This window comes from Lynx rufus, unplaced genomic scaffold (assembly GCF_022079265.1).
Source record: "Lynx rufus isolate CCGP_SWC_20201006 ecotype Redwood Valley unplaced genomic scaffold, mLynRuf1.p SCAF_5, whole genome shotgun sequence".
Classification (NCBI taxonomy): Eukaryota; Metazoa; Chordata; class Mammalia; order Carnivora; family Felidae; genus Lynx; species Lynx rufus.
Window position 1 is genome coordinate 5,144,290 of NW_025814867.1, and position 219,619 is coordinate 5,363,908.

Below are 219,619 nucleotides of genomic sequence, written 5' to 3' on the forward strand. Positions count from 1 at the left end.
ATTATTTTTTAAAGGCAAGCATTAGTTCCATAAAAGTCAGAATTGTGGATATCACCAAGAGGGAAGGGCAGCTCTATCGTTGGAAAGGGGCATATGAGTTGGGGGTAGAGGTATGGTGTGGACTTTTAGGGTTTGGCCAAAATGTCATTTTATGGCCTGGCTGGTGGTTGATAACAATCCATGAAGATAAATATTTGTGTTTATGCACCTTTCTATATTTGTGTTCTATTTCACAATTCGTAAAGCGTTCAGTGAATTAGTGAAGCACACCTTCAAGGCCTGCGGGAAAATAATTTTGAACCTGGAAATCAGTACCTAGCCATACTAGCTATCAAAATGGAGACCTAGGGGAACCTGGGTGGCTCAGTCGGTTAAGCATCCGACTTTTGATTTTGGCTCTCATGGTTCGTGGAATCGGGCCCCCCTGTCGGGCTCTATGCTGACAGCGTCTGGCTTGTTTGGGATTCTCTGTCTCTCCCTCTCTCTCTGCCCCTCCCCCTGCCTCTCTCTCTCTCTCCCTCTCTCAAAATAAATGAATAAATAAATAAACTTTAAAAAAAAAAAGATTGAGAACTAAAACCATTTTTATACCTGTAAAGACTCAGAGATAAAATGGCTTATCTACTATTTAGTCTTTGTGAACAAGAGCTTTAAAGATGTTGGCAGAGAAATCAAGTGTGAGGTACACATAGAAAACAAGAAACTAACATAGAAACTAACAAGAAACATAGAAAACTAACCTTGCTCATCTAATGAAAAGAAATCTCAGGATGATAGCTTGCAGCAGGTTTTGAAAGAAATCAGAAGGTCAATCACCTCCAAAGAGATGTCCTTAAGAAGAATTCTAGAATAGACCCTGCACTATTTAGAATGAAAAAGAAACTATCAGCGGTGTGATGAAAAAGTCTTTTACTTCTCCCAATGAGAGGGAGGGGCAACAAAAAATTCCAAAAAGACAGTAAAGTTATGACCTTCGAAGCAAACTAAAATGTGATATGCATTTGAGCAACTGTGGTTGGTAGTTTAAGAAAAAAAAAAAGAATCCATTTGATTTTCTAGGAACATCCTCGTTTGAGGAGCCCAGGGCTGTAACATTGTAAGCATAGGAGAAAATGTAGCTAATCATGTCATAGCAATTGATTATTTGTTAATTTAAAGCGTGTATCATCACCTAGGTGCCAGGTATAGGGAATAGTTCTGATTTCTGAACAGAACCTTCTAACCTCGGGCTGGATGGCCAGAGGCACTAGGAGGTAGAAGTGAGATGAAGGATGGAGGGCTGAATGGGGCAGAGCTGAGAGAAACTGGTGAAAATTGACAGAGAAAAAGCAAATAGTTTAAGAATAGCATCTAGGGGCACCTGGGTGGCTCAGTGGGTTAAGCGTCTGACTTCAGCTCAGGTCATGATCTCACAGTCAGTGAGTTCGAGCCCTGCATCGGGCTCTGTGCTGACAGCTCAGAGCCTGGAGCCTGCTTCAGATTCTGTGTCTCCCTCTCTCTCTGCCCTTGTCTCTCTCTCTCTCTCTCTCTCTCTCTCAAAAATAAATAAACACTGAACATTTTTTTAAAAAAAAGAATAGCACCTAAATTTGCAAAAGTAACCACTGGAACAAAAACCAATGATCCCAGAGGAATAGTGACACACGAAGAAGGAAAGGAGAAACGGAGTGGTATGGATTCTCTAAGTCTTTATTTCTTTTAATAGGCAGTAAAGGGATAATGTGGACAGTGGATCAGTTGAGTGCATGATATACAGTGATTCATATGAAACCAAAAGAACCAGTATAAGCAAAGGCCCACGCGCGGTTATTACCAGAGCACAGCCGTGTGGGAGGAGAGCAGTGAGTGGGGGCACCAAAGCTTTCTACCATTATCTTCCGGCAGCTCCTGATTTTGTTTTTAACCATCCACAGAGCTGAGAATGCAGAGTGAAAGGGAGTATTTGGTGAGGAGGTGCTGCGTCTCCGTGCATGCTTGCTTTGGATGTGTTCATGCACGTTGCCCGCCCCGCTCATTAAGTAGGCTCCCGTCGCCAGGGAAACCAGCTTCTCTCTGATGCCACAGATAAAGCCGCAGGCCCGCTGTTCACCAAGCACCCTTCCTCTTGAGCCCCGCCACCTTCCTGGCCCCTCTCTTGCCCCTGTGTGGTGCTGTCCCGCTGCAGGAAGCTCACACCTGCTCTCTCTCACTTCCCCTTTGTTGCCCGCGACACTGGCTAGGGGGCTGCACCAGCCAGCGCGACCTGCTGCCTGTGTTTTGTTGCAGGCAGACCTGCTCGTTAGACATGAGCGGTGGTTGTTTTCTAAATGATACACGTCGCAGCTCAGAGAATAGTGTGAAAACCACATTATTTTTTTTCAGCCTTGCTTCACGGGCCCCAGGAGCAGAGGGAGAGAGCAGAGAGAAGATATTTTTTTTAATGTTTTATTTATTTTTGAGAGAGAGAGTGTGTGTGGGGGGGGTGGGAAGGGGCAGAGGGGGAGGGGGGAACAGGGGATTCAAAGCGGCCTCTTCGCTGACAGCAGTGAATCCAATGCAGGGCTCAAACTCACAAACCATGATTTCTGGACCTAAGCCTAGTCAGCTGCTCAACCGTCTGAGCCACTCAGGTGCCCCAGAGGACATTTTTTAAATACTATTTATGATATAGTATAAATAATATATAGTAATGCACAGATGTGAAGTATACAGTTTACAAGTTTTGACAAATGTGTCCCCCCATAGAACTACCACCCCGGTCAAGATACAGGGTATTTCCATCAACCCCTGTAAGTTCCTTCTTGAACCTTTTTCGTCAATAACACACACACACACACACACACACACACACACACGCACACACACACATTTAACCCTTACTTTCACCTCCCTGCCCTCTCTGCATCCCTCCCTCCCCCACCGGCTCTAATTTCCATCACGATAGTATCACCATCATTTAGATTCTTCCATTCTTAACTTTCATTTAAATAGTTATGTTCCCTTTGGCCTGACTTCTTTTGCTCAGAGTAGCGTTGTTGGCATTCATCCGTGTTGTTATATGTATGGGTATTTGTTGCAGATTAGTCTTTCATTGTACAAATAGAACACGTTTTGTGTATCCATTTCGTATTGATGGGCATTTGGCTTATTGCCAGATTTTGATTATTCTGACTCAAAGTGCTATGAATATTCCTTAACAATGAACATTTTGGTCACATATGTTTTCATATCTCTTGAGTAAATACCTAGGAGTAAAATGGCTGAGTCATGGGATAGGCTTACGTTTACCTTTATGGAGTATTTAAACTTGATTCTTTTTTTTTAAGATTTTATTTTTAAGTCATCTCTACACCCAACGTGAGGCTCCAGCTCAGGACCCCTGATTGAAAGCCACATGCTCTTCTGACTGAGCCAGCCAGGCGTCCCAAACTTGATTCTTTTTTTAAATTGTGGTAAGATACACATAACATAAAAGTTACCATCTTAACTCTTTTCTAAGTTTATTTATTTATTTTGAGAGAGAGAGGAGGGGAAGGCAGAGAGCGGGAGGCGGAGAAAGAATATCAAGCAGGCTCCGTGCTGTCAGCACAGAGCCTGACCCAGGACTCAGTGCCACGAACCGTGAGATCATGACCGGAGCCGAAATCTAGGGCCAAACGCTTAGCTTAACCGTCCGAACAGCCCAGGCATCCCCCCATCTTAACCATCTAAGTACGTTCACATTGTTGTGTAAACATGACCGCTGTCCATCCATCTCTGGAACCTTTTTCATGTGGCAAAGCTGAAACTCTACATCCATTAAATATCCCTCAGCCTCTGGCACCCATGTTTCTACTTTCTGTCTATGAACTCGACACCTAGAGTAGAATCAAACAGTATCTGTCCTTTTGTGACCAGCTATTTCTCACTTACATGATGTCCTCAAGGTTCATCCACGTTGGACTGTATGTCAGAACTTTTTTCTTTTTTAAAGCTGAGTCACATTCCACTGTATGTATATGCCACATTTTGCTTATGCATTCATCCACTGTTTCCACGTTTGGGCTGTTGTGAACAACAATATTATGAACTTGGGCGTACGAATATCTCTTCAAGTCCCAGGTTTTCCTCTTTTAGAGTACATACTCAGAATTGGAACTACTGGATCATCTGATATTTCTATTTTTAATATTTTGAAGGACTGCCATATTGTTTTTTATAGTGACTGCATCATTTTACATTTTCTCACCAAAAGCGCATCAAGGCACCAATTTCTCCACATCCTTGCCCAACACTTATTTTCCGCTTTTTTTTATAGTGGCCATCCTGGTGGATATAAACGTGATTCATTTTTTAAAATCTCATTCTTATGGAGTCTTCAAACATACACAAAAGATGAGAGACCTCCAGGTGGCCACGCATAAGCTTTAACAATTCTTGGCATTTGGTCGCAGGCAGAGAAGAACATACATTCTCTAAAGTGGCTGAGCGTGGAGGCAAACAAAGGTCTATTCGGAACTACCAACTAAGGACGGTGTTTTTCAGGCAGCCTGGATAACTACTAACTATCTAGTCTCTCTGCCCGTGTTCAAGAGATGGGATGACAGTCAAGCGTACTTGGTAAAGGAGCAGCAAAGAAGGGTTACAAGCAAGGGGCCATAAGGGAACCCTCACCACCATTCTTTATATTCCAACTAACAGATGATTTTCCTTTTTTAGGAGACTGAGGTTCTGATTTGTCTTGATGACTCATGTGATCTACCAGGGGGACCCTACACCAGATGCCCTAGGTAGTACTTAATCTGACAGCAGTCATGGGCTGGTAGGCTTGCCTGGTTACACGGAAACTTGAGGAGCCCAAGCTAAGCACAAAAGCCAGAACTCATTTCTCCATCAAGCCATTGGCTTGCCCTTGATTGACATGTTCATGCTTGAAGAAAGAGCCAGTATCCTTTTGAAAAGGAAACTCCTGGGGCGCCTGGGTGGCTCAGTCGGTTAAGCGCCTGACTTCAGCTCAGGTCACGTTCTCGCGGTCCGTGAGTTCGAGCCCCACGTCGGGCTCTGGGCTGATGGCTCAGAGCCTGGAGCCTGCTTCTGATTCTGTGCCTCCCTCTCTGCCCCTCCCCCGTTCATGCTCTGTCTCTCTCTGTCTCAAAAATGAATAAAACGTTAAAAAAAAAAAAAGAAATTTAAAAAAAAAAAAAAAAAAAGAAAAGGAAACTCCTAAAATGAGTCCCTTGAATACCTGTAAGAATAAACCAGCTATCCCTGAGCTGGGACTTGCCGTTCCTCTGCCAGAAAATTACGGGATCTGGAATGGTAGTTACCCCCTCCTGTTAACTATATTTTCTTATTTTCTGTTTTCCTGACTTTCTGGCATCTGGGTCCTTCCTGACCCAGGAGAGGCCCCAGGGTAGCTAATCCCTACACATAGCAAACTACTTCCCTTTGAGCATGCCTGTCATCTGTAAAACAACCTAATCCAGAGTCTGTACTCTGGACCCCTTCCCCCATCTGGTGCTTACACTCTAAGAGACAATATTCTTCTGCCCTAATCATCCCCTGGCCAGGTTCTAGACAACTAGAGAGAGCCCCCGTATCCCATATTCCCAGCTGAGATTATTCAAACCAGCCAAATCCTAAACCTGCTTACCCTGCCTTGCTTTGTCTCTCCCATGGAAACCCTGCCTATGCTCTCCCCTCATTCCTCATAAATCCTGACCTACCCTGGTGTTTCCCCCTGTGCCCTACATAGTGTGGAGTGCCCCTCTTCTTGGGAACTGTGAATCATAAGTTAGCTTTTCAGTGACAGTCATCTCCTGATGTGTTGATTTCACCGTATCTGAATAATAACAAAACTTGCATTTTAAAACATCCCAGGGGCGCCTGGCTGGCTCAGATGGTTAAGCATCTGATTTCGGCTCAGGTCATGACCTCACAGTTGGTGGATTCGAGCCCCATGTTGGGTTCTGTGCTGACAGCTCGAAGTATGGAGCCTGCTTCTTCGGATTCTGTGTCTCCCTCTCTACCTGCCCCTCCTCCACTCATGCTCCGTTTCTCTCTGTCTCAAAAATAAACATTAAAAAAAAAATTTTTTTTTAAACATCCCTTCTCCACCCTTAACTTCCCACCCAAAAGGCCAATGAACTGGACAAATCCATTGCATGTTAGCTCCTCCATAGAAAAAAAAAAGTCAGTGGAAAGACCTAGATGTATCCCACAACATTTTGTGAAGTATAGATTTTGAACTATAGAGTTAAAAAAAAACAACTATATTTTTAGAAAAAGTTACTTGAAGATTTACCCCCGATAAATCTTTGAGATTTATAAATATAAATATATATAATATATATAAATATAAATATAAATAAATCTATGAGATTTATAGATCTATATATCATAAATCTATAGATCTATATATCATAAATCTATAAATCATAAATCTATGAGAGAATAAACAAACTGAATATTTTCCATTTTCAATATTTCAACGTTTTGTAGTTTCTAAAATGCAAGTTTTGCACTACTTTTGCTAAGTTTATCCCTAAATATTTTGTTCTTTTTGATGCTATGAAGTTTGTTGAGTGTTTTAATCGTGAAAGGATGTTGGATTTTGTGAAATGCCTTTCCTGCATTGTGTGGTCTTTATTTTTTATCTTATTAAGATGATATATTATGTTCATTGATTTTCAGATGGTAAGCCAACCTCACTTCAATGGGAAAAATCTAACTTGTTCATAGTGGAAAGTTCTTTTCATACGTTGCTGGGTTCAACTTGACAGTATTTATTTGAGGATTTTTGCATCTATATTCGTAAGGCATATTTGTGGTTTTCTTGTGATGTCTCTGGTTTTGGCATCAAGGTAACATTGACTTCACAGAATGAGTTGGGAAATATTTTCTTTCCTTCTATTTTCTGTAAGAGTTTGAGAAGAATTGATATTAATTCTTCTTTAAATGTGTGGTAGAAGTCCGTCATGAAGCTATCTGGGCCTGGGCTTTTCTTTGTGGGTAATTTTTTGGTTATTAATTCTATCTCTTTGCTTGTAACTGGTCTATTCAGATGGTCTATTTCTTCTCAGACTTCTCTTTTAGTAATTTGTGTATTTCTAGGAATCTGTCCATTTCACCTAAGTTATCTAACTTATTGGCATACAGTTGATATAGTGTTTCTTCATAATGCTTTTTATTTTTATAAGTAATGTTCCCTTCTTTCATTTCTGATTTTAGTAATTTGAGTCTTCTTTTATTTCCTTCATCAATATAGCTAGAGGTTTGTAAAAAAAAAAAAAATCAACTTTCTCTTAGGGGGAAAAAATCAGAAACAAAATGCCACACTGGGTAAAAATCTGTAACCTCTATCACAAAGGACTAATATCCCTAATACATAAAGAGCTCCCAAAAATTGTAAAGGCCAACAGCCCAACAGAAAAATAGGCAAAAGGTTTGAACAGATGGTTCACAGAAAAAAAATTACAAATAATCATTAAATATATTTTTTAAAAAACTATTCTTTCATAAGAGAAACATAGGGGTGCCTGGGTGGTTCAGTCAGTTGAGCGTCTGACTTTGGCTCAGGTCATGATCTTACAGTTTGTGAGTTTGAGCCCTGCTTCGGGCTCTGTGCCGACAGCTGAGAGCCTGGAGTCTGCTTTGGATTCTATGTCTCCCTCTCTCTCTCTGCCCCTCCCCCCATTCACGATCTGTCTCTCTCGCTCTCTCTCTCAAAAATAATAAACATTAGGGGCGCCTGGGTGGCTCAGTCGGTTGAGCGTCCGACTTCGGCTCAGGTCATGATCTCACGGTCCGTGAGTTCGAGCCCCGCATCGGGCTCTGTGCTGACAGCTCGGAGCCTGGAGCCTGCTTCAGAGTCTGTGTCTCCCTCTCTCTCTGCCCCTCCACCATTCACGCTGTCTGTCTCTCTCCCTCTCAAAAATAAATAAACATTTAAAAATTTTTTTTAAAAAAGAGAGAGAAGCATAAAGTAGAGGTACACCAAAACACCATTTCCTAACCATCAGATTGGTAATAATCCAAAAGTTTTACAACTTTTGTTTCTTGTAAGACTGTTAGGAAACAGATATACATATATTGCTGGTGAGGATAAAAAATGAAGCAACTACCAAGGAGGAAAATATGGCAACATCTAGGAAAATAATGAACGTACTTATGCTTTAACCTAGAAGTTCCACTTCTGGATATCCGCCTCAAAGTTCCACTGACAAAACCATGAAATGACCTACACACAAAGTAAGTCATGAGCCCATTCTTTGTAAAAATAAAAGACTGGAAACAATCTACAGGAGTAGTTGAATAAACTAGGTGCATTCACACAAAGGAATACTACATAGCATTAAAAAGAATGCGGAAGATCTCTTTTGTATCCATTTGAAGTAATCTCCAAGATAATGTTGTTTGTATTGTTCATTTTACAAAGTGCCAAAGAGAATTTAGATAATGCTGTGTCTGGTCCCTTTGGGGCTGCCATTTTTTGTACAAGGGATTGAGATGAAGTATATGCCCTCACAGAGCATGGGTGGGGAATTGGCTGTCCTGGGGAAAACTCACAAGACCAGAGTCGGCAAAACAAAGACGCGTACATCATGCAGTCTCTCCATCATCCCATGGACAGGGGTACCAGGGCCAGGGCATCTGCTGGACAACAGTGTATGTTCAAGGAGTTCTGTTGGAGGAACCCCTCCCCGCACTGGTTCACGTGGTAAAGTGATCTAAACAGTCTGTTCGATACCAGGCAGTCTGGGATTGGATGTGCCAGTGATTCACAAGGGTTGTCTGGGAAAGTCACTTATCCTGCACCCAGGGAACTTGAAGCCTGTGAGATTTTACAAATCTTTTTTTTTTTTTTTAATTTTTTTTTTCAACGTTTATTTATTTTTTTTGGGACAGAGAGAGACAGAGCATGAACGGGGGAGGGGCAGAGAGAGAGGGAGACACAGAATCGGAAACAGGCTCCAGGCTCTGAGCCATCAGCCCAGAGCCTGACGCGGGGCTCGCACTCACGGACCGCGAGATCGTGACCTGGCTGAAGTTGGACGCTTAACCGACTGCGCCACCCAGGCGCCCCCCCTTTTTTTTTTTAACATTTATTTATTTTTGAGACAGAGAGAGACAGAACACGAGCGGGGGAGGGGCAGAGAGAGAGGGAGACACAGAATGTGAAGCAGGCTCCAGGCTCCAAGCTGTCAGCACAGAGCCGGACACAGGGCTCGAACTCACAGACCACGAGATCATGACCTGAGCCGAAGTTGGACGCTCAACCAACTGAGCCACCCAAGTGCCCCTTACAAATCTTTTATGCAGGAGGGGAGCTACAGGTTGCATGAGAAGCTGAGCTTAGGTGCTATGCAGTAAGGAGTTTAACTGTGTTAATTATATCTCAACTCTAAAAAAATTAACCTTACCCCAAAAGAGGCCTGGCCTTCACCCTTGGCTTCTAGGAAGTGATCTTGAAACCCTTGGAACACTATGCCTGATAGGAGTGTCTTTGTTTAGCAGGGGGCTGTTGGTCAGGCCCAGTAGTCTAACAATGCACTTTAGTTGTGGGCTTTGAATCACACCCAGAGTGACTGGAGACTGGAGAGTGAGACCAGCCATGTAGACAGTCAGTCATGCTTATGTAATAGAGCCCCAGTAAAAACTCTGCACATTGAAGTTCAAGTGAGATTTCCTGGATGACAATGCTCGATGCCTTTGGTCACACATCAACACCAGGAAAGTAATGCATCCTGATTCCCTGGGAAGAGCACAAAGGAAGCTCCACATCTGATACTTTGCTGGATTCTGCTGCATATGCTTCTTCCCTAGACTGATTTTTGTATGTATCCTTTCCCTGAAATAAACTACAATTTTGAGTACAGCAGCTTTCAGTGAGTTCTGAGTCCTTCTAGTCAGCATACTATTGAACCCAAGAGTTAGTTTCGGGAGCCCCCCCTGAACTTGTTTTTGTCTCAGAAGAGAGAGCAGTCTTGTATGGAAGGTATCCCTCTAATTCTGTAGTTGGCTCTGACTCTTCACAGGTGCTATCATCCCATCAAGGAGAAGGACGAGAAGCTAGCTGGTTCATTTTCTAGACAATCCATGGTGAGAACACCGGGTTAATTTCAAGCAGTCTTACCTTGCATTACAAGGAAAAGGGTGAAAATGAAACATCATACAGTTTTATCTTCAGAAGAAATACTTCCTTTTATATATAAGACATAACATCAAATAAAAAATAAAAAACAATCTTAAACTTGTCCCAAAATGAAACCAGTAAAGTTAAATGAATATCAAGTTGATGACATAACCATACAAACAAAAACAATGATTTCAATGAACTTTATTTAAAAAAAATTTTTTTTTAATGTTTATTCATTTTTGAGAGACAGAGAGAGACAGAGCACGAGCAGGGGAGGGGCAGAGAGAAAGGGAGACACAGAATCTGAAGTAGGTTCCAGGCTCTGAGCTGTCAACAGAGAGCCCAATGCAGGGCTCAAACCCACAAACTGAGATCATGACCTGAGCCAAAGTCAGACGCTTAACCAACTGAGCCAACTAGGTGCTCCTGATTTCAATTAACTTTAAATTTTTTTTTATGTTTATTTATTTTTGACAGAGAGAGAGAGACAGAGCATGAGCAGGGGAGGGGCAGAGACAGAGACACACACACAGAATCTGAAACAGGCTCCAGACTCTGAGCTGTCAGCACAGAGCCCAACATGGGGCTCAAACTCACAGACCGCGAGATCATGACCTGAGCCGAAGTCAGACGCTCAACCGACTGAGCCACCCAGGCACCCCTGATTTCAATTAACTTTAGAGCACAGTCTTTTGACTGTACATTCTTAGAGGAATATACTGTAAAGGCAATTGTAAAGACAACTAGAACTGCACAGAAATCTCACCTTCATTTGAGAAGTCTTAATCTTACTATCGTTAATATTACTAAATTATTTAAAATGTTATTTTGAAAGAATTTCATGTGTAATGTAGGTAAAGCAAGTAAGTTACTATGATAACGTTTTAGAAACAAATATTTTCAGCATAAAAGAAATGAAATATTAGTATAAGATCAAAGTTAAATAAAAGTTAAATACCAATTCCGCAATGTTAAGTTAAAACGGAAATATTAAGGGGCTCCTGGGTGGCTCAGTCAGTCAAGCATCCAACTTCAGCTCAGGTCACAAACTTGCGGTTCGTGAGTTCGAGCCCCGTGTCAGGTTCTATGCTGATGGCTCAGAGCCTGGAGCCTGCTTCAGATTTGTGTCTCCCTCTCTCTCTGTTCCTCCCCAGCTCCCACTTTCCTCTCTCTCTCTCTCTCTCAAAAATAAATAAAGATTAAAAAAAATTTTTAACATGGAAATATTAATATGGCCTTAAAGCATGTATTTCTTAGCTCCATGCACCAGAAAGCCCCAGAAGCAATGACAGCTAATAACAAGCAGCACCAACAACCTAATGGTGATCCCTCCAACCATTCTCTACTCAAGGAACTGGGACTCCGAACCAAGTATGGATAGGGATAGATAGATGAGCCTGGAGCATCTTACACAGAAAGGCATGGCAGCTATCAAAGACCAATGGGATTGTGGCAAAGGACACAGGAACCGACTTGAAGAAGCTGCCAACAGTCAAAGATGAGGCATCATGAGCATGAAAATAACTGCAAACTGAAACAATGAAGTCTTCAAGTTTATAAATAAAAGTTTTGATTAAAATGCAAGAAGTCTGCAAGTAAAAAACCAAAACCAAATGAATGAAACGGAGACACCAACTCCTAACTCTGAGAATTAGCAATTAAAGAGGAAGAATTATGCATTTGTTGTCCCTTCAGCAAGTATTTAGTGCAGGGCCACTAGGTCAGGGCCAGGCACTGAAGTCAGTACTGGAGATTTCATCAGCAAAACAAAGTAAATTCCTACCCTTGCAGATCTTGTCTATGACTCTTTGGCATGTAACTATATTTCAAGGTAACTAAATAGTCCTCATTATTAAGGAAATGTTCTACTTTACAGAAGAATTCAGCTCATAAGTGTAGAAAAGTGATAGAGTTAAAAAGGCAACTATATTATTGTTATAAGTCCTAATGAAAGATGGATCCGGGAGACAATGACCAGTGGACCAAAGCTATCAGGTAAAACACTGGGAGGGGATCTGACAGAGGCAGGATGAGGCTTCGACCCTTGAAACCACTGACCAATCCTACCATTACTAAAAATGGGCAGGCCAGGGACACCTGGGTGGCTCAGTCTGTTGAGTGTCCAACGCTTGATTTCAGCCCAAGTCATGGGATCGAACCCCACATCAGGCTCTGTGCTGAGAGTGGAGTCTGCTTAAGATTTTCTCTCTCCTTCTCTCTCTCCCTCTGCCCCTCCCCTGTTCCCATGCATGCACTCTCTCTCTCTCAAAATAAATAAACATAGAAGGAAAGAAAGAAAGAAAGAAAGAAAGAAAGAAAGAAAGAAAGAAAAAAGAAAAGGAGGGAGGGAGGAAGGGAGGAAGGCATGTGTAGACCAAATCCTGCTGTGAGGCAGCAGGAAGCTCACATTACCATATTTTCAGTATTCTAGCTACAACAGTCCAACCTGAATCAAATCAAGCCTCTAGCATGAACTGCAAGACCCCACAAAATATGGGGGATAGAGGAACAACTGGAACAGTACAAGGAAGAAAACAGATCAACGTGGCACGGGGGACAGTCCATACAGCAGCAGGCCTGGCTTATTCAACAAGATAATGGCAGGAGGAAATGGGAAGCATGCAGAGGGACTTCTCTGGATTAAATGAAATTTACAAGATGCAACAACCACATACAGTGTGTGGACTTTGCTTGGATCCTGATTTGAAGAAACTGTTTGTAAAAAGTCCATCTTTAGAACAACTGGGGAGAACTGGATGTGAACTAGGCATTAGTTTTTGTCAAATAATTAACTCAGTGTGACAATAGCATTGTAATTATATGAAAATGTTCCTGGTTTTTAGAGAGGAAATAAGAACCCCAGTGCTAAAGGAGGTATCTCAGCGGTGCGATAGCATCCACATCAGCCAGTCAAATGAGAATTTGAGTCAACAAAAGCCATAAATAGAGGCCTTATAAATTTACTCTATGTTGATAATAGGTTTGATGTACAATGAAGGTAGGTTAGTTATTAAACCAAGTTTAAAAATATTCAATTCAAGGGCATGGAAAAAATAATCAAGGGGAAGAAAAGAATACAAACATAGGAAGAATGAGTTAAAGAAAATAAAAGCAGAAAACAATACGTTAGAAAATAATAGCACTGAAATACGCACCGATGTAACACAGGAGCAAATTAATTGAAAAGGACAAAAAAATAAAAATCTGTAGTGAGGCTAATTAAGAGAAAGAGAAAGCCCAAACATTTGGAATGAGACAGGAAATATAACCAGAGGTACAGAGGAGACAAAAGAAAAATGTTTTGAGCCACATAATAAATTTGAAAGCCTTAATTTAATGGAAAATTTCCTAAGAAAATCCAAAAAAAAAAGGGGGGGGCACCTGGGTGGCTCAGTCAGTTGAGCGTCCGACTTCGGCTCAGGTCATGATCTCACAGTTCATAGGTTTGAGCCCTATGTTGGGCTCCGTTGACAGCTCAGAACTTCAATTCTGTCTCCGTCTCTCTCTCTCTGCCCCTCCCCTGCTTGTACTCTGCCTCTTCTCTCTCTCTCAAATATAAATAAACATTAAAAAAAAAAAAGGATGCTTTCGTTAAGTGATTGTTGAATGACAGCTGAATTTAATTCCTCTACTTGGTTTCCATGAGATACTCATATACTTACAATGATACCCTTGTTTCCCTTTAAGCTAACACAAGTTGGTCTCTTACAATCAGAAAGCCCCACCAAATACGGTAGGGGACCCTTCCCTTCGTAGCCACCACTCCACTCCAGGTATATGCACCTGGCCTCAGGGAAAAGACCACCAGACAGCACTGCCACGGTTCGTGCCCTGGAATGTTGAATTGACGTATCAGGAGACTGGGTCCGTGGCCGGTGGCCCTGGAGTGGGGTGGTGAAATAGCCAGGAAGATGTACAAATCCTGGCTGGCAAAAGTGGTAAGAAAGTGCAGAGAGGCAAGTCAACAATAAAGGGTTCTGAGAGAAGCTCATATTCTTTCAAAAAGTTCTTTTCCCCCATCCCCACTTAAATTGGAGTGTATTTCCCTCCCCAGTAGTCAAAACCCGCAAACTTTGTGGGGTGATGAAGTGTTCATTATCTTGATTGCGGTGACTTTTATGCATTTATGTCAAAACCAATCACGTTTTATACTTTAAACTGTGCAGTTTATTGTACTTCAACTATGTATCAATAAAGTAAAAATATGTGGAAAGACCTTAAGTCGATTTTGTTATTTTATAATAATCCATAATGTACCAATAATGGTACCATGAGTAGGAGGCCCTCTGCCATGACTGTGCGATTGTGGATTGTGGACTGTGCTTAGTATCAGCACTTCTTTATTTATTCCAGCATCTTCTCACCTCCTCCACCCCCAGCTCCCTCCTATGCCTCATGGAAGTGAACATGTAAATAGTAAAATATAAGAGTAAAGTTGGTGAACTCTCATTCATAATCAGTAGAAGTACACATTACTTAACCTTATCGGGGAACTTTTACATTTTAATCTTACTCTCTAAATCCCTTACAGGGATTGTAACTTATTTTACACTTTTATAATTGTGAATTATTTTACACTAACAGTTTAATCATAGGGCAAATTTGCCTCTTACTCCCTACAGAAGTAGTAATTGGTTGACACACACCAGAGTTACGGCTTGTTAAAATTATCCATGTAGATCACAGCCACTTTAAGGACAGGGTCGAATCATGTATCTGGATTCCCCAACTCAAAAGGCAGTGTCCAGTACAGAGCAGAGTGACTGGGGAAAGGTAAAGGGATTGAGGATACGACGGAAAACAGGGTAGGAAGCAAAAGGGTACGTGTGGGGGCAGATCATGCAAAGCTTTGTAGACTGTGATAAAGACCTTGGATTTTACTGTAATTATAATACTAAGCCATTGGAGGATTTTGAGCAGAGGAATGGCATGGTCTGATTTATATTTTACAGTAGGGATCACTCTGGTTGCTATATGCGTAATTACAGATAAGTATGGAAGCAGGGAGTAATATACCAAGAGAAATGGGTGCACACGATCACTGAAAGACAGATACGAAAATGTTTCTAGCGACTTTATTCATAATAACCACAAACTGGAAACAACCAAAATTTCCATCAACAGTAGAATGGAATTTTAAATTGCGGTAGTCGTACAATGGAATACTGCACGTAAGTAAAAAATGCTGCTACATGCAACATGGATGAGTCACACAGTACTGAACAAAAGACACAAGAGTACATATAATTGTTACATTTACATGAAGCTTTAAAAAGACAAAAGTAATCTATGGTGATCAAGGTCAGAGTAGTGTTTATCTGTGTGCGGGAGGGACACAAGGGCATTTGCTGGGGTGCTAGAAATGTTCACTATCTTGATCTGGGTGATGGGTTCAAGGGTATATATAAAAATCCACTGAGGCATACACTCAACATTTACACACTTTACTGGATGTTTTACCTCACTAAAAAAGGTTTCTAAAGAAATTATATAAATGGAGACATAACCATGTGTTAATCTAGTGTTGTCTTCCAAATATTTCTGGTTTTCCTTTGAGGCACGTGGAAGACTTAACACTATTCCTCGAACTCTGGTGTGGCCATGGGATTTGTTTTGGTCAATGACAGTGCTTTAAGGGCCTGTAAGTGATTTGCTGTATTCTTCTCATTTCCCAAAATGAACAGCCACACCCTAGATGGTATCTGCCTGGTCAACCTGAGTCTCAGCGACTCAGAGCAGGGATCAGTGAGCGTTTTCTGTGGGGTCACACAGTAAATATTTTAGGCTCAGTGGACTATGCACTTTGTCACAGCTATTCAATTCTGCCATGGTAGAGCAAAAGCAGCCACAGACATAGGTAAATGGGCAAGGCTGTCTTCCAGTAAAACTGTATTTACAGCAGCAGGCAACAGGACGGATTTTGCCTGTGGGCTGTAGTTTGTTGACCCCTGACCTAGAGCAAAGTCCCTAGACAAGTTGCAAGAAAAAAAGTTACGCGAGGCATTGAGATTCTGTGGTCGTTACTGTAGGACAACCTTACCCATCCTGATACAGAAAGTGACTCCATTTTTTAAAAACCTTAACGTACTACACGCTGGCTTAGTTGGGAGGCATTCAGGAAATTGCTACTGGAGGATGGGAGAAATAACTTACGTAGGGGCAATTCACGTTGTGGAGTGGTCAAATTGTCTCTTGGGAAAGCATGGAAGGCACAGACTCTTTATTAAAGGGGGGAGAAAAAGAAAGAAAACAAAATGTTTTATGGTTGTTGTTGGCTGCATTTGACAAAATGTACAAGAAAGAGATGAACTCAGAATTCATCAAATTGCAAGCAGAAATGAAAGGGGTAGAGTTCACAAGTTGAAGTACTTATTGGGTAGGATGAGGCTACTGCTCAATTACAAAAAGATAAAAACGAGAAATTGTTTAATCCAGAAGATTAAAGAAACCCATGAAAACCCAGTTTTGCAGCGAGGATCACCGGATGACCATCACACCTACCGTTAAGGCCTCTGGATGAGTTAATGTGCCACAGGCTAAAAGTCCAACTAAGTGAACACTGGTTAATCCCTTAAATTAAAATGACTCAAGGAAACAGGCCATGGTTATAGTTCTTCCACGAATCCCAAAAGCCCCAGTTACCCAGAAATTAAGTTCAGAGGCACATGAACAAGAAAGCAAAGAAAAGGAGTAAATCTAAGTACACCTTGACTAGATGTCCCTCTTGGGTCACCTCCCTTGGAGAAGTGATGAGGACATTCCGCAGGCAAGAAAGCAAGAGAACTGGATACCTAGTGACCAGAAATACCGAGTCATTCCTCTAAAATTCTATTAAATTTACTTACTTTTAAATCCCAGAAGAGCCAGAAATCATCTGTAAAGGAAAGTAGTAAATAGTATGTCATTTTCTTCTACGATTGACACATTATAAAAGGAGAAAGGATATTTTAAGCAGCACTATCTTCTTCTGATACCGAGTAGAACTTTTTAATTACCCAAGTATTGTTTTAGTTCACTAAATGGTTGCCCAATCTTTTTCATCTAGGTTCCTCTGAAGTCTACCTTTGAAAACTAAAAATAGTAAACTAATAATACTTCTAAATAAAGGAGGTAAAGACTCAATATTCCATAGATTTATGTGAGTATACCTGCGTCTGAAATCTGGCCTCACTTCTTGTTTCCTAGGGCAAACTGCAATTTAAGTTTGTTTCCTCAACAACACTCACATAGTAAATATTTGAGCCGCATGCCAAGCACTGAGCTAAATTCTGGGAATACAACTCTGTAGTCACAAAGAACTTAGTTTCATTTAATTTGTAATACGTGAATAACAATTACCCAAGAAGCGGGCTAAGGCAGGAGGACCTCGGTGAAGGTCAAATGAGACTGCAAAAGGGCTTCAAAGATCATAAAACACTACACACGTATTTATTCATCCAAACATTTATTGGAATGCCAGGCATTGTGCTAAGCACTACATATAGAACAGCTAGCAAGGCACAGTCCCCGCCCTGGTAAAGCTTACAGTCTAGCAGTGATCAATAAGTAGCAACAAAGTGTGCTAAGTGTATGATTAGGAGAAAAGGGTACTTAGAGTGTCCAGTGGGGGCACCTAGTCTAGAGGGCATCTACGAAGGCTCTTAGTCTAGAGGGCATCTATGAAGGCTTCCTAGAGCAAGTGGTATTTAAACTGAGACCTCAAAGACGAATATCAGTCGTATGTTATCCTACATAATGGGGAAAGCAGTGGAGAGATACGACCAACTATGTCTTTCGGAATGATCTGGCTGCAGCATAAAAAGGGATCGAAACCAGAGAAAAAGAGACTTGACGAGGATGCTGTTGCTGTATTAAGGTAGGCTGATGGCCTGAACTGGAGAAGTGAGAAAAACTTTAGAGACAGTCGACTTAACCCCAAGGTTCCCGCGAGTGGATGCGATGGATGAAGAGTCACGGGCAGGTCAGGTTTTGGCTTGGGCTATGACGACTGATAGCAGCCGCGCCATCTACTGAAAGAGGGAACATAAAAGGAGCAGGTTTGGGGGCAAGATCAATGACATGCCATGGTGTCCATGAGACGGCAGAGCAGACTTAAGTTAGCAATTTGATATATGGATTAGGAAAGGCCTGGAAAGGAGACAGGAATTTAGGAATCATTTGCACATAAACGGTAACTGAAGCCGCGAACAGAGATGACAGCAGCTAAGGGGAGGTACAAAACGGTAGCTCTAAAACCAAATTTTAACATCACAAGAACACAAACATGGACGGGAAAGAGTACCCACGAAGGAGACTGAGAAAGCATACCTGCTGATGGTATCTACCCCCGAAGCAAAAGTAAACCAGGACTTCAAGGAAAAGTGGTCAGTGGTGTGAGAGAGGGCAAGAATGTTGACAAGGATCTGGCTGGCTAGAGCAGTTTGAGTGGCACTACAGGAGACCGGGAATACAGACACATCCTTTAAGAAAACTAGGAGGAATGGGAGATATATAGGGACATAGGGCTTTTAAAAAATAGTACTTATTTTAACTATATTCGCTGATACAACAGGACCAGTAACAACTATTTTGTAAAAAAAAAAAAAAAAATTTTTTTAAAGACTGCCATGCAGTTACAGAATTACTTAATACAGGAAACAGTAATATACACGCTTTTCTCTTTTTTACAAACAAGACTAGTTTATAGCAAATTCTCTACTATTTAGGGTCAATTTTAAATCCTTAGTTTATATCTCCCCCCCCCCGACTCAGTACCTACATGATGCAAACTAGTTTTATTACCTTAAGCAAAAATATATAATGGAACTTCACAAAATGTACAAGACTTCAATATTTGAGGAACCAGGGTAGGAAAGCAGAAGCAGGTCCTCCAAATATTTTTTTTCAATAAAGCACTTGCCGTGAAAGAGAATACTATAAACTAGTGGGAAATTACCGGTAGATTTTTTTTGGGGGGGGGGGGGCTGGTTTTTTTTTTTTTTTTTTTTACTGCTGTTTTTCCAGATATTTTAAGCTTATTCCCTGTTAACTAAAATCTCAACTTGACCATTCTTGATTACTAGCTTGTAAATACTTGCTTTTCTGCTCTAATTAAACAGAATAGAGCCCTTTGATCTGGTTCAGTATAAATCACTGACATGTAAATGCTATTGCAAGCTACCAGAACCTATCAAGGCCTTTACCGCACTTTACCAGCCAAACCTGGAATGTTGGAATTAGTTCCTATGAAATATCATCAGTTTGCCAGATTTGCCCTTTCATTCTGCTTCTACCGGTAATTTGCCCTGTCCCTCAAAATAAAATAATCTACAATGGGGGGGGGGAGGGCTGTCTACTGGCACTTTGCGAAGGATAATTCTCCATTGTGCCTGGCTGTCCTATGCACTGTGGGGGCAGGGGGAATGCCAGCAGAACCCTCCCAGGGAGTCTGGGAACCAAAAAAGTCCCCTATGCTTTCCAACAACCCCTGGAAAGAGGGGTTACTGCTTCTGGTTGAGAACCAGTGACACAATTTTGGTTCCTGGGCTTTTATGGCATCGATTTTGATTGCTCAGGCATCAATTCCTTCTAAATTCTTGGTTGTATCCTGGTTCGATGAATTTGCTGGATTAGTGACCATAGAATGTGTTACAAAGGTTAAGACAGGACTTTAGCACAAGTCTGCAAACTGTACTTGAGAGGACCTCTAAGTTGGGTCCTGCCTTTAAATCGTTTTGTATATTTGGCTTTACTGTAAGATTTTCTTTTCACGGTTAACATAAGTTTGAAAATAACTGTTTTAGCACAAAGCAGATGTCTCACTAGAAATATGGAATTGCCACAATCTGTTAATAAAGCTGCTTCTTGAAAGTTAAATATTTCTACTTGTGCACTATCTTAAATACAAAACGAGTGGGACAGTTTTAAACTCTATAATAAATCCACTTCCAGCGGCTAACACGATCTGAGATCTTTACCACTTTAAACTAAAGGGTTTCCTTTTAACAGGGTTTCTTTATGAAGCAGTCAACACCCATGCATAATAAGCTAAAATACCTCCCACCTCCTGATCCTGGAGGGCAAAAATCTTATTCTCTCATCCTTTTTGACAGGGCCAAACTTCTATCTGGAGTAGAATAAAGAATTACTAACGGGCAACCATTAAGATTCTATACTTACCGTAGTCCTTTAATAGGCAAGCTGACAAAACAGCACCCAAGTGTGAAAAATTCAGGGGAAATCCCCAATAATTGGTTAGTCTGATCTCCAAAATGCAGGAAGCCTCCTAAACCAGCAATTGAAACATAATTCTTACTCCTCTGACTAAAATTTTGATTATTTCCCTCTAATCATTGCTAGGGCTGGTTGCGGGGGGAGGGGGGGGAGTTGAGGAGGAAATCTGTCAATATTTACTTAGGACTCAGAAAAACGTTTAAAAAAAAATAGTCTCAAACACTTCGATAGTTAGACAAAATACCTCCACCGTATGTACGCTCTTCCTTTTCAGAAACTTCTGAACTTGCTATGTGAGTTTCTGCAAACTGGCTCAAACATACATTTATGGGGTTGATAACTTCAGATCATATGCATCAAAATTTTAACACTTTGTTCAAAAGAAGAGCTAAAACTTCTTCAAAACACCAGAAAAAACAGAGTTCTAATTCAACTCGCATTATCAGTACTGAATTTCTTTAGAAACAATCATATCATAAAAGTAAAAGACAATGACATTGTCATTAAATTAAATTTTAAAAAAGGTGTTTGCATGTGTCAGTCCCATGCTGCCTCTTGAGATGAAAAAAACAAAAACAAAAACAAAAACAAAAACACCTCTGTCAGAAGAATCTGAATCGTGATCAATTTGGATGAATAAACTTGGTGCTTTGCCACAATCCAAATTAGTTAACTTGAAAAAATCAGGCAAAGGTTTGCTTTTAGAATCAGACTCTGAGCGTCTCAGTGTCGTACTACCAAGGCCTATGGATTGGGTTCATTTCTTCCTCTCACAAGGTCATCCCAATGCGGCTCTATTTCAGTTGTGGCAATCCTAAACAGGGCGTGGAGATGCTCATCTGTCAAGGGTTGGCTCAAAGTGTGTTGGTTTCGAGTCAAATACGAAAAAGCCTTTTCGCAGATTTCATTACTATCAAACAAGGATGCCACCTTACAGGCAACCCCTTTGATAATTGGGTAAGATTCGGCAGACAAGCCAGCATAGAACTGCCCCAGGTCTTTGACTCTGTATTCATTCCAAAGGTTAGTATTTGCCTGAAGTTTGGTTAGCTCCACTCTTACTGAAATAGGTGCATATTCAGGCTTAAAATTAAAAGGATTTGCAAAAAGTTCCAAGTCCTTTTTAATGAACCTGAGGTCCTTGAAATGTCTCTCAAATTCTTTTTGCAGGCGACAGATCACCACTTGATACCTATCGGGATCAAATATTTTTTGTTCTTCTTTAAGATGCTGTTTAAGCTCATCGACAACTTCTCTGAAGGCCGCAAAGTGTGTTAGGTTTTTTTCTTCAATGTGTCTCTGCAGTAAACTCAGCTTAACTTCAAAGGTACAGATATGGTCAAAGGCAGCGGCAGCAAAGACTTTACTAACTCTCAACAGTTCACTGAGTTCTCGAAGATGGTCCATGATATCCACCAAGAAGCCAAAGTCACAAAGCCACTGCTTGTCTGTGAAATGGACCGTTGTGGCCCCTATCGAAACCAGGAAGGCTTCTATCTCTTTTCTCAGGGAAAATATCAGTTTTAAAGTTTTCCCTCTTCTAAGCCAATTGTTCAGACATCGTCCGTTAACCCTTTCGCCATGCTCTGATTCAGATTCAGTGAGGAGAGCCTGAAATTCGGGGCGCCTAACGCCTCTGGTCTTAATCAAAACTATCCATTCAGATATAGTATTTATGATCTGGTTAACGTCTACGTCGTAGGAGCTCAACAGTTCCAAGTGCAGAAATCCTGAATAATGGATAACATTCCAACAGTTGGGGCTTACAGCCTTTTCCCTCATGTATGACACTAGTCCTGAGTTCTCACCAATCATCCTCAGCGTGTGGGTCGTGGTGAGTCCAACCATTCGCTGCAAGCTAAGCCCTGCCGTCTGCAGGGCCTCGAGGATTGCCGCCATAAGGGCCCCAACACTGAAGTGACGAGTCAGGTTGATGATGGTCAGAAGCTCTTCTTGTACCTCCAAGTCCTGGCCCACGCCACGGACAAAGACCAGGAGGTAGTTCTCATAGGCCACAAAGGCCTGGTCGTCCAAGGCAAGGGAATAGGCTTTAAAGTCCTTGGCTCGGTTAAAAAGCTGACTGCGTAGATTCTTGTTAATGTTGAGGACCCTCTGCCGCGTGACCTCTGGCGATAAATCAACGCCATCCAGGGCGCTTACGTGTTCGGGCAGCACATCCCTCAGCATCACCTCCATGCACTGGTACACAAAGTCCCCCTCACCCCAGCCGCGACCCTTCAAGGCCAAGAGGCGGGCGAGCCCGAGGCCTGCACGGGCGGCTCTCTCCTCGGGAGTGAGCGGGGTGACCACGGGCAAGTCGCCCTGCTGCAGACGCTCCACCAGGGCCGCGCGCTCGCCCTCCGCCACATACCGCTCGTAGTAGTCGTGCTCGGCCTCGTAGTGGCGCCTGACGTCGCGTTCGCGGGTGGCTACGACGAGGCGGCGACAGACCAGGCACAGGGCCCCTTCGCCCTCCGGAGGCTCCACCACCAAGTAACGCTGGGTCCACTCGGCCCGGAAAACCCGAGACTCGTCGACTTCCATTTTGCTCCTCTTAGGCGTCATAAACATCCTACTGCAGGCCGCAAGAAGAGGGTCGACCTCCGGGAGGCCGCAAGGAGAGGGGAGGAGCGGGAGCAGGAGCAGGAGCAAGCACCTCCTCCGCTCTGCGCCAGATCACCCCAGCAGGGGGACACCAACCTCCGGCTACGGCACCTGCACTCCTATTGGCTGGAGATTTCGTATTCCCTAGCCCAGGAATGAGCCAATGGGAGAGTGGACAGTGCGCAGGCGCATACCCTTCTAGCCAGTGGACTGAAGGGCTATAGGGAGGGACCAAGTGAGCCGGGCACCGGGGGACTTAAGAAATTTGACTGGCATCCCAGCTGCCCAATCAACGGCTCCCTCGCTCTGAAGCCGCTGCCGCGGGAAGGTCTGGCAGGGCAGCGTAGACAGAGTTGATGGAAAGACGTCAGCACGGAGCCCTGAGGTGATTGGCCGAAGGTACTTCCGGTGAGCATCTCGACGTGTCTTGGGCTCCTGTGGCGCCAAAATGTCGCTCGTAGCGGGGGTTATTCGGCGGCTGGACGAAACAGTGGTGAACCGCATCGCGGCAGGGGAAGTCATCCAGCGGCCGGCCAACGCCATCAAGGAGATGATTGAGAACTGGTAGGGAGGGAGTGGAGCCGGGCTTCCTTATAAGCTACGACTCAACGGGCCGTTCTTCGGGATGGCGCGGACCCGCCTCCCTGCGGTGGGCGGAGGCGTGCACGGCGCACGCCCACAGCGCCCGAGGTCTGGGTGTCCTGCTCCTCAATTCCCGGGTACCGCGAGTTCTTGAGAGCTCTCGCGAGACTTCTGTAGAGCTGTTGGGGGCGCGAGCGGCGGCGACATAGTATTTTAATGGCGCCGTTAGTTGAGGGAAAGACTTTTTATATTCTATATACAGAAGGTGCAAGATTTTAAATGCATAAACATTTTCAGAAGGGGGAGCCCGCTTCACGCTCCAGAGAGTACCGTGTTATGCGTGTAATGTTTGCTCCAAAAATAATCAGTCCAGGGTGCAGTTCATTTTGAATTTTATTCCAAATAAATTGTCGAGGTTTTCGGACAGGCCGATGGACACTGCCTGGGTTTAACTTGTGATATCCCTACTGCCGAGTTAGTGACCCAACTTAGTGTTTTCCTCCCCTTTACCTCTCCGTGGGGGAGCATATCAAAGACAACCTGGTGTTAACGGGGTATCCCGAGGATTCTGACGTTTCGGAATTTCCTTCGCATTGTGGAAGGAAGAAGTTAGAAACCTGGAAGGAAAGGTGGGGGTAAACTATAAACTTCCAAAAAGGCTCGCTCGTGGGGTACCTAAACGTGACCTGCGTGTTGAAATCAATTGATGTTAATAAGATCCGTACAGTAAAGGAACAAAATGAGCCTGCAAAGAACGGTAGGTTTGTGAGGGGAGTTATTGGGAAAACGGAAGACAGCCGTTCGGGGTCGTGGGACTAAAAACCGTGCAGAAAGGAGGGAAAGGGACAGAGCTGGGAGGCAGACAAAAGATGGAGCAGGGAGGCTGGCAACTTTCTCCTTCCACCTAACGTGACGCCGCCTTTTGTCTCTGCAGTGTTGCAATATTCACTGACGGAACGACGTGGGCCTCTTATCCGAAGGCCACAAACTGCACAACCAAACCCAATATATTAGCTAATGGTTAATAATCAGTCCTGTGAGCAGGGCTTTTGTTTGGAGCCCAGTCGTGTTCTTTTTTAATATGGAAGTCGAGATGGCTAATACCACGTCAATTCAGGCGCTCCTGAGAAAGGTCTTTGATATTTAAGTAACTTACTATTTTTGAAAAAAGAATTTTCTGTGCGAGATTACCCTTCTTTCTCGTGCAGCCGCGGACTGAATTCCTTTTCTGTCGCTGGCGCTCTTTGTGATTGTTGGCTACGCTTCGGAAGTACCAAAGATTTACTGGCTTCCCAAAGAACTTTCTGTATTGCCATTTTTTTTTTCTTTTCCCCAACAAAATGTGTTTTCTTAAAAGGGTATTAGCATAAAAACACATAATATATATATATTTTTAATTTTTTTTCTTTAACATTTATTTATTATTGAGAGACAGAGAGACACAGAGTGTGAGCAGGAGAGGGGTAGAGAGAGGGGGAAACACAGAATCTGAAATAGGCTCCAGGCTCTGAGCTGTCAGCACAGAGCCTGATGCGGGGCTCGAACTCACAAACTGCGAGATCATGACCTGAGCCAAAGTCGGTTGCTTAACCAACTGAGCCACCCAGGCGTCCCTGCATAGATTTTTTTTTAATGACATTTAATTAGGGGCCCTCGGGAACCCAAGGCTGAATAAAGTGGAAGAGATAGGGGCGCCTGGGTGGCTGGCTCAGTTGGTTAAGCGTCTGACTTCAGCTCAGGTCACGATCTCACGGTCCGTGAGTTCGAGCCCCGCGTCGGGCTCTGGGGTAATGATGGCCCAGAGCCTGGAGCCTGCTTCCGATTCTGTGTCTCCCTCTCTCTCTGACCCTCCCCCGTTCATGCTCTGCCTCTCTCTGTCTCAAAAATAAGTAAACGTTAAAAAAAAAAATTTTTTAAGTGGAAGAGATAAGTGGCAAAATTAGTTGAGAAGAAGGTAAGAAACAGGCATGTGGTAAACAGGCATGTGGATCCTACTTTTAACTTCACTTTCTTTCCCAGAGGACCAGAAATGGTGCTGCATGTCCTAATGGAAATGATGCTTGCCCCCTGCCCCCCCTCTCTCTTCTCCCTCTCTCACACAGCATGTAAACTCTTTACAGTGTAGTCATGGAGCCTGTAAAACAAAGGAAAAACACATCACTCAGACAGTCTGGCGTTTATCTGGAATTTATTCTCATACCTTGTCTGATTGAAATAGGTGCATTAGAATAGGGCAGAGTAATAACTTTTTTTTTTCTGTTTGATTTGCCAGCTTAGATGCAAAAGCCACCAGCATCCAAGTGGTTGTTAAAGAGGGAGGCCTCAAGTTGATTCAGATCCAAGACAATGGCACTGGGATCCGGGTAGGTAAAACCTCAGAGGAGGGGGCTGTGCGCGTGCTTTGTGGGGTCCATCTGCAGGAAGTGGCAGAGCCTTTCCTTGTTGGGGAAACTCAACTTTGCATATGAGATTTTTAACTGAGATTTTCAATACCCATGATAAATATATTTTGAGTGCCTATTCCAAGCTGGACACTTATTCAGGAAAATGGTCCAGGAGAGAGTCATGAGGCTGTTTAAAGGATGAATGTTCTGGGCAGAGAGAACATGCAAAGACCACAAAATGGAAGCATGCTGGACTTGTTTAAGCACCAGCAAGGAGGCCCGTGTGTCTCTGACAGGGTGAGGGAGTTGAAGAATAACAGGAAATGAGGGGCACTTGGGTGGCTCAGTCGGTTAAGCGACCGACTTGGGCTCGGGTCATGATCTCATGGTTCGTGAGTTTGAGCCCCGCATCGGGCTCTGTGCTGACAGCTCGGAGCCTGGAGCCTGCTTCGGATTCTGTGTCTCCCTCTCTCTTTGCCCCTCCCCTGCTTGCACTCTGTTTCTGTCTCTCTCTTTCAAAAATAAATACACATTAAAAAAACTTAAAAAAAAAAAAGAATGACAGGAGATGAGATCTGAAAGATAAGAAGGCTGATCATGTAGGACCTTGTGGGCCATTGTGTAACATCTTTGGCTTTTACTCTGATCAAGGTGGGATACTATCAAATGGTTTTGAGCAAAGAGGTGACATGGTTTGGAGTTTTGTAAGAACCCATTTGTCTAGAATATGGAAGATAGACAGTAGCAGGACAGGACAGAGGCAGTGAGAGGGCTTTTGGAGCAGTCCAGGAGAGTGGTGACCGTGCCTTGGACCAATTTGGTTGCAGTGAGATTCCGCATTGATTATGAAGACAGAGCTCTCAGAATTTGCCGATGTATGGTATAAGAGAAAGAGAAGCCAAGGTTCAGGGTTTGGGGCACCTGGGTGGCCCAGTCGGTTAAGTGCCCAGCTCTTGACTTCGGCTCAAGTCATGATCTCATAGTTCATGGGTTTGAGTCTCGCATCAGACTCTGTGCTGACAGCATGGAGCCTGCTTGGGACTTGCTCTCTCTCTCTCTCTCTCTCTCTCTCTCTCTCTCTGCAACCCCCGAAATAAATACAAATAAAAACTAAAAAAAAAGGAATGATTTCAAGGTTTTGGCCTGTGCAAATGGAAAAAAGAGTTGCTATTTACTGATGGGAAAGCCTATGGAAGAAACATTTGGGGGAAGATCACAAATTCATTTGGGAGCATGTTAAACTTAAGATGGCTGTTAGTTGAATAAGTGTGTGGGTCTGGAGGGTAGAGTAGAGGTTTAACAGCTGGAGATGAAAATGTAGTGTATTGCAGTTTGATGGTATTAGAAACTATGAGTCTCCCAAGAAAAGGTGCTGAATGCCCCAAGCCATTAGAGAAATACAAATAAAAGCAGTAATAACATACCATTTGACACCCATTAGGATGGCTATTATAAAAACGATAAGATAACAAGTGTTATAAAGGATATAGAGAAATTAGAACTCTTGTGCATTTGCTGGTGGGAATGTAACATAGTGTAGCCACTGTGGAAAATAGTATGGTGATCCCTGAAAAAAATTAAACAGACTTACCATATGATTCAATAGAATTTGTGGGTATATACTCCAAAGAATTGAAAGCAAGGTCTTGGAGAGATTTGTACCCCCATGTTCATAGCGTATTCACAGGAGCCCAAAGGTAGGAGCTACCCAAGTATCCACAGATGAGTGGATTTAAAAATGTGGTGTGTACATATAATGGAATATCATTCAGCCTTACAAAGGATTGAAATTCAAACACGTGCTGCAACATGCATGAACCTTGACGACATGTCAAGTGAAATAAGCCAGTCACAAAAGGACAGATGTTGTAAGATTCCTCTTGTAGGAGGTTCCTAGAGTAGTCCCATTCATAGACAGTAGAATGGTGGTTGCCTGGGACTTGGGAGGCGTGGGTGGAGAGGAAGTGTTTAGCGGGGATAGAGTTTTAGTTTGGGAGGATGGAGGGTGGTTGCACAACAGTGCGAATGTACTCAAGGCCACAGAACTGTACACGTAAAAATGGTTAAAATGGCCGGGGTGCCTGGGTGGCTCAGTCGGTTTTCCGACTTCGGCTCGGGTCATGGTTTGTGAGTTCAAGCCCCATGTCTGGCTCTGCACTGACAGCTCAGAGCCTGGAGTCTGCTTTGGATTCTGTCGCCCTCTCTCTCTGCCTTCCCCCCCTCCCCCAATCAAAAATAAATAAAAACAATTACAAAAATTTTTTAAGAATGGTTAAAATGGGCACCTGGGTGGCTCAGTCGTTAAGCATCCAACCCTTGGTTTTAGGTCAGGTCAAAATCTCAGGGATCGTGGGTTTGAGCCCCGTGTCAGGCTCTGTGCTGACAGCATGAAGCCTGCTTGGGATCCTCCCTCTGCTCCTCCCATGTGCATGTTACCCCCCCCTCAAAAAAATATGGTTAAAATGGCAACTTTTGTTATGTGTATTTTACTGTAATTAAATGTTCTGTAGATTTTTAATAAAGTTTTCTCATAATAATGATTTTTATAAAATCCATGAGACTGGGAGAACTCATCAAGAGAGTGAGTGCAGACAGCAGAGAGGTCCAAGGATGGAGTCCTGGGTTACTCCGCTGTCGGAGGCGAGAAGGAACCAGTGAATGCAAATGAGAAATGTAACCAGTGAATGAGAAGGGACCCTGGGACAGTGTAGCACTCTGGATGCCAAGTGACAAAGTTACTGCTCATTTTAATACTCTTCTCATAAGAGGGGTTGCTTCTTGGATTCAGTCAAGAAAAGGGAAATTCAGGATTTGGAAAAATGAGTAACGTAATTATTTACTTATTTTTTGGTATCTTCTAGAAAGAAGATCTGGATATTGTGTGTGAGAGGTTCACTACAAGTAAACTGCAGTCCTTTGAGGATTTAGCTAGTATTTCTACCTATGGCTTTCGGGGTGAGGTAAGCTAAATATTAAGGAAATGAGTAAAATATTCTCCTGTGATAACATTTCTGCTATTTCTCAACATAGAGGTAAATAAGATATGATACTTCCTACTTGTTAAATATATGCAAATTGAAAAAATCTTAATTAAATTCAATTTTCTAAAACCAAAGATTGTTCATAAATACTTAATACACTGAAAATTATTTTATCTACAGATACAGCCCCCTCCTCCCCTCCTGCCAGGATGTTTGGTATCTTTTGATGGAGAATGCAACACCACCTACAAAGTTTTTTTGGTCAGATAATCAAATGTGAATCTGATTAATACTTATTAAGTGCCAGTATTGAGAAAATATAGGAGGCAAGGGAGCATGGTAAATGATACAAAAATTAGGAAACTACATGATAAAAGGCTTGTTTGTGTCCTTCAACAAATTAAGGAAGAAAAGTGGAGGAGGGAGCAAGAACCTGTAATTTAAAAGAGGCTTAAGAAGCACATGAACCAGGGCGCCTGGGTGGCTCAGTCGGTTAAGCCTCCAACTTTGGCTCAGTTCATGATCTCAGGGTTTGTGAGTTGAGCCCATTGTCGGGCCCTGTGCTGGCAGCTCAGAGCCTGGAGCCTGCTTCAGATTCTGTGTCTCCCTCTCTCTCTGCCCCTCCCCTGCTCGCTCTCTCTCTCTCTCTCTCTCTCAAAAAATGAATAAACAGTAAAAAAAAATTTTGTTTTTAGAAACAGAGGCATACGAACCAGTTCCAATGTATGAATCTTAGTTGGATCTTGATTTGAGCAAAACGTAAAAAAAAATTTCTGTGTCGGATATTGAGCACAGATTGGTTATTTCATAGTATTGAGAAGAAATTGTTGATTTTATGGGTATAAAAAATAGCATCATGTTTTTGGGCGGAGTCTTTTAAGATATATATGGAAATATTTATGAGTGAAATTACATAATGTATCAGAGGCATATACTATAAAAAGTAGATAAAAACATTTTAAGACCAAAATAGGATCTTAAAATTTTATGACCATACTCTGTTGGACATCTTTTCATTCAGTATATATATAGGCCTGTATAATTTTTAATAGTTATATTCTATTCTTTTACATGAATGTACTGTAGTTTCTTTAAATGATTTCCTGTTAAACATTTATACTTTTTACCATTTTCCTGTTTGATGCTTTGGTGAATATTCATGTACATACAATGTGGTTTTTTCAATCACTGCCTCGGTAAATTTATAGAAATAACATTCATCGGTAAAATATGTGTACTTTTCAAATAGTTTGTGTTAGTTCCTATTTTTGCCCTCCAAAAATTGCCATGTTCTTAGTGACTTAAAACAATAAAAATCTGTTATCTTGCAGTTCTGGAGGTCAGAAGCCAGGGGTCCAGCAGGTCTCGCAGCACTGAAATCAAAGTGTTGGCAAGGCTGTGTTCCTTTCTGGCGACATTTCTTTAGTGTACCAGAGAAATTGTTTGGAGTAGTTATTTTGGGGAAATGAGAGTAAAAGAGGGGATGGAACCAGTTACTTTTCCCTTTAGGCCACTCTGTAGTCTTTCCATTTTTTATCATGTGTCTATATTACTTTAAATTTTTTAAATTAAAAGGCAGCTGTGACCTAGTCATTGCAATTCATATCAAACTGGGGTGGTCTCAAGCACCCTCTGGCTTAACAGTGAGCCCCGAATTATTCCAGATAGAAGCAATTTCATACTGTTTACCCTGAGGCAGCCCTGATTTTAAGTGTGCTTCTGGTAAAGTCCTAGGAAAGCAGCTCTGTTGTGGCTTTGCAACTTCCTGCGTCAGTTCCTAAGCCCATGGCCTCCTGGAGCCTTAGCCTAGCTGGAGAAGATCTTTGGGCTTTTATTTTACTGTAATTAAAACTGGAAAGATTGGGGCGCTGAGTGGCTCAGTCAGTTAAGCATCTGACTTCGGCTCATGGTTCATGAGTTCGAGCCCCACATCAGGCTCTGTGCTGACAACTCAGAGCCTAGAGCCTGATTTGGAGTCTGTGTCTCCCTCTCTCTCTGCCCCTCCCCCCATCTCTCTCAAAAATAAACATTAAAAAATTTTTTTTTTTAAAAACAAGGAGGATTTAATGAGGGATTTCTATGTGTTCTTTCCCTGGTTCTCAGCACTTTGTATGCATTAACTCTTGACAGTAGCTCTGTAGACTAGGTTCTGTTACTACCCTGTTTTACATCTGAGGAAACTGCCCCTTCTGAAGTATTAATAGGAGCGCCTGGCTGGCCCAGTTGGTGGAGTGCGTGACTCTCGATCTCAGGGTTATGAGGACAGCCCCACGTTGGGTGTACAGATTACTTAAAAAAAATCAAGGGGGAAGGGGGAAGAAAGAAGGAAAGGAAAGGAAAGGAAAGAAACAAACATGGCCAGGGCACACAGCTAGAAAGTGACGAGCGGGGGATTGAACCCTGGCAGTTTGACTTCAGAGTCTGTTCCTGCTCCGTTTCTGGTGCGAAAGCCCCTAAAGCAGCAGAACCTCTGCCAATGGCATGCTGTCTTTCTGGCATTATGTACTGTTGTGCTACATACTCTATATATTTCGTGTCCGCCTTATGCAGCTCTCAAAATCATTTACATCTGACATGATGAAAATTACCTCAGTTACGTCAACTAGGGAAACCCAGCCAGGACCTGGTAATCTCGGAGCCTGAGCCATGTTCCTCGTGAATGAACTGAACCTGCCACAGGCTGCGTGTTCACTGTCTTCCGAGATGCTGTCACACAGACCCCATTGCAGTGCTGGTTGCATTTTTATGTGCTTTGATGCCCTTGAGAAAGGAGAAACAGGTTCCAGTGAGCTAGGAAACCAGTCTTGGTGACAAGGTTGAGGGGAGGGGTGGGGAGTGGTCATTTTCAAAAAATTTGTTGTGTCTCAATTTCATAACCTTAAATTCACATTTCTTTTTTTTTTTTTTTTTTTTCAACGTTTATTTATTTTTGGGACAGAGAGAGACAGAGCATGAACGGGGGAGGGGCAGAGAGAGAGGGAGACACAGAATCGGAAACAGGCTCCAGGCTCTGAGCCATCAGCCCAGAGCCCGACGCGGGGCTCGAACCCACGGACCGCGAGATCGTGACCTGGCTGAAGTCGGAGGCTTAACCGACTGCGCCACCCAGGCGCCCCTAAATTCACATTTCTAAACACATAAGTTTTGAAAACAGTTTTGTGTACCAGTATGCGACATTATCTACTTGGAGTGCTCCCGTTTCTGAAGGCAACTTTTCAAATTGTTGGGAGGCAAATTATTGAGAATATTATTAAGCATGCCTGCACTTCTGCTGCCGGAGCGCACTTGCTGCTGACACGTTAGTACCCTGGTGTGTTTCTTTGCAACCACATGGATGGAGCGGGAGTGTATTATGCTAAGCGAAATAAGTGAGTCATAGAAAGACATACCGTATGATTTCACTCATATGTGGAACTTAAGAAACAAAACAAACAAGCAAAGGGAAAAAAAAGAGAGACAAACCAAACAACAGACTCTTAGCTGTAGAAAACAAAGAAAACAAACGGGGGGTTACCAAAAGCGGGGGAGGGGCGGGTGAAATAGGTGAAAGGGATGAAGAGTATGCTTATCGTGATGTACATAATTGTTGAGTCACTATAATGTACACCTGAAATTAACGAAGAACTGTATGTTAGCTATACTGGATTTAAAGTAAATACTCTGATGTGTTTCCTTTTGGACTTCTAATATATATTTTCCCCCTGTTCTAGTAATATGCCACAAGTTCAATTTGATATCCCTTTTTTTACAGGTCATGAAAGTGAGTGAGCAGAAAATGCTCATCGTTGCCATTTGTTAATACAAAGTGGAAGGGGAAATTTAGATTTAGATCACCTTTCTCGGTAATGAGGTGACAGTGGGTGACCCAGCAGTGAGTTTTTCTTTCATCCCATTTTTTTCTTCTTCCTTAGGCTTTGGCCAGCATCAGCCACGTGGCTCACGTTACTATTACAACCAAAACAGCTGATGCAAAGTGCGCATACAGGTATGGGGTAGGCTGCTTTTATTCATATATTCATCCTGAAACGTGCTTTTATGCCTAGATTTCAAAGTAACCCTGTCTAAACACTAGTGTCACCTTTTTTGACCAAGATTTTGAGTAAGTTTTCTTTCCTCTCTGGATTAGTTGATAATCCAGAGGGATGATTATTAGGTAATAATCTTATTTATGGATTCTTAACAGATAAGATGTGACGCATTAGAAGTGCCTACAAACTCTGTTACACAGATGTATTCTAAGTAGGTGGCAGATGTGGATGTTCTTCTGCTCCCGTGCCCTGTAGTAGGTTATTACTTTGATTACAGGTCTGTGGCTGGGGTGCTGGAGGCTCACGGTTCCTTTGCTGGCTTGTGAGCTAGCAGCTCCCCGCCACAGGTGCATGCCTGTGCTGGCTTGCCCTCCACAGGTGGCCACTGGCTCTCTGTTGTGCCGATGCAGTTTTCAGAGGCTGACAAACAGCCTTGGAACAGAACAAAAACAGGATTTGAGGAATCAGAGTTACATCTTTGTTTTTATAAGCACTCGCCACTTACTCGTGGGAGACAGGTAGGAGTACCCGATCCAGGGGGACGGTAAAAAGAAATTTTTTTAATCCTACAGATTGTTCATAATTAACACAGAAAAAATAGCCCTAACGATGGCAGTTCTGCCTGTTTCTCAGTCCTCAACAGAGAGATGTGGAGCGTAATGGGAAAGGGGGCATTCCAGAGTATGCAGCCCTGTTGCTGGGAGAGTTTGACTCTTTGTGCGTTAGACTTGCCCTAGGATCTGCGTGCACTGATATGATCAGAATTCCTTCTCACAAATTAATGTCTTCCTAAAATAGACTGGGACACAAACTCTGTTTCTTCACCTCTGGAATTATGTTACGCTCCTGCTTGGGACCTCCAGTGATTCCCCCCCCCCCCCAACTTACATACTAGGATAAAATCCAGAGCGATCCCTAAATAGCACACCCTCCCACTGTGCCTGCCATCCACCTTTCCAGCCTCTTTTCTCCACCAGTCCCCAGCTGCCATGTGTTCTAAAGCTTCGGAGCTTTTATGTTTTTCTCTTCCTGGATGGTCTTCCCTGCTTTCTCCCTGAAACTGTTCCTCCCTAGAGCCCAGATGAATTGTCATCCCTTCTGTGATGCTTTCACCCCCCTTCCTGACCCCAAGCTGAATGTTTCCTTCTCCAGATCACTTAGGACAGTGTTCTACACTTTAGGGAAAAGTCTGTCCCTAGATTGAGGGTTCTCCAGGGCCTTTCTTTATTACCAGGGCCTCTGCAGGTCTGTCGTGCGATGGCCCCTCCATGAATGATTACAGAATTACTGAAGACATTTTACTCTCACCATAAGCAATTTGCATTATAGCTTGAAACTGAGGAACTGGGATGCCTGGGTGGCCCTGTCGGTTAAGCATCCGACTCTTGATTTCAGCTCAGGTCATGATCTCATGGTTTGTGAGTTTGAGCCCTGCATCATGCTCTGTGCTGACAGCATGGAGCCCGCTTGGCATTCTGTCTCCCTCCATCTCTGCCCCTACCCTGTTGCTCTGTCTCTCTCTCTCTCAAAATAAAAAACAAAACAAAACTCAGGAACTAAAAAGCAACGTTTGCTAGAATAGGGTTTTCTTTCCTTCTTTCTTTCTTTCTTGCTTTCTTGCTTTCTTGCTTTCTTGCTTTTCTTTCTTTTCTTTCTTTTCTTTCTTTCGTATCCAATTGGAATAATGGAATAGTAGAAAAACAAAGAAAGAAATCGTAATTAAGACAATATATAGGGGCACCTGGGTGGCTAAGTAGGTTAAGCATCTGACTTCGGCTCGTGCCATGATCTGTGCTGACAGCTCAGAGCCTGGAGCCTGCTTTGGATTCTGTGTCTCCCTCTCTTTCCCAAGCTTGTGCTGTATCTCTCAAAAATGAATAAACGTTAAAAAAAATTTTTTTAAAGTGACAGTCTAATAATATGGCTATATTTTAATCTGTTGTTGTATAATTTTCTTTTTTACATTTGGATAAGTATTCTGCTTCTGTTGGATATTAATAATCTCTTATTATTTTCTTTTAAGAGCAAGTTACTCAGATGGAAAGCTGACAGCTCCTCCTAAACCATGTGCAGGCAATCAGGGGACCCAGATTACGGTACGAACGGCACAGGAGAGTATAAGTTGCTGAAAAAGAGCGCTGCATAAATATTGAAATAAGGAATAATATTGTCTCTTGAGTTTCCAAAGCAATAATAAAATGAAGTCTTGCTAGTTAAAAGAAACAGCAGATAATTACTGTCTAAACAAGAGGCGTGGTTATTGGCTTTTGTGGCATGGCAGCCTGTGTACTCCCTGCATCTTTTTTTATGGGGATGGCAGAAATGAATGGCAAGGTAGTTGGCATTGAGAGGACCTTGAACTCAGTTCCGGAAAGACTCGAGTGAAGAGTGTCATCTCAGTCTTGCAACTCAATGGTTGTGTGTCCAGAGGCAAGTTGTTTAATGTCCCTTAACCTTGCTTTTCCCAACTATCAAATGGAACAAAGAATATCTGCCCACTCAGAGGTTGTTTGAGGAATATGATTGTATCATTCATCAGAAAAAGTCTAGTATGCTGTCTTTTTCTGTGGTGCCACATTTGGTCTCTTCCCATTGTGTGATCCCGTAAACCACTCCACTGTCAGGTTATGCATGCCATCTTCCACCTCCAGTCCCAGCTAAGGCACATTTCCCTGAAGGCTCCTAGCCCTAGACTTGTACAGCAGGCAGGAGGCAGAAATGAATGTGTGCTTCTAAGTGCATGTTAAGACAGATCCTGTATCCAGGGTGACCACAGTGTGATTTCCAAGAAGCCCAAATGATCTCAGAAATTTTATTATTATTCTTAGTTCGAAAAATACGTTTGGATGCCATATGATAGTACAGTTATTTGTAAATTTACATGTTTGCCCCGCTGAATTGTGTGCTATTGTGGGTAAGACTGTGCTTTATTTATCTTCGTATTCCCAGCACAAAGCAAAGAGCCTGTTGTAGAGAAAGCCCCCAGTACCTATTTGAGGAATCAGTGAATGAAATGAGAAGCAGGAAAAATCTCTTTTATTTCCTTTGTTTGCTAAGGCTGGCTTATCTCTTGCCCCCTCCCCAGTCAGTGCTTAGAACTGTACTATTGGTAAGTACAGTTTGATTCTCTGCTAGCCAGCTTTAGGTGGATAGCTTGGGTCTTCATTTCCATGTACTTCTGTGAATTTACAAGAAAAAAATCTTCTTTTCAGGTGGAAGATCTCTTTTACAACATATCCACAAGGAGGAAAGCTTTAAAAAATCCGAGTGAAGAGTATGGGAAAATTTTGGAAGTTGTTGGCAGGTACAGTCCAAAATCTGGGAGTGGTTCTTTGAGGTGTCTCACCAAAGAAATGTGTTCCCCTGCTTATAAATTGAGAACCGTTTCCGAGCTAGATGGAAAAGAGTACGCTGTGTTTTAGCCTACAGATGGTTTCTGATCAAGGTTTGGTTGCCAGTTCTGGGCTTTCTCTCATCTCCCAGGAGAGAGCAGTTGGTCTCTGAATCGGTGAGGGTTCTTTGGTGGAAAGCAAAACAGACGAACTCCAGCTGACTTGAGCCTAAGAGAAATTTATGGGAAGGCTGGGAGTGACTCACCAAGTGGCAACAAGTGTCAGTAGTTGCTCCCTGGGGAAGACACGAGAACCAGGGTGGCTTCGAATTTTCTAGTGGCCCTGCTGCAGTTGTTTTCGTTCTTTTCCCGTCTCTACTCAAGCATCTGTTTCCTTGGAGAGTACATCTGATTGGCAGGGCCTGGGTACCCCATCATGCGTTCCTGTCTGTGGGAGATTCCTTGATTGGCAGTCTAAGGGTCTATCAGATGGAATGGGGAAGAGGTAGTTTCCCAGAGGAAAGCTAGGGGCTCTTAAAAGAAGAAAGTGAAAGGCAGGGCAGGTGAAGAGAACATTATGTCCGCTGTAGACTTACTTCATCTGCTGGTTCAGTGGATTCAGCATGGGCTCGCCAAGCCTGCATGTCCTTGAATTGTAGCAGAGATCGGTTAACTGTTTTCCAGTATTTCTCAAAACTCCAAAATGAATAAAACATACACTCCTAATAAAGTGGAACGGACTTATACTTCAGGTGTCTTTGCTTTTCCCTGGCGTTGTACAAGCAGCATCAAAATATTATCCCTGGAAATAAGAGAGTTCTGGTTGGCTGTTTTGGTTCTCGGTGTGGTCAAGTGAATTCCTAGTTGTTAGCTGAATAAATGCATTTTGCTAGACACAGTCCTTCGGTTCATGGGGTCCATGGGAGGAGGAATAATAAATAAATAACAGCCAGCTGAGAAAAGGCTGGAAGATGCTGGAGCAGGGCCGGGGGCCAAGGAGAAAGCGAATGAGGAGGGGGGGTGTCTTGAAGGGCTCTGAGAGAGAATAAGAGTTCAGGAGTTGTAAAGGCCAGGTTCTCAAGATGTAGCACCTAGACCTGTTGGGTCTGGGGTAGTAATGCTGTAGGCAAGGAGGAGAGTGTGTTAAAGTACCCCTGCATCTACTCAGCACCCTGTAAAAGCAAACAACCCTGGTTTTTGTTTGATTCTGCCACATTTGGCGTTGATTGTCTCCATGATGTTTGTGCTGGCTTATTTTCCTGTGGGTAAAATATGACATATGGAGATATTCTTGACTGTCTATATCTTTGTTTAAATCACTTAACCCCACCAATTTATTTAACCAAAAGGGGGTTCTGCCTTATATTGTGCATTAGGCGATTTCTTGCTGCTTACTGTTCTGTTGTCTTTCTTTGCCAGGTATTCAATACACAATTCAGGCATTGGTTTCTCAGTTAAAAAAGTAAGTGTCGGTTTTGTATCAGAAAAAGGGATGTTTTTGGTTTTTAAGAGTTCACCTGTGGAGGTAAGGTTGGGATGTTTCATTCACAGCTGTGAGACAGTAAGTCGTATCTTCTGCTCTGTTTATCAGCAAGGCGAGACAGTGGCTGACATTAGAACACTGCCCAGTGCCACGACTGTAGACAATATTCGCTCCATCTTTGGAAATGCTGTTAGCCGGTATGTTGATAATTCATATTTTAAGAAATCTGCATTCCACGTCTTGGTTTATTATTTTTCACATTATTTTGGAATCTGTCAAGGTAGTACCTGCCTTAAGAGTTTGCTTTAATGAAATATGCAGGCTTCTTTGCATGGTTCAGATTCGTTCTTGGAGTCATTATTTCATGGAATCCACACTTCTTGGGTGCATGTTATCTCCTAGAGGCTCTGGCTGTCAATCAGTGTGTTCTCTCTAGTCTCTGTCTTTAAAATGTTTATAGGGTAGTAGAATTCTTTCATTTTCTAATGTTCCTTCTTTTCCTGATATTTCCCTTAACATCACTTTGGGACTTTGTTTGTGATCATTCAGCATTTATTAATTGCCTCCCATATTCTAGGCTTTGTGCCAGAAGTTAGGGATGTAAAGACAAAATATTTCCTGTCCTTAAAGACTTCCCTGTCTGGTGGAAAGCAGATTTGTAAATGTTACCAAGTCTACATTGTCAAGGAAAGAGTCCTGGCTAGACCTCAGGATTCTGCCAAGCCCAAAGTGCCTGTGTCATCAACTGAGGGAGAAATGCTAGGAGCCTGCTGTGTGCCACGCATGCTCCAGATGCAGGCCACACACCGATGGAGAAGACAGACCCTGACTTCACTTTTTCCAAAGATCTTAGGAGCAGCAACAGTAGTCCCAGAGCCCAGTTTTCTACTTGAAAGGACAAATTATTCATTCTTTGAGCAAAACCAAGTTCCAAACTAGGGAACAGTCAACTTGCTTTTAATTACCCTTCTCTTACTGTTAATGAATTAAGTCTTTTAACTGTGTTCTTAGAGCAGAGGGAGAACCCTATTGTACAAGGAAACTTTTATGAGTTTCTTTATTATATTTGAAGACTCAGAATTAGTCGTTACGAGATTCCTAGGGACTACAAGAGATTAGAAATCCCACAGAGCAGCTGTTCCCGAAAGCGTGTTTCCAGAATACCAGCCTCTTGAGATATCTGGGGGAAGAAAAGATTTGCTGGTTTATTGTGTGGGAGAAACAGCACAAGCTGTATTTTCTGCTCACAGCCTCAGAGTTACTACATGACAGCTTCTAGCATACACTCAGCAAATGCCTCACGAGTGCCTACTAATTGCTGGGCGCTGCGCTGAGAAACAGAGTAGGGCGTAAAGCAGAAATGCTTCTTGCCCTCCGAGGACTCATACCTAGTTGGAAAGACACATGAGATAATTATGCCATTCATGAGTGGTCATGCTGGATGTCTCAAAGGAAAAATATAAGGCACAACAGGAGAATCTCTTGGGGTCAAGGAGAGTGATAGAGTTAGGTACTTCTTTGATGAGGTTAAGCCCTGGCACGAAGGATATGGAGGAGTTAGCTGGCTATCAATAGGAGCTTTCCAGGCAGAGGAACCAGCAGGCAGAGATGAGTGAGGCAGAGACTTCCTTATTAACCCGCCTCCCCATGAGCACAGCTCTGAGGAACATCCCCATTGTGGTGCTATTCATATAGTAAGAGGTTCAGTAGAAATGAGTCTTTTTGGAGTTTTGTCTTTGGGACTTAGTTACTAAGATACATAAGAGTTTCAGTAAAACAAGGTCTCGGAGCTTAAGGTTTGTGATTATGTCCCAGCAGTCAGGGCAGTGCTTGGCATATAACATAAGTGCTTGAAAACAGTGACTGGGTGGGCAGGTGGGTAGATGGATGGACGACAGGCGGATGTGTGAGTGGGTGGTTGGACACATGCATGGATGTGTGGGCCCAGAAGACCTCAACAAACCAAGTCTCTGGGTCCTTATTTGGCAGAATTAATTTATGGGAAGGAGCCCTCATTTTCCCGCTCTGAGTTTTTATACTGTTTGAATTTTCCATTATCTTCAAAAGCCTCAGAATTTCTTTTTTCCAACCAGAGAACTGATAGAAGTCGGGTGTGAGGATAAAACCCTAGCCTTCAAAATGAATGGCTTTATATCCAATGCAAATTACTCCGTGAAGAAGTGTATCTTCTTACTCTTCATCAACCGTAAGTGGAAAAGGACCATGTCTGCAGGGAATTTTATGGGACCATGGAAAAATTGCTAATCCACAGGTTCGATTACACACAGGGAACCCTCCTGCTGAAGTGTGGCTCGGTAAGGAGGTGTTCATAATTTCTGGCCTACGCCTGTTCAGCCCTCGGATATGTGCTCAGCGCTGGCTGGCTGTTGCAGAGGCCTCTTGATGCTTGCCTTTGAGAGGGAGCCCGGGAGAGGGCAACACAGACCCGTGAGTCCGAACAGCTTCCTCATCTGCTGGCATCAGAACCTCATAAGCAGACCCCAGGCAGATGTTTGTTCTCTCTCGAGATCAAGATTCACTGTTTGAATTGCACAGCAGGACACAAGGAGAGGGGTACCTTGGGTGTCATTAGCAAAGTCCCTTGCGATTTTTCTTTTTAGAGAATGACTTATTTATGATACAGTGAGCAGTACCAGAAATCAAGGAGGAAATTAGCTAATGAATTTGGATTTTTGTGAATTTCCTCTCCACTCTTTATCTCTCTGCAGGCATATTGTTTACATGATCACTACTTGTTAAGTAAATAACTGTTTTGCATTCTGCTGCTTTTTACTTAATTGCATATTATATGGTTTTGAGAGACTGACAGGGGAACTAGAAATGTGTCTGATTTGGTTTTTAATTTTCCAACCTGAGATGCATCATTCCATTTGTTTGGTACTTACCGTTTTTTAAATGTTTATTTATTTTGAGAGTGAGAGAACACATGCAGAGGAGGGGCAGAGAGGGAGAGAGAGAGAATCCCAAGCAGGCTCTGTGCTGTCAGTGCAGAGCCCTACATGGGACTCAATCTCAGTGACCCGTGAGATCCTGACCTGAGCCGAAATCAAGAGTCGGACACTCAACTTACTTAGCTATGCAGGCGCCCCAGCACTTACCATTTTTATCATATAGATCCTTTACCTTTCTTGTTTAAAGCAATTCACAATTACAGTTTTGTTTGCTTGCCATTGAAAATGGTATATTCCTTTGTTCCATTTATAATGATAACCAGCTATAAATGTCCCAGATTATACATGGGTTTTTTTCTGAGAGAAAGACAGTGCATGAGCAGAGGAGGGGCAGAGAGGGAGAGGGAGAGAGAGAATCTTAAGCAGGCTACACACTGTCAGCACAAAGCCCAACTTGGGGCTCAGTCTGATGAGTGTGAGATCATGACCTGAGCTGAAATCAAGACTCAGAAGCTGAGCCACCCAGGTGCCCCTAGATTGTACATGTTTTACAGCAGTTTTCAAAGCCATATAGAACAGCGAAGAGAGAGTCAATATTTCATAGACACGTTCTGTTAAACTGATCTATAATAGTAGGGTTTTTTCCTACTTTATTAAGAAGGACTTAAGCCTGATGTGTAACAAAGTTTGCTTTTATCAAAGCTCAGAAGTATTTTTCATTTGTTTTTCCCAACCATGAAGAATCGCTGCTTTTTAACACATGTGTTGGCTACCGAACAGGCCAGCAGAAATCCGTGTAAGTGCCACGTGCGTAGCTCACGTCTGTGCTTCTGGTGAGCTGTTCACCGCACGGGCTGTGCATCAGTGTTAGCAGCCTGGTCATGATACCAGGTTCCCAGAAGCAGAGAGGTCAGACCTGTAGGTGTATCATCGGGTTATCTCTGCAGTGTGTGCTCTCACTCGGGTGGTGGGACAAGGAACACTCCCTCAATGTGTCTCCAGTCCAGAAATCACAGCAGAGGGACTCTGACCGTCCCCTTTCAGGTGCCCCTACCTGCCCCAGGCCCGTGTGCTCAGGGCACATGTCCCCAAGTACAGCAACACTGTTGAGGGGCTGCAGGGGTGCTGAGCACTCAGAGAAGAACGGTCTCTTCATTGATAAGATCACAGCCTCTCTTCTCATTAGAAATAAAACCACGGGACCTGTCTTCGCGACACCGACCCAGAAGAACAGGTCACCAGCGGGTCACCTGTCGGGGGAGAAAGGAAGGCTGTGTTTTGTGAAAATAGATCTTCCTCTGGTTTTTGTCTTACCTCTCCCATCTTTTGGTGTTTTCCATCCACCCCCTTCCAACCTGCCTCATTTCCTAAATTACCTTAAATGTACATTCAGCTATCCGTACTGCCCAAAGTGTCCAGAAAACTTTCTTGCTCTCATCGCTCAGTTGGGACACCCCACTGTTGGAACACTGCCCCCCACCACACCAGGTACCCGGGCAGAATCGGTTGCTCTCTCCTCCCACCACTTAGCACACACCTCTCTTGTGGTGCTCAGCACTCGGAACTAGAGTTTACCTAGTCACCAGCGTATTGTCTCCTGTGGTACCTGCGATAGGCGGCCAGCGTGTTGTGTTGCAGCATGAAGAGTCTGAGAGCCGATGGCTCACTGCCCACTGTGCCCAGCGAGGTAGTCCGCCCGGGCAGACCGAGGGAAGGGAAGCGGGCAGGCCGAATTGACCACCCTCCCGCGTATCTGTGACGTGGGTGAGCGGAGAGAGCCCCAAGCCCATAGTGAGACACGGCCACACGTAAAAGCGGCCTTCCTGGAGCCTGCTGTGGCTGTCACTCCCGAAGTGTTCTTCCTGAGTGATTTCATGGCATGGTATGAATGTGCACCCGTTACCTCTCCCTTCAGGACAGTTTTGAGCCGGTTACTTTCCTTTTATTTTCTAGATCGTCTGGTAGAGTCAGCTTCCTTAAGAAAAGCCATTGAAACCGTGTATGCAGCCTATTTGCCCAAAAACACACACCCGTTCCTGTACCTCAGGTAACGTAGCAGCAGACGCCACACCCAAGAGTCACAAGGAGCAAATCCCTTTCTGCCGTCCTCTTAAAAGAGACGGGCTTGCCAGTAGCTCCATCTGAGTGAGTCCCGTGCGCCGCTGGCCAAAGGGTGTTCTGTCCTTTCTCACGGTAAAGGGCACGGTTTTCCTGCATGTGTTCACTCATGCAGCAGAATCTCACTGAACGCCTCCCACATGCCAGCCACTGTGTTGGTGAAACAAAGGTGGGTAACAGGTCTCGTCCCCGAACCAGACGGAAACTGCCCCCTACCTGGTCCCCGTCTTCCTCCCCCAGGGTCCCTCCAGTGCCCTCTACTGACAGAGATTCACATTGTGGTCGCGGAGCACACGATGAAAGCTGGGTTTGGAGCTGGCACAGCCTCTCCACTGACCTTTGTGTTAGATTTTAATGATGGAAAGTTCTCTCGTGTATTCTTGTTTTGATCCTCATAATACCAAGAAGTGAGTAGGGGACAGGTTACTGATGAGAAAACCCATCCAGAGAGGTTAAGTGACTTGCCCCAGGTCACTCAGTAAGAAGTTCCACTAGTTCTGGAAAGATGGTAACAGCTGACGTAGAATTAATGTGCCAGGTCCGTGTGAAGTGCTTTACACAGATTTAATCCCCACTGTACATTGTGTCCATTTTACAAATGAGGAAACTGCAGCAAAGAACGATGATGTCAGTGACCTGGGGCTGCACAGCTGGAGAATCCTGTCGCTCCGGCTTGAGCTTGAAGTTTTGACTACTGTGTCATTTGGCCTTCCCAAGTCTGCTGGGGTAACTATTCTCTTTTCCCCCTGCCAGTTTGGAGATCAGCCCCCAGAACGTGGATGTCAACGTGCACCCCACAAAGCACGAGGTTCACTTCCTACACGAGGACAGCATCCTGGAGCGGGTGCAACAGCACATTGAGAGCAAGCTCCTGGGCTCCAACTCGTCCAGGATGTACTTCACCCAGGTGAGGGCGCTCTCCATCCGGCTGTTGCTCTGGTGCCTTCCCCACCTGAACGTGTGCCCTCTCAGACGGGAGAGCCCAGACTTCTGCGTGTTGCTTTAGACTGTCTTTCCAAGGATTGCTTTGGTAGTTTTCCTTTGGTAACATCTCCTGATTTGAACCTAACCACGAAGGTATTAGAATGTTAGTCCTCAGGGTGCCTGGGTGGCTCAGTCGGTTGAGCATCCAACTTCGGCTCAGGTCGTAATCTTACAGTTTGTGGGTTCGAGCCCCGTGTCTGGCTCTGTGCTGACAGCTCTGAGCCTGGAGCCTGTTTCCGATTCTGTGTCTCCTTCTCTCTCTGTCCCTCCCCCGCTCATGCTCTGTCTTTATCTCTCAAAAATAAATAAATGTTAAAAAAAAAAATTTGGAATGTTAGCCCTGGGCCTGGAGTCAGGAGGCCTGCATTTACAGTCTGCCTCTATCTGGCACCTTAGACCGACCCCTTAGGAAAACAGGCTGTCTGAAACAGAATACGGCACCGTTCCGTGCATTCTTCCCTGGGGATGTTCAGGAGGAGGCCGATCCCGCATTCACGGGGCAGAGTGGCGAAGCAGGGGGGCAGCAGGAGGAGCAGGGCCCTTAGAGTCAGGCAGGCCTGGGTCACCACTGTGTGACTAACTTCCCCGGTCTCCACGTCTCCCTCAGTAAGGATTGAACTGGCCTTCCCCACATCCGAGGGTGGTTACAAGCAGTAGGTGAAAGTCTGCAGAGCCTGGCACCGTTTGCCTTCTTGTAATTACTGAGCTTCCCAGTACTTTGGATTCTCAGCTACTCCTGGCTGTCTGGGGCCTCAGTTTTCCCCTCTGTAAAATAAACAGGTGGCTAATACGATGTCCTGTGTCCCTCCCAGTTCTGACATGATGTGATTCCAGGCAGCACGTGGCGAGGGTGTGTTCAGAAGCACAACAGACCCCAGACCTGTAGAAACGGAAACGCTTTCCCGATTAATTATTCTGGGTTCTGCAAGCAGAGAGTGGGCTTCTGCGAGCCTACTTCACAGAAAACTTGTTAAGTCACCAAGCTGGCGAATGCTTCACCCAGGACCCTCCACGGAAAGCACCTGGCTGGGAGATGGCATGGGCACTGCGGTGAGATAAGTGCCGGTGGGGCAGCCCCCCGCCCCGGAGCCCAGACAGAGGGCTGGGCAGAGTCCCCTCAGGTTGCTACCGATGCTACCCGAAAGGTGTGTGTGGCAGGTGGGCAGAAGGGAGTTCTCCCTGGGAACCAGCCCTCAATCTCCTGTGACTCTTGGTGGGCCCCTGGTGCCACGTGAGGCCCACGTCTCGCAGAGGTAACAGACACACAAATCCTCGCAGTGCCATAGTGGCGAGAGCAACGCGCACGCCGTGAGGGTTGGTGCACCTGGCGTGCGTGGGTGAGGCCCTCAGCAGTGTGTGGTACGTGGGAACCATCACTGTTACTTGGTTTATATCTGTGGCTGCCCCCTGGCAACTGTGCACTGAGGACCCCGCCGTGGGCAGGACTCCGTTGGGTGCCAGGGGATGCTCCATAGCCAGTTCCTGCCTCCACAGAGGCGCCCCAGCCTGCTAGAGAGTACATCTCACGAGAGAGGGAAAGAGGGACTCCTGCCCGGACTCGGGCTGTCAGGGAAGGGAAGGGAGGGATGCGGAGGCTGGGATCCGAAGGCTGAGTAGGAAGGAGATGGGCAAAGGGGAGGAGGAATGAAAAGAGTTATTTCTGGCTGAAGAAACAGTGAAGAAAAGGCCTGAGGGCGGGGGGGGGGGGGCGGGCGGGAGGGCAGGAAGATGCGTGTTTGAGGTTATGGAAGTTCCAGGGTCCAGTGTTTACCCTGCTGCCAGTAGAATCACCTGGGAAACTTAGAAAACACCCTTGCCTGGGTCTTCTCCAGACTAAGAGCTCAGTCTCAAGGTGGCACATCAGTAGGTTGACAGCTTTCCCCGGTGCTGTCATGTGCAGCCAGGGTGGAGCCCAAGCGTGGGCCCGTTGGGGAGCTGGCCGAGGGGAGAGGAGGCTGCAGAGGTCCCCCCACGTAGACATTTCTGTTGGCATGTTGAGGGGCTTATGCTGAGGTCTGATGTGCCATTTTATGAAGAATCCTGTGGTCGTAGTGGGGCAGGGATTGCGGGGGAGCACGATGGAGACCCGCAGCTGTCTGGGAGAAGCAGAGGAGGGTCTGGGCAGAGGAGGTCGCTCCACTCACAGAGGGTTGAAGATCTGGAACTGCCGGGACCCGGACAGGGCTTGGCTGGGGGTGGGGGGGGGGAGCAGGGGGACGGGCTCAAAGCAGGACACGAAGATGAGGAGCACGCTGGCCGGGCCAGAGGGGCCACCCCTCGCTCTGTCCCAGCTGAGATCCAAGGAAGGGATCTGCCAGAGGTCCCGGGCTGTGTCTGTGACCGCACTGGGAAAAGAACTCCTCTTCCTCCTGGCCTTATTTTGCAGGAGTCAGATTCATTTAGTGGGCTTACGTTGTATTTTCCAGTAAGTAGATTTCTGACCAGTGTGTCTTCAGAAGGAAAGTGATTTCTAGATCAGACGGCCTGCCTCTGCTGGTGCGGTGGCACAGGCCTCGGAGCATTGCTGTGTGTGGTGGGGTCCCAGCTCAGAGCTGCCCCACTCCTAGAGGGGAATCAGAATCCTTTGTCTCCTGCTTGGCATCTGTGCCTTGCACAACACTGCCCAGGGCCTACAGCACAAGCCCTGGTTTGCAATGAAACCATTTGGTGTGGAAATCACAAACCCCAGGGGCTCTTGGGCTTGTTCCGACTCCATCAAGGTATTTCACTTTTCTGGACTTTAAAATTACTGTCTGCGAAGTATTTATGTTAATTTCCACTCCTATGGATATTACGCGAGCAAATGAAGCAAATGCAGTCGAAACTCAGACAGGGCGGGGGTTGGGGTGCCGACCCCCTGTGCAGTTACAAATCTGTGTATAAGATTTGACTCCCCAAAGCCTTTAACTACTAGTAGCCTAGTGATGACTGGAACCTTACCGATAACGTAAACAGTCATTTAACACGTATTTTATGTATGTGTTACGTACTGTATTCTTACGATAAAGTAAGCTAGAAAAAAGAAACTCAGGTTTTTAAGAAAATCATAAGGAAGAGAAAATACACTTATAATACTGTACTGTAAAAAACCTGTATGAGGGGCGCCTGGGTGGCGCAGTCGGTTAAGCGTCCGACTTCAGCCAGGTCACGATCTCGCGGTCCGTGAGTTCGAGCCCCGCGTCGGGCTCTGGGCTGGTGGCTCAGAGCCTGGAGCCTGTTTCCGATTCTGTGTCTCCCTCTCTCTCTGCCCCTCCCCCGTTCATGCTCTGTCTCTCTCTGTCCCAAAAATAAATAAACATTGAAAAAAAAATTTTTTTTAAAAACCTGCATGTAAGCAGACCCGTGGCGTTCAAATCTGCTCTGTTCAAGGGTCAGCTGCATTTACTTCATTTTCCTGTGTGTGTTGCAAAGGTTTTATATTGTCCACGAAGAAAGGTTTTTTGGGGTTTTTTTGGTTTTTTTGAGCAGAGTTGCTACTTTATTTGACTTTTTATTATCTAATTCGTCGAATATTTCTAAGTATACATGGAAGTGGATAATACACAAATTATCCACGAACGTATCACCCAACTTCAACAACCCAACATTTTGCCATATTTGTTTTCTCTCTCCCTCTCTGGCTTGGGGGGTGGGGAAAAGAATATTTTTTTAAATATATTTTTTTAATGTTTATTTACTTTTGAGAGAGAGAGAGAGACAGGCACGAGCAAGGGAGGGGCAGAGAGAGAGGGAGACACAGAATCCGAAACAGGCTCCAGGCTCTGAGCTGTCAGCACAGAGCCTGATGTGGGGTTTGAACTCACGAACCGCAAGACCATGATCTGAGCCTAAGTCGGCTGCTTTAACCGACTGAGCCACCCAGGCGCCCCAGGGGAAAGAGTACCTTAAAGCACATTCCATGCATTTACTTTTTTCCCTAGTACTTCGTTATGCGTTTAAAAAAATTTTAAATATTTTTTCCTTATATAATCAGTGTTCTTTTATACATAACAATGATAATGTCATTTAATATCCAGTCCATATTCAGATATCCCAGTTGTCCAAAAAAGATCCTTTTATAAAGTAGCTTTGTTCAAATCTGTATCCATTTAAGTTCCATTGTATTTAGTTGATCTGTCTTTAAATCTCTTTTACATCTCTTTGAAAGTAGAAAATCCCTGTACAATCTTTTGTTGTTCCTATTAGCTTATTCTAAAGGCTTCCTGTGGAATAATGCACATTTTTGTTTGGCTGATTGCTTCTTAGTGTCATTTAACTTGTTCTAATTCTCCACATTTCCTGTAAACTGGGAATTCCTATAAACTAGCATAATTACACTCGGATTTAAAAAGCAGTTTGTGTTTGCCTTGTACTTTTGGTCACATCCCAGCAGGAGGCGCATACTGACTTGTTATGCATTTTGGTGATGGGACTCATCAGTGGGTTCAGCTGGTGACAGCCTGTTTCCTTCGTTGTTAAGTTCTCCATGAATATTTAGCTTAATGGTTTCACCATTCATTGATGACCATTACCTGATTCTGTTATTTCACTAGGATTGCAAGATTGATTTTCTCATTTTATCATTTTTTCTACATTACTGAACTGTAATTCTTCTGTATACAATAACTTTCCCTCATTTGTTAGAGCTTTTTGGTTATCCTGAAATACAGTTCATACTAGAAAGTAAGGGTAAATGCTGAATTCTGTCTCTTTAATTATCAATGTGCAGAGGAATGAGTTGGTGTCCTAGCGATCTGCAGTGATGTTTAATGACTTTGTCCTCTCTCACTGTCTCTCTCTCTCTCTCTCCCTCTTCCTACCCGTTTTTTCTTTTTCTCTTAGTATTTTATCATAACTGCTAACAAAGCTATATAGTTTAATTCCATAGAGTCGTTTTTATTTTGGATGCTCAAATTATCCCATCTTCGACCAACGAAATCCCCTTCAAGCTGATGCTCTTGTCCTTATGACCCAATTCCATTAGTCTTTGATAGTTTCCTTGTTTCTGGCAAGAGAATATGTTGTAGGCTCACTCCGTACTTTCCCAGCCCGAGCTCTGGAATTGGCCATTTCTCCAAGGAAATCTGGTTTATTTTAGTGGGGATGGTATTTAGAGACTATAATCTGGGGTCCAGGGGTCCTTACTGCTGCTGGGTGGTCATTGACTTTAGTCCTTGCCAGTGGACAGAGCTAGGAAATATGTATATTTAAAAATAGGAGAGTGGTTGCCAGGAGCTGGTGAGTAGGGGAGAATGGGGACAAAGTTTCAGTTTGGGTGGATGAACAAGTTCTAGAGATGGATGGTGGTGATGGTTGCACAGTGATGTGATCTACTTAATGCCACAGAGCTACATGCTTGAACATGGTTAAGTGGGAAATTTTGTGTTTATTTTACCACAATAAAAAAGTGAAATCCTCTTATGGCAGGGAAAGAAAAAGACAAAAATAGGAGAACTTTACACTAATATTTCTCATTTGAAACCAATTTTAAAATTATAAGGATTTTGTTGAACTTTTGAATTTTTTACTGGAGTATCTGTTGAATTTCAAGTTCTGGTCAGAACTCCTATGTTATAACTACCTCTGTAACGACTTACCTGGTTCTGGCTTCTTTCTCCAGTACTGCTTCACTTTGGGACCAGAACGTCTTTTTATTTTTATTTAAAGAATTTTTAAAAGTAATCTCTACACTTTGAGGCTTGAACTCACAACCCCAAGATCAAGAGTGGCTTGTTCTACCAACTGAGCCAGCCAGGTGCCCCTGGAACCTGGACTTAGTTAGTTCATGTTCTAAGTCTTCCCGTTGTCCTCTTTTTAATATTTTTTTTCTGATAGATCCTACTTTATTGAAACATGTAAGATAGAATACAGTAAGAGTTCAGCATCAAACGTAAAGGGAATCTCAGATTACATAAATACCACTGAGCTTGAAAGATCTTGGTGGCTAGGAATCTTATTTACTTAAAAAAAAAGTGTTTTTAATCCGCTACCTTCTTTTTTGACCCAGACTTTACTCCCAGGTCTTGCTGGCCCCTCTGGGGAGGTGGTTAAGTCCACAATGGGTGTGCCCCCCTCATCCGCTTCTGGAAGCGGCGACAAGGTCTATGCCCACCAGATGGTCCGCACGGATTCGCGGGAACAGAAGCTCGATGCGTTCATGCAGCCTGTGGGCAAGGCTCTGTCCGGTCAGCCTCAGGCCGTGGTCCCAGAAGATGGGCCTGAGGCTTCCAGCGGCAGGGCCAGGCAGCAGGATGAGGAAATGCTCGAACTCCCGGAGACTGCTGCAGTGGCTGCCACAAATCAGGGCTTGGAGGGGGGTGCAACAGAGGGGACTTCGCAAGCGTCGGAGAAGAGAGGGCCCCCTTCCAGCCCAGGTAACCCCAGGTATGGACTCGGGGGGAGGAGCGGCTCGCCTCTGCTGTTCTCCCTTAAAACTGCTTTCTGGCTCGACTTCACGAACCGCTTGCAGCTTCTCTCTGTCTGACTCAGCCTCTGACTCCAGTGGGACAGTGCCCTGCCTTTGACCATGGCTTGAGAGTCCCCCACCCAGTAGTCTGCGAAATATCTTAAATGTCCATTGTTCCAAGCGTGAGTTAAACACACATCAGAAAAAACAAATCAGAAGATTCATCCTTTATTTTTAGTACTGGATTTTGATACAGCCCCAATAGCAGAGGTGACTAGAGACAACCCTAAAACATCCAGAGGGTTCTCCTTCATTCCACTCCTCTCAGTAAAAATGCATTTTCCCAGTTCATATTAAGCCCACAGGCTGGCGGTGAGAGCGGGAGAAGGGTGGACGGTAACAACAGCTGACATTTAGCTGCGTTCCCAGCATGCACCCGGTACGCTCTCCAGAGGTGCGGCGCTGGGACCCCAGGCGGACATTCCTTACCTGCGGGCTTGGGTGCCGCACCTGGGCACCCAGGTGCTTGCCCAGGGCTGCCCATCGACACCATGGCCGGCCACTAGGACCCCGGTGCTAAATTGGCCTTTGGGATTTGGACGCGTTACTGGACTCCAGTTTGCCCGTTGCCAAGTCGGTCTGGCAAGACCACCTGGAGGGCTGTTTCCAGAGAATAATAAGGGTGCCGCCACTTATGGAGAAGATGCCGTGTGGTGGATACTGTATGCACACTCTTAGCAGCCCTGCAGGGCAGGATTATGTTTCCGTTTGTCACCGGGGGAGGTAACACCACCAGCTCTTTACCACACAGCAGTCAAAAGAAACTTTTGAAACCAGGAATGAAACTGTCACTCCTTAGCTGAAAACCAGCGTTTCCCCTTGCACTTGGGTGCATCCACCCTGCCTCCCCGTCAGCCTCCCGCTTTCCCTGTCCCACGGGGTGCTTGGCCACTCCTCTCTGTGGCTGACCTGAACTGCCTGAGCTTCTGCCCTTTGCTCTCGCCGTGCTCTGGGCCTAGGAAGACTCTGCCGTCTTGGCACTCAGGACTTCTAGGTCACCTCTTGCCAGAGGCCCTCTCACTGCCCCATCAGTGTGTTACCTTTTTAGTTTTCTTCTTAGTATTTGTTGCTACTTAAAATGAGCTTTTTTTCTGTGTCTTTCTGATTCCCGAGCTGGAAAGTAAGTGTGGTGAGGGCAGTCACCTTGTCTGCCTTGTGCGTGGCTGCCCAGAGCTGGCACTCTACGTGTCTGATAGAGGACTGAACGAGCAAAACTTGGCAAGGTCAGCGCACACGCTCCAGGCCCCGCAGCCCACAGGGCGAGTGACTCCAGAGTCCTGCTATGTGCAGGGCCGGCTGCTGGGGCCGCAGGGTCAGCCGACACACAGTATGCTAGAAAACAGACCCATCCTGCTGGCCTGCCACCCGCTCAAGGACCCCGCCCCAGACGTGCATAGCCAGCACAAGAAGCTGTCCCCTCTTCCAAATGCATACACAAAATTTGGCTGACTTAAAAACACAATTTTTAAGAATGGTAATCTCTGGGTTCCTTATTGTCATCACAGAAAGAGGCCCCGGGAAAGCTCTGATGTGGAAATGGTGGAAGATGATTCCCGGAAGGAAATGACAGCAGCTTGTACTCCCCGGAGAAGGGTCATCAACCTCACCAGTGTCCTGAGCCTCCAGGAAGAAATTAATGAGCGGGGACATGAGAGTACGTAAGTGCCAAGGTCTGTCGGGGTCTCCGAGGGCCAGAACGTGAAGGTTTTGGAAGTGCAGGAAGTATTTATGTCAGGGTGGCCACCGCAGTGTGCCAAGCAGACCTCCCTTTATTAACCTGCAGCAGCAGCTTACAGATGATTTTCAACTGGTAGGGAAGGGAAAAGTAGTCTTTGGTTTTAATTATAATCATCGGTATTCTCATTAAACCCAGCAGTCAGAGTAAGGCAGTCATTGAAACTATCTTCAGTTTGTTTCTTAGCCCTATTAAAGCAAGATTCTTTAATCTTAAGCCTCGCTGGGACGTGCTCTTGCCGAAGCACACAGGCTTTGCAGGGCTCTGAGTGGATATCCTGGCCCTACCGCTTCTGTTGTGTGACCTTAAAGTTGTGACTTAATCTTGCTGTGCCTCAGGTTTTCCTCATCTGTAAAATGAGATCAGTTTTACCCTTGAAGATGATTGTGTTGATTAGAGATAAAATGTAAGTAAAAGACTTGTTACACAGTAAAGAGTCAGTAGGTACTTTTATATCCTGAAGATAAAGACATAAGTCAACATCATCTTCCTCAAAAATAGCTTTTCGTAATCCTTGAGTATAGAAGCTCCATTTTGGTCCCTGTTACTTCAAAACTAACTAATGTGGTTTAGGAATTAAAGGGGGCTAGTGCCCTCCTGGGCGTGAACTGACCAGGGAGGGATTGAGGAGTGTAACAGCGGCCCCACCAAAGAGCTGTCACCACCTAATGAGTCAGTCGTGCTTCAAGTGTAGACGACCCGGCTCCGGGCTCCAGACGGCAGGTCTGCACTGCAGGCCACACGGTTCAGCCATGGCCTTTCCATTTTTCACGTGCAACTCATTTCTTGATTAGAGCAGTCACATTTCAACACTGTGTCTTAAAATAGGACAACCTGGATTAACTCATAACGTCCTGAGTGGCCGAGGTGAATTTAGCACTTTCCACACTAATCCTCAACCTTCTAAAGCGGCTGCCATGACTCAGCGGCCCCTTCCATTTTTCTCTGTCTCGGTCATCCCCTGTGTGAACAAATTCAGGAAGGCCTCCATTTGCCTTGCCGTGTTCTCTCTTTTCTTTGCACTCTGGCCCTTCGTCTGCACGTGGGCAAAGACATAGGTGTCTCCACACATGGCAAGAGTAAACGCTTCCTGTGACTGAGGTCCTGCCAGTTGCAGGAGTAGTTGCCAGTTGGCTTCTGGCTTTTGTTTCCGTGAAGATTTGTTCTGGTTGCTCTTCCGTTTATTGGCTTTCAAGCTGGGGACTTTCACAACCGTTTAAAATAATGTAAGAGCGGTGGGCTGTTAACTTGATTTATTTAGCAGGCTTGCTCACAGTAGTTTCATTGACAGCCTCCCTCCGACTTGGAATTGACTGAGTCTTCCTTGAGGCTTTGTCTCCCTCGTGCAAAGCAAGCTACTTAAAGTTCAGGTTTCGAGAAACTTCTGACTGGTTGCAAACTATTTTTGGTGCAGCGTCAAGCTAACCTGCATCACGTTGGATCAGGTGTAGCGTCCGTCGCTGAGGCTCAGTTGATGAATCTAGATGTTCTCGAATTGTGTCTTTGTACGCGTTATGTCATTGAACTAGAATCGCCCTGTGAGAGCAGCTGCTGTTAGGTGTTTTGAAGATGGGGACGTGGAATGGGAGATGGAGAGGACAGATGAGTTGGAACATCGCGGCAGTCAGAAACAGGCCCAGGGACACGCCTTGGTGAGGGCGGGTCGTGACTGGCACGGCCTGCGCACGAGTTGGCCGGCCCGGGATTCAGATGCTAAACAATCACCTGCCTGTGTGGGCAGGTGCACCTTGTGATCCCATCCCGCATCTGAGGCTGGTTTTTCACATGCGCCGGGGAGGGGCTTACAGGAGGAGTAGTGCCCGTGGTCTGGGAGTGGAGGGAGCCGGAAGCGCGCTGCTGGAGCCCCTCGGAAATTTGTTCACCTTTTTGGGGCATCGTTTTCATGCTCTGCAACAGCCTTCCTGGGCCCTAGTGATGAACACCTAGGATACCGTGTGTGGGCCTCGTCAGCGCCAGCCCGCGTCCAAGGGGAAGGACCTCTGCCTTGGGTCTTGCCCGCTGGCGTGTGGTTTACACCCCCACAGCCCCAGGTGCGGGAAGCTGCTGGTCTTTGAGGTGAATGCTGTACCGGGATTTCCCTGAAGCTCGGATTTGGTGAGGTGGGCCACCGGCCTCAGCAGACCCAACAGCCTGACTGCTCCCCCGCAGAGGCTGGCTGTGCCCCTAACCCAGGAAAGGAGTACGGGATACCCTCCTTGTAGCGACATCCTTAGTTGTGCTTATTGGTGTGATTATTCGATCTACGAATAATCTGCAATACGCGATCGTGTTGTCTGTGCAGGGATCGCGTCTCTCGCACTCCCCACCTCCCTGTTGGTGTCCACAGAGTGCCTGGTGGGTGGACTCAGGATTGAGGGGAGTAGCCCGGGAGGTGCATCTTTATCGTGAAGGATGTCAGAGTTGAACACTCAGACAACTCTCTTGAGTCTCCTGGATTTCCCCACTCCTGGTGGGCACACTTTCAGTCAAGAAATGAGGTTAAATTTTGGCCCAGTTTCCAGTTAACTGGATGCTGCATGGAATTAGGCTCATCTCAGATTAGTAATGACTAAACCTACTGCTAGTCCTGTAATTTTGATCTGTTAATTTATGAGGATAAGGAATGTCGTAATGTCTTTTGCTGTCATTTGAATGTAAAAATGTGCTTCACTTTTTATCCACAGTTTCACTTTCTTGATCTTTGGCGAACAGTCCTGGGTCTAAATGTTCATACTTTTACATGGCCTGTCCCCAGATGATAGTTTCTTTCGGTACAGGAAATCAGCTTGGCAGACATTTGTCAAGTATCTTCTCCGCACAGATGCTCGATGCCAAGCCCTGAGGCAGAAAGTGAGGTGAATGGGCCTTGACCCCGGCCCTACAGGACACCAGGGTGTTGTGGGGAGTGTTTAGTAAGTAACCGGCTACCACCTAAGGTAAGGCAAAAGATACTCTGTCACAGATAGAAGGCCACGTCAGCCGAGCCCAGGGAGAGACGAGCCTGGGAGAGCTTCTGGGCCATCTCCGACAGCGGCCACAGGCTGGGCACCCGTTGGCTTCTGGAAGGCGGGCCTGCAGGGCGCCGAGCTTCTGCTCTGCAGATGGCCGCTCAGAAGTAGAGGACTGCTCGCGCTTCCATCGGGTTTGGCTTTACTTGCTGCTTCTCGGAAAAACACACTGAGACCCAGAGCCTCCATCGAGCACTCAGATGTGTGGTTTGGCCTTGAAGCGCAGAGGGATCGTGTCCCGTTTTGCTGCCGGCAGAATGGCAGGGAAATGCCCGCGGACTAACAAGGCTGTGGAGATATTTAGAGGAAGCGTGGAATTGAGGTGCTCGAGGTCCAGCTAAGAGGTGGTGAAGAGGGCCGAGCAGCCTCAGGAAGCCCAGGGAAGAAGAGTCCCATCTGCATGAAGGAGCACCTGTGGGGGCCCCACGCCAGACGCCAGCAGACCTCTCCTGCCTTCCCCGCCCAGGGTGCAGGGCCGCGCCTCAGTAGCCGGGATGCGCCAGAGGGTTCCATGAGAAATCTGTGTGGAAAAATCTCTGACCCTTTTTTTAGTGGATTACACTGCTTTTCTTTCCTCCAGTGCCTCATTATTCAAGATTATTTGATGTTCTCCAGCTTTTAAAATAATCATTTCCCGCCTACGCAGAACATCCCGTAGAGACATTGAGTTTCCAGTGGTAACAGAGGGGAATGCTTCATTCCACAAATGAAGGGGGAAAAAAGCCTCTTCTTACTGGGGGTTGGGGGGACAGAGAGTATTACAGAACTTATGTAACAATATGAGAATTCACTTGTGGTGCCCAAGCTTAAACAGAAAAGTGCTGTATAGTGAAAACATGATATACAGGCTTATTGCTGTCCCCAGACCCTTTTCTGTGGTTTCCAAACCGCTTTCCCCCATTCCCCTCTTGGTGGTGGTATTTTTTGCTCTTCCATTTAAAACGCGTGCGCGCACACACACACACACACACACACACACACACACACTGGTAAACACAAAATCAAATTTATAAAATATTTACATAGGACCTATAGAAGAAAACATGTGAACATCTGCTGAAGAGAGAGCATTGCTGATCACCTTTGAATCTCTTAGGTGCTTCTTCCCTAATCCACCCCCTTCCCTTTCCCTTAAAGGTAACCACTTTCCTAAATTTTGTGATTGTTATTTCTTTTCTTTATAATCTATTTTTACCACCCCTATTTGTAGCCCTAAAAAATTTGTTTAGCCTGCAAGTTTTAAATTTTACATAAATGGGGGCGCCTGGGTGGCGCAGTCGGTTAAGCGTCCGACTTCAGCTCAGGTCACGATCTCGCGGTCCGTGAGTTCGAGCCCCGCGTCGGGCTCTGCGCTGATGGCTCAGAGCCTGGAGCCTGTTTCCGATTCTGTGTCTCCCTCTCTCTCTGCCCCTCCCCCGTTCATGCTCTGTCTCTCTCTATCCCAAAAATAAATAAACGTTAAAAAAAAAATTTTTTTTTAAGTTTTACATAAATGGAATCATACTGTGGTTTTTTTGCTACATATATATGTATGTATCTACGCATATGTTCCTAGGATTCGTCCATTTTATTACATATAGCTCTGGTTTACTTTTTTTATGTAATAGTTTCCACTTAGTGACTATTACTGCACGTTTGTTCATTCACTCTGCTGTCGAGGGACATTTAGAGACTCACATGGCCTCATCCCTGCTTCCTCATATTCCACCCCACTCTTGGACACAGGAGATTCAAGAGCTTGGCACGCAGGTTTGGAAGCTTGCTATGGGTATATATGTAGGAGAGCTGCTCCTGGGTCATAAGATGATAAATTGTTTTTCAGAAGGGTCGGATAAATGTACACATTGTTGGTCCCACCAACGATGTACAGAAGTTGGATTTGTTCTGCTTTCTCTCCAGCATTTGATCCTGTCAGACTTTTTACCAGTTTAGTGTTTGTGAAATGGTAGCTAATGGTAGTTTTAATTGCATCTCTGTGAGTACTAATAAATTAAAGTATGTTTCCCCTTAAGTGCCTGTTCAAGTTTTTTGCCCATTTTTCTGTTGGGGTTTGGCCTTTTCGAACTGATTTGAGGAGTTCTTCATATATTCCAGATGGTAATCCATTACATGAAAACATCTTCTCCCAGTTTAGGACTCATCCATGTTTTCTTAAACAAACACTTGTTTCATGAACAGAAATTCTTAGATTTAACATAGGCAGATTTTATGAATCGTTCTTTACAGACTGGCTTTTTAAATCTTATTTAGAAGATCCTTGCCAACTCTGGGATAATTAAAGATACACTCTTACATTGCCTCCTAAAATGCTTTGTGTAAATCCCTAGTCCTCCTGGAATTTGTCTTTGGTGGACAGTGTTAGATTCATGGTTTTCATGTGGATAGCATATTGTTCCATAATATGTTACTGCTTGTTTGGAATTAGCAAATATTATTTGCTCATAATTCTTTCCCTGAGATCTTTCATGGTCTACCTGAAGCACATCCTTTGGTGAGGTCTTGGGTGGCAAACTGAGTTTTTTTTTGGTCCAGTTCATCCGCATTTTGAAAAGTGTTTTTGCTGGTTTTAAAATTCCAGATTGGCAATTGAATTGCCAGTTGGCAAAGAAATTACCTTTTCTTAATGCATTGAAGGTGTTCTATCATTTTTCAGCTTCCACTGTTGCTGCAAATCCAGCTATCGGTGTTATATTTTATTACTTTGTGGGTAGTCTCTGAGTGCTTTTGTCTCTGAGTGCTTTTAAGCACTCTTTTTTTTTTTTTCTTTAATGTTTTATTTTGAGAGAGAGAGGGCACAAGCAGGGGAGGGGCAGAGAGAGAGGGGGAGGCAGAATCCCAAGCAATTCCACACTGGCAGCACAGAGCCTGACTTGGGGTTTGAACTCAGGAACCATGAGATCATGACCTGAGCCAAGATCAAGAGTCAGACATTTAACCGACTGAGCCACCCACATGCCCCTTAAGGTCTCTTCTTTAGTGTCCTGCAGTATCTCTGTGCACCAAATGTGGGTTTTGTTGGGCCTCCTGGAGCTGAGGCTTGGTGTCTTATGTCATTTCTGAGATAGTCTCTGATATCTTTGTCTTCAAAGTCAGCAAATATTGTCTCTCCCCGTGCCCTCTGCCCCTTCCGGAACTCGAGTTACATATTATCCTCCATGTCACATAAGCTGTTCCCCATAGTTTTCGTCTCTTTGTCTCTCTATGCTGCATTCTGGATAATTTATTTAGACCTACATTCCAGTTAATTACCTTGCCAGCTTTGTCTAATCTGTTGTGAAGTCCGTCTTGATTTTTAATTTCAATTATTATATTTTTCATTTTTAGAAATTTGAGTTCTTTTGGAAATCTTGATCATTTCTGATAGTCTCCTGCTACTTGTTCATTATTTTAATCCCTCTTAAGTATACTGAACATACATATTTTCTCTTTTCTGCTGGTATTTCCAGTCTCTGAGCCTTTGCAGAGGTCATGCGGTTTCTTCTGGATTCTAATTCTTGGTGCATTCTTTGTGTGTTTTGTAATTTTTTGACTGCTAGTTCCTGGTATTTTATCTGTGGGGGATTATTTGAAGCCTGGATTGAAACAGAGAGTTTGCGTTTGATTCTATCAGGGACCTGGAGGAACAGTCAGCCCCGAATCACGTCAAGCTATAATCTCCATACAAGGTTTTAGGCGACGCGCTCATCGGGGTTATAGATTCTCAGGGCTGTAATGTGTTTCTTTGCTCCCAACACCCAGACTTGAGGTGGGTAGAGTTTTGCCCACTGCCCTTGGAGGGCACGGGACACAGTATTTCTTCTCTTTGGCTGGAAGGTGCAGCTTCACGTGCCAGGGAAGAGGTCTCCTGTGAGCCTCCCCATTTCAAACCAGTCCTAGATTTTTATTTTTATTTTTCTCCCCGTCAGAGCCTGCAAAGTCTAGCATTCGTGATTCCTGAGCTTCCTCTGGTGCCTTTGGGTGAACCTGGCTTCACGCCTCACAGTACTTCTCTGGCTCCTTGCTTTGCCTTAGGTTGTGATCTTCGAGTACTCCTTCGTCCTTGGGCAGCTTTTTGTGGCGTCGTCGTCTCTAGTCCTGGTGCTTGGTGTGTTGGGCTGCAGAGGGTCAGATATCATTACGTAACCTGCTTTTTGTCTTCCAGCTCTCCGAGAGATGTTGCACAACCACTCCTTCGTGGGCTGCGTGAATCCTCAGTGGGCCTTGGCACAGCATCAGACCAAGCTATACCTTCTCAACACCACCAAACTTAGGTAAATGAGTGAGTGTGTGAGGAAAGCAGGGCCGCTACAAGGAAGGTCTTGCAGGCACAGGCACAAAAGGCATGAGGTGTTTGGAAAGGTCCGGGCGGATAATGGTTTCAAATCCAGGCTCAGCCATTTACCGTTTATGTGACCGGGACAAGGTACTTTCCTAAACTGTGTCTCAGATTTCCCATCTGCAGATTTGGAAATCACTACTTAACTTGCAGGGTTTTGTGAGGATAGGAAATGACAGGAGAAGCCTAATGTTTGGAAGCTTCTTGGAGCTCAGTAAATGTTGGCCCCAGTGAACCAGGTGTTTAGGGCTTGGTGCTGGTGAATTCTAGCATCTGCTGTGTGCAGCGGGGTACTGTGGGACGCAAGAGAAAGAAGACCTGAGGCCCCCTTTCCTCCTCCGCGAGCACAGCCAAGGCTTACCCTCGCCGCCACACCCGCCTGTGGGGCTGACGCGCACAGAAAGGTGATCACGGCAGTGCCATTTGCTCTGCACGTAGCCGGCAACATTTCTGTTGATTGTTTCCACAGAGCTTGGTGGGTGAGCTCCTAGTGAGTCTAGAAGCTGTATTAAGTATCTCCTCGAGTAGGCGGCACAGAGGGGAGGGTGCTGCCGCCCTACATCTACGAGACCTCGCTTGTCCCCGGGGGGCCCCTGCCCCCTGCGCCCCGCCGTGGCCTAGGCCTCTGGAGCCTGTGAGCGGGGCGGCCGCTGGACGTTGCTTGGGGGCGGCACACCGGTCAAGACCAGTTTGATCTCCCTCACCTAGAAACTGCCCCCGTGCAGCCGACTGTTGGCTCGTACGTCTCTTTGGCTAAGAACTCACTCCTCCTACGCCCTTCTGGTGCGGCTCTGTCCGAGGTCCGTGGTCTTTGCTTCGAGGATCCTTTGGCTTGTCCGGTGAGCGGTCTCTTACTAACGTGCTAGGAATTCGCCTGCCTTCTTCCTGCTTTTCCAGCATGTGTGAGTGCATTTCCAAGGCTCCATCCAAATCACGGTTGTGGTCAGGGTCTTTCACTTCACAAACAGAAATCCAGGCCAGTCCTAGAATTTCAGCTAGTAAGGAATGTGAATGGTTTCCCCAATTGAGAACCAGGTTCAGCGTGCAGTGTCTGGGTTCAGCTCCTTCCTTTTCCACCTTATTAACTCTGACCTGGGACAAGTCAGGTACTTACTGGGTGCCTCGGTTTCCCCACTAGAATGCGAGTGTACTGGATGCTTTGTCTACTTTGACTGATAATGAAAAGAAGTCTTTAAACAGCCCTGTGTGGTTCGGATTGCTTAAGAACTATAAAGTGCCATTTATTTCAGTGCTGTGTTGTGTAAGGGGTTCAGTGTATTGCGTACTTTTCCGCTGCTTCTGGAATGTTGCCAGCCAGCGCATCATCCTACACCATACACCAGGGTGGTCTAATTCTGCCTTGTGTCCACTGGTGATTATTTAGCAAGTCTCCTACCCTCCCTATTCACTCCACACCATTTTTAATGGTGAATTGTTAAAAAAAAAAAAAAAAAAGTGGTTTATAGGATTCTTTGTAAGTGGGGAAAAGGTAAGCAAATAAAAATCCCTTAAATTTCACCTACAGGGCATTCAGGCGCCTCTTGCAGCACCAGGGGGTGGGGACAGAGCGTGGGTGACTTAGTCTTAGTGCTCTAAGCTGCATGTGGAGGCCAGAGAGCCAAAGCCGCGGCTGGAGCATGGGCCCGGTGCCGTGGAGGGGGAGGAGGTCTCCGTGGACCGCCGAGAAGGCTCCACAGCAAGGCGGAAGCGTCCCTTTGACCCATCCGTGTTTCAGGGGTTATTTCTCCCCTTTGTTCTGGCTGCTTGGCTCTCAAGCATGGATTCAGCCTTTTCCTAAAGTCACTTCATTTTTATTTTCAGTGAAGAACTGTTCTACCAGATACTCATTTATGATTTTGCCAATTTTGGTGTTCTGAGGCTGTCGGTAAGTTTATTTCCTGCTTCTCACTTTGAAAGTTCCAACAGCTGGTCATTTCTGAAAATAGTAGCTCTACCCTAATATCTGATTTGCAGGATGTTAGATTTTTCTAACTATGCTTAGGACAGTGTCTATGTTGTATGATTTGTAGATGGAAGTGTCTTTAGTTATAAGTTTTATACAAAGCAGAACAATCATTTGGTAGCCAAGCTTAAACACGTGTTTGTTGTTATATAAGTTAATACATATCTACTTAAGAAAACTTGTAAAGAGATAAAAAATAGAAATAAACATCCTCTAAGGCCCATGACCCAAGTACAACCAGCCCCAGCTGACAATATCAGGTCATTTCTTGTAAGACTTTTTCATTGCTTAATTTTAATTTAGAATTAAAATACTACTATTTATCTATGTAGGTTTATGTCTTCTTTTTAGGGGTGACAAACTCTACAAAAAAAAGCCTTCTCTACAAAAAAAACTCTACAAACTCTACAAAAAAAAAGATACTCTTGGGAGTATCTTTAATTTACAGATCAATTTGGGGAGAAAGTCTTTTGTTAGATTTATCCCTTAGCATCTCACACGCTTCAATACAATTATAGATGGCATGTTAAAAATCTTCCAATTGTTTGTTGCTAGTACATAGAAACACAGGTGTTTTCGTGTGTTGATCTTGTACTTTGCAATCTTGACAAACTCACTTAGGAGTCCTAGTAGCTTTCTTACAGATTCCATCAGTTACTACGTGGCCTCTGTATGAATAAAGGCACTTTTATTTTTCCTGTCCAGTCTGGATGGCTTTTCTTTTTCTTCCCTGACTGCACTGGCTAGACCCTTAGTACAATGTTGAATACAAGTGGTGAGCATGGAAATCCTTCTCTTGTTCCTGATCTTAGGGGCAGACACATTCAGCTTTCAGAATCAAGTATGCTTTCTGCTGTACGAAGAGATGAGATGTCCCTTGTGAGGTTGAGGAAGTTCCCTTCTGTTCTTGCTTGCTTAGAGTTTTTGCTCAGGAATGGATATTGAGTTTTTTCAAATGTTTTTTCTGCACCTGTTAAGATGATCGCATGGTGTTCTTTTTTAATTTGTTAACATAATGAATTACATTGATTTTCATGTTAAAAACCAGCCTTGAAATCCTGGAATGAATGCTGCCTGTACATGATGTATTATTCTTTTTATATGTTATTGAAATAGATTTATTTTTTTTAATTTTTTTTATGAAACTTATTGTCAAATTGGTTTCCATACAACACCCAGTGCTCATCCCAAAAAAATGCCCTCTTTAGTACCCATCACCCACCCACCCCTCCCTCCCACCCCCCATCAACCCTCAGTTTGTTCTCAGTTTTTAAGTCTCTTATGCTTTGGCTCTCTCCCACTCTAACCTCTTTTTCTTTTTTTCCCTCCCCCTCCCCCATGGGTTTCCGTTAAGTTTCTCAGGATCCACATAAGAGTGAAAACATATGGTATCTGTCTTTTCTCTGTATGGCTTATGAAATAGATTTTCTAGAATTTTGTTTACAATTGTTACATATATATTCATGAATGATACTGGTTTTTATTTTTGTTGTAGTCTTTGTCTGGTTTTGGTATCAGCATAATACTGGTTTCATAGAATGAATTGGGGGGGGCATCCCTTCTGTGTAGAATTGGTGTTTATTCCTTAAATGTCTAGTAAAATTCAATGAGGCCACCTGTGCCTAGAGATTTCCTCATGGGAAGGTTTTTAGCTACAAATTCAATTTCTTTGATAGATAACTATTCAGGTTGTCTTTTGCTTCTTGACTGAGCTTTGGTTTTTGTTTCTTTTAAGGAATTTGTCCATTGAAGTTTTCAAACTTAGTGGTATGAAGTTTTTCATAGTATTTTTTCTAATTCTTTTAAAAAAAAAATTTTTTTTTATTCTTTATTTATTTTTGAGAGAGAGCGAGACAGAGTATGAGTGGGGGAGGAACAGAGAGAGAGGGAGACATAGAATCCGAAGTGGGATCCAAGCTCTGAGCTGTCAGCACAGAGCCCAACGCGGGGCTTGAACTCACAGGCCGTGAGATCATGACCTGAGCTGACGTCGGACGCTTACCCGACCGAGCCACCCAGGCGCCCCTTTTGTAATTCTTTTAATGTGTGGATCCTCTCTCATTCCTAATACTGGGAATGTATGTCCTCTCGTTTTAACCTCATCAGTGTGGCTAGAAGTTTATCAATAGTATTGATCTCAAAGAACTGACTTTTGGTTTCATTGAGTTTTCTCTATTGTTTCCCAGTTTTCTATTTCACTGGTATGTACTCTGATGCTTATTATTTCCTTTCGACTTATTTTGGGTTTAATTTGCTCTTCTGTTTCAAATTTCCCAAGGTGGAAGCTGAGGTCACTGATTTGACATCTTTCTTCTTTTCTAATGTAGGTGTTCAAGTGCCAATAAATTTCCTCTATGTGCTGCTTTAGCTGCCTCCCACAACTTTTGACAAGTCATTTTCGTTTTCATCCTGTTCAAAATATTTTATTTCCCTTTTGGTTTCTTCTTTGACCCACAGGTTATTTAGAAGTATGTTGTTTCCAGTGACTTGGAGATTTTCCAGTGACTTGATATCTGTTATTGATTTCTAATTTAATTCCATTTTGGTCAGAGAACATACTTGAATCCTTTTACATTACTGAGACTTGTCTTATGGCCCAGAGTCTGGTCTGTGCTGATCCGTGCACCCTTGAAAGGAATTTGTATTTTGGTCTCGTTGAGTAGAGTGTTCTAGGAATGGCAAGCATAGCAGGTTGACAGTGATGATCAGATCTTATGGATCCTGATTTTCTGTCTACTTGTTCCAGTTTATTTTTTAAAAAGGGTGGTATTGAAACCTCTGACTGTCATTGTGAACTTGTCTTTTTCTCTTTCCATTTCCATTAGTGTGGTCCTTCGTAGACTTTAAAGCTATTACTGAGTGTGTAAACGTTTAGAATCGTCAGGTCCTTTCATCAACTCCTCCATTATGAAAATTACTAACGATGTTGTGTAGGTTCCTAACATGCAAAAAAGTAAGATGTATGGCCACGGTAATGACAGAAGGGGAGAAATGAAAGACAATTTAGGCATCTTATTTTTAACCATGTATTTCAGTCTTCCTAATCCGATGATTTACCTGGAATGTCATCCAACTTATTCACCCTCCCCCGTCGCTTTAGTTATCAGTGAGGCAGTAGAACTATGAAAGCAAGTGGAGTTCTTAGACCTACACAGAAGGCAGGTGCCTCCACAGGGCCTCACCCTGCCCTGTTCAGCAGGCTGTCACCTCTCTGTTGAAATGGCCATCAGTGAGGAGGAGCAAGGTTTCCTTGTGGATTTCTGGGTGTTTTCTTTGTGGGAGATGGAGAATGAGTGTTAGATTTGGGGTTTCTCCCGTCGTCACGATCATGGTTTTGTGGTTGTTCACACAGCCACACCTCGTCTTCATTCTGCACCTCGCTGCGCTTCACAGACATCGCATTTTTACCAAGGGGAGGTCTGTGGCAACTGTGCAGAGCAAGTCTGGTGGCACCGTCTTTCCAGCAGCATGTGCTCACTCCGTGTCTCTGTCAGTTTGTTTATTCTCACAGCATTTCAGACTTTTTTGTTATTATCCTATTTGTGCACAATACAAACTGATCAGTGATTATAACTCAGTGGAAACTCAGATGATGGTTAGCATTTTTTAGCAATAAATTTAGCTAAGGTATGTACGTTGTTTTTTAAGACACAGTGCTGTTTCACGTGTAACAGACGTGTAAATGGAACTTTTATATGCACTGGGAAACCAAAAAATTCATTTTACTCCCTTTATCGTGGTCTGGAAGCAAATCCACAGCACCTCCGAGGCACGTACACCCGTGGCGGTCTCACGGGAGGGAATTCAGGCGCCACCGGGACGCACGGTTAACGCTTCTCCCTTCTAGGAGCCAGCGCCGCTCTTTGACCTGGCCATGCTCGCCTTAGACAGTCCCGAGAGTGGCTGGACAGAGGAGGATGGCCCCAAAGAAGGACTTGCTGAGTACATTGTTGAGTTTCTAAAGAAGAAGGCTGAGATGCTTGCGGACTATTTCTCCTTGGAGATCGATGAGGTATGTATTCTTCACGTAAGAGTCCAGTTCTGTAGTTGGTCCAAGACCAGGATGAAAAGGCTGCCCACCCCAGCACGGAGCATATATGTTCACATCTTCACTCCCAGCTTGCATTTCTGGGTTACACAACCGTTTTCTTACTCTTTCATGCCCATTTCTGTTCCCAGAGTGAAGGACTCATGTGAGGGAGAGCTGAATCCCACGGTCCCGCAGGCCACAGATTATGCCAAGCCACTTGCCTTCCTTGTTTCTTCATCTTATCCATTTAACCTTTGGGGCTTTCCATCTCCAAGTGTTGTTTAGTTGGTGAGCATATAGAAAGTAATAGTTGTTCTGCCTCATGTCAATACAGAAAGCTCGCTTTAAGTGCTTTGCTCTCCTGCCCCCAGGGCGCGGCCCAGTCAGGCACCTGGCCACCCAGAGTGCAGGGAGGAGGACAGGACCCGGAGGAAGCAGCGGGAAACTGAACTTGATTAACTGTAACCGTGTTATTTCTTGTCCCCTTGTCTTGGTTGGCCTCTCTTCCAAAAACGAGCAGGAAGGGAACCTGATTGGATTACCCCTGCTGATCGACAACTACGTGCCCCCTTTGGAGGGCCTGCCTCTCTTCATTCTTCGACTAGCCACCGAGGCAAGTGACCAAGCCGACCCCAGGTGTGTGGGCCGGAGGGAGAGGGCACAGGGCCACACCTTCATCTAGAAGGATGATGAAGAGGATAGAACAGCCCAAGGCCCCCTTCCCCCGCCTCCCCGGGCAGTACTCGGCAGTTACGCTGTAGATTTAACACCTAAGAAGTAACATTTGAAAAGCTTTAAGTGGTGTGCAATCTCCACTTGGAAATGAAAGGTGTGTATTAAAGCCAGTACATATGTTGAGGTGTCAAATTCTCTTTGGACCAGGTGAACTGGGATGAAGAAAAGGAATGTTTTGAAAGCCTCAGCAAAGAGTGTGCTATGTTTTACTCCATTCGGAAGCAGTATGTATGTGAGGAGTCGACCCTCTCAGGCCAGCAGGTACTGTGGTGATAATGCCCATCAGCACCCGGGACGGGCACGGGCCCTCACACCACCTTTAGGAGATGAAACTGGCCGTCCCCGAGTTCTTAGGATTTCACTGCACAGGAGGGTTGGACACGGCGGTCAGCTTTTATTCGTGAGTTTTGCTTCCTTCTGCTGGTCTGGAACGATGTCGCCGTCAAATGGAAGGACACAGGCCATCCCGAGGAGACATGGGAGGCTGTCTCCATCGTTAGCCCGTCGTGTGTCGCCTCCGCCTTCCGGTCCCACGTCAGCCTCCCCGCGCTTGCCCGGCTCTGGCAGCCTTCTGCATCCGACTGCCGCTCTGCCGGGAAAGCAGGGCTGTACTGGGGCGGCGTCCCTGGCCCTTCTTACGGATGGGCTCGGCTGGACACACAAGGGCCTGGGTGAATGCCCTGCTGACTGCTGCCATCCAGGCGTCGTCGTCAGGATCAGACATTATGTTAGAGCCCGCTATAGTAAACTTCCTCCCAAATGGAAACAGAGTTTCCATGCGAGCAAGTCTCTTCCCCGTGGCTCCTTTCTCACCTTCAGGCCTGTAGGCTCCCTTGAGAGGCTGGCCAAAGAGGATGTGTCACCAGCACTGGCTAGAAAGCCCGTTGTAACCAGCAAGACTTCCCGGGCCCAGTACACGTCAGCCAGGAAACCATGCGCGCCGGGATGTGAGCAGGGTGGACGGGAGGTTTGTGACATCTAACGTGTCTCTTCCAGAGTGACGCGCCCGGCTCCTCAGCAAACCCCTGGAAGCGGACTGTGGAACACATCATCTATAAAGCCTTCCGCTCACACCTTCTGCCTCCTAAACGTTTCACGGAAGATGGAAATATCCTACAGCTTGCCAACCTGCCCGATCTATACAAAGTCTTCGAGAGATGTTAAGCACCGTCACTCTTGGACTCGGGGGTGTGCGGTTCCTGCACTGTGTCCTGATGAGGGTAGGTCTAAGGCTGAAGACTCCCATCTGCCTTCTGACCCGCAGCATTCTTTCACCCTTGGTGGACTGACCAGAAATAAATTGTCAGACACATCCTAACACGATTCCTTTTTTTTTTTTTTTTTAACGTTTATTTATTTTTGAGACAGAGACAGAGCATGAACGGGGGAGGGCCAGAGAGAGAGGGAGACGCAGAATCCGAAGCAGGCTCCCGCTGTCAGCACAGAGCTGACAGGACTCTGAGCTGTCAGCACAGAGCCCGACGCGGGGCTCGAACTCACGGACCGCGAGATCGTGACCTGGCTGAAGTCGGACGCTCAACCGACTGCGCCACCCAGGCGCCCCTTTAATGTTTATTTTTGAAACACAGTATGTGTGCATGAGCAGCAGAGAGGCAGAGAGCCTGATGCGGGGCTTGAACTCACGAACCTCAGGATCATGACCTGAGCTGAAGTCGGCCGCTTAACCGACTGAGCCACCCAGGCGCCCGATTCCTTATTAATACTTGAGGGGCTCAGTCGGTTGAGCCTCCAACTTTGGCTCAGGTCATGATCTTCGCGGTTCGTGAATTCCAGCCCCGCATTGGGCTCTGTACTGACAGCTTGGAGCCTGGAGCCTGCTTCCGATTCTGTGTCTCCCTCTCTCTCTGCCCCTCCCCTGCTCGTGCTCTGTCTCTCAAAAATAAGTAAGTGTTAAAATAAGAATTACACTTGAAAGGTTCTGGATCCATTTTTACCTGTAATATACCTGGCTGTGTTAAAAAAAAATCCAAAAGTAGTTTGAAAGCCCTCTGGGCATCTCGTAATTCTAAAAATGCCCTGAAGATTTTACAGTTCTTGCTCTGGTTTGATTCTTTGTGTATTCTGGTAAATTTCTAATACTGGGTGATACAAATTATGTTGGTTCACGTGCCTTTTAAAACAGGTCCTGGGGGCACCAGGGTGGTTGAGTCGGTTAAGCCCCAAAACTAGAGTCCTGAACTAGAAGAGGCTCTGGTGACACTGAGAATGGAGAAAGGTGAATCGAGGATCTGTTAGCACCCTCAGTAACCTACGCTCATTAGTTTATTCGTAATGAAAAAACCTTGAGAAAAGACAGAAGTCCTTACGGAATCTGTAACTGGTGCACATTTTAAACCAGCCTTCTTTGTTAAGGGATGTGAACACTACCAGCTTAAGTTCTCATTATTCTGACCCGAAGGATGACGTAAAAATATAAACCCGAGCCGTGTGTGCCACTACCGTCAGATGCCTTTAATACTAGCCTGGTTCACAGAAATGTGCAGTGTGCACGGGAAGAACGCCTACAGTTTTGAGGTAAAATCCAGATGACAAGACTCAGTAAAGAACGTTCCATGGAAAGAACAGGGAACCGTCCCTTAAGAAAAAGTGGAACCATTCCCTTTGGAAGAGACAAATCTGTTGTATCACCAAAGAAGCAGGATCAGGTTCTACCACGTAGAACTTCCAAAAAGTTGACAGGGCATCTCAGCAGCGGCCCTCCGGGAGCCCAGCGGGGCACAGGCTGAGCGGCCCAGGCGGGGCGAGGAGGGGTCACCTCACGGTGTGCTGGCTCCAGCTGTGGGCCCCCACCCCTCCTACCCCGGGTGCCACTACTACGGCTGCGAAAGAAATATGTAGGAAATCCCCCCGGACTCACAACACCGGTTCCATATTTTAAAAACAAAAGGCTAACTGCTCTGAAGAGGGTAATTCGCAGAGATTTTCTTCACATCCGAGTTAGCTTCAGGATGTAATTCCGAGTCTAACTTTGTTATCTTACGTGCCCTAGACTGACTTATTAGACTTCTCGCGGTATTTGTTCCGAACATGCAACCGCCATCTCCACAAACACCTTGATTCTGAGGGCAGACGAGAATCACGGATCCTGCAAAGTGGCTCCATGATAAAAAGCCTCTTAAACTGGGTACGTTTAAAGACGCCACTGAAGTTCTTAAAAAGCTGTATATTCCAGGGGCGCCTGGGTGGCGCAGTCGGTTAAGCTTCCGACTTCAGCCAGGTCACGATCTCGCGGTCCGTGAGTTCGAGCCCCACGTCAGGCTCTGGGCTGATGGCTCGGAGCCTGGAGCCTGCTTCCGATTCTGTGTCTCCCTCTCTCTCTGCCCCTCCCCCGTTCATGCTCTGTCTCTCTCTGTCCCAAAAATAAATAAAAAACGTTGGGAAAAAAAAAAATTAAAAAAAAAAAAACAACTGTATATTCCAGATTTTCCGTGAGGAGGAGGAGAAGAGGGGCAGCGTAAGAGGGACGTGGCTGCCCCGATGTGTTGAAAGGCTCCCGTAACAAAATGTGTCAGGAGCCAGCTGTGGTCAGCAAGAGGGTGTGTTTAATAGGGTCTTGGGCCGACTTCCCCCCGCACCCCCCGCCGGGCTCGTCTGAGGTTTCATTCCACAAATCAGCAGCAGATGAGATACTTTACACGAGATACAGCACAGGCGATGTTGACGACAAAGGGCCCTACTCTTACCTTAAGAGCGTCAGGCTTTGGACTTCCCCGGCCACATGCAATAAAGCAAGTTTTAGATACACTCCCCGTATCCGTATTTTTTCTAACATTTTCTTATATAAATTTAAATATTTTACAAAAAAAGGCTTCTTCCTCCAAACATAGAAATTTGAGTGAAACATACATTCCCCACGTGTGAACCTGTTTCTTCACTAAAATATAAATGCTATCTGATACGAAGGGTAAGTGTCTTTGACCGCTGGAGAGGACTGAAGTCTGAATTGCACCGTGGAGAAGGCACTTGTGTTTCCCGAGGTCTCCAGCCAAGTATCTCACGGGGCGCTCACAGAACCGCCGTCCTCTCGCCATGACGAGAGCCCCGTCACGGAGGCCGCTGGGGGAAATGGTGAGTAAACTCGATTCTACAATTATGGAAATAAAAAGTAAAAACAGCACGGACCAGTTCTTAGTCTAGAATCAAATTACAAACGAAATCCAAAGCGTTCATTCATGAAGATTCAAACCTGTTTCATTCTCTCATAAATTATAAAATACAAAGGTGGCTATTTTACTGACAAGACTCAAACAGTACAGAAGGGGGTTTGTGTCAATGGACAGAAAGTCCCTCTGGGCGGGACCCCGGGCGCGGCTCCCGGGCGGAGGGGCGCCTCCTACTGCTGGGCCAGAAGTGCTGTCCTGTTGGCCTTCATCTTTTCCAGCCGCTTGGCCAGGTGGCTGTTGGTCATCTCCACCTCCTCGATCTTGTCCAGTGCCGTTCGTAACTGCGGACAGGGAGAGCCCGGTCACTTGACACGGTCACACACAAAACCCGGTGCCACTTCAATGCCCCTGTCTGCGAGACGGGACCCGCTGGCGGCGCTGAACGGGGACACTGAGCGTGGATCACAGAAAGGACAGACATACAGCAGGTGGAGGAACAGACCGGCGCTAAAACAAAAGGGAAACCTCTCCTCTTCCTTAGTCTCGAACTGACCGAAACATACAAGTAAATGGCAGTCACCGTGCAGGTCAAAACCCACCACGGAACAGGGAGAGACCCACCGCTGTTCCCTTAGGACTGGACCCAGGATTCAACTCCTGACGCCGCGAAGGATCTTTACGTTTTAGGAACGTGAGCGCGCAAAAGCAGGTACCTCTCGCTGTAGCTTCCTCTTCTCCGCCTTCAGTTCATCTTCCACTTTCTCCGCATTCTCGGCGGCGGTCTTATACCTCAGCACCTGGCCCTCGAGTCGGCTGACCTGTCAACGAGAGAACACGGGCCTCTGCTGACGGGCACCGGGAGCCCTTTGCTTGCAGCCACCATGGAAACGCAGCGTCATTACAAATCCCAAGTTGTCCCCTCACGGTGAGTCACAGGGCCTCTCAGAACCCAGCGGCTATTTATAGATGAGGAAGTGTCCCCTGAGAGGATTACAGCTGGACAGTCAACACAGGGCCAATTTCCCACGTCAGGTTTACGATGGACATATTGTTTAAGTGCCAAAGTAACACTGCAGGATCAGACACACTAATGGGAAAGCTTTTAGACTTCTTGAAACGTAGAATAAGGGATTTTCAAACTAAGAGACTTCCTGAAGTCCCCTGAAATATCTGGAAAAAACAGAATTACAGCTACGGTTTTCTACGTTTTCAATAGCGAACGGAAGGCTGAAGTGCCCTTCGGGGTCTCTTCTGCTGGCTTTCTTCTTTACTACAGAGCTTCTACAGAGATCCAACTGCAGAGACCCCCAACCCAAAGAAACCTAGGTACTCCTGGAGTCGGCCACTTAGATGTCGCAAGGGGACTTTAAATCTCTCGCCACCATACTGAGAAGGTACTTACGTTTTGTTCCAACGTGGTTATATCCTGTTCTGCTTTTGAAAGCTTAAATTTGTATTCACTAATTTGTCTATTGGCATCTCCTAGAACAGAAGAAGAGAATGAATCCTCTCCCGGAGGGAGTGAAGGTGTGACCCATGAGGTGCTGACACCCGCTGCAGCCCGGGAGAGGACGATGCGGTCTCCCAGACAGACACGAATGCCCGCAGGGCAGCCACGGCATCTCCAGCGGCCCGGGCCCTAGAACGAGTCTCCTGCGAGAAGCTCCGGCACCGATCCAAGCCTCCCTGGGGCCGGGGAGAAGAAAATGTACCCTTCACCCCACGATGTGCGTAGGCTGAACGTGGAGCAAGGAGCCCTGTCGGTGCCTCAGTGGCCCTGCCAACCTTGACCTGCTGACCCCCGTCCAGGAGCCTCCAGTTTCCTGTACCTTCCCGCCTCCCGGGTTCCCTCTTGCTGCCACACCTCGGGTGCCCCGCTCTCCCACCGCTGACTGAAGTCCCCAGCAACCTCCATCATGACTCTCCTTAGTCAACTGTGACTTCTTCCCTGTCGCTTTGATTTGCACTGTCTTTTCTAACACTGATCATGCCTCTGAACGCGGGCCCTGGCTCCGCCTCCCTCGGTCTATCTGCGTCTTGCCGAGGGCTCTGTGCGTGTGCTTAATAAACATTTGCTGAAAGAAATGCTTTTCAATAACATGTGCGTAATGTGATGGGTCGACTTCTAAATCATTACTTGTACTTCTGACCTAAGCAGCACATCATTTAAAACGAGAAGTTTAGAAATTCCCTCCAGCAAACCAAATTTAACAAAAATCACTCGCCGAGGACCGAGCGATCTTTGTAACATGGCTCCTCTAGAGAAACGCCATCCCTGGGCCGGCGGCCTGCTCGCAACCCCCCGCCTAGAACACAGCCTCCCTGCCCGTGGCGCCGGCCCGGCCCCGGGACCTACTCTGCATGTCGATGAACTGCAGGTCTGAACCGTTGTGCAGCCCCGCCAGGTCGGCCGCCGTGCTCTCGCTGCGGGAGCACCTCTGCCGCTCTTCCTCCAGCTGCAGCTTCAGCCTCCGGATCTGCGGCGGAAGGAGGGGTCCGTCACAAGATCCGAAGGACACCGCGGGCCCTCACCGGCCACACGGGTCGTGCACCCAGAACCGGAGTGCCCACCGCGGGGGCCACACTGCCAGAGGCGCTGGCGACAAGCTGTAAAGCAGCGTCAGAAGGAGCCCGCCCCAGGACCAGGTGTGCCGATCGCAGCAGCCCCATCGTGTGTAGGCGGCTGCAACAAGTCTTTTCAGTGTTCTTCACTACTTTCATCAAATTGCTTTTTTGTTTTTAACTCTTTTATTTATCTTGAGAGAGAGCGAGAACGAGCGAGTGCGCGCACAAGCGGGGGAGGGCCAGAGAGAACCCCAAGCGGCTTCTGCGCTCTGTGCTACGCCCAACGCAGGGCTTGATCTCACAGACCGGGAGATCATGACCGGAGCTGAAATCAAGAGTTGGGCGCCCAACCACCTGAGCCACCCAGGCACCCCTAAAATTCCATTTTTAATAAAATTCCAAGGGGAGTTAGATGCTTTTGCTTTGTCTTAGAATTAGGTTACATATTCTACGTTAAGTATTCAGGAAACTTAAATATTAAAACTTAAATTCATATTAAATATTAAAGTTGAGACGTACATTTAATTAATATATTAAATTAGGTATTCCATATTAACATTAAAACTTAAATACTGGCTTAAATATATTAGTATGCAAAAATAACTCCAAATCTGTTTTTGAGTTGGCTACATAGTTGATCTACCTTACTGTGCCCAAAATAAAGGATGCTTATAGTCACTTATTCGTAATAGCTCCACACTGGAAATAACCCAAATGTGACAGGAGGATAAACTAACTGTGGCACATCTAGACAGTGGAATTACTACCCAGCAAGGAGGGAGAGCGGAGTGTGCTGTGTGGAAGATGCCAGACAAAAGAAGAGTGAGTAAGTACATAGTGTAGAATTCTAATTATATAAAACTCCAGAAAATGCAGACTAATCCCCAGTGATAGACAGCAGACCAGTGGTTGCCTGGAGAGTTAGGGAGAGGGAGGCTCAGGAAGGAAGGTTCACCAAGGGACACAGAAACTTGAGCGTTACACATATTTCCACCATACTGACTGTGGTCGTGGTGTCACCGGTATCGTTAAGGGTTGAGTAGTGTCCTTGCAAAATTCATACGAAGTTCTAACTCCCGGTACCTCAGAATGTGAACTTACTTGGAAGTGGGAGTCCCTGAAGATGCACTTAGTTAAGTTGAGATGAGGTCATGCCGGAATAGAGTGGGCCCACAATCCAGTACGACTGGTGTCCTTACAAAAAGAATGCCATAAGAGACAGACAGAGGGAAGACGCTGTGGAGACACACAGAAGGCTGTGTACGGGCCACGGAATGCCAAAGTCTGCCGGCAAACCACCAGGAGCCAGAAGAGAAGTGTGGAACAGACTGCCCTTCGGAAGCCTCAGGAGGAACCAACCCGGCTACTGCTGCCTCACCTGGGGCATTTTCTAATCTCCAAAACTGCGTAGACAAGAAATTTCTGTTGCTCCGAGCCAGCCAGTTCGTGGTACTTTGTTATGGCAGCCGCGGAAACGAATACGGTAGCTACCTTTCTTTTTACCCTTTACACACAGGCCGCTTATTCCGTACCAGTTATACCTTCATAAAGCTGTAGGCTGCTTTAAATTGGCAAAGTGAAGAAACTAAAAAATCCAACAAAAAGGAACTCTGGGTTGGAAAAAGACAAGGCCCGGTGGAGACAGGAGCCCCGCACATGGGGAACAAGGAGATGGGGCGAATGGACATGTACCCCATGCTCAGGCCTCCGGTGCAGCCTCAGTTCCCAGAATGCTGATGGCGAGGCTGGTACCCGCACACGGGAGACCCGGGCACGTCTCCCTAGAAGACCATCTGCCTAGTGTAAAGTTAAGACCGACATACCCGAACGAAACACCCTGCCACATCAACTTCACCAAGATACTGACATACGCTTAAAGCTTCCCACTGGCATTTTAGCTCTCCCTGAAACGTAAGGCCGAATGATACACATAAAACAGCTGTTTGGAAAGGAACTATGCAGACAGAAGAAATCAGAAAACAAAGCAATGAGCTATCAGGATAAGTGAAAATAACTGCATCCTGGAAATGACTGCAGAAACCGAAACCCAACAGAAGAATTCAAAGATAAAGTTAAGAACGTTTTTTAAAAAGTAGAGCAAAAGAGGGGTGCCTGGGTAGCTCAGTCAGTTAAGCATCCGACTCGATTTCAGCTCAGGTCATGATCTCATGGTTTGTGGGTTCGAGCCCTGTGTTGTGCTCCTCGCTGACAGTGTGGAGACTACTTGGGTTTCTCTCTCTTTCCCTCACTCTCTGCCCCTCCCCCACTTATGCACTTGCTCTCTTGCGCTCTCTCAAATTAAGTAAATAAACTTAAAAAAAAAAAAAAAAAGCGAAAGAGATCAAAAGGGATGGAGAAACCAGAGAAACAAAAAGGTTAAAACACTGGTCCCAGGGGTCTATTGCCCCCTCCCCCAGAAATCAGAGCCATGTTTCCCCAAATGCCTATTACTCTTATCAGCAGAGGTCTGGGGAGCACCACAGCTCAGAACTACGATGGGGAGCTGCCTCTGGGACCAAGATGTGAGTCTCTCCGGGCCTCCACCATTCATCATCAAGGGTCAAGGGTGAACGCGATGATCAGGGGTCCAGGTGGAAGAGAAGGCTTCCCTCGCTGTGACCCCATCAACAGTGGCCAGGGGAATCCTCGAGGACCAAGTACGCCACTCCCCCAATGGGGAAAGGGCGAGCTCTGCACTGGGAGGAAAGCCATGCTTCCCAGACACTTCCACCCTTTCAACACAGACGGTCGCCATCACCGTCTGCCTTGACTGAACCAGGACTAGTCTTTCATTATCCCCATCATCGTCACGTCCATCTCAAGAACAGTCATCCTCTTCTACGCTCTTTCCTAAAGGGCTCTGTACAACTCCTCCTCACCCTTCCCAAAGGCTGGAACTCTGGGTTACCATTTCCCCCTCATCCTCGGTCTCTTCTCGGAGCCTTCTCCTCACCTAGTGCGCTAGCAGAAAAACGCTCTCCCCTGAGAAGCTCCCTCTGCAGCCCTCTGGCCTTCTGGAGATTGCTTCCACAGTCCTCCTACCACTGAGCCTGAGAACAGAACACATGACCTGCTTTCTGTGCTGTGTCCCAACTATTCTCCCTCGGTGCTCCCCAAAACTCCTCTTTTCTGACCTCTTCCCCTCTAATTCCACACACCTGCCACCCCTCCTCACTGCCAGTGCCCCACTCCTGCTTCACCGTTTAGCTCCTGAACCTCACTCCCTCGAGAATAGCCTTGGCAATTTCAAGATACATGTAAGTAGAGGAGTGCTCTACAACTGATGTCAGTTTCTAGAAAACCTCCTCTCCAAGGATCCTGCCATCTATCCCTTCTTGCCCTCACCACTCTCTCACGGTCACATACTAGATCTCCTGCTAGATGAGGGTAGTCCCTGCATAAGTCAGTCCCATTCTTTTCTTTCTAACCTCTGTTGCCGATCTTTCCAGCTCCCTCTCTCAGGACCCAGAATCCCCAAAGCCTTCAATCCCACCGGCACCTCCCATCTTCTTTCCACTGGGTCCTGACATCTTCCCCGGATTACCCATTAGCGTCATTACCCACCTAATCTCTGGGGCCATGGTTTTCCGCCCTCACCTCCTCTGCCCAGTTACACTCCCTGGTAAAATCCAACTCCACCCACCCATACCGGCACCTGTGCCACTCAATGTGACTGCAGACACACACGCGGTAGGCGTGTTCACACAAACCTCTGACATCCCGGGTAACCGACATGCTCGTTATGTGTGCTGTTTACTGTCTGCTCTTCTTCCACAGAATGTAAGGGCTACTCGTGCAGGAATTCTTTAACTGCTGTGTTCACTGAAATATGCCAAACGCCTGCTAAACAGTGCACTCTCTTTAAACATTTGAAAAGACTGAATAGGAGTCAGTCATTCTAGGAGAAGAGAAGATGGGAAGGGAGCAGATCAGACAAGAAATTTCCCCAGGATTGAAGGACAGGAATTCCTACAACTGACAGGGGCCCATAACACGCATGACAACTCCAAACCACATCACTGTGAAACTTCCAAACACTAAGGGAAAAGTGTGATATAAACAGCCAGAGAGGGTTCTACAGAAGGAGTCACATACAGAAGATGAAAAATCAGAATGCCCTTGAAATCTTTAACAGCCATACCGGAAGCCAGAGAACAATGAAGCAACTTCTTTAAAAAAAAAAAAAAAAAAAAAAGAAGGAAAATGACTGTCATGAAGAATTCTATACCTAAACTGTTAATCAAGTGAGAGAGTAAAATGAAAACATTATCAGGCCTCCAAAGTTAAGAAGACTTTACAGCCCATATACACCTTTCTCAGGAAGTTACTGGGGGACAGACCAAAAAGAGAACGAATAAAAAAGGAGGAAGTCATAAGGCCTTGCAAAAGGGAATCCAACCTGAGCCACAGCAGAGGAAAGCCTAGGTGGCAACAAAGGGCAGTCCGGCTCTGCACGGAGGGAGCAGGCCATTAAGTTCCCAGGGGCACAGGTCGTGCTCCAAGAATCAAGGAGTGGAACTGAGGGGCGCCTGGGTGGCTCAGTCAGTTAAGCGTCTGACTTCGCCTCAGGTCATGATCTCGTGGTTCGTGAGTTCGAGCCCCACGTCAGGCTCTGTGCTGACGGCTCGGAGCCTGGAACCTGCTTCGGATTCTGTGTCTCCCTCTCTCTCTCTGCCCCTCCCATCTCATGCTCTGTCTCTCTCTCAAAAATAAGTAAACAAAACAAAACAAAAAAAAAGTGGAATTGAGAGAATACACGGTGGATCTGAAAACGCTAACAGCAGATTTCACTACCGTTGCAGACTCTGTAGCCAAATTGGTCATAAATACACAGGAAACCAAGCAAAGGAAAAGCAAAGGCATGCTATGAACTCTGGGGGAGCCGGAGCCTCGAAGGAGAGGGAAGGCACCCCTGGAATGTGGCCGGGCTCCAACGGCGAGCGGCGCTCGCAAGTCCTGATAAAACGCGCGGGCCGGGCGTGCCGTTCCTTCCGGAGGAGGATGGGGGCACAGGACAGAAGGCCAGATGGGAGCTTCTACAGAGGGAGGCCAACAGAGAATGCCCAGAAGCAACTGAGCGTGTGGGACGGGGATGCACAAGAGCAGTACGCATCGAAAGACTCTGCCAGACCAGGTGGGCACGGTCAGGGCTGAGGGTGGGGAGGCAGGCAGGGAGCTCCTGTCTTCACTACAAGCTCTGTGAAACTATTTAACTCCTGCGACTCCATGTCCTGTAAATTTTTTTAAAAGAACAGGAAACAACAAAGAGACGAAATGGGCATCATCTTTTTACCCTTCAAATGTTGCTTGAGTACTGATGTTTGAAGCAAGCACCCTTCTTTCTTGTGTACATTTTAATTCGCTAACGTTTTACCCTGTGATTTAGTCCGTTACGACCAACATTACCTTCCAATGAGAAGAATGCCTTTACCTGTGATAGTAGCTCTTCCTTTTCTCCAGCAAGTTTTCGTAGCCTGACGTCTAAAAAAATTGGAAAAGGCTGTAAACCAAATTTGTAATGATACAGTACTGGAACAATTAAAAGTAATTCTTGAAATTCAAAAACAACAAACATTATCTGATAAACAGCTCACAGCTTTCTATTGAAGAGCTTCGAAGGAAATGCTTCAGTTAATGGTATTAAGGAAAAGTACTTAAATATTCAACACATATTTCCACACAGCTGATAGTTATCAAGGCACTAAATACAACATTTGCTCCAAGGGCAGTGATTTTCCATTTAAAGACAAACCAAAGTACAAAGGCCGCTTCCTTGTTTCAAAATGTGCAAGCTTTCACCGCGTAGGCAGACGACTCGAGCTGCCGGGGTGTTCTCGCAGGCTTGATGAAGCCTCACAGGAGCAAACGTGATGTGGGGGAGAGGGGGCCTGGGCGCGGAGGCTGGACAGGGGAAGCAGGAACTCGGTGCCGAAGAAGCCAAAGGCCCACGCGGGCCAGTGGGGGCACACGGGGACCAACCCTGAGCCGAAGGCTGTCAAGGGCTAATCCGAGGCACGGCAGCTGGATCGCCGGGGCTCGCTCGCTCCCGGCCCGAGAGGAAGACGGCTGCTTCCCCGGCATGCATCAAAACTGGATCCTGGGCGCCTGGGCGGCTCTGGCGATTAAGCGTCCAGCTTCGGCTCAGGTCACGATCTCGAGGCTCGTGAGGTCAAGCCCAAGCCCCGCGTCGGGCTCTGTGCTGACAGCTCGGAGCCTGGAGCCTGCTTTGGATTCTGGGTCTCCCTCCCTCTCTCTGCCCCCCCACACTGTTCGTGCTCTGTCTTTCCCTCAAAAACATTTAAAAAACAATTAAAAAAGAAAACCACTGGATCTTGGACTGAGGGAGGACCACAGATGAGTAGAAGCAGCAGCCGACATCAAGCCAGCACCTCCCACAACCAACCGGGGTCACAGCTGAATGCAAGTGCTGGTTTCCTCAGCACCTTTCAGATCAACAGAGGACACCCTGAGCTGCCCCCAGCATTCAACGCATTCTCTAGGGCGGCTCCCACTGCCTCGCCCGCATCTGCTGTATCAAAGTGCTCTGTTTCTGCAATTCTGTGCATCAGAGAATGTGCTTACTAACTCTAAAAACGTTCCACTCCTCTGGGAAACCTACAATATCTATGAAAACGAAAAAAGATTTTTTTAAACAAAAAAGTGAGCTGATGATAGAGTTTCTGCCATTTTCCTTCCTCTAGAGCAGGATCTTAGCGGAGCCAATGGATGCACACCCGTGTGGTTTCCCGGGAGAGGGGTTACGGAAGTCTCGAGGGCTTAAATTTAAGAGGCTTAGATGTCAAGAGGCCCAGAGGCCCTGCTCTGGAAAGAACACTCCTGTAAGACCTGTCTTCTTGGTCATCTGCGGTGGCAAAGAGCTGCAGAACCGCAGGATAAGGAGCAGAGCAGAAAACCAGATTCTCTAGGAAGAAGAAACTTAAAACATACTTGGGAGCCGCCTACCAGCCCCCTGGTTCCCTGGGGTGCCTGTGCTGGATTATCTCCTCCAGGAAGATTCGTATTTAGGTGAAAAAGCAATGTGTATACACCAACAGTGCCTCTCCCCAGGAGCCTTACAATGACCCAGATGCTGGTTTCCCAAGGTCAAGGATGCCTGGAGACAACGTGCCCAGATTTCTTCCTGTTAAGGATTTAGATACACCTCAGATGGCCCTTGTGTCGTTTTTGTTTTCCAAGATGGGACATGAATAAGCCGGAAGTCTTACGGGGACGACATTAAATCCCAGTCGACACAGCAGCGGCCGGTGCCTTACCTAGCGGACCTTCTCCTGCAGACTCCAAGACCTGAGCAGCCTCCTGGGACACCACAGTGATGGCTCCAACCACCGGTTCATGATGGACGTCACCATTGGGGGTGCCATCAGGGATTATAACTAAGCCATGCTTCTGTGGAGAAGGCAAAACCCACCGTCACAAAACACGGCTCACGCAGAGGTGGTACGTCCTGTGACAGACAGGACGTGTGCCACGGGTAACACCTGGTGAGAACTAGTTACGTGGAGCAGAGCTCTGCGGAAGAAGTGGCTTACTCCTGTCTACCGTGCACTGAAGAATGAGCACTGGTTTGTCTTTGGGCTAGGAAAGATAACCAGATGAGAGGGAAGAATAAAGCAGCGAGGGACTTAACTCCGGGCCAAAGCTAACGTACCTCTCCTGTCTTCACCGTCTCCTTCGGGTCAGCCAGCTGCTCTCTGAGCGCATCTCGCTCATTCCTAAGGCAGGCAATGTATTCTCTCTGTTTCTCTAGGGCCTGGTTTTAGACAGGGTAGCAAGGGAAAGAATGGCACAGAAAAAGAGCGAGTGAAAGAGGGAGCAGAGAGCACTAATTCAAACAAACACAGATAAGGGCATAAAAGACGAGGGAGCAGTAAAAGCTTGGGAACCGGCAGTTAGGTAGACACGGGAGGAAATACAAGGTCTTGGGGACACACGTCTCCACAGGAGAGTTTTAACAGAAACTGGTTAATCGTGCATAAATTCGCCAAAGCATGCTTATCCCATCAGGCAGGAGAGCTGATCTTTCTTTCCCAGTCGATGAAAAGAAAAGAAAAAAAAAAAAAAAAACAGGAAAAGGAAGATGAAGACAGCAATAATATTAAAATGAAGTTTTCCTTACTGATCTCCTTACTACATTTTCATCTGGTGACCAACACAAACAAATACATCTCACGTTTAACTAAAATACTTCATTCAAGAACATAGTGAGGTTTAATTCAAAAAATTAATTTAATTTAAACTTTTTTTAAGTCAGAAAATTTCAATGGCCCTGGAAGAAAAAACACCAGTATGCACAAGGTATTTTAATTCAATACTGGCCGTAGTGATTGTTCTCTAAGCAGTGTGGCAAAATACTCCTCAGATACCACCTAATTCAAAATAGCGAACCTCCAAAGGGATCCCCAAGGACCTGTTTTTTGTTAATTTACTTGAATACAATTAAGAATCATCTGGTGTTCTGATAACGCCTTTCTGAATGTGAAAACCGAAACTAAAATACTGACAAAACCAAAGGAGTCCGCGTACGGAGCGCAGCAGAATAAGGGTTTGGGGATCAGGCTTTGGAGTGGTGGCAGGTCCCGACTTACCTATGCCTCAGACTCCCCATCTGAAAAGCAGAAGGGACAACAGCAGCCCCGCCCCAGGTACACGGTGTGGGCACCGCTGCAGCACCAGAGCCCCGGGGAAAGCTCCGGAAAAGCCGCCCCCCGCCCGCCGTTTGCACCTGGAGCCCCCCACCACTGCCTGGACCTCACAACCGTCGGAGCTGAGGAGCCGAGGGTGGCGGTGGGAGAAGCGGGCATGCAAGCGGGAGAAGCAGGTGACAAACCAAACCTGCCCCAGGTAATGAAATAAGCCAGACTTCAAAACGTACCCCAGGCAAGCAGTCTATGCGGACAGCTGACGGGTGACTATTTTTAAAAAGCCTCTCTCTACACGTGTTTGTATATTTAATATTTTCTACCCACAACCCCATTCATTAATCCAAGAAATGAAACTACAACAGGTAACCCTGCTCTCTCGGTTTAGTGGGCTAGAAATGAGCCAACTGCTTCATTACTGACTGGGGAACAGGTGGACGATGTTCTAAATCCTTATAAATCCTACTGTGCACCCAAACTGGCAGTCAGTAAATAAGGGATGCTAGCAATGACCTCTGTGCAGCTCCAACTATACAGCAGGCGCTGCTACAAAGACATAAAATCTGCCCTAATATGTTTACATATATAATCTCTCCCTTATATATCCTGTACTTGTGTTATCCCCATTTCACAGATGAGAAAATTGAGGCCCAGAGAGGTTATGCTTTTCTTGCCCAAAGTCCCAGTAAGTGCCAATGCCAGTTCTTTTCAGTTCCAAAGCCTTTGCATACTTTTTCTGTATCACAGCCCTAAAAAAGCCACAATTACGTTTCCTTACTGTCGTCTCAATGTTGCTGGAAAAGCAGTGTATAAGGGCAAGTCCTACTCCTTGCTCACCCAAACTGCAACGTCAAGGTCTCATTTCTTTTCAACAATTTACATTCACACCATATGGTGTGTCTTAAGTCTGCCTATAAGTTGATACTTTGAGTTGCTAGCATCATGAGGCATTTACCCTGACCCTCCACGCTAATACTCCCATGCCATTCCATTAATGACAAGTGTCACATCAGGACAAAAAAGCACAAGCAATACTTTCCCACCATCTGTTGACAGACACCCGGACCTCCGCTGGGTTAGAATCCGTGGGTTATTGGTATCTGCGTGCACAGTTACGCGTGCATCAGCACACACAGCTGGGTCAGTGATCACGGCCACGACATGCTCCACAGAAACACCACCACTGAACATACACGGTCTCTCAGGAACAGACCAATTTGAAACTGGACATTCTAGCAAATGCCGGTACATGCCATTCGCTCCTCTTTCTACGTCTTCTGGCAATGGACAGCTTTACTTTTGGACTTTTTAAACTTCGTCTTCCCATAATTATGGACGGGAAAATAAAATACATCCTATAAGTTCTCCCACTTCACCACAAAGTTTGGAGACTACCAAAATACCTTATAATTGGAACAAATGTACTCACGCCAGATCTGAAATCCTCTGTAGTACCTGACCATAAAACCACTACCCTGTGTTTGCATTCAGTAATAGCTCATACAGCAGATTTTTTTCTTAGGGTAAAAAGTACATGCTTGCGGAGATCTAAAGAATTCTTTACCCCTGACCTAACCTCAAATTCTAGTGTCAAGAAGTCTGGAAGATACGTATAACAGACTGCACTTTTGGGCAACAGGTTAACTCTCCATATAATTGCACAGGGGCAGAAATATCTTTCGTCAGAGTGGGAGTGAGTCTCACACTGGGCTATCTAGATCGAAAAGTCCTTTGGATGCATTTATTCTACATGTAGCCACCTGGCACTTAGAGCTGCTTTCGGGCTGTGTGCATGACTACAAGGATCAATGAAGGAAGAACTAAAGAGAACCAAACTGTAGCATGAAAATAATGGCCATGTTCCCTTATTAAGTTACTAACTTGAAATCTTGAAAATGAAGCTAGAGGCAAGTGGTGCATTAGGGAGTCACTGACTGTTGAAAACGCGTCTTGGGTAAGTCATGGGAGGACCACATAAGGATGGCTATCGGAAAAACGGAAAACAGGTGTCGGTAATGGAACCCCTACGCAGTGCTTGATGGGAATGTGAAATGGGGCAGTGGCGGTGGAATACAGTGTGGCTGGTCCCCAAAAAACTTAAACACACCATCGCCATATTATGCAGCAATTCCACTCCTGGGTATACAGCCGAAGAAACGAAAGCAGGGTCACAAAGAGGTATTTGCCAACTCATGTTCACAGCAGCATTATTCACAACAGCCAAAAGGTGGAAGCCAACCACGGGTCTGTCCACCAACAGACGAGCGGATGAACAAAACGTGGTGCATCCGGACAACGAAATATTTCTCATTTGGTCTTAAAAAGGAAGGGCATTCTGACACCTGCCCCACCACAGAGAAGCCTTGAGGACCCGATGGGAAGTGAAATAAGGCAGTCACAGAAGGACTGTCTGATTCCGTCTGATAATTACGTGAGGTGCCTAGAGCAGTAAGTCCGTAGAGACGGAGCGTGGAATGGTGGCTGCCGGGGGCTGGGGAGGAGGGGGGGGGAGTTGGCGTTTAACGGGCACAGTTTCAGTTGCGCAGGGCGAAGGAGCCCTGGAGACGGACCGTGGTGACGGTAGCACAACACTGTGGACGTACTCAGGACCACCGAACTCGATGCCGAAAACTGGTTCAAGTGGTAAGCTGTACGTTATTTGTACTTTACCATAATTTAGAAACTTTCCAAAAAAGTCAAAGGAGGGACCAACTACTAATACATGCAACTTGGGTGAATCTCAAGGGAACTGTGCTGAGGGAAAAACATAACCCCAAAGCGTTAAATACCGTATGATTCCATTTCTGTGACAGGGCTCATAATGGCCAAATCACAGAAATGAGAACAGATTGGCGGCTGCCAGGGCTCGGCAAGGAGTAAGGGAGGTGGTGGACAAGGCCACGAAAGGGCAACTGGAGGGATCCTTCGTGGTGATGAGAATGTTCTGTGCTTTGCCTACATCAAGGTCAATATCCTGGCTGTGGCACTTTGTAAGACGTGACCTTAGGGGAAAAGTGGATGAAGGGCATACAGGATCTCTCTGTATTACTTCTCACAATTGCATGTGAAGCTACAATCACCTCAAAAAAATTCTTTAAGTGTAACTTAAAAAAAAAAAAAAAGCCAAAGGAACACATCATTATATACCACACAGAAAGAAGATAGCCACTTAAGTCATTCAGTAATGCCAGGAAAACTTAAAAGTCAAAAAATCTGTGTCTCAACTATCAGCATATCTTTTTGGTCGAAAAAAATTTTTGTTTTATTTTGAATAGCTATTTTATTGGACTGTGTGGGTTGGGGTTTTCCTATGGCTGATCCAAAATAATCAGTTTAAATACTAAGATAATTACACAAAATGGAAATCATGGACCTACAGATCTGTGCTAAAGAAAATCATGGAAGGTCCTAAAAGAAGACCATTCTGGATAGTGACCAGACTTCAACCAAACTTTCAAACTACTCCTTAGTGCCACACATTTTTCACATCTCATTTTAAATTCCCCAAGTAAAAATTTCAATGAGATCAGCAGATGACAATCAAAATTTCCAAACTCTTGACTGTTGTTAATTTATATTCCAGAAGGCTCTTCTAATTTGGGGTGGAATTTTAGAAACCCCATTATTTAAATATTAGAAATTCTAAAAAGGTAGCTTCATTTCTTTCAAACTTTTGGTCTACCAAACTCTTAAGAAGTAATTTTGTTTCCCATGTGTTCATTCCTAAGAGGACAGGTCCCTGGAGGGATGAGGAGCACCCGGGAGCCCTCCCAACAATGAAGGACATGGACCCAGAGGGCTTCTCGTCCCGGGTCCACGCAGGCGCTCTTGGGGGCCTGTGCCAGCCTCCCCCCACGCCACCAAACCCTGTCAAGCAGAAAAGGCTTTTTCACCAGGGTCTCGGGGCAGGGGCTTCCTCTGCCTGCCGCCTCCCCCGCAGCCCCTTCCTGACGAGGAAGGCGCTGCCCTGGCAGCTGTGGCTGCGCGGAACCCCCGCCGCACGACCCGGAGTCCACGCCGGGAGACGGGGCACGTGTCAAAGGGGTGACACAGGACGAACTGGGGGGCACTTTTCCAGCCTCCCGTGTGCCTGGAATCTACCTGAAGGCCTTAGGGCAAAAGCACTGAGGACTTTCCCCATCGGGGCCCCTGCTTTGGGGAGTCATGGGGCCGTAATTAGAGATGACGTCACAGTTTGGCAGCCCTGGCCAATCTCACATTCCTATCCACTTCCGTAACGACGATGATGTTAATCTCCCCCTATTTTATTCACCAGGGATTTATGGGATACTAATTACTTGTCCTCTACCCCCCACTCAACGTTCTCTCGCTTCTCATCCAAAATTCTTGCAATGTAAGGATATCAAGTTACCCACAGAGTTTGAATTAAACGCCTGTGGCTGCTTCTGGATAAGAATCCTGGGGAAATAAACTTCCCTAGAAAGTTCCTACTTGTAGGTTTCAGAATCCCACAGCCAGCTAGAAAGAAGAGTTCCTTCCAGGCACGGTATCAGGTTTCCCCCTGGAAGTTTTGTTCTTCTTCTGCTTTTACTCACATTTCCGTGCATAAATGCTCAAAGATAACCCAAAGGACGGATTTTTAGGAACCTCTAGGTTAAATTCTATTGGTCTGTTCCTCATCAATGAGCTTCAGACCAAAGCCCAACGTCATCTCGTACCCTAATGTTTTTATCTTTCCAAAGAAGTGTCTCCTGGAGGTCAAACACCTCTTTTGTCATGGTGTCTATTTTCTGCTGCATTCGTTGATTCTCCTGCAGAGGAAGAGGGGAGAGAAGTAATAAAAAAGCAGAAAGAAAAATGGAGGGGGTCAGAGGGAGGCAAACAGAACAGAAATAAAGCTGGTAAAGAAACTTTAAAAAGGGAGAAAGAAAGTCTGCGATCAACAGGAAAAGCCAGAGTTGCTTGCTAAAGGGCAAGATGACATCCCGTGTCTCGGCGACACGACTCCCCCTGGCTTGCCACAAGGAAACCGGGAGTAGCTGTTGCAACCACAGCTATGGGGCAGCAGGCCAGGCGGGGCTTCTGTGTGCATGCGGCCCCGCGTGTGCTCCTCTGGTAACTGACTCTCCCCAACATGGAACGACTGACGTTTCTAGAGAGGGAGACGCAGATTTGCTTATGGACAAATGATCCTTATCACCGAGAACAAGCAGTGGTTTTAAACTTCCTTTTTTGAAGCACAGCTGAAGAATACAAGGGAGCCGTATCTCAGCTGAATCATTCTGAACTTGTCAGCGGAACCTACGATAGCAAGAGTATCATGAATTGAATAAACAGTCCTATTGGTTTTTAGAAACACTGGAACGCCGTGTCCAGCGATTCCTAAACAACTGTCCTCCTCAGGCAATGAGGCTCAACGTGTATCCTTTTGTATTTAACAGGTTTGCTTTTAAAAATTACTGGCAAATTACCATCTCCTACCTTCTCAACTTACACATTTCTCATCTACTTAACCACGCAAGACCTCAAAGCATTATTTTGTCACATTCAAGGTTTGGCAGTTATACGTAAACATGGGTATTCACATCTGAGAGATGTCAATTCTAAACATAAAAACTCCCAAAACTAAGGTTTTTTTAAAGTTTGTATATCCAGCACCCCCGGCTTTTAGAGAAACCACGGTGACAAGTTACAGGAACCAAGCATTACAATTCCTCTTAAGCACAATCACCAAATTAAAAGCTAGAACAGAATTGGTTAAAAGCTTAACCAATTCTGACTTAAGCTACTGAATTTGAGAGGCAGCTGCCAAAGCAGTTTTACTATTCTTTCCAGATCAAAAACGGGAAAAGTATATATCTTAATTAGAAGAAGAAATAACAAGTGGCTGGCATACTGACACAAAAAACACAAAAGGGCAAAAAAGGAGAGGAATTCCCATTATTTTCGAACACCAGCAGGATGCACAATTTAGACATTATGCTCCATGCCATAAATGGAAAAACTAGGACAGCTAACTTCACATGTCATCTGATATTTTCAAAGGGTTGTCTGTGTCCGTGTTTAGATTCACAAACTCCACCCGCTTTCGGCAGGCTACATTCACTTCTTCTCAAGGATGAAGAGAAGTGACACAGATCCACAGACAAAAAAGCAGGCATTTCTTTTCCTCTATGAACTGGTTTCTTAACTGACTTACAGGGTGAGGGATTAGGTGAGGCGGGTCCATGGGGGAAAAGAAACAGAGGGGGCAGGGCGGGTGCTGAGCGACAGGAAGGTGGACAAGCACCGGTGTGGCACAGGAGGCACGTCCCGGGGATCCTCGAGAGCTGGCCTTCCTGAAATCGCCCTCGTGGCATCAGGCGCACGCGAGACACCTCTGATACCCACACCGGGCCAGCGGGCGGGACCCCTGCCCAGACGCTCACCAGACACGACAGCCTCGAGCGGGAAAACCACATTCACGGGAAATCAGGGATGCTCACAGGGGAGAGATGAGGAGCACTCTCGGATTCCCCCTGGGGGACCCCCGCTGCTGCCACCCCGGGCTCCTCCCCGAGCACAGCCTCCGTGCTGCCGAGCTCCACCCTTCTGCGGGGAAGGCGTCACGGCGACTCGGCCTTGTCGTCTGGCTGCCTCGGCGAAGACCAAACGCCTCACTCCCCAAGGCTCCCGTCTCGACACACAGCACCCACCACATGCCAAAGAACGATGGGGCTCCTGCTTTTTCCTTTTGCTCGCTTTCTAAGACAACTTTAGCAAAGAATGTGCTGAGGAATAAAAGACAATTACAGAAGCTTCTGCTGGCAAGAGCGGGAACGTTTGTAAGACCGGTAGCGTCAACTTTTTAAGCCTGACTCGATGTGTCACGTGTGTGAAACTTTAGGGTGAGGAAGAGACCAGGAAACTGTGGCATTTTAACTCCCTTCCCTCCCAGCGCACACCCCCCCGTCCCACCCAATGCTTCGTTTCCAAAATCAAGTGTTTCCACAGGGCCCGCACCTACCTCGATGAGCTCATCTCTCTGCCGAAGGCCTTCTTTAAGCTCATCCATCTTATGCTGCAGCACACTGCACATGTGTTTCTGCCTTTCCAACTCCTGTCAATACACAAGTGACACGGTTTGCACAGAGAATGGCGCACAAGACACTGGACCGTCTACGCCAGAGTAACAGGCAATGCATGACCTCCAGAAACACACCCGGACTTCCCACGCACAGCAACTTAGAAAAATGCCGTATTCTATGGAAAGGCTCAGAAAACTAACATCTCCTAGGAGATGAAAACCCAGACTAATCAATGGCAAAATTACTAAGAACTATGAGATGACTTAATAAAGTAACAGGTCATAAAATTAACATATAAAACTCGATAATCTTCATAAATATAATCTAGAGAGAAAATACAATAAACACACGATCACAACATAAAATTTTTAAAAATACATGTGTAAACATATAGGAAATACCCAAAAATCAATATGAGGAAAATTATATACAATGTTCCTGAGGGCGCCTGGGTGGTTCAGTCAGTTAAGTATTGATTTCAGCTCAGGTCATGATCTCACGGTTCATGGGATCAAGCCCCATGTCTGGCTCTGCACCGACAGTACGGAGCCTGCTTGGGATTCTCCCTCTCCCTCTCCCCCCACCCCTCACCCACACTCTCCCTCTCTGTCTCTGTCTCTCTCTCTCAAAATAAACAAACGCTAAGAAATATATATTCCTGAAAGACAAGTAGGACTAAACAAACAGAAAGGTATACCATCTTCCTGGATAAAAAGACTCAGTATCAGGGCACCTGGGTGCCTCAGTCGGTTAGGCATCCGACTTCAGCTCAGGTCATGCTCTCACGGTTTGTGGGTTTGAACCCTGAATCGGGCTCTGTGCTGACAGCTCAGAGCCTGGAGCCTGCTTCAGATTCCGTGTCTCCCTCTCTCTCTGTCCCTCCCCCGCTCTCACCTTGTCTCATTCTCTCTCTCAAAAATAAATAAGTGTAATAAAAAATTTAAAAAAAAAACACCTCAGTATCATAAGAATGTCAGTTCTCCCCCAAATAAATCTATACATTTAATGCAGTCCAAATAAAAATACTATTAGGCTTTTTTCTCATCAGAGTTAGAGAAGTTGATTGTAAAATTTGTAAGAAAAATGTAAGAAAAAACAGCCAGGAAAAAAAGCACTGAAAAAACAGAAAGCTAGCCTTACTGGATATAAGACCTACATAATTAAAACAATGTTGTAATGGCTTATGAGCACAGAGAGCAGAACAGAAAATCCAGAAATATACCCAGTTACATGTCAAATATATCAAACAACAAAGCAAGAAGAGCATCTCAAATCAATGAGAAAAGACAGACTTTCATGTCGTGACCCTGGAAAAACCGTATATCCAAATGGAAAAAGAGAATTGGAACCACACCTCAGACTATACACCGAGACAAATTTCAAACGGATTGGAAGTGCACAGAAAGAAGAGAGGGAAAAAGAGAGAAGGAAGGAAGGATATAGTTACTAGAGAAAAAAATGAGTGAATTCCTATAACCAAAGAGTAGGGAAAACAGTACTAAGAAATCCAAAAATCTGTAACCAAGAATAGGAAATGGGTAATAAGTTAGACCACATACAAACTTTCGAATGGCAAAAGGCACTCTAAGAAAAGTAAAAATACAAATGATAAGCTGTAAAAAATAAATTACAACTTACATCAGAGACAAAACATGACTATCTCTCTATATAGAGTCTCTAAACTTAGGAAGAAAAAACACTAGTATATAGAAAAATAGTCTAAAGATATGGACAGTTCACAGAAAAAAACAGAAATCACTCTGAATATAAAAAGATGATCGTACTAAAAGAACAAGAAGTTAAAACTATGTCCCACTGAAGCACTCATCCAAAACTTGACAACATATTCAAGAAAATTCTATGGGGAAGGGAACAGGCCCTCTCGCACATTTTGACAGGAATCCGAAATGGCATCACTACTACCACAAAGGGAATCCGACAGATCCGAAAGAATTACCATACCCTTAGACCCAGTAAACCCACTTTGACGACTCCCGTAGACAGGCCAGCAAAAATGCAAAAGGACTTATGTAGCACACCACTTCTGCAGGACTATTTTTAACAGCAAAAGACTGCCAGCAATTCAAATGTCCATTAATAGGGAGCTGGTGGAATAAACTACAGGACACACACACGACGGAATAACTATGTAATAATACAAAAGAGTGAAGAAGATCCACGATCATAAAGGTCACAGTCATCGAGGTATGGAAAGGTATTTACAGTATGCTACCATTTTCTAAGAAAGGGGGGAAATAAAAACATACACATTTGTATATATATTTTTTGAATAGCAAAATAGATCTACCTTCTTAAGCAAAAAAAAAAAAAAAAAAAAAAAAAAAAAAAGAAGAAGAAGAAGAAAGGAAGAATAAACCATTTAGGTGAAAAATTCCCTCAAGAAACAGGAATGAAGAGATAGAAGACTGATTTCTTTGAGTAGATTTTCTTTGATTTGACTTCAGATACACGTAAATGTTATGTAACTGCAACAAAATTAAATTGAAAAAGCAATTCCTGATGGAAGCAACCCAAGTGTCCACCAGCAAATGAATGGATAAACAAAATGTGGTACACAGACACACTACAGTATTATCCAGGAAGGGAATTCTGACACGTGCTAACATGGGTGCAACCTGAGGGCATTACGCTAGTGAAACAAGCCAGTCACAAAAAGACAAATCCTGTAAGAGCTCACTGATATGAGACGCCCAGAGCAGCCAGACCCACAGAGCAAGGAGAACGGTCGGTCGGTCGTTGCCAGGGGCGGAGGGCACGCGGACGGGAGCTGTTGTGTAAGAGTTTCAGTTTTGCAAGACGAGAAAGTTCTCACTGCACAACAATGCGAATATACTTGATATCACCGAACTGTAACAATTTAAATTTTTTTTTTTTCAACGTTTATTTATTTTTGGGACAGAGAGAGACAGAGCACGAACGGGGGAGGGGCAGAGAGAGAGGGAGACACAGAATCGGAAACAGGCTCCAGGCTCCGAGCCATCAGCCCAGAGCCCGACGCGGGGCTCAAACTCACGGACCGCGAGATCGTGACCTGGCTGAAGTCGGACGCTCAACCGACTGCGCCACCCAGGCGCCCCCTTTTTTTTTTTTTTTTTTTTACAATTTAAAACTGTTAAGACGGTGAACTTCGTTGTACTTTTCACCACAGTTAAAAGCGAAAATTATTTAAAGATAGAAATTTTAAAAGCAACTCCTAAATACTGAACATAAAATACAGTGAACCTAACTATATATCCAGGTAGCAGCATAAGCACAGAGAGAGAAACTATTTTGAGTAACTTTTAAAACCAATGCTTGGGCTATACATAGGCTAGCAGCAAAGTAACAACCCAACAGAAGAACACAAAAAACTTTTAACTATTTTCAGTAATTATATCGTTGGTGGTGACATTGGTATTGCTATTCTGAGTACTGTGGGGCACAGCAATGAGAACAGAATATAACATAATTACTATCATCCCCAGTGACTTTGAGAACAGGCAGTGGGAAAACGGAGACATGCACGTGTAAGAAGGAAACATGCTTGAGTCCTGAACGTGAACTAGAACTACCAGCGTAAATTCGTAATGTATTTTGACTTTACAAAGAAAAAAGTACCCCACATAAACATTTCCTATATATCCACTAAAAAGGCCTTTATAAACCATGATCCTCTCGGTGGCAAGAGCTCTCTAGCACACACACTGCCCCCCTACGAGAGCCAGCACCCCGGACAAACAGCTGGTTCCAGGTCTGGAGCAAGAAACGACCAGACGAACCTGGAACCCTTTCTCGTGCTACGTAGTAGAGAATTTAGCAAGACGGTGAGACTTACAATGAGTCAAAGCTACTTGGAAATCAACCTGAAGACACTCATATTAGTTAAAGGTTGAACAACTTGAAAATCGACTAAGAATAAAAGCTACAATGAATTCGAATCATCAAACGTTCGAATTCTTGACTTCATAATGATATTTTAAAACATGCTTTAGGCTGTATCTGACAAGGGACTTGTATCTGGAATATATAAACTCTTACAACTCGATTATAAGCAGACAACCCAACTTAAAAATAGGCAAAAGATGTATTTTTCTGAGAAAGATATACAAAGAGTCAATAAATACATGAAGATATACTCAAAACCATTAGTTATCAGGAAAACGCAAATCAAAACCACAGCTGCTAGGACGGCTCTAAAAAAAGTCAGACAATAACAAGTGTTGGTGAGGGTATAGAGAAATCAGAACTCACATGCCCTGCTGCTGGGAATGTGAAATGGCGCAGCCACTTTGGAAACCACTCTGGCATTCCTCCAATGGTTGAACATGGCGTTGCCATGTGACCAGCAATTCCACTCCCAGGTATACACTTAACAGAAAGGACAGCATACGTCTACACGAAAACTTGTACAAAAATGTTTACAGCAGCATTATTCACAAGGGGGGGGGGGAGAATGTGCATCAACACCCAAATGGACACACAAAATGCGCTATACCCATACAATGGGATAATATTAGGCTATAAAAAAGCAGTGAAAGTAGTGACTCATACTACAGCATGAGTGAACCTCAAAAAGATTTAAGCTAAGTGAAAGCAGCCAGTCTCAAAAGACCACATATTATAGACTCCACTAAATGCAAATCTAGAAAGAGGAACTCTACAGACACAGAAGGCAGACCAGTGGTTACGCAGGGCTGAGGGGGCGGGAGACAGGGGGATAACAGCTAAAGGATACGGGGTTTCTTTCCGACAAGACTACAGGACTCTGAAACTGGGGATGGCTGCACGTAACTGTGAATATACAAAGGCCCTGAATTGTACACTTCAAACATGAACTACAACATATGGTATGTGAATTATAGCTCCAATCCACTTTAACATAGTCAAAGAAAACAGTAATGATGGACTTAGAACGTCCCATTTTACAGCGCCTGGTCAACTAACAGACCGAAGCACCCAGCGACAGCATTACAAAAAGAAAGAGCCACACATCAGGGCCTCCTGAAGGAAGACAACCTATGAAGTGAACTTGCCAAAAACACTACACCTGTATTTGTTTAAGCCTCTAAACCTAACTACCTGTTTACAGGAAACACAGAGGAAAAGGGAACACATTAAAGACACCATAGGGATAAAACAGCAAAATCCCTAAGGCTGTTGGAAACTGTTAAGCCAAGCAATCCAGTCTCTTCAACACACAAACTGCAAGGGAGGGAAAAAAAAAAAAAAAAGAGAGAGAGAGAGAGAGAGAGATGAAAGGAAACCTATAAATAAAAAGAGACTTAAAAGACATGACAACTAATTCCAATGTGTGGAACTTACCTGGATCCTCGGTGGTCGTTGTTGTTGAAGTGTAAAAAAGAAAACAACTTAGGTCACTGGAGACCGTTAAGATTTTAACAATGGTTAGATCGGTAGTATGAAGGAATTATTCTGAATTTTTCAGATGTGAAATGATCTTGTGGTTATGTTTTAAAAAGAGAGGGAGTCTGGGGCACCTGGGTGACTCAGTCAGTTAAGCATCTGACTTCAGCTCAGGTCATGATCTCACAGTTCATGAGTCGGAGCCCCATGTCGGGCTCTGTGATGACAGCTCAGAGACTGGAGCCTACTTCAGATTCTGTATCTCCCTCTCTCTCTGCCCCACCCCTCCTTGCGCTCTCTCAAAAATGAATAAACGTTAAAAAAAGTTTAAAAAAAAAAAGAGAGACAGAGGGAGTCCGTATCACTTAGAGAGCCATACCTAAACTTTTATTAAAATACGAGACACTGAGGACTTGTCTCAAAGAACAGGAGTGAAGGAAGTGGACAGGGTAAAATTGGCCACACACTGATGGTTGCTGGGGGGTATGTGATGGGTTTTAGGAGGGTTCAGTATAGTCTATTTTTTTTGCATTTTTAAAATCTGTAATGAAACACTTTTTAAAAATCTCAGATAAGCTTAAAAAAAAAAAAGAATCCCCTACTAAAATAAATAGCTACTAAGAAAAGAATAATGGGGCACCTGGGTGGTTCAGTCAGTTAAATGTCCAACTTGGGCTCAGGTCATGATCTCACGGTTCTTGAGTTCAAGTGCCGCATCAGGCTCTGTGCTGATGGCTCAGAGCCTGGAGCCTGCTTTGGATTCTGTGTCTCTCTCTCTCTGCCCCTCCCCGCTCACACTCTGTCTCTCAAAAATAAATCAACATTAAAAAACAAATTAACTGGGGCGCCTGGGTGGCTCAGTCGGTTAAGCGTCCGACTTCGGCTCAGGTCATGATCTCACGGTTCGTGAGTTTGAGCCCCGCATCGGGCTCTGTGCTGACAGCTCAGAGCCTGGAGCCTGCTTCACATTCTGTGTCTCCCTCTCTCTCTCTCTCTGCCCCTTCCCTGCTCATGCTGTGTCTCTCTCTGTCTCAAAAATAAATAAACATTAAAAAAAAGAAATTTTTTTTGAATTAATTAATTAAAAAATAAAAAGAAAAGAATAATATACTTGAGACATTCCTAATCAGGCATTCTTCCCCAAAGTAGGTACAGACAGAATATTTAAGATGCAGTTATTATATTCCCAGTAGGAAGCACTGACGACATCTGAAAAACTATATTAATATCATTGTTGTTTTAATTGAATGGTCCTTCTCCACCCTTACCTTCTGAGCTATAATGAAACATACCTGAGCGCCTGACCTCTCTGTATGTCTCCGAGCATGAACCTCTGAGCCTCCTGCATGAGGCGATATCTACTGAGAAGAGCTCAGAGAGAAGGTGCGCTAGAGAGAGACGCTATGACAAGGTCTTTGGCATCACGGTACCCGAAGTAGATTTACAGAGTATTTAAAAAGCTCACAGAGGGGCGCCTGGGTGGCTCAGTCGGCTAAGCGTCCGACTTCGGCTCAGGTCATGATCTCGCAGTCCGTGAGTTCGAGCCCCGCGTCGGGCTCTGTGCTGACAGCTCAGAGCCTGGGGCCTGTTTCGGATTCTGTGTCTCCCTCTCTCTCTGACCCTCCCCTGTTCATGCTCTGTCTCTGTCTCAAAAGTAAATAAACGTTAAAAAAAAAAATAAAAAAAAAATAAAAAGCTCACAGATTTTTTTAATTTGAAAAGCACAAGTTTTTTTCTACATAAAAATTAAAAACCACAGCACTATGTATGCTAAGACATCTCTAGATCTTAGAAAAAGAAGGGAAAAAGAAAGTGGCTTAGTAAGTTAATCATGGAGGTTTTTTTTTTTTTTAAATGCTCAAGGGCATTTAGCACTGAACATTAAATACTTTAGCGTGAGATTGTCCTCTAATCTCCTAGAAGCAAAGAGCCAGAAATAGATACGAAAAGAGCATGGAAAAGCAAAAAAAGGAGTCCAAGGGCTCTACATAAAGTATGATGGTTCATAATCTCCAAAACTGGTCCTTAAGAAACAGGAAGAATCACAGAGGAAACCAGCTATGCCACCAAATCATAGTCCGCAATGAGCCCTGTCATCCAATATGACAATACCCAGAAGTCTCTTTTCCACTTGTGCAGATACAAGTTTTCTTATCCTAACTTTTTTTTTAGTAGACTTGACTGTTTAGAGCACTTCTGGGTTCTTGGGAGTTGAGCGGAAAGCACAGAGTTCCCACATACCCCTCCCCCCGACACAAAGAGGCTCTCCTGCCGGCTATCAGCATCCTTCACCAGAGAGGTACAATCGTTACAGTCGCGGAACCCACAGTGACATATCACCACACCCAAAGCCCACAGTTTACATGCAGGTTCATTCTTGGTATTGTATATTCTATGGGTTTCCACAAATGGATAATGTATCCATTAGAACAGTATCACTGCCCTAAAAATCCTCAATGTGCTGCCTATTCATCCTTCCTTCTCCCAAATTCTTGGCAAACACTTCTGAACACTTTTTAAACATGACCAAAACAGACTGGAATGAACATTTTCAATCCTCAAGGAAAAAAAAAATCCCTATTAGAATTTACAGTATTAATGCCAGTCCCTTCGAGGTTATATTAACAGCTTCCCTCCCTTCAGATGACTGATGTTTCTAACCAATGCACATTTCCGAAATTGTTTTCTGGGCTTTTTATTTTTGCAATGTTGTCACAACTCATATTTTGGCAGTAACAGCCTTTTGTCCTCTGCTTGGACTGACATTAACATTTTAAAAGAGAACCCAATTTGTTTTCTGCATGCGTCAAAGGGCAAATATGAACCTTGGACAGTGGCTTTCATTTTCCATCTGTACATTCTAACAGTATAGCTTACAAACCTCTAAAGAAAACATCTGCTGACATCTGACCCAAGTCTCCATCCTGCTGTTTTTAAATAACTGATTAAAAACTTCTCTCTAATCATTTGGAAAAGAGAGTCTCTTAAAAAATGATAGAAATAAAAGAAAAGAACAAAATGAACTGCCTCCCAGAAAGTCTTCAGAGCTTTGTGGAGTTTCCAGCCAGTTTCAACAGGAAGAAATTAAGTAATTCGCTGAAACTGCCGCAATTAAGAGACAGAAAATAAAGATAAAACTTGAGCTGCATTTTATCTTCAGAAACTGAAGGAGGTCATAAGACTTTTCTTAAGAAAATTAAACAGATTCCATAAGACCTTAAAAGGAAAACATTCTAGGAACTGGTAGCTCACGTTCTGTCAATTTCCTTGGAACAACCAGTTTCGACTGAAGCTCCACTTCCAGGTCTGAAGCCCTCTTCCATCCAGCGCAGCACCTTTTAAATATCCGCCCCAGACCAAGAGAGGATACAAGGTGCACACTTACTTTTGATTTTTCTTCATTTTCTCTATAAAATTCCGCCATCTGTTCCTCCTGTTCTTCAATAACGTCTTTGAGGGTGTCTACCTGGTAGATCAAATTGTTCTTCTCGTTGTCCAACTGTGCGTTGGAAACCATGGCTTTCTTGTATTTTTCTTCCACTTCAGACAAAGATTCCTGAACGAAAGGCAAAGCCATTAGCCTGACATCTAAAACATGCCCATCACTTATATGCAACATGACAGGAAATACAGGACCGGCACAAACACATGAAGGTGCATTTTCGCAAAATACAAGCAGTCGGGGGATCTCCATGTTTAGTAACATGCACGCGAAACAGAAGGACGGTAAGAAGCCAGTTGCGCCACCGTGAGAACTTCATATGCTCTCTGCTACCCGAGAAAACAAAATCAAGCACCAATGTAGCCTCTGAAAGATGAAAAGGTATGCAGACCACATCCATTTGTTAGGAGTCCTAAAACGAAGAATCATCAATGTTTTCGGAAACGTTACTGTTGTTTTTAACAAGCTATTCGGGACCCAGAATGCAATGATAAGCCTCTCTTACACAAGTAAGCTTCATACTCATTTGAATTTTGCTGCTTCCTAGACATCTGCTTTCAGTTCTTTCCCGTTCTGCATAGGAATTTTCATGTAAACGTATAAACATTTTTTCTAGCAATTATTCAAATTCTGGTCATTCTTAAATAAGTAAGCAATACAAAAACGATGAAAAAAAGCAACAACAACAAAAAAAGAGCAACAAAAAACAACTGAAATTTTATACACTTCAAAGCTTTCTGCTTAAAACAGCTTCAAGTCTATCTTTTAATAACTATATCTAATTTGGTAGATTATTACTACATAGTGACAGTTTTTAAAGCTAAAAAGAAAAAACATTTCACATAGAAAAAATCACCACTTCTGGAATACATTTTAAAAGTACCAACATAAATGTTCAACAAACCAAGATTAATGACATAAAACTGATAGCCCAAAATGCTTATATTTATGATCAACTGACTTTTGACAAGAGTACCCAGACAACTCAATGGAAGAAAGAATATTTTTTTCAGGGGCACCTGAGTGGCTCAGTTGGTTAAGCATCCGACTTTGGCTCATTTTATGATCTCATGGTTCATGGGTTCAAGCCCCACACCGAGCTCTGTGCAGACGGCTCGGAGCCCGGAGCCTGCTTTGGATTCTGTGTCTCCCTCTCTCTCTGCCCCTCCCCACTCACACTCTGTCTCTTTCTCTTTCAAAAATAAGTAAATGTTAAAAAAATAGGTTTTTTCAACAAATGGTGTTGGGACAACAGGATATCCACACTGCAAGAGACTAAAGTTGGACCCACACCAAACACAAAAATTAACTCAAAGTGGATCAGAGACCTAAATGTCAGAGCTAAAATTATAAAATTCGTCAAAGAAAACATAGCCCTAAACCTTCATGACCTTGGAGTAGGCAATGGTTTCTTAGATACAATACCAAAAGCACTATCAATGAAAGAAAAGACCACCAGAATTAAAACCTTTTGTGCTATAAACAATACCATCAAGGAAAAAAAAAAAAAAAGGCATACAGTAGGAGAGGGTATTTGTAAATCTTACACTGAGTAAGAGACTTGTATCCAAAATACATAAAGAACTCTTACAATACTATCATAAAGAGACACATATTTTAAAAATGGGTATGGATTTGATTAGAGATTTCTCCAAACAGGATATACAAATGGCCAAGAAGCACATGAAAACAGGCTCAACATCATTAGCAATTAGGGAAATGCACACCAAAACCACAATGAGATACCACTTCAAACCTACTATGATGGCTATAATTAAAAAAACAGAAACAAGATTAAAGTGTTGGTGAGGCTATGGAAAAACCAGAAACCTCATACATTGCTGGGGAGAGTGTAAAATAGTGCAGCTGTTTTGGAAAACAGTTGGACAATTCCTCAAAATGTTAAACACAGTGTTACCATCTGACCCTGCAATTCTATTCCTAGGTATCTATGTAGGAGAAATGAAAAGGAATATCCATACAAAAACTTGTACACAAATGCTCATAGCAGCATTTTTCATAACAGCTAAAAACTGGAAACAACCCAAATGTCCATCAACAGACACATACCGGAATATTAACCAATCACGACAGAGACACATAGATAGATGATGGGACAGATAGGTGTTACGACATGGATGAATCTTGAAAACATTACACTAAATGAAAAGTCAACCACAAAAGACAACATATTATAAGATTCCATTTATACGAAATGTCCAGAACAAGCAAATCCAGGGACAGAAAGTAGATTAGTGGTTACCGAGGGCTGGGTGTGGAAGTGGAAGAGGGAGGGTGAGGTATGACTGCTCATTAGGACAGGGTTTCTCTTCGGGGTAATGAAAGCATTCCAAAATTGGATTGTGGTGATGGTTGTGCAACACTGTGACTATGCTAAAAACCGCTTGAATTGTGCACACTTTAAATGGGTAAATCTTACAGTATTTGAATTATATCTCAATCAAGATACACACACACACACACACACACACACACACACACACACACACACACACACAAATAATGCTTCACAAACTAGGACTGCATTAACAGACATTTATACCCGGACTGGGAACAGATAGAACCCAAATAAAAAATAAAAGCAAAGTCAACTGTACAATGATTTAAATATAGTAGGATCTTATATAATACAGAATTTAGAATGATTCTGATCCACCTTAAAGGCTGATAGCATTAAAAAAGTATTTTTCACAGATCAGTCTCATAGAAAATGGGACATAACTGCATGAACAACCAGAACTAAGATAGTTACTCAACAGATGCAAAAATACAATATATAACATAATAAATGTGACATAACATTTACGGAATGTACTCTTCCTTTAAACAACAAACCACAGAAGACTGTTTTAAATTTAAGTATCAAGGTAGTTTTAATTATTTAAATCTAGCTTATATGGTGATACCTATTAGGAAATAGTTTTACTTAAATGTATCTAAGGCAATGATTTTGCAAGAGTGGGTTCTAGATTAGCAGCAACAGCATTAGCTGGGAACTGGGTAAAAATGCAACATTTCAACCCCCTCCTAGACCCACTGAATGAAAAAATGTGGGAGTATGATCCAGCAATCTGTGTTTTAACAAAACCCAGGTGGTTCTGCATGGAGGACAGAATGAGGAAAAGCATCCCAAAGGCTGACCCACTTAATCAAGAATACTGTCAAAAGTAGGGGTGCCTGGGTGGCCGGCTGAGTCGGTTAAGCGTCCCGACTCTTGATTTCAACTCAGGTCATGATCTCACAGTTTGTGGGTTAAAGTCCCACATTGAGCTCTGCACTGACAGTGCAGAGCCTGCTTGGGATTTTCCTTCTCTCTCTCTTCCCCACTCATACTCCCTCTCAAAATGAATAAATAAAAACTTTAAAAAAAAAAAAAAAGAATATCATAAGCAATGACCCAGCATCCTTTTTCAATAGAATATGTATGGATATTATCACACTATTGTGTTTGATCACCAATCAGATCATTTTTTAATGATTTTTCTTCCACTTAACGAGTTGTTTCAAGGACAAATATAACCTGAAGTCAAGCTCAATTATATGCTGACCATGAATTAAGAAAATGGAGGTGGCAGGGGATGGGTGAAATAGACAAGGGGATTAAAAGTACATTTATCATGATGAGCACTGAGTAACGTACAGAATTGTTGTATAATTATGTTGTGCATCTTAGATATAGCACTTTATGTTAATTTTACTTCAATAAAATAAACTATATCTCTTCTAAATGAAAATAATAATAATAGTAATAATAATAATAAAATAAAGCAGAGCACATCATTGTATATCACTAAGTAAGTTTTCCTTTACTCTAGGTATGCTTAAAACTGTTGCCTTGAACATGAATATATTTAACGTGTATCTTAACAGTTTTTCTTAGCATGGTGACATATAATGTGAGGAACATAAAGTTTTGCTTTTTTTCTCTTAAAAAAGGGGATCTTGTATCTGTTCAGTCTCACATTTAATCTGTTCTTTTGTATCCTTCAAAGAAGGTAACAAATGATAGATCTAAAATGTAAGAAAAAAATGTTTTAAATAAATAAAAAGCAAGAAAACCTCTGAATTGCTTGCTTTCCTGATACGTTACATTACATATGAGATTTCAATAGAAGTGTATTTATTTAACATATTTAATTTGCTCCCTTGATCCAACATATTTCCAAAAGTCTTATCACTAAAATCTTCAAAGGTGATTCAACCCTGATGATCTGAGCCAGGAAGACCGGGCAGGTCAGCATATACCCCTGTACTTCTCCTGCTCGCCTGACAACCGCACGCGCACACACACTGCCGGGTCAGCAGCCTCCAGGCTGCCCTCACGGACACTCTCCATAGGACCCGCTACCCTTTTCTGTCCTGACTCGTAACCGTAAGTTTCCTCTGGACGATCATGCCCCGCGTGAAGGTACCGACTGGTAACTGGGCCACTTTGCATCTCGCCAGGAAAGCTGATGAGAGCCTTGCCCGTGAGGTCCCCGCTTTGTCCTTCGGGCATATCCTGAGTCGTCTTTCTGAATGCCTTGTTTATGCACCTTGAGACCTGATATTTCTGTTTCAAACAGGGCCATGCACATGTTGAAAAACTTGTAGCTTCCTTGTATCAGAGTTGAACTTCATAATTAAACATGGGGAAGTGCATGATAACCAACCGCCATGTACAACCAAAATGTCTGTGTCACAAGGACACTTCTATTGAGAACTGGTAGCCATCCTTGCTCGGAAAAGATTAAGGCCCGTCTCAATTTACCTCCAGATTCTTCAAAGCACTGAACCTGTGTAATCTTCTTTGAGCCATAGTGAAAAACAAGAAGAAAAGGAAGAGGAGGAGAAGAAAAAACAAAATGAAAACACAGGCCTCCTACCTCAGGTTCCTTCCTCCGTAAGAAATGTTTATAATAGGGGCGCCTGGGTGGCGCAGTCGGTTAAGCGTCCGACTTCAGCCAGGTCACGATCTCGCGGTCCGTGAGTTCGAGCCCCGCGTCGGGCTCTGGGCCGATGGCTCAGAGCCCGGAGCCTGTTTCCGATTCTGTGTCTCCCTCTCTCTCTGCCCCTCCCCCGTTCATGCTCTGTCTCTCTCTGTCCCAAAAATAAATAAAAACGTTGAAAAAAAAAAATTAAAAAAAATAAAAAAAGAAATGTTTATAATAATGCACTCTTAGATGCTTCTTCCTCCTGCCTTCAATACTGACTAAATTTGTTGACAGAAATAGGCAATACTCTCTCATTTAGCAGGGAAGAATTTTAAGGTCTAATTCTCAATTGAAAACCATAATCTCAGAATACGTTTTAAGAGTTTACCCAATTCTGTTTTGTATGGCTAAGACACAAGCGGCATGTAAGTATTTCACAAAGTTTAAAAACTCTAAGGTATAATATCTTGTACTGAATATTGCAAAAACCATAGTAAACGTTGAGACATAAGCAGACTGAAAGTTCACCTTTCCTGTGCACTGCAGGTTAAGCACATGCTGGAAAGACAAACACTGTTAGTAAAGCTTTGTGCACTGGGGTTAACAGAACTTGTGAAACCACCATTACCCAACCATTCTGCACACAGAGAGCATGCGTGGGCTGCACAATGGGCCCTGATACCTTTAGTTCTTTAAGCCCTTGCATGTATCTCCCTTCTACATCCTGTATCTGGTCCTTAAGGTCATAGATATCCTGCAGGACATAGGAATGAACCATTGCATAAAACCATGCACAAACATATCTTAAGTCTCAAAGGATTCAGATGAAAATGTGAATTACTTTTATGTATTCCGGACCAAAAACAGAGAAATCAAAATACACAAACGTAACTGCCACTTAAAACCACCGAACGAGGGGCGCCTGGGTGGCGCAGTCGGTTAAGCGTCCGACTTCAGCCAGGTCACGATCTCGCGGTCCGTGAGTTCGAGCCCCGCGTCAGGCTCTGGGCTGATGGCTCGGAGCCTGGAGCCTGTTTCCGATTCTGTGTCTCCCTCTCTCTCTGCCCCTCCCCCGTTCATGCTCTGTCTCTCTCTGTCCCAAAAATAAATAAACGTTGAAAAAAAAAAAAAAAAAAACCACCGAACGAGGGGCGCCTGGGTGGCGCAGTCGGTTAAGCGTCCGACCTCAGCCAGGTCACGATTTCGCGGTCCGTGAGCTCGAGCCCCGCGTCTGGCTCTGGGCTGATGGCTCAGAGCCTGGAGCCTGTTTCTGATTCTGTGTCTCCCTCTCTCTCTGCCCCTCCCCCGTTCATGCTCTATCTCTCTCTGTCCCAAAAATAAATAAACGTTGAAAAAAAAAAAAAAAAAAACCACCGAACGAGGCAAATAGGTCAGGTGATAATGGGGCTGGGGAAGGTCTGGAGTAATCAATCTAAAGTGTTACATATCTTCTTGGCATGAACTTGTGTTGAGACCGCATTAGCAAGAGGGGGATGGGGCCGTGTACGAGAAAAAGCTGTACCAATTATAATGTTTTGAACATATAAACTTTAAAAATTTATAAATCATTTCAATAGTCTTTAACATAATGCTTCACCTGAACCAGTAAATTACTAAAGTACTAAATTAATTATAAGCAGCAAATTTTACTGGCTCATTCAGAAGTTTTTAAAACTGTAATAAATGGACACGAACAAAATGTCTTTCAATGACTTGGTTACTAATCACAATTAATTTGGAAGAAAGAAAGTAAAGGGAGGGAAGTTAAACATTGACATTTTAAACCGTATGTCAGATGAGAGAGTCTATGCTGAGGATGCCATTTAAATGAATGATGAGAAAAGAGCATTTGTTCCAAATGTTACCCCAATCATTAAAAGTAAAGCAGGTCAAATTTTAAATGGAAAATACAGTTCCTCCTATACCTGACCCTGCTACCTACAATCTATCCTGGATGCTTGATTTCGGCGGAATACAACTGCCACAGGGCCCCACGTGCAATTCTGCAATACGGGCAGGACCAATCCTCAAAGGCCGGTCACACACGCCTTCTGTATCATACCCCCCCTGCCCTCTTCGTCTCCTCCTTGGTAGGTCTGTCTTGTACTCGCTGATTCATTCAACAGACACACATCAAGAGGCTACCGCAAGCGAAGCGTGAGGATACAAAACTCTCATTTCCCTCAAGGAAGTCATTCTCTCAAAGAAGCAATACGAGCGGAGTGGTGAGGCTGGAAGGCCTTGTCCTCCGGTCTTCCGTCCCACTGAAGACAAGAGTTGAGCCCATTCAACTCTGCAGCCCCAGCACCTATGCCCGGTACTTCGTAAGAGCCTGATAAATATGGACACCCTCAAAGTCACGCCATGTCGGCCTGGGTCAGCTCTCCGTTGCCGCCGCCACTGCCGCCGCGGCAAACGTCTCCACCCTCTAACCCCCAGCCCACTTTTACAGGCCTCCCATCCCGTAAGCCGGACTCTTGCTCCTACCTGCCTGCGGTCTGACTCAGTACCCCAGCACGCCCCCTCCCCCCCTCCCTCTCTGTGTCAGCGGGACGGGCCCGCCACATCTGGCCCCCCTCTATCTGCGCCCGGGCATCCCTCTCAGGCACTCTGCTCATCAGCCACCCTCTCCTCGCTCTGCCTTCCTGTTCTCTCTCAACTGGCTCAAGCCAACGAATAAAAATAATCAAGCCTGCCTTTGAAAGAAAACGAAAACCTTCCCTTAACCTCTCCTCTCTGCTATTGACCAATCAACTCCAGTATCTCCCAGGATTCTCCTCGGAGTAAGTTCCTTGCATCCTCTCCCACTGCAGTTCCGCCTTGTTCACGCCATCCACAGGGTTCCCTTCACCTCCAGAGCTTCCTCCGACCTGGGGACACTCTTTAAGGATGCGAACCAGATACTCTTGCTCCCCTATTTAATATCCCACAGTTGTCGGGGGGCGGCGGGGGGGAGGGGGCGAACCAAATGTCTTCTAGGCTACCACACATGATGCTTTGTGGTCTGGCCCACGAGTACTGCCCCCAGTTTTCCCTCTCCCTCACCTCTCCTCCTCACTTCCCATCCTACCCTCGGGCAACTTTGCTAGACAGAGAACCTTCTGGTTCTCTGAAGTTCTCAGAAAGCCTTTTCCCTCCAACTTCTTTGCCTGATGCATTTGCATTCTTCCTTCACAGTGGGTCTCCTCTGAAAAGCTTTCTGTAATCTCTTCTCCTAGTCCAACAGAGCTGATGCTTCTCCGAATTCTCTTAACAGTCCTATTCTCGCTACTACATAGGATCATACACGTGACCTAGTTTTACTGGTTTCTATCAGCGGATCTTCCCTATGAAACAGTGAACTCCTGAAGTTCAAAGTGTGTTTCACTGCCTAAATTGCTGAAGCCAACGGCTCAATAAATGTTGAATGAATGAATGAATGAATGAATGCAATTTTTATTACAACCCTTCCCCCCATTGCTCACAAATAGCAGGTTCAGCAAACAGACCTTCAAATACATTTTGAAAGTCCCCATCTTTCAAATAAAAGGGTTAATAAGAACAGGAACTGAACCCAGGGACTCAACTCAGGTATTTCTGTTATCCCAAATATTCCTATGCTTATCTTACCGTGAAAAACTGAGAGATAACTATACTCCAGCAGCCAAATAATACCATAATGGCTCAGAAGGCCGACAATTCCTAGAACCTGGTCCCTTGCATAGCTATGTATTTTCCATCTAAAATATGGCCAACTATTTCTGAGAGAATTACTTTTACATACATTAACAAGTTTTTTTGGCATTTGTAAGTGAGCAGAGAGATACTGATCATTCCAATATCATCAAATGTTCAAGAAAGAGAACAGAAAAAAGAATGAACTCATCTCTTTCCTTTCAGATCTGAGTCACATTCCCGAACTGTCTTTCAACAGTATTTTTTCAAGAACTCATACTCCTTTTCTTTCCACTAAGTCACATTAAGTGTTAAATAGCTCCAGTATACTCTACTACAAAGAAGCCGAAAACCTGTTCGTAAAAAGCAAACCAAAGACTGCGGTTTACCCGCAATTCACTTAATGAGGTGTCTGGGTCTACTAAGCTGCTGGTGTCTCCGCTCCCTCGTCTGGATGAATTTCCGCTTAGAGGGGTTGTTGCTGAGGCAGAGTTCCGAGACGAAGGCTAGAGAAAGAGAGAAAGAGGACACATCTAAGCCTTGTTTCTGTACAAAGACGTTTGCTGTGGAAGCTGAACATGGGGTGGGGGCGGGGGACACCTAACACCTGTGGATGACACATGCGGACAACATAGGTTGGCTTTGGGAAAGGGGTATCCAGAGAAGGGCCTGGAATACGAAGCACAACCTTGTTCCCTCCAACACATTACTGTAGTCTAGAATTCATAATGACAAAGGAAATGGCTTGCGTGCGACTTGTTTTCTATCTTTGGTATATTGTAAACAATACTGAGCACACGAGATTAATTTCAAACAGTTCAGGATTTATAACTGGTATGCTAATTAGCAGTCCTCCTACTGAGTTCCTGAGGCTGCTTCTTTAGAATCTTTTCTTTTTCTAATACTCTGAGAAAGTTGGAAACAGTATTTGCAGCTCGGGCAAACTGTGTATCACTATGAATTTAGACTGCTATTCCCACAGTTTACATGTGAGATACGCTACTGGATGAACACACGATGGAGCAACCAAATGAGTTAACCATTAGCCACACGCAGCTACTCGGCATCTGAAATATGGCTAGACGAAATTGACATTTAAGTGTAAAATACACACCAGATTTCAAAGGCTTAGTATGGAAAAAAGAAGGTAAATTATCTCATTAATAATTTTTCATGTTAATTACACTGAAATATCTTCGATATTTGGGTTAAATAAATTATTTAAATTAACTTTAACTGTTGCTTTTTACTGTTTTAATGAGGCTACTAGAAAAGTTAAACTTGGGGCGCCTGAGTGGCTCAGTCTGTTAAGTGTCCGACTTCGGCTCAGGACGTGATCTCACGGTCCATGAGTTCAAGCCCTGCCTCGGGCTCCTGGCTGACAGCTCAGAGCCTGGAGCCTGCTTCGGATTCTGTGTTTCCCTCTCTCTCTCTGCCCCTGCCCCACTCACACTCTGTCTCTCCCTCTCTTAAAAATAAACATTAAAAAAAAAATTTTTTTTTTTAAAGAAAAGTTAAACTTACATATGTGGGGTACATTTGTGGCTTGCATCGTACCCCTACTGGACAGAACAGCTGTATCTTTTTTAGGTACAGCATGAAATGAATCCTGATAATTTCCCTAAAATGACTTTCTGAAAGTACTTCCAGAAGATAGAGACTTTAACACAAAACAAGTCCTAGAATGGAGTTATTTTACTTCCAAAGAAAAATGTGTTATTAAGGAAAAAAACCAAAAGCAAACAAAAACGAAACCCTCAGAGTTTGTCACTAGCATTCCACTTCATTTTCAGTGTTTAATGGCTTCTCCTCGGGATCCAATTCTAGGCAATGGAAATCAAAAGACCAGCCCAAAGCTTCAGAAGTGACATTCAAGGAAATAAAACGCAGGGTCTTTTCTCTTCCCAGAGCTTCACATGATTCAACCTCGGAGGAATTTGGGGGGTCAAGAACAGGAAATAGACGGAGAAAGGAAGAGTAGCTCCCCCAGTTCACATGTAGTATAATCATGAAATAGCAGTTGAAATTAAGTTCAACTGACCTTGAGAATTTAATTCTCTTAGGAATGTATATACTCACTCTTGTGTAATTTTCAGCATACTGTTTGTCAGATTTTTCATCCAACTAGAAAAGAACAGAGATAAAAATCAGGAAAGATGCTTATTAGCATGTCAGGTTTTTTTAGAGGAAAAAAAGAAATGACCACAGTTGAGTTCTCCAAGTTCAACTGCTGTTTGCGACCTAAAAGTAAACATATTAAAACTGAAATAAAAGTTGAGACACATAAGACAAAATGTCAAGAATGTTAATTCTTATCCTAAGGATGGACATGCAGTGAGCAAGCTGTCCTTGTGCAGAAGTTTAGAATTTTAGATTTTCTTTTCATGGTATTTGAAACACATTAAAGAAAATTATAAACTTAAGTTCTAGCATTGCAAATGTTAATACAAAAAAAAAAAAAAACAACCCACAAACTTGTACACATCAAAAGCAAAACTCTGATAAAACCAAAAGCCAAAAAGCTTTATTCTCTAAACATTATTAGGACACAGGACACATAGAGAAGACCAGTACACTTAGCCACAAAGAGTTTCGACTGGATTAAAGCATGTTAAATATACCATCAAAAAAAAGATTTCCCCTACAGCCTTAAGGGAGTCAGCTCTTTGGCTTTTTTGTTTTTTGGTTTTTTTTAGCAGTACACACACATGTCAAAAAGAAAAGAAAAAATGAAATAGCACAAAAGGGTACGTGAAGGAAGCCTTTCTGCCTACCCTACCACATCCTGACCTTCCAATTCTTGATCCAAGGATAACCAGCCACCAAGTCTTTAACAAATTCTAGAGCAATGCCTCAAATACATTCTATACCTTCTTTTTCTCCTTACCAACTTTCAGGAATTAAAGAAACTACTTCATGGTCTTCATGGCATTTCTCAATCTCTGACCCCATGATATTTATTAATTTATTGTCTGATCTCTTTATCTTTAATGTAAGTAAGCCTATGTCTGTATGTTCGTTTCTGTATTCACAACATCAAAAATAGCACCTGACATGTAGAAGGACTAAAAGTTCAGTGGGTGAATGAGGAAATGAATCATACCCCATCTGGACTTACAGACTTACTTCATTTACTTTGACAGCAGCATACTGTCCTATTATCTAGACATGATGATTGAGTTAGCCTATCTTCCGCAGATAGGCCTTAGTTATCAGCGTTTCATAAAGGGAGGCATCTTACAGGTCTCCTCCTAAACCCCAACCTTGCAGCTGAGGAGGGAGAAATTCAGGGGCAGAAGATCTTCCTGAAAATTGAACAACTGCTAAACGTCAGGGCTGGATTCAGATCTCAGTTTTGTGAATTTTAAAACCCGTCTTCATATTATTTACTGTCCCAATTACTTAACTAAATGAAAATCAACCCAGATTCCAACTCCTAGACCAACCCTCCCAGCTCAATCTAGAAAAAAAGATTTGAAAACTTTCCTCAGTTAATTATTAAAACACAAAATGCCATTATTTCTGGTTCTATTCAGTTCACTTCATTCTAATTTCCTCATATTTGAAAGGTTTTCTGTTCTTTTTCATTGCCCACTTATCACGTTCATTTTTTCTCTGCATTTATATAATAAACACTGTTTATAATAAAAGGTGTTTACTTTATTAAAAGTACTGTATCAATAATGCATTTATATTAAACTTTCGACTTTGATCTCTTTTTGCCACTTTTTACAGTAACACTCTTTAAAAGGAATTGATTTTAGTTAACTGATTTTTTTTAAGTCACACATGAAACGTTTTGAAACAAACAAGCCATGACAGTGGTTTTTAATACTGGCGATTATTGCCATGAAAAGGAATCATCTTCCATCACATTTATGCTACTAAAACCACTGCCTCACATTTAGTGTTGTTCTTCAGAGTGAAAGAAATACCGCGTCTGGATAAAACTGCCTTATTTTCCTCAGAGTATCTCCCACCTCTCTTCTACTAATGAGTTAGAGAAAAACAGGCAAAATCCGGAAACACTCTTCTAGGTCCACCGAAAACCCTGGCTCATGTCCCCTCTCACAAAAATGACCGCCAAACCCACCCATTTTTTAAACAGTCAGCTTGGAAGGATCTTACATTTCAGAGGCTGCATCACTGAACTAGTCCGTGGCCACGTCGATCCTATCGCTTCCACTGTCTTCTGACAGATCCCAACTGTCGCAACCCAAACTGATCACGCGCCAAACCTCGGGGAGTGTCAAGGCAGCAAAAAGTGCCAAGAGCAGCGACGCTGCAGTCCAGGTTCTTGAGCTGCAGTGACTTGGCCAGAGGCTCCAGTTCTCACTTCTCAGACTTGTGCTCTGCTACGTGCCATCTCCCATTTAGACAAAAAGCCACTTGAAACCTGGTCTTCCAAAAGCCCCAGTGCTCTCTCTAGGAGGTCTAAACACCTGTACCGCAATGACAAGCCAAGGTTCATAATGATGACCCAGAGTCTGCCAGGTACTGAAAAGGCTTTTAAATGGAATAAAAGTTAATCATGTTTAATGTATTAAAGTATGAAATAGGGAAACAGCAAAAGGCTACAAGCTTTCAGCTATAAGATGAATAAGGCCTGAGGATCTAATGCAAAATCATGGTGACTAGAGCTGATAAAAAATTGTTGTGTACAAGTAACAATGGAAAAATGAATATGCACAACAATATAAAAACTTTGTAACATTAGTGAGAAATCAGAAAGCAAAGGCTGCATATATGGTTGCAATTCTGTAAAACAAATTAGAGATAGAAAAACTATTAAAAGTAAATCAAATTGTTAAAAAAGTGGCTAATAAAAAAGTAGACTAAAATACCAAAAACAAAAACAAAAAACAGCAAGCAAAGCTTTTTTCCGCCTTAATATGGTACTCAGGACTTGCTCATTAATGTTAACTGTAGCCTACTCTTCTCAAAAAATTTCAAGTAAACATTATGTCATTGCACTCTTAAATAATTAAATAGGTAATTTTCCGATCAAGGAAGGGGTTTGGTCGTTTGAACTTGAAAGTCAGCTAACAAGCTTGCAATATTTCACGTTAGTATTAATGTGAAAAGGAGAGCACATGGTGGCAAACTTCATATTCCAATTTGAAAGCTTAAGTTCAAAGGTAGTATTTTCTTAGGGGCGCCTGGGTGGCTCAAAGTTAGGTTAAGTGACCAACTCTTGGTTTCCACTCAGGTCATGATCTCATGGTTCCTGAATTCAAGCCTGCTTGGGATTCTCTGTCCCTCTCTCTCTGCCCACCCCCCTCAAATAAATAAATAAAAAAATTTTTAAGTAACATTTTCTTGAAGAATTTCCATGATCAACTAGTAAACAAAATTAAATATAATCTTTCCCACATTTCAGCGATAAAAGCCTTCGCCCTATTTATGCCAGGATGCTTGAAAATGCTTTGCTCTTGACATTACAGACTGTACATTACTTCTCTTTAAATCTGAACTCCTTGAATATTTGTTGAAATTAACACATGTGAGAAATATTTTAGAATACACATCTTGTCAAATCTTTGAAACTCCTTGTTTCTTCTTAAAGAAAGGCATTTATTCTCTGATATTTATTCTCTGATTAAGAGGCCCTTTGAACCACTTAAACATAAGGCTGCTTAGTTTGACAGATAATTTTACCTGACTAAAATGGTAAAATACAACTGAATTTTTTTAGAATAGAATAGAAACAGAGCATTTTAGTTATAAATACATTTTGATGCTGTCATTTAAAAGTTGTTTAGAAATAAAGACTGGTACCTTGTTACAATTATTTTCTTAAAAGGACTGAGCTATTCATGTCTGATGTGTACAATTTTCAGCGTGCAGCCACCATTTGGTCAAATGTATCAGTAATATGTATGATCAGAAGTTAAAGGTATTTATATTAAGGCATTTGAATAAACTACTTACTTTTTAATGTTATAAAGTTATAGTCAAAGTATTTATAGTATTTGTTTAATGTAATCATTAGTCTAATCATTTATTAACTTCTAATTTTATATATGATATGATAACACTAATAAAAATTCTGACAGAAAAAAAAAACCCAGAAAACTGAAGATCTGATTCCCCAACTACAGAAGGGAAGGGAGCAATTAACTTTAATAATCTCATAAAGCAAAAATGGCTTTGGACTCCACTCAGAAATGCACTAATTATTAATAATCAGTAAAACTAAAGTTAGCACGTTTACATTCTTCTCCCCAGCCTAACCGACAGGATAAGAGAAGAAGGCCATTGGCTAGAGCAGTCATGAACACTGTGTTAAGAGTCTTGCCAAATCACGGCCTGGCACCCTTTTCAAGCACTCCCAGCTCAGAAGTTACAAATGGAGCAGACTGTACACATATATTTGGTCCACAGTGGGGAAGCCAGAAAGTGTCTTTTAAAATTGCGAATTCACTGTCAGTGTCTTAAAAGCAGAATATTTCGCATAAAAGTGCAGATTTCCCAGCTTACCTTTTAAAGGTGGGGATCTTAGCAATATCAAGTCTACTTCCCATTTATCCACAATGAACTGAATTATAGTTCCCCTTTACAAGAAATAATATTAGAGAAAATTTTTGCTCTAGAGAGAGGAATTGCAAGCATTTTAGGGTTTTTGTTTTTTTACAGAGTAAAACCTTTTTTTTTTTTAATTTAAATTTTAGTTAACACATTAAGGTTTTATCAAGAGGTAAAATTAAGGATATCATTACAGGTACTTAAACAAGAATGAAAAAAAAGATAAAAATCATTAGCTCACAGACTATAAAATAAGAGGGTGCTATAACCATGTATAATGGTTATACACACACACACACACACACACACACACACACACACACACAGGCTATTCTATCAAATCATGTTATACACATTAAATATGTATAACTTTCGTTTTAAAATATGTAAATAAACCAAAATAACTATCTGGGAAAAGAAAAGAGTTATATTAAATTAGTAGAAGCAGGAAGAGATTTTTTTCTTAAACTATCAAGCTTTTCACTTCTGTGTAGTTACTAAGATAAATTGCCAAGAAATACATGTAAGGAGGACAAAACCACCACCACAAATATGAGGCTAACAGAATTCAAGTTTTTAAGAAAAAAAGGTGTACACATTAAATTGTTTGTATCTACAAAAAAAGGACAAGTTGTTAAGCAAATTAATAAAATGAGCAATATTTCAGAGCAAAGACTTTTGGCAGCCAGCTTTCCAACTCCGCATGCTGAGATTCCTTGCTTGATCTGACAGAGGGCAAGACAGGATTGCTCTAAGGCCAGGTTTGAGGCCCAACGATCTGGAATACTTAAGGACTACAAGGATTAAAGTCATTCAGAAACAGCTATTTAAATACAATCAGTGGGGTGCCTGGGTAGCTCAGTCGGTTAAACATCTGACTCTTGATTTCAGCTTAGGTCAAGATCCTGTGTTAGTGGGATCGAGACCCATGTTGGACTCCTTGCTGACAGGCTCTTTGCCTGCTTGGGATTCTCTCTCTCCCTCTCTCTCTGCCCCTCTCCCTTTCCCTCTCTCTGAAAATAAATAAAGGTTTATCAAATACAAATAAATACAATCAGTAACATTCTAAATGTAAATCAATATCTCTTCATTTAAAAACTAACTTTTTGGTTTAGAAATACTACCTCTCATCTGCTTCAAAGGGCTTGAAAATCAGAACAGCACCGGTCTATGTGCAAAACAACACTAATGCCAGCAAGGGAGGGAAGGTGTCAAAGAGAAAATCAGGTTGTTAGATCCGTCAGGGAGTATATGCTGTTTGGGGTTCCTTCATTAAGACAAATGCTTCGAGGCATCTCTATTGGACAATCTTTCCTAAGTTCACTTCCCCATGAATGTGAAAGCAAAGGATAAGCATTTCTTCAAAACAATGCCATGGTCCAAATGTTTAAAATCTATTCAGATTCCTCTGAGTAACCACATGTTAGCGATACTTTGCTAACTAATACGTTCTATTGTTCAACCTTCAAAGTCTACCCAGTACTACATAGATTCACCAAAATAAAAAGAAAACTTTTAAGACTGATTAGGAATATCTAAATATGGGCTAGGTATTAGATGGTTTTAAGGAATTATTATTTTTTAATGTTTATTTATTTTTGAGACAGAGAGCGAGCCCGCGCACACGTGAGCGGGGAAGGGGCAGAGACAGAGGAGGACACAGGCTCCAAAGCAGGCTCTGCACGGGCAGCAGTGAGCCCAATGCAAGGCCTGAACTCATGAACCATGTGGTCATGACCTGAGCCAAAATCAAACGCTCAGACGACTGAGCCACCCAGGCACCCCAAGGAATTATTTATTTTATTAGGTATGATAACAGTAGAGTGAATATGAAAAAGAAATTCTCAGGGGTGCCTGGGTGGCTCAGTTGGTTAAGCATCCAATTCTTGATTTTGGCTCAGGTCATGATCTCCCGGTTTGTGAGATCGAACACCTCACTGAATTCTGCCCTGACCGTGTAGAGCCTGCTTGGGATTCTCTCTCTCTCTCTCTCTCTTTCTCTCTCTCTCTCTCCCTCTCTTTCTCTCTGCCCCTGCCCCACTCTTTCTCTCTCTCTCTCTCTCTCTCTCTCAAAAATAAATAAACATTAAAAAAAAAACCAACAAGAAATTCTCAATTAGAGATGCATACTGAACTAAATGACATGGATTTGTTTTTAAATAGTTCAGGGGAAAAAAAGGAAGGAAAGGGGGCAATAAAGTAAAATTGGCGAATTACTGGTAATTGTGGAAACTGCTGGTAAGTTCCGCGGGGGAAATTTTTCACAGAAAAGTTTTTGTTTTTTTTTTTTAATCAGAGCATATCAATATACACATTCCAAAACAAATAGCTATTTTATGCTACAATTAAGTTCCTAACTTTCAAACAGCTAATGTGTGAGCCGTTAGTCGCAAGACCGAGACACCACAACCACTGCATGCAATACACTCACGCGGGTCACATCTGGGATAATGACGTCATCCACCTCAGAGACCACGCTCCCCCTACGATTGGAGCGACTAAAATAATCGGCGGCAGAAACCTTTCAATCAGAAAAAATGAGAGGCTTTAAAGGTTAAGAAAAGAGAGCAGAAAAGGTAAGAACATTGGCATATGAGTGGACAACTTTTTTAGGTGCTTGGTAACATATCATGAAATGAGGAAACGGATGCAATTAACATCCTCAAAGAAGTAGGAAAGAAATGTAAAGCGTTCCTGAACGAAATCACAGCTGCCTGAAACACGCTTTTATTCACCTTCACCAGAGTTCGACACTACAGAGATCACTTACTGCCCGAGGGCCAGCAAAGGTAGCGTGTGTGGCACATACATCATCCTCACTGGGAGGGTCCCTAGAACAGTATTTCCCTAAAACCTCTACCCTATTTCAAATTTACAGTTCGTCACAGTATCAACTCTGTTAAGCACCTGTATGCTCGATGCGGAACTATTTGCAGGGTATCTACTGCACTTTCACCCCATTTCTACACTTCCCTCCTTCTCACATTCCTCAAGACCAGGAACCGTGGGACAAAATAATGACAGAACTACACTGGCCTCTTTCTGGGTTCCCCAAACACTGCGTCTTGTCCCACCTGAGACTTCGTCACTGGCCTACAGAGCTCTGCTCCCAGCTCTTCGGGCAGCTGGTTCCTCCCATTACGAGGAGGAATGTCTCAGCTCAAAGGTCACTTTCCTTGGGGAAGCCTTCTCTGACCACCCCGTCCAAAGGGACTTGCACACACACACGCGTCCCTTCACGTTCCCTGTCCTGTCCCTGCTTTTCTCTTCACAGTTCCCGGGGTTACTTTCTTTTTATCTTCCTTTGCTTACTTATCTTCTATTTCTTTCACAAGGATATAAGCTCTAGGAGGTCAGAAACCCGGTCTGTCTGGCCCGCCAGCACTTTACTCCCTAAACATTTGGTGAATTAATAAAGGAGTATTTTTTACCTCACTCATCAGCTTTCCTTACCTCAGCTCTGTCTGACTGCCTTGCTTAAAAACTCTTCCCATCCAGGAATGGAATTTGGAAGTCCAACCACAGAGACAAAAAAGGCTCACAATGTGAAGTTTTGCTAAGGGCAACTGCAGTCAAGCAACAGTATTTTTATTCACACTAATAGTAATACAACTTAGATTGACACATACCTAATATCTTACCGGTTCCTACCGTCTCCAAATTGCGGTAGGTATTTTCCACATACTAATTCATTTAATGCATATATTAAGCCCTCCTACAAAGACAGTCACTAACATCCCCACCGCAAATAAACTGCAATTAACACAACTAAGAGGTTGTGGAAGTGGCTCAAAGCCAGGCATCGTGACCTTAAAGTCCCTGCCCTTTCAATGCCATCGCTCTCCCAGGGGCTTTCAGGTGGCCTGGCTTGTTTTTTCTCCTTCAGCTATGAGTATGAGCTCTAGCGGGCTCGCCAATGGACCACAACTGCCTTCATTAGATCACTGCATTCTTGGCAATAAATCTCACAAACATTTGGTGTTCCTCTTCTCTAAGAAAACTTCACATCTATTACAATCTTTCGCAAAACACGGTTCTTTTTTCTAGCTCGAAGCTGACATACCATCCTTACCAATGTAACTTTCAAATCAATTCTTATATGTAGCAAAAATGCCATCAGCTCTCTGTAAAACTTCCAGCCTCATCAAAAAGAATAATCTGAAATTATGTAATTTGTAGTCTAACCCAGCTATTTGTTGCCTCTACAATTATTAAGCTAGTTGAATTCTAAGACCAGAATTTTTAAGTTTTGCCATCAACAACTCTTAAAAAGCTCACAGGTCTTAAAAGATATGTAAACAATAAACAATACATCTTAAATACACAGCGAAGAAAGCAACTGATGGCAACATGATTTGTGATCCACAGTTACGAGTTTTACACAGAGCGGAGCATTAATTTTGCTTGAGAAACTTGTCTGTGGTGAACTGTGCACATAAATGCATGTGAATGAAATAGCAACAAAGTATAGAAAGTGAAAAACTTTCAAATACGCAAAGACTAGCACGTTAGGGGTGTGAGCAGGCAAGTTACTAATGAAAGTTTCCACAGCCCCCAGAGAATACGCAGTCGCGGGAACACATTTCTGAAGGCAAATTATTCATATAAGCGAAATCTGAGGAAAATGCTCATTTTGCCAAATGCAAATCTCACTTCCCGATAGATTTCACGTGATCACACACTGGTGCAAGTTTAAAACTCATTGTATGTGTTTGCATGCAAACCACGCTCACCACACTGTCCCTTCGCCCGTGACTGGCGCGACCAGAAGACCCAACGCTTGCACTGCCATCGTCGGTAAACTATGGACGGTAAAAGCAGATAATGAAAACGAGGCGATTTCACTCCAGGTCTCACCTGACCGTAAGCACGTTAGGTAAGGTTTCGAGAAGCATGCAAATGCAATACGTGAGCATCTAATTGGCACCATGTATCATGCACCATCAGACAGAAAAGGGACTTCAAGGTGTAATAAACTATCCCTAAAAACCAACAGACGTTTCCAAAGAGCACACAGAATAAAAGGCTACTTTATCTTTTATTTAAGTTACAGAAGAAAAGAGGACAGGAGTGAGGGGCTGGGGTATAAACAGACCAACCAAAAGCAGCCAGGGTTTCATGCTTTTTAAACCCCCAGGCCCCTTGGGATCCCGTCCGGGGTCAGTAAGCGTACTTGACGTTTCAGTTTGGGAGAGAAAATATACGAGTATCTTCTGGGGAAATAATGTAAGTCAAAGAATTGCCTACCAGCAAGGACACTGAAATGATGATTCTTAGTTTCCTTTATTCATTCCTATGCAATGAGTGGAGCTATTTCTATCATCACCCTATAGTTTTCTTCCTATTTCACCAGCCCTAGAAGACTCCTCTTCCACAGGTGAAGGTTACCTCCATTCTGACATCACTGAGGAACCATTCTGGCATCACTAAGATAATAACTCTGAACCCAACGTCCAAATGAAATAGCATGTAGCTAGCACACAAGGACAAGATTCTATGCTTGACTGAAAATACATTACCGTAATTTTGTTTGCAAGGGGTCATTACATTGGTACATTAAAAATGCTACCAGGCCCAAGAATTGCCAAGTGGAATTTTATTATGGAGTAAGGTAAAAGTAAACTCCCCACTTATATCAAAAAACCTTTATCTCCTTAAACATTCCTGTGCACATTTTTGTTAAGTAAAGGAGCAGAATTCTTGAGAAGTGCCACTTGGAAATGGCAGGAGAACAGAGTCAAACACATACATAAAAGAAAACCTATGTAGTCCACTTACTCCATTCCACAAAAACAATCTGTATCGAACGTTAAGAAACTGCTTTAAAAATTTCTCCAGCACGCCTGGGTGGCTCAGTCAGTTAAGCATCCGACTTTGGCTCAGGTCATGATCTCATGGTTCGTGAGTTCAAGCCCCACACTGGGCTCTCTGTTGTCAGCACAGAGCCTGCTTAGGATCCTCTGACGCCCTCTCTCTCTGTCCCTCCCCTACTCGTGTGCTTGCGTGTTCTCTTTCTCTCTCTCAAAAATAAACATTTTTTTTTTTAAAAAGTAACTTCTCCAATTTTGACATTGTCAAGAATAACAAGGTAGTTCTTAAAGTCATCCTTTGCCACTGGAAAAGTAAATTAGTATGGTCTTCTTGGTGGGCAATACGGCAACGTACATCATAATTTTAATGTATATACTCTTTGACCCCCATCATGTTAGGATAAGCAATTTACCTGGCATGAGATCTACTCATATGTACACAAAAATAGACTTGTGTAAGAAAGTCCACTATGCGAGTGTTTAGTAACCAAACTCTGGCAACCCTAAATGTCCATGGGTAGGGGAGTGGGAAATACAAACTTCCAGTTATGTGATGACTAAATCACAAGGATAAAAGCTAGAGCATAGAGAATACAGACAATGGAACTGTAACAGTGTTGAACAGTGACAGATGCATTGTGGCAAACACAGAATGTATAGCCTTGTCCAATGACTGTGTTGCAAACCTGAAAGTAATGTAACACTGGACGCCAACCATACTTCAATTTAAAAACAAAAAAGAAAAGCAGTACCCGTACCAAAACATAAAATATATCCAAGAAATCCTCAAAAAGAAATGCACAATTCATGCACTAATGAAATGATAGATTGCCATTAAAAAGGAAAGTGCTGACAAAAAAAAAAACTATCTCCAAAAAGCATTCAGTAGAAAAAGGAACATAGTTTACTTTTTAAAAATCTTTTAAATGTCAAGGGTGCCTGGGTGGCTCAGCAGGGTGGGCATACAACTCTTGATGTCAGCTCAGGTCATGATCTCACAGTTTGTGAGTCTGAGCCCTGCACTGGACTGACACAGAGCCTGCTTAGGATTCTCTCTCTCTCTCCTTCTCTCTGCCCCTCCCCTGCTTGTGCTCACACACGATGCACTCTTGCTCTCTGTCTTGAAAAATTAACATTTCCAAAAAATATTTTAAATATCAAAAAAAGAATGAAATAAATCTCTATGTATGGATACAAAAAAGAGACTTTAAGTAAAGAAAACAAGCTGAGGCACAATCTGTATACATATACATACTGGTCAAATAAAGGACACTCATGCATGCATAACGTATCTCTGAAAGGATATACGAGGACAGAGCCTGCATTTGGGGGAAGAGAAATGGGGGAAAGCGTCAAGGGATTTTTAATTTGTACTTTCCTTAAGCTAATACCACTTTTATAACTTTAAAAAATGTTTAAAAAATGTTTTGGGGCGCCTGGGTGGCTCAGTCAGTTAAGCGTCCGACTTCACGATCTCACAGTTTGTGAGTTCGAGCCCCGTGTCGGGCTCTGTGATGACAGCTCGTAGCCTGGAGCCTGCTTTGGATTCTGTGTCTGCCTCTCTCTGTTCCTCCCTGACTTGCTCTCTCTCTCTCTCTCTCTCAAAAATAAAGATTAAAAAAAATTTTTTTTAATAAAATAAAAAATGTTTTAATATTCCAGAAAGATTAGGTGATTAGAACTGTCCCAGTTTTGTCTTTTATGTAACAATTTTTAGAAGCTGGCTTGTTACTACTTCTCCTTTCACAACACTGATCCCTGAAGTGCTGGCAGGCAAGTGAAATGGCTCAACGCAGGAAGCAGAAACAGAGGGAGGGGAGAAATTCAGGATGATCAACCCATCTTTTGAATTATCACCACTAAAAAGACAAGAAGTTCACATAAATGACAGTACAACATTTTTTAAACTTTTAATGGCATTGGTTCCAGACTCATTTAAGAAATTATGTACAAAGCCACATTCATACAGAAACCACCAATTAGGACAAATTAGTACACCTGAGTTTGTGCTCTGACGGCCAATGATAATCCACGCACGAGAGTGAAACACACATCCTCAGTCTTCTGAACCGTAAGTACAGGTTAATTCAACAACCCCAAGTGTCTACAAAGCATGCAAAGAGACCAGACAGCTCACCACAGGACTGCTTCGGGCCGAACTCGTTCTTGAGGAGTAGGAACTGTATTCGGATGGCTATAAAGTTTCCAAGAAGAAAGGTTTTACAATAATGGCCAGCTCCCTTTCCTGCTGGGAATACATTAAGGGCCCTGGACCCTAAGTGGCTGCTGGCTACTCCCTGGTCTGGAACCCTACCTCCCCCACAACCCTTCAGACCCAGCATCGCTCGGCAGGAGGCTGAGAAGGGGAAGGGGATGCCCGGAGGAGCACTGCCCTCATCCTCTTTCTGCGGGACTAGTGAGCAGGAAAAGAGGTTCCTCTGCCTATGTTCCCTTCAGACTTTGAGCCATGATTTCCGGCAGGCACTTGCTCACAGCTTGGGTGAGAGCCACAACTGGCTAGCTCATGGGTCGCTGCTTACAGAGCAACCGCAGGTCAGATGAAATGACTTTTCCTTTGTAAGGGAACTGTGCCCACCTGCACATCACCCTCTTCACCACCTCCCTCCGGTTGGACTTACAGTTCGAGACCCATAAGGGTTATATAATCCACCGTCATACAATGACACCTACAGAACAGAGAAAATGCCATTTGTCTATTGATTCAGCATCTAAGTTGTTTGGAAAATGTCACAACGTCTTTGCAGTACTCAGTTCCAAAAAGGCGTCAAAGAGTGGTATCTCAGGTGAGAACACCCACTGATATGCGTGAAGCCCTAAACATCGATCCCATTAAAACTTCAAGCTCACGCTTCGTTTAAATAGCACCTTTAGTTACAGTATTTCCTCCCATCATTGTGTTACGAAGCTAGGAGAAGGAACACTTATGAATTTATTCTCTGAGCAGAAAAGGAAAGCGAGGGACAGAAAGCATTTCGCCCACCGGCACCATAAAACGAAACTACAGAGCCCTAAGGGGCCGGTCTACGAGAACAGGCCCCAGCAAGCAAGCGACAGCTCGAAAGCAACCGGCTCACAAGTCGCACGTTTCACAGAGCTATGGCTTCCGCTTTCTAGTCAGCTTGCTTTATTAGAGCCTGGTATTAATGTGGCCAAGGCCACAGCTGTCCCAAAGAAAGACATGGCCGCTGTGCACGGGCAGCCATGTCACAAAAGTACACAAGTGAAGTGGGGCCCATGCAGGTCGGCCTTCTCTACAGGAACCAATCCTAAGCAAGGGCCTACCAGCAGCCAGCCGTATCTGGAAAACAGGGGCCTTTTTACTACCATAAAGTTTTGTTTTGCAAGTTAAGCACAGGCAGCACATCCTGAGGACACACAGCATCAAAGCCATGTGTCCCCGACTGTTGTGGAGGAAAGCTGTCAAGCCAGAGTGAGCGCCATGACAGGGGCTCCCCGGGAGTACACACACTGGAAGAGAGCAATACGAACCAGACTGGTACTTCTCAGCAGACCAGAATCTGCAGTGGAGGAGGCCTATGAAAAAAGTGCACGATCTCACCCAAAGAAAAGCAACTGGTAGCGATGAAGGCAACACACTTCTCACAAAGTACTAACCCTGTTACTCCTTGAGGTCGCCAGAGGGTCACTACACAGGGAAGAAGACTGTTAAGAAACAAAAGCAAAACAGAACAAGGTAACTTAGCAAAACAAAAGAACTGGTCTCTCCAACACAAAGCAGAAGCCGCGTTTATTCTATACCGCATAATTTATTAGCAATTCCTGAGTGCTTAAGGCAGTTAAGTAACACACAAGTGAAAAAAAATTAGTCATTAGAAATCTTTTTGAGGGCGCCCGGGGGGCTCACTCGGTTGAGCCTCTGACTTCGGCCGGCTCAGGGCATGATCTCACGGTTCACCAGTTCGAGCCCCGCATCGGGCTCTGCACTTTGGGCTCGGAGCCTGGAGCCTGCTTCGGATTCTGCGTCTCCCTCTCTCTCTGCCCCGCCCCTGCTTGTGCTCTCTTGCTCTCCCACTCTCTCTCTCCTCTCAAAAACGAATAAATGTTAAAAAAAAATCTTTGAGTGCCCATCTTAAGGGATAAGTAACAAAAACACCTGGGATGGTTTTCCATAAATGGGTTTAAGTCCTACTGGGCTTTCAACAGTAACGTCAGGAGGTAGTGTGGCAGCCCAAGAAAACACTCCAGGAAAGGGGGTCAGGGCACAGGGTCCGTGGAGGACGGTGGCCACACGCAGGTCGCCAGTAGTTCCTGGGACATTCTGTGATCTCACAGCAGACTCCCGATGGGCTTAGCCTGACTGCTGAGGAACCAGGTAAATGAGCTCCAAGCCATCACTATAAACACTGTTTTCCAAATGGACGAGAAACCCAGTCTTTCAAAACAAGCCATGGACCAAGTGCCTTAGTTTAATCAGATAAACTGTAGTGGTCACAACAAAGCCCAAGCACCGACAAGGCACAGCACTCTCAAATGGAATTAAATCTTTGTTTTTCTGACGTCATTTGAAAATATAATTTTCAGTTCCTTTTCCCAAGCCCATCAGACAGGGCAAATAAGAGTAAGCTGTGTGTGCAGGCTTTGACAAGTGAATTATTTTAAATGTACTATGCACCATGTATTGAATGTTTTTTAAATTTATTGATGTGCCAAATGCCTTGAAAAAAATAAGAGTTCTAACATTAAACAAATAATTATATTCTTCTCATCCCATTTACAGTTTAAATCTTTACATGTAAGCTTTTATTAGAAAGACATCCACCATGATGTGTACTGATGCCTACGAGTTATTCTGAAATACACCCCCCCCCCCGGAAAAAGATGGATCAACGGATGGACAGACAGCAGACAATAATATGATAAAGGAAACAGCAAAATATTGATTGTAGACTCTAAGTAGTAGGCACATGGATGGTCACTATACAATTCTTTGAACTTTTTTATATGTTAAGTTTTTTCACTTTAAAAAACTGGAAGAAAATGGTACTCACTTACAACAACGGTGATTCAATAGCTCCCAGTGTGTGAAGACACACTCACACAGACTATATGAATTCAGTTACCACAAACCAGGGGACACACAGCCGTTCACAGATTAGTTCTAACTAGTCAAAAGGCAAAATCGAGGGTTAGAAATGTGTTAAAGTTGGACAATAAAACACACAGAGCCAAAAAGCTTGAGACAAACCCGAGTGTAGTAGGCAGAGGTGGGTTTGCTATGTCTGAGACTGCTATAGTTTCTCTGGTCAAAGTAGAGGCCACTCTGCAGAAAGTAAAATTAAACACTTTTCTTAGCTTAAATGTTACCAATGCACAAAGGCAGACTCCGATACTGCCAAAGCCCTCTCCTCCAAAACAATGACTTTAAAGCACTGAATTGCATTAAGTAAAAGTTACAATAATAATTATCAAGTCTCCAAAAAAAGACCAATACTAAAGGTTAACTGTTTTCAAACCAAGTCACTACTAACTTTTTTACTTTAAAAACATGAGCATAAACCCTCAGTCAAAATGAAACAGAAATAATAAGTGATTGATTCTCATGTCACATTTAGTAACATCCTTGAAAAATCCTGGACAACTGAGTAACTGCCATTTATAATTACCATTATAATTACCATTTAGTAATTACCAATTATAATTCCATTTGGCAAGGTCACAGAAAATATTCAAGTCTTTTTTCTTTCCAAACTTCTCCTAATCCCATTATTTGTCAAAATGAACTGATCAAATTACGTTACCAAAGATGGAGTGCACGTGTTTACTGAACAGGTTTGGCCTAAAACCTCCATGGCAAGTTCATTTTCAATACACTGCACAAAATAACCCATTTTACAGACTGCGGTTGCTTGACATAGAGAAAATCATCTACAAAACTCCCTTTCTAATTTATCCAGCCATCTTCTTTGCTAGAAGTTGAAGAAATGTAAGCAATCCCTGACCGAATCCCCCTGCAGTCGGGGGCACCCCTCCTCCCACCGCCCCCCTGCCACTCCAGGCCTTGCCTCCCTGTGCCACGCCCGCAACAAGGCACCAGGACTCACCTCTCCCCAGAGCTCCCGATGCTTCAGCCCCCACCTCTCACAAATGTCCTCTCCATCACATTCTCTCCTCTCTCCTCTGTGCCAAAGCCCACCGACCCTCTCTCACCCCACCAAATATCAGAGCCCTGTCCACAGAACTAGTTAGCAGGGGAGCTTGGGACTGATTTTCCTGCCAGTACTGTGGCAGCCTAACAGGGAGAGGTGTTCCTCACACCCCAAACGGGCATTCCGGACACGCTTTTTCTAGCAAAGTGGCTGGAAGTGGCTGGAATGGAGCACTGTCGTTGGTCCTGTGGCTTCGCGGCATTATAGGTTAAAGAGCTTTCTGCAAGACAGCACGGGAACCCTGCTAACACAAACTTCATTGTTTCTACCAGAAAACTCATTCCACGTTCCCAAAATTTAACCTACAAACTCTCAGAATGAAACCTATTTGTGAGTTTGGCATCGGCGATACTACCACAACTAAATCAATTCAAATTTCTAAAACAAGGATAAAAATCTCACTAAACGTATTCTTGAAGTATATGCCAAAAGACAGTTCATAAATGAAAACAGGTGGGTAAGGAACTTCTTGTATTAACTTGATAGTAAATCCTGTAAGTGAAAACAAAATTACTTTTAAATAAGATTCTGAAGAATCATGTTTCAGTATGGTATCAGATTGCAATAACGCCTAAGGCACACCAAAATTGCAATCATAATTCTCAAGTTCCCTAAAAGTAATCCGTGAATTTTACAGCAGCACAAGATAGTGGGACATGAGAAAGAACACAACTAACCAGTGGGTCTTTACGAGAACCAGAAGACCTCTTCTTCATTCCGTAAGAGTGACTGTAAGAATGATTCTGGAAACAAACATTGGAAGTTAACTTTAATGATCATACAGTGAAGTTTTAACAATCACTTCACAAAATCTGTTTTAAAATTAGACACAGAAAGATGCATGAGATACAGAGTAGTCCCCATGCAATCTACTTCCCAGCTGTTAGTAAATGATTCACTGCCCTTGACTAGCTAAGATCTCCAGCACCTCTACACATCTGCACTCTCCCACTCCCCGTGCCATCAGCTCCATGTGCAACCAGCTAAAAAAGATGCAATTATGACTCAGAGCCAGGCAGGGGATCTGTGGGGATGTTCTCCCCACCCTTTATTTGAGTCCTTCTATCTTCTTCATAAAGACATGGGTGACAAGAGGGTCCACCTCCTTCTAGGTTGTCCTCAGCTAAAAGCCAAAGGGCAATCCTTTGGGATCAACCAAAACAAGAGAGAAATAACAGGACATTGCTTTGCCCAAGAATGCACCCTTGACCCAAGTTAGTCGTCCCACAGCACGCGCTGCTCAGGAAGAAAACAGCCAACATGGTATGGATTGTGCCTTGTAGCAAGAGCATTACCAGACAACGGCCTTACACGCAGGTCCTAGGAAGACAGACTGTCTCAATACATAACTTCTCCCAGGAGTGCAGAGCCAAGTGTATACGAGGGAATAAAGGACAGAAATACTACTACACGGGTCAATGGGGAGACAAGAAACCCAGCACAGCTATGCCCGGCTCACGTGAAATGAGGAGGTGCGGGCAGAAGCGTCCTAGCTGTCACTAGTCTGCTCCAGGCCAACCATCTGACACACACACACACACAGCTCCATCCTGAATCTGTCCGCTCGCTTTCCTTTTTTGAATACGCATAACCTTCCATGTATACGTTACCCTGAACGTTTTAAGAGATGACTATACAATCTAGAAACTCAGGCAATCTACTGACATAACCCAAGGAAAACATGCTATAACTAAACTTCCTTGGCTAAGATGACACACATAAAAAAACGAACCAAATCAAGCAAATATAAGCGAACATAACTGATGTTTCAGGCATCATCTCTCACTGCTGGCTGTTTCCTGTTTAGTAACCTCACACCCGCTGGGTTGGGACACATAAACGTGAAACACAGCAGGGTCTATAGTTCAGTGAGTATCAAACACTGCCAGAAACATGTCTTCCGGGCAATGCACATGTGTCAGCTGGGTGGTTTATCACTCTAAAAAAAGAAGTGACTACCAATCTTAGTCCTAAATAGGGAAGTAAATAATTTTTATCTGATCCTGAAATTCTAAAAGAAAAACGATTCAAATATTAAATTATGCCACGATTGTATTCTTGGCCATATTCTTTCCCCAAAACATAAGAACAAACCTGTGAAAGTTAGTCATAATCTATGATTAGCATCATTAAGCATTTATAAAGTAAAACTCTACATTTAACACAAAATCATGCACTACATACTAATGATGAAAGTCTTGATGATCTATCCTTGAGAGCATCATACTGGGTTTCAAAGAAAGGTGAAAGTTGGTTGTAGTTCCAGAATCAGAAATATAAAGAGGAAAAAGCAACATTTGCAAAGATTAAAAATCCAAACTAACAGGAATTTAAATAAAAACTTAATTTAAAAAAGATCCAGCACTATTAAAAGCCCCAAATTATACGCAAAGGTTACATGTGGATTAAAAAATATTCTTCCCCTCACCCACACTTTCCTAGTGTAAGTTATTGCTAAACTGTATGTACATGTAAAACCACATGTTCTCTTTCAGACACAGAATTCATCATCGGTAATGGTGAGACGATTCGATCTCAGTACACTAGAGCATGAAGCATCCCAAGGAAGCCTTTAAATGCAGGAATTAAGCATTCTGAAGTTAAAAGAGGTTTTACTTTTTATTGTTGTGACCATTACCATCATTTCCCATTGTTTAAAACGTGACAAAAGCAAGGCATGAATAACGCAGCGAGAGCATGTAATATAATCAGGCTTACAAAAAAACAAATGCAGCGTCAAAGTGTAGGAAGTTCCCTTGGAGCTGCCTGTGGACAAACAGGTGAAAAACTGCCTTTCTCGACTAAACTAAAAACTGAAAACACTGGACAAAACTGGAAACTTAGTCCGAGCAAAGTGCGGAATGCACAGTACACATACATACGTTAAAAACATAAATAAAGGAAAAATACAGAAAACTTAGGTTAAGACCAGAAAAACCACACTTCATGTACAGTCTCTAAGAAAATAAGATAATAGGCGTAACAGTACATTTCAAATCCAAGAAACTCAATAAAATAGTAACTACTGAGATTTCTGGTTTCCTAATTTTGTTTTTTAAGCATTCTAGCTTATACCTTTTAAGCAATCTTACCCAGAAGAGGCAAGAAATAAAGAGTGTTATTACATATGCAAAAAAAAAAAATCTGTTTATCTAAAATTTTTTTAAATGCCTAAAGGTGTGCATTTGGTAAATTATGTGCAATGATAAAATGTCTCTGTATGGTGAGTGACATTTCCCGGAAAGTAAAGTTCCTTCTCTATAGAAATTTCACTTAGGTCTTTTCTCAGTCAACAAAGTATCTTTTTTGTTTAAACCATCACTAAAGTACGTATCACTCAAGCCACACATTCTTGCATATAAACTATTCCACCCTCCCAACCAGATAAGTTCACTGAAGAAAACAGTCATGTCTTCTGTTCTCTGATCCTCTCTGGAGCACCAATGGCATTTTACAGAGGCATAGGATTTAAACAGGATTTAACAAGTTGAATTGAAATTGACCTATTTCGATTTTCCTTTCCCACAATGTAATGCAGAGTTCAGCTGTTTCTTTTTAAAAAACTGTTGAATCTAACTGGTAAGATATCCGAAAGTTGGCACTCCAACTGCTACTAAAACAACTGGGTAAATGAAAAGAATCCCCCGGTACCTGCCAAATGGCATTTATGTTGTTTAAAAACAAATGATTCATCAAAGCGGAGAGAACTGAAGACATTAAAGGACTCTAGCTAAAACATTTCCAAAATGCTATTATGGTCTATTAAAAAATTTTTTTTCCTCACAGACAGTTACCTGAAAGTCTTCATTTGAAATAAAATTAAAAGAAATACAGCAAACAAGTTGTGGAAACAAAGTTCAGCAAGTGACAATTTCCATTAGAACATACACCTATTACTCAAGCCCACAAAACTCTCCAAGTCAGCAGTGAATGCATAATATTAACACTGCACATTTTTCTGAACTGCACACCATGATGTCTTTCCTTTTGGGTGAACTGGCTCTGCTCCAGTGTGTCCCAGTCATGTCCTTCGATGGGCTCTTCCATGGAATTAAACAGTGTAGTAGTAAACGACAAAACAGAAATCGCAAGCATATTAAAAGCAAATCCATTAAAATTAGACTAAGGCTACTGATAATTAAATAGGAACTAGTATTTGTAACAGTAAAAATCGGCACCAGTAAGAACCTGCCATGTGTCCCTACTGCTCTAGTTCAAGCTCACCTCAGTTTTCTAATTTTGGACGTCTACTTTACAGTCTTCTTGTATTTCAGTATAAAAAGCAATGACCAAGCATTTGTAAGATGTTTTTTAAAGGGAGATTGTTTTTTAAAGAAACAGACTTTAAATCCTAAGCTCAGGGCTTTGATTTCATCCTCTTTCCCCCAAACCAACCATTCTCAGTTCTGAACTATCTTTGCTCTTTTTATTTTTATATAGAATGTCTCTAGCATGAACACCATTTCCAGCCCAAATACCTTCGGGCAGGCCATTTGTCACAAAAAGTACTGAAAGTTAATTGGACAAAAATCAAAGATCAAAGTCCTAAGAATGGGGCAGAAAACCTTAACTATATCTGCCCTCACATCCAGGTACTGCTAATTTTCACACATCAACTACAAGTTTTAAAAGAAAAATTTTAAAAAAGAGCTGACAGGGGTGCCTGGGTAGCTCAGTCGGTTGAGCATCCGACTTCGGCTCAGGTCACGATCTCACAGTTTCGTGAGTTCTCGTGAGTTTGAGCCCCGCGTCAAGCTCTGTGCTGATATCTCAGAGCCTGGAGTCTGCTTCCTTTTTGGATTCTGTGTCGTCCTCGCTCTCTGCCCCTCCCCCACTCGCACTCTCTCTCAAAAATAAACATTAAAAAAATTTCTTTAATAACTGACAAAGAAACACCAAAACTCCCAAATTATACCATAATAGGAAATTTTCATAGTTACCACAGTGAAATAAAATACTGTGAAGATCTACTTTTATCTTCAAGTTATTTAATTATATAATTTCCATAGTAAGAAAATCCTCATTATTACTTTATAGACACTCAGGGTAATCAATTCCTTATTAGTTTAATTGCACATTTAATTTCTCTTGTGCTTATCTGAAGATTTGTTTTAAAGGTTCCTAAATTAGGTCAAACTTAGATGGTTTTACTGTTCGAATAAACAAATATAACTAATATATAGTCAAGTTTGCCTGAGACCTCATAGAAATTTAAATAACCAGCTTGATGATAATAACTGTGTGAAACTTCACACTATGAACATTATAATGGAAAGCAAAGAAAAAAGCCATAAATTTTTAAAAAGTGGGGAGAGATGATTTTCAAAGCCCCCGACACTCAACTTTTAAGCTTTTGTTGACTAACTCCCTGTATGATTCTTTCCTAAGTGTCTAAAGGGAAAAAAAATATCTCCAGGGAGAAGCAGGATGAATTTATTATCTTTAAAAAATGGTTCTCCGGTACAATCATTCTTAAGCTGCTGATTAGATTACTGTGAAAGCTTGTTAATATCCTCATAAATCTAAACTTTTGCAATTAACAAAAATACTTGATTCAAAAACAAGTCTACTAACTTACTATAAAAAGACAGTAGATTACATCTACCAGTAAGAAATATAACCAGAGGAAAGGACCGTTTAAGAATTATAAACACATCAGTATCTAGTATACCAGATCATACTTGGGTTATTATAGTGTACTTTTATATATTACACAAGATAGGAAGAAAACTAGACTTAGGGAAAGTTAACCAATATAGACCTCAACATGAAAGATCATTTTACTGATGAAAAATCTACATATAACACACATACAATCTTACCAATACATAAATTACAAGCATTGCTTTACGGTTTAAAGCACAATTCTTTAAAAAGAGATCCGTGTCTTGACACAATATACAAGCCTTTAATGAACAAACTCCCATTTATCTTGATTTACAGCAATGTATGCTAAGAAGCTGAAGCACACTACAAACTGTTAATCAAAATGTTGAAGTATGGTAATTACTATAAATATGATTAAGCAGGGAATTTTTCAGATCAGTAGCTCAATTTTTGTATGTAATAAAACTATAATTAGTCAACCAAGCCCCAAAGCAATTAACCCATTTAATAAACTGCTTTTTTAAGAAAAATATGAAAGTAGGAAAATTTGCAAGTTGAACCACACAGATGTCATCCCATAAAAGTCAACCTTACTATTTTGTGATAATTTTCCAAAATCAAAGGTCCTTTTATAGAAAAATAGTAAATATATATGTTAATAGATTAAAATATTCATGATTTTAGAATTGATTTAGATTGATTATAGCAATGATTTAGAGGAAGTATCACTTGCCAATGAAAGGACTTTGCCAATATTTTCTTTTTTCTTTTTTTAAAGGCAAAGGACTATATGAACACTGTCAGATTGTTCGGGCAACAATGCTGCAGAAGGCTCACACGCAGAAGCTGCTATCACGGCGCAAACAACTTAAAATACCAACCCTGTGGCTGCCAAGACTTCGAATGGACAGTGCATCCTCAACTCCCTGATAAGAACAGAAACAAACAGAGCATAAGTTTGAGGGTGACTGCATGAAGGCAATGAGGAAAAGTATCAGGGGCAAGCTTATCGGTTATTACAAACCAGAGAAGGTCGACGATGACTGGACCGGTGGGAATACCGGGCCCTTTCGGAATCTTCCTGGGAAAGGAGAAAGCACATGGAGAGTTAATCGCTGAACGGAGGCTTGTCTCTCACAGCAACTGAGCAAAGAACAGTCGGTCAAGGTAAGGGCACGGCAGCATCCTTCTCACAGCAGGCAGGTGTGGGCCACTCAGCTTCAGCGGCTGGGTTTGGAGCAGGCACATGCTTCGGGCAAAAAGAAAGTAGAAATCATCTTGGAAATGTTTTTATTTTAATAAGTGTATGTATGTCGGACCACTTGTAGAATGTAATCTATATATGACCATAGAGCACAGTATACCAAGATAAAAATAAGCACGTGTACTTAACGAGCAAATTGAGTTCAGCATTAAAAGTAGACTTTTATCTATTTTTTTCTCATTGTGAATGTTCATTTACGCAAGGCAGGAAGAAATGTTTAATACAGAGATAGTTTAAGGACCTAAAAAAATCTGGGTCATAATTCTGTGCTCACAGAAAAGAATTTCTTCCTGTTTTCTCGCACCACTCAGAAAAGAATAACGGAATGTGCGTTGTTAACATGAAAAGCTACTTTTAATCAGAAGAAACTAAATAAGTATTTTAGAGTTGGTAAAGTTAACTCAAGAGTCATGCTTTATGAAGACGGTAAAAACAAAGCAAAGCAAAACAAAACAACAACCATGACCACAGCCTAACAGCTGATTAAATCAAAATGCAATTCTAAACTTTTCCACAGTCAGCTATTAGCACTGGAGCATTAAGCCCTGCCTGCGTCTGTGAAATCAAATGACGAGTCCTAGAATCTAATCAACTGAAACAGTAAGGAACTTCTGATCTTTCAGAATTTCAAAGTCCAAAGTGTTAAAGTAATTTGCATCGACTAAGAATCTACACACAGCTGTCCGACTGGGCTCAGAGCTAATTAACACTGTCTTTTCCGAAATGAATCAATACTTCAACACATGGCACTGCAGCACCAGCACTGCACAGAACACACAGATGTTGCTATGTCTGAGCGTTCATTCCAAATACAGACACAGTAACTCAGCAGACACACCACAATGCCGCATTTCGGTCATGAGCTTTCGGTCTCCTTCAAAAAAAACCTCCTGGTTGTCATCTGCCTTGTACATTAATGCATGTGACCAAATCTGTTGAGAAGTCTGCTTGTAAGCACCAGTATGATTCAATGATTCAATATCCAACAGGGCGTTCTGAACTTTCGGGAGTTCACCACTGATTTACATTTTTCTTATATAATAGACACACGCAATCTGCAAGAAGACAAGCAAGTTTCTTCCCTTCCCTTGATTATCAGGTTATAAACCCAAAAGTTTTGTGGGGCATGTGCATAAACCCAGAAGAGTAGGTACAGTTTATTAAGTGGTAACCAGTTCTGGGCTAGTTAGCTTTAAAGAACCTTGTACTACACAAGCAAGGGGAAGACTGCCCCTTCCCAGTCTTCTTTGGGGTACCAGGGCAACATACATAGTTTAATGTTCAATCTTCCCTTTACTCTTTATTTTTTTTAAATATAATTTATTTATTTTTAAATTTCCATCCAAGTTAGTTAGCATATAGTCCAACAATGATTTCAGGAGTAGATTCCTAAATGCCCATTTAGCCCCTCCCCCCGCCCCACAACTCCCCAGCAACCTTCTGTTTGTTCTCTATATTTCAGTCTCTTATGTTTTGTCCCCCTCCCTGTTTTTATATTACTTTTGCTTCCCTTTCGTTACCCTTTATTTTCATTCCACCTGCCACACAAGAGCACTTTTTTAAAACCTACCTCTAAAAATAGCACAGCCCATCAGAGATGCAGTAAAGACAGATGAATTCATACTTATTTTTAATTATACTACTGTAAAAATAATTCTTAATAAGAATACCTTACACAGCCTTTCTTTGTAATCCCATTTGGGAAAAAATGGCCTAAAAAGACCTTAGAAGACTACAGAATAACATGTAAGCCCATACAGGCCAGTTAACATAAAGTGAGAGAATATAGTTTATTCCAGTCATAAACTACACCTTAAGCCAGCCCTGTCCACCAGAACTTTGTGATAAAATGGAAATGTTCTCTTTGTGCTAATATGGTAGCCACTGGCCACATGTGGCTACTGACCACCTGAAATGCTAGAAGTACAACTGATGAATGAAATTTTTATCTTTAATCTAATTATCCACATATGCCTAGTGGTGACTATATAAATAGTAAGGCAAGCTTAAGCAGATTTTTATTACACCAAAAAAGACACAAAGCACATATTTTAAGAGGCTGCCATGTAGCACTACTCTTGTATAAAAAGGCAGGCATTTAAGTTGTTGTAAATTATTGACTTTGAATACTTCTGCACAGTGGCAAATATGAGAGAAAGAGAAGGAAACCCTTATATAAAAGACCCTAGCACCAACCCTAGAATTACTTTTAAGTGCTAGAAAGGTCCCGAGAGATTATATAGTCTGATCCCTTCGTTTTAAAGTAAAGGAAATCACAGCTCAAAAAGATTAAGTAGGAATCTACAAAGACAGAAAGCTGGGACCAGCACTCGGATATTCTGACTCAGTAGACCACTGAACCATAAAGAGACCATCCTTTCCTGGCTAAATTCACACTGGTTATATAATAAGAGCATAAAGAAAATGGCCAGGTAGTCTGGCTTTTACTGAGAGATTTCTCCTTCTCTGGAAGAACAACCAGCTTCACTTCTCCCATATTTCTAGAATAGTATTTTAAACTGTCAATTGGCTTTTCCTGAATTAATAGCACCAGGGGCCAAGAGAAAAAAAAATTCGGCACCCTGTGTTTCTATGTACCAACTACAGGGCTGACTATCCTTCTCTTCCACCATCTGGGAAACAATCCATTTTTATTGTCCTGGAAGTCCTTAGTAGCATAAAGGATCCAAGGTGGCAAAAATAGGGCAATGCCTGCAAAGATGCATATATATTTGTTCAAGGCTTTCTGGAAAATCGTTTTGATACATTTAAATTAAATTAGTGGAAATGAAATGTAGCCTGTTTTTAAAAGTTCACCTGATGAGGGGGTGAAGTGATTTTATTAAGAAAGAAGACCACAACCCCGTGAGGAGACCTGGCCATGTTCTCTGTCAACAAGTAATATTTAAGTCAAGGCTAGAGCCACTCCCTCAGTTTCAAATTAGGAAACCTCAGAAATGGCACGTTCTCTTCCAGGTCACCAACATGCTCCTGATGGGGACGCCCAGTTTACAAACGGAAACCCTGGCCACACGCTAGGACTATCTGGAGGCCCACAAAGACCGAGGCCCTTTCAGCTTGGTCCTTTCACCTCCCAACCCACTGGCAGACGTGGTGCTCTCCCCAACCCTTGAATTCTGGCTCTGCCAGTGGCTGAGCAAGTTGCTGACTTCACCAATCCTTCGTCACCCGACCCAGAAAATGGAGATGGTGGTTACCTCTCCTAACGTGCGAAATGCTGACATATGTGAGAGCACTCACACAGCACTGGCATACGGAGGCGTACTCAGAGTTAGCATCCTTCCTGAGCCCCGTGCCCTCGCTTTCCCTGTTCACTTCCCAACATCCCCCCCCCCAAACACACACAAAGTGTTAAAATTAGGAGAAATTTCTAACACAGGAGGATTTTTCCTTCTGATAACAGACAATCCTACTTTTTGTATACGTTTGGTTTATTATACATTTATTATTCTTTATATTTTATATAGTGACTATTACATGCCAACTTCTATAGGTTCACAAACAAAAAGCAGTCAGAGAGACAGAGCTAAGGTGAGAAGTGAAAGGAAAAATTAGTTTGAAAAGAGTAAAAGCAAGTGTCCGAAGGGGTTAAGTGATCACCGTTCCCCTCTGAAACTAAACCCCATGTTCTCTGCAAGTCCCAGCTATCATTCAGGACTTGAGTTAGTCACCATTTACATTCTAAGCCTCCAAACCCAAAAACACTCCCCCTTCTGTGACAATCTAGTGCATTCACTGCCTGAACTGCACACATTTCACAGAGATAAAAAAAAAAAAAAAAAAATGTTTATCTTCACGGCCTTTGAATATAAGAATCAAATATTAGACTTTTAATATAGGCTTTTCTTCTTTCATGTGTTTGTCGGTCTGCCCTAATAAAATCAGACAATTTAATTTTAGAATTATAATATGTAGTTTTAAAAAATTAAGCTAATATTTCCATGGAAAATTTGCAAGCAAAAGTGATGTCCTTGAGTCACACAAAATGTTCCTAATGCATTATCAGTAAGATAACCCAGTTTCATGCAGAAGACACTTTAAATAAAACCAATTAGGCTAGCTTTAGTAACGAGGGCAGATTCCATTCCAAAGTAACAAACACATACATGAGAACTCGCTTAATTTTAAGTAACCAAACATCATCTTTCTCTCCTTTCTAAAATATCATGAGAAGTGTGATAAAGTTTCAAATCTGTAGATCAATACAGTCATAAATATTTTAATTCCAGATGTATTTCAAAATACCGCTACAGAAGGAATTTGCTGATAAAAATGTCTTGTTTAACAGCAATTAGTGGTTCCTAACCCTTTAGGGGTCAAAGGTTCCCTTGAGAATCTGGTGATCGTTAACACCTGTGGACATCTCATTAAAAATATCCATGCAGATTTTCAGGCTTCCTGCTCCTCTCCCAAGCCTGTTCACGTCCAGGGTTAAGAAGCTCTGCAGGAGGAGACAGTTGGGGCAGTTACAACACTGAAAAAAGCTCAAATTTAGGAATGCTTCCTAAGTACGAATATTCTACTGGTTCGCAATTTGCTCCTGTAACTAAAACATTGGGAACGGTGGTAGAGAAGACTCCAAAAGGAGCTGAGAGAACTGAAAACATAAGAGTAATTTCCACAGAAAATTAAAGAATGACTTGGGCCACCATGTCTCAATGAGGACATTTCTGGCTAGCGTTTTTTAAAGAAAAGAGAAAGAAAGGGGGAGAGGGAAGGAGATAGCGGGGAGAGGAGGGGGGAAGGAGAGAAGTAAAGAAGGAAGGACGAATTTGAGGGAGACAAGAACAAACACAGAGGAAGAAAACACATCCATTTACTTAGTCTTCCTTGGTCAAGAGCACTCATGACACAAGTGTGAGGCTAGACTACGAGAGAAAATGGGTGGACTCTAAGTACACGTTTGGTCCACTACAGCCAGAAGAGACTCTCTCTGACCTTTAGGTTCAAACATGCCAAACACTCCTACTTGGCAAACGATTAGTCAACGTTTTACTTCAAGATTGTGTTATTTCAGCAACCGATCACAACATGCGGACAGGCAATCCTGGCCTACCAGCCACTTGTGAATCTGTCCCCATTTCCGGTCAAAGGAATAATGACAGTGCTACAAATACAAAAGTTTCATAAACTGAAGTTTCCAACATACTGCATGCTCTCAAAAGTCTTCAATCAATCATATACATCTTCCCTGAGGGGCAGTGATCATTAGCTCGACATAAGCTACACGTTCAAAATACAGAAAATCACTAAGTTAACTGTGTTCAATAAGGAAGAGATATACGGCCCTCTGTAGTTCAGAGGAAATGGCACTTATGCTTAGTAACAATCTCCCTATAATTTCCTATAATGCACTGCAACATTTTCATCTTAAGCCAAGACCTGCATTCAATATTTGAAACTATATATGAAGTTAAAAGCAGCGTATGTATCAACTGTTTTTGAGTTTGTGAATAAAGTCTACACAGTCCTCTGTAAACCATTAGCGGAAGATCCACCACCAATATCAAAATAAAGTGTTGAATACTACTCTGCAGGTGTTTTCCCCTTTATACCAATATGGCATCCAAAGTATTTTTTATGTGAATTTTCAGAGCCAGGTCAATCTCAGAATGGAAGGACTAAAAAAAAAAAAAAAAAAAGAATATTTGTTTCATTTTAAAGAAGCCCAATTTCTATGATTTTTTTTTTGCTTTTCTTTCTGATAAAGGTATATTCAAATTTATGAACTATAGAAAAGCATTAAGAAGAAAACAAAACCAATCAATTCCACCACTGACAAACCGAAGTATTGATAGTAATCATTTCTTTCTAGTAGTTTTTGACCCTATATATGGATACTAGTTTTTGTAACACACGATGGAAGTCCTACCAGTCAGTATTACAGCTGGGTTTGTTTTTGTTTTTTTTTTTTAATTTTCTTACATGAATACTTTCCTCCATTATTAAATATGCTTAACAACTACAAGGTTGAATGACTTCACAGTGTTTTACTATGTAGATATCATTACACAATTAACCAAAACTCTAGGACAATTAGGACTATAGTAAATAACTTTGTCTCCTCTAAGCTGATTCTCCCTGATAGAAGTAAAGCACTTTTCATACCGTAACAACTTATTACAATGTACATAGCAAGAGCTGTATAGGTGTTTGCTGTTATTATTTAAAGGAAGATTGCATTTAATTTGCTGACACAGAATGGCTTGTTCAAATACACACATCAAGTCAAACTATTCCCAGTGTTTCAACATGAACCAGATATACTCCATCAGAAGGAAACTAGCCAATAAATAAATAAATAAATAAATAAATAAATAAATCAAGAAAGAAAGAAAGAAAGAAAGAAAGAAAGAAAGAAAGAAAGGAAAAAGAAGGAAAGAAGGAAGGCAGGAAAGAAAGAAAGAAAGAAAGAAAGAAAGAAAGAAAGAAAGAAAGAAAGAAAGAGAAAGAAAGAAAGAAAGAAAGAAAGAAAGAAAGAAAGAAAGAGAAAGAAAAAGGAAGGGGAGGGGAGGAGACGGGGAGGGAGGAGACGGGAGGGAGGGAGGGAGGGAGGGAGGGAGGGAGGGAGGGAGGAAGGAAGGAAGGAAGGAAGGAAGGAAGGAAGGAAGGAAAGAAGGAAGGAAGGGAAGGAAATCAGCCAAGTATTGGTTTCTTTGACACTGGCATGAAATGAGGAAACGAGGATCACCCCCAAATTACCTCTTTCTGTTGTCGCTCCAGTTCTCTCATGCGTATGTCTCTCGCTTCTGCCCGAGCGGCCCGTTTTGCTGCCAGCCTTGCCTCTGCCTGAAAAGTAACAGAAAGATGCAGCTTCATTTACAAACAACACTGACCTCCACCAGCTTTGAGGTTAAGGGGCAGATGGGACACGACCATTCAAAGGGGGTGCGGGGGGAAGAGACACCCTCTCTATCAGCTGCCTCACTCCGCTCCCGTGCACTCGTGTCTCTGTTCTGCCCCATAGTCTCTCCTGCGATCTGGGCCTTTCCTTTTAAGTGCTCGCTTTGATTCAAACATTTCCCACAACTCATTAAACGTCTTCTTACGTCTCTGCAAACTTGCTTTTTCCAGAATTTCTTTCCCTATCAATTCACTCCTACAAATTAGAAGCTTCAGAAGCAGTCTCTCTTTCATCTTGGGCATTGCCAATATCCAGGCTCCAAGCACTGCCAATCCTCTCCCGCTGAGTTTCTCGCACCCCAACTCAGCCTTCCTTATGCTGTTTCTGACCGACTGGGGAGCTCTTCACATCTCCCTCCCTTTAAACTCGTACGTAAGTCACATGCCATCGAATTCACCACCTACAACTCTACAATTTGGTGGTTTTCAGCAGTACAGTCACAAGGTTGCACAATGATCATCACTACTATCTGATTCCAGGATATTTTCCTCACCCCAAAAAGAAAGCCTATGCCCATTATAGGCACCCCTCCATCCTCCTCCTCCCAGCTCCTAGAAACCACCAACCCTACTTTCTGTCTCTGTGGATTTGCCTATTTTGGAAATTTCCTACCGGGGCCATCATACAATGGGAACTCATCTCTTGCTCGAACACTGCAACCGCAATGCCTTCAAATCCACCTACCCGCCTCCAGAATCCACCCTATAATTCATCTTCTACCTGGTGACGGGACTGTCAATCTGCCTTTCAAAACACATTTCCCATCATGTCATTAAGCGATCATGTCATTAAGCTGTGTCAAATCCACCGCTGGCTCCCCCTCCCTTATGGCTAAAACAAAATTCCACAGATCAGCACAAAGATGGGGGGGGGAGGGCCCAGCACAGGTAGAATTCCTCTCAGTCAGATCTCCCCTCATTTCCCAGGACTTGCCCACGTGCACCAGCTGCAGGCCTCCTTGCTCCGTCCCAGACTCCAGTGCGTCCCATTAAGCCTCTCTTCACACACGGTCTACCCGGCGAGAGGGATCCCCTCTCCTCTTCGGCTAAAATTGACCCGTTATGAAGCTTTTCCCCATTCCATCTACATACAAACGTCTCTACTGTGGCTCTACGACACTGTATTAAAATTACACACTTCTGTCGCTCCCACAACTTCCACGTCTCAATCAACGTCTGCTAAATAAACAGAAGAATGTCAGGCCATGGACCAAAGCACCGAGGAAATGACACAGGGAAACAGCGTGACCTACCACATGAAACGTAAAAATCTTCTCAATGATGTCTATCTGGCAGTGGTTTCCCCTGTTCTTGGCCACATCCTACCTAAGTCTGATTCAGATCACCCCCTGATAACTACAGCAGTTTCTTCTTCCATGCCCAAGTCTCACACTAAGACTCGGCCAATATTTAAAAGATTATGGTGAGGAAGCAATTGTGCCTGGTGCTGAGAATGCAGGGTAAGATGTGACATCTCTGCCCCAAAGTCTTCAGTCCAGCTGAGGGACGCAGAAACACAACGCTCCAGGAAGGAGTGCGGGAAGAACAATTAGTTTTGCCCCGCAAGGTCGCAGCAGGCTTCTAAGAAGAGGAGACAGCTGAACAGCTAACACTTATTCAACCACCTCAATTCTGGCACTTTCCCAGTCTGATTAACTGGCCTTTTGGAAACAAAAACCCTAAACTGCAATCTGCCAACCTCAAGCTTTAAACAATGACATGGCCAGGGCAATTAATCTTCTCACATGAATTTTTCATTGGCCTCTTATCTTTAAAAAAGCTATTCCTGCCTTCCTTACCCTTTTGACTAGATAGACACCACTTTCTTACTAGAGTTTGTATTTTATAGAAAAACACTTCAAGGCTAAGTTATGCTTCAGCAGATCGCAAATACATTTTTAAATTAACAAAGTATCACTTTTCTAGGGAAAATTTTCAAACCTCCTTTTTTTTTTTTAATTTAAGAAAAGCCAGAGCAATGTGTTGGGATTGTCATTTCCGCGTTATTAGCTTTGTATTTGTGGCCTTCCTTAGAAATTTCTCAATAATGCCCATTTCATCCAAGATCTATGGCCCATTCTGTACAATCTATACTAAAATGGCTCACTATCTTTCTTTCACCAAGTCTAAATTACAGATAATTGAAATCTACTCTCTAATAAGGATTTCTTTTGCAACGAAAGGGCAGGGAACCTGGCTGCAGTGTAACAGAAAGAACACGGGCTTCACAGCCACAAAAATGCCCTTCCCTGTTCCTTATCCTCTGTCCAAACTCAGAGATGCCTCCCTTGGAGAGGGTACTGAAGAAGGTCACTAAACAGCAAGTTTAAAAAAAGTAAACAGGATTTAAAATTACTTTATCTTAGTATTTTTCTACACATTGTAACAGATGCCTGAGGCAGTACTGATAGCAGGAACAGCAAGCAGCTACAGGAGATTCCAACCCAGCAGACAAAGCCTGCCCTGTGTGCGTGTACTGATCCAATGGAATAGACAAATTACAGGCACACACGGGACACTTCTAGGTAGTGACACTAGCATTTTCTCCTCTGAATCCTGCACGAAAGTTAGTACAGATTCGTCTTAACATACACTCAGAGATGGAAAATAAATGGGACATAACAATAAAGGATCACAAAAAATTAAGTTTAAAACAAAGTTGGTTAAAAAAAAAAAAGTTAAACATGGAATTACCATTTGATCAGATCATTCCGTACCTGGGTACATACACAAAAGAACTGAAATCAAAGAGTCAAACAGATATCTATATGCCAATGTTCAAATCAGCCTTATCCATAACAGCCAAAAAGTAGAAACAACCCAATGTCCATCAATGGATGAATAAACGAAATGTGTTATATCCATACAGGAGAATATGATTCAGCTTTTAAAAGGAAGAAAATTTTGACATATGCTAAAACATAGATGAATCTTGAAAACGTTATGTTAAGTGAAATAAGCCAGATACGGAAGTACAAATGTTGTGTGATTCTAATTATTTGAAGTACCTAGAATAAAACTGAACAGTGGGGATAGAAAGCTGAACAGTGGTTCTAAGGGGCTGGAGGGAAGGGAGAAATGGGGGAGTTTTTACTTAATGGGTACAGGGTTTCAGTATAAGATGATGAAAAAGTTCTGAAGATGGATAATAGCGATGGTCAGACAACAACGTAAATGTACTCAATGACACTGAACTATATACTTAATGATTAAAATGGTAAATTATGTTACATATATTTTACCAAAAAAAAGTTAAAGTTAGCATAAGACATGAAATCAGAATTATTCAGGAGCCTAAATCATTTAAGTATTACAGGGTCTTTAAGCTGATATGACTCAAACTTTTTTTTTTTTTTTTTTTTTTTTTTTTTTTGAGAGAGAGAGAGAGAGAAAGAGAGAGCACATTCAGGGAAGGGGCAGAAGGAGAGGGAGAGGGAGAGGGAGGGAGAGGGGGAGAGAGAGAGAGAGAGAGAGAGAGAGAGAGAGAGAGAGAGAATCCTAAACAGGCATATGGTCGAATGCAGGGCTTGATCCCACAGCCCTGGGATAATGACCTGAGCCGAAATCAAGAGTCAGACACTCAACCAACAAGCACCCAGAAGTGCCACGATTCAAACTTTTAAAATAAACAAGAAAATTTAGGAACTGGAAATATGGGTTCACAAGTTACCTGTGAAATCAAGCAGGTCAATGGACTAGGTTTCTAAAAATTTTCTGATCATTCTGCTTTCAAATATTAGACACAGTAAGGCTGATTAAAGGAAATATGCAATCACATAAGTATAGAAATTTATTCTTCTTAGGACAATGAAAATTATAGTACAAAAAGTAAAGCTATATTTGGATAGATTTAAATCCCTTTCCTACTAAATTCTTGGGGCAAATGGAAAAAGAAAATGACAGCAGGAAAAATCATGGGACTCGATCACCCCTGGAACAAAACTGCTTTAGGTTGTGTTAATTTAGAAACATTCCAAATGTGTTAAGACATTCACTGTACTACTCAATGTAATAATTAGAATCGTACAGTGACCGCTAAGAAAGGACTTGTAGGAAAAGCTGAGAACTAACCACTATGGTTTGAGTACCTTCTACATTAAGGACTCTCCCTTTACCATGAAGATTTTGTATTATCCTTTTTTGGAATTTAAGAAAGTAAAAATATTGTGTGGGTTTGCAAGCCAGGATGGTGGCATCGTAGGAGGACCCTATGCTTATCTTCACTCTAGAACACAACTAGATACTATCAAACCATTCTGAATACCCATAAAATCGACCTGAGGACTAACATAACAACTGCACAACTAGAGGGACAGAAGAGGCCACATCAAGGAAGTTGGAAATTTAGATTAAAACTTGGCAGGAGAAGGAGAAGGAGCAGGAGAAGGAAAGAAAGAAAGAAAGAAAGAGAAAGAAAGAAAGAAAGAAAGAAAGAAAGAAAGAAAGAAAGAAAGAAAGAAGATGAGATTCAATAAAAAGATACATAACTCCATTTTAAAATGGGCAAAGGGGGGCGCCTGAGTGGCTCAGTCGGTTAAGTGTCCAACTTCGGCTCAGGTCATGATCTCACGGTTGGTGGGTTCCAGCCCCGCGTCGGGCTCTGTGCTGACAGCTCGGAGCCTGAAGCCTGCTTCGGATTCTGTGTCTCCTTCTCTCTCTGTCCCTCCCCAACTTGTGCTCTGTCTCTCTATGTCTCTCAGAAAACAAATAAATGTAAAAAAAAAAAAAAAAAATGTTTAAATAAAATGGGCAAAGGATTTGACTAGGTATGTCTGTAAAGAAGATACACAAATGGCCAATAAGCACATGAAGAGATACTCAACATCATTAGCCATTAGGGAAATGCAAATCAAAACCACACTGAGATATTTCACACCCACTAGGATGTGTAAAATTAAAAATAACTAACTAGTGTTGGCAAAGATGCGGAGAAATCAGCACCCTTAAACACTGGAAAGGTAAACGGCGCAGCCACTATTCAAAACAGTTTAGCAATTCCTCAAAACATCAACCATCTTCCACAGAGGCCTCATCTTCCCCCAGTGAAGAGGCTCTGTTCCCCTATCTTCCAATCTCTAGAAATGGAACCTTTGCCACACTTGTTCAAGACCAAAGGTCTCAGGGCCTCCCACTTCCTAACCAAATCTTCCTTTATAATATCCCTTGGTTCCCACCTTTGCTTTCCATTCCAAAAGACTCCCCCTCTCCCAAGCAGGCTCTTACCACTTTCAGCCAGAATACTTCATTTCCTAATTCTAACTTCACTGTCTCCATCCCCACTCTCCCCCCATCCTTGCTATTCCATACTACACACTGTTCAAATAATCTGTCTGCAACACCAAGGAACAAGTGAGATAAAACATCCCCACATAAAATATGATTAGCCATAATATATTTTGTGGTATCCAATGCTCAAAATTATCCTTACACAAATTTGGATTCTGTTGCTCCTTTGGTAAAATAAACGCAGGAGAACAGGCTAAAATAAAACTACTGTGGCTCCCAGTGGCACTCCAGATAAGAAACTCAACTGAAACCAATCCTATCATAAATCTTCCATCCGTCCAGTGGGTTGACAAGTAAGGCAGGATCCATCCGATTCACTGCAGAGTGCTCACTGTTTCCTTGGAATACAATTCACAAGTCAAATTTCATTTGGGACTATTTGGGGGGGGAGGGAGGGAGTTATGTTTACTTAGAAAAATAGCTTGAATCCATCATCCTAAGATTCAAAGGCAAGAAAATTAATTATAAGCTATATAACTTAATATAAATATAAATATACCCCTCCCGAGACACACACACACACACACACACACACACACACACACCCTCTCCATGCTATGATGTGAACCCCATCTTCCCCAGGGATCTTGCCTCAACCATGTGATCTCTCTTCTCTGTCTTCACTCTTATTGGCTTGTTCTTCTCATTAGGTAGGTTCAAACTCCCTCCCATCTTTCAAAAACAAATAATGAACAAACAATCCCATCCTGGTTCGATTCTGCCTTATCTTGTCTTTACAGCCGACTTTTCTCACACCTCCTCCTCGTTTCTCACTCTCTCCACATGACTGCGTTCTGGCTTCTGCCCCAATCATTTTCCTGCAAGTCAGTCACTAATGACCTCTAACTACCAAGCCCAATAGGATTTTTCTACGCTTCCCTCGCTTGTCAGTTCTGCACTTCCAACATCCCTCACCACTCAATTCCTTCTTAAAACTCTCAGCTCGTGGCTTTCTGCAATACTAACCTCCCAGTTTTCCTCATGACTCTCTGATCTCTCCTCCTCAGAACTTATCATGAGCTCATTTTTCTCTACGAGCTCCTTAAATTTTAATGCAACCAAAGCTTCCAGGCTTAACTCCCTCTTTTTACTCTAGGCTCCACAGCCCCCCACCCCACCCCAGGTGACACTGATGACCCGTAAATCTTCTGTCCACCTCAGACTTTTCTCCCACTGTCCTGATCCAACTGGCGATTAGCTACTTGGGCTGTCCCACTGGAACCTGAGACTCAACATATTACAAACTGAATCTGTAGCCCTTCCTTTCAGCTTGCTCTTCCTCTTTCTGTTCCAGTCACCCAAAACCTGAGGTGAAGAATCAACACAATGCCCCTCTTTCTTTTTTTATGCCCCCCCCCCACACATACATTAGGTCATTCAACCTCAACTAGGTAGCTCCCATCAAGACTCTCTCTCTTTACTATTCCTTCCATCCAAACTGTCCTCCCCATTCCCACTATCACTGCCTTAACTCAGGCTCTTGGCATCTCCGGCGAAGATGACTACAGCAGCTCCCCGGCTAGATTTCTGCCTCCTACCAGTCATTCTCCACACGGTAGCTAAACCCGTTATGCTACAAATCAAATCTGAAAAGGGTTTCACCCTTCAGTGGCTCCTCCACAGCTTGCAAAACCAAATTTAAACTCCGCGGCGCACAAATCCCTTCACGATTGGTCCCTACGGTCTCTCTAGCATCTTCTCCCATTCCCCAACCTCTCCCCAGCCATACTGAGTTATCACCCTGGCGGCTTCCCATATGGTTCTAGTTGTTTCACACCCGCACGCCTGTAGAGCACTTAGAAAACAATACAGAAAAACCCATAAAACAATACTGTTCACGGAGCTATGTATTAGAACTTTTAGAACATAGACAGGAAGGGTATCTTATGATTTTATTACAGTAGTTCCCTGTTGGGTGAGAGGGGTAGGGGAAGATAGGCCTAGGGAGTGAAACAAAGGACCCTAGACTTGGTTTATAATGTCTTCTTTCTCCCTTCTTTCTCATCTTTTTTTAATCTGAAACAATTATCACCAAACATTATACTATTATCAAAACCTTCCTGCATTTAATATTTTCAAAGAGTAGTGCATGAAAACACACACTTCAATGTCTTAAAAAAAAAAGAGAAACCTCTAGTTTTAAAACTTTTGTCCTACTGTGCTCATGTAACACTTTTCAAGGGAGGCAAATTAAAACTTTGTAATTTGACAGAAATGCATTTAATGAAGCCAAGTGTGGAGTTGCCAGCCTGCGTGTATATCCATTAGATAAAACCCATGTAACTGGCATAAGAAGAAAAGACAAAATACGATCTGGATCTTTACAGACTACGCTTTAATTTCAAGAACCTGAAATACAAAATTCTAGAAAGTGAAACATTCAAGGAAAATGACTAATTCAGGTAGCTAAGACTCAGAGTTTACTGTGTTTAATTTTGTTTATTTTTCCATGACACTCATGCCAAAAGAACCGTGAAAGACAAATTGAGACATAATATTTATTGTGTTGCTATGGTTTCCAGACCAACAAATAAAAATCATTACTCGATTTCTTCGCAACTTCCCTTTAGTAGAAAATCTCAGGTACCATTTTTTCTTAATTAAATCTTACAACGTAATTATGGTTAACTACTTTCTATAAAGGTTTTGGTAGTTGAAGACCAACTGTATAAGTTTTTCTGAGCACAAACAGCTACACGTATTCGATAAAATCTAGGGATTTTTAAGCCATTTTCTTCTAATGTCGAACGACTATATGCTCCTTTTATTGAGACCTTTTGATGGCAAAATATTCTTTTGTAACGAGAGAGGAAATTTAAGATTACAGACTTTACTACTGAGGTCTGAATATAACCTAACAGAGAGATCACTCAGGAGAACTGAAACTTTGGATCTGCAGTGACACGTCTAACCAAAGGGAAATTACGAATCACAGTAGAAATACTTTGGGAGAAAAAGAAAGGGTGTTGCCAGTAACGTCTTCATATTTAGGTTACTGATACTGTGCTGTTTGAACTTTTTTCTCCAAATTCCTGTAAGTCACAGGAATGGTAAAGATTATGACAATGAATGCTATACCAAATATATTTCAATCACACTGACACAAAACTAAATCTTGTTAATTTTGGTTAGAAGAACAAATCAAGAACAGGAAGATACTCAGAGTGACGCTGGCCATTACAGAGCCAGAACTCTGACTCAGTTCCAGGGGTAAATGGGAAAAAAAATGAGCGTTCAGAACTCAATGGACGCTGGTTGCATTCATGTATTAATGCCACTGGAAGGAATTCTAAATGACTAAAAACAACTTAGATTTGCTCTTTCAAAGGATTTGTCTAATAAAAACAGTAAGTACAGGGGGAGAATTTTTTTTAACTGAGTAAAAATAAAAATATAGTCACTCTCCAAAACTCTGAAAAATTAACTCACATTTCATAACCTTTTATAAATTTTTGAAGACCACTGTTGAGAACACTCGAAAGTACTTAAAAATTTTTTTTCTAACGTTCATTCATTTTTGAGAGAGACACAGAGTGTGAGCGGGGGAGCAGAGAGAGAGGGAGACACAGAATCTGAAGCAGGCTCCAGGCTCTGAGCTGTCAGCACAGAGCCCAACACGGGGCTTGAACCCACAGGCCGCGAGATCATGACCCGAGCCAAAATTGGGTGCTTAACCAACTGAGCCACCCAGGTGCCCCAAAAATATTTTAAACAAGAATGACTCTGCTTCCTATGAAGTCAGCTTTTCAGACAAATCGGATTTGCACAGAACAATGTGAACCAAACACAAAAGGATGATCAAAAAAGTGTCAGAATTAAGACTTGAGACTTGACCTGGAAATCCTTGGAGTGCTTTAGGACTCAACCTGAGGAATGATTACTTTCAACTCTATACTTCCTCCCTAGACAATCTCACCAATACTCACAATTTCAATTACGTTCTACATGCTCATAAGTCTCAATTTTTATCTACAGCCCAGACCTCTCCTTGGAACTCTTGATCCATATCCACAAACTGCCTCTTCATCATCTCCACTTAGATGCCTCCCGGACACCTTAAATATAATACACACAAATCCGTGATCCTCCCTCTCCAAGCCTCCTCCCCACTTGAATGTTCCCTACCACCACCCAGATGATGCACAATCCAAACCTTTCCCTCTCTGCTACCCAAACACAGCCACTCACCAAGCATCGACTACTTACTTCTCCGTCCCAACCACCTCTCAACATGCCCAGCGTCATACCTCTGGGCCAGGCCCCCACTGCCTCTGAAAGTCTCACGACTCATCTCCCCACATCCACTAATGTCCTTTTTGATATAATCTCCAACCTGCACTAAAGTCATCCTTTCAAGGCACAGATCTGATCACGTCATGCCCCTACACAAAACCTTTCAATGGTTTTCCACTGTTCTTAGGACACAGACCCAAATCCTAAATACAGTCTAAAAGAACCTGCCTCAGGGTTCTCAGCCTTGGCCCTACTGACGTTTGGGCCAGATAATTCTTTGTTGTGAAGGGTATCCTGTGCACAGCAAGATGTTTAGGGGCAACTCTGGTCTCTAGCCACAAGCTCTGGTAGCACGCCCCTCCTCCTGTTATCTCCAAAATACCTCCACACGTTGCCAAATGTCCTCCGGGAGACGAAATCACCCTTGGTTGAGAACCACTGGCTTACATGATCTGGCTCCTGCCTACCTCTCCGACTCCGCTCCTCCTTGCCGTGCATGTTGGCGTTAGTGATCTCACGGAAGGCATAATACTTTCAGGGTGTAGGAGCCCCCATGCAAATTTCAGTCCTACCCTTTCTAGCTACGCGACCTTGAGCAAGTTACTCACTTCTCCACACCTTGCATTCACCATGGATACAATGAGAACAGCAGACCACCTCACGGCGTCGTCATGAGGACTAAATCCCTTTAAAGAACTTAGGACAGTGACTGGTACATAATACAAGCTCAGGAATCAGTAAATATTAGCTGTTGTTATTATTCTTCCAATTCTCCATACTCTCTTAGTCTCAAAAGCTTGTCACACATTCTTCCCTCTGACTGGAAAGCTCTTACCTACATCTGGCAACTCTCTTTCCCCTCAGTAATTCCGCTCATTCTTCAGAACTCAGTTGAAAGGGCACTTCCTCAGGGAAGCCTTCCCAAAGCCCCCAAACATGTCAAGCCCCACTGCCACACACTATTTAATAAAAGCATTTACTTTTTATTCAAAGCACTTAACACAGTTGCAAACAGATTACCGTATTTCCTTGATTCTAAGAATGCCGCTGATCAGCACTGACAATCACAACTTGCAAGACAAAAAAAGAAATTACCGTGTAAAATGTAGATACTAATTTTGAAGAAAAAAAAGGAACTGAAAGTTGAGCTAGTCCGTTATGTAGTTTCCCCTGTAGAATCTAAGCACCACGAGGGCAATGACCTTGTTAGACGTGTCTACCCCACATCCCTCATACCTGACACATGTGCTTGCAGAGAACAGATGTGCATACTGAATGGATGACATTCAACATCTGTGCAGTTTTTTTCAACTCTATTCTTAAATGAAAGATGGTATTAACACCCATAAATATTGTGATTATGGTAATTCACAATATCTGCATCTTCAAAAGCTGCTATCCTTGTCAAAAGTTTTTCATCCTTAATTTATCCTAAAAATGAGTATGTTACTCAAGTAAAATAGTGAGGTAACCACAGGACCATTAGCTCTACCAACCTATTATAGTTAGCATTCCACAAAACAATAACACCAGATGAGGAAGGGTGCCTGGGAGGCTCAGCTGGTTCAGCATCTGACTTCGGCTCAGGTCATGATCTCATGGTGTGTGAGCCCTGCCTGCATCAGGCTCTGTGTGCTGACAGCATGGAGCCTGCCTGGGATTCTCTCTCTCTGCCCCTCCCCCACTCATATTCCACCCCCCCCATAAATAAATAAATAAATAAATAAATAAATAAATAAACAAACGAACAAACAAACTTTAAAAATAGAAAACAGGGGCACCTGGGTGGCTCTGTTGGTTAAGCATTGGACTTCCACTCAGGTCATGATCTCATAGTCCGTGAGTTCGAGCCCCACATCGGTCTCTGTGCTGACAGCTCAGAGCCTAGAACCTGATTCAGATTCTGTGTCTCCCTCTCTCTCTCTCTCAAAAAAAAAAAAAGCAAGCAAAAGCATTAAAAAAATTTTTTTAATACAAAACAATAACACTGGACAGTATCTTTTAAACTATAAGCACAATTCTTCCCTTTATATCCTTCCATTCAGGCTGCTAATCCATAATCAAAACCCACAAGCTTCTGATTCTCACACTAGATGCCTGGATGACTATTACTTCTGTAGGCAGCAAAATACAATCCAACCACTGACCATCAACAGATAAATGGATAAACAAAATGTAATATATCAAACAGTGGAAAATTATTCAGCCATAACAAAGCAGTGAAGTAATTTAAAGGAGGGGGAAGGAATGAAGTTCTGACACATGTTACAACATGGATGAATCTTGAAATCCTTACGCTAAGTGAAAAAAAGGCAAATACAAAAGGATAAATACTATATAATTCTACTTATATGAAATATCCAGAATTAAGCAAACTCCTAGAGACCTAAAATAGATTAAAGGTTACCAGGGGCTGGAAGAAGGGGAATGAGGAGTTCTTTCTTAATGGCTACAGAATTAACATCTGGGGTGATGAAAAGGTTTTGGAAACAGACAGTGGTGATGGCTACACAACATTGTAAATGCAATGAATGCCACTGAATTGTAGTCTTAAAATGGTTAAAATGGCAAATTTTGTTATATATATTATAATCACAACTTTTAAAAAATAATGTTGTAAAATACCAAAAACCATTTCAAAACCATACCAAAAACATTTCAAATGGGTGAATTATATCTTAATAAAGCTATTTTTAAAAAATGAAATCTGAAAGCTCTAGCAGCCACAAATGTTGAAAAGAAATAAAACCTTCCTTCGTTATCACAAGTAGGTATATGCTCCAAACACGTCCACATGTACATCTGCTCAACAAGTCTCTGAACACTCCATTTGCTAGACCCCAACTCCAGCTCCTATAAAATCAATTTCTATGCTCGTCACTGATCTTTTAGATTTAAGAGAACTGTCCATTAAGAGCATGAATCTTTTTGGGTCCTGGATCTCAAGGGAAATCACAGAATTTTAGAGCTGGAAGGACTCTCAGATCATAAGATCCGAAATTAAGCAATGTTCTGATAACTTCCATTTGGAGAGATGTGCATGAAACATGTTTTCTTCGTATTTTCAGCTCCAAAACAAGGAGATTAGTAATATTCCAGGCTTCTTGATACCTTAAAAAGACTGTTTGCGGGGCGCCTGGGTGGCACAGTCGGTTAAGCGTCCGACTTCAGCCAGGTCACGATCTCGCGGTCCGGGAGTTCGAGCCCCGCGTCAGGCTCTGGGCTGATGGCTCAGAGCCTGGAGCCTGTTTCCGATTCTGTGTCTCCCTCTCTCTCTGCCCCTCCCCCGTTCATGCTCTGTCTCTCTCTGTCCCAAAAATAAATAAACGTTGGAAAAAAAAAAATTAAAAAAAAAAAAAAAAAGACTGTTTGCTATCCCTTCAAAGGCTTAACTTCTTCTGGGAACACTCACCATAACATTCACCAAACTTACTGCAAGTAAGGCAGCATAAGTAGCTTTTGCCCAACCCTCATCTTTTTCCTTTGGAGAGCCAGCGGCCTCAGGCTTCCCAATTTGATACACTCTGTGCTGTTAGGTAATTTTCACTTAAAGTCCATGCTTCAACTGCATTTCCCCCAAACCTCTGGAACAATCAAAGCCAAACAAGCAAGAAAGGAAAGAATCCGCATTGGTCTTCTGACGCCCTAGAGGACTTGCTGGTGACCCCTTCTGACTCAGCTCCTCTGAGCTCTTCTGAGAGCTGTGACAGACCAACCCCCCCCCCCGCCCCGCCCCCAGCGGCAGAGCAGCAGTCACATGCCTACTACATGGTGGGACTTCTAAATCCATCCACATTCCTGCCTTCCCAGAGCAATCTTCAAACTTCTAAATGTCCTTCTTAGAATGTACACAGGTCTTACAAAACAAAGACTTCGACCCCTGTAGATGGGTGGTGATAATGGTTACACAACAATGTGAATGTACTTAAAGCCACAGAATCCTACATTTTAAAAATGGTTAAGATGGTAGGTTTTGTGTGTGTTTTACCACAATGTACTCAGTTCCATATTTAGCAGGCAAACTATCCAGTCTGCAGAATATATTTATGCCTTTTGTTTCTTTTCCTCCTCATTCTCCCCAGTTCCCTGACTTGGGATCAACTGAGGAGCAAAGAAACCTGAGCAAATAGTAAGCAGGAGGAAAAAGAGATTATTTTTCTGTATTTATGGCATTCCCTGTCTACTGCAAAAAGCAATTTGAAGTGAGAAAAGAAAAATTAAACACTTAAAATTTAACTATAAAAAAAAGGATTAAGCTATTGTCCTCTTTAAAAAAGAGGACATTTTGCTCTTTCATTTTTGTTTCTTCCTAACTTCAGGCATGTTGTGTGTGTGTGTGTGTGTGTGTGTGTGAAAGGAGAAAATAAGGATTAAGGACTATCTGCGAGTGTCAACCAAGCAATATATGAATGGACAATTAAGAATTGGCTATGAAAACTGTAAAGGAAAGAAAAATAACCACAAGGAATATATGAAAGAATTGTTAAAACTGCCGAACTTCTAAAGTTTTCAAACCACTACATCACACATTGGGCACCCATGCAAATAAAAGTCGTCAATTTAGTAAAAACTGTCCCTTTCACGTTGAAGGCTAAGATCAGCTTTTTGACCAGATTATTGGAGATGGTATATTCATATTGAGAGCTCTGAAAACAGAAACATAACTAGAAATACTGGCCTTTTAAACCCTTTTATAGTAATAACTTTTATTATTATACTATAACTTATCATTTAATAATCGGATTAAATTTGTTATTGCATAGCAAAATAATAATATACAGGGAGGAAAACAACCTGGAAGTATAAAAAACTGACCATCCAAGTGTATTTTGGTTCATGGTCCCCAAACCTGACTGGCCATCAAAATCCTCTGGGAGGAAGTGTGTGTGTAGGTGTTTGTGCATACCCATAGGTGCACACACACTTAAACACAGGTTTCTGAGCTCAACCCCCACAGATTCAGATTCGCAAGCACAGGTAAGGCCTGGGAATCTGAACGCTGAAAAATCTCCCTGAGTCTGGCAATCAAAAATGTTTTAGAACACCTATCTTACTACATTTTTTTTTTACAAAAAAAAGACTCTTTTACCTGTATTCTCACTTTCAATTATGACATTAATAAGCAACAAAATAGCCACTGCAAGCCTAACACTATGCTAAAGGTTTACATGCTTTATTTCCTTTAATCGCCACAACAGCCTTATAATACAGGAAGACAATACTGTTCCCATTTTACAGATGAGGGAACTGAAATCCACAGTAGCTACTTAACAAAATTACTCAACCAGCAACTAGCAGGGCCAGAATTAAAAGCCACACTTACAACTCTCCAAAGCCTGCCTATTCTGGAAGAGTACGGTACAGTAGAATGAACAATGGCTTTACAGAGCTGAATTTGAGCCCCAGGTCTCATACCTTTTAGACATTCATCTCAGCTTCGTCCGTTTCCTTGTCTGTAAATAAGGCTAATAACAATACCTATCCTACCTAACACACAAAGTTATTATGAGAATCAAGATGTGCAAGTACTTTCAAAATCATGAAAAGTTACAGAAAACAAACTGGGGGAGTTGGAGAATATTGAGTAACAGTATAGCATAGCAAGTGTTTGAATGCTCAGACCTTGGAACCAGACTTCATGTGTTTGAACCCAAGCTCTGCTATTTCCTGCCTATGTGACCTGAGGAAAAATATTTAACTCTTCTGTGAGATGGTTTCTTTATCTGTTAAGATGGAGATAATAATAAAACCAATCTCAGAATTTTGTGAAGATTAAATGAATTAATGCAGTTTGAATGCTTACAATAGTATTTGTCACATAGTAAGTACGCAAGTGTTAAATGTTTAAAGGCACCCACTTTGCAAATGAAGTGTCACATCCAAAAAAAAAGAGTTGAAACATTTAGTAAAATACAGACAAGCCTAGAAGGTGCTCACATTTGCTTTCCTTATAGAAATCTGGATAAATCTCTCCAATTTGGGAGGTAAACATTTTGAGTAGTTTCAGTTTTCAACTAAAACTATGTGGCTCCCAAAATGCCTCATTTTTGCAAATACTTAACATCGCTATAACTCCTTTTCATTCCATTTTCAAGTATCTTTTACCCTTTTATCTGAAAATAGCTCACTTGATTTTTTTGAGAGAGAAAGAGAGGGGGCGCAAGTGAATGAGGGGCAGAAAAGAGGAGAGAGGGAGAGAGACAGAGAGAGAGACAGAGAGAGAGAGAAGCAGGGCTCACCCAGTTTGGGGCTCAGGCTCACCTGATGTGGGGCTTGAACTCACGAACTGTGAGATCATGACCTGAACTGAAGTCAGATGCTTAACGACTGAGCTACCCAGGCGCCCCTCACTTGAGTGTTTTTAAATATCACAATTTTGTCAACCGTTTTTAGATCACTTTTGTCTTTGCCTCAAACATCGTTCTACAGAATTTGACTTCTCATTCAAAAGCTAACTGAGTAGCTGACCAGAGGAAAAAGTTAACAAAGAGCTGGATCAAAAAGAGACCGTATAATATGTCAAAAGGAAACAGCACTAGCCCTAAATGAGCTATTTACTAAGAATAACAAAGAGGAAGTGGTGAGGGCCTAATCCTCACGAAAAGAATATAATTTAATAATGCTGTACCCAATTCTCGTGCCAGATTAGTTTACCGTCAGGTCTGCAGCTGCAGACAGAGTCAGAGTCTGAAACAAAGTTGGCACCTCACTAAGAAATCACAGCTGGGAGTTATCTTAAATTTCCAATATGCAACAGGAAATGCTGCCAGTGATTCAAAGGTGACAGCCCTTTCCATTTGTTTCTTTCTCCTAAATTGTCAACAAACCAAAACAAAAATGCTGCAGAAGCTCTGGTACTAGCTAAAAGTTAAACATAAAAATTCCAACGCAGTATTTCAAAACCCGGCTAAAGCAACTGAATCTGAGCAGACACCAAATAAGGATTGCTTCCGTCAACATTTATACAGTGCCTCCTGGAATATGTTAACGGTACAGCCCATGAGCGTTTCTATGATACAGCTGTCAGATTTGCCACATTCTAATTATCGTTAAGTTTCAATACTGAAGGTTAATTACAAATTTCAAAACATTCCAACAGGTACCTCAAAGTAATCCGCAACAAATAAAAGGAAAAACTAATTTCAGGTAAGAGGAACAGCCAAATAAAGAGATGGTAACTGTATTTCTCTCCAACACATCATTTCGAGGCCACATACAACATCTCACAGTAAGCATTCTGAAATTAGCTCAGTTAACGAGAAAGTCTACCGAGATCTACCCCCCACCCCCCGGCTTTTACAGAGACTCAGTGTTGGGAGGGGGTTTTCCAGACACACCTCTCTGGCAATGTTACTCAAAGCTTCATCTTCTGCAGAAAATCGGTCTTTTACAGGCGTCCTTTTCCTTCCAGAACCAGGCGTCCCCATGTTGTCTTCTTAACAGTTCCTTAACTGTGAAACGTGATTTCACTGTTTTCAGCCCTGAAATAAACAGACACAGAATAACTTAGGATGTTTCTCTTTGTATCACTTTAAAGCTCCTTTATACATTTACTTTTAGAAATGTGAAGTTATATTTCTGTATTTAATTTACATGTAAATTAGTCACCAAATACTTTTTCCCACTATCAAATTATGCCAATAAATTTTAGAATACTTAAATTTATACTTTTTTACCATACTATTCACGGCAACCTACTAGAGTGTGTGGTAATATTAGCCTCAGAAAACTGCGGTCAGTAGTAATTCTTATCAGTATACAGTACACCCATTCCAGAGCAAAAAAAAAAATTTTCAGAAAAGTCATTCAGTCTAAAGCTCTGAAAGAACATATCAAGAAATTTTAGTATAGAACTTTAAACTTACAAAGGTAAGTTGGCTGTTTAATGTAATTTAAGAAACAATTCCAATTAAACTATTACCACGTAAAAGAACAAATGAAGGCTTATTATTCTGCAATTAACAATAACTAACACTGTCCACACAACAAATATCTGAGTGCCTGTCACTGCCAGGTACTGTGGAAAGTGCCAAAGATACAGTGACAAATTAAAATGACTCAGGCCAATGATTAAGAATGTATCTGTGGATCTATTATTATTGTGGTTATTATGAAAGAGACCTATTTTTACAAAAGAGAGAAGAAAAATTCATCTGCCAGGATTAAATAATAAGGATAATAAAGATCATCTAACCTTCCAAACACATGGTATTTGAAATTAAAGATTCTCATGAGAAAAAGCATCCCCATTTGCATGACCTCCCTCTCTCCTATACACATTCCTGAGAAGTACGGCTCATTTAGTAAAATACTCATTAACTTAAAAAAATTTTTTTCCTAGCTTTAACAAAATAAACTGACAAAATTTCATTACACCGTGAGTCACAAAGGAATTCTCATGTAAGTCTGTCCCAGTAGAATAAACTATATAAAACTCCAAGTGACTTTAATGTGTTGGAATTTACTTGGTTCAGGCAAACTAAAATAGAACTTCATCAATTCACTCTTCTAAAAAAAGTCTTCTCCAATGAAAATTCAGGCCATTCCCCTCTTATCTGACACCATTTCTTATTCCCACATAGCTAGCATGCTATGTTTGTCAATCAAAATGAAGACGGATGATAATTCATTACCCTGCCACAGAAAATCTATCTGGGCACGATAAGCAATGGAAACAAAGAGAAAGAATGTAGGCCTGAAACCAGCAGCTGATAAGTCCCAGCCACAAATCGAGACAATTTCTGAAAAGCTCGGTGCTGGTTTTTCAGAAGTCTCCCATCATCCCCATGCTCAGCATCATTTTAAAGACCATACACCTTAATAGTAACAATGCACAAATACTAGTCACCTACTGAGAAAAAAAAGCAGCAGGTAACGCTTTTCAAAGACAGGAGTGACAATTTAACCGATGCACAGTGATATCACCCAGTATCTGTCCTTCAGCTAGCTTTCCAAGGGCACATTCAAAGACAATTCACAGAAACAGGAGACAACAGCAGGCATTTTCTAATTCCAGGAACATAAAAATAATTACAGAAGAAATTAAGATTTTATCAAAAGTTTAACAGCGGTTTCATTAGAAGGAAAAGAATTATGGCTGCACTTTTTCTTCTTCTTTTTGATTCTCTAGCATTCCAACAACATCAGGGAGAGATGCACTTAAAAAAAGTAATAAGAACACTCAGGTCCAAGGCTCAAAGAAGAAAGTGGCCCCAAAGTGGATCACACCCAAGTTAGGCCCCATACACCACACAGCTGACACACACTATCTGAAGCCACTGCTGGAGACACTCTTTTGAATGTATTTCTTTTTCCTCTTTTTCCATAACCCATTTCCTTCTTTCTCAACAAACACTGCCCTAGACCTCAGACCTGTCAGGATATTCCTAGCACACAGATTTACATAAAGAATTATCTTTTCTTGGGGCGCCTGGGTGGCGCAGTCGGTTAAGCGTCCGACTTCAGCCAGGTCACGATCTCGCGGTCCGTGAGTTCGAGCCCCGCGTCAGGCTCTGGGCTGATGGCTGGGAGCCTGGAGCCTGTTTCCGATTCTGTGTCTCCCTCTCTCTCTGCCCCTCCCCCGTTCATGCTCTGTCTCTCTCTGTCCCAAAAATAAATAAACGTTGAAAAAAAAATTAAAAAAAAAAGAATTATCTTTTCTTAAAAATGCTCCAAACGAAACTGTCCCAACAGGCTCCGGGCTAGCCAGCCCGGCGAGAAAGATGACAAGAAAAAAGAAACACAGGATAAGCGGGAAATGGGAACAACTTCTGGTCTTCCTTGTCCTTCTTGTCTTATCTGTAGGGAGTATCTAGTTTCAATGACTCATTGGTCAGGTCCTATCACCATTTTCAGGTGCACATGAGGCAGATCAACCATTACCTATGTCAAAAAGCAATCTAACGTTTTTGAAAGAATTACACGATTTGTACTCTGTAGGCAGACATCCTCACTAATACTAGAAAGGGTAAAGCTTTTCAGCTCCTATGCAATCTATCTTCAAAATGACAAAAATAAGGATACAGACTCAAAAGGTGATCTCAAATAGACTATTTCCAGTTTCTGATCCTGAAGGACTTTCAGTAAATTTCTATCGCAAGGTTTCCTCAAGTCCACATTCTTCAGGAGCCATATTCATCTCTTCCAGCTTTTCCTTAATGGTATCAACCAAACCAAGAGCTAAACCTTTACATCCACCGCCAAAACCAAAACTGCCCACATTTCTGTCAAGTCCGTTACCCAAAGTGAAGCTGATTTTCTCCAGCTGCTTTTGTCATTAAGGATCTGCTACCTAAGGGAAAGTAGGGAAGTACCTTCAAGGATGTTGTGAAACCTAAACCTTCCAAAACAGATCAACAAGGCTTTCTCTTCTCCGATGAGCTTCACATGCAATCGATTTCTGAAAAATAGGCATTATGCCACATTAAGTGACACTTAAATCATGATACTGTTCACTTTTGTGCGAACAGAACGGGGATGTAGTGTCAGTACGTCACATTCTAAATATAGCCCACTTAGAGAGTTCTGTCTGGATCCCAATAGTTGCAGTTCCTTTATATCTGAGTACTTCATCCTGGGGAACTCAAAATATTGGCATAGGTCTTTGTGTCAGGGTCCTCACTACAGTTAACGCCAGTCTGCGCAGTAAAACATTTGCTAGTTATTCAGCAAATCCCAGCAGCTGGAACGGCACTTGAACTAAAGACGAATGTGAGCACAGCTGTTGCTACTGGACTAAATTTAAAGGGAGAGGATCTGAGTTCAACGGCTACCCTGCCCTTTCCCGTGCCTGAGCCTTGGTTTCTTCACTCACGGCACAGACAGATCAACCATCCACCTATCCAACACGGTGAATGGGAGGCTCAAGTGAGTTCAGACAAATGCGAACACTCAAGAAACTCATAAAGCACTCCATAAATGTTTCAAGCGTCTTAAATTAACTATCTCTTTACACATTTAGCTTATGAAGTAGACAAAGGGGCAATCCTTGCCTTTCTTTACATGTTCATACGCTTAACTAAACAAAAACACCCTCAAGTTATTTCCTCCAGCATGCATTATGTGGTATCATTAACAATGTTAAGAATATTTGCTGAAGCATGGAACAATCTAGAAAAAATAGAAACACCTTAAATTATAATCATTATACTATGTAGCACTTTTATGTAATAAAAAAATTTTTAAAGAAAAAAATTTTAAGGTGTTTTGTGGTATTCAAAGTCTTATTTTTGAAAATCCAAATGAATACACAAGTTTTAGAAGTATGGCCTTATGATGGGAGTTAGTGCCCTTATGAGAACACAAACGACTTAGAACATAGAGGTCATTTAATGACGGTTCACTTAAGATCTTTCAATGTAAATTTTACCTCAAAAGAAAAATTCCTCTCAACAAACACTAAACTCTAGTTAATAAGACACATGGTAAATATTTAGGGTTGAAGCGAGTGATATCTGCTGCTTATTTTGAAATGCATCCACCCTCCCAAAAAAAGATGTAACAATAAATAGAGGAATGGATAAAGGATAGTAGGAGATAAAGTATAATCAAATATCAGTAGTGGAATCCAGGTAGTAAGTACATGAGTGTTCACAGTAGAACTCTCTTCAACTTTTCTGTATGTTTCAAAATGTGTACAATAAAGTGTTAGAAAAAATAACTGGTTGAGAAAGGTAGATAACCAAGGGAACAAAAGACATGGGAACTGGGAATTTCAACCAAAATCTTGATTTTTACTGTAATCACGGTACAGAAGAATACCAATAGTTATGTATACATTAGAAAGATTATAGGCAAAGGAGAGAATGGCTCCATTGCTGGCTAGAAGACAAAGAAATGAAGAGGGAAAGGCAGGGGAGGAGCAAAGCAGCAGCAGAGGGAGGTAGGGAAGGAGGTAGGGAGGCATGAGGGAAGGTAGGCAGGTAGGCAAGAGGAAAGAATTAACAGTTAAAGACGTCAATCCTGCAAATATCTAGATGAGATTCACAAAATGAATAAATCATTAACAGAATCTACGGAAAGAATAAAAGGTACATCTAGAAATTGAGGCTAAGTATAAAATGAAAATATGGGGGGCGCCTGGGTGGCTCAGTCAGTTGAGCGTCTGACTTCAGTTCAGGTCATGATCTCAAGGTTTCTGAGTTTGAACCCCACGTCTGGCTCTGTGCCGACAGCTTGACTCTGGAGACTTCTTCAGATTCTGTGGCCCTCTCTCTTTGCCCCTCCCCCACTCACTCTCTGTCTCAAGAATAAACAAACGTTAAAAAAGAAAGATGGAAAGAAGGAAAGAAAATACGCATATATGAGGCAAAATTGGAAGACCTGGCAGAACATGAAAGGTAGATGTTAAACACAAACTAAATCTCAGGAGAATATTAAAACCTAGAATGGTTAAATTAAGCTTACATTTTACAAAATACAATGCTTATTATGTTTCTTATATTTTATATTTCCATGAGAACCTGTATAATCACATCTCCAACTTCCACATTCAGTAGTCCTAAGAATTAACAAAAATTTAAAGTCTCCTATTTTGAATACATACTGCTCACATACACCCAAAACAACTGCAAATCTTTCCATTTCCTACTTTCATAAAGATGACAGTGGTTGCACTTCCTTCCTTGCTAACCATGTTTAAATAAATTAGCTCTAATGGGCTGTATGTTTGACATGATTTACAATACTATTTTCATCAACTGTGCAGAACCCATATTAGGAAGATGTGCTCTTAACCAACAACTGTATTCTCAGTATGCCCTGAGAAGTAAACCATTTTCTAGTATCAAATTCTCTCCTTTTCCTATGCCTTTTAAAAAGTATGTCAGTGTGTCAACTACACTCAAAAAAAAAAAAAGCACCCCAGAAATGTTATGTATAGACATACACTCAGAGGATGAAAGAAGGGAGAGAAAATTACATATTGCTGAGGACAGGTCAGATTTAAAAGCATGCCATAAAGCAGAACAGAAAAAAAAAAAAAAAAGTATTAGGGAGAACAGCAGAACCTTAGGCAGCAAAAAACAAAGATAAAACCGATAAAACCAAACACTAGGAAGATATAGGGAAGCATGCAGTAAAGATGTGATTTTTTTTCTAATGTTTATTTATTTATTTTGACAGAGAATGTGAGCAAGCAGGGGAGGGGCAGAGAGAGAGGGAGAGAATCCCAAGCAGGCTCTGCACCGTCAGCACAGAGCTCGATTCGAGGCTTTATCTCACAAAACCTGACACTCAACCAACTGAGCCAGCCAGGCGCCCCCCACGTATCCTTTCCTAATGGTGTTCTCTGAAGCACAAAAGCTTTTATTTTGAGGAAGTCAACTTACCTATTTTTTCTTTTGTTGTTTCATTCAATTTGATGTCATTCCTAAAAAAGCACTGCCTACCCAAATATCTCAATGACGTATTCCTATGTTTTCTTCTCAGAGTTGTACAATTTCAGCTCTTACTTTTATGTCTATGATCCATTTAGAGTTAATTTTTATATATGGTCTGAGGCATGCTACCAACACTATTCTTTTGCCTGTGGATGTCAACTTGTTCTAGTACCATCTGTTGAAAAGACTATTCTTTCTGCAACTGAATGGTCTTGGCAGCCTTGTCAAAAACCAACTGACCCCAAAAGTAAGGGTTTATGCGTGGACCCTCCATTCTATTCCACTGATCTATCTATATCCATATCAACATAAACATCCTTCTGTCAGTATCATGCTGTCTTCATTACTGTAGCTTTGCTACAGTTTCATTTTTTATCTTTTAATGTTTGTTTATTTTTGAGAGAGAAAGCAAACACAAGCAGGGGAGGAGGAGAGAGAAAGAGGGGCAATGGATCCAAAACGGGCTCTGAGCTGTAAGCCCAGAGCCTGATGCGGGGCTTGAACTCATGAATCATGAGATCATGACCTGAGCTGAAGTCAGATGCTCAACCGACTGAGCCACCCAGGCATCCCTACAGCAAGTTTTAAAACTGGGACGAGTGAGTCAACTTTGTTCTTCTTAAGATTCTGGTGCCTTATATTTCCAAATAAATTTTAGGATTAACATGTCACTTTAAAAAAAAAGAAAAGCAGCTGGGATTTTGATAGGGATTACATTAAATCTATAGTTCACTTTGGGAAATATTACCATCTTAACAATATTAAGATTCCAATCAATTAACATGGGATTTATTCAGACCTTTAATTCTATTCTATGTTTTGTGACTTTCAATGAGTAATTCGCATACTTCTTTTATTAAATTTATTCCTATATCACAGGGGTCACTTTAAAGCTCAAATAGACATAAAAGTTTCTATAAAATGTAAAATGCTATGGAAATATGTGATATCGCCGACACTAAAAAACAAAATATCTAAAATCACGATAGGCAAAAGAGAAGGTAGTGAAGTATAGAATTCAGAAGTATATCCCATGGCTAAGGTTAATCTTAATTGAGCCACAGGAAGGTGAGGGAATTGCATATTTTCAAACACAAATATAACCCAACACTACATCTATATACTTAGTAGGAAGGCATTTTTCACTATTTCTAATTTACTAGACATGTGGCAACAATAAAAGGAACTGGAAATCCTTTTCCTGAACTATACAAGTGTGTGTTTTCTTTGTGGAGCAGATAGAATTATTACTGAAATACTTCTTCCGTCAAAAGAAATGAAAATCAAAACCAACATGATAGAAGTGTGCTAAGTAACCTGCGTTACTGATAATACAATAGATGGGGCCAGAATTAAGCCCCAAAGGAGATAAGAACTTAAATTAGCCTCAGACCTTTCTAATTCTAATTCTAATTCATCACTAAGATGAATTCTATTGACAATACTTATACTAACTATATTCTAATTCTAATTCATCACTAAGATGAATTCTATTGACAATACTTATACTAACTATATTCTAATAAAAAAAGTAAAACTTAAAACATAGTGCAAGAGGAAAAATTACTTATCAAAAATTGATAAATATGATCATTTTAATTTCTTTTTAGTAAAACCACACACAAAACTGAAAATGACCCAAATTGACAGCAATAGCTTTAAGTCAAGGCCAATCAACATGATGTAATAAATTGTGGTAGTAGAAAACTCACGGAAAGGAAGCAGAGATAAGGACATATTCTGATATTATGCCCATAAGGTACAAAAAGATAACAAAACCATATATACAGTATGACTGCAAATATGTAAAACCTCATACACACGAATAATGAAGAACATAGGCAATATGTATAAAACAGAATTTTCCTTTTTTCATAAGCTTTATATATTGTGAAAAAACACTTTATCAAAAAAATGATTTAAATTAAAAGCTACAATTATGGGCTAATTCATAGTATGAAAATATAAACTTAAAGGACTAACCAACTTTGAAATTATATTAATAAACTGATAAAGAGGAAAGATTTATTTAATCTGTCAGAGCAACTGCAAAGTAACACTATAAAAATTTATGTTGGTCATCTGTGGTAAAACTATAATTTTCTAACAGATTTCCCAGTAACCATCACTTTTATAGGCATAATGAAATTCTAAGTAAGTGGGAAACACATTGCTAATTTTAAATAGAATGAGCACCACTGGATTAACTTTGAAAATTAAAAATCTGACTTGCATCAAGTCAAAATTAGAACAAAGAAGCAAGCATTAATTCCTCTAAAGTCCTGGGGAAAAGCACTAATTTTTAAGCCTACAACTTTTATTATCAAAGCAAAATCCTTTGAAATTTTCAGCTTTTCCTGAAGACCTTTATTCTATGAACGCTTCTACCCATGTAGCTCACTGAGTGGAAAATACAATAGTAGCGACTTGAGATGCTCTTGGAGTAGAAAGGGAGAGGCCAACATCTCTCTTGAGCCATGTTGGTCAGGTTTGTATAGCTTAAACCTGTCTTACAAAGGGCAAAGTAATGCCCTGAAATGGTAGGCAACACACCAATCAGGCCCATAAAAGGGAGAAGTCAACAAGATATCATGCAACGTAAGTTCAATGTTCACAAGGGAAGGATCAGAGAAGAGAGCCGAGCTGACAGCACAGCTGCGAGTAGCCAATCCACGTGCCATTCCAATTAAAGCCACATGCCACGAGCTCCACCTTACATTCACGACTTCTGCTCCAAAAAGACCTCACGTCAACACTTGGGTGGCTCCTTTGCATACAAATTAAGAGAAACTGACCCTTCCTCCTCCCACAGAAACTTCCCCAGAAGTTACGGACATGAGACGCCAGATTCAAAGGGTCTACAGAATGCTCAACACAAGTCCTGAGTCAATACCGAGGTGTTTCGTAGTGAATTACCACAGTGAATTTCAAAAACCGAAGACAAGGATGATTTGACAAGCTTCCGTGGGTGGGAAATTAAGGTTACACAGAAAGGATTAACAATCAGAATGGCTTTAAACCCTAAAAAGTAATTCTGGAAACAAGAAGACAATAGACTGATGCCTTCAAACTTCTGAAGGAAGACTGGCATAGGCTACTTGCCAGTCAAACCATTCTATTCTCATGCGTGACAATTAAAGGCCTTTCCAGACATGCAAGGTCTCAAAAACTTACCTCTTTGATACCCTTTGTCAATAAGCTACTAGAAGATACGCTTCATAAAAAAAAAGAGAAACTCAAAGGAGCAGTCTATTCCACAGTCACGCAGGGACTCACGCACCTTCCACTGCTTCCCCACTCACAACGGACACAGATGTGAGTGAGACATACACTTGAACTGTATTAAAGAAGGTTAGGCTATCCTAACAGACAGAACAACGTGGTAGAGCTAATCCACTTTTCAAAATTAAACCACACATTGATTAGAAATACATGTATGGAGGGGAGAATGGGACTGCAGAGTTGGGCGGGGAATGGTCCCAAGAAGAGTGATTAATTAACATGTAAAATGGTATTGTGATTGCCTGGAGCGGAAGGCGTGCATTACAGAATACATACAGGAACTCCTAGGATAATTATAACGCCATTTCTCGACCTAGGCAGCGAGACACAGATGCTCATTGTATTGTTCTTCCTCAAACTGTATTTTTGTTTTATATTTTTCTGTATTTCAAAAACTATCTTATTCAAAAGAAATTAGAGAGATAGGATGAGGCATTTGAAAAATCTCCCAGAGGGGTGTTTGGGTGGCTCAGTCAGCTAAGCACCCCACTCTTGATTTTGGTTCAGTCATGAATCTCATAGTTCATGAGATGGAGCCCCACGTTGGGCTCTGAGCTGACAGCAATGAGCCTGCTTGGGATTTTCTCTCCCTCTCTCTTTCTCTCTTTCTTTCTCTCTCTCCCTCTTTCTTTCTCTCTCTATCCCTCCCCAGCTCAGGCAAGTACCCGTGCTCTCTGTCTCTCTCTCTCAAAATAAATAAATAAACAAACAAACAAACATTAAAAAAAAATCTATTGGAGCACTTGGGAAAAGTAAGGTGAACAGAAAACTAAGCCAAAAAAAAAAAAAAAAAAGGGAAACCCCTGGAAACCCTCCTGGAAAAAACTGAAAGTTAAACAAGAAAGAAAACAATCATGGTAGAAAACCTGGCTGAACAGTAAACAATATTTATTTAGTTATGGTGAAAACACCAACTATTGATTTAAAATTGCAAAACTGGGATGTTGCAGAGAGGAGAAGTGGGAGGAAAATAATAAAATACAAAAGAACAATAAAACCACCAGCGATACCTCAATTGCACGCACGTTTTTCAAAGTATGTGTTACTTTGTAAGATGCTTCTTTTAACTGCATATGTATGTTTTTTAAACAAAAATGGCTTATAAAGTATGGGCTATTCTGTAATCAGCTATGGCAGACAGACTCTAAGGTGGCTCCCCACCATTATCCCCCCTCCTTCTGTTCCCATCTTTGTGTAAACACCTCCCAAAGAATGTGGCCAGGACTTGTGACTTGCTTCTAACCAACAGAATAGGACAGAGGTTACGAGATGTCATTCCCATGATTATGTTACCTTATATAAGGCTAGCCAGCCAGCAGACTTGCTCTAGACTCTCCTTGACGATTTGACGACGTGGTGCCATCAGGAAATACCACAGGGCCAAGAAATTCACGTGGCCTCTAGGAGCTGAGAGCAGCCTTCAGGAGCTCGAAGACAGCCTGCAGATAACCTTTAGTTACCTTAAAGTGACTGCTAGCGAGCAAGAAGCTTCAGTCCAAAAACCACAAAGAAATTAATTCTGCCAAACCTTCCTCGGCGAGCCTGGAAGTGGACTTTATCATGTAAGTCTCCAGGAGAGAATTCAGCCCAGCCAACACTTTAATGGCAATCTCATAAGACCCTATGCAGAGGACTCTGCTCGGCCATGCTCAGATCCCTGCCTCATAGAGACTGTAGGATAATAAATGTGTGTTGCTTTAAGCTGCTAAATTTGTTACACTTGTTACACAACACAGAAAACAAGTGCAACAGCTTTTAAAACTCTGGATGAATAAACCCAGCAAAGGGTACAGGGATAAAAAAATCAACACAAAAAAGCCAGTTGCATTTCTATACACTAGCTATGAACAATCCAAAAAGGAAATTAAGAAAACAATTACATTTACGATAGTATCAAAAAGAATAAAATACTTAAGGAAAAAACTTAACCAAGGAGCAAAAGACCTGTACACTAAAAATTACAAAACGTTGCTGAAAGAAAAAAAGAGACATAAATAAATGGAGAGCCACCCTGTGTTCAAAGACTGGAAGACTTACCACTGTTAAAATGTTAACACTACCCAAAGTGATCTACAGATTCGATGTACTCTCTACCAAATCCCAATGACATTTTCTGCAGAAATAGAAAAACCCATCCTAAAACTAAAATTCACATGGAATCTTAAGGGACCCTGAAGAGCCGAAACAATCTTGAAAAAGAAGAACAAAGTAGAGGTATCACACTTCCTGATTTCAAAACTTAACTAGAAAGCTACAGTAACCAAAACGGTGTGTTACTGGCATATACCACAAACAAAAAATAACTCACAGTAGATCAAAGAAATCAGGGTAAGCTAACACTATAAAACTCTTAGGAAAAAACATACGTGAAAACTTAGCGACACTGGATTTGGCAATGATTTCTTGGATATGATGCCAAAAGCCAAGGCAACAACAACAACAAAAAAAGTAGATAAACTGGACTTTATCAAAATAAAACCTCTGTGCATCAACAGACACTATCAAGAGAAAAAAGTGACCCACAGAATGGGAGAAAATATTTGCAAATCGTACATCTATTAAGGGATTAATGTCCAGAATACCTACAGAACTCCTAAAATTCAACAACAACAATAACAACAAAAACAACCCAAATCAAATCCAGGCAAAGGACCTGAATAGGTATTTCTCCAAAGAAGATCTATAAATGGCCAAGCAGCACAAGAAAAGATGCTACACATCACTAGTTATTTGGGAAACGCAAACCAAAACCACACTGAGATACCATCTCACACCCATTAGAATGGCCATTATTTAAAAAAAATAACAAGTGTGTCAAAGATGCAGGAAACCAGAACCCCTGTACACTGCTCTTTGGACTATGAAATGATCGTCTGCTACGGAAATTTGTGGCCATTCCTCAAAAAATTAAACATAGCAGTGCTATGCGATCCAGCAATTCCACTTATGGGTATGCACCCAAAAGAAATGAAAGCAGGAACTCAAATAGATATTTACATACTTGCTTTCATAGACAGCAGCACGATGCACCACAGCCAAAAGGTAAAAGCAAATCAAGTACCCATCAACAGATAAAGGGATAAACAGGATATGGAATATTACTCAGCCTTAAAAAGGAGTTAAATTCTCATGCATGCTAATGAACTTTGAGAACACTGCACCAAGTGGAATAAGCCAGACACAAAACAGAGATACATCATTCTGCTTACATGAAGTACTTAGAGTATCAAATTCATAGTGACAGAAAGTTGAACAGTGGATGTCAGGTGCAATGGGGAAGGAGGAGTTATTTTTTTAATGGGCACAGTTTTAGTTTGGGATGATAAGAAAGTTCTGGAGATGGATGGTGGTGAAGGCTGCACAACAATGTGAACGTACTTAACACCACTGAATTATACACTTAAAGTAATTAAAATGGTAAATTTTATATTATGTACACATTTTTTAATTTTCTTAATGTTTATTTTTGAGAAAGAGAGAGACAGAGCGTGAGCGGGGGGAGGGGCAAAGAAAGAGGGAAACACCGAATCCGAAGCAGCCTCCAGGCCTGAGCTGTCAGCACAGAGCCCAACACAGGGCTCAAACTCACCAGCCATGAGATCATGACCTGAGCTGAAGTCTGATGCTTAACCAACTGAGCCAACCAGGCGCTCCTATATTATGTATATTTTAACGTACTTTTTAAAAAAATCGGATAGACAGCAAAGGGTGAGTTGGGTAAGACAGGAGGACAGTGACTCTCTACTTAGATGTGGCAATATCCACGAGAGGGGAAAAGACATCCAATGTAAAACTGAATTGTTTTTCTATCTTTAGTCCTATAATCCTTGGGTCACTTAAACAAAATCATTTTTTTAAGCTTTTTTTAATAGCAACAACATGTATACTTACTAATTGTATTATTTATTGTTACAAATTAGTTAAACCATTTAACAGGGAAATAGGGGAGCCCGTGTGGCTCAGTAGGTTTTGCGCCTAACTCTTGATTTCCATCCAGGTTATGATCTCACCGTTCATAGGTCGGAGCCCCACGCTGGGCTCTGAGCTGACAGCAAGGAGCCTTCTTGGGATACTCTCTCCCTCTCTGTTCCTCCCCTGTTAGCATATGCTCGTGTGCTCTCTCAAAATAAATAAACTTAAAAGAAAAATCAGAGAAGTAAATATTTTAACATCCTAATCCTCTGCATACAGTATACTGTATTTTACTTAGACAACAGAGACCCAAAAGAGTGCCCTGGCTGTTAAAATGTTTCTACTTAGGAAAGTAGGGTCTATAGAAGAAAAACAAAGTGATCGGAACAAGGAACTTTAAAATTAGTTTCCTAAACAGTAAAGCTTTGTTATATCAAAATTAGTTAAGGGGCACCAGGGTGGCTCAGTTGGTTAAGCATCAGACTTCAGCTGAGGTCATGATCTCACGGTTCGTGGGTTTGAGCCCCATGTTGGATTCTGTGCTAACAGCTCAGGGCCTACAGCCTGCTTCAGATTTTGTGTCTCCCTCTTTCTCTATCCCTCCCCCACTTTCTCTCTCTCTCTCTCTCTCTCTCAAAAAATAAATATTAAAAAAAATTTTTTTAAACACTAGTTAAGGGGCGCCTGGGTGGCGCAGTCGGTTAAGCGTCCGACTTCAGCCAGGTCACGATCTCGCGGTCCGTGAGTTCGAGCCCCGCGTCAGGCTCTGGGCTGACGGCTCAGAGCCTGGAGCCTGTTTCCGATTCTGTGTCTCCCTCTCTCTCTGCCCCTCCCCCGTTCATGCTCTGTCTCTCTCTCTGTCCCAAAAATAAATAAACGTTGAAAAAAAAAAAAAAAACAACAAAACACTAGTTAAGAGTTTGGTGTTCATAATGGAAAAAAAAAAAAAAACCCCAAAAACTAAGATATACAAGGTTCAAAGTGAAAACAATGAAAGAGATGAACTACAATTCTTTAAGAAGGGTTTTAATATTTCACTCCTGAGAAAATAAAAACACCCTGGGGTGCCTGGGTTGCTCAGCTGGTTGAGCGTCTGACTCTAGCTTTCAGCTTAGGTCATGACCCCAAAGTCATGGGATCCAGCCCTGTGTTGGGCTGCACACTGAGCATAGAGCCTGCTTGGGATTCTCTCTCTCCCTCTGCCCCAATCCCCTGTTCAAGATCCCTCTCTCTCTAAAATAAAAAAATTAAAATATATATACAAAATTTTTAAAAACCCTGTTACACACTTTGTACTCAAACGCTTTTCCCAACCTCTTCTCCTCTTTTCCACTCTCTCTGCTCTGCCCTATCCTCCCCTTCCCTCCTCACCCTCCCCACCCCCTTTTTTTCTGGTAGGGGAAGGCTGAAACAGGGAAGGGATAATAGGAATAAACCAGAAATAGGAATAGGAAAAAAAGGAAAAATACTCCAGTTTATTTTTTTTCCTCACATTGACTACAGTACTAAATACACCATCATTATCCAATGCAAATAATTCACATTTCTGAGGGCAAGGAAAAACTAAATTTCTTGGAGTTACGACCTAATGTAAAGCAGAAGAAAGGAAACCATCTGCAGGCTTTCCGTCTGCAAAGTAAATGTGCATTGTACACCAAATTCTTCAAACAACCTTGACTGTAATGTAATACAAGGCTGCAGTTTAATATGGTGAAATGAACCTTGGCGGAGCACTAACCCTTTAAACAGCTTTCTAGCCTAAGAAGTGAAATCAGTCAAAGAACTTGAAACTCAAGTGCCTCATTCACTAAGTATAGAAAACAGCAAGGTTTTCGTGAGAAAGCACATGATACCCAGAGGCAGCTGTGCTGGGATACAGCATCTGGTAACAGGCACAAGTTATTTTTAAAGAGATAACTTCACGATAACGTACATGAGACTGCAGCAGTTCTATGGGAAGAAGACAATGAGAATTTGGCCAGAAGCTAATTTCTCTGTGTGAACTCAAAATAAGCTTATAAAACAGCTCATCATTCCCAGTGTCCTTTTGATCCAAAGACACGTGTGCAGGTCTCTGAATTGCACTAGTTCAACAAGGGTCACGGCCACCCTGTGCCAGTATCAGTAATGGTTTTCCCCTGTCATAAAACATCTGATCACTCTTACAACCAGAACATGATATCAATACCGGTACAATCCTGTGCTCCTCCTTGTGCACGTTTTTCTAAAACACTTCCCTCGTTAGTTCTCCTTAATCGTGCTCTGAAAAGAGGAGGGCAAAAAGAAAAAAAGAAAATGATCCTAGAATATGCACGCAAAGCAGATTTTCACCCCAAAACTTAGACTTAATCTTCTGAAAGCAAATGTCCTTCGTAAGCTCACTCTTCTGTGGTTGCCACTTTTCCTAAACCGCAGGCCTTCCTGACTTGCAGCAGGGGCCAGGACAGATTACAGTTCTGTGGTAGGTTCTGTCAGATGAGCTGTGACAAGGCCTCAAAATAGATCCTGGGCACCAGCCAGAGAAACTGCCACTCACAAGTTCCAACTCGATCATCATACATTAGCCCCTCTGTACATTTTTTTTTCCTCCAGTCTCTATCATCTTCAAAGGACAGAGGTTCTCAACCTCCTTCCTCTTGTTCATGAGTGAACGGTGCAGTATAGAAATTAAAATCGTAAACCCTTGATTTGCTCTCAAACACTCTGCAGAATAAAAACTGAATTTGTACCTACCCCCTGCCTTGGGAAATTAATCCATCAACAGCACTATGGTTTGCAAAAGGATTTTTGAATCTCAAACTCTACCAAGGTTTAATTACGAAAAGACTAGGATGTGGACGGTGAAGGAAGACAGAAGGTGGGCTATTTATTTCCCATGACTAATATAGTAGCAGACTTCGTTAGCGCAAGAAGTTAAGCTATATACAATATTTTTAATTGACACCAGTCATAAAATCCTAAAACAACCCACTACAAAAGGTATTCATTTAACTCTTGCCAAATATAACATCGGTCTTCAAGCTACAGTATTTTTAGCCTTACCACTACAAATAAAATTAACCACCTGTCACTCTAAAATGTTTAAGACCGCCTTATACAATACATTTTAGTATTTTTTAAAATAGAGAAGATAAAGAATCCAAAGTAATTAAGAGTTCCTTTCTCCTTCCACAAGGTTGAGAAAGTTAACTTCTATTATAAAATAAAGTCCAATATAAGATGGAAATAAATTTATACATTTTCACAACTTAAGCCCCAACTTTGCAATCACTCTTCCAGAAATATATTCAATATACATACTTATGGACTAGTGCAAAGACTTAAATACTAGTTGTTCACTATAGCAGCATTCGTAGAAAGCTAAAACAACCTAAATGTCTGTTAACAAGGAATGGTAAAATAAATCATGGAAAATGAATAAATTATGGTTCATCTACACTACCCAGGGCATTCAGTCTTTTTTAAAAATCAGGTGGGGGCTCCTGGTTGGCTCAGTCAGTTGAGCATCAACTTTGGCTCAGGTTACGAACTCATGGTTTGTGAATTCAAGCCTTGTGATGAGCTCTGTGCTGACAGCTCAGAGCCTGGAGCCTGCTTAGGATTCTGGGTCTCCCTCTCTCTCTCTGCCCCTCCCCCACTCACATTCTGTGCGTGTGCGTGTGTGTGTGTCTCAAAAATAAACATTAAAAATAAATAAATACATAATCAGGTGTACATATGTGCAAATACAGAAAAGTCTCTAAGATATATCAAGGGTAACAACGAAAGAAGATAACTCTCCTAAACAAAGCCAATTACATATGTAATAAAAAATTTGGAGGAGGACATACAGGAAACCACTCACAGTGGTTGCTTGGATTAAGGGGTGGGAGAGTAGAAAAGGGAAAAGGCTAGAAGTATGTTGTGGAAAGAAGGCTTCTTTTGCACCATATAACATTTGAACTGTCGCATCAATTTTTTAAACTCCCACAAACATCTACTGCACCCATGAAGTGGGCATTCTCCTTCCGGGTACGCATGCCACGTCTTCCCCCTTCTCAACCACTTGTATCTACTGCTCTCCTGACCCAAACAAAAGCACACAAAAGCAAAGCTCAGAGTTCCCCCAAGAAACAGAATCCTCTCTCCAGCCCCCACCAGATAAAAAAATAGAACCAATGAAAAAGTAACACTTATGCCAAACCCAGTTTTTAGCCAATGTTTGATTCCTTTTAAATCTAGCCTAATTTACTGTAGGGCAGAAAGTTTTAAAAGTCAAAGTGCAATGTGCAACACAAAAAAATCATTTCCAAAGGTGTCTATCTTAAAAGGAAAAATGGAGAAAAAGGGCAAATTTTGCTCAATACCTTCCTTCTGAAATTTTAAAAGTTAAGTTTTGAATGACGGTCATAAAGTCTATTGTTTGCAAACTGGATAAGGTAGTACGTTTTCCTGGTTAAAGGTCCATCTCTCCATTCAGAGTCTCCAGAAAGCAATCAACTACCCACAAGGAAAAGGCTACGAAATGGCCTCTGTTTTGTAGGTGCAATAGATAGTGCTCCTCTGGTGAAGACGGAAGAATGTATTTTCTCTTAAATGATCCTCATCAACATTCCCAGCATGCTGCAGGGAGAATTTCTTTTTCTATACATCATCAACTCTGTCCCTTTTCACACTAGGAGCAGGATAAACAATTCACAAAGAGCTTTGCAAGAAACAGCTCTCATTTCTAGTAAAGATCTGTTTTTGGTTTTGTTCTGAGAGAGAAAGAATCTATTTGCCAAATATACCCTCATATCACTTTTTTCCTTCATTATGGAGATGCTTAAATCATAACAAAAGAAGCCTTCTGTTTTTTAATTATTATTATTTTTATTATTATTTAAATCAAAGTTAGTTAACATATGGTGTAATAATGATTTCAGGAATAGAATTTAGTGATTCATCACTTACGTATAACACCCAATGCTCATCCCAACAGGTGCCCTCCTTAATGCCCCTTGCCCATTTAGCCCATCACCCCCACCCAAAACCCATCCAGCAACCCTCAGTTTGTTCTCTGTATTTAAGAGTCTCTTATGGTTTGTCTCCTTCTCTGTTTTTATCTTATTTTTGAGAAAGAAGGCTTCTCTTGTATATCCACCTATCAAGACTGTTAGTTACGGTGGTTTCCACAAGGGATTTTCCAAAAGGGAATCTGCTCACTGGGAACTGAAACTCCTAATTAAGTTACTATTAGCTGGACAAAAATCAAAAGCAACATTAGGCAACACTCTGTATATAAGAATGGATAAGAAAATGAGATGCCAAAATTTAGTCAAAGAATTAAAGGAATCTGGTAAGCAAGACCAACTTACCATTACTTTGTAAGTAATAACTAAGGTTCTCTATAAATGAAAATCAAGGTAAAATAAGCTGAATTCCAAAAAGAAAAGGAAAACAAGGTTAAGAGTATCAAGTATTCTGTGATTCAAAGTTATTTTGCTTAACATTTTTAAAGCCAAAAATGATCAAATTACACTTGAGCAATAAAAAGTTATTTCTAGTTTACAATGAATTCATTCCAATAATAAATCACAACCTCAATACACTTTCTTCTGTAACAGAACTTACGTAAGAACTCGGTATAGTCTCATTCCACATTTTTGAGGATTTGCAAAATAGGTGAGGCCTTTCACTCAAAAGACTACTTTGTAACTATGGATTCTTTCAGTAAACTTTTTTATATCTTTTCACTGACATTTATTTTGTTTCTAGACATCTTTAATTATCTTCTCACATCTGGCCAAAAAAACAAAAAAAAGGAGTGGGGGTAAAATTACCACAATATACTCAGGAACTAACAAACTATTCTGAAGCCAAACATTCTGCAAAAGTTCAATTAGGATTTCCTTATCACACTTCATAACAATAAATACCTACCAACAAACCTAACAAAGCATAATACAACACTTCATACAAAATGACTGAAAGCTTCTAATTAAACAGGCAGTAACAAACTTCTAGCTTTCCTCTCTATTCCAATCCTAAGATCCATATCAATGATTCACAGCGTGACCTAACTTTCTAAATGAATCACTTTCTGAAATTCTTACTCCAACGTGAATCTAACACCAGGTCATCATCTCTACATTTGTTAAACAGAGGATAAACAGAAGTTAAGCAGGGTTCATTCGTCAAGACGCCCAAACCACAGCAAACCTCAAGTCTTTGCCAACTAACTTTTATCTGCAATTGCACCCTTATATACAGATTCATCCCCAAATAAAATAGTTATCCTGGAAAAAAAATGTTATTTTAAACATTATGAACTCGCCCACCCGTACCCCGTTCACCGTCCCTCTGGTTCCATTTACTGCATCCACGTTCTCTTCCCATTGTGAGAACATAAAATAATGGCTACTATCCTTACATCTTCTCTTTTAGCCAATTAAACTACTCTGCAGTTTTTCTGTTTACGGCAGAAATGCTGAGTCATTAAATGGAAACTCAAAGAAAACGAGCTGCAAACAGTTAAAGTTTAGGATACAGTATTTCCCTAGCCGTTTCTCGGCAGCCTGATATTTGTATCTCCCACGGCGGAAAAGTAGAGCAAACACTTGAACTTTTTTCCCCTCTAAGAGAGGCAAAGAGGTGCGTTTCCATAGGTCCGCCAGCTTCCTGCTGGGTATCCACAGGCAAGAGAAGCAGGCCTGACTGGAGCTGTATAACTTAACGATCTGGGTGTGAATAACGCCACATATTAGTCAAGCATTAACCCTGACACTCCTAGCAAGCGCCTGTTATGCCCGCGCTTCAGTTCGGGTCAAGGAGGAAGAAAAAAAAAAATCCCATAAAAATGCTACGCCCTCCACCGGCCTGACACCGTTCGCTGGGGTGTCGCGCTGGGGAGGATATGAAGGAGCCCCGAACACCGGAGGCAAAAGGGACAGCGGCCCGATGTAATTTCTTCCACAATGGGAGAGACCCTTGCCCCCCGGCGCAGACGGAGGGTGCGCGGTAGAAATCAGGCGCGCTGCCGGCGAACGCGGTAGGCGGGGGGCGACCCCGACCCGGAGCCGGCAGGGAAGCCCGGCCCCCAGCAGGGGTCAGCGGCGGCGCGGGTCGCACGGGCTGCAGGCCGAACAGGGGCCTCCGGGGCCGACGGGAGAAGCGGTCCTTACCTGTCCCTGGGCGCGGACTGTGACTGCGGCGCCGCCCGGGAAGGGCTGGGGCGCGCGGGTCGGCCGCCGGCACCCGGACAGGCGAAGAGCGAGGAGCGGAGGGCGAGGGGCGCGGACGGCGGACTGGCTCCCAGGCTCCCGCAGGCTTGCCCGGCCGGACGCAGCGGCTCCCGGCGCCCGCAGCGGGTCGCTCAGTCACGCCGGCGGCCCCGCGGCGCGGTGGCTGACACGGAGACAGCGGGAACCGGCCCCCGAGAGGAGCCGCAGCCCCAGCGGCAGCCGAAGGAGGCGAAGGAGGGGCGGGGCCACAGGGTCGGTGACCCGCTCACCCGGAAGCAGTTGCGGCGGCGGCGGCGCGCGCTGCGGGACAGGCGGGTTCGCGGCCTGGCGAAAGACGGCCGGCTCTCCCGCGGCCGGCTGCGCGGGGTGCTGGGAGCAGCAGCCCCCGCCGCGACCGCTGCGAGCTGCTGGCGCCGCGCCGGAGGGAGGGCGGCAGGGTGCGACCGCCGGTGGGCGGAGGCCCGGGCGGCCTAGAGGTGGCTTCTCGGGGCCCGCGGAGGACCGGGGACCGGGAAGGTGAACTGAGGCGGTCGCCCGCTCGAGGCTGCACCTGCCCTGATCGCCCCTAAACTGTCCGGCCTAGTGGGCTTGGGTAAGTGGGCCGGGCGGCGGCTCCGACCGCAGGGAACGAGCGTGCGAGAGCGAGCGGGTGTAGCGGCAACGCTGAAAGCCCTATTTCCAAAATGAAAACCCGTGATTTTGAAATGATTTCCGGAGAAGGCGGCGGCGGTGGTTTGGGGGGGGGGGAGGGGCGGAGATGGCGGGATATGGAGGCAGTTAAATATCTGCCAGACCCGGACCTGTCGTTCATTCCAGAAGTGTCTCTTGAGTCTCTTGAGACTCAGCAGGTTCAAGGCGCTGGAGGCAGACCCAGGGCCTTGCTCTTTAGGAAGCTTACCTTCTAGTGGAGTAGAGAGGTTTAAGCAGACAGACAAGGTAAAGACGGATTGTGGCAAGGCTATGCCATGCAGGGGATACAGAAGAATGATGCGAGGGTTGAGTGGGCGAGACCCCCTTTTTCGGGATAGGATGGCTAGAGAACCTCTGGAGGGAAGTGATAGTTGAGCTGCTTCCTGAGACAAAGGCATGAAATGACAACTTAGACACAGTTTTACAGCCGGGGACTGTAGGTTCCAGAACTTCTGCGTAAGGCCGCGGATTATGTTAAAAACCTGTCTCCAAAGCCTGCTTCTTTTTTTTTTTTTTTTTTAATTTTCCTTTTAATGTTTATTTTTTGAGAGAGAAAGAGAGACAGCGCGAGCGGGGGAAGGGCATAGAGAGAGAGGGAGACCCAGAATCCCAGGCAGGCTCCAGGCTCTGAGCTGCCAGCACAGAGCCCGACTGTGGGCTCGAACTCACAAACCCTGGGATCATGAACTGAGCCAAAGTGGGACGCTTCACCGACGGAGCCACACAGGCGCCCCCTCTAAAGCCTTCTAAGGGCTGTCTCTGTCCTGTCCACTCCTTCAGTTTCGAAGGGCTTGCTCCCCCTTGGGAGTTGTTGGGGTCTGGGACTGTGGCTTCTCAGCGGAGGTTCAAGGCAGGAATTAGGGAGCTTTGGTGTGTAGACAGACATCAACAGATGCTTGAAGGCAAACAGCCCCGAAAGACAAATTCTTTAACCTTTTGCCGTTTCTTTTCCCACGTCACTTTTTCTGAAACCCATGAGTAAACATTAAAACTATGATTTTTACCTGGGAGCTTAATCCTCCCAAAAGATGGAGCTCTGTTACGATCTGCATAAGAGAATTAATGACCTATTTTGCTAAATCAGTTAAAGACAAAATTAAAAGCGGACTTGCGAAGAGAGGACCTTTTCAGGTTATAACGCATTACCTGAATAATACCAAAAAACCCAATAATGTTTATTCAATATTAGTTTATATAACTGCGTAATTAATGGAACGATTGTTTGGATAATAATAGTGGGGTTAGAATCTCGAGCCCTCTTTGCTTACTCCTCGGCCATTTGTTTTGGTTCATACCAAACTAACAGAAGGAAATACTTTGTTGTGTCTTCTGGGAAAACTGGGAGCGAGCTCACACTTCTTGCCGCCTACTGTTTGCACAGCATTGTGCTAGGCATTTAAATACATTATCCCTTTCAGGACTGGGACCAACCTTGAGATATGAGGATTATTATACCCATTGTCGTAACGAAGACGTAGTCGCTGGAAGGGTCAGAAATTAAAGTCTAACTGATGAACTCTAATTAACTCTAGCCCTAATTCCCCTTTTGCACCATGTGCTATACTCTAATATTTACGAAGGAAATAAAAGTCAAGGGTCCAGCCAAGCAGATTTGTATGTTGCTTTTAGAATTTTGTTACAAAAATAAGCTTTAAGGTCGAGTGATACGAGGCAATGTTGGAGCGAGCTTCTCTGCGTTTTTACTTCTGCCTCTAAAGGATATTTGCCATCTATTTGACACCAAAAAACAACCCTACTTGTTTTAGGAGTTCAGAATGCCATGTGTCTTTTGGTTGGTTGGTGGTTTTATGTGAGAGGAAGAGAGCGCCAGCAGGGGAAGGGCAGAGGGAGAGGGGGAGAGAATCCTTAAGCAGGCTCCAAGCTCAGTGTTGGAGCTTGAGCTCCAAGCTCAAGACCTTGGGACCATGACCTGGCGGAAATGAGAAGAGTCAGGCGCCCAACCTGCCGAGCCACCCAGGCACCCTCGCCCTGTGTCTTTTTTTTTTTTTTTTTTTTTCAACTTTTGGGACAGAGAGAGACAGAGCATGAACGGGGGAGGGGCAGAGAGAGAGGGAGACACAGAATCGGAAACAGGCTCCAGGCTCTGAACCATCAGCCCAGAGCCCGACGCGGGGCTCGAACTCGCGGACCGCGAGATCGTGACCTGGCTGAAGTCGGACGCTTAACCGACTGCGCCACCCAGGCGCCCCTCGCCCTGTGTCTTTTAAATGCTCCCAATAATGTGATAAATGATGACACTAACATCATGTCATTGCCAGGGGCTCCTGCCCAACTGTGTCAGTCTGCGTTCTTTCACAAGCAGCCTTTCCTTGCACACAAAGTGACTTCTTTCTGCCAAAAATATGTTCCCAGATTTTTATGGAATATTCTGACATGTGAATGCCCCCAGGTCTGTGAGGGCTGGCTGCTCTAGAGACGTTTAACGGATGAAGGAAAGTCTTGCAAGTGTTTATATGGTTTTGAGGAATGAGGTAGTAGGATTTGTACATTTCTGTTTCGTTCCTATCAGATCCTTCACGTTTTTCTTTGATGATGTCAAGAAATAAAACTTTTCCTTTCTCAAGAGCAGTCGTTTTTTGTGGTTTTCACAAAATTCAGTTGTGTTTTGCACACATAGTACTACGTGTTGCTCTCTGCACATTTCCAGAAAACATCATTAGTTCAGACATTAAACATAGGATGCGACTTTTCAGAGCCTAATGTTTTTATTAATGAGATGTGTCTGTCTTTTTCATTTTGGTTAACTCCTTATAAACCTATGGGAATCTGGCAAAGCAAGTCTTTGACTATGTATGTTTAAGTTCTCGTTCTAAAAATCCCTTCTTATCTACATTTACTGTTTTTCCTGCTGTCTTCTTTTTTTATTTTATTTATGTGTTTATTTCACTTTTTATTTGGAAATAATTACAGACTCGCAAAAGGGTACAAAAATAACGCAGCGAGGTTACCCTCCACCCAGGTTCACCCTCTGGCAGCATCTTGCGCACCCATAATACATTATTAAAACTAGAAAATTCACATCTTGCTATCTTCTTTAGGTTTTTAGTTTCTTTTTAAGTTTCATTGTGTCGAAAATTACCACTTTGTAACAATTCATTTGTACTGTATTTGATTTGGCTCTTCTCCCTTTCCCAGATTAACAAATGACAAAGTCCGTAAGCTTGCCACAGTGCTCCTCTGGAATTACAAGCTTACTACGACAATTCTGTGTTTCAGCACGCTTAAAAGGAAGTCATTTGTAAGATTTTTGGTTTTTTCTGCTTACACTGCTCCATGTCATTCTGCCCTAATAAACCTGTAAATTTATACAACCTGTGTATGTGGGTGTTTTAATATATCCTTTGACCACTGAAATGTTTTCAAAGAGGTTGCTATTAAAGTAAAAAGAAAAATAATGCAAAGCTTTTTCATTTGACTGAGGGGAAAACTTTCTAGTGCTTTCTTTCCTTCTTTCTTTCTTTCTTTCTTTCTTTCTTTCTTTCTTTCTTTTTTTCTTTATTTCTTTCTGTCTGTCTTTCTGTCTTTCTGTCTTTCGAGAGGGAGAGAGAGCGTGTGCGCACCAGCAGGGGAGGAGCAGAGACATGGGGAGAGAATCCCAAGCAGGCTGTGCACTGATGACGTAGGACTTGATCTCAGGAACCACGAGATCATGATCTGAGCTGAAATCAGGTGCCCCTGACTGGGGAAAAAAAAAGTTTCTAAACATCTGACTATCCAAGTGAGAATACGAGGCATGGTCTGTTGGTTCAGAAGCCAGATCTCACTTCTGGCTCATTCTGGCTCTAAATGAATTCTAGCCAGCTCACCCTTTACTCCACCAGAGAGTAAACAAAGGAAAGAAAAGAGGTGTAACTTACTTTCTTCAGTCTTAGCGTTGAGAAGAAGTTGATGAGAAGAGAGAATTTGGGATTTGGGGTAGGTATCAATTATGTATGAATGCCTCATCACAAATAATCAAGTGATAGCCCTTATGCGTTATATATTTATTGTAAATAAGTAGTCAAACGCTCTTCCTTCTATGGCTTGTTTAGCAAATGTATTCGTCTACCGTGTACCAGTTGCCCAGTTAGACGCTGGTAACAGAGACACAACAGGATCTATTTTTTTAAGGAGTATTAAGCTCTTACTATGTGCCAGAGACCTCATAGATGCTAGGGATCCAAAGGGAAGTAAAAAGAAAGCTGTGTTTTCTTCTCTCGTGAAACTTCCTGTCTGGTGAGGGAGACAAATTAGCACACAAAAGTAACTTTATAATCCCAATAGGTATTACTAAGGGTAGAGAAGTGGTGCCTGAGGGCATTAAAGTGGAATTCTACCAAATCGGGGGTGTCAGAAATGGCTTCTAGCAAGAGAATCTTTGAGCTAAGATTTAAAACTGCCTCATAGGGGCGCCTGGGTGGCCCAGTCGGTTAAGCGTCCGACTTCAGCCAGGTCACGATCTTGCGGTCCGTGAGTTCGAGCCCCGCGTCGGGCTCTGGGCTGATGGCTCGGAGCCTGGAGCCTGTTTCCGACTCTGTGTCTCCCTCTCTCTCTGCCCCTCCCCCGTTCATGCTCTGTCTCTCTCTGTCCCAAAAATAAATAAACGTTGAAAAAAAAATTTTTTTTTTAAAAAATAAAAAAAAATAAAACTGCCTCATAGTGAACTTGATGCAGAAGCACAGGAGGAGCAAGGAAAAACAGAGTCCCAGAGACTGAAAAGAAACGAGGGAGCTAATGTGAGAGGGATCTAGAGAATTAAGCAAAGACCCACCATGCAGGGTCATACAGGTTTGGTAAGGATTCTTATCTTTGCTTCTGAAGTGATACAAACCAATTTAAGAGTTTTTAGTAGGAGTGGCATCAGATTGGTGTTTCCAAAAGCTCACTCTGGCTTCAATGTGAAGAATTCACTCTTTAAGTATGTCCTGAGTACCCACTAGAAGCCAGGTTATAGTCTGCACACTGAGCGTGCAGCAGTGAACAAAACAGAAAGATTCCCTAACTTTGAGGATCATGTTATAGACAATACACAGTAGTATATAAGATAGTAGTATCTAAGAAGCTCTATAAAGAAAGTTGGAATCCAGGTGAGAATAAAAAGGTAGGGTGGTGGTGCATTTTATTAGCTTGAACCATATGAAGCTCCTGATTTTTTTTTTTTTTTCCCAACGTTTATTTATTTTTGGGACAGAGAGGGACAGAGCACGAATGGGGGAGGGGCAGAGAGAGAGGGAGACACAGAACCGGAAACAGGCTCCAGGCTCTGAGCCGTCAGCCCAGAGCCCGACGCGGGGCTCGAACTCCCGGACCGCGAGATCGTGACCTGGCTGAAGTCGGACGCTTAACCGACTGCGCCACCCAGGCGCCCCGCTCCTGATCTTTTTTACATTGTTTTCAACTCAGAACAATATTGGGTTCCTGTGGGTTAAACATGGTTGGGTGGCATTAAGTTGTTCAACCTAATACTTACTTGGAAGAGTCAGAGAAGACCTCTAATGAGGTGATCCAAAGAAAGAGGCAAGCCATTCACATACCAAGGAGAAGAGCATCCCAAGCAAAGGGACAGCAAGTGCAAAGACCCTAAAGCAAGAATGTGCCTGCCGTGTTTGAGTAAGCAACAAGGAGACCATTGTGGCTGAAGGGTAATGGTCAACGGGGAAGAATGGCAATAGGGACCAGATCATAGAATCTTGAAGACCATAGTAAGAAATTGGCTTTTCCTTTTTGAATGAGGTAAGCTGTTAGAGAGTTTTGGGCAAACGAGCTACACAATCTGTCATCTTAACAGGACCGTGCTATTAATAGTGGACTCTACAGATAGTGGGTATACATACGATGGAACATTATAAAATCTTTCCACCTTTTACGTATGTCTGAAAATTTACTTCATAAAATGAGACTGTTGTAGCTGCTCTATTGTAACTACACTTTAGAGGGCCAGTGATGAGATCAAGAAGACCAGTTAGTCTATTGCAATAATTCAGGCAGCAGTGGAGGTATTAAGAAGAAGTGGTTAGTTTCTGAATACGTTTCGAAGATAGAGCCAGTAAGATTTGCTAATGGAATGGATTTCATATGCAAGAAAAAGAGAAAAGACCACCTGTAAGGTTTTAGACCTGAGCAACTGGAAGGATGCAGTTGCCATCTACTGAAATTTGGAAGACAGTCTAGGTCACGCAAGTTTGGAGGAAAAGACTTTTTCCGGACGTTTGAGATGCCTATTGGTCATCTAAATGGAGACATCAAGTAGGCAATTAGATACACAAGTCAGTCATTCAGAGGAAACATCCAGAGAGGAAATACAAAGATGTGGATCTACCTAAAGACTAGGGATATGAGGACCAGTGCCTTGAGAATTTAATGGAAATAGTTGGGAGTTTAGTCTAAACCCTCTTTTGTTGTAGGCTGGTTTTGTTTCTAGATAGGTGTCTTTATATTGCCATTCTGAACACTTAATATGCATACTGTTTGCAACTCATTTGTGTTCTAAAGGGTTTTGTTTTTTAATGTTTTCATGTCTTTCCAAGCAGATTTTACATTTCTTTAAAAAAGATTTATTTTAGGGGCGCCCGGGTGACTCAGTCGGTTAAGTGACTGGGTTTCAGCTCAGGTCGTGATCTCAGGGTTTCATGAGTTCGAGCTACGCTTCAGGGTGTGGGCTGGCAGTGTGGAATCGGCTTGGGATTCTCTCTCTCCCTCTCTCTCTGCTCCTCCCCGACTTGCACCGTCTCTGTCTCTCAAAATAAATAAATAAACTTAATAAAAAAGATGTCTTCTTTTGTACACTTCACACTGCCATATCCCTAGAAAACTTTTTTTTAAATATTAGAACGAAAGAGCACAAGCAGGGGAGAGGGGCAGAGTGAGAGAGAGAAAATCTTAAGTAGGCTCCATGCTGAGGGCTCAATCCCATAAGTTTAGGATCGTGACCTGAGCCAAAATCAAGACTCAGTTATTCAACTGACTGAGCCACACAGGCACCCCCCTAGAAGACATTTTACAATGCTTATACAATAAACTATTCCAATGCAGAGTTTTTTATTTCTTTAGTTGTTACAAAGCATCAATTTTCTTATAATTTAGACACTTCTAGCTGTCCTGTGAAAATAAGGGTAGAGTTAGAACTTTCAATCTACTGCCACTCATGCCCATTTCAAATCAGACAAAAGAGAGCCTTCTGAGAAACAAAAAGCAGCAACAAAAAAGGCTCAGCTCTCCTCCATGTTGCCTTTATACTCAGACTTCGTGTGGCCGCAAAATGGTTTCCAACAATTTCAGGTCTACATCCGTCCCCATCCAAGTCCAGCATGAGAAAGATCCTTCCTAGCAGCAGTCCCTGATTCACTAATTAAACCAACACAGATCCCATCCCCAGCTAGGAAAATTTTATGCTGTGATTGGCCAAATATGAGTCACATGCTTCACTTATGTTTCACCCAAAGAACATGGACTGTAGGAGAGGAGTGGTTCCCCAGAAGAAAAATGGGATGCTGTCAACAAAATAAGGAAATGGACACTGATGGCCAGAAAATAATACGACCTCTACAAATTAACAAAGGCCTAAAGCATTCTCCCAAAGCTTTTAAAAGAAGTAATACCATTGGGGTGCCTGGCTGGTTTAGTCGGAAGATCTCGGGGTCGCCGTGAGTTGAGTCTGAGCTCCGCTTTGCGTGTAGAGATTACAAAAAAAAAAAAAAGAAAGAAAAACGAAATGTCATGGCACTCATTTTGCATCTCTTCCAATTCTATACACAATACTGCATTTCCCTTGTATCATTAGGCTGTCATATATTCATTTGTCGTTGATGAGTGAATGTCACAAAAAGTAAATAAATGCATGAGCATAAAAGTTAACCAGCTGGAAGGGGCAGTTTTTCAGCACATCACTTTCCAGGGTACTCCCACCTAGGTATTACAGGTAGTTTCTTGTCCTACAATTCTTTCCTGTTGTCAGTCCACCTGAAAAATATTTATTAGCCCTCAGGACCCTGGGGGCAGGGTGGCTACTATCTAAGACGCCTCAGAAACCATTGCAGAAGCAAGTGACAATGAGTCAGCTCAAGCTTATCTTCTTGGAGGACATTTACATAGTGTGGAGTCTTGAAAGAAAAATGTACGTACAGATTTGTTTTCAGCTTCTTTTTGGTTTCACCATTTCCATTCCCTTGTACACTAATAGGTTACTTTCCCCACAAGATGTTTAACCTAACTTGTATGGCATTTTTATCCTTTTAGATCAAATTTTGCTGCAGGAAATGGATAACGTGTTGGCTCTCTGTATTATTCTGGAATTTCGGATGGCTTCTCCAGTTTGCTGCTTCCCTGGACACCAAACATAACATTCCCTGTTCTAGGACCTGCTTCAAGTTGGTCATAAGACTGGCAGAAAGTCAAACCAAACTAAATGAATAGTTGTTGAAGTTAATCTCACGTCCTGGAGCTGTGTGTGCTATGGAATAGCCTGCTGTTATTACCAGGCATAATGCTGATCACAATCACTGCTCTGTGGTCTTGTTCATCAGAATTTCATGTTTGGAAATTAGATTTGGGTCTGGTTACTGTAAAAATAGATATTATGATAATGGAATATAGCCGTTAAAATTTCTATTGCAGGAGAAATTAGCCATGTATTTAAATGTAGGAGTATGTTAATAAACAATATGTTCAAGATGATTCCAGTATTGTTTAATGTTATACAGACATAGACAAATACTGGAAAAAGGCACTCAAAGTTAACCTTAAGGAATGGAGGTACCAGTGATTTCATTTGACTTGTTTACTGTTCAGAATCTTCCTAGATGAAATGTAATACTACATCTATACTCAGATATTTTTTTTTAATTTTTTTTTCAACGTTTATTTATTTTTGGGACAGAGAGAGACAGAGCATGAACGGGCGAGGGGCAGAGAGAGAGGGAGACACAGAATCGGAAACAGGCTCCAGACTCTGAGCCATCAGCCCAGAGCCCGACGCGGGGCTCGAACTCACGGACCGCGAGATCGTGACCTGGCTGAAGTCGGACGCTTAACCGACTGCGCCACCCAGGCGCCCCTATACTCAGATAATTTTTAAAGGAATCTATTTTTCATACTAATATCCCAGAGTCAAAATATGCAAAAGATACCACTAAAAAGTGGTAAATTAGGTCTACCTAAAAAGGTCTTCTTAGGATTCTCGCCACTCAAAAACCATTGTAGATTTTGCTCTTGTCTTGCATGCATCGTTTTTTTTTCTTTCACTTTAAAAATTCATGTACTAGATGCTAGGAGTAAATGAACGATACAGGTGCGGCTTCTGCCCTCTCGGAACTAACTAGTTGTCTGGGGAAGATAGAACAAGCCGACAGAAACAATCTAGCATGTCACAGCCAAAAACACAGTTTCATGCCTACTCCATTAAAACACCTAACCCTCCTTTTTACACGTCAAATTCCGGCTTTGGCATGTCAGCTCACAAACACATTGAACTCGCACGCTGGCACTCACTGTCGGCCATTGCTTCAGCTTGAGCCACGTCCCCATTGTCCACAAACTCATGTTCAATTACTAGAGTACTAGTCAGTTGTTTGGGTATTAATTTGCTCTTATTTTAGAAAAATGTAATTGCAAATACTAGTCATAGGGCATGTAGGTCTTATAAATGTAATTTGAATGATATAAAGATGGAAATCATTGTGTGCCTGGAACTGAATCTAGCCTCAGTCAGATACTCAGACATTCATGAAATGAATAACAGTAAACTGAGTGAAACTAAAGAAGAAACTCAGAGAACAAGTATAAGATCCCAGAAATAATCATTGTTAAATTTTGTGGCTAAAGTTTTGGTATGTTCAGAGATTTTGATCTTAATTTTTTAGTTCTGTTAAGAAAGGATTCCCCCTAAAACAATAAGCTTACTGTTTGATTTTTAAAGTTTTTTAATGTTTATTTATCATTGAGAGAGAGAGAGATAGCACGAGTGGGGGAGAGGCAGAGAGAGAGGGAAACACTAAATTTGAAGCAGGCTCCAGGCTCTGAGCTCTCAGAACAGAGCCCAACGTGGGGTTTAAATTCATGAACCATGAGATCATGACCTGAGCCAAAGTGGGAAGCTTAACCGACTGAGCCACCCAGGCATCCCTGATTTTTAGATCCGTGGTCAGTTATGCTTTATGTTTGAAAGTTGGAAATGGCCTGTGGTGGCTCACCATTGCCTACAGAATATATTTTAAGTCATTTATCACATGAGTGATGTTAAAATCCACAAGTTCATAATGACACTGAGAAAAGAAAATATACATATAAGTCACCTAGAAGTTGCGATAGTAAGTTGCTACATTATATGGTAACGACGATTGGTAAATAAAGGAAAAGAATCAAGCATTCTGCTTCTCTTATACAAATTGCATTTTAGGGTAACCAGAGTTGTAAAGGGCAAGCCCTTTTGTATACAGTATTTCCAACTGATAAAGGTAAGAGAAATGACGAAAGACCATTTTTCAATCTCCTAATAAAATAATAGACAACACCCGAACCCACTGATCAATTTTAACATCACTCAGAGTCGAACGACCATACATCATATGCTTCCTGATGTGGTGCGATCAAAATATGCTGAATCACCTATGCAGTATTTTTGCCACTCCCCAAATATTTTGAGTTTAAATCCAATAAAGCCTCTAAATGTAACAGTTTATGAGAAGGGAGAATGAACAATATAGGAAAGTGTAAAACAACACCAGAGAAGATGCGATCAACTAAACCCAGAGTGTGGAAAGTTCTACAGCACAAATGACAGGATTTCTTCAACAAATAAGTTATCTTAATAAAGAGATTAAAGGCGTGCCTGGTGGCTCAGTCAGTTGAGCATCCGACGCCTGGCCTGATTTCAGCTCAGGTCACGATCTTACGGTTCATGAGTTCAAGCCCTGCTTGGGGCTCTGTGCTGACGGCGTGGAGCCTGCTTGGAATTCTCTCTCCTTCTCTCTGCCCCTCCCCCACTCATGCTCTCTCTCGCCCTCTCTCTCAGAAATAAATAACTTTAAAAAAAGAGAGAGATTTAAGAGACCTAATAACTAAGTACAGTGTGTGGATCCTGATTTGACAAACCAGTTATAAACAGACATTTTTGAAACAGTTGGGAAACTTGACTTAGAGGCTGGATATTAGGTGGTAGTATATAATTTTGTCTTTGTCATAACGATGCTTTCGAAAGCAGTCTGCTAGGGTCGTATACTGAATAAGGATGAAATTTCAATGATCTCCAGGATTTCCTTCAAAATACTCCAGGGGGAAGGGAAAAAGTGGCAGAAGAAATGAAAACAAGATTAGGTGAGGATTGTTTAGTGTTAAAGCAGAGTGATGGGTCCGTGAGGTGAGAACTGGGGTTTAATACCGCATTCTCTATTTCGTGTGTATGTTTTAAATTTTCCGTAACTCGAAGTTAGATTTAAATCGGTCAATACATACATACTTAACACGCAAGTGTACATAAAGGCTTTAGAGCATTTTGTTTCTACACCCAACTTATTCCCTGGGGAAGTGACTGAGTGAATGAATACAAAGAACTGTAATATTAGGATCCCTGAGCCAGTTGGTGTGGGTACACCCTCTAAATGTGTAATCCCGAGGAAAGGAGCATCTCCTTTTCTTTCTTGTGGAACCACCGAGGGGAAGTGTCCCAACGATGGCCACAATGAGGACAGGAAGCACAATCCAAGTCCCTTTCTTCCGATGGCTTTTGTGTCCATAGGCGATCAACGTAGTGGCAGCTAAAGTCCATGGTGACACTGGAGCTTGGGTCTGAGGGTGTAATTATTTCAGGCTGGTGCTTCATTCGGTATAAGGACACTGCTCTCAAAAACTGTGGGCAACTGCAGAGGTTGACAAGGGCATTGCTTTCCAAGGTAATAGCCTTGGAACGCTCTGGAGTCAGCGATGACACTGGGCTCCCAGCTACTACAGCGGTTAGGGTAACCCCTTCCAGAGCAATCAGCCATGATTGTGACTGCTGTCATTCCTAGACAGACAGGGGAAAGGGCGATGCGTGGGACAAGAAGACAAGAGTTCTTGGAGCGCCTGGGTAGCTCAGTCGGTTGAGTGACCGACTTCAGCTCAGGTCATGATCTCACGGTTTGTGAGTTCAAGCCCCCGCATTAGGCCCTGTGCTGACAGCTCGGAGCCTGGAGCCTGCTTCAGATTCTGGGTCTCCCTCTCTCTCTGCCCCGCCCCCCTCATGCTCTGTCTCTCTCTGTCTCAGAAATAAATAAACATTTAAAAAATTAAAAACAAAAAAAGACAAGAGTTCTGGATTTCCCACTGATCTAGACATGTGAGGCCTACATTGACACACCAGAGGCATCCCTATGTTGAATCACTGAGTGTTCATCAACTGGTGAGGCAGGATTTATTCATTGCCCTGCTCTTGAATTGCATGAATGTATCATTATATTTAATGGCAATAAGTCTGACTATGACTCAGAGGTGTGACTAGAAAATTCCTCCCACTCCCTTGTCCCTTGTGTAATCTTGGGCAGGTCGTTCTTCTGGAAATTTGGATAATAATACCTTGCCTCTCTACCTCCCAGGTTGTGTTGAGGATCTGAAGACATAATATGTGGAACTATAGTTTTTGTAAGCTATCAAATGCTATACAAATATAAGGCATCATTACTACTGTAAGTGACTAGGTGATCCATATCTTAAAGCCCCTTATTTTCTTTGATTCTGGGTTAACAATTAATGTTTAATTAGTACATTATAAAATTAGATAGTCAAGAAACAACTACAGAGAAGTTTAGCATATAGTATGATCTTTCTACTTCTATGTTACATAGGAATTCCTAGAAATAGGAAGATCTTATCCAGTTATATCCTTTATATATATACATTTTTTTCCTAATTATATCCTTGAATGCATGCTCATTAATTTAGGAGACAAATTGCTCTATATCTCATTAATAATGCTTATTACTTTACAATCTCAATTTCATAAGTCAATATTTCTTTTGTCCAATAATATTTTAAAAACTGGGGGACTAGAGCAGAAGTTGACAAACTGTAGCCTGTAAAACAAATCTGGCTACCACTATTTTGTATGGCCTGCAAACTAAGAATTGTTTTGACATTTTGGAATATTTTTATTTTCTATTTTCTTTTAGAGAGAGAGCACATGAGCAGCGGAGAGGGGCAGAGTGAGAGAGAGAGAGAGTCTCAAGCAGGCTCTGTGCCAAGCCCCTTGAATTTTTTTAAATCAAAAGAAGGATATGAAATTCATTTTAGTGTGTATTTATCAGAACACAGCCACATTCATTCAGTTATGTACTGTCCATGGCTGCAACGGCAGTTGACTAGTTGTGAGTGAGACCGTATGGTTCACAAAGCCTAAAGTATTTACTATCTGGCCCTTTATAGAAACAGATTCAAAAGGACATAAATTTAAAAATAAAATTTCTGGGGGCGCCTGGGTGGTGCAGTCGGTTGAGCGTCCGACTTCAGCCAGGTCACGATCTCGCGGTCCGTGAGTTCGAGCCCCGCGTCGGGCTCTGGGCTGATGGCTCAGAGCCTGGAGCCTGTTTCTGATTCTGTGTCTCCCTCTCTCTCTGCCCCTCCCCCGTTCATGCTCTGTCTCTCTCTGTCCCAAAAATAAATAAATGTTGGGAAAAAAAATTAAAAAATAAAATAAAATAAAATAAAATTTCTGGGGCACCTAGGTGACTCAGCGCGTGAAGCGCCTAACTCTTGTTTTCAGCTCAGGTCATGATCTGACAGTTTTTGAGTTCAAGCCTCCCCCCGGGCTCTGTGCTAACAGCATGGAACCTGCTTGGGATTTTCTCTCCCCTCTCTCTCTGCCCCTCTCCCCCGCTCACATTCTCTCTCTCAAAATTAAAAAACTTTTTTTAATTTTTAATTTTTTCAGTATTTATTTTTTAGAGAGAGAGAAAGAGAAATACAGAGTGTGAGTGGAGGAGGGGCAGAGAGAGAAGGAGACACAGAATCCGAAGCAGGCTCCAGGCTCTGGCTGTCAGCACAGAGCCCAACGTGGGACTCGAACCCACCAACCGTGAGATCATGACCTGAGCCAAAGTCAGATGTTTAACCAACTGAGCCACCCAGGTGCCCCAAAATTAAAAAAAAAAAAAAAAGTTAAATGAATCTAAAAATAAAATTCCTAATTTGCTAGCTTCCCCCTGGGATAAATAAACCTGGGATGTGTGGATTTAAATTATGCACATGCAATAAGAGAAACTCAAAGTTATGATTTTAATATGCAATGATTGTTTTTGAGTCAATTAGGAAGAACTTCTAAAATATACTTAATAAAATATAAATAGAATACAATTAAGTTCTTAAAAATATGTTCCCATTTTGTTCATTGTTGGTGGCAAAGTAAAGAGAATAAGGAGGACATCTATTCTCTGATTAATACACAATAGAAACTGACTCTGGCTAAGGGGAAAAGGGAGTTCGTTGGAAAGAGAATTATCGAACAATCCCAGAATTGATGGGTGAGCTAGAGATCATAACGTTTGGAAGGGTAGGAGTCTGGAGAGCTCCACATCCTCAGCAGGAAAAGACCCTGCTTTCAGGGCATTTCCATAAGACTTGAGGAGACTTCCATTTGAGTTTTGGGGAGAAATAAACCAATGGGCCTCATGTAAGGCCCACAGAGTAACATGATTGGGAGTCTTTCTGGAATCACATGGTTGGAATGGAGAAATAAAGAGGAAGTCAAAAAGGAGAAGGGATTCCAGGCAGACAAAAACCAACAGGTGTGCTCACAGAAAACTTGTCAGGAAACATGGGCTTTCATGCCAACTTTAGAACCAAATGGGTGAATGTGAGAATAAGTCATCTTACTGGTCTTCACTTAGGGGTACTTCCATTATATGTTAGCACAAAAGAAGGGATACAATTAGACTACCTGCCATAAAACTATTCATTGGCCACAGAACATAAAATTATTACCCTGGGAACAATAGTTTTTAAGTTAATGAGCAATTTCTTCCAAAGGATCAAATAAAAAGATAATTGTGTGACCCCATCACCACTTTTATTCAACATTGCACTCGAGTTTTCAGCCAGTGCAATAAGACAAGAAAGTGAAATAATAAATATACAACTGTAAAGGAAGAAAAAGAGAACATTTTTTGCAGAAAGTGATTGTATACATGTAATATTCAAAAGAATATGTGTTATGATAATTAATAAGTGAATTCACTTAAGTCACTGGATGAGGGTCAATTTACAAAATTTGATTTTACTTCTATACCAGAACATAGCAACAACAAAAATAAAATGGTACTATTTATAATAGCATCAAAAAAGCATTAAATATGTAGGAATAAATGTAATGAAAGATGTGCAGCCAATTTCCTCAAATTATCTATAGATTAATGCAGTCTAAGTGAAAATCCCAGAAGACCACCCCTTTTTTTTGTGGCTGAAATTGGCAAACAGATTCTAAAAATTTTAAAGAAATGCAAAGGGTGAACAGTAGCTGAGGCAATTTTGAAGAAGAAAAACAAAGGAGGATCTATGCCACCTGATACCACAACCTAGTAGGATAACCAATTGTCCTAGTTTGCCTGGGACTGAGGGGTTTTCTGAGATGCAATACTTTCTGTTTTAAAACACAGAAATTTGTATATGTCAAAGCATTATGTTGTATACCTTAAACCGATACAAAATTGTATGTCAATCATATCTCAGATGGAAAAGGGGGTGTGTGCAGAATGTACTGGGACAATGAGGACAATCAGTCACTCTAAGACATAGTATAGCACTAGAATTACTAAGATAGTGTGATACTGGCATGAGTATAAACAAACAAACCAATGAAAGAGAACAGAGAGACCAGAAATAGACTCATGTGTTTTAGACTCATCAATAGACTCATCTATATGAGTTTTATCATCTTACTATGATAAAGATGGCACAACAGTAGTTGGGAAAGGATGATCTTTTCCATAAATGGTGCTAATTGGGTATCAATATGAACAATATGGTGGGGGGGCGGGTGGAAACTCAACTCCTAACTCATAATACAACAAATAAATTTCAGATAAATTGTATTTCAACATGTGAAAAGTGGAGTAGTAAAGCTTTTAGGAAAAAAAAAATAAGAGGTTATCTATACGACCATGACATGGACAAAGATTTCCTAAATAGAAAACATAAAATGCTAAACATTAAGAAAAAAATTGCTAAATTGGACTAAATTAAATTTAAATACTTGTTTTGTGTTTTGTTAAAGATTTTATTTTTAAGTTATCTCTATACCCTACGTGAGGCTCAAACTTACAACCCAGAGATCAAGGGTCACATGCTCTACCAACTGAGCCATACAGGTGCCCCAAATAACTTGTTTTCATAAAAAAAATTATTTAAGAAGGGGCACCTGGGGTGCTCAATCTGTTAAGCATCCAAGTCTTGATCTCGGCTCAGGTCTTAATCTCATGATTTGTGAGTTTGTGTCCCAAGTCAGGCTTTGCGCTGAGTGCAGAGTCTGCTTGGGATTCTGTCCCTCTCTCTCTGCCCCTCCCCTGCTTGCTCTCTCTGTATCTCTCTCTCAAAATAAATAAATAAACTTAAAAGAATTATTTAAGAAAATATTTGAAAAGCAAATTAGGAACAGAGTGATTTTATATATATGTGTGTGTATATATATATACGTATATATATATATATGTATATATAGTGACTTCATGTATATACACATAGTATATATGTAATTATATATTATAACTATATATTTGTATTGAATATTTTATTCAATATGTATTTCAAATAATATAAATATGCTAATATTTATTTTTAAATATAAAGTTATATACAATACATAATAAATATATATTTATATATTTATAATTAATAATGCTTTAATTATAATATAATGTTTTATATATTATCATATAATATAATAATGCTTTAATTTATAATATAATAATGCTTGTATATTTATGTTTATATATAATTATATATATTATACATGTAATTTTTACATGTAAATTACGTGTATCTTCTCCAACTCTGTATATAGGTATCTATATCTACACCTATCTATATATTGTTTGTTAGATATATATCTGACAAAAGACTCATATACAGAATATATAAAGCATTCCCATAAATCAATAAGAAAAAGACATGAAATGGTGCTTAATTTTATTCGTCATCAGAGAGATGCAAATTAAAATCACTAAGGGATAATACAGACCGTACCAAGTGCTGGTAAGGATGGGGGCAATTAGAACTTTCATACCTTATCAAAAGCAGTATCCAATGGTACGACCACTTTGGGAAACTCTTTGGCAATGTCTACTAAAGCTCAACACGTGTATACCCTACCACTTACAGATTCCACTTCTAGGTACACGCATACCGAACATAAACCCTCCTTAATGAGTTTAGGCTTGGAGTCACACATTCAAATGCATACAGAGAGAGGTCAGGCAATAATATCGATTGTGGTAGACAATACAGAGTGTCAGGGACTGTGGCAAACCGTCTGCACTCCCTATTGTCTATCACAAATGATGCTACTTGGCCGGCCAATCTCCTCTTGCATTTGAATTTGTGATCCCAAGCCTAAAGCCATTAAGAAAGATTATGATTAGTGCCTGGGAAGCAGGCACCCTCCTCACTGAAGAAGAAACCCATCTGGCCACAGCTCTGCACACTGTCCAGAAGGGCATAATCAGTGGACGTGCTACAAGGACATACGCCGGACGCTATCTGGCATAGCTGCCCTTCGCTCTTCCGTTCACTTACCTCTGCAAACAGCCCCTGCCGCCATGTCTAGACCTCAGGTTTCGACCTTTCTCTCTCAATGGCTCATTGCTCTTGGGTGGACACCTTACCCAAGCCGTGCTTGGATCTAGTCGGTGATCTGCCCAGATCTCTTTGCGAGGGCAGTGCACCATCCGCAGTGAATATTGGCTGCTAGCAGCTCACAGCTACCCCCTTCTACTTAAATAGCGTTGCCCCAAAATGCTTGAGAAACTGTGCCCACAGCCAATAACTGATGGACGGGGGGTGTACAAAAGGCAGGCGCCATTGCTTCAAGGGGGGCTGACTCGGAAGTGCCACTCTCCAGATTCCACCGCAGGATCCCGCTGAGGCTAGACTAGCTCCTGCTTCATCCTGCCCCCCTCACTGCCTTGCACGGTTCTGCCGAGGACACTCCCCACAAAAATCACCTGCACCAGGATCGCTCTGCTTGTGGGGAGCCTGAGCTAACACACGGGACGCGTGAGATCTTCTCTCCCCAAAGAGCCAGAGGGCCCTGGGCAGGCCGAAAGGATTGTATCGATGGCAACACAACCACAAACTCCCGGAGCTCCAGTCCTTCCCTTGCCGAGCTGTGGTTATTCAGTTTTCCTCCCATTTCATAAAAGCCCCCAGGAGCTTTCCGATTATCCCCCTTTTTGTTTAAGTCAGCCAAAGTCCGTTTCTCTGCCCTGAAACCAGTATAACCTTAACTAATGTGATGGGTAAGCCAGGCCTGACCTAACATGGTTTTGGAAATATGACCCAATGCTTTGTGGGATAACATCAGTTGGAATCCTGAGGGAAAAAAAATGAATTGATTAGCCTTCCCATTCCTTGGCGTCAGTAACTACAAGTACTGCTGGGCACGCTCCCCATCTTTTAATCCTCCCAGGAATTTGCCTTGCTAAGGAGCTAATAGTTACCCAAGGCTATGCTTCCCTGAGACCTTCCGGATTCCCTGGAGGCAAGAGAAACTAAATTCCTTCCACTGGACATCATCCTCTCGCATTTCTCTTTGTTTCCAGTGCTGTCCAGGAGGCTCGAGCATCTCTCTGAGACTTCGTATCCGTAAACCTAACTCTCCTACACCCCACTGCTGTCTGCGCGTACACGTGTGCGTGCCTATGCGGTTCGTTTGCGTACATGTTAGGAAGGCAGGAAGAGGGGGTTGGGGGGGAGTCACAGGCCGGCAGTAAGAGTTCAAATCACTGAACTATGGGTTGTAAAGAAAGGGTGACACGATACAAGCCTGATTAGTTCCGCTCGGAATTGTTCACTGATTCATCAGAAAATGGATCCTTCTGCCCCAGACTCCGACTCTCCCCTCTTAACGGTCAAAGGCTTGTGGGAGCCAGTAATTGTGCGTCTACGGCAATTCTATGTAGTTTAGCCCGAGACGAATTGCTCCCCGGGCCAAGCGTAGATCTGGCTCCTGCGGTCTCAGGTGAGACCCTGCAGAGGGTCGAGTGAAAAGTTGGTAAGTCTTTCTAGCTTGCTCCCAGTGACCGGTGGATGCCACAAACCAGTGGTGCCCTGGTCTCAGAGTGTCTACAGGGAAGGTGTTTTTGGTCCACACAGTACCTTGTCAAAGTATGATTTGGGCCACACAGGGCTCCCAGCTCCACAGTTTGTCACAGCTCCCAACTCTCCCTATCGTCTATCACCGTCGACATTGCCTGCCTGGCTTATTTGTGTGGGCCCTGGAATCTGTGGCCCTAGGCCTAAACCCATCAGGGAAGATCGTGTTCAGTGCCCAGGAAGCAAACCTTCTCCTCTCTGAGGAAGGAGCAGGAAGATTAGGAGAAGGAGGCTTCCTGTCAGAAGAGGGAAGGCCCCGGATTCTAGGCAAAATGAGCCAGAGTCTCTTAGCACCATGGAGAGTGAGAAGAAGCAGATTCCACAATTCACTTCGGCGCCCTGCTTGAGCCCAAATGTCTGAGGAGGTGGGGAAGTTACAGGAAAGGCTACTTTGGAGGAACGGTGTGCCTAAGACGGGAAAAAGGTGTACGTAAAGACCTGAGGTCATGGTGAGGAAATTTTCTCTCCCAACCACCCATTTGGTTTTTCCCATGTGATTCATCCACTGAAGAGATATTTATTAAACATTCATTATGTGTCAGGCATTGTTCTAGGGGCTGGGGTTAAGGCGTTGATCAAACTTTTGTGGAGCTTTTTTCTTTTTTAATTTCTTTTATTGTTTATTTATTTTTGAGAAAGAAAGAGAGAGAGACAGAGTGTGAGCAGGGGAGGGGCAGAGAGAAAGGGAGACACAGACTCCAAAGGGGGCTTCAGGCTTTGAGCTGTCAGCACAGAGCCCGACGCGGGGCTCGAACTCATAAACTGTGAGATTATGACCTGAGCCGGAGTCAGACACTACACTTGATCTTAGCCAAAAGGCCGAGAAATGATTCCAAAGTCAGACACTTAACCAACTGAGCCACCCTGACACCCTGTGGAGCTTTTTTTTAGTGTAGTCTCTCTCTGTCTCTGTGTCTGTCGGTCTGTCTGTCTCTCTCCATCTTTTCATCAAGATTCTGAACTGTTTCCAAATACCACCACCATGCTTCACCCCTTGGGATAACTTGAATACCCCTTTGCCTTGAGCAAGTTATAGAAAATTGTCTTCCCTTCACATACTTCTAGAATGTTAGGTCTGAAAAAGCCACGAGGGCTGATGAAGGCCTCCCACCTCCAGGGAATGGAGACCCAGATGGGGGATATAAGCTCCAGCAGGTAGGATCTTGGTCTCTCTGGTCACTGCTACGTCCCCGGCATCGCCCGGTACACAGTAGGTTCTAAATACCTATTTCTTGAGTGAATGAATGAATGAACACCAAACTAAACAGTTAGGGGCGGAGCTGGCCCCCGATGCACGTGTCCTGATTTTCTGTCCAGGCTCGTTCCCAAACTGTAGGTTAGCAAAGGGAAAGTCAGTTGTTTTCATAAGGCTTTAAACAAAAAAACTAAGTTGAGAAAAAGAAGCATAAAGGAAGATTCATTGACGGGGACACTTTCCGAAGCACACATGACCATGTGTCAAGAGGAGCCTGACCTCATGGAGGCTGCCTTGAGCTGCACGTGGTTTACAGAAATTCCCCCAGAGCTTCTCGAACTGGTTGCTCTTACCTCGGGATAGGTGCATGGGGGTTAAAGGGCTCCCCAGGGAAAGCTACCTACTTACCTAGAGCCCCTCAGCTCCTTGGTGCCCTGTTCTTCCACCCAACGTGCACCAGGTCACCCAGCCGTTACCTGACTGATGGCGAGGCCCTGAGCAAACATATGGAATCAGGAGCCTCAGCTCTTGGCTTGTTTCCAGACTTTGGAGGAAGACAACATACATGCTTCTGAAACAAGACCGATGATGGCCTTGATAGTGGTTTTGCTGCACATAATTTAAATGACGACCAAAGGTAAGACAGGTGGGCGAGAGGCCATCATGAGGGAGGGAAGACAGCAATGTGGGTCTAAGGCTTGAGAGAATGAAGAAAAGGTTGTGGGCCTCATGTCTGATCTGCTCAGCCTCCCTCCCCACTTCTTCTGGTTGTGGCACTTCGATTTACTGCCCCCCCCGCCCCCCCCAAAACAAAACTGCCCCAACCCATTGCCTACAGTCTTGGTGGGATTGTCCATTAAAGTACTGTGGCCAAGGGGTATGTGTGACCAAGTGACCCACCAGGCCATTCATCCTCTTTCCTCCAGGAATTTGAATCTTGAGCACAGAAACATAAGGGTAGGAAATCTAGCCTGAGGGAAGTTCCCTGAAAGAACCATCGGTTAATTCCTGCTACCGGACTGACTCCGTAGGTACCCAAATTCCTCTTCTTTCAAGGGCCTGCCAGCTCAGATTCTGTCAATTCTGTGAGCTTTCCCATATCATTCGAGTAAGGCCTTTTAGGGTCAGTTTCTGTTGCTGGCAACCCAAGAACCCTGCCTTGTACAGAAAGTTTCCTGGAAAATGTGGGGTGTGAGCTGACCCAGCGTACCGCCGCAAAGGATGTGGGACAGACTCCAGGTGAGGAGGACAGCATCAGCAAAGCCTCTCAAGAACTCTGCTCGGCCTGGTTCAAGGCAGACGTCAGGGGAGGGAGCGTGAGAAATCAAGCGGGAGACGTGAGGTGGGGCTGGAGTGGGAAAGCCCTTTCGTACTCATCTTTCTTCTGTTCCCACAATGCTGTTGGATCCACTGCTGGGCCATGGTCCGTGAGAGCTGCACATGGAGGGAGAGCCAGCAGGCACAGGTGGGCTGGGGGTGAAATTGGGAATGGGCCAGGGGAGTGGGTCTTGCTGGGCAATATCACCCGTCTAGTGAGTTGAGGCAGCAAAAAAGTTGGGAGCCTCGATCAAGGGAAACAAGAACTATGGAGGAGGTGAGAATATGAGGAGGTGGTGATTGTCAAAGAATAGAAGGGACTCCTGAGTCATTCTGCCCGGGTCTGAATCCTGCCTCCATCACTGACTTTGTGGGAGCGAATTCCTTACGCAGTCCCTACTTCAATTTAATGTAGTGGCTGGCCAATAACAAGCCCTCAGTAAGTGGTGGTTATCATTATTATTATTATTATTGTCAATAAAATTTGATTCTATGAATCCAAATTGTTGATTATCAATTATTATCACAAATTAAACTTCAGATTCAAAGCCACAGATCGTCCCTAAATGCGCAGCCACCCACACCCAAAACACAGTTACATTTCAGAAATGCCCCTGAGGCCCAGCCTGACATCACCAGAGACATTATACCTGAGACGAAGCCAATGAGATATCATAAAAGAAAAGATCCAAGAGGCAGAGAATTCTACTATCGTGTTAAAAGGGAAATGGTGGTCTGAGACACAGCATTATGCAATAGGCAGGGACCCAGGTGACTGGCAGAGTTTGGACAATGACATAAAATACTTCCCTTTCTAATAAGATCCTTGGAAACTAGAAACAGATACGGCCCATACTGCTTCAACAGGAGAATGTTGGTCCGGGAAGTACCCAGTGAGCCCAAGGAACTAGACTTGAAAATGTAATTGCATGATTCCCCAATATGCTCTCTCTCTCTCTCTCTCTCTCTCAAGAAATTAATAAATAAAATAAAACAAAATAATCTTATGTATCACCATTCTAGAAGATGGGAATGATGGGGAAGATGCTGGTCTGGGAGTTAGAAGTTCTGGATTCCACAGAGTCTGTTAGGACTTATTGTATCTGAGAGGATTTATCCTCTTAAAGCCTGACTTTCCCATATTAATTCCCATACCACGAAAAAAAGAAAAAGAAATAAAGAAAAAAAAGGCGGGGCGGGGTGGGGGGGCGCCTGGGTGGCTCATTCGGTTAAGCATCCGACTTCCGCTCAGGTCGCGATCTCAGTAAGTTCGAGCCCCACGTCGGGCGCTGTGCCGACAGCTTGGAGCCTGGAGCCTGCTTCGGATTCTGTCTCCCTCTCTCTCTGCCCCTCCCCCACTCGCTCTCGGTCTCTGTCTCCTTCTCAAAAACAAATAAAACGTTAAAAAAAATGTTTTTAATTAAAAAAAAAAGTAGTCCCAGGCCATGGCACACACACTGCTCCTCACACCTTTGTGCACTTGTGACTGTGGCCCACTCTGTCTGGAGCACCCTCATCCCCCTCCCGGAGTGGGGAACGGGCGACAGGATGGGAGGAAGTGTTGCACTTTTATTTATTTATTTTTATTTTTTTAAACATTTATTCACTTTTGAAAGACAGAGAGAGAGACAAAGCGCACACGGGGGAGGCGCCGAGAGAGAGAGAGAGAGTGAGAGAGAGAGAGGGAGACACAGAATCCAAAGCAGGCTCCAGGGTCTGAGCTGTCAGCACAGAGCCCGATGCCAGGCTTGAACTCACAAACTGTGGGATCGTGACCTGAGCCGAAGTCAGACGCTTAACAGACTGAGCCACCCAGGCGCCCCGAGACAGCCTCTTTAAAGTCTTCCCTGCTCTGTGCCCTCTGAGCCCCCTGTGCTTACTGGAGCTGGAGCATTTACCATGGCAGTGAGACTGCCCATTTACCCTTCTGTCTACGCCAACAGAGAGCAAGTTTACGGAAGCCACAGAATGTTTCTTCTTCACCAGAACCTGAGAAAACTGCAAGCAATATTTTGAATAAAAAATAGTTTTGAATAAATGAATGGAAAAATAAAACTCCATTGGAGACATGTTGAATTGAGGTGTTTGTGGGACACAGAAGGCAGAAGCATCTAGTTGAACAGTGATGTGCTGGTAATGTTTGCCCACTGGTTCTTGATAAAGCCCTGATTAGTAGCATTTGTTGAAAACCATGGTGTAAATACTCCCACCGTGGCCGATTTCAGGCTACCAGTGTGACAATGTTAGACGTGGGATCGGGAAGAGAAGTGTGCCGTTGGCTCTCAGGAGCTGCTGTAAGTGGGCTCCAGCATAAGGCTACCTACAGGCGGGTGGATGTGAGGGCGCCATTCTCACAAGCGGGATGTGGGCTGGACCGATGGATTGGGTGGTCATCTGCAGAGTGATGGTCAAAGGAGCAGCAAAGTGACCCACAGAGCTGGCTCAGGGTCAAAAGAAGAGAACAAGGATAGACTCCGAGGCAGCATCCACATTCATACGGCATGTGACAAAAGAGGTAGGAAGGAGAAGGAAGTAGGAAGACTTGAAAGAGAAAAATCAGTAGAGCCAGGGTGGTATAGGGTCATGGAAGCCAGAGAGTAGGAATTCTCCAGAAGATTCCCCGTTGGGAGCAAAGAGATTCCGTAACATAAGGGTTGGAAAACATCTGTTGCATTTCAAAGTTCGTTACACTTACGTAAAATGGTGAGGACAGCAGCCAGAGAAAAGAGAGGAAAATGTTTGAAAAGAGAGTGTATATAGGCAGGGAAGCTGGCATTTAGAGTGTTGTATTAGGTGTCTATTGTCACATAATAAAGTACTATAAAACTTAGCTTGAAACAACAATAAACACAGTCTCAAAGCTTCTGTGGGTCAGGAAGCAGTATAGCTGGGTAATTCAGACCGAGAGCCTCTCCTGAGTTTGCAGTTACGATGTCGGCCGGGGCTGTGGTCACCTGAAGGCTTATCCAGGTCTAGAGGACCTGTTTCCAAGATGGCTTACTCATGTAGATGGCAAGTCAGTGCTGGCTGTTGGCAGGAGGCCTCAGTTCTTCCCCACGAGGAACTCTCCATTGGGCTGCTTGAATGTCCTAACAGTACGTCAGCCTGTGTCCTCCAGAGTGGGTGATCCAAAAAGAGTATGGTGGAAGATGCAACATCTTTCACCTTCCAGCCCCAGAAGACATATATCATCACGTCTACGGTCTCCCATTGGTTACACAGACCAGCTACTGTGCAGCAGGATGGGAACAATACAAGAGCGAGGAAACCAAGAGGAAAGATGGTCATCGTAGAGGCCAGCTGCCACAGAGACCAGACATGGAGGGTTGTGGGGCCTGGTGAGGTTCATTGGCCTCAGGGTTGCAAACAAACTCTGATATAACTTCGCTCCGTGGAATCACAGGTTTACTTGGGTTCCCTGATCGAGTTGTGTCAGGCCCCCAGGAGACTCTGAGGTGGACGCAAGAAGAGGCCTGGCAATGTAGAGAATTCCTTCTGTGAGGACCGTGGGCTAAGACAGGCTGAGGCCTGCCATATACCCCGTTGTTGAGCCTGTTTCAAACACAGACTCCTCCCCTGGAAGATACACTATAACTGGACCTAGAAACCTGTGTGACAAGATAGAAGTAACGTCATTATCAGAATGTAAGACGTGTGCTTATCCTGATTCACTGTGACCTTAATGATTAGGGTTTACCTCTTTAGACCTCTGAGATTTTGTTTTTTCCAATAGTAAAATACACAGTTTGGGGAAAACGTTTTTCCTTTGCAATTTTGTGTGTCATAAATCTCTAAGGGCTTATGACGGCATATACGACACCTCCTGTAATGTCTGAAGATCTGAATCAAATTTGCGGAAACGACAATTTCTTATTTAACCGTCTTTTGGGGAACTCTCTGCTGCTGCCATCTTGTGGCCACTTCAAATAATAACAACTAGGCTGTTGGCCTTTGGTCTTAGGGATCACCCATCAGACAATGCCCAGAGTTCCTCCTCTTACACCCCACCCAACGGTCCTCTGGATTCTGAGTGAGCGTTTTCTACGCAGGTTACTGATTTGCAAGGCAGCCTATACCTATGTTGTACATATTTGAGTATTAGAAAGTTCTTTGTGATACTGAGCCAAATTGTGCCTTGGTCTAATTTCCGTGCAATCGGTCCTTTTGCTATTGTCTCATTTTTTTTTTTCATATTTGAAGACAGTTGCTTATCATATTTCCACCCTTTTTGTTCCTGGACTAACTATTTCATCTCCTTCATCCCTCCTCATGATATGGTTTGCAGAACCCTCACCGTCCTGTGCTTCTCTCTCAGGTCAGGTGCTCTAGGAGCAGAGTCTGAGGCAGGGATTCTGGTCCAAGTGATTTACCCGAGGCGTGTCCTCAGGGGTACACCTGTAGGGACATGAGGGATATGGGATGGGGCAGGGGACGGCGCTGAGCAAGTATGTGGTCTCAGCTGGCGACGAGGCTCAGGTTGTTACCCCGGGTAGCTCTGGGGCATCAGTAGCACCACAGAGATCTCACCACGAGATGAGTGGTTCAGACTTTTGCGTTCTGTGCCACTCAGTCGTTGGCTCCAGGGGTGTAGAGAGCCAGGAGCGACATTCCTGAGTGAAGCGGTTCTCAGGAGCAGGGTACAGCCGGGAGCTGGTGGCAGCCAGCAGTCACAGCATGTGGGGAATGGGTACCCAGGAAAAGGGGATCTGTCTCCCTTCTGCTAAGATCCTGTCTTAGTTGTAAGACCCAGACCAGAACCCACATATTCCAGATGCGGTCTGACCTGTAGAATTTGAGGGGACCATTAAATCCCATCTCCTTAGCCCAGGATCCATAGTCTAGGCTCACCCTGGGGCTGTGATAATCTAACCCCTAAGATGTTTTTCACTTAGAATTGTTCCCAAGCCAAGGGGTTTCCATCAGTGCTCATGGCATGGGGGTACCAAAACCAAAAGCACTTTTATGACTTTAAAACAGGATGTTGATGTTTTAAGTTCACGTTCTAGCCAACTGACTTCTTTCGGAGTCTAGGCTTTGTGGCCTAACCCAGCACCGCCTGCTGTTACCTGCAGACTTGATAAATACATCAAGTCTGTTTGGTTACTTTCAACCATCTTGCTGTTCTTGTCACCCAATGGCTGGTCACCTCTTGATATCTGGCTCTTCCGAGGCCTCGCTCGTTGCCCCTGCCTCACCATTCCTGTTCTGTTGCTGCAGCCCATTCACCATCCCGCTTAACTTTGGCTAAAAATGGACAGGAGCGGTCCTGAGGCCAGGGCCCAAGAGAGTCCGCCAAGGTTGAACAGAAACCCCAGTTTGAGATACGCAACAGCCAGAAACCCAGCTAGGTATAGAGGCCACACTGACTGACTAACACTGGAATACGGGGAAACCAGCACAGCAGCCCTGGGCCTTTTGGGTAGCTTGACAGGAGGTGGGGAGGTGCCTGAGGATAATTTTAGGGAATGTGTTCAGCTAAGATATTTTTTAAAGTGCATTTATTTATTCAGAGAGAGAATGAGAGAGGGGGGTGAGGGGCAGAGAGAGAGAGAGAGAGAGGGCGAGAGAGAATCCCAAGCAGGCTCCATGCTGTCCGCACAGAGCCCAACATGGAGCTCAATCCCATGATCCTCGAGATCATGACCTGGGCCACGATCAAGAGTCAGACGCTCAACTGGCTGGGCCACTGGGCTCCCCAATATTCAGCTAATACTAAACTTACTTAAATGCGTTGTGGAGTGGTGTATGATTGCCTTGAGTCTTATAACATATAGAGAATTATCCTTGATAACTGGCCTCCTTCATCGTCTAGGACAATGTTTTCTGTGTATCCAACTAAGCGACACACCCAGAGAATGTAGGCAGCATGCTGCTTTCTCCCCTGCCCGCCCCCACCCGCGTCTATCCATGAGCTGGGATGGGGAGGTCACGCTCATCTCTGACCCTGCTTGAGGTGTGGGTCACAGCCTCCTCTCCCCAGGCCTGTATCAGCAGAAGGAACAATCACTGTCAGTAGTCCTGCTGCCATATTTGTCTCTGCTAGCCTTGTCCAGAACTAGAAAATCCTTTCCCCCAAAGGGCACGTATGAAATGAGTCATCATGAAAGGCAGACCAGTTAGGAAAGGTGAGGGGCCACCTAGAATCACCTCCTGTACCCTAGAGATTTGTGTGTCCTATCCACCCTTTGGGAAACAGTAACTTGCAGCATACATTGTGGAGAATGGTCTAATTATTCCTTGGTAATTCCATCCTCCAAGCCTTCCATCACTTCCAGATCAAAGACCTAAAACCCTTGGGAATGATAAGACTGTGCAGTGAAAACCACAGTAGAAACATTGTATTCATTACCTTTGGGTTGTGAAATACCCCCTTTTTTCTCCTTGGAGCCATGGAGCTTTACCTATGACAAATCCTCTCTTCTGTTCACCAAATCCAGTAAGTCTGTACATACTTGGGCTCTCTTTACCAAGCAACTTAAACCAATTGTGTCTATCACGTCAAGCGGAGATCCTAGGAATGAGGAATACACTCCCCCAAATGCAGATATAAGGCAAATCCCATAGTGGGATGGTCCAATCCAGGTGTTTGATCTCAGAGTCACTATGTCTATCTACATTTAAAGTAGGTAATTATTAAAAAAATGAAATAAAAAAATAAAAAAGGGACGCTTGTGTGGCTCAGTCGGTTGAGCGTCTGACTTCAGCTCAGGTCATGATCTCGCGGTCCGTGAGTTCAAGCCCCGCGTCGGGCTCTGTGCTGACGGCTCAGAGCCTGGAGCCTGCTTCGGATTCTGTCTCCCTCTCTCTCTGCCCCTCCCCCGCTCATACTCTGTCTCTGTCTCTCTCTCACTCAAAAATAAATGAACATTAAAATAAATAGGTAATTATTGGGGCGCCTGGGTGGCCCAGTCAGTTAAGTGCCCAACTCTTGTTTTCGGCTCGGGTCATGATCTCGCAGTCATGGGATCGAGCCCCACGCCTGGCTCCATGCTGGGCTGGGCATGGCGCCTTCCTGAGATTCTCTCTCTCTCTCTCTCTCTCTCTGTCTCTCTCTTTCTCTCTCTCTCCCTCTCCCTCTACCCCCCACCCCTGTTCATGCATGCTTTCTCTCTAAAATACATACATACATACATACAATAGGTAATTATATATTTTTTTTAATTTTTTTTTTTAATTTTTTTTTCAACGTTTATTTATTTTTGGGACAGAGAGAGACAGCGCATGAACGGGGGAGGGGCAGAGAGAGAGGGAGACACAGAATCGGAAACAGGCTCCAGGCTCTGAGCCATCAGCCCAGAGCCCGACGCGGGGCTCGAACTCCCGGACCGCGAGATCGTGACCTGGCTGAAGTCGGACGCTTAACCGACTGCGCCACCCAGGCGCCCCTAAAATTTTTTTTTTCAACGTTTTATTTTTATTTTTGGGACAGAGAGAGACAGAGCATGAACGGGGGAGGGGCAGAGAGAGAGGGAGACACAGAATCGGAAACAGGCTCCAGGCTCTGAGCCATCAGCCCAGAGCCCGACGCGGGGCTCGAAGCCATGGACCGCGAGATCGTGACCTGAGCTGAAGTCGGACGCTTAACCGACTGCGCCACCCAGGCGCCCCTAAAATTTTTTTTTTCAACGTTTTATTTTTATTTTTGGGACAGAGAGAGATAGAGCATGAACGGGGGAGGGGCAGAGAGAGAGGGAGACACAGAATCGGAAATAGGCTCCAGACTCTGAGCCATCAGCCCAGAGCCTGACGCGGGGCTCGAACTCACGGACCGCGAGATCGTGACCTGGCTGAAGTCGGACGCTTAACCGACTGCGCCACCCAGGCGCCTCGATAGGTAATTATATTTTTAACCAGACAAAGCATTCAAATTAGAAAAGGCCACAGTGAGGACTAAGTTCTCTTCTCAATCCTTCCGTTGGTTCCCTTCCTTTTTCCAGATGTAAATGCTGTTGCCAGTTTCCTGGGCATCTTTAATCATGGCTTTCCTTTTAAGTATATATTAATTGTGCTGTCTACATCCTATGTTCATAATTCTTTGAAATAATGTTCTAGTAATATCTTAAGACATCTTTGTTCCTCTCCTGTCACCCGTCTTAGCTGGGGTTTCCTCAGAAGCAGAAACTGAAGCCAGGACTTAGGCAAAGCACTGAATTAGGGAGATGATGGGTTGCAGCAGAGGGAAGGAGCAGAGGCAAACAGGAAGGGAGGAAAACTAAGATAAGAACATCCACAGTGCAGGTGTAATCAAGAGTTTGATTTTGGATATATTGAGTCCGAAGTGATTTTTAGACATCCAGTGAAAAATTCAAGCAGGCACCTGGCGAAAAGAGGCAAATTATTCGCAATCGGTAATCTGGAGCCGATCCCTAGTGAGTCTAGTGGCTCAGGCAACAAGTCCTGCCTCTGACGTAAGGCCGGTCACTGCTCAGACTTTCTTCCCCTGGTGACTGATGTCAGTTAACTGGAGACTGAACATTATATCAGACACCATTAAGCGGTATCCAGAACTTAAACAGCTAGCCTTTGCGTTCGGTGGCAGCTGTTCTCCGACATCAGAATCCCCCCTGAGACCTTTCACCGCATTAAAAAACCAGTCCCAGATGCTGCTTTCCATAAACTTCATACTTGTGTCTTCTTAGATGTGTTTCAATATATTAGCCCATAAAGGGGAAGCCATTATCACATTCATTTTTCATGAAGTGTCGTAACAGGAATCGTGGACTCAGCAAGTGAAGCTGAAAGTCATATTAATAATGCATGTTAAGGGGCGCCTGGGTGGCGCAGTCGGTTAAGCGTCCGACTTCAGCCAGGTCACGATCTCGCGGTCCGGGAGTTCGAGCCCCGCGTCGGGCTCTGGGCTGATGGCTCGGAGCCTGGAGCCTGTTTCCGATTCTGTGTCTCCCTCTCTCTCTGCCCCTCCCCCGTTCATGCTCTGTCTCTCTCTGTCCCAAAAATAAATAAACGTTGAAAAAAAAAATTAAAAAAAAAAATAATGCATGTTAAGTACAACTGACAGGCACTCTTGTCATCTGAACGTCACTCAAGGTGTTAGACCGAAGAGGCATCCATGCCTGGTCATGCGCGACAGCCCTTCTGGGGAGACTGGTAACAAAGGGACCAGAGGCGGATCTTTGGTTTTCAGCTTAAGTGAGTGGTTCTTCGGCATTAATGAGCAGGAAAACCATCTGAGGGTGACCGTAACTCAGCAGGTCTCTGTCTCACCCTGCCTTCCCTCCTGGTGGACCACACAATACCTTAGGCCTGGGAATCTGCATATTACCAAGCCCTCTAAATGATCTCCACATAGGTGGTTCACAGAACACATTGTAGGAGAAGTTGGCCTAAAGAAACCTGTAACCGATACTGTGGTTGTCTCGCTGACGTCCATTTTGTCCAGTCCCCAGCCCGTACACACAGATGCTATCTTGTGTTTGGTGCCCACCCTTCTCAGCTCAGCCATGTGCTTCAGGAGAGGCTGGCCACAGACCCACAGGCTGGTCCTGGCTGGTCTAGCAATCACGGGTTTCCCATTCCCCTTCTCAGGGATTGGTTTAGACATGGCCGTGTGATACAGTTCCGACCAATACAAATTAAGGAGAAAGCTGCAGGAGGTTTGTGGGAAAGAATGTCTTGCTCCTAATAAGAGATGTGCTGGAGGGGCCCTTGGTGGCTCTGTGGATTAAGACTCCGACTTCAGTTCAGGTCATGATCTCATGGCTCGTGGGTTCGAGCCCCCCATCGGGCTCTGTGCTGACAGCTCAGAGCCTGGAGCCTGCTTCGGATTCTGTGTCTCCTTCTCTCTCGGCCCCTCTCCCACTCGTGGTCTCTCTCTCTCTCTCTCAAAAGTAAATCAACATAAAAAAAAAAGACACACTGGGGAAGATGGTATTTCGTTTTCTGGATGTGGCTGTGTCCAGATGTGGAGGCTGGCAGTGGGATAGCCACCTTGTGACAACGAGAGGGAGGCTAGTCCAAAGGTGAAGGCTGCCCACCAGGGTGACAGTGCAGCTAGATGCCATTTAGTCACAGAATTGTCCGGAGATGTCTTATCCTTGGACTTCCCAGGTGTCTCCTTGCTGTTTAGCCAGATGAGTTAGAGATTCGTTTCTATTTTCTGCTAAAAACGTTCTGACTGGTACTGACTTCATATGTGCACTTTTGATGCAGGGTTTAAGCTTTCTGTGATCTACTCTTGGGTAATTGTAACACAAGGTCTCAGTGGGTTCCCTAGAAGCAGATTCTGAGATAGGAGTTCAAGGGTACGGGATTTATTGAGGTTGTGATCTCAGGACAAGCCAGTAAAGGAGGGAGTGAGATTGGATAGGAAAAGGGAAGAGGCAAGGAAGGATGTGGTCTCGGGTAAAGTCTAGGCCTGATCCATGAGAGGCCCTAGATCTGCATAAGCTTATAAGGTAACTACCACCTCTGTGCAGCCATTTACATTTAAGTTAATTAAAAGGGATTAAAATTTAAACTTAAGTTCCTTAGTCTTGGGGTACTTGGCTGGCTCAGTCAGGCGGCACATGGGACTCTTGATCTCAGGGTTGTAAGTTCGAGTCCCATGTTGAGTATAGAGATTACTTAAAAATAAAACATTAGAGGGGCACCTGGGTGGCTCAGTCGGTTAAGTGGCCGACTTCGGCTCAGGTCGTGATCTCACGGTCCGTGAGTTCGAGCCCCGTGTCGGGCTCTGTGCTGACAGCTCAGAGCCTGGAGCCTGTTTCAGATTCTGTGTCTCCCTCTCTCTGACCCTCCCCCGTTCATGCTCTGTCTCTCTCTGTCTCAAAAATAAATAAACGTTAAAAAAAAAAATTAAAAAATAAAATAAAATAAAATATTAGAAAAGAAAGAAATTAAGTTCCTTTGTCTCATGCCAAGTGCTCAGTAACCACATGGGAGCTAGTGCCTCCCATATTAACAGAGCAGAGAGAGGCATTTCCATCATCACAGAAAATTCCGCTGGATGGCTCTGTGAAGAGTAAGTTATAACACAACACACCGTTGCCCTGCCTTGATGTTTTCCTCTGCAGTGTTGGTCGATCAGTGCCGGCCTACGGGGGGTGGCGACAAAATCCTCCCAGGGAGATGCAGGGAGGTGGCTCCTATCGGCCGAGGGCAATTCCCCAGGACAGAGCACGGAAAGTCCCAGCACCCACAGCAGCTCCAGACTGGCCACTAAATAAAGGGGCCTAACTGAACTGCCTGCAGTGATGACTACCCTGGTGGCAAGCAGGCATGAGCTGGGAAGCAATGTTTTTGGCACAGTCATTAGGCCCCACCCCTCCCCCTGCTGATCCAGAGTCTGGGAATTCACGGTCTTCTGGGATGGCTGCTAGGGAACACCTTTGGTCCCTACCCATCCCCGGCTCGGCTGTGTACCAACTCCGGAGATGTTCAGTTTCACGGGTCGGGGGCGGGGGAGGCAATGAAGGCTCAGACAGCAGCCCCTGAGGGAGAAAGGCACATAGCCCAGTGAGTAAGGCCTAGATAAAGTGCCCGAGTGTCCAAGAGGCCTGGTGACTCTGCACAGAACATGGAGCTGTGCCAGAACTCTCTCATGTGGCCTCTGTGCCCAAGTAGAAAGAAAGTGAGGGTGTAAATTCTCGTCAAGGGGTCAATATGCTCCTATAACACGCTTTCCTGTGTTTTACGTCCATCTACTCTTTGGCTGCCTCTTCCTATGACGCCAACTTTGCAATGCCGCCCTCCAGAAAGAGACTAGAATATGATTCAGTCTCCTCTTGCATGGTGTATCAAAATATTTTGGGTTTTTTTCATACATTATTACTGCTGCTTTAGAAACATTTCTTTTATCCCCACAGTTTGTGATGGAAAGCGACACATCTCTACCTTCCTCCTCAGTTTCCTTGATCAGGGGTTAATTCTCGTCTGGGGGGAAAGTCCTCAGATAACACAAGCGTGTGATTTCACTCTCCTTGACTTCCCGACAGCTGCTGCCAAAGTGGCTGGTCTAGCTCAGGTCAGGTCTCCACGGCCCCGAGGACCTGTTCCATCACTGGTTTGGTCTCCAGGGCAGAGTGGCCGTGGTGGGCGTTGGTGCAGGAGGAAGTGGTGTGAGCCTAAGTCATAGTCACCCCTGAACAGGAAACTAAGGAGCTTCTCATTCAGATTCTTCTCCTTGGGTCAAAGACAGAATCCCAAGGCTAGAAGATCCTGGCGGTGTTCTTCGTATGGCCCCTCAGTGCACACCAGCCCAACTTCCAACTGTGGGCACTGCAACTCTGTCTGAGGGCTGTTCTCTGGCCACCGAAGCCCATTTGGCTCACCTGAGTAGGCTCTAGGTGTCCAGGAATTACTATCCCTCCCCTCACCCCACCCCCACCCCCCACCGGCCTTCAACCAATGATTAGTGGAAGTTGGTGTGTAAATACCAAAGCTCCTCATCCCTTGGGTGGGATAGCCGAGCACGGGTCTACCCTGGCTCCTGGTGCCCCATCGTGACTGAGCTCCAGTTGTCCCCATGGTAGGTGGCTTGATAATGTCCAAGCTCCCCTTTGGCTGTCTTTCCAATACTGTGTCCCTTTCTCTCTTACTGGTGTTTTTTTAGGTTCCAAATGAACTACTTGCACTTGAGTCGTGGTCTCAGCATCTGCTTCTGGGGGTGGGGGAGGGCATGAAGATCCTAGGTACAGTCCACCCTCCCGGTTGTCACTGGGGACGGCCGCCCGACCCGAGCCCTAGGACCATCATCAGGGCTCGGAGGCTGGAGTAGAATGCCTTGCCTCCAGCTCTGCCGAATAGTTTAATTCTGCAGCGAAGGTTATTAACAAGTGTACGAGGCATACAATGTGCCACTGGCTACCTGTTCCTCTTATCAATTATATGGCTGATACTTTGTTCCCCAAGTCCTGTTGTGATCTCTCAGTTGGCTCAGAACTTGAAAGGAGAGTAGGAGGTTTATCAAGCGAGTCTCCCGAAAGTGTCGCAATAAGCCCGGTAGAAAGATAGCAAGCCAGGATGAGCGAAATCCAGGTAGACGGGTCAGAGGGTGGCTGGATGCTGGCCACCGGCCTGAGGGGAGGAGCAAATCGACAGTCCGCAGAGGAGGAGGCAGAGTGAGGTAGTAGGCGGCATACCGGAATCAGAATTCAGGACCAGGGACGAGGCAAATGCCAAATAATCAGAACGCTTGGGGGTGCTGGGGATGTGATCCTACTGATGAGACCGGAGCTCACTTATCAGAACTGTATCACTGCAACCAGAGTGAGTGACATCCCCCATCTTGATGCCTAACTTATGGGGCCAGAACGAGTCAGATGCCTCCTCTATCAGGCTATGATTGGTCGTGGGGGCGGGAGGCTGGGCTGCAGCTGTGGCCAGAGGAGAAACCACGATTCAGGCAACAGGCTGGTTCTGATCCATTCTGCAGCCAAACATTTCATAGCCCGGCATATAATAGGCAATCAATAAATATTCTTGAGTGAATGAATAAGGTTATAATGGCCCATGTGGCAGATACAGCCCCGTTGTTATAAACTAATACATTTTAGCTTATGTCTCTATCTTGAGACACTGGTGCTATGCGCACGCACTTGCTTCTGAACGATGTCTGCTCTGGATGTGTTGAGGAAACAGTCTCAGAGCCTGCAGGACTGAGAGTTTTGCTAAATTCAGCAAGGTAAGTAAATGTCACCCCGGGAGGTCTCCGGGACAACAACCTGCGCTACATTCTCAAATAACGACCTGGACGCTGCTGTTGATGGAATTTATGCCTGTCCCCGATTGAACTTCTACGTTGAGAACTTAACTGTGAAATACAGCGTATAGTTTTCAAACTTACCTTCACAATATCATTATGAAGTCATTGTCAGATAAGATCTATAGTCTCCATTCCATAACTAGAAAAGTCCAGGCATATATTGGGTAGGTCAGTGTTTTCCAAGATTTCTTTTCCAGAATGTGAGTCCCTGGAATATCCAGGAAAAGGGGGTTTGTAGTCGATTATGATTAGGAAACCTCTGATTGATTCACAATGCATGTTCACATCAGCATATCAATATAGTACACGAAAGGTTCTGAAAGAAACCACACTCAAGAAACCTATATGAACTGAGATCTTTTTAACATTGATCAAAAGGATATTGCAAAATTAGTGGATGCTAAACCTCCTACTTCTGCATCCGTTTTCTCTTGTTCTGTTCTGTTTTCACAAATGATCTCTTACCACATAAAACGTATCCCTTCATCTATGCCTAGCATCTTATCTACCCCCCCCCCCCATCTCAGGAATCTTATTTTTTTGCTGCAAGAAAACCTCTATTGTTTCCATTTGGTCCAGGGCTTGGGAGAGGGCTCCAGGGTGGTTAAAAATCTTCTCTGTAGCTGCAGAGAGAGGCTCAGGCAGAAGTCCTGACACCAGGGAGAATGCCAAAGGGGCCTTTTAAGGGCCATTGAGCCCTCTAAGCTCCTAGTTGTGTTTGCAAGTGAGCCTTATAGAAGAGATATTCGCCCAGCCCAGCCTGGGGGCTGGCCACCCTGTGGAGGTGAGTTAAGTGGTTGACCATCTTCTTGATGAGTTTCACCTCTTCATCTAGGAAGTCGTTCTCTGGGAAGTCACAGAGATGGGGGTCTGCAAGGGCAGAACCCAGGGCATGCAGATCCAAAAGGGCCTGATTCAGTTTCTCCTCCAGGATCATGGTGGCTTCCCTGGCAACGAAGGTTTTACCCCTGCTTATCCTGGGACAACTTCCACATATCCTGGAAGAGGGCAGAGCCCCTGCACTTGTGCCTCTTGGTGGCCGACTCCAGGAATAAGCTGCCCATGCGTTCCAAAACCACATCGTTGGGTCAAAATAGAAGCTCAGAGAAAGAAAGGTAAATACGGGGGAGGCCACCGATGTGTGTTGACTGGACAGTTGACAGTGGCCTCCAACTTGGTGGAATAATTCTGGCAAATCCGGAGGTTGATGGTTGATTGGCAATAAGTCTATGCGTGTGCGTGCATGCGCGCACACACGCACACACACACGCACACACAACGGTGTCTGCTGATCCTGGAGTTAAAGTGTGGCTGAGACAACGGCACAGCGGGAAGAGAGGCTGGAGGGTGGTTGGAGGTTGGAAGAAGGCGTGTCCCTGGGTCCCATCCAAAGACTTGAAGCAAGAGAGAGATCTGGGGGACCCCCAGGTTGTACTACCTTTTCTATCCCTTTATCTCTTTCTGGATCGACACCTCCTCCCTCCTGGATCCTTGCCATCGGCATTTACACAAACCCGAGAGCCTAGATCCTTGCTTTTTTCCCATGTGGTCAACATCACCTAGGAGTCTGCTACAAACGCGGAATCTCAAGCTCCACCCCAGCCTGCTGATTGTCTGCGGTTTAACAAAACCCTCAAGAGATCTGTGTGCACATCAGCACGCTCTAAACCACAACCAAGTTTCTCTGGTAAAAATGCGAATCCCATCTTATCTAATCTCCACCCAAAACACCCTGCTCCTGGACTCTCTTCTCTCCTACTCTCCTTCCCTTCCACAACTGCCGATTTCCTAAAATGTGTTTGCCAAAGACCCTCTCTGGTGAACACCGGGCGGTCGTTGGTCCCGCCTTTGTGACAGCACCTGACTCCCTTGCCCTCTGAATGTGCACTATGTGAGAGAACCCAAGCAGGTTCTGTGCTGTCAGCATGGAGCCCAACCTGGGGCTTGCTCTCACGAACCAGGAGATCACCACTTGACCCGACATCAAGAGTCGGGTGCTCAACCAACTGAGCCACCCAGGTGCCCCAGAAATGGCATTCAAGGAGCGTACCAGTCCTTCTCCAGTTTGTTCTCAGCGCTGCTCTGCACTCTTTTTTTTTTTTTTTAATTTTTTTTCAACGTTTTATTTATTTTTGGGACAGAGAGAGACAGAGCATGAACGGGGGAGGGGCAGAGAGAGAGGGAGACACAGAATCGGAAACAGGCTCCAGGCTCCGAGCCATCAGCCCAGAGCCCGACGCGGGGCTCGAACTCCCGGACCGCGAGATCGTGACCTGGCTGAAGTCGGACGCTTAACCGACTGCGCCACCCAGGCGCCCCTGCTCTGCACTCTTGATATTGCAAAGGGCTGCCCCTGGAATGATAGTTCCCAGGCTGGGAGGCAGTGGTGGCAGATTGAGGGTGGGAGGGGAGGAGTGTCTCCATCGAGGCGACACCACCTTTGTGGTTCCGGTCCCGCTCCTGGACTCTCGTAACACCGCCTCCTGTCCTTGCTGATCTCTCTGCTGCCTGTCTGTTCTCTGGCTTTTTGATTTTTTTCAACACTTATATAACTAGTTTCCCACACCCGATATGGGCTATGCTTTCTTTAGTGGACCCTGACTGATACACGGAAGTATCAGAAAATGGGTATTGGGGCAAAACGTTTGAGAAACAGGCAAATTCTACTTGACTCGATGGGCAACCCTGAAGTCCAGGCACACCAGGACAAGTAACGGAGACCAGGAGGCAATGACAGCACATTTGTGTCACAAGCTCTTACCTAGTGTCCCTCCAATAGCACCTTCCTTGAAAGCTAATGTCTTCCATCTAGAGGTTGTGGGGAAATTTCATGTATAGGGAAAAGGGCAGGTTACGGAGGACAATCCACCTGCCTCCACAAGAGTGACTCTGGTTGTAAGTCCCAGATAAATCACTGCTTGTGTTAGTTGGCTGGGGTGGAGGTCAGAGGAGTTGTCCGGCAACAGAAACTTCATCTTGGAGCAGGTTGGCGACAACTGCCTTTGGCTGCGTGCATCACCTGTCTGGGTTGGGCCAGCTGCTGAGTTGTCACAGTTGGTGGTTGGGGCCTATTGTCAAGTGTCAATATTTTCACAGTCATCCCACATTGCTGAGCTACAGCTCACCCTGGCATCCGCCCCGTGGCCCTGGAGGACAGACAATCCTTTCATACGTAATGGGGATAGATACAAGAGAGACTCTTTTTCTCCCAAAGACTGTTCAAGTAGAAGGCCAGTGGACTCTGAATAATGCCCTTTCAAAAGGGGAAGAATAGAATTCTAGAAACACATACTCCTGGGACAGTTAGAGATGGCTGTTTGCTGAGTATGATTTCTGCAAGAAGATTCTGCAATGAAACGTGAGCCTCCAAGTCTGAAATAGATACAGTGTGTATATTCAGAATATTGCATGTTTGTATACGTATGTTCTCATCCTTCAAGTGCCCCATGATCAAGGCGACAATTATACTGTGCCTGGGAATATAGACAGAGCTAAGGCTGAGGGTACAGGGCACACATAAGGACACTCATCACCAAGGTGATGTTCTTCTGGAGGTTGAACCAAGAACTGCCAGGTGTTTTGTGGGTTTTTTTTTAGTTTTTTTTTTTTTTTAACGCTTATTTATTTCAGGGAGAGAGAGACAGAGACAGAGTGTGAGCTGGTGAGGGGAAGAGAGAGAGGGAGACACAGAAAATCAGAAGCAGGTTCCAGGCTCTGAGGTCAGCACTGAGCCCCATGTGGGGCTTGAACTCACAAACCATGAGATGATGACCTGAGCTGAAGTCGGAAGCTTAACTGACTGAGCCACCAGCCGCCCCGAACTGCCATGCCAGTCTTTGGGCACACCCCTTGGGGGAAGCCGCTGAACAGGTGTGTGGTCTGAGGTGAGAGCACTCTGTGGGAAGAAATGCCGCTTTACTTTTGGAAGCTAAAGACACAGCGTGGCCCGAAGGTGGGGGTGGGCAGAGCTTTTGGCTGAGACTAGAGGCCTCGAAACTTGCAGCTGCCTAGTTGCCTTCGTGGGTAATAATCACTGTCATTGGTTTGGGGGTTTTTTGTATTTTTTTTTATTTTTTTTTCAACGTTTTTATTTGTTTTTGGGACAGAGAGAGACAGAGCATGAACGGGCGAGGGGCAGAGAGAGAGAGGGAGACACAGAATCGGAAACAGGCTCCAGGCTCCGAGCCATCCGCCCAGAGCCTGACGCGGGGCTCGAACTCACGGACCGCGAGATCGTGACCTGGCTGAAGTCGGCCGCCCAACCGACTGCGCCACCCAGGCGCCCCCTTTTTGTATTTTTTTTTTTTATGTGTCTTCTGCGGAGTATTTTGGAATACCTATGTATTTACAAATATATATGCACATCATGTTGAACCAGAGGAGATTACCATTTTGGGGGTTAAAAATTTTTGAGAGAGAGAGAGAGAGAGAGAGAGACAGAGCATGAGCAGGGGAGGGGAGAGGGAGACACAGAACCCGACGCGAGGCTCGAACTCACACACCGTGAGATCGTGACCTGAGCCGAAACCAAGAGTAGGACCCTAAACCGCCCAGGTGCCCCTATGAATACAATTTTTAATCACACTAAAGGCAGCATGCTGTATAAACTGTAGTGCACTTTGATTTTGCACTTCGCCAACAGACTCCATCAGAAAACAAGTATTTCAAGCATATCCATGTAATTACTGCCAACAGCAAAGACACAGTACTACCTGAAGGTACCCTAGGATCTCCACTCAAACTTCCTCTCCTTGTTGCAATGTCTTTCCTACACCCAAGACAATATTCTCCTTGACCTTCAATGCCATAGTTTGGTTTTGCCTCCATGAACTCACGTAGCATACGTTCTTTGGTTTGTCTTCTTTTACTCAACATTACATGAGATTCATGTGATGACTCCGGAGCAATGCATTGCACAATATTTCATTATATTATAGCATTTTTTGCCATGCAGTATTAAGGAAAAATTTTTACGTAGATTGATAAATTCAACGTTGTTTGTTACAATGGTTTCTGGGTTTGTATTATACTTAGAAAGGCCTTTACCACTCCAAGATTATAAAATAAACCCTCCCACATTTTCTTCTTGTGCTTTAATAATTTCATTTTTCAGGTTTGAGGAATGAGGCCAACTTTTTTTTTTTTTGCTTCAGGTGCTGACTTATTGGGGGCGACTGAGTGGCTCAGTGGGTTAAGCATCTGATTCTTGATTTCAGCTTCAGGTCATGGTCTCATGGTTTGTGAGATCGAGACCCACATCCGGCTCAGTGCTGATGGTGCAGAGCCTGCTAGGGATTCTCTCTCTCCCTCTTTCTCTGTCCCTCCCTTGAATTCTGCGTGTGTGTGTGTGTGTGTGTGTGTGTCTCAAAATAAATAAACCTAAAAAAAGACACCGACAAAATGCTTCTTTAATCCTCATAGGAAATTTATGGTGGCTATACGTACACGTCTTCATTTTGCAGATGCAAAAACTAAAACAGAGAAGTGAAGTAACTTGCCCCCATCACAGAATAATAAGTGGCAGAACCGGGATTTGAACCCAGTCAGTTGAGTTTAATGTCTGTGTGCTCATCCATTAATCTACTCAGCCTTCCCACGTGGGAGGAACCGACCAACACAGTATCTTGACTATGGGGCAAGGGCTCTCCCTCTTTTCACTGTAACACAAACACAGCATGCAAATGTTTTCAAGAGTGACTTTGTTTACTTAAGAGCCTGATTATCAAGCAGTTACTTAGGAGCAAAGAATTTGACACTTCTCACCTTTATTCCCTCCACCCTTCTCTTTGTTACCAAGAGGCCTCATTCTTCAAATTGGATTTTTTTTTTCTCAGCCCGGTGTTGGGTTTTCCCTTCAAAAGATCCTTCTCGTTACATTGTTGCCATCAGCTGTGTAAACTGTTCTAGGACATGTCGTGCAAACGGTCGTAAAACTGTTGAAGATTAAATTGAACTGCTTTGAAAAATTGAGCAGGGTGTGTCTCAGAGAAGAGAAGGAAGTGTTAAACATAGGACGGCCGGGAGACCAGGACAAAGGGCAAGAAGTCCTGAGGTCACTTTCCAGTTCTGTCACCGAGATCATATGACTTTAGGAGAGTAACTTGTGCTTTTCTTTGTGTCTATTTGTCAAACGGGGGCAATAGCAATGACAGCGTAACCCTTCACTTTTCCCCAGTTTACTTCCTTTCTGCCTCTAATAGGAATTAAATTAAAAACAAGGGTAACCCCCCCCCCCCCCGCAAAAAAAAAAGTTATTTGAAAAAAAGACCAGAGGTGGAAAAGTAGGCTAAAGTCCTGGGAGAGTCCTAGTCCAAGTTTAGACAAAGCTATGGAGACCTTTCTTTCCTGGGAGGCTTTCCAACTGTTTTGTAACTGTAATTTACATAGATATACAATGTTCTTTTGCAGATGTAAATAGTAAAAACGTAACGTGTTTCCAAGTGTTCTCAAGAAGCGTATTACAACAGTGTAATGAGGGGGCGCGTGGGTGGCTCCGTGGGTTAGGTGGCTGACTCTTGATTTCAGCTCAGGTCATGATCCCAGGGTCGTGGGACCAAGCCCATGCTTGGGATTTTCTCTCTCTCCCTCGCTCTCTGCCCCTCCCCTCCTCGTTCTCACTCTCTCTCAATAAATAAATAAACATTTAAAACAAACAAAAGACAGTGTAATGAAATATTGCAATCTGCTCAGATCTGTTTCTTGCCACAGTCAAATGGTGTGAATGTACATACAGATATACATATGTATCCCCCTGCTCCACACAGATCTGGTATGTGGAGAACAACATCACTTTCACGTTTGAGGATAGTGCTATGAATGTACCAAATAAAATATTTCTTGGGGCGCCTAGGTGCTCGGTCGGTTAAGTGTCTGACTCTTGATTTCTGCTTAAGTCATGATCTCATGGTTCATGGGACTGAGCCCTGACATCCCCCTCTCTCTGCCCCTCTCCCCCCAACTCTCAAAATACATAAATAAGCTTTTAAAAATAATAAAATAAAATATTTCGCTTCTTACAACTGAGAAAATTTATTTGAGTGAGCTTTAGAGCCATGAGAGCTCTGGGTTCAAATGCAGCCTCTACTGTGTCCAGGCTGTGTTACTTTGGGTGAGATTCTTGACCTCTCTGAGCCTTAGGTTTTTTATTTAAAAAAATGTTTAATTATTATTTTGAGAGAGAGAGAACAAGCAGGGGAGAGTGGCAGAGGGAGAGATTCTTAAGCAGGCTCCATGGGACTGGATCCCATGATCCCAGGATCATGACCTGAGCTGAAACCAAGAGTCAGACACTCAACTGACTGAGCCGCCCAGCTGCCCTTAATTTTTATTTTAAAGGTTTCACGTAGCGAAGTTCAGTGTTTGGAGTATGTAGGTTTTTGGGGTCTTTGAGGAGCATGCAAATCTGTGTATCGACTGCCATAGTTACGATAAGGACTCTTTCATCATCCCATAGATTCCCTCATGATGCCCTTTTATTTTTTTTTAATTTTTTTTTAATGTTTATTTATTTTTGAGACAGAGAGAGACAGAGCATGAATGGGGGAGGGTCAGAAAGAGGGAGACACAGAATCTGAAACAGGCTCCAGGCTCCGAGCCGTCAGCACACAGCCCGACGCGGGGCTCGAACTCACAGACCTCGAGATCATGACCTGAGCCGAAGTCGGCCGCCCAACCGACTGAGCCACCCAGGCGCCCCTCATGATGCCCTTTTAATGCCTCCCTTTCCCTACTACCACCCCTCCCCCTTCTCAACTCCGAGCAAATACCGATCTGTTCTCTTTCCCTATAGTTTTGTTTTTCCAGAATGTCATATAAACGGAATCATATATACGTATGGCATCTTTGGAGTCTGACTTCTTCCACTTAGCAAAACTTACTTGAGGTCCATTCAGGTCGTTGTGGGTACCAATAATTGGTTTTTTTATATGTCAGGGTACTATTCCATGGTATGGATGTGCCACAATTTGTTTACCCATTCACTGGCTGAGAAGCATCTGGGTTTTGATAATTTGTGTTTTCGAGGAATATGTCCATTTTTT

General features: G+C 43.3%; 3 protein-coding genes, 1 long non-coding RNA gene and 1 pseudogene across 11 annotated transcripts; 2 read left to right on the forward strand and 3 right to left on the reverse strand.

Moving 5' to 3' along the window:
• Positions 1-15,403: 15,403 nt before the first annotated feature.
• EPM2AIP1 (EPM2A interacting protein 1) lies at positions 15,404-23,005 on the reverse strand. The gene has a single exon (XM_047099367.1). The coding sequence runs from the start codon at positions 22,877-22,879 to the stop codon at positions 21,053-21,055; it is 1,827 nt and encodes a 608-aa protein (XP_046955323.1). The 5' UTR covers positions 22,880-23,005; the 3' UTR covers positions 15,404-21,052.
• Positions 23,006-23,330: 325 nt separating this feature from the next.
• Positions 23,331-72,151, forward strand: MLH1 (mutL homolog 1). 2 transcript variants are annotated; one of them, XR_006965737.1, is made up of 20 exons: positions 23,331-23,476; positions 25,767-25,857; positions 28,740-28,838; positions 32,771-32,844; positions 34,911-34,983; positions 36,100-36,191; positions 37,638-37,680; positions 37,810-37,898; positions 39,795-39,907; positions 42,567-42,660; positions 43,485-43,638; positions 49,702-50,078; positions 51,666-51,814; positions 59,045-59,153; positions 61,040-61,103; positions 65,029-65,193; positions 65,732-65,824; positions 66,094-66,207; positions 66,943-67,166; positions 71,557-72,151. XR_006965737.1 is itself a non-coding variant. In XM_047099945.1 (19 exons), exons 1-19 carry the CDS (start codon positions 23,361-23,363, stop codon positions 67,108-67,110), a joined length of 2,277 nt encoding a protein of 758 aa, XP_046955901.1. In that variant the 5' UTR covers positions 23,331-23,360; the 3' UTR covers positions 67,111-67,281. The 2 variants fall into 2 exon arrangements, 1 of the variants encoding a protein (XP_046955901.1); XM_047099945.1 differs by lacking the exon at positions 71,557-72,151 and having other exon boundaries at positions 66,943-67,281.
• LRRFIP2 (LRR binding FLII interacting protein 2) lies at positions 69,490-175,519 on the reverse strand. Of its 7 annotated transcripts, XM_047099953.1 has the most exons (27): positions 175,270-175,519; positions 154,892-155,035; positions 137,835-137,921; positions 130,872-130,928; positions 130,729-130,773; positions 126,425-126,466; positions 124,918-124,983; positions 123,280-123,354; positions 121,689-121,736; positions 121,563-121,607; positions 120,692-120,739; positions 120,190-120,246; positions 116,976-117,044; positions 114,674-114,763; positions 107,797-107,841; positions 106,107-106,223; positions 102,746-102,817; positions 97,073-97,243; positions 88,263-88,355; positions 85,975-86,067; positions 80,305-80,406; positions 79,910-80,042; positions 78,067-78,116; positions 72,427-72,547; positions 71,473-71,552; positions 70,784-70,888; positions 69,490-70,411 (listed from the first exon to the last, which is right to left on the reverse strand). In XM_047099953.1, the coding sequence occupies exons 2-27, from the start codon at positions 154,979-154,981 to the stop codon at positions 70,301-70,303; spliced, it is 2,112 nt and encodes a 703-aa protein (XP_046955909.1). In that variant the 5' UTR covers positions 154,982-155,035; positions 175,270-175,519; the 3' UTR covers positions 69,490-70,300. The 7 variants fall into 7 exon arrangements, with proteins under 7 accessions (XP_046955909.1, XP_046955902.1, XP_046955903.1 ...); XM_047099946.1 differs by lacking the exons at positions 80,305-80,406; positions 85,975-86,067; positions 114,674-114,763; ... (6 more) ...; positions 124,918-124,983; positions 126,425-126,466 and having other exon boundaries at positions 175,270-175,497; XM_047099947.1 differs by lacking the exons at positions 80,305-80,406; positions 85,975-86,067; positions 114,674-114,763; ... (7 more) ...; positions 126,425-126,466; positions 175,270-175,519 and adding an exon at positions 174,433-174,587.
• A 151-nt stretch (positions 175,520-175,670) lies between these two features.
• On the forward strand, positions 175,671-179,351 carry LOC124526788 (uncharacterized). Its single transcript, XR_006965738.1, has 2 exons — positions 175,671-175,921; positions 179,176-179,351. It is a non-coding gene; the product is annotated as an uncharacterized LOC124526788 (long non-coding RNA).
• A 32,929-nt stretch (positions 179,352-212,280) lies between these two features.
• LOC124526557 (ferritin light chain-like) lies at positions 212,281-213,078 on the reverse strand (annotated as a pseudogene).
• Between the last annotated feature and the right edge of the window lie 6,541 nt (positions 213,079-219,619).

Coding starts and splice junctions, on each gene's coding strand:
- EPM2AIP1 (XM_047099367.1), bottom strand. CDS start 22,879: ATGTTTATGACGCCTAAGAGGAGCAAAATGGAAGTCGACGAGTCTCGG.
- MLH1 (XM_047099945.1), top strand. CDS start 23,361: ATGTCGCTCGTAGCGGGGGTTATTCGGCGGCTGGACGAAACAGTGGTG. Junction 34,984..36,099: donor ATCAGGGGACCCAGATTACG/GTACGAACGGCA, acceptor TCTTCTTTTCAG/GTGGAAGATCTCTTTTACAA. Junction 50,079..51,665: donor TCCAGCCCAGGTAACCCCAG/GTATGGACTCGG, acceptor TTGTCATCACAG/AAAGAGGCCCCGGGAAAGCT.
- LRRFIP2 (XM_047099953.1), bottom strand. CDS start 154,981: ATGGGGACGCCTGGTTCTGGAAGGAAAAGGACGCCTGTAAAAGACCGA. Junction 130,774..130,871: donor GTCATCGTCGACCTTCTCTG/GTTTGTAATAAC, acceptor TGTTCTTATCAG/GGAGTTGAGGATGCACTGTC. Junction 97,244..102,745: donor AAGGGCTTAAAGAACTAAAG/GTATCAGGGCCC, acceptor CCTTTCGTTCAG/GAATCTTTGTCTGAAGTGGA.